At 47.6% G+C, this 288,358-nt stretch overlaps 3 protein-coding genes, 2 long non-coding RNA genes, 22 other non-coding genes and 2 pseudogenes across 28 annotated transcripts; 26 read left to right on the forward strand and 3 right to left on the reverse strand.

Annotated features, from left to right (window-relative positions):
- The first annotated feature begins 23,167 nt into the window (after positions 1 to 23,167).
- Positions 23,168 to 23,249, forward strand: TRNAL-CAA (transfer RNA leucine (anticodon CAA)). The gene has a single exon. It is a non-coding gene; the product is annotated as a tRNA-Leu (tRNA).
- A 6,406-nt stretch (positions 23,250 to 29,655) lies between these two features.
- TRNAS-CGA (transfer RNA serine (anticodon CGA)) lies at positions 29,656 to 29,737 on the forward strand. The gene has a single exon. It is a non-coding gene; the product is annotated as a tRNA-Ser (tRNA).
- Positions 29,738 to 36,071: 6,334 nt separating this feature from the next.
- On the forward strand, positions 36,072 to 36,153 carry TRNAS-CGA (transfer RNA serine (anticodon CGA)). The gene has a single exon. It is a non-coding gene; the product is annotated as a tRNA-Ser (tRNA).
- A 91-nt stretch (positions 36,154 to 36,244) lies between these two features.
- On the forward strand, positions 36,245 to 36,326 carry TRNAS-CGA (transfer RNA serine (anticodon CGA)). Its single transcript has one exon. It is a non-coding gene; the product is annotated as a tRNA-Ser (tRNA).
- An 88-nt stretch (positions 36,327 to 36,414) lies between these two features.
- On the forward strand, positions 36,415 to 36,496 carry TRNAS-CGA (transfer RNA serine (anticodon CGA)). Its single transcript has one exon. It is a non-coding gene; the product is annotated as a tRNA-Ser (tRNA).
- Positions 36,497 to 36,584: 88 nt separating this feature from the next.
- On the forward strand, positions 36,585 to 36,666 carry TRNAS-CGA (transfer RNA serine (anticodon CGA)). The gene has a single exon. It is a non-coding gene; the product is annotated as a tRNA-Ser (tRNA).
- Positions 36,667 to 38,239: 1,573 nt separating this feature from the next.
- Positions 38,240 to 38,321, forward strand: TRNAS-UGA (transfer RNA serine (anticodon UGA)). Its single transcript has one exon. It is a non-coding gene; the product is annotated as a tRNA-Ser (tRNA).
- Positions 38,322 to 48,293: 9,972 nt separating this feature from the next.
- Positions 48,294 to 48,375, forward strand: TRNAS-CGA (transfer RNA serine (anticodon CGA)). Its single transcript has one exon. It is a non-coding gene; the product is annotated as a tRNA-Ser (tRNA).
- Positions 48,376 to 56,977: 8,602 nt separating this feature from the next.
- Positions 56,978 to 58,738, reverse strand: LOC149344810 (uncharacterized). 2 transcript variants are annotated; one of them, XR_016283233.1, is made up of 3 exons: positions 58,300 to 58,738; positions 57,705 to 57,821; positions 56,978 to 57,069 (listed from the first exon to the last, which is right to left on the reverse strand). It is a non-coding gene; the product is annotated as an uncharacterized LOC149344810 (long non-coding RNA). The 2 variants fall into 2 exon arrangements; XR_016283234.1 differs by having other exon boundaries at positions 57,009 to 57,092; positions 57,456 to 57,821.
- A 2,133-nt stretch (positions 58,739 to 60,871) lies between these two features.
- On the forward strand, positions 60,872 to 60,953 carry TRNAS-CGA (transfer RNA serine (anticodon CGA)). The gene has a single exon. It is a non-coding gene; the product is annotated as a tRNA-Ser (tRNA).
- Positions 60,954 to 61,040: 87 nt separating this feature from the next.
- TRNAS-CGA (transfer RNA serine (anticodon CGA)) lies at positions 61,041 to 61,122 on the forward strand. The gene has a single exon. It is a non-coding gene; the product is annotated as a tRNA-Ser (tRNA).
- Positions 61,123 to 66,181: 5,059 nt separating this feature from the next.
- TRNAS-CGA (transfer RNA serine (anticodon CGA)) lies at positions 66,182 to 66,263 on the forward strand. Its single transcript has one exon. It is a non-coding gene; the product is annotated as a tRNA-Ser (tRNA).
- An 88-nt stretch (positions 66,264 to 66,351) lies between these two features.
- On the forward strand, positions 66,352 to 66,433 carry TRNAS-CGA (transfer RNA serine (anticodon CGA)). Its single transcript has one exon. It is a non-coding gene; the product is annotated as a tRNA-Ser (tRNA).
- Positions 66,434 to 78,033: 11,600 nt separating this feature from the next.
- On the forward strand, positions 78,034 to 78,115 carry TRNAS-CGA (transfer RNA serine (anticodon CGA)). The gene has a single exon. It is a non-coding gene; the product is annotated as a tRNA-Ser (tRNA).
- Positions 78,116 to 85,244: 7,129 nt separating this feature from the next.
- Positions 85,245 to 85,326, forward strand: TRNAS-CGA (transfer RNA serine (anticodon CGA)). Its single transcript has one exon. It is a non-coding gene; the product is annotated as a tRNA-Ser (tRNA).
- An 89-nt stretch (positions 85,327 to 85,415) lies between these two features.
- On the forward strand, positions 85,416 to 85,497 carry TRNAS-CGA (transfer RNA serine (anticodon CGA)). The gene has a single exon. It is a non-coding gene; the product is annotated as a tRNA-Ser (tRNA).
- Positions 85,498 to 85,973: 476 nt separating this feature from the next.
- Positions 85,974 to 86,993, forward strand: LOC149344818 (uncharacterized). Its single transcript, XM_089542672.1, has one exon. The coding sequence runs from the start codon at positions 85,974 to 85,976 to the stop codon at positions 86,889 to 86,891; it is 918 nt and encodes a 305-aa protein (XP_089398798.1). The 3' UTR covers positions 86,892 to 86,993.
- Positions 86,994 to 90,410: 3,417 nt separating this feature from the next.
- On the forward strand, positions 90,411 to 90,492 carry TRNAS-CGA (transfer RNA serine (anticodon CGA)). The gene has a single exon. It is a non-coding gene; the product is annotated as a tRNA-Ser (tRNA).
- A 3,664-nt stretch (positions 90,493 to 94,156) lies between these two features.
- On the forward strand, positions 94,157 to 96,117 carry LOC149344820 (uncharacterized; annotated as a pseudogene).
- Positions 96,118 to 96,203: 86 nt separating this feature from the next.
- TRNAS-CGA (transfer RNA serine (anticodon CGA)) lies at positions 96,204 to 96,285 on the forward strand. The gene has a single exon. It is a non-coding gene; the product is annotated as a tRNA-Ser (tRNA).
- Positions 96,286 to 96,413: 128 nt separating this feature from the next.
- LOC149344822 (uncharacterized) lies at positions 96,414 to 97,700 on the forward strand. Its single transcript, XM_089547310.1, has one exon. It carries the CDS (start codon positions 96,432 to 96,434, stop codon positions 97,668 to 97,670), a length of 1,239 nt encoding a protein of 412 aa, XP_089403436.1. The 5' UTR covers positions 96,414 to 96,431; the 3' UTR covers positions 97,671 to 97,700.
- Positions 97,701 to 101,470: 3,770 nt separating this feature from the next.
- On the forward strand, positions 101,471 to 101,552 carry TRNAS-CGA (transfer RNA serine (anticodon CGA)). The gene has a single exon. It is a non-coding gene; the product is annotated as a tRNA-Ser (tRNA).
- Positions 101,553 to 101,640: 88 nt separating this feature from the next.
- On the forward strand, positions 101,641 to 101,722 carry TRNAS-CGA (transfer RNA serine (anticodon CGA)). The gene has a single exon. It is a non-coding gene; the product is annotated as a tRNA-Ser (tRNA).
- An 87-nt stretch (positions 101,723 to 101,809) lies between these two features.
- Positions 101,810 to 101,891, forward strand: TRNAS-CGA (transfer RNA serine (anticodon CGA)). Its single transcript has one exon. It is a non-coding gene; the product is annotated as a tRNA-Ser (tRNA).
- A 491-nt stretch (positions 101,892 to 102,382) lies between these two features.
- On the forward strand, positions 102,383 to 103,591 carry LOC149344826 (uncharacterized). Its single transcript, XM_089547312.1, has one exon. The coding sequence runs from the start codon at positions 102,383 to 102,385 to the stop codon at positions 103,589 to 103,591; it is 1,209 nt and encodes a 402-aa protein (XP_089403438.1).
- A 10,902-nt stretch (positions 103,592 to 114,493) lies between these two features.
- Positions 114,494 to 114,575, forward strand: TRNAS-CGA (transfer RNA serine (anticodon CGA)). The gene has a single exon. It is a non-coding gene; the product is annotated as a tRNA-Ser (tRNA).
- Positions 114,576 to 120,873: 6,298 nt separating this feature from the next.
- TRNAS-CGA (transfer RNA serine (anticodon CGA)) lies at positions 120,874 to 120,955 on the forward strand. The gene has a single exon. It is a non-coding gene; the product is annotated as a tRNA-Ser (tRNA).
- A 27,620-nt stretch (positions 120,956 to 148,575) lies between these two features.
- Positions 148,576 to 156,556, reverse strand: LOC149344829 (uncharacterized; annotated as a pseudogene).
- A 22,138-nt stretch (positions 156,557 to 178,694) lies between these two features.
- LOC149344830 (uncharacterized) lies at positions 178,695 to 181,810 on the reverse strand. Its single transcript, XR_016282796.1, has 2 exons — positions 181,741 to 181,810; positions 178,695 to 178,863 (listed from the first exon to the last, which is right to left on the reverse strand). It is a non-coding gene; the product is annotated as an uncharacterized LOC149344830 (long non-coding RNA).
- Between the last annotated feature and the right edge of the window lie 106,548 nt (positions 181,811 to 288,358).

Here is a 288,358-nt window from a genome sequence, read left to right on the forward strand (position 1 = left end):
GTGTCCGCAAGTTGCGCCGTCGTACATTGGTACCCGTGCAGAGCCCGCCGGAGCTGTTTTTGCGTCTCCCTTTCGTTTGAGAAGGGGCGATGAGGCTGCATAAGAGACGCCAAATCCCCTTCGAGCTCATCTGACGCGCTGCCGAGTTGCAGCGTTCTATCCAATTGGTGTCTGTGAGCTGGCCGGCATATGCCGCAGCCTACTCCGTAAGTTGTGCAATGCGAGCTCTAAGCTTGCGATTCGTTTTGTGTTTCTTCTATCGTTTTGTTAAGCTCTGGCGCGCCTCCCACAGATGCAGGAGGTGATTGTTCACTGCGGGGATCTCGTCGGTGGTGTGAAGTGTTTGCGTGTGTTGTTTCTGTATGTTGGTGACCTGCGTTGCCCACTCCGCATAGCCGTCGAAGAATAGTACGGGAGAGATGTCCTGAGTTCAAAATTGCTGCCAATTGGTTATTTTAGCCTGTCCCCATTTTTTACTGGCTGCCTTCGCCAAAAGCGTGATGCGGAGAAAGCAGAGGTCGCTGCCCAGGATATCCCCCAGGTTCTCCCATGTGGCGTTTGTAGTGTTCCTAACCAGAAATAAGACAGGACACGTGTCACAGGTGACCGAGTTGCCCACACGTGTGGGGCAAGACGGATCCGTGAGCAACGTAAGACGAAGGGTGGAGATGAGCTCCGCCAGCTTGCGTCCCCTGGCTTTCTCGAAGTGATAGCCCCAGTGTAGACTGGGTGCGTTGAAATCCCCAATGATCACCAGGGGTTCATTGTCAGCCAGTTTGAGAGCACGATAGAAGATTTCGCTGAAAGTAACACGCGGCTTATGCGGGGGGCACCACATAAAGTACATGTATTGACGAGTCGCGGCGCCTGAGAGGCAGAACCCTCACCATTGTGTATTCCTGCTCAGTCTCCAGATCAAGATCGACCTGAATCGCGGTGTATGCTTTATGCACCAGGATGCAGGTTGAGGGGCCCCCCTGAAACGAGCTATACCCAGAGAATTTAGCATCATTGCCGGGCTCTTGCAAAGCAAGAAGCGCCGGCATGTCACCGAGGCACTGCAGGTAGACCTGGAGATGTGACCTTTTTTTGCAGGCTCTGAAACCCCTGCAGTTCCATTGAATGATTTTGAATTGGTCTAATTTTTTAGCTGTCTCAGAAGGTTTGCCAGCCATATTGATGTTTTTTATTTTACGGTGCTGGGTAGGCACTCGGTTCGGGGGCCAGCGCAGCCCCAGGTAGGGGCTGCATCAACGCCGCGGCAAGCGGGCCGGAACCGCTTTCTTCCGCTGCCTGTCGAGGAGCTATTTTACGTTTTAGGTGCGGGAAGTCGCAGGAGGGAGTATTTTTTTTATTTGGGAGCTGACCCAGGGCTGCACTGCCTTAAGGACACAGTCAGTCACCTGGGCCGCAATGTTGGGAAGCATTGCAGCAAATGCGGACCTGAACATGTCCTGAAAGGACTCGCGGACCGCAATCATAATTTGGTTCGGGAGCGCTGCCACCCGCTCCTCCAACTGCTCGGCTTTACGCTCCAGGGCCTCGAAGCGGCCAGCGTCCGCGGGGGCCGAATCGACCACCGTGTCCGCGGATTGCCGCGAGACGCTAGCTAGGCAAGATGATACTGAGGATCCGTCATCGCTATCCTCGGGCTCAGCGTTCTGCATGGGCTCGGACTGCCCGGCCTGCTTAGCTTCTAATTCTTGAATTTTACGGGCGAGAATTTGATTTTGGCGCCTGAGCTCCTCTACCTGCCGCTGTAGGGCGGATTCGGTGGGGGAGAGAGGGGGGTGGGCCCAGAGACTAACCACTCCAACTGCTTACCTGATTTTGGCGCGGTACCAGAGGCGGGAAATCCTCGGCTTTCAGGAACGGTGGCCTCGCCGGGTTCCCGGACTTCACAAAGTTTGGCGGTCCGGACTGGGCCTTCTTGGGTTCGGGCTTTGGTCCCGGAGCCTGCTTGGGTCCGGCCTTAGGCGTCTGACCCTTTTTGGGTCCCGGCGTCTGCTTCTGCTTTGGGGTGGGTGGGGGTCCCGGCTTGATGACCTTGCGGTACTTGCCCGCGCAGCCAGGCGCCCCGGTGGGATGGCTGCCACCGCAGATGAAGCAGCACGGGGGGCACTGATGTTCAGCTGGGCCACCGTCAGGAGCAGCAGCAACCTCAGCCCCGCAGCGTTCACAGCGTCCAGGCTGTGGCCGTGGGCAGGCGTCGGCCCGATGCCCCACCGTGCCACACTGAGGGCAGGCAGGGGTCGTTTTCTTATAGAAGCGGACGGGGAGACGCTCGCAACTATAAAGCACGGTCCGCGGCACCCTTGTCCTCGCAAAGGTGACCACAGCAACCTGCGATTTGCCCAGTTTGCGCACGGATACTACGTCGGGGTCCTCACTGAGTTTTTTCTTGACATTCTTAGACGTCTCGTCCGGGGAGACGGTGATGACGCCCTTGCAGAAATCGCCGGAAAGCTTAGGGTGGCCCCGGAATAGCAGCTTGCGGCCTCCGACCGGCAGCATGATGTCCCGGAGCAGCTTCTCCGCGGCTTCAACTGATTTCAGTGTGCACACGAGAACATTTTGCTCCCACACGGGCCACACTGCAAGCCCCACACTTGCGGCGTCCCCGAGAATGCTGCGAACGGCAGCGCCGGCTTGTCCAGGACCTATCGTCAATTCCTCCGTATCCGTATCGTCAATTCCGTATCTTCAATTCCTCAGTAAGGCTCTCAGCTGACCACTACATTAACTTTGCATCATTATCATCTACAAGAAGTCATCACGAGCTTAATTTGATACCGTATTTTGCGCATGCTAATTTGTTCAAATTCAGTTTTTTCCCCGTTCAATAGAAGCCGGGAATTCTCTACCTGGGTCCATTCGTTCTTGTCCATTTCAAAACTTTGTAACTGCCGTTGAAGACGCATAATAGCTGTGTATTCTTACCCTGTCGTTAACAGTTCCATTCTTGTTTGATATTTCGTTTGTGATTTTAACTTTTTGTAGTGCTCACTTTGTACATTTTGCTGCATTTTGTTACCTTGCATTTTGTGTTTTTCCCACTCCTGCCATAGCGCATATAATTGCGCTGCAGTATGTATAAATAAAATAAATAAATAAATAAATAAAGACCTAAGGTGGCCTTCAAGTCGATGGTTTCTCGTGGCTTAAGCACCACAATGATTTCATCTTTCCCGATGCGGGGCGTGTGTTGCGGCCGCCACCGGGGCTGTCTTACTTGTTTCACAGCTGCATGTTGCGCGTTCTCGCCCTGCACATGTGCAGAGCGTCCCGCCATCCGTTGCTGGCTGGCGTCTGTGTTGGCGTTCCTGGAGGCCTTAGTCTTCTAGCGTCCGCGCCATGCGCGTACCATGTCTTGGAGGTATTCCTCCTCGCTGGGAAGAGGCTCCTTATGTTGAACTGTTTCTATGTTAACGATCCCTATGAAGGTGGGGTCGTATCCGGTGACTTTGCCTTGGGCCGCCATAGCCGGGGAATCCCAGAGGAAACCCCGAACGCAGCTGGAGCAGGCCTTGCCACCGTTAGGCTTAGCGCCGCAGAGGTGGGGTGAGGTCTTCAAAGCACTGAAAATGGAACAAAATTCAGCGCACCTTGGCAAATGTAGTGTCCACGGATGCCGCTTAGGTTGCCGGAGACGATGGTGCCAAGCTTTCTTCGGGAAAGAGTTGAGGACCGCAAATAACAGTGATCATTGGCAGAGCCGAGGTGGCGTGCGACCGCTCCCGCTGCCTGCCACCGGCGTTCCTCCAGTCCCACTTGGAGCATCACTATACTACCCCTTTAATCGGTTGCATGGTTACTAGCCAAAGTACAATTGGCTCCATTTGAAATTCGCGCACTGTGACGTAACGACCATTCCGACCAATTGAAAAGCGTGACATTTCGGTCGACAACTCCTGCTTACAACGATGAGGCATTAAAGGCTTCCGCCTTAAAAAAAGGGATGACGCGAAGTAACAGTGAAGCACATCGAGGAGATCCAAAAGATAAAGTAAGGGTTTGAAGGGAGTGTGCACCCATGTGCATGTGCCTCGATCTCAAGTAAAGTTGGTTTTTGAGGAAAGTAAATAGCGCAGTATCTGTCTCACATCTCGGTGGACACCTGAATCGCGCAGTAAGGAAAGAGATGAAGCAGGACCTCGTCCTATATATTTATTTACAAATACTGCTAATACCATTTGAAACTGTGGGAGGAGAGCATTGTTAAGCAATTAAGAAAGCGGTCTAGTATTAATAAGAACAAAGAACCGGTCAATGTGTTCAGATGAAAAACAACTAATAGTAAACCTACATACAACCAAACTATCACGTAAACAATAAAATAATACATGAAATAAGGCTCTAAAGTCGGTGTTATATGCAAATAGTAAATTTCTAGGGGGAAAACAAGTGTTTGAAGCAGTCAGTATGACAATGATGCTAACTTAACGCATGTGAATGTTAATGAAGCGTTGACGTTGCTTCGGAAAGGGAAATGTATTTAGTTGTTTCCAGCTTTAAATGTCGAATAATTAGTCAATACGTTTTTAAACAGCGTAAGTTCAGCACGAGTCGGCAATGATTTGATTCCTTCTGCTCTCATTATTTCAGTACGCGCATCAGTTATTTCGTATTTGTTGAATGTGAATCTGACTGGCTTTCTCTGAGCTGCTTCAAGCTTGGTTGTATCTTGATGAGTATAAGGAAACCAAACAACGTTAGCATATTCTAGAAGATATTTAAAACATTGTGGGCGTATAGCTTAGTTTGAAAAGGGGAAAATCTGGGGCGTCTTCTAATAAAAATACGTCCTTTTAGAGCTGTTGATGTGATTTCATCCACATGAGCATTAAAACTGAGGTCATGACTTATTAGTACGCCAAGATACTTACGTTCGGTTACGGCTGCAAGTGGCGCGTCGTTTATAGTGTGCCGAAAACAGGAGTTATGCTTCTTGCTAGAAAATGTCAGAAAAGCAGGTTTAGTAGCGTTAAGTGCCATCGGCCAGCTGGTGCACCATTTAGTTGCCGTTTGAAGTTGCTTAATGGCCCTCTATTGTGTTAATGTACCCACAAATTATGCAGTCATCTGTGAAAAGTCGGGTAATAAAGTTCAGATTAGTCGCTAGATCGTTTATGAAAATTAGGAAGAGAACAGGAGCCAGGACGCAATCCTGGGGTACAGCAGACATGTCATTTACTATACGGGATGCTTGATAATTAATTTCAACAAATTGTGTCCTCTGTGATAAGTAGCGGCTAACAAAAATAACTATAGAGCCATGACCTAGTGTCTTTTCTAGTTTAATAATTAGTTTAATGTGCGTAAACCGGTCAAATGCCTTCGAAAAGTCTAGAAGTATTAGATAGCTGTTTTTATCTGTCTGTGCTGAAGGAAAGGTTGCGAAGTAGTTCTAATAACTGCGTTACAGTAGAAAGGCCCCGGCGGAAGAAATGCTGAAGTCGGAAGTATGCTTTCACTCTCAAGAAAAACTGTTATGTGTTTTTAGGATGGCGTGTTCGATTACTTTAGAGGTGGCACAGGTGATGGATATTGGTCTGGAGTTAGAAACATCCCCCTTTTTTTTCGGCCGTGTGCATTCCAATAGTCTTCATTACTTTCCATTGTTTCAGAAGGGTACAGGTTGACAGATTCCCAGAGGCCCATATGGAGATCACCCAGGAGGCGACCGCGCCAACATTTATTTGAAGGCTGCCGAAGATATGATAGCGGCAGAGCGGCGGCGACAGCGTCCCACCGCGGCCGAGCACTGGAGCGTTCTCCCTAGCGCGTGCTCACCGCTGGCCTAGCGCCGAGCCTAGCGCATCGTGCAACCGTCGTCGCCATGCTGAAGGAAAAAGGTGTTTTTGTTGCTTTCAGGAAATCAAATAGCACAGTACTGCCTTAATTTTCGTTGAACGCTTAAGCACCACCGTGAGGGAAGGAATGAAGAAGGGAGTAAGAGAAGGGAGAGAGAAAGAGGTCCTGTATTGGAGAGCTCAGGAAAATTTCGAACGTCTGGGGTCCTTTAACGTGCACTCACATCACGCAGTACACGGGCCTCTAGCATTCGCGTCTTTCGGGTAAGCAGCCGAGCACCATAACCACTGTGCCACCACGAAGGCTGTGTTCCGTGGCGTGTCTGCTCCTCTGTTGTGGAAGTCTTCTTTGTTCGATGCAAGACGATCCATTTTTGGGGTACACATGACGTTAAGGGTATGCCATCACAGCCCGGCGCAGTCATCTTATCGTTTCGGAATGATTCCACCTTTATTTCTGCCACAGTGAGGTCCACGACGGTGTTGTTTGTGGGGCCTATATGCATCCTGTGTACAGGGAATTAAGTGCCATAGGTATGTACAAGATGCCTAGCTCCTCAAAAAGTCCCTCAAATATACCTTGTGCTCTCTCGTGTTTTTCTATGGTAGGTATGATGTGTTTCCTTGTTCGGAGCAGGAGACGAGAAGGTGCCGTGTGTGTTTGTTGTAAAAGAAACTCTGGCTTGAGGTAGATAGTTCGTGCTTGAAGACGCGCTGAAAATGGGGCGACAAACGGCGACAAAAGTAGAACAGACACGACAGGACCAGCGCCACTCGGATTTGACTGTTTAGTGTACGCACGTGACGTGTCCTGGAGATGGCTCGAAAACGCTGAAGATAGACTACTTCCATGGCACAAGTTTTCTTCTCAAGCAATATGACACCACCGTTAACCGGAAGGCTTTTTTAGCGTTTTTTTGGTTCTGCCGCCAATGAGATTCCATTCTGACTGCTGTAGCGTCCGGGCATGGCTGATCGACTGCATTTTTTTATCACCTAACCTTTTGCGAAGCTTTTCATTATGCGGTTGCTTTGCTAAGGCTCTCGAGAGCTTTTGGCGTTCTTTCCAGATGTGTGAGGCGCGGGGCGTTCCTCTGTTTAATTAACGAATTTTAATTTGTATGGGACCTCTAGTCTACGTGCCTATACCGGTCCTGTTTGTATGATGTTCTGTAAATTTTCGACGTTCGTCCTAGTCTGTGAAGGTGACCGCAACTCCGCACTTTTGTAGCGTCGTGTGTATAGCTATGCCTACTATGTTGTGGTCGCTAGCTAAGGTTTCGTTGCTTTATTCCCAATTTGTATCGTATTGTCCTTTATGGGACGCGAGACCCAAGTGGTAGGAAATTGACTGTGAGTCCCTGTGAGGACTTTCACGCCCAGAGTGTTGAGGATTCTGTACTGGAATTCCCTTCCTAAATATTTTCCTAAAAATGTTCCCTTCGAAAATCCTGGTTGTCATTCTGTGCTCTCTGTATCCCCATGAGGTGCTGGGTGCAATAAATTAACCGATAATCAAAATATCATGTCTTCTCATCGTATTTTATCTCGCTCCAAGACGTGTCTAAGGTTTTGTGTGAATTTTGGTGGATTGTATACTTTGTATAGCTTGACAGGTCGTTTGGAGTCCTCAGGATATATTGCCGTTGCTAAGGCATTGTCTGCGAAAGGGTCTCGTACTTTTTCGGTGCGGTGTTCTATATTATGTTTTGCGTACTTTAGTGTTGATTGGTGCTGTTCGTTCAGCACAAAGACTGCAGCTTTGTATACCGGGATGTTCTTTTCCTTGTATGTCTCTCGGAGAAGTAGCACATGTGGGGTATTCTTCAACCTTAGGAAGTACTGAGTGATTACTATTTTGTTACTGAGACCGCGACAGTTCCACTGCCAAACAGAAAAGCTCCCGTCTCTTACTTGTGCAGCTGATTAGCTACCTTTGTGGAATTAGATTAGGCAGTGGAGTTGTCGATTTCATTATCAGGAACATTCTTCTTTTGCGACTGAGAAATATAATCTATCTTTTCGCTGCTAAAATCATAATCTGGGGCAATACGTTTAAACATACGCTCCACTCGTTGTTTTAGCAGGATCAGGCGAGTTTCGTAGGGTTCGTCGGCTGAAGCAAAATTTTCGGCAATGTCATTTATCCAGTCGAGTTTCTGTTCAGTGCTTTTGAAGCGTGTTAACAAGAAATTGTGTGTTGTTCACACGAGATTCCACCATTGATGAGGTAGTAACTGATTGGGCGTGTTGTATGTTTTACTGATATTTTGGTGCTGCGTAAATGGGAGTAGTAGTATATGCTCGTTAGCTCAGGAGATTGAAGGAGGCCAGTTGCGAAGTGGAGAGAGTAGTGCTTGGCATACTACTCTACGCGCCTTGGGTGTGTCGGTTTTACCAAACTCTTGGCTGCGGAGAGGGCTTTGCTCGAGGCCGGTCCTTATATGCAGTCAGCAGCATTTGACGATGCCGCTAGCTTTGAGAGTGGTGCGTTTTGCTGCTTGTCTTTTTGCTTCTGCCTCTCATGCTGGTGCGGCTGCGTTGGTTGCGGTGGCGGTCGGTGGGACGATAACGCGGGGTATTCGCGATGGTAATGGCGCGACGTTGCGTTTCCGGGTGCGCTGCAGTGAAGTGGAGGCTGCTGCGGAAGCCAGCAATTTCGGCGGAAACCAGTCGGTCACAGAGCGCACTTAAAGTCGTTCGATCAGGTCGTCGTCGGTCGGATCGTCAAGGCGAATCGTCGGGTAGAGTCTATTGACTCGGTCCAGTAGCGGCGGCCCTACCCTGAGGGACTCCATCTTCAGTTTTACCGATGTATAGACGCGCCTGGGAACTGGTCAGTAAACGATAGGCGGATTGGGGAAGAGAACCGGCGGGGGGATAGCTATCTAGACTGCGTTGATGTGAGGTCAATGGCTGCACGTTAGCGGTCAGGTACTGCTCGATATCCCGCTGCCGTTTGTCGTAGCGCGGTCGAGGTTCGTCCTGTGAAAATCTCCTTAAAATCATTCTGCGGTAGGTGCAGTGGTGGAGGATACGACCAGACCCCCGCGGTGGTATAAGAGCGGCCGATTATTTGGCGTACGCCACACATGCGCTTTACTCATTGCGGTCCCGGACTCCTGCGGCACAGTGGTTACAGATGTGTTTGGATATCCCAGAGTAGGCACAGGAGTGAGGAGGGAAAAAGCTGGCGTTAGCGGTCCAGGACTTCTTAGTGCATCACTGCAGGTCATGACGTAGGTCGTCGGCTGCAGAACTGGTGGTGGCTGCACTACACACCGGACTTCATCACGGATCACTTCCGTTACGGCAGCGGCAATTGCCTGCGAAACTCGAGTGGAAGTTTTTCTAGTTCTTCCCGCACGAGGCTCCTCTTACAATTTCCCGATGCTCTCGTTGGGTATTAACGTAGGCGTGAAGTGGTGCGCGGATGCTACACTAGCATGACGGCCGTTCCTGCAGAGGACGCTCCATACTCGTTGCTTCCATGGTAAAATCAGCCAAAGTTCTTGGTCGGTCAAGGGCTGGTCCGGCAAACTGCTCTCTGATGTCACTCATTAAGTGGCGTGCCTTCTTGGCCTCGGCTGTAGCAGGGTCGGCCCGATTGAAGAGTCGCCTCATGTTCTCAATGAACATCGCGACGTTCTCGTTCGATTGTTGCAACCTTTAGCGCATGGTGATTTCAGTTTTCTATTATCTCTCCCTGGCACGGGACGTCGAAAAATCTCCTAGATGGTAATGAAAGCTTCGTGGTTCTTGGCCGTGTCCTCCAGTCAGAAGTAGACGTTCCGCAATTTAAGCTCGCTTTCCCCCTCGTTTGAGCCCGCCACATGGTCAAAACTGGCAAACTAGTCTTCGACGGCCTGGAACCTGTCACCGTGGGAAGATGGCGGCAACCGATGTGCTCGCAGGACGAACGGCGAGAGACTGCCCGAACGCTTAGTTGTCTGGTTACCCGTGGTGAACGTTATGTGCCTCACTGTTGTTTTCATTTAACGTACTTCCGGTTGTAGACGTTGAAGGCGGCGGCTCACCTTGTGAAGGGGGGGGGAGGGGGTGTTGAGTACAAACGTTGATAATTATCAAAGGTATCTTCGAAGTCAGCGTAGATGCTAGATTATGCAGCACATCCACTAAATATAAGAGCGAAAACGGTTGACGTACGCAGGGAGATCTACTTAGACGTGCTTGAAGCGCCAGGCAATGGGGAGCCCGAGCAAGAAACAAGACAAAACCACTAGCACCAAGCATGGCCACAGCATTCAAGATGCCACTTGAAGGGCTTGTAGTGTGGAAATTTCGTCCTCTCACGCAGTTATGTGTGTGAAGCACTTCTCAGGAAAACCAAAAAAGGCTGTGGTGTAGCTTTCTACATATATATAGAAAACAGTACGTACGATGGAACTAAAACAACGGTTCTTTCCTTCTTGGATATCAACACCAAGGGGTGCTGAAAACAAACCTTAGTTTACAGAATCGTCGTGCAGACTAGTGTACTGCACGGGCTTGGCCGGCCCAAAAACCCGGGCCCGGCCCGGCCCGCGGGCCGGGCCATGCCGGAATATGATCTGTTTTGCAGGGCCTGGGCCGGGCCCGGGCCGGGCTCGGGCTTAAAGCGGCGGAGCCGAGTCGGGCTTGGGTCCGTACAGAAACGGCTGGCGTCCGACTATTCATTCAATATTGCACAGTGAAGTACACAACTGCGGCATTGGAGCAACGACACGGATGAGCTATGGGTTATTGTACGCACTGAGAAAAAAAAACTAAGCTTTACTACTTGACTTATTTATTTCCTTATTTCCACGGCGTGGTGGCTTAGTGGTCAAGGTGCTTGATTACTGAGCCGGGGAACCAGGGTTTGCTCCTAGCCTCAGCGGCCGCATATCTGTCTAGGTGGCCAGCATGACAGCCACGTACAGTCGAGGAGAAAAGTCTCCGGACCACGTGCTCCTCAAACAAAGCTTATAGCTCTACTATTAGACAGCGGCTGAAGACCGCACTTATGCAGATGAAAGAACAAAAATTTACCTTTTACCTCCAAAAGTGTGGTCTCCAACCGCCTACTAATAGCAGAGCTATCGGCTTCGTTAGAGGATCATATGGTCCGGAGACTTTTGTCCCTGACTGTACTTTGCAGTATCACTTTGTACTTTGGACTGTACTTTGCAGTATTCTCGTCGAAGAATCCCAAGTGGGCGAAATGATCAGGAGCCCTCTGCTTCGGTGTCTCTCATAGCCTGACTCCCCTTGGGCCCTTAAGCCCAAAAAACATAGCGTTTATGTTATAGCTATATTTTTCTCATGTAAGAAAATTAACAAAGTAAAGCGCATTTGGTTTTCATTTTGATCAGCTAACCGGAACGTATCGTAAATGAAATAGCCAGAAAAGCTCGCGAAAGTTTGTAAATCTCATCTCATAACCACATCAATCCCTCCTCGCTTCTTCAGCCTGGTTATCTTGACAAGTGTTTTGGCCTGTAAGTTATCACGTGGTTCGCGCGTTATCATCCTTCTCCACCAGTAAGAGTGGAATTCAACCGGTGTCAATTGGCCATTGATCGTTCGTCATCCCAAAACATACCTATACACTATTAGAAATGCATTCGGGAAGAACATTTTAGTTTACGACGCTTATAGTCTTCAAAACACACACCGTGAAATACTCAAGCCTTTTAGCTTTTCGTTTCTGCTGAAAGGCGACCAGTTGGGATATGAGTTCAACCTGTGAGATTTCGTTCACTAAAAAAATGTTATTCCACTGCTTGCTAGGCAGCTTTAATGTTTATACTTCCGGGAGGCAAAATATAACTGATTAAAATCATGGGGGAATGCAACGTAGTCTATTAAGCGCGTATGCAGCCCTTTTTATTTGGCTCTCGGAACTTCCTAGTTTATCTTTGCGCACCAACACGAGATCACTGTCTAAAAGATGGGCCTGGCGAGCATTACTCTTAATCACTTCCTTCTGGGTTAAAAAGAACCAACTTTCTGCAAGCCAAACTGTCGTTTCAAAATCTTTGTCAGTCAGTTTCTTATCGGTCTAGTAGCAGTCTACTCGCTCAGAGAGAGCAGTATATCTCAAGCGTTACTGTGAAACGGGCCGGGCCGGGCCCGGGCTGGGTGGGCTTCACTAGAGGATTCACTGGCCGGGCCGGGCTCGCTAGAGCAATAATTTAGCGGCCCTGGGCCGGGCCCGGGCTTGAAGCCGCGGGCCTGGGCCGGGCTCGGGCTTCAGGTCTCGGGCCCGGGCCGGGCTCGAGCCTCAGATTGAGGCCCGCGCAGTGCTCTAGTGCAGACTAACGCAGAAGAGGCAGAGATGTTATCGTATTTTACAAGCGGCACCATCAAATGAAAACAAAAAAAAAATGCAGGGCATAACATGCAAAGTAAAAGTCGCTATTCGAAATCAGAAGGATCTTGACCCTGGTTCTGCGCACTCTAGATTTAAGCGAAAATCTTAAATAATTTTGGACGCACGATAAACGAAACGCCATGCATAGGGTAGTTATTTCGTCGTTTGTAATTAATGGTGGCTTTGTACACGACGACATTCCCAAGGCCGAAATTTTTAGTCAGCATTCCAGCATTTCAGCTCAATCTTCACCACTGAGATAGGGATTGTAGGGAATAGGCTGGTCCCTAGGGGTCAAATGGATAAGATGGAAGGCGTCAGCATTTCCTTATGTAGCATGGAGTGGCTATCGTGAAGCTTAAATGTGTCAACGGCTTGTGGCCCTGACTACCTGCCAAACAGTTTTTTTAACGTTGTACTGGATCGGTCGTGCCATATTTACAGATTGCCTACGACAATTAGATGGAAACGTCACTTCTTCCGGATCAGTGGAGATTTGGGAGCGCTGTTAAAATCTAAGTCCGGCGCCCTTAGTGATGTAGAGAATTATTGACCAGTGTCTTTGACCTGTGTTGCCTGTAAATTTCAGCAGCATATCTTGTCTGCTGCTGTTGTAGCAGATATTAATGACCATTGTTTTTTTTTAATTCAACCTAACGTTGTTTTCGCAAAGGCCGTTCTAGTATTACACAACTCCGGCAATTTACACAGGACATAGCAGATACCCTAGATCATCGATTCTCTGTAGACAGTGCTTTTTTTGCATATTAAGAAAGGATTCGACACTGTACCCCATGCTTTAGTATTTGACAAACTTGCAGCCTGTAATATCCACACGCTAGTTATTTCTTGGATGGAATCGTATCTCACGTCACTAAAGCAGTTTGTCATTATTAATTAGGCCCAATCTGGAATCGCAAGTGTCCAGTCCGGTGTGCCACAAGGATCTGTATTGGATCCACTGTTATTTCAGTTATACATAGATGATATGATTGGTGACATCAAATCTCTAGTGCGTTTATTCGCAGATGATAGAGTACTATTAAACGAAATAAAAAGCGCAGATGATATGGACGCTCTTCAAGAAGACCTAAACAGAATCAGAGATTGGTGTGCAAAATGGCACATGAGTTTAAATTTAAATAAAACAGTTTTCATGACATTCAGCAAAAAGAACAGTCCACACGGAAGTAGCTATAAACTGAATAGTATATATTTAAAAGAAGTATTGAAGTACAACTTCCTAGGAGTTTATTTAACATCTGACATAAGATGGAAGAGACAGGTTGATTATGCTGCTGCGAAAGTTGCGAACGCTTTTATCTTTTTGCGTCGAAATGCGCCAACTTTTCCTCTAGCTACTAAAAGCTTATTGTATAAGACTAACGTCAGATCTTTCCTTGAATGCACCAGCACAGTTTGGGACATTACAGTGATGCGAGACAAAGAGAAATTGGAAAGGGAGCAGAATTTAGCTGCTCGATCTGTGTCAGGGCTCTGCAGCAGAGATATTAGTGGCCAGACATTTAAAGACAGGATTAGGAGCACTTGGAAAACCATCGACGTACGTTGCTACTAATGTTCCTACATTGAGTTTACCATTGCAATGCTGGTACTGTAAAGGCGAAATATGTACTTGGACCTTAATATCTCTCAGACCGCTAGGATCTGTCCAAGTATGGGAGATCACATGCGAAACTAATATATTTCGAGTCTTTTTTTCCTAGAATAATCCGCTACATGAACAAATTGTCTTCAACCACTGGTTGTATTATGTCCAAAGATTTTTTTCATTTGTTATGTTACCAAAATCAATTTCAAATTTTTCAGTGACACGTGCTTTTCTGACTGCTGTATTTGTTTTTTTTTTCAGTGGTTCTTGATTTCTTATATATATGTATTATTTATGTGGTTTACACTGTGTCATCACTTGCCTTTTAGCGCATCCCCTCTCAATGCAGTCCCTGATGGCGTTGTAGGTAAATAAATATAAATGTTCTGCATGACATACTTCCACAGAGCACAGTTGTGAGACGTCCTCTAAATCGCAGATAAAACGCATTCTTCTTTGACGTCATGTATCGGCCATTTTCTGCATAAGTTTAAGAGATTTTTAATTTCTTGACACTGTATTGGATTAGTGTTCGTTAAAAAATAGCACTGTGATAATCATGCACGATTTCAATGTTAACAAGGCATAACAGTCGCATTTTGTCAATAACTTTGTAGATATGAAACCCGCTAACCGTTTCACTAATACAATCGCAACATCTATGCAAACGATAAACAGCTAACAAACAGTTATATTCCCAATACAGCAGCAGCCGTACTCTTCCGTGACTGCAGTGATCAGCTGTCAGCCTTCAGCTTCTTTGCAAGGTAAGTAAAGGAATCATTGTTCAAAGTGATCCACCAACGAATTCCTCTATAATAAGCAAGAACAAAATCGAAAATTTTTTCAGCTCATTTCCTATCTCGACTGGAGTAAATTCCTCGAGTGGAGCAAGGAAATTTCTAATATTTTATACGACGTATTCTGGGACAAAACTATGCAGTTTTAGGAATGTGATTTACCAGTTGTGACAACAGGAAAATGCAGAACAGGAAGGAAGCTTTGAATCACACCTGATCTGCATAGGCCACGTTTGTGAAGTTGAAAGAGCTGGCAATTTTGAGAGAATATAAAAAGTTAGAAATAAATTGGCGCATATATGACTAAGTTCAGAATTCAATACTACGCTCAAAATTTGCAGATATCTGCATCAACATTTTCTACAGACTTTAGAAAAGTATTCGAAATCAAGTGGCTATTACAGGAAATTTTCTTAAGGGTAAAGAATTTGAAAGCGACTTTAGCAGATGCTTTTTAGTATCTGGAGCTTCTATTGCGAAATATTCTGTAATTTTGCAAAATATGGGAATTATAATTTGCAGCATATTTTTTCGAATATGCCGCTAATACTGCAGAGGCTATTGACCTAATATTACACCTCAAAAACAGCTCTTCGTATGGCTTTTATGGTATTAAGGCAGCACCAATGAAAGCAGTTTTTCCTCTAATAGTTTACGTACTTTTCCATATCAGAAATCTTTTCCTCGGAACAGTAAAGTTCTCCGAAAAATTGAAGACAACTAGAGATTGCTATTTCTACCGCTGCTGTCAAATATAATAGAGAAAGTAATTAATAATATTGCCACACTGCTGGCACTCTGCCGGCGCCACCTGGTGGCCGAACCTTGGCTCCCAGCGCGGGCCGCGCGTCGTCTTTGTCCTGCGTGAGCTCGGCGGTTCGGCGGGCTTCGTCCTAGGAAAGGCTGTGCTTCCCGCTTTTCTGCTGCGTTTTTCGGTGACAATATGATTAAAATTATTTAAGTCAAGACCAGCAAATTTCTCCTTAACAGTATGGCTTTCAAAAAAATAAAATAACTTCATTTTCTTCACTCGTTTAATGAAAAACTTGACATTTCCACTTCTAGATTTCAACATAGCGTTCGAGTAAATTAAACATAACGTACTTTCTAGGAAATCGCAACATTATGGAATACGAGAGGTTTCGCTTAAATTACTGCAGAACTGCCTTTCTTATCGCCCTGAGTGTCCCATGACCCATCCTACATTGAGATGAGCAAATTTTAGGCTCCTCAGAGATCAATTCTGGACCTACTAAGGTTCTCCTTTTCGTTAACGATGCCGTAACTATTCCAGGAACTCCTCTCGTTAAGATTTATATTATGGATACTAGTTTTTTTTTGCTCCACAAATTGAAGTTCCTTCATTCCGCTTGTAAATAATAATTTATCTCCATGATTCCATGGTTCTTTGCAAACTAACTCGTGGTAAATGAAGGAAGAAGAAAGTACATTATTTTACTCTTGTTAATCGGCCACCTCAGGTTAGTAATGAATTGACAACTCAGTCGCGACCACACTTGAAAACTTAAAAATTTAGACTTTCAGTTCTACAAAAAGCCTACATCGGTGTTGTAATGTTGACATTATTAAAAACAATACTGCCCAGTGCATTGAATACTTAATATATTTCGTTTACTTTTCGCAGCGTGGTTATTTACATCATTTCTATTTCAGTGGCCTTCAATAGCGGCTTCATTACTCTTATAAGTATGGGGCACCGCTAATAAGGCAAATAAGGAAAGCCTCTATTTATGGTAGAACAAAAGGCGTGCACCTCAATTAGAACTAACCAACACGTCACTCATCAATATAATTTAGGCACTATTGTATCTTTGGTATCAAGTCATTGTGCGAGGTCCGATTATCACCGAATTGCAAACAGGTTTCGAAGTCGTCCACAACAATTCATAACGAAATATACAAAACTTATGAGCAACTCGTCCTAAGAAGTACAGAAAGATAGTTTTATTGAAACTGTATTTAAAACTAAATATGCTAGGTAATATCAGTTCGGTAACAACCCCTTGAACCTTTGCCCTTATCTGATTCATAAAATGAAGAACTGTTCCTCTTTACTTCCTTTCCAAAAGGAGGCACAGATTTTCTTCTTGAATCATGCGTAAAACAGGTTGTTTGCAAGGCGTGCTGTTTGCGCATATTTAGAAATTCTGTTTAGAATATCCCCTTCGTTTAGAATGCCTTTGTGATTATTGTGATTTGTGATTATTCTCATTTTTACTAGACTGATTATTAGTAAGCGTGTACTTGCATACATACTTTCATTGCTGTATGAGAAATCTTGCAACCTTCTTTTGGTATTTTGCTGCATTGTGCTTTTCATAATCTATCTTTAATTTATTCAGGCAGTGGATGCATGAATCATGGTTTCTCTCAATTATATCGTTCATGAAGGCAATTGTATTTCTCTAAATTTCAGCAGTTACAATTCAAACTACGTAACCTGCCAACAATGATGTTTCTTGGTGGCAGAATATATTTACCCGGCACTCAGTGCCGCACAGAGTCCGGTAAAACTCTCGCGGTGGGTGTCCGGTCAGTGCTCTGTCTAGCCCTATTTTGTATTTTAAATGGCACTGCTCAGCCTGCAGGTGGCGATGGAAAGTTTTACAGTTCTCTTTTGACTCCGCACCGTTCACAGCATCACCTTAATAGGGGCACTTGCAGGAAAAGAGTAGGGGAGCTATGCTGCTCCCAGAAAGCTGCGATTTAAAATGCAATGTCCAGCCTGCGGATATGTGCAAGAGGACTACTCATACAGCCAGCGCGTAGCCGCCTGGCATAACAGGAATAAATTCGGCAGAGTGTGGTGAAACCGCATCAGTTGTCGTGACGAATAGCATTCTCACGAAGCTTTGAAACTCAGTTTATTTTTGCAGCCTCTGTGTTATCTAATTAGGTCTAAACCTTGAGGACAAAGTAAGGTGACCTACAGGAAGCATGGAAGGGAACCGACATCCTTTTTGTACCCGAGGTTAGCTGGCCATGAGGTCGGCTGTGCAAAAATGCGGTCAGGTCCTTCTTGCTCTCGCCTTGCCTGCCATCGCCGGAGTGCGTCCGGAAGCCCGATGTATGAAGGCTGATCAATCCACTGCAGCAGGAAGCCAGGCCGGTGCTTACCGAGAGTTTGAACTTTCCTCTTCTGTACCGCGTCAAAGACAATGCCACAGGAGATCTTCACCCTTTGGTGTGGCCAGGCATGCCGGGCGTTTAGGAGGCAGGCAGGCAGGCTTATATAAAGGTTCTTCTCCACTGGTTGAGTTAGCTCGCACAGCTGTCCTTAAGAACTACATTTGTCAGTGGCGAAATCGTTGTGTACGCTGAACAGCGGCGTTTCCGCTTTCTGCACTGCAGAGAGGAGGCATATGGCCTCCTCTGTTTGGCATTGCCTGTCTAAAGCTCTATTTTTACTCACATGTGCGCATTTGGAACAATAAAGAGCAAGGCTCACGCACACCCGGATTCCGTGTCAAGGGTGAAGTCTTTTAAGTCATGTGAGCGAGCAGGTAATGAAGCGCGCAGCTGCTGTTATACACCTACTTGCTGCTGTTTACATCTGCTCGAATAGAAACGGTTAGAGCATGGGCTCAGAACAATATTCACTTTCGTCGTGATCAGGCCGCCGTTCTCTGTGATGTTTTCCGGGTGTTGTCTCGTCGGAAGCGACTTCTTAATTTCGAGTGCGACGAAGTCTGTGAGGAGGCTTCCAATACACGGGGTGTTCCAGCTGAAATGAACGAAGATATTTAAAAAGACCGAAGCTTTCTTTCGAATTCAGATTAACTGAATGATTTTAGGCGCCACGCAAAGGGATGGCAATTATTTTTTACTTTCACCTATTTTATTTATTAGCTGACTTTGGTTAACTATTTTAATGACAGGAAGACAACAGGCACGAGGACAGGAAGAGGGAAGAGTGGACGAGGAATCAAACGCGGGTTAATGACATCGTAGTTCAAATCAAGCGGAAGAAATTGTCTTCGGTATGGCATGTAATGAGAAGGCAAGATAAGCGATGGTCATGGACTGGATTCCAAGACAAGTCAAGCGCAGCAGTGGTGGCAGAAAATTGCGCGGTCGGATGAGATCAAGCACAACAACGTGGCTCTTTAGGCTTGTTGGTGCGTATTCATAACGAGACTGTAGCGCAGCAGGGGACGCAAACACGCACCAACTAGCACTCGTGTTGTTCGTGTCTTCGTGTGTCCTTGTCCCTTGTTGCGCTGCAGCCTCTATACGAGATCAATTAGTTTTCGGGAACAGGGTGGCCGCAGCTGTCGCAGGATGTGGCTAATTAGATAGATAGGAGACGCCTTTGAACTGCGGTGGGCGGAGTCAGGCTGCTGTTAATTATGGTAAATATAGCTTTAAACGCTACAGGCTGAATAAGAATGTGGTCCAGCGCCGTAAAAATGGTTCGACTCGGCTGCTCCCGACGAAGAAGCCTTCACGTTGCCACTTTTTTTCGGCTACAATGAAAGCCCTCAAAGTTTACAAAATGCCGCAAGGCAGCGTGTTCCGTGGGTCCGAATGCGCCGCAATTTCGGCGTGCTCACCGGCGAGTTCCTAAAAAGCGCCGCCTGCTTCGCGCTGTCTGCGCTGCCCATTACAGGGCTCGCGCTGCGCTTGCTTCCGAGATAAGCGTCTGCGGCTGCTGACGGCAGCGGGAAGCATGCGTGACGCCCTTTCTGCGGTGATAATTTCGTACTCACGCTTGCTCACGCTAGCAAAACGCATGCGGGAGAATACTGATTATAGGCGGTGTTTGCATTGGAGAAGTGTTGACAGTGACGAGGAGCGACACATGAAAATGATGCGGCCCTTCCGTGGAATAATGACCTCCTCCACAAGCACTCTACATGAGGGATGAAAGGGGTTGAATCTGGCAGTAGCGCTCCACCGCATATAACTTCCTAGGATAGCAGTGATGCACCAAAGCGGCGCAATATACACGCTGCCACCTGGAATGCAATCAACACTGTGCTCAGAACGTGACCTTGAGTGCATTGCTAGTTTCACACATAAAAGACAAACTACTTTCAATTATTTTAAATTACAGGGCCACAACAATGAAACTGAAGTTGGGTTTTAGAGATTGCGGTGAGAGATACAAAAACAATCTTGTCTCTATTAAAATGATGGAGGAAGTAAGACGAAGACCAGTGCAAACAGCTCGACTACTACCTTACCGCACCAAATGCAAACAGTAGGCTCTTGGTGCTTGGTAGCAGATGTATCGACTGATCAATATAAATTATTACTAGATATCTATTTGTGTTGAAGTAAAGGCAAGCACTTCACGGCACCTATCACGGAAATCAAGGTCCACTTTAACTCTCTCAGAATATTTAACTGCGTCAAAACCTCAGTACACGGATGCTTTTTCATTCTGCACCTATCAAAATGCAACTGCGAAGACATTGTGTGCAATATAGAAAAAACCAGAGACATGAAGCAACCCTGCGAAGCACCCACACTGACTTATTGCAGTATTCTCATAACTCGGAATGCGTTTTGCTTTATAGCCAGAACATATTCATATGCTGCTTTTGTTTACGATAGGCTTCCTTGGTCAATAGGCTACAGAGAAGTTTTCAGATTCCTAGCTGTATGCAGTGAGCAAAAAAGGGGAGAGTCATCAGGGAGTCCTTGTGACAGGTTTGATGAAAACCGCGAGCCGTCCATATGAATTACCCTTGGTTTCGACAGCTGTTGTCTTTCTTCAGATAGCTGTATACAAAGCTATTGTATTGGTATTAAGATTTCACCCCTTCATGCATGCTCAGTATACTCAGCTCATCATTTTGAAGATTTCTATGTGAAGCAGTGGGAGAACTAAGAGCTCTTCCACGTGAAGGACTCATAGATAGATTCCGCAGAGACTCGTGTTCCGGAATGCTCACCTTATTCCTGTAAACAAATTTCACAAGAGCCACAGATTTCTGTTTTCCTCATACATTTTACAACAATGACTTTTCTTCCCGCAATCATTCCCGCGTCACTGCTGTATTTATTGATCTTGTAACGCACTAAAGAAAGTTCGGCTTCAGTATATTGTCACGTAGTGGCAATTCTCACAAATGCCTTTTTGTGATAAAGCTTGTTACAGTTAAACAAGTGACTCAATACTGCTCATGTCATTTACGCTTGCGTTCGCATTATTGAAATAAAAAACCAAGAAATCGTCGAACACACGAGAACGCTCTGCTTTTTTTCTCCATTTGGTGCCGTGTAGAGAAGCAGTACAGTAAAGCAGAGTGCGCCGTGAAGGCGTCAACAAAAAGCGATATAAAATGTCGTACACAGCTTTGGCCTTCGTCGCATGCGTCATGAAGTCCTTTTTTTTGCTTTATATTCATTTGGGTCCTGCAAGCATCGGAAGCCACACAAACTGACACCGTTACAGTTTTCGTTGCAGTTTGTTTCCCTTACCTCATCGATACTCGAGATGTTGCACCCGGCAAATGTAAGCTGCCTTGGTGACACCACTTTATGTATAAATTGCCCTTATCCACCCACAGTGATGCACATAAATGATGCACTGATGAGCACAGTCCCGTCGACAAGCACGACCCATTCTGGAAACCTGTTGCACGGATAGCAGGCAACCTTCCATGCCACCTTCTCCTCACCCATGCAGTTGACGATCTGGCCATTGACAACGTGTGTAGAGAGGCTAACTCTTAACAAACTTAACAAATGGTATCCAGACGTCCACAGCCACCGATCGCTCCTTGAAACATAAAGGACGAGAGTAACCCTTTGGTATGGATTGGTTTATGTGGTTTAACTTCCCAAAGCGACTCAGGCTATGAGAGAAACCGTAGTGAAGGGCTCCGGAAATTTACACCACCTGGGGTTCTTTAACGTGCACTCACATTGCATAGTACACGGGCCTCTATAATTTCGCGTTCATCGAAATCCTACCGCCGTGGCTGGGATCGAACCCGCGTCTTTCGGGTCACCAGCCGACTCCCATAACCACTGAGCCACCGCGGCGGCCGGATCAGAGTAACGGCCGGATCATCTACAATCCGACGTTTAAGGCAGACCTAAGTGCTCATACGCTGCCTCTCGTTGCAATGCTTCTTGTGCAGCAACCACACCATATCACTCGCCAGGCAGTGGCACTCACGATCCCCTTAGTCCTTCGAAAGCATTGCGGCGCACTCTTAATGCCTCGCCTCTCGCAGCCAGCGATAACGAACAACAGCAACGGACAGCTGACATTGTCACGTTGTAGCAACCGCGCAGAGAAGGGTTTGCAATGGAAGAGCAGGAAGAGCCCTCGCGCGGCTGTAAGTTGATGCCCTCATCATTAATGCTCTTATAGAGTGCTTATTTACGACATACCCTCATAGCGCCGTTGTAATGCCTTGTGCAATCAAAACAGATATTTTGTAACAGTTTATAACTTAAATAAGTGCCTACCAAACTACGGTGCGCTAACAGCTGCATAAATAAACATTGCATTCTCTATTGTCACATTAGCAATATTCGGACCTCTCGCGGCCCCCCCCCCCCAAGTTATGGCGGCAAAACGCGGCATTTTCAGCAAATGCGGCACTTCCTTTGTGTCACGAGGCATCATTTCGACATCACTTTATAATTCTTCCCTATCACGTAATTGACGTGAAAGTGCTCACAGCAAATCAGATTTCAAGAAAGGGTTCTCAGTAAGCAGCCAATTGTTGCAAAGTGTTCAATAGAACGGAAGTGCATTCTTCCCTGCCAGCTGTACCTTCCTTTCCCTCCACAGTCACTTACTTTTACCAGCCAGCCACCAAGAATAACTGTTCTAGAAATCTCTTTTTCAAGGTCAAGTCATTTGGGCGTCATGCAAAACCCCACTTCGAATCCTGGCGATTTCGCGCCAAAAATTCTTAACTCATGACTTGCATGTGATCACCCTCAGTGCCGATTAGAGAGGCAATATGCCGCTGAACAGCGGCATGCGTATCGAGAATTGGGCACGTGGTTAGAGGGGCTCGTTTGTTTTATTAGCATATAAGTCATTAAAAAAAATTGACGTGGGTTCGTCGCAATTGTACTGCCGTGGAAAAGGTGCTTTTCTGCAATTCTTTACAGTTTGCTTTTCGTAATTCTTTCTGCAGTTGTTTACGCATTTGTTTCTAGAATTGTTTGGAAAAAAATATTTTCGAACAAACAAAATGGCCCAGTAAATTTCTCACATTTCGGTGGACGCCCTAACCGTGCCGTAAGGTAAGGGAGGAAGCTGGAAGTGACACAAGAAACAGGTGCGGCAGTAGAGGGCTCCGTAATACCTTCTCGAGTTCTTTCTGGAATTCTTAATACATTTGTTCCCGCAGTTAATTACTTTTATTTATGGTGTTTTTGTTAGTTTTTGTTTGTTTTTGTCTTGCTTTTTAGTTTCTCATATTTTTGTTTTGCTTGTTTTATGTATTTATATTGTTTTCATTGTTATTTATGTATTTTACTTTGCGCTCAGTTGCCTCCCAAGGTCGTTCTGCACACCGATATGACCTTGAACCTGAGCAGTAAAGCTTTCACTCCAAAAGAGAATAGATGCAATTCTACGCAGACATCAGCTGTCGCGGCCCAGTGGTTAAGGCGATGGACTCAAAATCCATTGGGGTCTCCCCGCACAGATTCGAATCCTGTCGGCTGCGTGTCCTGGCTGATGAGCTGAAATTTTTATTCACATACAGGTCATACCTGCAAAAAGAAATTACAAATGGAGTGTTGCGAAGAAATCCGCAGTCGTGGCCGAGTGGTCATTCTACTTCCGGCTACCGTTCGGTGCGGACGCACAATCATGGGCTCCAACGGAGCAGCGACAGCGGCCCCCTCCGGCCGCGGTAACAGGATTGAACACGCTGAAGATGAGTATCAGATTATTTTGCCGACTTTGCCTACAGGACGTGTTGTTCTCAACACCGTTTTTTTGCACGCTGACGTGCGAATGCGACCGTACAAGGTCGAAGATTTCAGGGATGCTCTCGCCAACGTTGGCGCGCTCCGCGACGTGGTAGCGTTGGGGGCATACCATATCAACCACGTATGCGCGATGACTTTTGACTCTGCGGATGGTGCGCAGAAATTGGCTGCGCTGAAGGAGCTGAAGGTGAAAGACCACAGCTGTCTGACCATCGACCCTGAGGACCAGAAGCTCAAGTTGCGGCTCCACTGGTTGCTGCACGGCGTACCCGATGAAGATGTCCGATCGGCTTTCGCGGCGTACGGAACGGTGACGGAGGTGACGGTGGAGCGTTGGCGCGTCGAAGGCGTCAAGGAGAAGGGCTCGACAACGAGGACCATTCTTCTGAAAATGAAACCTGGTATGAAAGTGGACTTCCTGCCTCATCAGGTACGAGTCGGCGGCAAATTTACCCTCGTCGTCGCTCCTGGACGCCCAATGCAATGCCTGCGTTGTCGCGGCACAGGACACGTCCGCCGCGAGTGCAAGGTGCCCCGGTGCTCGAAATGCCGGCGGTTTGGCCACAGTGACGTCGAGTGCGTTCGCACGTACGCGACAGCTACAGGGCCTGTACTCACGGACGAGGCGGCTGATTTGACCATGGACGTCGTTCAGGCAGAGGATGCGGCGAAAGGCACTGACTCAGCCGAAAAGGGCCAGGCAGTGACGGCCTCTTCAAAACCTGGCAGAGGTGACGCCAAGGGCAACGACGCAACCAGAGAGGCGAAGGGCGCCGAGCCGTCAAGGAGCACGGATAACCAGGACAAGGGCGGCGCACACACTGCTAGCGTCACCGCAGCAGCTAAGCGTCCCCACGACCAGACTGGCGGCGATGGAGACAAGATGACAGCAACCAGTCGAGGAGCCGCCAGCGAAAACGGCCCAAGGGCGGCGGCCAAGTTTCAAGCCGCGGCCTAATGTCTCGGCGGAAAAGCGGGTCGACGACAAGGGGCCTGTGCAGCAGAGCCAGGCTCTTGCACCGGATGGTTCTGGTGGCGGCCACGGCGTCTAGCTGCGTGCTAGACGTGGGCGGTAAGCACCGATCTCTCGGTCTCTTCACTACCTATAAAAATGGCTACTTCGCTTACGCTCACGGTGGGTACGCTCAATGTGAGGGGTCTAGCCGGTAAAAAGAAGCAGAGCCAAGTTTACCGCCTCCGAACAGACCGTGGGATTGATGTTCTTGCTATCCAAGAAACAAAAGTAGAAGGGGACGAAGAGACCGGGATTTTGGTGCAGCGTTTCACGGCCAGATATTACACAGTCTTTAGCCATGCAAATGGCACATCGCCCGGATGTATTATTTTTTGTTAAAAAACTGCCGAGTCTTGAGCTGCAGGCGCATTTTTCACGCCCATCGGGTCGATGTGTAGTGGTGGACGTTCGTTTGGCGAGTGTTGAATGGCGATTCATTTGCATTTATGCGCCCAATGAGCTGGAGGATCGAGTTGTGTTGTTTGAAAGTATCCAGCAATATCTACGCACTGAAAAACAGGTAGTTCTTCTAGGTGATTTTAACTGCGTTTTGAATGCTGCTGATAAAACCAGCACACGTTCCCACCGGGATGGAAGCAACGAAGTTTTGTGCCGATTAACAGATCTTTTTGCCTTGGAGGACGTGGCTGAATGTGAGGAAGGTACGCGCAATGTTAGGTTAACGCATTTTTAACGCAGCAGTCATGGCTGTCTTGATAGAGTCTATGTATCTTTAGATCTGGTGTCAAAATGCAATAGTTATGATGTTGTTGTGCCCGTGATTTTCTCGGATCACTGCATGGTGCAGTGCAATATGCCAGGCCGTACCGTGTGGAACATTTTCGTGACGCTCTTGCGCGATTGTCACTGCTGCCGGAAGTGGTCGCCCTAGGGACGTATCGTATAAATCACCTTTGGGCGGTAACATTCAAGGATGAAGAAGGCAAGCAGAAGATACTGCAGGCCGACGCGTCCAACGTCAAGGAGCACTGTTGTGTGGTAATTGAGCCCAGCACCAGGGCGTCCGGATAAAGCTGTTTTGGCTGCTGCGCGGTGTGCACGACGATGGCTTGCGGACCGCGTTGGCGCCATTTGGAAAAGTGATTGATGTAGCCAGAGACAAGTCGAAGGTGCAAGGCTGAGTCGACAAGTCTTCCACAACGCGGACGGTCACGCTAAAACTCAAGGTGGGCGTCACTGTCGAGGATTTGCCGCATCAGCTGAGTTTCGCAGCGGACGTCGCACTCGTGCAAGTCCCTGGCAGAGCGCCTTTGTGTCTTCGGTGCCATGGAACCGGTCACATACGCCGAGAGGGCCGTGTGCCGCGTTGCGGACTGTGTCGTTGATAAACAAGATAAACAAGATTTGTTATCGCAATGAAGTAACCACTGAAAGGGCATTAGTAGAGCTTGCATTCCTGGAGTAATGCAGATCCTTGCTTAGCCAGAAATTAATGACATTGACAATTTCACAACCGACTTTCTACCAATCATGCCTGTCGTGAATGACGACGCAAAGCAGGTGCTTGAGAGACCTATAACTGTGGCAGAAATTGAAATAGCCATAGACGAATTAAGTCCCAGTAAGTCGCCTGGGCCGGATGGTCTTGGGGCCGCCATATACAAGTTCTTTAAGACCGAACTGGCTGCTTGTCTTGAGCGCGTGATAGCTGAATGCTATGAGCCCAACAGGACCCCTCCATCTTTCAGGCTGTCTCATATAATAGAGAGAGAAAGAGAGAAAGGAATTTTTAATGAGGGAAAGGTGGAGAGGTCGGCCGGTGGTAACATGGCCCTGGCCTGCTACTCCACACAGGGGAAAGGGAAGAGGAGGAAAAGGAAAGTGCGAATGAAGGCTGATGATGACATCTAATTCCAAAAGCAGAGGACCCGGTTAGGTTACTCTGCGTCGAAAACTATCGCCCTATAAGCTTAACAAATGTTGACTATAACATTTACATTAAGGTGCTAGCAAGAAGACTACAAAACTTCATTACATCATTAGTAGGTCCACACCAGACATGTGACATAAAAGGCAGGACAGTTTTTACGAATATTCACACAGCAAGGAGTGTCCTGGAATGCTGTGATGCAATGCAAGACCGTGTGGCCATGTGGCAATTAGATCTGCACAGGGCTTTCGATAGGGTTGGGCATGAAATCCTGCTTACACTTTTAGAGCACGTAAACGTCGGATCTGTCATCACTGACGGTGTGAAAATGGTTTATAGAGTGCGCTGCAAAATTGGTTATAAACAGGGGTTTGAGTGAAAGCATACCAGTGCTGTCTTCTGTCCGACAGGGCTGTCCACTCTCACCCCTCCTATTTGCACTTTATCTGGAGCCATTCTGCTTAAGGCTCCTTACGAGGCCAAATATCCGAGGTTACACCTTTTTTGATGCCGAAGTTAAGGACTTAGTCTACGCACATGACATTGCTGTGTTTTGTGCCGACCAAGACAGTGTGCGTATAGTTTCCGAAGAAGCTGCGGAGTTCTGCAGGGTAACTGGAAGCGCAATAAGTTGGTCAAAATGTTTAGGTTTATGGCATGGAGACTGGGAACACACGCCAGAACACTTCTGCAGCATGCAATAGACGAAAACCCCTGGCAAGTACTTGGGTGTGCCGCTGAATCACTACCGGAATGCCAAGGAATATTGGGACGAGGAAACACAGCGTGTCAGGTCCCAGACCAGCAAATGGAGAGGACACAATTTTGCTGTTTTTTCGCGAACCACAGTGTGTAATGTATCCCTGGTGGCTAAAATATTTTATGTTCTGCAAGTGCTGAAAATGCCAAGAGTGTCTGTGCAGAAAGTGCACAGAGTGTTTGCGACGTTCATATGGGCGTCTACATGGGAGCGTACAAGCCGCTGCAACCTGTTTCATGCCGTGAGGAAAGGGGGTCTGGGGCTATTGCATTTATTTTTGAAGAATTGTGACCAGATTTTTCGCCGTGCGCGAACAAAGGGAAATTTTTCTTAGAACTGTAATCCAAGTGCGATTCTGTCATTCGCTGCCTGAGTATATAGTGTCTACAGTTTCAAGACCAAGCGCGTTAAGCGCCTTTTTGCGTGAAGTTGTCGCGTCTTTTCGTATCTTCCAGGCGAACTTTTCGAATGAGTATTTGGCTGCAGTCACACGGAAGAAGTTGTACAAGGATCTCGTCCAAATGTCTTTGTCGGTACCTGGGTATCGTGCTGTGTATAATTTGGGGCCTGAGAGCGATGTTTTAAAAAGGGTCAAAAGAATGCCTCTCCAAGCTGCAGCAAAGACGTTTTTTTTTTCAGCTTCACACCGGCATGCTACCAGTGAAGCCATGGCTGCAACGTTATGGGCTATTTGTGGCTTGGAATGTTAACTGCCTTATCGGTAAAAAACCGGAAACCATAGAACACATATTCCTTGATTGCCATGACGCAGTGTTCTTGTGGGACATCCTTCAGCGAACTTTGAAAAAGGAACTACCGATAACACCATTCGTGATTCGCTTCCTGCCGTGCGCCGAACCTGGGAGCGTGCCTTGGGACATGCTAATGCTGATATGTATGCACAGAATTTGGAAAACACGAATGGATGTAAGACACGAACACATTAGACAGTTTTAGCTGAGCGTTTTTACGGCCAGCGGAGAGGAGCGGACGGCCGCAGAGGCCACTGCGCATGCGCATGTCGCTGGGCCGGACAGCGTTTTTACGGAGAGAAGCTTACGCCCGCTGGGAAGCCTTCTCCAGCGGAGCGGTAGGCAGCACGCGAGCGTGCGTAAGAGCGCGCGGGCGTGTATGGGTATTCAAGATGGCAGCCTCTTTTGTACATCAAAAACGCAACACTTACCCAATAAATAACTAAAAACGCAGAATCTACCTTTACCAAATAGTTTCAGCGCATTATTAGCACAATTAATTGATATTATTTTCACTCTAACTCGAATTGTGCAGCCGCAGCAGAGCAATTCGATTCTAGTCCGCTCGAGAGGACGGGCGATCCGCCCGGCTAAATCAGTTTTCTCGCGCGCGTCTCCGCTGGTATAACCGCTCGCCCGCTCGCCCGCTCCGCCCCGCTGGACGTAAGCTGTGAAGTATTTACGTGATGTCTTCCAAGCACAGAATTATCCCCCTGAATATTTGCCTGGAGCATCTGGCTTCATTGAGACTCTTTTAACCATATGCCGCCGCGGTGGCTCAGTGGTTATGGTGCCTGCCTGCTGACCCGAAAGACGCGGGTTCGGTCCCGGCCGCGGCGGCTGAATTTCTTTGGAGGAGAAATTCTAGAGGCCCGTGTACTGTGCGATGTCAGTGCACATTAAAGAACCCCAGGTGGTCGAAATTTCCGGAGCCCTCCACTACGGCGTCTCTCATAGCCTTAGTCGCTTTGGGACGTTAAACCCCATAAACCAACCAAACCATCTTTTAACCATCGTGCACTAGACAAAAGAACTAGTGCTTTTAGCAACGCGAAGTTCTTTTATTGTGTTCTGTTTGTTTTTGCCAAGCCGGTAATAAAGAAAAAAAAGTAGTCGTGGCCGTGTGGTTAAGGCGATGGACTCGAAACCCATTTAGGTCTCCTCGCACAAGTTCCAATCCTGTCGGCTGCGTGTCCTGGGTGATGAGCTGAAATTTTTTATTCACACACAGGTCATACATACAAAACGAGTTTACAAATGGAGTGTTGCGGAGGCATCCGCAGTCGTTTGTAACACGTCCCAAAAACGACTGCGGATGTCTCCGCAACACTCCATTTGTAAACTTGACGCGCACGGAATTCGCTATTTAAGCACTGATAATGAGGATGGGGCACCTTTTGATCTCATAATGCTCTTGGGCCTCCACTGCATATGGCGCTCCAGAATGGCAGGCTACCATTGTGACAAAGACGCACGACCGGCCCGAATTTATTTTCGGGAAAGCATGGACTGGTTTCTTGCAATCCAAAAAGCAGCTGCGGAGCCTCCCGAGTGGCTCTCAAGACTAGAGCCTTTGTGTATGTTGCGGGAATTTTAAGCTCACGAAACCAGTCTCGTGCTGGCTGACCACGACAGTGTCGTATGTATATTGCGTTATGTGTATTTTTGTTGTGCAATGTCGTGAGCCAAAGCCAGGCAATAAAGAAAAAAAAAGACATCCGCAGTCATGGCCGAGTGGTTGAGGCGATGGACTCGAAATCCATTGGGGTCTCCCCGCACAGCTTCGAATCCTGTCGGCTGCGTGTCCTGGCTGATGGGCTGATATTTTTTATTCACATACAGGTCATACATACAAAAAGAGTTTACAAATGGAGCGTTGCGAAGACATCCGCAGTCGTGGCCGAGTGCACAGAAGAGCTCTCTGGTGGAACTTTTGGTTACTACAAAGAGATTGTAGCAAGCTTTCGGTTTCGTTCGGCACGTTTTTCCACCGATTATTTGTGGAAAAGTAAAAAGAAAAAGTTGTACAATGATCTTTGTGATATTGTTTTCGCAGAGCCCATATAAAGGGCCTTGAACAGTGGAGGCCCGGGAGGGGATGTTTTAAAAAGGGTGAAGAAAATGCAGGTGCCACCAGGAGTAGACTTTCTTTTCTATGTTACACACCGGGACGTTACCAGTTAAAAAATTTCTAGAAGGAAAGGATTTATTTTTACTGTGGGGATCGAACTGCTTAATTTGTAAACAGCCTATTTCATCTAATCTATTTCATTCTCATTATATAAATGTTACTTATTTAAAATACCATTGTTATTACTGCTAATTGTACTTGTCTGTGATGCTGCTTGTTTTTTAATCAAGTTAGTATTAATCTACCGGGGGTCCCGTGACAGTCGCTTGACTTTGGGACCCTCGCCTGTATACCGAATTTATGTTACCGATTTGTACACAATAAATTCGTATCTTATAAAAAAAAAGCCTGAAACAATAGACCATGTTTTTTTGTATTGCTGGGAAGAGGTTTATTTTTGGGACGTGTTACAAAGGACCATAAAGAAAGAGCTACCACTTGTCGCGCACGGAAATCGCTATATAAGCACTGATAATGAGGATGGGGCAACTTTTGATCTCATAATGCTCTTGGGCCTGCACTGTATATGGCGCTCCAGAATGGAAGGCTACCATTGTGACAAAGACGCACGACCGACCCGAATTTATTTTCGGGAAAGAATGGACTGGTTTCTTGCCATCCAAAAAGCAGCTGAGGAGCCTCCCGAGTGGCTCTCAAGACTAGAGCCGTTGTGTATGTTGCGGGAATTTTAATCTGACGAAGCCAGTCTCGTGCTGGCTGACCACGACAGTGTCGTATCTATATAGCGTTATGTGTATCTTTGTTGTGCAATGTCATGAGCCAAAGCCAGGCAATAAAGAAAAAAAAGCAGTCGTGGCTGGGTGGTTAAGGCGATGGACTCGAAACCATTTAGGTCTCCCCGCACAGGTTCGAAAGGGTTGAAAATTGGGCGCGTTGGTACGAATTCATACTGGTGTGGCACCACAGGGACAGGGACAGAGACAGAGTGACAACAACACAAGTGCTCACTAACAACTGACAAAGTTTATTAAAAGCACAGGTTCGAATCCTGTCGGCTGCGTGTCCTGGCTGATGGGCTGAAATTTTGTATTCACACACAGGTCATACATACAAAAAGAGTTTACAAATGGAGTGTCGCGGAGACATCCGCAGTCGTGGCCGACATTCTGCTTCCGGCAGCCGAGCTGAACGGATCGCAGGGTCATGGGCTCCAGCGGAGCGGCGATAGCGGCCTTTGACGGCCGCGGAAACAGGATCGATGACTGCGGTGATAAGGATTACCAGATTATTTTGCCGACACTGCCAACAGGACGTGTTGTTTTCAACACCGTCTTGAATAAACAGCGCGAACGAAGACGAGCACAAAAGACAAGAAAACGGCGACGTGCAAGCGAGGCTGTTCCGGGTCGAGGACTTCCGTGACGCCCTGGCCGAGACCGGTACGCTCCCCGACGTGGTCGCGTTGGGGGCGTACCAAATCAACCACGTGTGGGCGGATACCCTGCGGAACACGGAGGCACCAAAGAAGTTGCTCGCCTTCAACGAACTGCAAGTTAAGAGACGCCGCTGCCTCATTATCGACCCGGAAGACCAGCAGGTAAAGCTGCGGCTACACTGGATGCGTCACGGTGTGGCCGACGACGACATCCGGACGCATTCGCGGCGTTTGGCAAAGTGACCGACGTTACGCGTGAGCGGTGGAGGATACAAGGCGTCAATGACAAGAGCTCAACGACAAGAACTGTCCTACTGAAGCTGAAGCCCGGCTTGAAAGTGGAAGACCTGCCACACCAGGTACGTGTTGCCGGAGAGTTGGCTCTCGTCGTGGCGCCTGGGCGTCCAATGCAGTGCTTGCGCTGCCATTTTACAGGTCATGTGCGGCGTGAATGCAAGGTTCCCCGCTGTACGAAATGCCGGCGGTACGGCCACGCGTATAACGAGTGTGTGCGCACTTACGCGGTGGCTACGGGCGGCGCGTCGAAAGACGACTCTGCGGAACTCCTGATGGATGTAGTCGATGCCGAAGAATCTGCGAAAGGCATAGAGGAACCCGAAAAGCAAGCAGGATCGACTGGCTCTTTGGGACCCTCCAGCAGCGATGCCGGACGCAAACCTGAAGGGGCAGAACCTTCTAGAAAGGAGACGGAGGCGTCGAGTGATGAAGTAAGCGTGCCAGCGCTCCAAGAAACCGAGCCAGCGACTCCGACCGAGGAGAACCTTGACCAGACCGGCGCCCGCACGACCGGCGTCCCTGCCCCAGCGAAGCGGCCACACGCCCAGACCGGAACCGAAGGAGACAAGGCGGAAGCCCCCAGCGTCGAGGAGCCGCCGGCAAAAACGACCCAAGGACGGCGGTTGTCCATCCGGCCACGACCAAATGTGTCGACGGAGAGGAGAGCCCTTGACAAGCCGCCCCCGCAGCCAGGCCTGTTACCAGCACCGGATGGTTCCGGTGTCAATGATGTCGTCTAGCCAAACGCTAGACGTGAAGGGTAAGCACCATGTTCCCGGCCTCTTTCTTCTGCATTAAAATGGCTCATGCGTTCCCCATGAAAGTCTGTACACTTAATTTCAGGGGACTGGCAAGTAAGAAGAAGCAGAGCCAGGTGTACCGCCTTTTAACTGAGCATGACATTGACGTCCTGGCAGTGCAGGAAACGAAAATTGACGGGGAAGAAGAGACCGGGAGCATGGTGCGACGTTTCACGTCTAGGTATTTTGCAGTTGTCGCCCACGCTGTAGGAACGTCTGCGGGTTGTGTCATCTTTGTAAAGGATGTACCGGGACTTGAGGTTCAGGCATATACGGCGTGTTCTTCAGGTCGATTTGTTTTGGTTGACTTCCTGTACGACAAAACATATTGGCGCATCATCTGTGTGTACGCCCCAAATGCGGTGGATGAGAGGACAGTCTTTTTTTCAAAACGTACAAAAGTACTTTAGTTGTGAGAGATCCCTGATCGTCATGGGTAACTTCAATTGCGTCCTGAGAGGCTGCGACAAAACCAGTGCAAGGGCATTTAGGGACAGAAGCACTGAAGTACTCTCAGAAATTATAGAGACGTGCAACCTCGATGATGTGGCCGAATGTTTTGAAGGCGAGCGTTGTGTGAGACTCGCACATTTTCAACGGTCAAGCCATGCACGGCTAGATCGCATTAATGTGTCACCGAACGTTATTTCAAAATGCAGTAGCTACAATGTAGTACCGGTATCTTTTTCGGATCATTGTTTAGTGCAGTGTGGGATAGGAACAAAAAAACGAGGAAATCAGTTTTCTTGGGAGATGTGGAAATTAAATAATAAGCTCATTACAGACGACATCTTTAGAAGGAAAGTAAGTGAAGAAATCAGTAAATTAAAGCCGAGCGGGGAACTGAAAGTATGGCAGCAGTGGGAACTTTGCAAACAACAAATAAAAATAGCAGCAATCGAAAGGTCAAGATGCATACGACAAGAGGAGAAGCGTGAGGAGGACAATTTAAGATCTTTACTAGCTAGACTTCTCGAAAGAGAAAGCGAAGAGCCTGGCAAATGGATGGACGACATTAGAAAAATAAAACATAAGATTGAACTCTTTGAGGAAGAACGCTATCGCGGCGCACTTCTGATGGCTAGGGCGCAAGATATAGCTTTTGGGGAGAAACCTTCAAATCGAGCGCTAGGAATGGAAAAAACGCATGCTCAACGAAACCACATTGAAAAGATTGAATGGGGCGGGGCGTTATCTGGGGACAGCGGGCATATCCGCAGGCATTTCTTGAATATTATCAGGCGCTGTTTGCAAAGCAAGAAGTGGATGTGAGCGCATTCAAGGAAAAGTTTCTTGGTGCTTTTCCGCGATTAGATGACGAACAGAAAGAAAGGCTGGAGCTGTCGAAAACTGCGTCGTGAGGTCGATCAAGCGATAGAAAATTTGAACCAGGGAAAATCTCCTGGACCTGATGGGTTAAGCGCCGCTTTTTACAAAGCATATAAACACGAAATAGTGCCAGTACTGACAGCAGTTTTCAACGAAGCCTACAAAGAAAATGAATTGCCCCCGTCTTATGGTAAATCCTATACAGTGCTAATCCCTAAATCCGATGACGCAGAAAAGTTACAACAGGTCACAGCATATCGTCCTATCGCCCTCACAAACGTAGATTATAAAGTTTTCATGAAGATTTCAGCCCGTAGACTACAGTCAGTAATTCGAGATATAGTCGGTCCCCACCAGACGTGTGGGATCAAGGGACGCTCGATTGTTTACAATATTCATAGAGCGAGGTGTGTGCTGGAATGTTGTGATAACACAAAGACCTGTGTAGCCACCCTTCAGCTAGATCTTGAGAAGGCATTTGATTGTGTTTCGCACGATATCTTGTTCTGCATACTTGACCATGTGAATCTAGGGTCCATTATTTGCGAGGGAGTGGCGTTGGCGTACCGGAGCTGCACGACCAGATTAATTGTAAATAAGAGTTTGGGGGCCCCCATTAGCCTGCAGCGTTCGGTGGGCCAGGGTTGTCCCCTCAGCCCTCTTCTATTCTGCATTTACATTGAAGCGTTGTATTTGAATATCATGGAAAGTGAAAAAATTCGTGGCTTCCAGCTACAGGCGGCAGAAGTTAAGCTGCTGGCTTATGCGGATGATGTCGCGGTGTTCACAGTGAACCGGAAAGGTGTAACCGAGGCCGTGGCATGCGTAAAAGAATTACCCAAGGTCACCGGTAGTAAAGTGAATTGGTCAAAGTCCCTGGGGCTTTGGCACGGAGAATGGCCAACGAAGCCCGGCAATTTTGCAAACGTGTCCTGGGTGACGATCCCAGTAAAGTACTTAGGCGTCCCACTGGATGGCTATCGCGATAGCGATTCGTACTGGAAAGCGCAGACGCAAGCCACGCGTGAAAAGGTGGAGAGGTGGAAAGGGCGACATCTTTCAATTTTCGAAAGGGCCACAGTGTGCAATCTGTTTTTTATGTCTAGGCTGTGGTACGTGATGCAAGTGTTGCATTGTGCAAGGATGAGCGTACAGAGACTGCACCGGATCTTTGCCGTTTTTGTGTGGGCTGCTGACTGGGAACGCTGCAGCCGGACCAATTTGTTTAGGCGGGTGAAGGACGGTGGCCTGAGTCTGGGACACTTATTTCTGCGGCAGATTGTAAGCAGATTTTGTTTTGTGCGCGATGTAAGCGATCCGTTTTTGCGTATTGTGCGCCAATTAAGGCTCGGAAATGCACTGCCGGACTTTGTTGTCTCAACCGAAAGTTTCTCGGGACGTATTTTTGGTTACTTTAGAGAGGTTGTCGCCAGTGTTTGATTCCTGTCTGTTCGATTTTCGTATAAATATTTATCTTCTGTTAGCAGGAAGATGTTGTACAAGGACTTGTGCGATCCAGTTCTTCCACAACCTAAGTACAGGGCCTTATACAATGGAGGCCTGGGACGCGACGTACTTAAGCGTGTGAAGGCGATGCAGGTTCCGCCAAGTGCAAAAAATTTTTTCTTTAAATTACATACCGGAACACTACCAGTAAAGGAATTCTTGGAAAGGAAGCATTTATTTCTACCTTGGGGATCACATTGTTTAACTTGTAAACAACCAGAAACAATAGACCATGTTTTTTTGCACAGTTGGGAGGGGGTATACTTTTGGCACATCTTAGAAAGGACTTTAAAAAAGGAATTTCCGCTCGACTCTCATGGTATTCGGTACTTGCCTCTAGAGAGTGAGTACGGGACACCATTCGACCTTATTATGCTAATGGGCCTCCATTGTATTTGCCGCTCCAGAATGGCAGGTTATCATCGCGACTCTGATGCATGGCCAGCACGGATCTATTTTCGGGAGTGCATGCATAAGTATATCGAAGTTCAGAAACTTGCTCCTGAAGCTCCCGAGTAGCTCGAAAGAGTCGAGCCTTTGGTGACGCTTAAAGAGTTTTAACGTGACGAAGCGACGCACCGCCAGGCGGATAGTCCTGTTAATTATTGCTCATTGTGCTTTGTAAGTGTATTTGTGTACTGTGGTTCTTGCCGAACTCAGGCAATAAAGAAAAAAAAGCAGTCGTGGCCGAGTGGTTAAGGCGATGGACTCGAAATCCATTGGGGTCTCCCCGCACAGGTTCGAATGCTGTCGGCTGCGTGTCCTGGCTGATGGGCTGATATTTTTATTCACATACAGGTCATACATACAAAAAAAAAGAGTTTACAAATGGAGTGTGGCGGAGACATCCGCAGTCGCGGCCGAGTGGTTAAGGCGATGGACTCGAAATCCATTGGGGTCTCCCCGCACAGGTTCGAATCCTGTCGGCTGCGTGTCCTGGATGATGGGCTGATATTTTTTATTTACATGCAGGTCATACATACAAAAAGAGTTTACAAATGGAGTGTTGCGGAGACATCCGCAGTCGTGGCCGAGTGGTTAAGGCGATGGACTCGAAATCCATTGGGGTCTCCCCGCACAGGTTCGAATCCTGTCGGCTGCGTGTCCTGGCTGATGAGCTGATATTTTTTATTCACATGCAGGTCATACACACAAAAAGAGTTTACAAATGGAGTGTTGCGGAGACATCCGCAGTCGTGGCCGAGTGGTTAAGGCGATGGACTCGAAATCCATTGGGGTCTCCCCGCACAGGTTCGAATCCTGTCGGCTGCGTGTCCTGGCTGATGAGCTGAAATTTTCTATTCACATACAGGTCATACATACAAAAAGAGTCTACAAATAGAGTGTTGCGGAGACATCCGCAGTCGTGGCCGAGTGCTTAATGCGCGCATAACAGGTTACAGACTACAGGCTGCCGAAGTCAAAATTCTGGCGTACGCGGATGACATCGCGGTGTTCTGCGCCAGCAAAAATAGGATTAGAGAGGCAACTAATGTCGTCGAAAAGTTTTGTGATGCGACTGGAGCCCAGATAAACTGGGCTCCAGTCATGGCTTCATGCCAGTCATGGCTTCTGGCATGACGATTGGGTGGACACACCAGAAGCGTTTTGTCGGCTCACCTGGTCAATGGTGCCAACGCAGTACCTTGGTGTGCCTCTCGGAAATTATCGCGACCCTGAACCGTACTGGAGGGATCAAGCCTTGATGGCTAAAGAAAAGGCGAACGGGTGGCAAGGCAAGCAACTGTCGATGTTGTCTAGAGCCACTGTCTGCAACCTTTTTTTGATATCAAAAATCTGGTACGTCGTGAATGTGTTGTGTGCGGCGAGGATGAGCATTCAAAAAATGCACCGGGTTTTTGCTATTTTTATTTGGGCCTCGACTTGGGAGCGGTCCAGTCGAACGAATTTGTTTTTGCCTGTAAAGAAAGGAGGTCTTGGCCTGGCTCACTTGTTTCTGCGACAGATTGTGGCACGCTTTGTTTTTTTACGGGATCAGAATGATATCTTCCTTCGCACAGTTATACAAGTAAGACTGTATAAACTTCTGCCTCGATTCGTAGTCTCGTCTGTTCAAAATATGTGCGGAAGGGTGACTGGGTACCTGCATGAAGTTGTTTTATCGTATAGGCTGTTGAATGTACGTTTTTCCCAGCAGTACCTGTCAACCGTTACAAGGAAAAAACTCTACAGAGACCTTGTAGATGTCATGCTCCCTGTACCTTTGTACCGTTCTCCACATCGCCGTGGCCCAGGACAGGACGTCCTAAAAAGAGTGAAGAAAATGCCTATACTACCCTCCGCCAAATCGTTCTTTTTCAAGTTACATACAAACACCCTCCCAGTTAAGACCTGGCTTCACGATAAAGGACTCTTCATTCCCTGGAACACTGACTGCTTTTTATGCACGAAACCCGAAACAATAGAACACGTATTTCTAGACTGCTGGGACCCGATCTTTCATTGGGATGTACTCCAAAGAACTTTAAAAAAACAGTTACCCCTGGATCCGTATGGCATACGTTTCTTGCCTGTGAATCCCTCAGAGGAAATACCTTATGTCCTCATTACGGTCCTGGGCCTCCACGCGGTGTGGAAAACACGAATGCAGTTTGAACACGCGGACTTGGTTGTTCGCCCGGTTCGCGAACATTTCATTGAGAGCGTTGTGCGCTTAAGTAATGTGTACAACGCACTGCCTGATCCACCACAATGGATAACTGTACTAGATGGATTAATGTCGCTCAAAAAATTTTAAATTCGTGTCGGCCGAAGTGTGGCCGCCATGTTTTATTTCTTGTAACCTCTTGATTTGTACGTCAAGATCGGCAATAAAAAAAAAGAAGCAGTCGTGGCCGAGTGGTTAAGGCGATGGACTTGAAATCCATTGGGGTCTCCCCGCACAGGTTCGAATCCTGTCGACTGCGTGTCCTGGCTAGCAAGGCTCCCTTTTTTATTCGCATACAGGTTATACGCACAAAAAGACAGAACAAATGCACTGATACGGACACATCCGCAGTCGTGGCCGAGTGGATTCTGCTTATGGCCACGCCAGTGAACGGACGCAGAATGCCGGGCTCCGCTGGAGCGTCTACAGCGGCCATGTTCGGCCGCGGAAACAAGGTTTTTGCATCTGACGAGGAATACCAAGTTATGCTTCCGAGTCTACCAACCGGGCGAGTTGTTTTGAATTCTGTCTTCTTGCACGCTGACATACAGGCCCGCCTATAAAGGGTGGAAGAGTTTCGTGACGCGTTGGCCGGTCTGTCGTTGCTCCCAGACGTGATCGCTCTGGGGGCGTATCGAATGAGCCATGTATGGGCCGTGACGTTCAAACATGCGGCTGGTGTGAAGAAGATCCTGAGTGCGGTCGAACTCAAGGTTAAAAAGCGCCGGTGCCTTGTTATCGACCCGGCCAACCAAGAAGTACAGCTGCAACGGAAAAAGAATGGCACATGTGGATCATGACCGGAGCGAAAAAAATCGCGACACGCGGCGCTATTGTTGCCGCGTACACCGATAGCGAGAGTGCCAGGATCATTCCATTTCCTAAAGCGGAGGTGGCCGGCAGAAAGCAGCCCACCTAGACATTCGCCCATCTGAAATGTAACATCTTAAACGAACGCCTGTAGATCTCTTATCAGCCAAACCATGTGCAAAGGTGGCTGAGCACATATTCTCGTTGTATTTATTTTTTTTTTGCGCTGGTGTGGCGATCATTGTATCTTTCTACCGTTTTCCTTTAAAAATGTGCTGGGGATGCACTGTAAAAAGTGGGGATGCACTGTCAAAAGTAATCTGTGGCAGTGCCTGCTTTCGGATGGGCTGCTTTCTATCGGCCACCCCTACTTTGGAAAGTGGAATGTGCCAGGCACTCTCGCTATCTGCGCGTACGGCTACAATAGCGCCGCGTCTCGCAATTTTTCCGCTCCGGCCATGAGTCACTTGCGCTAATCTTTTTCCGTTGCAGCTGTACAGGTGCAGTCAAAAGTAAATGGAAGGCGCGACAGCGTGGCAAACCATGTCGCAGCGCTTTCTAACGAAGGCTCTGGTAACTGATTAGCTCGGTCGCCAGGAAGCCGCGCGCACTATCAGCAGACCCTTGCCTCGAGCGTACGGCAATCACTTTCGGCGGCTCGAACGTATGCTTATTGCTTTTCAAATGTGACACCACGGATTTCACGGGCGCTGGCTGCGATGTGTTTGGAGAGCGATTTGCGCCGTTTGAAAATAGCAGCTGGCGCGCGCAACCTCCGGTATGCCCGGCAGCGAGCGGTGCAATAACTGTTGTTGTTGTTGCTCACCTTGTAGTAACTAATCAGTCATGATTTTGCCATCATCGGCGTGACGCGGGGCGTCTTTTATTTTTCCTTGTGCTAAGATTCACATGGTTTATTATGGCTGCTCCAGTGTCCGCTAAGGAAATAAGGATGAAGAGCCCTCGCTTCTTTTAGTGCCTTCATTTCGTTTATTGTAAGTTGCGCATATACCCTCGCGCATGTAAGAACGAATAATGCGCACATAATACTCAAAAGGACATGATGCTGGTTTAGTGCATTTGTTCTATGCAACGGATGACGAGTTAAAATACGCGAAATGCTCATGTTACAAATTGGCTAAGTAGTAATGCATGCTCAGAGCGTAAAACGTAACAATGAGATTCTTTATTTGCCTCAGTAGAAAGAATGTCGTCTAGTTGGTTTGGCAACAAAAAAAAAATGTAAGGTGCAAAAGTAAACGTGGTTCAGAAGCGCGTGAAACTGCCGTTAACACGATTGGATGCTTCCATGCGCTGGGGCAGAGAATCGTGCAGAGACTGAAGAAATTCGCGGTCTTGCTTAATGCGGTCCCATTCCCCTGCAACGGGAAGCCACAACTCTTCTTTACTTGTTGCACCCAGGTTCATGCGTGCCAAGTTAGCTTTAAGAACTCCCCATATATTTTCAATAATGTTGAAGTCCGCGCCCTTTGGCACCCATTGCAGCTATCGAACTCCTCGCTCTTCTAGGAAATCTTGGACGACTTTAGCTTTGTGGACGGGGCTGTGGGCCTGCTGGAGTCAGTAAAAGCCATCCTTAAAGGGGCCGTCCAAGGCGAAAGGGATGAGGTAGGTGTCCAGGACAGCAGCCATAATAAACCATGTGAATCTTAGCACAAGGATAAATAAAAGACGCCCCGCGTCACGCCGATGAGGGCAAAATCATGACTGATTAGTGAGCAACAACAACAACAGTTATTGCACCGCTCGCTGCCGGGCATACCGGAGGTTGCGCGCGCCAGCTGCTATTTTCAAACGGCGCAAATCGCTCTCCAAACACATCGCAGGCAGCGCCCGTGAAATCCGTGGTGCCATATTTGAAAAGCAACAAGAATCCGTTCGAGCCGCCGAAAGTGATTGCCGTACGCTCGAGACAAGGGTCTGCTGATAGCGCGCGCGGCTTCCTGGCGACCGAGCTAATCAGTTTCCAGAGCCGGCGTTAGAAAGCGCTGCGACATGGTTTGCCACGCTGTCGCGCCTTCCATTTACTTTTGACTGCACCTGTACGTATGAAAGTGCACTGGCTTCTGCATGGAGTAACAGATGAAGACGTTAGGCTTGCTTTTGCTCCGTATGGAAAAGTGACCGATGTAACGAAAGAACGGTGGCATGTTCAAGGTGTGGCCGACAAAGGCTCGACGACACGGTTGGTGTCTCTCAAGCTGACACCAGGGATGACGCTTGACGACCTTCCGCACCAAGTGTCAATCGCTGGCGAGTTAGCTCTGGTGGTTGTATCCGGGCGACCACCTCTCTGCCTCCGGTGCCATTCTACTGGCCACATCCGACGGGACTGCAAAGTACCGCGTTGCGGGGCTTGTCGTCGCTATGGGCACGAAGAAAGCGAGTGCGCGCGCACTTACGCAAGCGTCACAGGGCCCGTGAGCAAAGAGGATGCGTCCCATCTGCTGATGGACGAAGCCGAATCAGAAGAGGCTGCAAAGGAAGCCACTACTGACATGCAAAACATGTCTGTGGTGTACCCGGCCGCATCTTCCAAGCCGAAGACGACACCTGAACATGATGCTTCAGCCAAGACCCAGCAAGCAGCTACCGATGCAAATCAAGCGGGCATGACGAAAAAGGATACTGGGCCACCAGATAATAAGTCAGCACATGTGTCGCAAGAGCAACGCGACGCCATGGAAGTCAACGAAGAGGCAGTTGGTGGTCTGACAGGAAAGCGCCCGCGAGACGAAGCAAGCAATGCAACAGACACGACAGGAAACAGCGCCGACGAGGAACCACCATCAAAAGCGGCATCGACCAGACGGCCGAGTTACAAGCCGCGCCCCAACATACCGGCCGACACAAGATTGGCCGGGAAGTCGCCGCCGTAGGCACTGAAGACCTGTGGAACAAGAATGGTGAGCTTTCGAGGGGCTGAGTAGACTGTGCGGACAGAGCCGAGCTAGTTTCTTTGCTGATGTGTGTCGGTGTCGCAATGAGAGCAATCATCCAAACCAGTGAGTCCCTATTTAAGTTTTCCAGCAAGGGCGACATCATACGATTCGGTCTTTAAACTAAATCATGGATTGTAACAACAAAACAACGCTATGAATTGCCACTTTATACATAAGATGATTGGGAGCAAAAAAGAGACAATACCAGCTTAATAGGCTCCTTTTAGAAAAAGAACTAGACATAGTAGCCGTGCAAGAGACAAAAGTCGAAAGCGTGGAACACGCGGATCGTATGGTGGCTCCCTTCCTATCGCGTTACAATGTTTGTGTCAGCCATGCTGTTGGCACATCGGGAGGGTGTGTTCTTTTTATTCGAAATGATTTAGCAGTTTCCGCTGAATCTGTTGTTGCTTGTGAAAATGGCCGTTTCCTGGTTGTAGATTTTTCCTTTTTGCTGTCCAACTGGAGAGCACTGTGTGTGTATGCACCGAATGTTGAAGCTGATCGTGTAGCCTTTTTTGATAGCCTTGTGCAGTACATTTCATGTGACAAGAGTGTAATACTATTCGAAGACTTCAACTGTGTCTGTCCTACTGCTGACCGCGTTAAAAATCCGCCTATTAGGGACAAGAGTGCCTCCTTGGTCAACCAGATCGTACAAGAATGCAATTTAGAAGATGTGGGAGCAGCTCTCACAGATGGTGCGCGGCCACTGTTTGCGCATTTTCAGAATGAAAGTCATGCCAGACTTGACAGAATATATGTTTCAGTCGAGTTTTTGCCCTGTGTACGAAATATGAGGTCATACCAGTTCAATTTAGTGACCATTGCCTAGTAATTGTAATGATAGGAACGAAGCCGAAAAAACCAAGATTCAATTGGAATCTATGGAAGTTCAATGAAAAGCTTCTCGAAGATGACGAATTCATTAAATACGTTGATAGGGAAATAAAAAATGTTATTGAAGCTAATTCGGCAAATGCTGCAGCCGAGTGGGACGAATTAAAGCAACGTGTAAAGATGAAAGCAATTGAAAGAAGCTGCATGAATAGGTGTAGTCAAAACATGGAAAAAAACTTCACGAGCGACTTGAATTTCTCTCGAGTAGTGAAAGTGGTCAGCCAGGAAGACATATGAACGAAATAAGAGCTGTGAAAAACTGCGTACAACAGATCGACACAGATAAGTATAAAGCGGCAGTGATAACAGCTCGAGCTCGAAAGCTATGGGCGGGGGAAACGCCCACGAAACGCGCCCTATCTGACGAAAAAAGATATGCTTCTAAAAAAAATCAGATACGATATCAGGATGGGGTGACTACAGGCAGCAGAACCATACAGCAAGCATTTGTTGAATATTTTAGTGAGTTGTTAGGACAGGAAAGAAACGTTGAAGGAGCGTCTGAAGCTGACTTTTTACTGCTTATGCCAACGCTTGATAAGGAGACAAAAGCACGACTTGAAGAACCGATTACGGTCAGCGAGATTGAAAGCGCCATTGCAGGCTTACAGTCCGGAAAAGCACCTGGACCGGACGGGTTAACTGCAGGTTTTTACAAAGCCTTTAGAGCATCGCTGGCCCTTCTTTTACATTGTGTAATATCAGAAGCGTATGATAAGCAAAGAGTGCCGCTGTCATTTGGCACTTCGCACATTACTCTAATTCCTAAAACTGATGATCCTGAACAACGCCTGTTGGTGGGGTCCTATCGCCCAATAAGCCTCACCAACGTAGACTACAAAATATTCACCAAGGTACTAGCAAACAGACTACAGAAAGTGATTACTCTTTTGATAGGCCCGCACCAAACTTGCGGCATCAAAGGCCGCACGATAAATACTAACATTCATGTTGCCCGTAGTGTTCTGGAGTGTAGCGATGCTTTTGAAGGTCGTGTTGCTATGCTGCAACTCGATCTAGCAAAGGCTTTTGATCGAGTGTCGCACGCAGTTTTGTTTTGCGTCCTTGAGCACACCAATGTGGGCCGAGTGATACTGGATGGCGTTAAGATGTCATACGCATCTTGTACGACGCGTGTCATTGTAAATGGCAATCTTACCGAGAGCGTGAATGTGCGCTCATCGGTGAGACAAGGTTGCCCGCTATCCCCGCTGCTATTTGGGCTGTACCTTGAACCAATGCGTTTAGCTCTGCTTCAAATAGGGGTGCTGGTTTTAAGCTTCAGGACGCTCATGTTAAGGTCCTAGCTTATGCGGATGACATTGCTGTTTTCTGTTCAGATAAAGATAGTATACGTGAAGTTGTTACTATCGTAGGGAAATACTGCGAACAGACTGGGGGCCAAATTAACTGGGAAAAAACTTCAGGCTTTTGGCACGGGCACTGGGACAACAGGCCGGAATACTTCGCTCTGATGAAGTGGTCGCTATTGCCTACAAAAGTACCTCGGTGTACCCCTGTGCTGTTACCGAGACACCAGGCGGTACTGGACAGAAGAAACAAATCGAGTACGTGAAAAAGCGGAAGGATGCCAGGGCAGAGATTTATCTATGTTTTCGCGAGCTAGTCTCTGTAATGTTTTTCTAGTTTCCAAAATATGGTATATTATGAATGTTTTGTCTTTGTCACGTGTCAATATCCAGAAAGTTCATCGTGTTTTTGCTGTTTTTATTTGGACTTCACTTGGGAAAGAATGAGCCGAAAAATATGTTTCGACCTCTCAGAAGCGGAGGCTTGGGTCTCGTTCATTTGTTTCTACGCCAGATAGTATCGCGGTTTCTATGTCTTCGAGACCAGCATGACCCGTTTTTGCGAACTGTTTTGCAAGTGAGGATGCGTAAAATGTTACCTCAGTTCATTGTATTATCCTACAAAGGAGCAGGTACAGCAATCACTGGCTACCTACGCGAGGCGGTATGTGCGTTTACGATGTTGTGTCCGATTTTCGATGGAATATCTTTCTTCCGTTTCAAGACGTCAACTGTATGCAGATCTCCTTGATATCATGTTATCTCTGCCTGTGTACCGTTCTGTGTACTATGGAGGTCCTGGAAGCGACGTTTTAAAAACAGTAAGGTGGATGCCAGTTAATGCAGCGGCGAAATCCTTTTTCTTCAAATTACATACTGGGACACTTCCAGTGAAAACTTGGCTTGAGAAAAAATGAATATTTGTCCCGTGGACAACGAATTGTCTTCTGTGCAAGAAGCCAGAGACAATTGAACATGTTTTCATAGACTGTTGGGACCCAAAATTTCATTGGGATGTTCTTCACTTCAAAGAACGGAAAAAAAAGGAACTCCCAATAGATCCCTATGTCATCCGATTTCTACCAGTCGACAACAAAGAAGTACCGTATGATATGATAATGCCACTTGCCCTCCATAGTTTATGGTAGACCAGAATACAGGTACGGCACGCAGACGTCCATACACGTCCCGTCCGAGAAAACTTCATTGAGACCGTGGCGTATATCAGAGATGTATACCGAGCCCAATCTAGTCCACCGGATTGGCTGAATGTACTTGACGATTTGGTTACTATGAAACATTTTTAAACCACACGTGTGAGCCAAAAGACTGGCGGCACTTTTATCATTGTTTTCTTTATGATCTGTATTGTTGTTGTGAGCCCGGCAATAAAGAAAAAAAAAGCAGTCGTGGCCGAGTGGTTAAGACGATGCACTCGAAATCCATTGGGGTCTCCCCGCAGAGGTTCGAATCCTGTCGGCTGCGTGCCCTGGCTTATGAGCTGATATTTTTTATTTACATACAGGTCATACATACAAAAAGAGTTTACAAATGGAGTGTTGAGGAGACATCCCCAGTCGTGGCCGAGTGGTTAAGGCGTGTCCTGGCTAATGAGCTGATGTTTTTTATTCACATACAGGTCATACATACAAAAAGAGTTTACAAATGGAGTGTTGAGGAGACATGCCCAGTCGTGGCCGAGTGGTTAAGGCGTGTCCTGGCTAATGAGCTGATGTTTTTGTTCACATACAGGTTATACATACAAAAAGAGTTTACAAATGGAGTGTTGAGGAGACATCCCCAGTCGTGGCCGAGTGGTTAAGGCGTGTCCTGGCTAATGAGCTGATGTTTTTTATTTACATACAGGTCATACATACAAAAAGAGTTTACAAATGGAGTGTTGAGGAGACATCCCCAGTCGTGGCCGAGTGGTTAAGGCAAGTCCTGGCTAATGAGCTGATGTTTTTTATTCACATACAGGTCATACATACAAAAAGAGTTTACAAATGGAGTGTTGAGGAGACATCCCCAGTCGTGGCCGAGTGGTTAAGGCGTGTCCTGGCTAATGAGCTGATGTTTTTTATTCACATACAGGTCATACATACAAAAAGAGTTTACAAATGGAGTGTTGAGGAGACATCCCCAGTCGTGGCCGAGTGGTTAAGGCGTGTCCTGGCTAATGAGCTGATGTTTTTTTATTCACATACAGGTCATACATACAAAAAGAGTTTACCAATGGAGTGTTGAGGAGACATCCCCAGTCGTGGCCGAGTGGTTAAGGCGTGTCCTCGCTAATGAGCTGATGTTTTTTATTCACATACAGGTCATACATACAAAAAGAGTTTACAAATGGAGTGTTGGGGAGACATCCCCAGTCGTGGCCGAGTGGTTAAGGCGTGTCCTGGCTAATGAGCTGATGTTTTTTATTCACATACAGGTCATACATACAAAAAGAGTTTACAAATGGAGTGTTGAGGAGACATCCCCAGTCGTGGCCGATTGGTTAAGGCGTGTCCTGCCTAATGAGCTGATGTTTTTTTATTCACATACAGGTCATACATACAAAAAGAGTTTACAAATGGAGTGTTGAGGAGACATCCCCAGTCGTGGCCGAGTGGTTAAGGCGTGTCCTGGCTAATGAGCTGATGTTTTTTATTCACATACAGGTCATACATACAAAAAGAGTTTACAAATGGAGTGTTGAGGAGACATCCCCAGTCGTGGCCGAGTGGTTAAGGCGTGTCCTGGCTAATGAGCTGATGTTTTTTATTCACATACAGGTCATACATACAAAAAGAGTTTACAAATGGAGTGTTGAGGAGACATCCCCAGTCGTGGCCGAGTGGTTAAGGCGTGTCCTGGCTAATGAGCTGATGTTTTTTATTCACATACAGGTCATACATACAAAAAGAGTTTACAAATGGAGTGTAGCGAAGACATCCGCAGTCGTGGCCGAGTTTCTGGCATGGACAGTGGTCTGTGACACCGAAAAAGTTTGCTCACGTGACCTGGCACACGACCCCTGTGAAATACTTGGGTGTCCCGCTGGAAAATTACCGCGACAGCGAGCCGTATTAGATACGGCAGGTGCAAGAAACACGCGAAAAGGCAGAAAAGTGGAAAGCGTCCTATGTAGCTATATTTTCGAGAGCCACAGTGTGCAATCTGTTCTTCATCAGCAAACTGTGGTATGTGACGCAAGTGATGCATTGTTCGCGAATTAATGTACAAAAGTTACATCGCATTTTTGCTGTTTTTGTGTGGGCCTCGAAATGGGAGTGGTGTACGCGAACCAATTTATTCAGAAGAGTAAGGGATGGAGGACTCGGCCTTGGACATTTATTTGCGAAGCAATTGGTCAATAGATTCTTGTTTGTGCGCGATGTGAATGATCCTTTTCTGCGCATAGTGTGCCAAGTAAGGCTCGGTAGGGCTTTGCCAGACTTTGTGATTTCAACTGAGTGTATGACGGGTGGCATGTTCGGGTTTTTGAAGGAGATAGTTGCCAGCGTCCGATTTTTGAATGCTAGATTTTCAAAAAAAATATTTGAGTGATGTGAGCCGGAAAGATTTGTACAAGGATTTGTGTGACATCCTCTTTCCGGTGCCCGTGTACAGGGCCATGTACTGTGGAGGGCCGGGCTACAACGTATTGAAAAGGGTAAAGAAAATGACGGTACCACCGGGAGTCAAGAGTTTCTTCCTTAAATTACACTCTGGAACTTTACCTGTCAAAACTTTTCTTGAGGCAAAACAGATATTTCTTCCTTGGGGTCGCATTGTATCATATGCAAACAGCCGGAGACAATTTATCACGTCTTTTTGCGCTGTTGGGAAGGGGTCTATTTTTGGGACGTGCTGCAGAGGACATTAAAGAAACAGCTTCCAATCCACTCATACGGAATAAAGTTTTTGCCACCAAAAACGAGGATGGGGTTCCGTTAGACTTAGTCATGCTGGTGGGTCTCCGCAGTATAGGCGCGCCTGCATGGCAAGGTATCATTGTGACCTTGACGCACGGCCAGCCCGCATGTATTTTAGTGAAAGTATGCACAAGATTCTGGAAGAACGAAAGCTAATAGTGGAGGTTCCTGAGTGGTTACCAAAGCTGGAACCCCTCGTAACTTTAAGAGAATTTTAACCTAAGTCAGGCCCACTCTTTGGAATCCTGGCTAACTCTGTATACTGTATGTACATATTATTATGTTCTCTTTTCTAATGTCGAAGCCCGGCAATAAAGAAAAAAAAGCAATCGTGGCCGAGTGGTTAAGGCGATGAACTCGAAATCCATTGGGGTCTCCCTGCACAGGTTCGAATCCTGTCGGCTGCGTGTCCTGGCTGATGAGCTGATATTTTTTATTCACATACAGGTCATACATAGAAAAAGAGTTTACAAATGGAGTGTTGCGAAGACATCCGCAGTCGTGGCCTAGTGGTCATTTTACTTCCGGCTACCGTTCGGTGCGGACGCAGAATCATGGGCTCCAACGGAGCAGCGACAGCGGCCCTTGCCGGCCGCGATAACAGGATTGAACACGCTGAAGATGACTACCAGATTATTCTGCCGACTTTGCCTACAGGACGTGTTGTTCTCAACACCGTTTTTTGCACGCGGACATGCGAATGCGACCGTACAAGGTCGAAGATTTCAGGGATGCTCTCGCCAACGTTGGCGCGCTCCCCGACGTGGTAGCGTTGGGGGCGTACCATATCAACCACGTCTGGGCGGTGACGTTCGACTCTGCGGATGGTGCGAAGAAATTGGCTGCGCTGAAGGAGCTGAAGGTGAAAGAACGCCGTTGCCTGATCATCGACCCCGAGGACCAGCAGCTCAAGTTGCGGCTCCACTGGTTGCTGCACGGCGTACCCGATGAAGATGTCCGAACGGCTTTCGCGGCGTACGGAAAGGTGACGGAGGTGACGCGGGAGCGTTGGCGCGTCGAAGGCGTCAAGGAGAAGGGCTCGACAACGAGGACCATTCTTCTGAAAATGAAACCTGGCATGAAAGTGGACGACCTGCCTCACCAGGTACGAGTCGGCGGCGAATTGGCCCTCGTTGTGGCGTCTGGACGCCCAATGCAATGCTTACGTTGTCGCGGCACAGGACACGTCCGACGCGAGTGCAAGGTGCCCCGGTGCTCAAAATGCTGGCGGTTCGGCCACACTGAGGTCGAGTGCGTTCGCACGTACGCGACAGCTACAGGGCCTGTACTCACGAACGAGGCGGCTATTTGACCATGGACGCGGTTGAGGCAGAGGATGCGGCGAAAGGCACTGACTAAGCCGATGAGGGCCAGGCAGTGATGGCCTCTTCAAAACCGGGCAGCGGTGACGCCAAGGGCAACGACGCAACCAGAGAGGCGGAGGGCGCCGAACTGTCAAGGAGCGCGGATAACCCAGACAAGGGCGGCGCACACGCTGCTAGCGTCACCGCAGCAGCTAAGCGACCCCACGACCAGACCGGCGGCGATGGAGACAAAGTGACAGTAACCAACGTCGAGGAGCCGTCAGCGAAAACGGCCCAAGGGCGGCGGCCCAGTTTCAAGCCGCGGCCTAATGTCTCTTCGGAAAAGCTGGTCGACGGCAAGGGGCCTGTGCAGCAGAGCCAGGCTATTGCATCGGATGGTTCTGGTGGCGGCGACGGCGTCTAGCTGCGTGCTAGACGTGAGCGGTAAGCACCGATCTCTCGGTCTCTTCACTCTCTATCAAAATGGCTACTGCGCTTAAGCTCACTGTGGGTACGCTCAATGTGAGGGGTCTAGCGGGTAAAAAGAAGCAGAGCCAAGTTTACCGCCTTTTAACAGACCGTGGGATTGATGTTCTTGCTATCCAAGAAACGAAAGTGGAAGGGGACGAAGAGACCGGGATTTTGATGCAGCGTTTCACGGCCAGATATTACGCAGTCGTTAGGCACGCAAATGGCACATCGGCCGGATGTATTATTTTTGTTAAAAAACTGCCGAGTCTTGAGGTTCAGGCGCATTTTTCATGTCCATCGGGGCGATGTGTAGTGGTTGACCTTTGTTTTGCGAGGGTTGAATTTCGATTCATTTGCATTTATGCGCCCAATGTGCTGGAGGAGCGAGTTGTGTTTTTTGAAAGTATCCAGCAATATCTAAGCACTGAAAAACAAGTAGTTCTTCTGGGTGATTTTAACTGTGTTTTGAATGCTGCTGATAAAACCAGCACACGTTCCCACCGGGATGGAAGTACCGATGTTTTGAGCCAATTAACAGATCTTTTCGCCTTGGAGGACGTGGCTGAATGTGTGGAAAGCACGCGTAATGTTTGGTTCACGCATTTTCAACGCCGTAGTCATGCTCGTCTCGATAGAGTCTATGTATCTTTAGATCTGGTGCCAAAATGCAATAGTTATGATGTCGTGCCCGTGATTTTCTCAGATCACTGCATGGTGCAATGCAATATAGGAGTTAAAAGACGATCTAGTGTATTTCAGTGGGACTTATGGAAATTAAATAACCAGCTTTTACGGGACGAAACATTCACTGAGATGGTAAAAGTAGAAGTAAATAAAGTAACGTGCGACGGCATACACATAAGGGGGATGCAATGGGAAATTTGCAAAAAAAAATAAGATAAAAGCTATCGACAGAGCTAGCTGTATAAAATACCAAGAAAAGTTACACAAAGCACAATTAAGGTCCCTGCTTGACAAATTATTTGCTGAGGAGTGCAAATCACCGGGTATGTTCTTAGACGATATAAAAAAAATCAAGCAAAAGATAGAAGTGATTGAAGAAGACCGATATCGAGGGGCGCTTGTGCGCTCGAGAGCCGAAGAATTTGCTACTTGTGAGACGCCCCACAAAACGAGCACTGGGAATAGAAAGAGCGCGCGCACGGCGAAATCACGTAGCAGAAGTGGAGAGGGGAGGCCAAACGGTGTATGACGACGACAGTATCGCGCAAGCCTTTTTTGATCATTATCAAATGCTTTTTGCCCAGCATCGAGTAGATGTGGCACGGTTCAAAGAAGATTTTTTGGAGGCTATGCCTCGTGCAGACGATGAAGACAAACAAAAGATTGGAGCGAGCGATTAGTGAAGCCGAAGTAGAACGGGCCATAGATAAATTGAACGCGGGAAAGTCACCAGGGGCCCGATTCTCGATATTCGCCAATCCGCCATGAGCGGGGCGTACCCGTGACGTGTGAATCGGGGCGGTCCGAAAATGCGTAACAGCAGAATGTAATGACGACATTGAAGAATAAAGAAAAAAGTATGACAAAAAAATAAACGGTGTCGTCTGCTACTTGGCGCCAAGTACAAAAAACACCGCCGAGTTGCGGCGCGAAGGGGAGTTAGCAAAGTAGCGCCGTAGAGATGGACGGTGAATTGTGTTGCGGCGGTCTCGGCGTACTCGCCGCACAGTGATGGTGCTGAATGCGACGCTAAAGACCCTGTGGCCGGTCGTCACGGAAATAAGAGTTTAGCGATAATTGTGCTGCATGAAGCGAACGCTTATTGCCCGAAGCCATCGCGTAGCGTGTCGCGTCTCCGTACTTGTGAGATGCGATCAGCGTCACGGGGAGAGGAATTGGCGGAGAAACGGCTGGCTCTCGATCGTAATCTCAACGCGTCAGTGGCGTTGGAAAGCTTTACCTCACCGTGTCACTTCTTCAGGTGCATAGACCTTAACACTACCCTTGGTTACGTTTGCAAGCGGCCGCGCACGAAACGCGACTGCGAATCGCGTCGTGCAACGCTATGAGCGCGTACGTCTTATTATCAAAAGCGTCAAATGCGAAAGCAAAATAGGGAGATATTGTTTCCCGCCAGTACTTAAAGAAAAACAGACAAAGCTAAAAGTCCACTGTCAACAGAAGCATGTATTTCACAGTGTTGGCGTTTCACTTAATCTCAATAGGACATGGCACTCATCTTTTGCTTTGTGAACATTAACTAAGCCTGCCTGCAAGCAGACTTCACGGACTTTATATAAAAGCACCTCACGAATGCATGGCATAGAGTGGCAGGTGCATAATTTCATTCAAATAAAAAAAGGCTTTCAATAATGCTATTTGATTTCAATGTTTGAAAAGGCCCTCAATCTCGTTAATTCTGTCTAACAATGAGCACACAGCACTTACCAAGGGCATATAGGCAGGTACACCACTCGTGTGATGCAAGTACGCACCAAAATGTGAGAGGTGAAACAAAATTTGTCATGCCCATCCCTACAATTCCTTTGCTGTAGGACAACAGTAATGCATCCACAGCAGCACCAGGCAGCTCCTTTCAATGCAGCAAGATTCCTTGTAAGAGGGCAATGTGTGATGTCAAGAAAGGTGAAGTCGGCTGGAAAAAGATATCTTCACATATGCTACTCAACATTGGGGAACGGGACGAATATAGAGGGGGATAATGAAGGTGGAGTGTGATGCCACATCACAAACAGGTAATGCAGTGTGCAAGACACTTGCTTTATTTGCTTCATGCAAGTTATCGGTTTGGTTTATTGGGGTTTAACGTCCCAAAGCGACTCAGGCTATGAGAGATGCCGTAGTGGAGGGCTCCGGAAATTTCGACCACCTGGGGTTCTTTAACGTGCATGCAAGTTATCATCATATCATGCACATACAGGCGTATTATCTAGTGCGCATGTCATATTAAGCCTGAACATGGCTCTGGGTCAGGTCAAGGAGCTGAAGAATAATAAAAACAACGGTGAGTTAAGAAGAAAGAACAGCAACACAACAAGAAAAGCACAAGCATGCACAGCAGCAAGATAACACACAAAGGGGGCAATAAATGCAAGGCTAACATGACCCACAGTATTTGAGGGAGGCAGCATCACATACAAGCAGTGGTATTCTAGCAAAAGGTCTCTTAATGCAGCATGATAACATTGGATGATGTGGATTGGTTTTGGCAAGCCCTGTGCACGCCATGAGCAATCTACAAGAGGCCTCAGTCATGTTTCTTGCCTGATGTGCAAGTGCATGACTTTCCCTCTGTGCACACTCCTGACCACATACATATCAGGGCCATTGTTGGTTTTCTTTGAGGGGTGGATCACAATGCCGTTAGGCAACATTTACACCATACACTGATGCAATAAAGACCCTGTGATGCCACTATTGCGCACTGCAGGAGAGTAATGCTCAATGAAATGCGTTCACTCTCAAAGTACCTTCCTTTACTGTGAACTAAAATAGACAACCCTATATGTACACTCAAAATATGATATCTACAGTTCAGTGAAGGGCACCATACCAGATGTAGGTGCTGAAATGTCGGCAAATGTCTGAAAGGACACTGAGGACTAATCGAAGTTGCTCTGCAACAGTAGATTACCACATTCCAATAACAAAGGGCCTACCTGTACTGAGAACAAAGCTTGTGTACAGCTCAGAGATTATTTGTTCAAAGAAGCAGTTCAAAATTACCATGGTGAAGTGCGTTGGCAGGAAGGCTATTACAGCCCTTGGTTGGTAATAACTTTATTAGTCCCACTTCAGTGGATCAGGTGAGGGTTAGTGAAGGGGTGTTGAAGAGGTCGGCGACGGCCCTCAGGCCACTTTAGGTGACCAGGCACTGTTTGGCTGCAGCAACCTTCAAGGCCCAGGCCATGATGCAAAGCTGAAGCTCTGCCTGTGAGCTGCGCAGAGAAGCCTCCCATCGCTCCTGTGATTCCACCCCTTGGAAAGGAGGTTTCGGTTTGTTTGGGCAAGCCTGATATGAGCGTTTAAAATCCGCTCTGGTGCTCGAGCATAAGTGACAGGTTGGAGATTTCTCCCCTCTATGTATGTATTACACTCCACTGCATAAAAAAAAAACAGAACACTTAAAATGCCTAGTGGTGTGTGCACATGGAGGGTAAATTGTTTTTTTTGAGCATGATTAAGGCAGCTTAAAAATGGTAAGCAAGTCTGATTCAGAGTTTCCACGAGGAGAGTGTTAAATAAATGAACAGAAGCTATTCACCACCAATATAATGATAGAACAGGTTGCAAAATGTTGATGAAATTGGAGTCATTGCAAGTGCCTGTGCATAAAATTTAAGCTCCCTGAAAAATTACCGTCTTGTACAGCTTTGCTGGCTAATTTCTCTGAAAGTTCTAGCAGAAGTATGAAACCAAACCAAGTCAGGTGGAAACAGGCTGCTATTCTTTTTTCACACTATAAGAATAATTTTTTTTTTCCGACTACCACCAGGTAATATTATTAGTGCTGTATGGTATGTGATGGCATCGCAATTAGTGCTAAGAAGTTATTGGGTGCCAAGTGCAGCCAGAAAAGAAAGGTACGGAAAGCCTGCACACACCACTGTCAAGGAGAGAGGCTGCCATTCAGCAGAAAACCCAGTGTTATCCAGCCGGCATTGCGTCAAAAGACAAGCTTCACGCGTGGATGTCCACAGTGAAAGTCACTGAAAAGAGGATTTGTAATCTGAATTCAAACGTCAGCACACGTCTGAAACTACTTCACTTTATAAAATAATAGATTTTACGTACAGAAAATTAATAAATTTCTTTCTGCCTTGAAACCCATGACCCCTGGATCGCCAGCCAGGCACGCTACCAACTAGACCGTGTAGGCACATTGACTTTGCTGAGGTACAAAGGGGGGGGGGGGGGGGAGTGATGTGTGGGTGCTGTTGGCTTAATTTGAAGCCTAGCAATGTAATTACTGCAGTGAACTAGAGATGTGCCAATTAGTGAGAAACTAATTACAATAACATTACATAGGTGAACTGCAGTGTGGAAGAGTTCAAAGACAAGAATTGGGAACCTGTGCTGAGGCAACTCTGATAAATGTGTGAACATGAATGAAGAACAGTGACTGTGTGTGTGAAGAGAAACCGCTGCAGGGAGCCATGAACACTGTTGTGTCATACCCATGAATGCTGAGCTTAAGTGTGCCCCTACATTTTTGGGGAGCGAGACGAGTTGCATTGCCTCTTAGGTGTTGCAATTTGCTCAAAAAAAAGTGAGGTGTCTTTTACATGCAGAGTGAAAAGTTTGTGGAAGCCATTATTGGCAAAATAATTTATTTCCATCACTGAACTTCATGCATCCTAGAATTCATTATGCAGCCTAACTGCGAATCATTACCTAGTGCAACAATACACATTGACGAATATGTCTCGTCTACAAAGATAAGAATTTTTTTGGGACAGACTCATCTTTCATAACCGTTTGACAGTGGTGTACATGCACATTAGTGTTGCCTAGTTTGCAAACTTAAGTAGCCAGCTGAAGTAGCCACCTTTGCTAAACAGAAAAATGGCAGCACGGACACTGATACGGTCCAGTCACACTAAGGGTGCAGAGGGTAAACAGGTTGTCTAGGATTTGTCTTAAAATGACCAAACAACAACCCCAACTTATATGAATGAAAAGTGCAAGGGGACGAGTAAATGAAAATGGGATCTAACACAGTTTCACTGGGAGGACAGGTGGGCAGTGACCTTCCATTCAAGGCTGCATTCAAGGTTGATAGCCCGGCACAGAAAAAGATCTTGGACCTCAAATCCTGGAAAGAGAAAAAGATCCCGAACCTGGGAAGACCGGCTGTGTAACCCAGAAAATCAATAGCGTTTACTACTACTACTACTATTATGATCCATTTCCAGCTAACTCATTGAACCGAATCATGCCCTTCCAGCTACAAAATGCCATTTGGAGTTCCAGAAGAGGGCAAATATGGGCTGGTTGATACATGTTTTACGAATTGGAAAAACAGCGCAGTGAAAGACAACACAAAAGAAGGACAAAATGCCAGCGCTTAGAGCTTTATTATTGAAACACAAACTATGTCCAGCTGCATAATTTATACTTCCAGTTACCTTCAACTGAATTAATGTACAATTTGTAGGTTTTCGTCAGGGGTACAAATTTCAGCTAGAAGATGGGAATGGGTAAACGTGTCAGAACGCTGGCCAGGCCTTGCATTTTCATCTGGCAAATTGACCGTGAAACAATTACATGACTTTTCCTTCAGGAAAAATAGTTCACTGCTGTATAACTACGTGCAGCATGTGAAAGAAGCAGTCAAAAGCAAGCAGACAGAGGCAACCAAATGCCATGAGGCAAAGCATGTTGTGATCTCATCACACAAACAGTGCCACACAAGACGTATTGCACCCTGAAGAACAGATGTTGTAAATGACTAGAGACACAGCGACCATGCTGTATGTTGAGCATGTTGTGGACTGCTGGCTCTCAACAAACACCAAAGCAAACAATGCATTGGTGAAAGCATGTCCAGTCAACACCCAGGTGCTGGAAGGAAAACATTTTGGTGCTTTCCTGTCCTTCACTGAACTTAAGCACCAAATAAAATGTGCGTTGTGTACAAGCAGAACACGTAGGGAGGCACCACACGAAGGGATGGCACTTCTCCACAATCACCAAAGCATGTGTTGAAGCATGCACTCAGCAAGTTGGCAGACGGTAGGCTGAAAACACTTGGGGCACTTCCTGACTCACACAAAACTGCAGCACCAGACAAAAATGATTTCTACTGTCATGGATATCACCAATATGGTCCTATTCAAAGAACAGCACCAAAATGATGAAGACTTCATCAGCTTCCTGGCAGTATGCTATCAAACTTGAAGCAGAGCAAATGTATGCTGATTACTTGTGGCATAGCTACACATGACAATCACGGCAGTGAGTGCAATTCTCGAAAGCAGCTGCTGATCATGCACTTCCTGTCTGTCAGGTAGAATCCAAATGGTGCTGTGTCCTCCTCCCTGCTGTAGATGTTGGTGCTCCTTCTGTTATCACCACCTGCCAGTGGTGTCATGGTCCTGCAGCTGAGTGTGGATGGATATGTTGTGTTGCACAGTGCAAGCTCCGCTGACCTTTGCAGAGAACTCTTGACCATGGCGTACCATGACCATGACACCTTTGCAGACACCTCATGTAATCGTTCAGGAACCCGGTATCACCACCCAGCTTGGCAGCCAGTCCAGCCGAGGGGTGAGCGAAGATGAATCTGGCATCATGGCTCCCGAGCACACGAGACCCCACGGTGAGAGTAGTCCACCACATCTGCATAAGATGCAAACCATCACCTGCACATTAATCAACGCTGTGCACTGAAATCTTCCAACGAGCTAGACATTGCGTTTCCAAATATGAGAAATTGTTGAAGCCTCAAGTTCAACTATTGTCTAGTTTTACGCACAAATGTAAAATACGCTGACTGCAAAATCAATCATTAGTATCAAAACGAAGTGTTGCCATATAGCTAGAGGTACTTGATGACACATTTCCCAAACTGACGGATACAAATAATTAATACACACTTTTTATACTCAAGAAAACCACCATAGAATGCACTGCAAGGAAGGGCACAAGTTCAACTGTTTATGACTACCATGAGTTTTTTAGTATATGCATGCTTTTTCATTTTGCACCAATTGAAATGAGGCTACCTTGACATTGCGGTCACTAAGAGAAATCCAAAGCCAGAGAACAACACTGCGTGTCACCCACACCTATCTCCACTGTCACCTGAAAAGTACAGACATGATTAATTTACATGTGGTTCTATTTACACTGTTCTTCCTTGCTCAATAAACTATATATAAATGCAGACAGATATCATTAGCCGCATGCAATCTTACTGCAGGCAAACATGCTATCCCTTCATGCCTGCCACAACACACTAAGCACGTGCTCACCAGTTTAACGATTTCCATGCGGGCAGCACATGGAGAGAGACTGCACATAAATGGGTCATGGATGGATCCCGCACAGATTCTTGTGAGCTGGAACCTTCACCGGCAGGAACACCACACCTGTAAATAAAATGTACAAGACTCATATATATTTGTTTTCCGTGTGCCCTTAGAGAAATAATTTTTTCCACCCTCCTACGGTAATTTCCACGTGACTGCTGCGTAACTGATGATGTAACACTGTTATGAAAATTTCAGCTTGAATAGCGAAATCACTTTAGTGTGCTTCATTAATAATGCTTAAGACAGGTTATAGTATTCTTTTACAATGTCACGCATTTTTTTTTTCACATTTAAGGAAACGACGCCTTTCAGCTGATTTCACCGATGCTGCCTTTCACATTCATCAACACCAAACACAAAGAAATCGATCAACGTACTAGCATGCTAGGCTTTGTTTTCTCAACTTGGCGCTGTGTGCAAAAACTGAAACACAGTATGAAAAAAGCAACGCGAAGTGCCGAATACAAATTTCGGATTCTTGTTTTAAAGTCATCTCCAGCATGCATGCGAAAGGAATGAGAATGATGCTACACACACACGGATGTCTCGTCAAGAAGCCCGACACATTCCTGGAGTTTGTTGCTCGGCCGCGCGAACACCTCTCGTGTCATCCGCTCATCACGCGAGGCAAAGCCCATCCGTTCAGCGACGTTTCACAGCTGGCGATCGTCCCTCAGAGCTCGACAGTTCGGCACTGCTTCTCGCCGCAATGCATCCTTGCATAGCCACCACATATATGCCTCGTCAGATGATTGCACAGACGAGCTGTCTAGTCAGAGACAACTCGAAAGCATCGCGGTGACCTCGAAAGTCGCTCACCTTTCCCACTTCTAGGGTTTAACAAACGACGAATGAATGCAAGGAGCAGCAAATCGCAGCGCCGGCACCGCCATTCGAGCAATTTTCGCGCTTCACTAACCGCACGGACGGATGATTTCTCACCGCGAGCGAAGGGTTTGCAACGGGAGAGCAGTTAGCGCCCTCATGCGGCTGTACGCTTAAGCCTTCACTATTAACGCTCTCGAGGGTTGCTTATTTCAGATGAGCTCTTACAACGCGATATCATTACATTGTGCAATCAAAACAAGACTTTTGTAAGCTTAGTTTTGTCTTGAAATAAATACCCGTTAAAATGCGGCTACCTAACGCCGTATAAATCAGCATTTCACTAACTCATTTGCATGATTCGGGTACCTTTCGCCGGGCGAAATGATGGCGGCGAATTTCAGCCATTTTTTGCAATGGCGGCACAACGTAAACGTGATGAAACGTCATTCTGACATCACTCCAAAATGTGTGCCTATCACGTGATTTACGTGATATTGTTCCAACCAATCAGATTTTAGGAAGTTGCCATTTCCGGTGTGCAGCTATTTTCTCCGAATTGGCAAGTCGAGCGCAAGTGCTCTCGCACGGACCGCTTGTAGCTTCTTTTCCCTTCACAATCACATATATGTACCAGCCGGGCACCAAGAATAGCGCTACGAAAATGCATTTTCAATGCCACGTCAAATCGACGTCACCGCGAAAAGTGCTCGCGTAACCGACCCTGATTGACACGCCCATTGACGGCGATTGACACTTCTGACAGCCAATCAGAGAGGCAATATGGCGCCGACAGGCGAATGTGAATATCGAGAATAGGGCCCCTGGACCTGACGGGCTGAGCGCGGCATTTTACAAAACATTTAAGAACGATCTAGCACCAATACTAACCGCTGTGTTCAACGAAGCTTATAAATTACATTCACTTCCCGCATCGTACTCGTCATCTCACACCGTACTTATTCCGAAAACCGAGCAGATAGAAAAATTAAGACTGGTGTCCTCTTACAGGCCGATTGCTTTGACAAATGTGAATTATAAGATATACATGAAGGTTCTAGCGGCCAGGTTAAAAACCGTAATACGAGTATTAGTTGACTCACACCAAACATGCGGGATAAATGGGCGTTCCATTGTAAGTAACATCCACAAAGCAAAGTGCGTGCTCGAGTGCTGTCATACCACACAAGACCGTGTGGCAGTCCTCCAGCTCGACCTCGAGAAAGCTTTTGATTGTGTGTCTCATGAACTTTTGTTTTGTGTTCTAGACCATATTAATGTCGTGTCCGTAATTAGTGAGGGAGTTGCCATGGCGTACCGTAACTGCAGTACAAGATTAATTGTAAATGAGAAGTTGGGGGCCCCCATAAGCGTACAACGTTCGGTGCGCCCAGGCTGCCCGCTCAGCCTTCTGTTGTTTTGTATATATATTGAAGCATTGTGTCTAAGAATTATTGAAAAGGATTCAATCCATGGTTTACGAGTGCAGGCAGCGGAAGTGAAGTTGCTTGCTCTCGCCAATAAGGCTCAGAATCTTGATAAAATTCCAACGGAACGCCCAGGTACTTAACGGGTGCTGTCACCCATGAGACATTGGCGAATGTTTCTGGGGTTGATGGCCAATCACCGTGCCAGAATCCAAGACACTTCCGCCAGTTCACCAAGCTTCCGGTAACTGAACTAAAGCGCCTTGAAATGTCGACCGTATGGGGTATTTCTGGGACGTCCTGCAAATGACCTTAAAGAAAGAATTACCGCTGCACCCTCAAGGAATCAGGTTTCTGCCTACAGAGAACGAAGGTGGCGTACCAGATGATCTTATTATGCAAGTGGGCCTTCACAGTATATGGCGCTCTCGAACGGCGGGGTACCACTGTGACCCGGACGCGAGGCCGGCTCGAATGTATTTCCGGGAAAATATCCACAAGTTTTGTGAGATAGTGAAAACAAGACCATTTGTTCCTGAGTGGTTGTCACGCATCTCAGAGAATTTTAATCTGACAACGCCTAACCAAAGTGGGTTTTAGGCTACTATTGTGCTAGTTTTTGTTATTGTCTTTGGTGAATGTGCTTTGTGTGACCTCTGTCGAAGTCCGGCAATAAAGAAAAGAAAAAAAAGTCGTGGCCGAGTGGTTAAGGCGATGGACTCGAAATCCATTGGGGTCTCGCCGCACAGGTTCGAATCCTGTCGGCTGCGTGTCCTGGCTGATGAGCTGATATTTTATTCACATACAGCTCATACATAGAAAAGAGTTTACAAATGGAGTGTTGCGTAGACATCCGCAGTCGTGGCCGAGTGGTTAAGGCGATGGAATCGAAATCCATTGGGGTCTCCCCGCACAGGTTCGAATCCTGCCGGCTGCGTGTCCTGGCTGATGAGCTGATATTTTTATTCACATACAGGTCATACATAGAAAAAGAGTTCACAAATGGAGTGTTGCGAAGACATCCGCAGTCGTGGCCGAGTGGTTAAGGCGCTGGGCTCGAAATCCATTGGGGTCTCCCCGCACAGGTTCGAATCCTGTCGGCTGCGTGTCCTGGCTGATGAGGTAATATTTTTTATTCACATACAGGTCATACATAGAAAAAGAGTTTACAGATGGAGTGTTGCGAAGACATCCGCAGTCGTGGCCGAGCCATTTCCGGCCACCGAGCGTGACAGACGTGTGTGTCATAGTCTCCGTAGGAGCGGCTTCAGCGGCCCAGCAGGGCCGCGGTAACAGGAATATTGCTTCAGACAATGATTACCAAGTTGTTTTGCCTAGTTTGCCAACAGGGCGTTCTGTTTTGAACACCGTTTTTCTACACTGTGATGTTAGGGCCCCCCCCGTATCGGGCAGAAGATTTTCACGATGCGCTCGCCGAGTTATCGCTCCTGCCGGAAGTGATTGCCCTCGGAGCCTACCGCATGAGCCATGTGTGGGCGGTGACTTTCAAGGACGAAGATGCGGTGAAAAAGATTGTCGGCATGGGTGAGCTGCTGGTGAAAAAGTGCCGCTGTATCGTAATTGATCCTGCCAACCAGGACGTTCGCATGAAAGTGCATTGGTTGCTGCACAGCGTGCCCGACGACGACGTACGGTTTGCCTTCGAGCCGTACGGGAAGGTCACAGACGTCGGCCGAGAGCGGTGGCGGGTGCATGGCCTAGCAGATAAGGGCTCAACTACCAGACTGGTCACCTTAAAGTTGAAGCCGGGCGTAAAGCTGGACGACATGCCGCACCAGGTGAGCGTCGCCGGAAAGTTGGCCCTCGTGGTCGTGCCAGGCAGGGCTCCGCTCTGCCTTCGGTGCCGTGGCACGGGCCACATTCGTCGCGACTGTCGCATCCCTAAGTGCAGTGCGTGCCGACGCTTTGGTCATGAGAGCAGCCAGTGCGAGCGGACGTATGCCAGCGTAACAGGACTGACAACCACCGACGACGCCTGAAACCTGCTCATGGACGAGGCGGACATGGAGGATGCAGCATCGGTGGCAAGTGCAAGAACGGAGGTAGCCGGAAATACGGTGATTCGACTGCCGCAGCAGGAGCAACCCGGAACCGAAGCGGTTACTGCAGAGCAGCAACAACCGCCTTCGCAGGATTCTTCGACAGCTCCGAGCGCCGAGCTGAAAACCTCAGTTGATTATGAAGCGGCTCCCAGCACCTCAGCACCCGAGGTTATGGACATTCTTAGCGCTTCAGCCAGCCTGCTGGCGGGGAAACGACCACACGACAAGACCCTTAGCGTTGGGACGAAGGAGGACGGCGGGGGCGGAGACGAGCCACCCATCAAAGCCCCAGGGATGCGGAGGTCTACCTTGAAGCCGCGACCGAACATTCCGGTCGATTCGCGGCAGGCGGGTAAACCGCCCCCGTAAATTTAGTTTGTCTAGCTAAGGTGGGTTGGGAGGGGTTTCCGTAAACACCATGGCCCACATCCTGAGCGGTTCGTTTTTCGTGTTAGGGCTTGGAAAGAGGTGCCAAGTTTACTTGGACTGCCCTTTTTTGTTGGTTAGAGTTTCATTTTTTTTTCCTGGCCTTCGACGCGCTTATCGCCACAGTATCATGAGCACAGACCCTTGGGCTATTGTAATGGGCACCATTCTACCGTGTAACCATGGCGGTTAATATCGAAAGAGCGCTACGGGTAGCGACGTTAAACGTACGGGGCCTTGGAGCAAGACGACGACAATGTCAGCTTAGTCGCCTTCTCTTAGATAATGACTTACATATAGTGGGAATCCAAGAGACAAAAATTGAGAGCCAGGAGCTCACCGACCGAATGGTGTCCAATTTTCGTGCTCATTGCGATGTGTGTATTTCCCACGCGATTGGTGGATCAGGTGGTTGCGCCATATTCATACGCAACAACTTTGGAATCTGCGTGCAGTCAGTATTTTCATGTGACAGTGGACGCCTCTTAATCGCAGATATCGTCTTTGGCGAATTAGAGTGTCGCGTCATCTGTGTATACGCGCCGAATATTGACATGGAACGGCGGGCATTCTTTGAAAGCCTTGAGGCGTACCTAAATTGTCAGAAAGTGATAATACTGCTAGGTGATTTTAACTGTGTTTGCAATGTTGATGACCGCGAAAAACATTCGCGTGTTCGTGACAAGAGTGCAGAATTTCTTAATACACTTGTGCACGAATATGACCTTGAAGACATTGGTAGCGTTTTCGCCAGCGGTACTCGTCCGCAGTTTACACACTTCCAGCAAGACAGCCATGCAAGGTTAGACAGATTATATGTCTCTGCCGAATTGATACCCATGTGTAGCGAGTACGAAGTGAAACCCATCGCATACAGCGATCACTGCTTGGTAACGGCCGCCTTTGGAAAGACGCAGAGGAAACGAATCTTTAGCTGGGACTTGTGGAAAATGAATGCAAAGCTGTTGGATGACGAAGCTTTTGTCGACGCTGTAACGAAAGAACTGAAAAATTTGACTGCAAGCGTGCCAGAAAGTTACGCCATTCGTTGGGAAGATTTTAAGCAGAAAGTAAAAACAATGGCTATTGAAAGAAGTAGTGTCATTCGACGCAATCAGAAAGAAGCAGAGACAAAGCTTCGCCAGCAACTGCAGTTTTTTGTTAGTATGGAGAATGTCGAGCCTGGTCTGTGTGCTAGAGGAATAAAGGAAGTGAAAACTGAACTTGAACGGATAGATTCGGAGAAGTACAAGGCGGTAGTAGTGAGATCAAGGTCCGAGAAGCTGTGGGAGGGAGAAATGCCAACCAAGCGGGCTCTCTCTGATGAAAAAAGATACGGATGTCAAAAAGAAATCCGCCAACTAGCTATAGGTGAAAACGTCACGTCTAACAGAAATGAAATTAAGCAAGCGATTGCCGAGCACTTTAAAGAAATTCTAAGCCATCCACGGGACCTTAAAGATTGTTTCCAAAAAGAATTCCTTCCGTTGATGCCAAAGCTTGACGAAGAAGTAAGGACACAGCTAGAACAACCAATCACAGCAAGTGAGATATAATGCGCAATAAATGAGCTGGCAGTCGGGAAAGCACCTGGGACGGATGGCTTAGGGGCCATTTTCTATAAAACCTTCCGGTCTGAGGTTGCCCAAGTTCTTTATCACGTTGTTAGCGAAGCGTATGACCAGAAAAGACTACCCTTGTCCTTCACAACCTCGCATATTGTGCTAATCCCGAAGAGTGATGATGCTCAGAAACGGTTGTTGCCAGGCTCATATCGCCCAATAACTCTTGCTAAAGTCGACTATAAAATATTCACCAAAGTTCTAGCAAAGCGACTGCAAGGCGTTATTAAGAAGTTGGTTGGACCACAGCAGACTTGTGGCATTAAAGGCCGCACTATCGCGACGAATGTGCACGTGGCTCGAAGCGTGCTCGAGTGTTGCGATGCGCTGGGCGATCACGTCGCGATGATGCAGCTTGACCTGGCAAAAGCCTTCGACCGTGTCTCGCACAAGGCATTGCTCTGCATACTTGAACACACGAATGTGGGCAGTGTGATTACGGAAGGCGTCACGATGGCGTACAAAAAATGTACAACGCGTATTATTGTTAACGGTGAGCTCACTGATAGCTTGTGCGTGCTCTCGTCGGTGAGGCAGGGATGCCCCCTTTCACCACTGCTGTTTGCCGCTTATCTTGAGCCGCTCTGTCTGGCGATGGAACATAATGCGCGCACAACAGGTTACAGACTACAGGCTGCCGAAGACAAAATTCTGGCGTACGCGGATGACATCGCGGTGTTCTGCGCCAGCAAAGATAGCATTAGAGAGGCAACTAATGTCGTCGAAAAGTTTTGTGATGCGACTGGAGCCCAGATAAACTGGGATAAAAGTCATGGCTTCTGGCATGGCGATTGGGTGGACACACCAGAAGCCTTGTGTCGGCTCACCTGGTCAATGGTGCCAACGCAGTACCTTGGTGTGCCTCTCGGAAATTATCGCGACCCTGAACCGTACTGGAGGGATCAAGCCTTGATGGCTAAAGAAAAGGCGAACGGGTGGCAAGGCAAGCAACTGTCGATGTTTTCTAGAGCCACTGTCTGCAACCTTTTTTTGATATCAAAAATCTGGCACGTCATGAATGTGTTGTGTGCGGCGAGGATGAGCATTCAAAAAATGCACCGGGTTTTTGCTATTTTTATTTGGGCCTCGACTTGGGACAGGTCCAGTCGAACGAATTTGTTTTTGCCTGTAAAGAAAGGAGGTCTTGGCCTGGCTCACTTGTTTCTGCGACAAATTGTGGCACGCTTTGTTTTTTTACGGGATCAGAATAGTATCTTCCTGCGCACAGTTATACAAGTAAGACTGTATAGACTTCTGCCTGGATTCGTAGTCTCGTCTGTTCAAAATAGGTGCGGAAGGGTGACTGGATACCTGCATGAAGTTGTTTTATCGTATAGGCTGTTGAATGTACATTTTTGCCAGCAGTACCTGTCAACCGTTACAAAGAAAAAACTCTGCAGAGACCTTGTAGATGTCATGCTCCCTGTACCATTGTACCGTTCTCCACATCGCGGTGGCCCAGGACAGGACGTCCTAAAGAGAGGTAAGAAAATGCCTATACTACCCTCCGCCAAATCGTTCTTTTTCAAGTTACATACAAACACCCTCCCAGTTAAGACCTGGCTTCACGATAAAGGACTCTTCATTCCCTGGAACACTGACTGCTTTTTATGCAAGAAACCCGAACCAATAGAACACGTATTTCTAGACTGCTGGGACCCGATCTTTCATTGGTATGTACTCCAAAGAACTTTAAAAAAACAGTTACCCCTGGATCCGTATGGCATACGTTTCTTGGCTGTAAATCCCTCAGAGGAAATACCTTATGACCTCATTATGGTCCTGGGCCTCCACGCGGTGTGGAAAACACGAATGCAGTTTGAACACGCGCACTTGGTTGTTCGCCCGGTTCGCGAACATTTCATTGAGAGCGTTGTGCGCTTAAGAAATGTGTACAACGCACTGCCTGATCCACCACAATGGATAACTGTACTAGATGGATTAATGTCGCTCAAAAAATTTTAAAGTCGTGTCGGCCGAAGTGTGGCCGCCATGTTTTATTTCTTGTAACCTCTTGATTTGTACGTCAAAATCGGCAATAAAGAAAAAAAAAAGCAGTCGTGGCCGAGTGGTTAAGGCGATGGACTCGAAATCCATTGGGGTCTCCCCGCACAGGTTCGAATCCTGTCGGCTGCGTGTCCTGGCTGATGAGCTGATATTTTTTATTCACATACAGGTCATACATAGAAAAAGAGTTTACAGATGGAGTGTTGCGAAGACATCCGCAGTCGTGGCCGAGTGGTTAAGGCGATGGACTCGAAATCCATTGGGGTCTCCCCGCAGAGGTTCGAATCCTGTCGGCTGCGTGTCCTGGCTGATGAGCTGATAGTTTTTATTCACATGCAGGTCATACATAGAAAAAGAGGTTAAAAATGGAGTTTTGCGAAGACATCCGCAGTCGTGGCCGAGTGGAGGATTCCTTTTCCGGCTTTCGAGCAGGACGGTCACGGAATGTCAGGCTCCTCAGGAGCGGTTTCAGCGGCCCAGCCGGGCCGCCGTACTAGGGGTGTTGCCACCGACGACAAGGAATATCAAGTGCTTCTTCCTCAGCTACCAACAGGTCGTGTTGCTTTAAACACCATTTTTTTGCATGCATATGTGCGGTATCGACCGTATCGTGTGGAACATTTCCGAGATGCGCTGGCTGGCTTATCGCTGCTTTCCGAGGTAGTCGCCCTGGGGGCGTATCAAATGAGCCATGTGTGGGCAGTGACATTCAAAAGCGGCGACGGTGTGAAGAAGATACTCAGCGAGGGCGACATAAAAGTGAAAGAGCGGCGCTGTGTGGTCATCGACGCCACCAATCAAGACATTCACCTGAAGCTACACTGGATGCTGCATAACGTGCCAGATGAAGACATACTCCATGTATTTTCATCATATGGAAAGGTCACTGAAGTTGCAAGGGAACGGTGGCGAGTTCAAGGCTTACAGGACAAACGGTCGTCGACGCGACTGGTGACTCTTAGGCTCAAAACGGGCCTGTCGGTCGACGATTTGCCCCATCAGGTGCGCATTGGTGGGGAGCAGGGACTAGTTGTTGTCCCGGGGAGGGCTCCGCTTTGCCTTCGGTGCCGCAACACAGGCCACGTACGGCGGGAATGTCGTGTACCACGTTGTGCGCTTTGCCGGCGCTACGGGCATGACGAGTCCGAGTGTGTCAGGACGTACGCCGGTGTCACTGGACTGAGAGGGAAAGAGGATGTTTCCGAACTCCTCATGGACGAGGCTGACGCCGAAGAAGCTTCAGGTGGTAACGACAGCGTGCCGAAGGCTGCACCTGAACTGCCTCCTGAGAGCGCCAATACGGAGAAAAAGGAGGAGGATGTCGAGCGCTGCAAAGAAGGTTCCAGCAAACAAGCAGTCAAAAGCGTAGGTGAGCCGGAAGAGACACCCGAGGTTGAGGAGGGCGTGGTCGATATGGACAGCGTCGAGGCAAGCGGAGCAACTGGTAAAAGATCGAGCAAGGAAATGTTAAACGACGGCGAGCTCCCCTCTCCCAGCAACGATGAACCGCCACCTAAAACGGTGGGGGGACGCCGGGCGTCACTACGCCCGAAACCTAACATCCCGCCGGACAGAAGACCGGCGGCACAACCGCCCCCGTAGACGCCGGGACCTGTGCCTCAGGGGGCTCCTAGGAGCACAACGCCAAGCAATGGACGGTCAAGCAGCGGTGTGCTCGCGCGACGCTACCAAGGTACGAGAGAGGAGACAGTGTTGGGCATTTGTACTGTATGCTGCGCGCAAAGAGCATTTCTGGCTACTGCTACGCGTCACACGTCTGTCTCCACTGCACGATCTGTCTGTTCCTGCTCTTAAATGATAGCTAAAATGGAGAAAACACTAAGTATTGCCACCATTAATGTTCGAGGTCTTTCAGCAAGGCGGCGACAATACCAGCTCAGCCGCATCTGCCTAGACAATGAGCTTGACATTGTGGCTGTGCAAGAAACGAAAGTTGAGAGCCAGGAGCAGACAGATCGTATGCTTACAGCGTTTACAGCGCATTATAATGTTTCTATTTGCCATGCTGTAGGTACATCTGGTGGTTGTGCCGTCTTAACACGTAAATGCGCTGGCATTTTTGAGGAGTCGCTAACTGTCAGTGAAAATGGGCGTCTGATTGTTTTAAACTTTCTTTTTGCCGGTTCGCAATGGCGACTGATATGTGTGTACGCACCAAATGATATGCAAGACCGAATTATTTTTTTCGGAAACCTTGAACCCTACATCAAATGTAATAGTGCTGTTATTTTTCTGGGTGATTTCAACTGTGTCTGTTGTGTGGACGATCGTGCAAACAACCCCCACGTTAGAGACAAAAGCGCTGAACTATTGAACACGCTAATCAATGAACATAAGCTTGAAGATGTTGGCATGGTTTTTTCAAACGCGGGAAAACGACAATACACACATTTTCAGGGGAAAAGTCAAGCGAGACTAGACCGAGCGTATCTGTCACTGGATCTGATACCTCTTTGTAACTGTTATTCCGTTACACCTGTATGCTTTAGTGGCCACTGTATGGTGTCCTTTACGCTAGGGACGAAAAGAAAGCAACCAAAGTTTAATTGGCAATTGTGGAAGCTTAATGCTAAACTGCTCGAAGATGACACTTTCGTTAATAGCGTAAAAGAAAAGATTGACGATGTGTTGACAAGGGAGCCCGCGCAGTACGCGGTCGCGTGGGAGGAACTAAAAATCCAAGTAAAAATGATGGCGATTGAAAGGGGCACTATCCGACGCTACAACGAAACGTTAAATGAAAATGAGCTCAAACGGCCGCTTGAATGGCTAGTAAGGATGGAAGGAGAGGAACCCAGCGCATACACTACTGAAGTAAGCAAAGTTAAAAGCGAATTGGAAGTGCTTGATGTGGAAAAATACAAAGCAGCAGTGATTTTCGCACGCGCAGAAAGGTTATGGCTGGGGGAAAGCCCAAATAGACGGGCGCTGGGCGATGAAAAACGATTCGCTACGAAGAAGGAAATCAAACAGATATCTTATCAAAATGAAATCAGTTCTGATAGCGCGGTAATTGCAAGGGAATTCGTCGAGCACTATAGGTATCTTTTTGGCGGCGCAAAACAAGTGCAAAGTGGATTTAAAGAAGAGTTTCTTGCTGACATGCCGAAGTTAGAAGATGAAACTAAAGAGAGCCTAGAAGGTGCTATAAGCACGGACGACATTGTGACGGCGATAAAGGAATTACCTGTAGGCAAGTCACCCGGGCCCGATGGCTTAAGTGCAGCCTTTTACAAGGCTTTTACGCCCGAATATATCCGAATTCATCACTTTTATGAGTATCGCATCTTGAAGTCATTTCTCTTTTCTACAAAAGAGTTCCAATCTTTTTTTAAACGTGTATCTTCATTGACACGCCACGAACACAATGTTGCTACCCGTAACACCGATCCTTGGCTCGTTCCTCATTTTCGCACCAATTATAAATTGCAGTCCATAAAGCACAATCTACCTGTTATATTAAATCGCCATAAAGATATTGCCACGTATCATTGTATTGTTTGTTCGTTCACGCTCAAGGCTGCAGGAAAGGGCTGTTATCATTTTTGTTCGTGACGCGAGAAGCGACCGGACTTATCTCGATTGTTCACAGCCATGAACAGCTGCATCTACGTGTTTCTAGATTACTCTAGATGATCTCGACCTGTTATCTCGAAGTTTCCTTGCCGGCTTTAAATTGAACGATGCCGCGAGCAGCGGGAATTCGTAGTTCGACGACTGACGAGCACGTTTGTTGCTTACGCCGCCGCCGAGTGATTCAGTTATCTTGCGGGCGCAAGTCAGCCCAAATAAAGAGCTTCGTTTCAAATTCTTCCTGGTGTCTTCCTGACCGCTGGACTGCCGTCACTACAACGTGACATCTGGTGGAGGTGCTGGGTAGCCTTTCATGTTCCGGACACCCCCTACAAGCCGTGACGCCAGCCCTCTGAGTCATCAACCGCAGGACCTGAGTCCAGTCCACCGCGCTAGCCGACGCCTGCAAGGGGACGCACCAGAGTTCGGGAATCTGCCGGACCCTACCCGGAAGCGAAAGCCAGCAGCAACGTCCACCATGAGCTTGCCCCAGACGACGACTCCAATCATTCTGCAGCAGCCCCGGGTGCCACCAACCTTCGACGCTTCGCCTGGCGCCGACCCCGAAGAATGGCTGGAGCAGTTCGACCGAGTGGCTGTCTTTAACAACTGGGACGATGCCATGAAATTTAGGTACGTCTTCTTTGCCCTGGAGGGACCAGCAAGAGTCTGGTTTGAGAATGAGGAAGCCAGCCTCGCGAATTGGGCAACCTTCAAAGAGCAGCTTCTCAAGACTTTCACAAATGTCGTGAGAAAGGAGAGAGCCCAGCAGCTGCTAGAGTCTCGCATACAACACCCAAACGAGACCGTTGCAGTGTACACTGAGGAGATGAAGCGTCTCTTCCGGCGTGCCGACTCGAACATGAAGGAAGAAGAAAAGGTCAAGCTGCTTATGCGAGGAGTTAAAGAACAACTCTTTGCCGGCCTCGTACGGAACCCACCGAAAACCGTGGCGGAATTCATAGAAGAGGCCTCCACGATGGAAAAAACACTTGACGCCCGAGCCCGCCAATATGAGCGCCAGCAGCGCGTTTTTTCAGCAAACTGCCTGGACGCCGCTAACAACGATAACCTGCGGGAGGTTATACGCCAAGTAGTACGAGAAGAGCTCCGACGATTGCTGCCAAATGGAACGCAGCCGCAGGTTTCACCACTTACTGACGTAATCCGGGACGAAGTTCAACAGGCCTTGGGTGTGACGCCGACACCCACGCAGCCTCTGCAGCCCCCAGCCATGACTTACGCCGCAGCTGTGCGCCGTCCTGCACCTCGACGACGGGACCCAAGCCCCTATCGCCCACAGCCAGCTGCGTTGGACCGCCGCCCACTCGCCCCAACCCGCCCGTCCTACGAGCGACACGCGCAGCCGAGGAAATGCGACGAGTGGAGAACTCCCGACCAGCGCCGCCCACTATGCTTCCACTGTGGAGAAGCCGGTCACGTCCTCCGGCACTGCCCATACAGAAGACTGGGCATCCGAGGTTTCTCTTACGACGCTCCACGACCCCGACCCGGCCAGCGACCAGCCGAAATCGAGGAGTTTTTACGTCGGGAAGAATACTCATCGCCGAGCCGCCTATCACGTTCCCCGTCGCCATCGTCCCAGCGCTTTGTATCTCCTAGCCGAGGTTACGCCGTGCGTGGACGCTCCCCCAGCCCCCGAAGGTTAAACTAAATAAAGCAGCCTCTGGAGGTGAGGTTGCTTCTAAGCGCAATGACAAAGATCCTCCATCGACGAGTACTCAAGACCATGCCACGACGACGAGACCGACGACGACGACGACGACGCGGCCAGAATTGAAGCTTTTACCGCTGCCCAGTGAAGTAACGTCGCAGTACGCCCACCGCAGCCTCACTACTCGACGAAGCCGTGATCGGACACCGAAGACAACGTACAATACGAGAACGCGTACAAGTGACCTTGAAGTTACGGTCGACGGTCACGCGGTTACTGCCTTGGTGGACACGGGAGCTGACTACTCTGTCATGAGTGGCCCACTCGCTGTCCGACTCAGGAAGGTAACAACAACCTGGGATGGCCCGCTGATCCGCACCGCAGGTGGCAACCTGATTACGCCGTCAGGACGCTGCACCGCGAGAGTTACTGTAAATGGGAGAACCTATGCGACAACCTTCCTGATCCTACAGCAATGCTCGAGAGACGTGATTTTGGGAATGGACTTCCTGAACGAACATCGGGCGATCATCGACCTTCGATCTAAGTCGATCAAGCTTTCCACGGAAAAAGCCATACCTGTTGCGACGAGCGCGACTCATCACGTTGCCTTAAACGTCCTCGATGAAGCATTGAGCGTGCCACCCCGATCAAGTGTTCTCGTCGGCATAGGTACTGGAGACATCGAAAATGCCGAAGGCGTTATCGAGGGGAACACCCAGTTACTCCTGGATCGAGGATTGGGCGTCGCGAGGGGAGTCGCCGAAATCCGAAATGGCCAAGCCCAGGTGTTACTAACCAACTTCACCGAAGAATACCGGCATCTAAACAAAGGTACGACGATCGCTTTCCTCGACGAGCTGGCAGACATCAGAGACGTATTTGCCCTACCCGACCAACCCGCAGAACTATCTGACCAAGGCCATCAACCCACGTTCGACATCAACCCGGCATTACCCCGGAGCAGACAAGACCAAATACGCAGTCTTCTTCAAAGGTACACCGATTGCTTCTCATCAGCATCGAATGTGCGACGAACCCGGCTTGCCAAGCACCGCATTGTCACAGACGAACACGCGCGACCACTGCGACAGAGCCCCTACCGCGTATCGCCGCTAGAACGCCAAGCTATCCGCAAGCAAGTTGAGGAAATGCTTCGTGACGACGTCATACAGCCATCGAGGAGCCCCTGGGCAGCACCGGTCGTCCTAGTGAAAAAGAAAGACGGCACCCTTCGCTTTTGCGTCGATTACCGCCGCCTGAACAACATTACGAAGAAGGATGTCTACCCCCTCCCCCGCATCGACGATACACTGGACCGGCTGTGCAACGCTAAGTACTTCTCATCGATGGACCTGAAGAGCGGCTACTGGCAAATTGAAGTCGACGAAAGAGATCGCGAGAAGACTGCGTTCATCACGCCAGACGGACTCTTCGAGTTCAAGGTGATGCCATTCGGCCTCTGCTCTGCCCCAGCGACGTTCCAGCGAGTAATGGATACGGTGCTCGCAGGCTTGAAGTGGCAGATTTGCCTAGTCTACTTAGATGACGTTGTTGTCTTCTCCTCAAGCTTTGAAGACCACCTCAGAAGGCTTCGGATAGTGCTGGAAACGATCAAGTCTTCAGGCCTGACACTGAAACCAGAGAAGTGCCACTTCGCCTACGAGGAGCTGCTGTTCCTTGGTCACGTCGTAAGCAAGGATGGAGTTCGCCCAGACCCCCAGAAGACGGCTGCGATCGCAGAGTTTCCACAGCCTAATGACAAGAAGGCTATACGCAGATTCCTTGGATTGTGCGCTTATTACCGACGATTCGTCAAGAACTTTTCGCGCATCGCTGAACCTTTGACTCAACTTACCAAGGCTGACGTGCCTTTTAAATGGGAAAGGCCACAAGAGGAAGCTTTCAACGAGCTGAAGCGCCGCTTACAGTCCACTCCTGTGCTCGGGCACTTTGATGAAAACGCCGAAACCGAAGTTCATACCGATGCAAGCAGCGTGGGCTTAGGAGCGGTCCTCGTTCAGAAAAATGGCAGACAGGAGAAAGTTATCGCGTACGCTAGCCGTTCACTGTCGAGAGCCGAAGCCAACTATTCGACGACAGAGAAAGAATGCCTCGCCATTATTTGGGCCACGTCCAAATTTCGCCCCTACCTATACGGACGACCATTCAAGGTTGTGAGTGATCACCATGCTCTGTGCTGGCTAGCCAATTTGAAAGATCCCTCCGGCCGCCTTGCTCGTTGGAGCCTGCGTCTTCAAGAATTCGACATAACTGTAGTCTACAAATCTGGCCGCAAGCATTCCGATGCAGACTGCTTGTCACGAGCTCCTGTCGACGCAGCACCCGAAGAGGAAGACGACGACGCTTTCTTAGGACCGGTAAGCGCCAGCAGTTTCGCGCAGCAGCAGCACTCGGATCCTGATTTGCAAAGCCTAGTTGATTATCTGAAAGGCAAGACCGCATCGCCTCCCCGAGGGTTCAAGCGGCAACTGTCGTCCTTCGTCCTTCACAATAATGTCCTCCTGAAGAAGAACTTCGCGCCGAACAGGACAGTGCATCTTCTTGTCGTGCCCAAAAATCTCAGGCAAGAAATTATGCAGGCATGTCATGATGAGCCGACTGCAGGACATCTCGGGATTGCTCGCACGTTGCACCGCATCCAGGAGAAGTACTATTGGCCACGGCTAGCTACCGACGTTTCCCATTACGTGAAAACGTGCCGTGAGTGTCAGCGACGCAAAACGCCTCCGACTAGACCAGCCGGACTCCTGAATCCCATACCACCGCCAACCAAGCCCTTTCAGCAAATAGGGATGGACCTCCTCGGCCCCTTTCCGACCTCTTCATCAGGAAACAAGTGGATCATCGTGGCCACCGACTACATGACCCGCTACGCCGAAGCAAAAGCGTTGCCTAGTGGTACCGCAACAGAAGTCGCAAAATTTTTTGTCGAACAAATTCTCCTGCGACACGGCGCCCCGGAAGTGCTCATCACAGACAGAGGAACGGCGTTTACAGCGGAGCTCACGCAAGCCATTCTAAACTACAGCCAGACAAGCCATCGGAGGACCACTGCCTATCATCCACAAACCAACGGACTCACAGAGCGTCTGAACAAGACCATCGCAGACATGCTCTCCATGTACATCGACGCCGAACACAAGACGTGGGACTCCATTCTGCCCTACGTGATCTTCGCTTATAATACTGCTGTCCAGGAGACAACCAGGTTTACCCCATTCCAGCTGGTGTACGGCAGGAAGCCCACTACAACACTCGACGCAATGCTCCCGCACGTTTCCGACGAAGACAATCTCGACGTCGCCGCCTACCTTCATCGCGCCGAGGAAGCCCGAAGACTTGCGCGGCTTCGCATTCAAGACCAGCAGCACACCGACGCCCGACGCTACAATCTGCGCCGACGAGACACGCATTACAAGCCAGGTGATCGGGTTTGGATATGGACGCCAGTTCGCCGCCGTGGATTGAGCGAAAAGTTGCTGCGACGCTACTTTGGCCCGTACAAGGTTCTCCGTCGGATCGGTGACCTCGACTATGAAGTCATCCCCGACGCCACGACAGCATCTCAGCGACGCCGCCCACGCCCGGAAGTCGTACATGTCGTACGCCTGAAGCCATATTATGAACGCTAAAGCACTCGAAGTTTCATTTTCCGCGTTTATTTTCATTTTAAAGCATCGAGACGATGCTTCTTTGGAAGGGGGGTAATGCCACGTATCATTGTATTGTTTGTTCGTTCACGCTCAAGGCTGCAGGAAAGGGCTGTTATCATTTTTGTTCGTGACGCGAGAAGCGACCGGACTTATCTCGATTGTTCACAGCCATGAACAGCTGCATCTACGTGTTTCTAGATTACTCTAGATGATCTCGACCTGTTATCTCGAAGTTTCCTTGCCGGCTTTAAATTGAACGATGCCGCGAGCAGCGGGAATTCGTAGTTCGACGACTGACGAGCACGTTTGTTGCTTACGCCGCCGCCGAGTGATTCAGTTATCTTGCGGGCGCAAGTCAGCCCAAATAAAGAGCTTCGTTTCAAATTCTTCCTGGTGTCTTCCTGACCGCTGGACTGCCGTCACTACAACGTGACAATATGAATAACCTTTCGCGTAAAAAACTACACGAATACTTTAGTAAATTGTAATTGCCTTCTTCCTCGCATTTTGTAGTTATATAACTCTGTATAAGTGTCCTCTTTTGTGTGCTTTGTATATATGTATGTACTTTTTATATGTGTATACTCTGTTTAACTTTTGTATTGCATAGTATTTCTCCGTATGTACTGCCTGTCGCTGCTCTGTAAACGTCTCCGGGACTCAGTCAAGGCCCAGTCGGTCCTTTTAGCCCGGAGAACGTTCCAGTGTATAACTGGAGAATAAAATTGAATTGAAATTGAATTGAAATGAACTGTCAGTGATTTTACAGCGTGTGTACGCAGAAGCGTACGAGGAAAATAGACGGCCCCCTTCTTTTAGGACAAGTAACATGGTGCTAATACCAAAAACAGAAGACCCAGAGAAGCTGTTGTCTGTTGAGTCATACAGGCCAATTACATTAACAAACACCGATTATAAAATTTTAATGAAACTTTTGGCGAAGAGAACACCAACAGTGATTAAAAGTCTTGTGGGGCCTCACCAAACATGCGGAATCAAGGGCCGCACGATCACAACTAATACTTATATTGCGAGAAGTGTTTTAGAGTGCTGCGACGCGTTCACAGGCCGAGTTGCTATGCTGCAGCTCGACCTGGCGAAGGCTTTTGACCAGGTCTCGCATGAAATAATGTTTGAGGTACTAAAACATACCAATATCGGCAGCGTGATTATTGAAGGTGTCAGGATGGCTTACAGCGACTGTACAACGCGTATTGTCATAAACAGGACGCTCAGCGAACTTGTTCCTGTCCAATCATCAGTGAGGCAAGGCTGCCCACTCTCCCCACTGTTGTTCCCCTTGTACCTTGAACCCTTCTTTGTTGCTCTGTTGCGCCATGCAAGCATTCATGGCTTCAAACTGCAGTCATCAGAAGTTAAAGTGTTAGCTTACGCGGATGACATCGCTGTATTTTGCGAGGACAGAAGTAGTGTCCTTGAGGTGGTTCAAGTAGCCGACAAATTTTGCAAACAGACGGGCTCCCAGATTAATTGGGAAAAGAGCGTTGGCTTCTGGCACGGCAACTGGGACGTGACTCCGGGCTATTTTGCAAATATGGCTTGGACGGCGACACCAGCTAAATACCTGGGTGTCCCACTACAGTATTACAAAGAAAATAACGAATATTAGAAGGGAGAAATGGAGACTTTGAAAGAAAAGACTGCATCATGGCAAGGTCGCGGTTTCTCAATGTTTGCGCGGGCTACAGTGTGCAATGTATTTCTTGTCGCAAAGATTTGGTATGTATTACAAGTTCTCTTCATTTCACGTGCGAATGTGCAAAAAATGCACAGGGTTTTTGCGGTATTCATTCGGGGCTCGAGTTGGGAGAGGGTTAGTCGCTCTAATCTTTTTCTATCCGTTCGCAGTGGAGGACTTGGCTTATCAAACTTGTTTGTTAGACAAATTGTGTCACGTTTCTTTTTATTACGGGACCAAAGTGATGGTTTTTTGCGCACAATGTTACATGTTCGACTGGCTGGAACTTTACCTGATTTCATTGTTACCACTGGTGATGCTGTGAATCGTGGTGTAACTGGTTATCTGCACGAAATTGTTGTGTCATATCGCGTACTAACAGCTCGGTTTTCTTTGCAGTACTTGTCTTTGGTTAAAAAAAAGAAATTGTACAAATATTTAATTGACGTCATGATGCCAGTCCCACTGTACAGAACGTTGTATTGCGGAGGCCCAGGAGATGATGTTTTGTGAGGAGTGAAAAAGATGCCAATAAGAGGTTCTATTAAAACTTTCTTTTTCAAGCTGCACACTAATAATCTTCCAGTAAAGACATGGCTCGAGGACAAAGGAATTTTTGTGCCCTGGACAGTAAACTGTCGTTTGTGCAAAAAACCAGCAACCATTGAACACGTTTTCATTGAATGCTGGGACCCGATCTTTCTCTGGGACATTTTACAACCCACACTTAAAAAAGAACTACCAATTACCCCTTCAGGAATCAGGTTTTTAACTGCAGAGACAGATGATGACACACCGTATGACATGTTCATGCTCCTCGGCCTCCACAGTTTGTGGAAGACAAGGATGGCAGTTCGACATGTGGACATCGTTGTTCGTTCTGCCCGTGAAAATTTTATTGAGACTGTTACGTACGTTGCAGAGGTGTATCGCGCACTAGCGGAGCCGCTGCAATGGATGGCTGTTCTGGAGGATTTGGTGAACCTTAAAAAGTTTTAACCACGCCAGGTCTGCCTGTACTGACGTGTTTTATTCGTGTCTGTATTGTTTGAACTGTTGTCTAAGGAGGCAATAAAGAAAAAAAAAAGTCGTGGCCGACTGGTTAAGGCGATGGACTCGAAATCCATTGGGGTCTCCCCGCACAGGTTCCAATCCTGTCGGCTGCGTGTCCTGGCTGATGAGCTGATATTTTGTATTCGCATACAGGTCATACATAGAAAAAGAGTTTACAAATGGAGTGTTGCGAAGACATCCGCAGTCGTGGCCGAGTGGTTAAGGCGATTGACTCGAAATCCATTGGGGTCTCCCCGCACCGGTTCGAATCCTGTCGGCTGCGTGTCCTGGCTGATGAGCTGATATTTTTTATTCACATGCAGGTCATACATAGAAAAAGAGTTTACAAATGGAGTGTTGCGAAGACATCCGCAGCCGTGGCCGAGTGGTCATTCTACTTCCGGCCACGCCAGTGAACGGTCGCAGAATCATGAGCTCCGGTGGAGCGGAGCAGCACGGAACGTACTGCTCCAAGCGCTGACTTTCAACGTGAAGGATACGCACCTGCCTCCTGCTACTCTACTTCGCTTGAGGCCATTTGCACCTTTACTGCACAGGCAAACCTTGAAATTGCCGCTCCGTGCTTGATCGGCGCTTGCCGGCTTCGTGGCATAGTCTGAGGCCGCCTGAGCTCCCTCGCAGTCGCTTGACCCTAATTTGCCTTGTGGCAAGTCGCCACGCATCTCCTTGTCCTCGAAGGACCTGGTGGGACACACGTCCTGTGCGTTCAACAACTGCGCGGCGCTCGGTCCCGTCGGCCCATCAGGCCAACCTTCGTTCTTTGCCTCAGATGGAAGGTTCCTGGCATCAATAGCGCTACGGGACACTTTATGCCCTATGCCCGACACGGTGTGCGGTTGCGGCAACGCTAGGTTTGCTGCTGTCACTAGCTCGACGATCCGACGTCCGTCGTCGCTCGTCGTTTCACGTTGAACCAACTGCTCTTTTTCGCAGCTTGCCTGTGGCCGAGTTTTTATTCCTGAACTCGCGTCCACGTACCTGGTGTCATTTGTGGTAGAGCTAGCCTGTGCAGCTGTATCGTCGGAGTGCGCGTTCACCGCCTCGAATACCGCGACGCTGCGTTCCGTCACGATACTTTCTTCACGAGAGATTACAGTTTCGTGGACAGCTGGCTCTCTCTTTTCTTCTGCCTGGCTGTTTTCTTGACCTGTGCTTGACAGGTCTTTGCCTTCGCGTTCCAACACAGGCGGCCTCTCCACTCGGGACTCGGGCACGTTCTCCTTGGCTGATTGACTGGCTCTTCTATTCTCTTTGATCTGAGAGATCTCGAGCTCTACCTGCTGGCGTCTTACTTCTATAACCTTCAAGACATACGTAACATCCTGAGGTTCTTCCTCGTGAAGCAGCGCCTTTCCGCCATTTACTTTCGCAAGTTGAGCCTGAAGGTCCGCTAAGCGCGCCTTCGCTAATTCAACCTGGTACTTCACATCAAGTGAGGGCCGGCTTGGATAACTCTCCATACCGCCTTCCGTACCCCTCAGCTGTCCTACCGGCTCGAACACAGGGACGTGAACAATGCGACCAAGGAAACTCACGGTTTCGATGCGTCGATCCGCATTGCCAGCTCCTTGGCGTCGGTGTCCACTGCCACTTTCCCCGGACGCTGCGATGGGCTGTCGCACGCCGCTGGTCCGCCGCCGGTGACCGTCGAGTTCTCGACGGGCTGCTTTCCTTGACCGGATGCAGTCCCGCGTCGCTGGACACCTGCCGTGGTCCTTGCGTCCTTGCCGCCGTCTCTCCGCAGGTCCTTTCCCGAACGCTGCTGTTGCCTGACCGTCGCCTTTCTCCCTGCGTTCAATCTTCTTCCTGCGCCGTCTTCCGATGCCCGCAGGATCCTGTCGACTGCGCCAGTAAATTTCAGGTTCTTCTACTCTCCTTGCACCAGGGGTGCCCCGTCGGAGACGGTTGGTTCCAACTGGAAGACTGAAGCTCTTCGCACCAGAGGTGCCCCGTCAGAGACGGCCTTGTGTTCAGTTGAGACGCAGGGGTAAGGCGAACACTTCAAATTTTATGTACAGTATTTACAATAGATACAAGTTAAGGCACTAGAGACAAATTAAAACAGCAAAGGACAAACAACAAAAAGGTGGAACTGACTAATACTAGGGGAGGCCCCTACTCGGCGTGGCCGAAGATGCGTAGCATCTGACCTTAGCGCAGAACCCCGCTTCCAGCTCCGGGGCCCGGTTTTAAAGCCCTAAAGGCCCGGCCCACATTTGGTGGCTTCCAATCATGTTACAATGTTCACATGATTGGTTTATTGAGAGCCTGGCCAGCCCTCGAACTCCTGTAGGGTAAATCACCCTCTCCACCACAAAATAAAAATAAAAACAAACACAAATACACATTCGTGTCAGCACGTGCGCGAATCGGTTCCGCAGGGTGGGGGAACACCCGTACTTGCCGGCGCGTTCGCGAGCGGCCGCGTTCCAAGAAAGGAGACGCTTCGCTTTGAGCGCCCCCAGCCGCGTTCCGATGACCCCGCGTACGCTACCGATCTCTTACAACGGTGTTTTTGCACGGCGACGTGCGAGCGCGGCCTTACAAGGTCGAAGACTTTCGTGACGCCCTCGCCCAAGCGGGTGCGCTCCCCGACGTTGTGGCGTTGGGGGCGTACCAAATCAACCATGTTTGGGCGGTGACACTCAACAGCGCTGAAGCAACGAAGCGATTGGCGGCTTTCAAGGAGCTTCCAGTTAAAGGACGCCGGTGTCTTATATTCGACCCCGAGGACCATGTGCTGAAACTGCGGCTACACTGGATGCTGCACGGCGTCGCCGACGAAGATATCCGGACTGCGTTTGCGGCCTTCGGGAACGTGACGGAGGTAACCCGTGAGCGTTGGCGAGTGCAAGGAGTGAAAGAAAAGGGCTCCACCACAAGGATAGTTCTGCTCAAGCTGAAGCCTGGAATGAAGGCGGACGACCTCCCCCACCAGATAAGAGTTGCCGGCGAGCTTGCCCTTGTGGTCGTGCCTGGGCGGCCCATGCAGTGTTTGCGTTGTCAGGGAAGCGGTCATGTCCGACGTGACTGCAAGATACCTCGCTGCTCACGCTGCCGACGCTTCGGACATTCGGAAGATGGGTGTGTCCGCACATACGCTGCCGCAACGGTGCCAGCGCTTAGAGAGGAGACACCGGAAGACGTTATGGACGTCGTCGAGGCTGAGGAAGCAGCCAAGGGGACCGATGGTGTGGAAAGCTCTGCGGTGGCCCCCAGCGTGATAACTCCGACGACCACTGAAAAAGAGGCGGGCGAGGGCGTGGACAAGAAACAGGTACTGCCATCCGTTGTTTCGGAGGTGCCTGTGAGCGAGGAAGCGCCCCTTCAAGGGACAAGTGCTCCGGCGGCATCGGCGCATGAGAACACCAATGCGGAGAACGGCGGCCGGTCAACGAGCGCTGGCAGTGCGCCGAAGCGCCCGCACGCCGACGCCGGTGACGGAGCGGAAAAGCAGCTCCCTGGCAACGCCGAGGAACCACCAGCGAAAACTGTGCAGGGACGACGACCTTCCTTCAGACCGCAACCTAACGTCGCGACGGGCCGGAGGGCAGCCGAAAAGCCGCTCTCGCAGCACGTCCAGCCCGATAATTACGATGGCGGCGGGACTTCTGGAAGCGTCTAGCGCCGTGCTAGGCGCGAAAGGTAAGCACCATGCTCCCTGCGTCCTTCTAAAGTACGAAAATGGCGATGCAACAGTCACCGAGCGTAGCAACGCTTAACGTCCGTGGGTTTGCATCGAAAAGAAAGCAAAGTCAAGTATACCGTATTTTAACGGACCAGGACGTGGACGTGTTGGCGGTTCAGGAAACCAAAATAGAAGGGGAAGAGGACACGGGGAGCCTGGTGCAGCGTATTACGTCGAGGTACGATGTGGCTGTTAGTCACGCGGTTGGCACATCGGCCGGGTGCCTTCTGTTCGTTAAGAAGTTGCCAGGACTGACAGTGCAAGAAGTGATTTCATGTATGCAAGGTCGCTTTATTGTTTGTGACTTCGTTTTTCATAACAGCTAATGGCGCCTTCTTTGTGTTTATGCACCGAATGCGGCTGATGAAAGGTTAAATTTTTTCGTGAGCATTCAGCGATATCTAAATAGTGGGCGACAACTCGTCGTTATGGGCGATTTCAATTGTGTCTTAAGTGCTCGAGATAAGACAAGTAGCCGCGCCTTTAGAGACGCAAGCACGGATGTTTTGTCGCAGCTAGTTGGCGAATTTGCTCTAGATGATGTAGCGGAGTGTTTGGAGGGAGCGCGCAGCGTGAAATACACGCATTTCCAAGGTTCTAGTCATGCCCGGCTCGACCGTATTTATTTATCGTTGGATGCGATTCCGAAATGCCAAAATTATGTCGTTATGCGAGTGTCTTTTTCGGATCACTGTTTTGTGAAATGTACAATCGGCCCTAGAAACCGAAAGAAAAAATTTGTGTGGGGACGGTGGAAGCTAAACTCCAAACTCTTAGAAGATGAAGCTTTAGTTGAAATAATTGTAGGGAAGCTTAACGAGATAGAACAACGGCCTTGCACCACCATTGGAGAGCAGTGGGAATGGTGCAAACAAGAAATTAAGATGAAAGCTATAGAAAAAGGCAGTTGTATTCGACATGACGAAAAGCGAGAAGAAGCTTGTTTAAGGGCGACACTAAATCAGTTAATAGCGCACGAGTGCAAAGAGCCAGGGGTCTATAATGACGATATCAGAAAACTGAAAAAGAAAATTGAGTTACTAGATGAAGATCGATATCGAGGAGCGCTCGTTCGCGCCAGGGCCGAAAGATGCGCAGCAGGCGAGACGCCCACTAAACGGGCTCTCGGTCTCGAGAAAGCGCATGGTCGTCGAAACGACATAGAAGAGATAGAGTGGAACGGCAACCTCGTGACAGATAAAGACGGCATTGCACGTGCGTTTTACGAATACTATCAGCAACTGTTTGCATTTCGCGACATGAACATGGACAGGTATAAGCGCGTGTTTCTTTCTTCCTTGCCACGACTAGATGCTGACACAACAGAAAGGTTGGAGCGGCCGATTTCCGAACATGAAGTTGAGCGTGCCATTGATAATCTAAATCCAGGGATGTCGCCAGGGCCTGATGGCTTGAGCGCGGCTTTTTATAAAGCACTTAGAAAAGCGTTGTCCCCATTGTTAGCTGCAGTATTTAACGAAGGCTACGATCTTAACTTGTTGCCGCCTTCTTTTGCGTCGTCACATACTGTACTAATCCCTAAAACAGAACAAACTGAGAAATTGAGATTGGTGACGTCATACAGGCCAATAGCCCTAACAAATGTTGATTACAAGATACTAATGAAAGTACTAGCAGCCAGATTACAGACCGTTATTAAGGAGATTGTTGGGCCTCACCAGACTTGCGGGATCAAGGGAAGGACCATTGCTACGAACATACATAAGGCGAGATGCGTACTGGAGTGTTGTGATGCAACATGCGGTAGCGTGGCGGTTCTGCAACTCGACCTTGAAAAGGCGTTTGATTGTGTTTCACATGATGCCTTGTTTGCAGTTCTAGATTACATTAATGTGGGTTCTGTTATCAGCGAGGGCGTAGCCTTGGCGTACCGAAACTGCACTACAAGATTAATTGTCAACAAGGAACTTGGTGCACCCGTGAACGTGCGACGTTCGGTGCGTCAGGGTTGCCCCCTCAGCCCGCTTCTGTTCTGCATTTATATTGAAACTTTGTGCTTGTCAATCCTTGAGAATGAATCTGTACAGGGCTTCCAAGTCCACATGACGGAGGTCAAACTTTTGGCGTATGCTGATGACGTAGCCGTCTTCTGTACGAACAGAGAGAGCGTTAGGGTGGCAGTCGAAGCCGTGAAAGATTTCAGCACGACCACTGGAAGTCCGGTGAATTGGGGAAAGTGTCTAGGGTTTTGGCACGGAGAGTGGCCATCGACGCCTTACACGTTTGCCAACGTGACTTGGGCCACAACACCGGTTAAGTACTTGGGTGTGCTTCTAGAATGCTATGAAGACAGTGAGCCATTTTGGCGCGATCAAGCCCAAGAAATCCGTGAGAAGGCTGACAAATGGAGCGGTGTGCCGCTGGCTATCTTTGCACGCGCAACGGTGTGTAATCTGTTTTTTGTTGCCAACTTGTGGTGTGTAATGCAAACGCTTCACTGTTCCAGGTTAAACATTCAGAGGCTGCATCGGGTATTTGCCGCTTTTGTTTGGGCGTCGAATTGGGAACGGTGTAGACGGGATAACTTGTTTCGGCGTGTCAAAGACGGGGGTCTTGGGCTAGCACACTTATTCGCCCGACAGCTTGTAAACAGATTCATTTTCTTCCGCGACGTAAATGATCCATTTCTGCGCACTGTTTGCCAAGTAAGGCTCGTGCGGGCGTTGCCAAATTTTGTTGTTGCCGCAGAAAGTATGCCAGGGCGCCTTTTTGGTTTTTTAAGAGAAGTCGTAAACAGCGTCAGAATTTTGACAACTCGTTTTTCGATTCAATATTTGTGTTCAGTCAATAGGAAAAAATTGTATAAGGATGTGTGCGATGACTTTTTCTCCGTTCCTGTGTACAGAGCCTTGTACAACGGCTATCCGGGTCAAGATGTATTGAAGCGTGTCAAAAGGATGCCAGTTTCCCCAGGAGTAAAAACGTTTTTCTTTAAGCTGCATACTGGAACGTTGTCGGTAAAAACATTTCTTGAAGACAGGGGTTTTTTTCTGCCATGGGGGTCGCTTTGTTTAATATGCAAACAGCCTGAGACAATAGATCATGTTTTTCTACACTGTTGGGAGGGGGTTTATTTTTGGGACGTGCTGCAAAGAACCCTTGAAAAAGACTTACCGTTAGATACACATAGCATCAGGTTCCTATCAACAGATAACGAAGACGGCATACCTTTTGATACCGTCATGTTAATCGGTCTGCACAGCCTCTGGCGGTCCCGGATGGCTGGGTATCATTTAGACCCCGATGCTCGCCCTGCAAGGCTCTACTTTCGTGAAAGTATGCATGCCTTTGTTGAAATGCACAAATTGAAGTGTACAGTTCCAGAATGGCTGCCAAGATTAGAGCCCTTGATCCATTTGAGAGAATTTTAAAACGACAACGTCATCCCACCTAAGGATGACAGCTTCCTTATTACTATCATTTCCACGTGAACTTTTGGCTGTGAGTTCGCTTTAATTTTTCCGTGTACAATTTTGTACTGTGTAAGTATCCGGAAATAAAGAAGAAAAAAAAAAGTCGTGGCCGAGTGGTTAAGGCGCTGGACTCGAAATTCATTGGGGTCTCCCCGCACAGGTTCGAATCCTGTCGGCTGCGTGTCCTGGCTGATGAGCCGGTATTTTTTATTCACATACAGGTCATACATAGAAAAAGAGTTTACAAATGGAGTGTTGCGAAGACATCCGCAGTCGTGGCCGAGTGGTTAAGGCGCTGGACTCGAAATCCATTGGGGTCTCCCCGCACAGGTTCGAATCCTGTCGGCTGTGTGTCCTGGCTCATGAGCCGGTTTTTTTTTATTCACATACAGGTCATACATAGAAAAAGGGTTTACAAATGGAGTGTTGCGAAGACATCCGCAGTCGTGGCCGAGTGGTTAAGGCGCTGGACTCGAAATCCATTGGGGTCTCCCCGCACAGGTTCGAATCCTGTCGGCTGCGTGTCCTGGCTGATGAGCCGGTTTTTTTTTATTCACATACAGGTCATACATAGAAAAAGAGTTTACAAAAGGAGTGTTGCGAAGACATCCGCAGTCGTGGCCGAGTCATTCTACTTCCGGCCACCGAGCGCGACGGACGCTTGTAGAATGGGCTCCACTGGAGCAGCGATTGCGGCCCGTGCCGGCCGCGGAAACAGGATTGCTGAAACTGCTGATAACGAGTATCAGGTTCTTTTGCCAACTTTGCCTACCGGACAGCTGGTGTTAAACACTGTTTTTCTTCATGGCGATGTGCGACGGCGGCCTTTCAAAGTCGAAGACTTCCGTGATGCCCTGGTCAAGAACGGAACTCTCCCTGACGTGATAGCGGTGGGGGCGTACCAGGTTAACCACGTATGGGCGGTGACCCTCAGCACTCCCGAGGCAACCAAGCGGCTGCTCGCCGTGAAGGAAATGCAAGCGAAAGGGGGCCGGTGCATGATCATCGACCCTGGGGACCAGCACGTCAAACTACGGCTGCATTGGATGCTGCCCGGCGTCGATGACGAGGACATCAGAACGGCATTTGCAGCGTTCGGAAAGATCACCGCAGCGACCCGCGAAAGGTGGCGAGTTCAAGGAATGACTGAAAAGGCCTCTACTACAAGGACTGTTTTATTAAGGGTGAAGCCAGGCGTAACAGTCGAAGACATTCCTCATCAGCTGAGGGTGGCGGGAGAGCTTGCGCTTGTGGTTGTGCCTGGTAGGCCAATGCAATGTCTGCGCTGTCGCGGTACTGGACACGTACGGCGGGAATGCAAAATTCCTCGTTGCCAGAAATGTAAGCGATTCGGTCATGGTGAGGCTGATTGCATTCGCACCTACGCATCGGCCACGGGAGCTGCGTTGGAGGACGAAAAGGCGGAGCTGCAAATGGATGCCGCTGAAGCTGAGGAGGCGGCTAAGGGAGCAGGGGGAGCGGAGAAGGTAGCAGCAGCCACCGTCTCCTCACCTGCTTCCGCGGAGGACACCGAGACGCCCAGCGACCAAGAGAAGGAGCCTGAACTACCAGGCGCCGCGGCGACCGAAACGGCAGGAGACGGCGGATCTGCAGGTACTTCAAAAACTGAGGTGCCCGAACCTATGTGCAGAGACGAGGGCAGGGATGACGGCGACAGCCGCATGGCGACCGTTAGTGCTCCCGTCAAGCGCCCTCACAATCTGACTCTCAACGAAGGGAGCAACGATACTACCACCACTGCAGAGGAGCCTCCAACGAAAGCTGCGCAGGCCCGGAGGCCTGCATTCAAGCCGCGTGCCAACGTTTCATCTGAAAGACGAGTCGCCGCAAGTTCACCTTTGCGGCAAGGCCACGGCGACCGACCTGAGGACCCTGGCGTCACACAAAGCGTCTAGCGATACGCTGGACGTGAGAGGTAAGCGCCATGCTCTCGGTCTCTACACCTTTTTGTCGAAATGGCTCCGCTATGTTGTCTGAAAATAGCCACACTTAATGCAAGGGGGTTGGCGGGGAAAAGAAAACAGAGTCAAGTATATCGACTTATAACAGACTGTGACATTGACCTGTTGGCAGTACAAGAAACTAAAGTAGACGGGGAGGAAGAGACCGGGAGCATGGTGCAGCGTTTCACGTGTAGGTATTACGCAGTAGTGGCTCATGCAGTTGGAAAGTCGGCTGGGTGTGTGCTCTTCGTCAAAAAGCTGCCGGGCCTGGTTGTTCAGGCTTATGCAACATGTTCTCATGGACGATTTATTGTGCTTGATCATGCTTACATGATTGTGGAGTGGAGAATGACCTGCCTTTACGCACCTAACAAAGTTGACGAGAGGGCAGCCTTTTTTGGAAAAGTTGAGGAGTACTTCACTGTCGAAAGGCAAATGATCGTCATGGGTGATTTCAACTGTGTCTTGGCTGCGCGTGACAAAACAAGTGATAGAATATTCAGAGACATAAGTACCGAAAGACTGTCCGAGTTAGTGGAAAAATGGAATATTGAAGATGTGGCTGATTGTTTAGAGGGTGAGCGGGATGTGCAATTCACGCACTTTCAGCGGACGAGTCACGCACATCTAGACCGTATTTATATGGCGGTAGACCTGCTGCCAAAATGCAACAATTACAAAATTGAACCTGTGTCCTTCTCGGACCACTGTTTGGTACAGTGTAGGATAGGAACAACAAAACGGGACAATGCTTTTAATTGGGACTTGTGGAAATTTAGTGATAAACTGTTAAAGTGTGAACGTTTTTGTTATGGGAGCAGTGGGAACTATGTAAGCAGCAAATTAAAATATACGCAATTGAAAAGGCTAGCTGCTTGAAAAAAGAGCAAAAAATAAAGGAAAAGGATTTAAGAGAACTGCTGCGGAAACTAATTGAGCAGGAGAGTAAAGCTCCTGGTAAGTGGATTGATGACGTAAAGAAAATTAAACAAAAGCTTGAAGTTATGGAACAAGAGCGTTATCGCGGTGCGCTGGTGCGTGCGAGAGCCGAAGAGGCGGTTTTCGGTGAAACGCCAACAAAACGAGCATTGGGCATGGAAAAAGCACGGGCTGAGCGCAATAGGATTGATAAAACTGAATGGGGAGGTGTCGTAGCAGATGACGAAACGCATATAAAGCAAGCTTTTGCTGAATTCTATCAGGCGCTTTTCGCAAAACACGACGTAGACATCGACACATTCAAGGGAAGGTTTCTAGGAGTGATGCCAAGATTAGATGACGAACAGAAACAGAGATTAGAGGCACCAATTACTGAATTCGAAGTGCAAACAGCAATAGAGAATTTAAACTCGGGTAAGTCGCCTGGACCAGACGGTTTAAGTGCGGCTTTCTATAAAGCCTTTAAGCAAGACATTTCCCCTTTGTTAACGGTACTCTTTAATGACGCATATGAATTAAAAGCACTACCTCCTTCCTTTGGCGTATCTTACACTGTCCTAATTGCGAAAACGGAAGATCGTGAAAAGTTAAAGCATGTTACAGCCTACAGGCCGATTTCACTTACGAACGTGGACTACAAGATATTCATGAAGGTGCTAGCAAGGCGGTTACAAAGAGTAATGAATGTGATAGTTAGTTCTCATCAGACGTGCGGGATCAAAGGTCGTTCTATTGTGTCTAATATTCATAAAACAAGATGTGTTCTTGAGTGATGTCATATTACGAACAGTCCTGTTGCTATCCTTCAGTTAGACCTGGAAAAAGCGTTTGATTGCGTGGCACATGAACTTTTGTTTTTAATTTTGGATCACGTGAATGTCGGGTCAGTCATCAGGAAGGGAGTGGCCATGGCGTACCGAAACTGCACAACGAGACTAATAGTAAATAAGAGTTTGGGGGCCCCCATAAGCGTGAAGCGTTCGGTGCGCCAAGGCTGCCCCCTAAGCCCTCTTTTGTTTGGTGTATACATAGAATCCCTGTGTTTGAGCATAATACAGAATGACGGTATTCAAGGTTTTAAGTTACAAGCGACAGAAATTAAGTTGCTGGCTTATGCGGATGACGTAGCTGTTTTCGCTACTGATTATGAGAGCATAAGGAAGGCCATTGATTGTGTTCGGCAATTTAGTCAATCGACAGGAAGTCGAGTTAACTGGGCCAAATGTATTGGCTTCTGGCATGGTGAGTGGCCAACCACTCCTGTTAACTTTGCGAATGTGTCCTGGGTGACGACCTCAGTGAAGTATTTAGGTGTCCCACTGGAATGTTATCAAGATAGCGAACCGCATTGGAAAAGGCAGCTGGAAGACACCCGTGCAAAAACTGACAAGTGGAAAGGGGCTAGGTTATCTACATTTGCCAGAGCTAAAGTGTGCAACTTATTCTTCATCAGCAAGTTGTGGTACGTGATGCAGGTACTGCACTGTTCGCGAGTTAACGTGCAGAAACTGCACCGCATCTTTGCAGTGTTTGTCTGGGCCTCGAGCTGGGAACGATGCAGCCGGACTAATTTGTTCAGAAGTGTAAAAGACGGAGGACTAGGGCTCGGCCATCTGTTTTTGCGCCAAATCGTCAGCAGATTTTTATTCTTTCGAGACGCGAGTGACCCGTTCTTGCGCACAATCTGTCAAGTAAGGCTGGGCCATGCATTACCGGAATGGATTGTTGGAACAGATAACATTCAAGGTCGTATTTTTGGATACACCAGAGAAGTGGTTATGAGTGTTAGATTTCTAGCTGCTCGTTTTTCGCAGCAGTACCTCTCTACTGTAAAAAAGAAAACACTCTATCGGGATTTACGAGATGTTGTTCTGCCTGAACCATTGTACAGGGCCACATACCGTGGAGGCCAGGGCAGTAATGTGTTGAAGAGGGTGAAGAAAATGCAGGTACCAGCAGCAGCCCAAAGCTTCTTTTTCAGATTACACACAGAAACACTGGCCGTGAAAGCATTTATGGAGAAAAAGGGAATGTTTCTTCCTTGGGGTTCAGATTGTCTGATATGTAAGAAGCCAGAGACAATCGATCATGTATTCTTGCACTGCTGGGAAGGCGTCTACTTCTGGGACGTCTTGCAAAGAACGCTGAAGAAAGACTTGCCTCTAGACACGTATGGAATACGGTATCTCCCTCTACAGAACGAAGAGGAAGTGCCTTATGATGCAATACTGCTGCTGGGCCTCCACGCTATTTGGCGCTCACGAATGGCTGGATACCACTGTGAACCGGATGCGAGGCCTGCACGAATTTACTTCCGCGAGAGTGTGCACTGGTTTGTTGAAATACAGAAAACGGGTGCTCACGTTCCTGAGTGGCTCTCGAGGGTAGAGCCCTTGGTGTCCTTAAAGGACTTTTAGCATGACGATGCCTGCAGCAGACGGTTGAGTGTGAGTACCACCTGAAAGGGGTACAATGTAAATTTCCTTTTGTGTTTGTGTACCGTGTCGCAGCCCGACAATAAAGAAAAAAAAAGCAGTCGTGGCCGAGTGGTTAAGGCGATGGACTCGAAATCCATTGGGGTCTCCGCGCACTGGTTCGAATCCTGTCGGCTGCGTGCCCTGGCTGATGAGCTCAAATTTTTTGTTCACATACAGGTCATACATAAAAAAAGAGTTTACAAATGGAGTGTTGCGAATACATCCGCAGTCGTGGCCGGGATTTTGCTTCCGGCCACGCTCGTGAACGGACGCAGGATGCAGGGCTCAGTAGGAGCGGCTACAGCGGCCATGTCTGGCCGCGGAAACAGGTTTTCTGAATCTGAAAACGAGTACAAGGTCATCCTACCAAGTTTACCTACAGATCGTATTGTTTTTAATAGTTTTTCTTCATGCTGACATTCGTGCACGACCGTATCGCGTCGAGGATTTCCGCGATGCATTGGCTCATCTCGAGTTGCTCCCTGACGTGACTCCCTTGGGGGCGTATCGGATGAGTCACGTGTGGGCGGTGACTTTCGACAATGCTCACGCTGTCAAGAGGATGCTCGCCGCTGGGGAAATTCAGGTGAAGGAACGTCGGTGTTTGACAATTGATCCAGCAAACCAAGATGTTCGAATGAAGATTCACTGGCCGCTTCCTGGAGTGCCAGACGAAGACGTGCGAGCGGCCTTTGTGTCGTACGGAAAAGGAAGGGAGGTCAAGGCTGCGAGTTGGCGCGTACAAGGCGTCACCGGCAAAGGGTCGACAACGCGCCTGGTGTCTCTTTCCCTGAAAGCGGGAGTCAAGCTGGACGACCTGCCGCATCAGGTGAGCATCGCTGGTGAATTGGCCCTCGTTGTGGTACCGGCCAGGGCCCCCCTCTGCTTGCGCTGCCGTGGCAAGGGTCATGTTCGGCGGGAATGCAAAATTCCGCGGTGTGGTGCGTGCCGTCGTTTCGGGCATGAGGAGAGTGAGTGTGCGCGAACGTATGCCAGCGTGACCGGGCGCTCTTCTAACGAAAAAGCGTCCAAGCTGATGATGGACGAGCTTGACGCCGAAGAAGCTGCGACGGGAAAGGAAAAAAACGCTGTGGAGACATTGGTGCCCGTTTCAACCAGTGTCGAAGAGCGGAGCGGGCGGCTCAAGTCCGCATCCAGTCTGCCGCAAGACGGATTGCCTGAAGAGAAGGCTGCTGTGTTGGAAGACGCCGCGGCCCTATCTATCGAGGCTTCTGCGGACGCTGAAGGTCAGCAGGAGGAAATGGTGCTCTCTATGGCTGCAAGTAGCAGTCAGGCTGGAAAGCGACCACGAGAAAAGAATTCCGATACACCGCATGCTCCCGATGAAGGCGCTGAGGAACCACCGACGAAAGCTCCTGGAGTGAGGCGTCCGTCTTTCAAGCCGCGGCCTAAAGTTCCGCCCGACCCGCGAGAGGCGGCCAAGCCGCCTCCGTAGTTTTCGGTCGGCGGCGTGCAACTGGGAGCCCTCGCGTGCAACGGGAGCATCGACGGACAACCGGCAGCGTCGCCTTGCAAGTTGCCTAGTCAGCGCAACCATAGACTGTTGTGAGTCCAGCGACGTTTCTGTGCGTAGCCTCCTTGTTCCCAAAGTAAACAATGGGCGGTACAATTTGCTTTGAAAAGAAAATATGGAGGGGAAATAAGATGCAGCATTACGTATAGCCACGCTTAACGTGAGAGGGCTAGCCGCAAAGCGGCGTCAGTATCAACTTAACCATCTTCTTCTAGAAAATGACATCGACATTGCAGCTATACAAGAGACAAATGTAGAATCTGAAGAGCAAACTGACCGCATGTTGTTAACTTTTCGATCCAGATATGACATCTGTGTGAGCCATGCCGTTGGAACTTCTGGGGGTGTTTTGCTGTTGATGCGAAACAGCATTGGCATTGTTGTAGAGTGTGTAAAAGTAGACGCAAGTGGTCGTCTTGTAGTTTGCGATTTTTTCTTTGCTCAAATGAAATGGCGAGTAATCTGTATATATGCCCCGAACAAGCAACAAGAGCGTAGAGTGTTCTTTGAGGAACTTGTTCCCCATGTCAGTACCGATCAAAATTGTGTTTTACTTGGCGACTTTAATTGTGTTTGCATACCTGAAGATAGGGCAAGGAGACAACCTGTGGGCGACTCCAGCGGCTGACGCCCAGTGGTGCTAACAGGCACCTTTAGCAAACTGTGCACCATGCTACCGTTAGCATTACCGGAGTACCAGAAGCCCGTCCCAGCGCTTTTTACTTAAACACGCTGGTCACAGAGCAGAAGTTAGAAGATGTAGGTTTGCTGCTATCAAATTCTAGTCTGCCAAAGTACACTCATTCTCAGCGCGATTCCCATGCTAGACTTGATAGGGCTTACATATCTGTCGTCCTTGTGCCAATGTGTACCCATTACATGGTGAAACATGTATCATTCAATGACCATAGTCTGGTTATGTTTACACTAGGCACAAAACAAAGGAATTCGCGCTTTAACTGGCATTTTTGGAAGATGAATAACAAACTTCTCGAAGACGAGACCTTCGTTAGTAAGACACAAGATAGCATAAGAGAAGTACTGACAAGTGGGGCTAATAGTTTTGTTTACGCGTGGGAGTGTTTGAAAGAAAGCGTTAAGATAAGCGCAATCGAACACAGTACTGCGAAACAACACAAAATGAAACAGGCAGAGAAGCAATTACAATGCCAGCTGGATTTCTTACTCAGTCAAGAATGTGCGCAGCTGGGACTGCGCAGTAAAGAAATCAGAGAAGTTCGGAGGCAGCTGGAAGTACTAGACAATGATAAATACAAGGGAGCAGTAATACAGGCACGGGCAGAAAAGCTTTGGGGTAGTGAAATGCCAACGAAGCGGGCACTAGCGGACGAAAAGAGCTACGCAGCGAAAAATGATATCCAAGAGATAAGATTCGAAAATGCCCTCACCCGAGACAAGGAAATGATTAAAAGGGCGTTCGTTGAACACTACGGAGAATTATTTGGGTGCAGCAAAAAACTGGCAGAGGGTTTTGAAAGCTCGTTTTTGTCACTCATGCCAAAACTTGATGATGAAAGAAAATCAATTCTAGAGGTGCCAATTAGGGTCCAAGAAATTGAAAAAGCCATAGATAATCTTAGCCCGGGCAAGACGCCTGGTCCGGACGGTTTGAGTGCGGCTTTTTATAAGCGGTTCCGACAAGAAGTGGCAGAGGCGCTACACGCCGTTTTAATGGAGGCGTACGAAAAGAAGGAGCTGCCACCGTCTTTCCGACGAGCGCACATAGTCCTAATTCCAAAGAGTAATGATCGCGAGAAGCAGCAGTCGGTTTCGTCTTTCAGACCTATAACGTTAACGAATGTGGATTATAAAATCTATATGAAGGTGCTAGCCAGGAGATTGCAAACTGTCATCAAAGATATAGTGGGACCTCATCAGACTTGTGGCATCAAAGGAAGGACAATAACTACTAACATTCATATCATGAGGAGCATTTTAGAGTGTTGCGACGTTTTCTCAAGACGGGCAGCAGTGTTACAGGTTGATCTGGAAAAAGCTTTCGATCGCGTCCATCACGACACACTTTTCAGCATATTAGAATACGTAAACTTTGGCTCAGTGATTTCGGATGGTGTCAAAATGGCATATAAGGGGTGTTTCGCCAATATTGTAGTAAACAAAGAACTCACTGATTGTATCGAAATCCAGTCCTCTGTCTGCCCTTATCCCCCTTACTATTTGTCATCTATTTGGAGCCGTTTTGCTTGAAGGTGCTGTACAATAAAAGGGTTAGAGGCTTCCAGCTAATGTCAACAGAAGTGAAGGTGCTGTCATACGCTGATGATATTGCTATTATTTGCGAAGACAAAGAAAGTGTCAAGGAGGCCCTGAACGATGCCACATCATACTGCCGATGTACCGGCAGTGTTATAAACTGGAACAAATGTGTGGGTTTCTGGCAGGGGGCGTGGGAAGACACTCCATCCTTATTTGAAAAGGTTCAGTGGTCAGACGCGCCTACAAAATAACTAGGCGTTCCACTTCAGCACTACAAGGACACGACGCAGTACTGGCAAGAAGAAACCCAGCAGGTCCGTTTGAAAACAACAAAATGGGGTGGCAGGGATTTTTCCATTTTTGCTCGCGCAACAGTGTGTCACCTTTTCATTGTCGCGAAAGTATGGTACGTGCTGCAGGCGATGTTTATGACAAGAATGTGTGTTCAGAAGCTGCACAGAGTGTTAGCTGTGTTTGTGTGGGGATCAACCTGGGAGCGCACGAGCCGAACAAACTTGTTTCGCTCAGTGCAGAACGGCGGGTTGGGTCTTGTGCATTTGTTCTTAAGGCAAGTTGTCTCGAGATTCATGTTCCTGCGTGACCAAAATGATCCCTTTTTGAGGACAGTGATGCAGGTGCGGCTGCAAAACTTTTTACCCGAATTTCTGGTGTGTGCGCGCGGGTTTCATCGTGGAGGTGTGCATGGGTATCTGCGTGAAGTCAGTGGAGCTTTTCAAATTCTGAAAGCGCGTTTCTCGATGCAGTACCTTAGTGGTGTAAAACGTAGGCGGCTGTATATGGACCTCTCAGATAAGATGTTACCAGTGCCAATTTATCGCATAATGAATGGTGAAGGTCAGGGTGGGGATGTTCTTAAAAGGGTTAAGAAGATGGCCGTGCGACCATCGGTGAAAACTTTCTTTTCCACTTACATAGTGGCACACTCCCCGTGAAACCATGGTTGGAAGAGAAAGGAATATATGTCCCATGGTCCACAAACTGTATGATATGCCGCAAGCCTGAAACTGTAGACCATATGTTCTTGAACTGTTGGGATGCGGTCTTTCTGTGGGACATCTTGCAAAGGACGTTAAAGAAAGACCTTCCAGTAACGCCGTATGGCATCTGTTTTTTGCCAGTTGTCAACGAAGATGGTGTACCGTATGATCTGTTCATGCTGTTAGTACTGCATGGTGTATGGAAGACACGGATGGGTGTCCATCACGCAGATGAAAATGTGCGACCTGCTAGGGAGTATTTTGTTGAGAGTATTGCTTACCTGAGAGATGGACACCCATGGAACACTATTATGATTTCTGTTTATGCAAGGCCGTAGTGAAAGATAAGAAACAAAGTAACTTCCTCTTACAGTTAGCAAACATAGGTCACAACATTCACCCATATCACACACGGCACACAGAACTCTGGGAAGTTCCCTCATCCCGAACAAACTATGGAATGCAAATGTTGTGTAATGTAATTCCAAGACTGTTAAATAATCTTAATAAAGGCCATACAATGCATGAACATATTAGAAACCTTGACGTCTTGTACAGTTGATTTTATTTATGGTATATGAATTATGATGAATGCAGTTAATGTGTATATGTGTGTGTGAAAGTGGTGTGTATTATGTCGACATTTTTTTACACAGCAATGGAAAATTGCCACTCTCTGGTTTGTCAAATTTGCATGTTATTATAGTATTTATAGAGTTGTCATGTGTTTTGGTAATAATTGTTATCTAATTACTCTAATGGCTTTACAAAATATGTAATTCCTGATGTTTCGCGCATGTACTGCGTCTGCCCTTGTCCATATGTAATAGGGGGTGCGAGCTTGTCAAGCTGCCCGTAAGGCAGCTTTTTTCTCTCGCCCCCTCATGTCCTTTCAGTACATGAAATAAATGAAGTAAGTGTATAAGGAACATGCCAACAAACCCGAATGGTATGCTCTACTGAATGAACGTGTTGCCCTGAAATGGTTTTAACCTACGAGTGCTGTTTTTGTTCAGATAGCACCTTTTAATGTGTTGTGTTCGGTTTTCCTGTCTGGTCGGCAATAAAGAAAAAAAAAGCAGTCGTGGCCGAGTGGTTAAGGTGATGGACTCGAAATCCATTGGGGTCTCCCCGCACAGGTTCGAATCCTGTCGGCTGCGTGCCCTGGTTGATGAGCTGAAATTTTTTATTCACACACAGGTCATACCTACAAAAGGAGTTTACAAAAGGAGTGTTGCGAAGGCATCTGCAGTCGTGGCCGAGATTTTTCCACTTCCGGCCGCGATAGCGAACGGACGCGTGTGAAATGGGCTCCGTTGGAGCGGTATCAGCGGCCGTGTCCGGCCGCGGTAACAGGTTTTCTTCTGCATCGGATGATGAGTATCGTGTTGTTTTGCCTAGTCTGCCTTCAGGGCGTTTGGTTTTGAATACCGTTTTTATGCATGCGGACGTGAGAGCACGGCCCTACCGAGTAGAAGACTTCAGGGACACGCTGGTGAATTTGAATCTGCTCCCCGAGGTTACGGCCTTGGGGGCGTATCAAATGAATCACGTGTGGGCAGTTACCTTCAAGTGTGACGCAGGTGTGCAAAGACTGCTCGCCAACAACGAAGTGCAAGTGAAGAACCATCGCTGCGTTCTCATCGACCCGTCTCACCAGGACCTACGGTTGAAACTGCACTGGCTGCTGCCCACCGTCCCCGACGACGACGTGCGGGCGGCTTTGCTAGTGTACGGGAAAGCGACAGATGTGGTCAAGGAGCGTTGGAGGGTGAATGGTGTGTCTGACAAGAGCTCGACGACCCGGACAGTGACTTTGAAGCTCAAGGCCGGTGTGAAGCCGGAAGATATACCGCATCAGCTTAGGATTGCTGGTGAGCTGGCCCTTGTCGTGGTGCCGGGCAGGGCACCCCTCTGCTTGCGATGCCAGAGCACAGGCCACATAAGGCGTGACTGCAAGGTACCGCGCTGCGTGCTATGTCGTCGCTTTGGCCACGACGAGACCGAGTGCGTGCGTACCTACGCCAGCGTCGCAGGGCCCGCGAGGAGTGACGATAACTCGGAGCTCCTAATGGATGAAGCTGATGCTGAAGCAGCAGCCAAGGCGGAGTCGGAAGACAAAGCTACGGCTGGAAATGAGCCGGCTGAGCAAGCCTCGGGCGAAACAGTACGCCAAGGCACTCCGAACCTCGAAGAAAATGGCACACCTGAGAGAACAGAAGACCCATCGACAGCGAGGTTGGTTCAGGACGAGAAGATAAACGCGACCTCGATGGGAAGCGCCAGCGAGGGGGAGCAGAACATGGACACATCAAACGAGGGCACCGCCGCCGCGGCGACTAAACGCTCGCACGAAGTCGTCGAGGAAGATGACACATCTTCTGGCCCGCCCGTCAACGGAGAGCCACCGTCAAAAGCAGCTCCCGTGCGTCGGTCGACGTTGCGACCTCGGCCGAACATCCCTCCAGACCGGAGGACGACGACGAGGGCGACGACGCCGCCGCCGACGCCGCCGACGCAGCCGCCGCCGCCGGCGGCCTCGTAGTTGTAAGTTTTGGGACTGGACGAGCGCTTGTTCTGGCGCTGAGGATGCTTCTTGTCAACGGTAAGCACCATCCTCTTGGTCTCCTTCCATACTACAATGGCGCTGCCAGATAGAGCTTTGCGATTCGCCACAATCAATGTCCGAGGGCTATGTGCGAGGAGGAGGCAACGGCAGTTATATAGGTTGTCAACGGAAAAAGATTTAGATATTATTGCCGTACAAGAGACGAAAATTGAAGGAGATGTTGAGACCGAGAGTATGGTGCTGCCTTTCATGTCACATTACTACGCGTGTGTGAGCCATGCGGTTGGGAGATCCGCAGGCTGTGTTCTTTTTGTGCGCCAACATTTGGGACTTGAGGTGCAGGCCGTACGGTCGGATATTGCAGGACGTATGGTTCTTTGCGATTTTAGTTTTGGTTCAGTGCTATGGCGGGTGATATGCTTGTATGCTCCTAATGTACTCGAGGAAAGACGACAGATGTTTGAGGGACTCAAAAATTATTGCGATGTCGATCGGAAACTAGTACTGATGGGAGACTTTAATTGTGTTTTAGCGGCGCGAGATAAAGCGAACGATACACCGTACAGAGACGCCAGCACGGCAGAACTTCGAAGCTTAATCGATGAATTTGGGCTCGAAGACGTAGCGGAATGCTTGGAAGAAGACCACTGCGTTCGCTTTACGCATTTCCAAGGAGCCAGTCACGCCCGGCTTGATAGAATGTACGTTTCGGCCGAATTGACAGCGCTTTGCCGAGAGTACCATGTGCAGTCTGTGTCATTCAGCGACCACTGTCTTGTCTGGTTTGATATTAAGAACAAGAAAGAAAATAAAAATAAATTCACATGGGAGTTATGGAAGTTTAACGCGAAGATTTTAGATGACGACGTTTTCAAGGAACAAGTGTCAAGTATGCTTGAAGAAATTAAGGATGATACAGCCACAGTGGTTTGCGAACAATGGGAGACTTTCAAGCAAAAAACTAAAATGAAAGCGTTGGAACGAGCTAGCGCTATAAAGTACGAGAATGATAAGTATGAGACGAACTTACGAAAGAGCCTGCAAATGCTAATAAATCAAGAAAACTCAGCTCCAGGCACGTTCAAGGCTGACATCTGTTCGCTCAAACATAAGCTCGAACAGTTTGATATCGACCGATACCGCGGTGCGCTTGTACGAGCCAGAGCCGATAAAGAGATAACCGGTGAGGCACCAACTAAAAGAGCACTGGCAAGGGAAAGAAAATGGGCCCGCAAGAATGTGATTTCCGAAGTTGAACAAGACGGCATTATTTTGAACGAACAGAACGACATCGAAAATGCTTTCACCCTGTTTTACAAAGGTCTATTTGCGCGTAGAGTGGTAGACTTAGAAAGCTTCAGGACAGAATTCTTGGCTTTAATGCCTAGGATTAATGACAACTCAAAAGAGGTGTTAGAGCGCCCGATTACTGTCGCTGAAATAGAGTTGGCTATTGATGACTTAAAACGAGGGAAGTCACCAGGACCAGATGGATTAGGCACTGAATTCTACAAGACTTTCAAGAATGAATTAGCCCCTATAATAGCCCACCTTTTAGAAGACGCATATGAACGGAAGCGCCTACCGCCTTCTTTCCTGGCCACGCATACAGTTCTCATCCCCAAAACAGAGGATCCAATCGCTTTAAGGCAAGTAAAGTCCTATCGTCCAATCAGCTTAACGAACGTCGACTACAAGATCTATATGAAAGTACTGGCTAAAAGACTTCAAACGGTTATAAAAGAGATTGTTGGACCACACCAGACTTGCGGTATAAGGGATCGGTCAATATTCACTAACATTCACACGGCGAGATGCGTGCTGGAGTGCTGCGATGCACTAAACATGAACGTCGCAATGCTCCAGCTCGATTTGGAGAAAGCGTTCGATCGTGTACCACATGAAATCTTGTTTACACTTTTGCAACACGTCAACGTGGGAGCAGTTATCACAGAGGGTGTCGCGATGGCTTACAGGGGATGCACAACGCGCCTAGTAATCAACAAATCGGTAGGAGCACCGATCGAGGTGCAACGATCCGTGCGACAGGGTTGCCCCCTCTCACCATTACTTTTTGCCTTATATATCGAACCCTTCTGCCTTAGTATAATAGACACCAGCTACGTAAAAGGCTTTAAATTACAGCTAACCGAAGTGAAACTGTTGGCATACGCGGATGATGTGGCGGTTTTCTGCGTTGACAATGAGAGCATCTTGAAAACGGTGGAAATTGTTAAGCGTTTCTGTGATGCCAGCGGCAGCGCTGTAAACTGGGGCAAGTGCCTTGGATTTTGGCACGGTTCTTGGGCGACGAAACCAGGCACTTTCGCCAACATGCAATGGGCTGATACACCAGCGAGGTACCTAGGTGCTCCTTTAGAGTTTTACCGCGACAGTGAGCCCTACTGGCGGAGCCAAGTTGCAGAAGTGCGTGAAAGAACGGAGAAGGTTAAAGGAGGGGACTTGTCTATGTTTGCGCGCAGCACTGTGTGCAATGTGTTTTTTGTTACCAAACTGTGGTATGTGCTAAGTGTTTTGCACTGCTCACGCGCCAATGTACAAAAGTTGCACCGTGTATTGGCCATCTTTGTGTGGGGGTCGGTATGGGAGAGGACAAGCCGTACCAACCTCTTCCGGAGAGTTAGTCAAGGAGGCCTGGGCTTGTCGCATTTATTCCTGAGGCAAGTGGTCAACCGTTTTTGTTTCCTTCGAGATGTGAAGGACCCGTTTTTGCGTACTGTAGTACAGATCAGATTGAGCAGACTTTTACCGGATTTTGTGGTATCTACCGAGTGTATACCAGGAGGTGTTTTTGGATTCCTGAAGGAGGTTGCGGTTTCCTGTAACTTCCTCAGCGCACGATTTTCCTACCAATATCTTGCAAAAGTAAAACGCATACAGCTATACAAGGACCTTACAGACCTGGTTTTTCCTGTGCCACTGTATCGAACAATGTACAGCACCCATCCAGGCAGCGATGTTTTAAAGCGTGTGAAGCGAATGTATGTAGCTCCGGGAGCCAAGTCCTTTTTCTTCAGGCTGCACACCGGAACGTTGGAGGTAAAAACTTGGATGGCAGAGAAAGGATTGTATGTTCCATGGGGTGATCATTGCTTTATATGTAGAAAGCCAGAAACTATCGAGCATGTTTTTTTGGACTGCTGGGGAGGAGTGTTCTTTTGGGACATTCTTCAAAGAACATTGAAAAAAGATCTGCCCCTTGACCCCCGTGGGATTCGTTTCCTAGCAGTGGAAAATGAAGAAGGTGTACCGTTTGACGCAGTAATGCTCATGGGATTGCACTGTATTTGGAAGGCCTGCATGGCGGCCCGACATGCTGACATCGATGCAAGGCCGGCGCAGGAGTACTTTCGCGAGTCTGTAGGCAGATTCTTGGAAACCTACAAAACTTTGAAACAAGTGCCTGAATGGGTACCGAGAATTGAGCCTCTAGTCCATATAAAACGCTTTTAGCGCCCTACGTCAGCCAAGGTGTGGTTGATGGTTTCAGCCCATACCGACGCCATGTACCATTGAGTGTGTGTATACTTCTCTTGTTTTCTTGTGATGTATGTGTCTAAGCAGGCAATAAAAAAAAAAAAAAAAAAAGTCGTGGCCGAGTGGTTAAGGCGATGGACTCGAAATCCATTGGGGTCTCCCCGCACAGGTTCGAATCCTGTCGGCTGCGTGCCCTGGTTGATGAGCTGAAATTTTTTATTCACACACAGGTCATACATACAAAAGGAGTTTACAAAAGGAGTGTTGCGAAGGCATCTGCAGTCGTGGCCGAGTGGTTAAGGCGATGGACTCGAAATCCATTGGGGTCTCCCCGCACAGGTTCGAATCCTGTCGGCTGCGTGCCCTGGTTGATGAGCTGAAATTTTTTATTCACACACAGGTCATACATACAAAAGGAGTTTACAAAAGGAGTGTTGCGAAGGCATCTGCAGTCGTGGCCGAGTGGTTAAGGCGATGGACTCGAAATCCATTGGGGTCTCCCCGCACAGGTTCGAATCCTGTCGGCTGCGTGCCCTGGTTCATGGGCCGATATTTTTTATTCACAAAAGGTCATACATACAAAAGGAGTTTACAAAAAGAGTGTTGCGAAGGCATCTGCAGTCGTGGCCGAGTGGTTAAGGCTATGGACTCGAAATCCATTGCGTTCTCTCCGCACAGGTTCGAATTCTGTCGGCTGCGTGCCCTGGTTGATGAGCTGAAATTTTTTATTCACACGCAGGTCATAAATACAGAAGGAGTTTACAAAAGGAGTGTTGCGAAGGCATCTGCTATTTAAGCACTGATAATGAGGATGGGGCACCTTTTGATCTCATAATGCTCTTGGGCCTCCACTGTATATGGCGCTCCAGAATGGTAGGCTACCATTGTGACAAAGACGCACGACCGGCCCGAATTTATTTTCGGGAAAGCATGGACTGGTTTCTTGCAATCCAAAAAGCAGCTGCGGAGCCTCCCGAGTGGCTCTCAAGACTAGAGCCGTTGTGTATGTTGCGGGAATTTTAAGCTGACGAAGCCAGTCTCGTGCTGGTTGACCACGACAGTGTCGTATGTATATAGCGTTATGTGTATTTTTGTTGTGCAATGTCATGAGCCAAAGACAGGCAATAAAGAAAAAAGCAGTCGTGGCCGAGTGGATTCCACTTCCGGCTTTCGAGCGATACGGTCGCGGGATGTCTGGCTCGTCACGAGCGGTATCAGCGGCCCAGCCGGGCAGCGGGAACAGGTTTTTCGATGCCTCGGCCGACGAGTATCAGGTTATTCTACCAAGTTTGACAACCGTTCGTATCGCGCTGAATACTGTTTTCATGCATGGTGATGTGAGGGCTCGGCCTTACCGAGTCGAAGATTTCAGGGACGCTTTGGTGCTGCTTGGTGTGCTCCAAGATGTGGTTGCGCTGGGGGCGTACCAAATGAATCACGTTTGGGCGGTGACGTTGAAGGACACGGAGACGACACGTAAGCTACTGGCCTTCAACGAGGCGAAGGTAAAGGATCGCCGGTGTCTAATCGTCGACCCGAATAACCAGGCTGTCCGTTTGAAGATGCACTGGTTGCTTTATGGCATGGAAGATGAAGATATACGTGCAGCGCTGTTGCCGTTCGGGAAAGTGACGAACATCACCAGAGAAAGGTGGCGTGCACCGGGCGTAAGTGAAAAGGGCTCGACCACACGCACCGTGTCCCTGAATCTTAAGGCCGGTGTAAAGCTTGACGATATCCCTCATCAGCTAAAGGTAGCAGGTGAGCTTGCTCTTGTCGTCGTGCCTGGCAGGGCGCCGCTCTGCCTCAGCTGCAAGACCACTGGGCACATCCGTAAGGATTGCCAGGTTCCGCGTTGCGCTCTTTGCCGCAGGTACGGTCACGACGAGACGCAGTGCGTCAAGACGTACGCGAATGTAACCGGGCCTGCGACGAGTGACATTTCGGAGCTCCTCATGGATGAGGCGGATGCCGAAGAAGCAGCTGGCCAGAAAAGCGAGAAGGCTGCAGTAAAAGGGTCTCTTACGCCTCTGACCCCTTCATCTGAGACTAAAGACACCGAAGAAATTGGCAAGGAGCCACAAGTTCCTGTGGCTTGTGTGGCTACGTCAAGCGGGTCCAGAATCAGCGACGCAGCTGCAGGCGCAGGTGACACCCTCAACACGTTGGCAGCCTCTGAGGTAGCAGCCATGGAGGACGTCGAGGCAGCGAGCAGCGGTGCTGCATCAAAGCGTGCTCATGAGGACAGTGCGGACGGAACTGAGGCTCCCGAGACAGTGGCCGACGAGGAACCACCCACAAAAGCGGCTTTTCCGACGCGGCGGGCGCCCTTTCGTCCTCGGCCGAACGTGCTCTCAGAGAACCGGGTGGCGGGGGCGCCACCCCCTTCTCAGTCCTGAGGCAGCTGTGACGGCGTGGTGCCAAGCCACTGCCTCGGCTAAAGGTATGACCATGCTCCCGGGTTTTCTCCCCTAAGCGATGATACGGCTCGAAAGAGCAGTTCGATTCGCGACTATTAATGTTCGAGGGCTGGCTGCGAAAAGGAAGCAAAATCAGTTGTTTCGTTTGTTTAGCGAGCAGGAGTTAGACATAGTCGCTGTACAGGAAACAAAAGCTGATGATGAGGAGGAAGCCGGGAGAATGGTTAGTCAGTTTACAACGAGGTACAATGCTGTTGTTAGCCACGCTGTCGGAGCGTCAGCAGGATGTGTTCTCTTTGTGCGCCAGTGTCTTGATGCCGTGATTCAGTCCGTCATGACATGTGGGTCGGGTCGTCTTGTGGTTTGTGATGTATCGTTTGGATCTTGTGAATGGCGTGTAATCTGTATGTACGCGCCAAATAACATGAATGATCGACGCGAGTTTTTTGAAAGCCTTCGCCAATGTTGCAACTGCCAGAGGCTTGTTGTTATGATTGGAGATTTCAACTGTGTGCTTTCAGCGGATGGCAAAACAAGTAGCCGATCGTTCAGTGATGCTAGCACAACTGTTATTGCTGATCTGATAAATGAGTGTGGTCTGGAAGACGTGGCCGAATGCTTGGGGGCTGGACGCACTGTTCAGTTCACACATTACCAGGCATCTAGTCATGCTCGCTTAGATAGGGCATATGTATCCCTTGACCTTGTACCTTTGTGTCTGGAGTATCAGGTACGCCCAGTGTCATTTAGTGATCACTGTTTGGTCACGGTCACGATCGGTAATAAGGAAAACAAGGGAAAGAAATTCAACTGGCAAATGTGGAAACTAAACTCGAAATTATTGGAGGATGACGGCTTCATGAATGATGTAGAACGACTTGTTGCGAATATGAATCAGGAGAGGGTAACAAAACTTGCAGCGAAGTGGGAGGGTTTTAAACAAGAATTTAAACTAATGGCAATGGAACGAGGAAGCGCAGTGGCAAGAGAAAAACGAGCTGAAGAAAATGCATTGCGCGCAAACCTGCAACGCCTAATGCAAGAAGAGTGCAAGAGACCGGGTTTGTTCATCACAGATATTCGAGCGCTCAAACACAATCTTGAGATGTTAGATGCGGAGCGATATCGTGGTGCACTTGTCAGAGCGAGATCTAAACACCTGATAAGGGGAGAAGTGCCTACAAAAAGAGCGTTAAGCACAGAAAAGTGGCACGCTCGTAGAAATCACATTGCAGAAGTGGAATGGAAAGGGCGTGTCACGAGCGACTCGAAGGAAATAGAACGGGCTTTTTTTGAATATTATGCAGAGCTGTTCTCTCGAAGTGCAGTTGACGTTGAACGCTTCAAAGCAGAGTATATGCCCTTACTGCCGCGGCTCGATGAGACGACCAAAGAATTGTTGGAACAGCCTATTACGCTGCAAGAAGTGAATAGTGCAATCGAAAACCTAAATCCCGGGAAGTCGCCGGGGCCAGACGGGATTAGCGCAGCCTCTTACAAAGCGTGTAAAGGACTGCTGTCACCAGTTCTCCAAGCGGTCTTTAACGAAGCGTATGATCTGAAAACGCTGCCTCCATCCTTTGCTTCATCCCACACAGTTTTAATTCCAAAGACAGATGACATAAATAAGTTACGTAGTGTCAAATCGTACCGACCAATAAGTCTCACCAATGTTGATTATAAGATTTTGATCAAAGTACTAGCTAAAAGACTACAAACCGTGATAAAAGATACTGTGGGAGACCACCAAACATGTGGAATTAAAAGCAGATCTATTTTCACCAACATTCACGTCGCCCGTAGTATTCTAGAATGTTGCGATGCTGCAGGAGATGGAGTAGCAATGCTCCAGATTGATTTTGAGAAGGCATTCGATAAAGTGCCCCATGATGTTCTTCTCTGTCTACTGTACCATGCTAATGTCGGGAACGTTATTAAAGAGGGCGTGGCCATGGCTTACGAGGCCTGCACAACCAGGCTAATAGTAAACAAATCCGTGGGGGAGAGAATTGAAGTACAGCGCTTAGTACGCCAGGGCTGCCCCCTCTCTCCCCTCCTATTTTGTTTGTTTTTAGAATCCTTTTGTCTGAGCATCATAAATCACGAGCAAATACGAGGTTTCAAACTACAGCAAGCAGTAGTGAAAGTGCTTGCTTATGCAGATGATGTCGCGGTTTTTTGTACTGATTACAACAGCATCACACAAGTTGTAAAAACTGCAAGAGATTTTTGTGCTGCAAGCGGGAGCTCAGTTAACTGGGCAAAGTGCTTGGGTTTCTGGCATGGCGACTGGTCTGTGACCCCCGGTACTTTCGCCAGTATTAGCTTTGTGACGACCCCCGTCAGTTACCTCGGAGCTCCACTTCGATTCTACCGAGACAGTGACCCATACTGGAGAAGTTAATCGACTGAGCTTCAGGAGAAAGTGGGGAAATGGAAAGGGTGGAACTGGTCAATATTTTCTAGAGCAACTACTTGCAACTTATTTTTAATCAGCAAAATTTGGTACGTACTGCAAGTACTACACTGCTCGAGAGTCAATGCTCAGAAGTTGCACCGTGTGTTCGCTGTTTATGTGTGGGGGTCCTCTTGGGAGAGGACAAGTAGGACAAACCTTTTTCGGCAAGTCAGTTCAGGAGGCCTTGGGCTTGCTCACATTTTTCTGCGCCAAATCGTCCATCGTTTTATGTTTCTCAGAGAAACAAAGGACCCGTTTCTCCGTGTCGTCTGTCAGTTGCGCTTGGGACGAGCTCTACCGAATCTCGTTGTCTCGACTGACTACATACCAGGAGGCATTTATGGCTTCCTAAAGGAAGTTGTTCTGGCTTGCAGATTTTTGACTGTCCGTTTTTCGTTAGAATATTTGTGTGGTGTCAGTCGGAAAAAGCTGTACAAAGATTTGTGTGATGTTGTGCTTCCTGAGCCATTGTATAGGACGATGTTTTCTTTCCAAAAAGGGAAAAATGTTTTGAAAAGAGTGAAGACGATGCCGGTGCCGGCTGGGGCTAAGACGTTCTTTTTTAAGCTCCACACCAGTACGCTAACGGTCAAAAAGTGGATGGACCAGAAAGGACTTTTTGTGCCTTGGGGGGTGCACTGCATCATATGCCGAAAGGACGAAACCATCGAGCATGTGTTTCTGGAGTGCTGGGACGCCATTTTTCTTTGGGATGTTCTCCAGCGGACACTAAAAAAAAGAACTCCCCCTGAACCCACATGGCATCAGGTTCCTCCCAGTAGAGAGTGATGATGGCACACCTTTCGATCTTATCATGTTATTTGCCTTGCATAGCATATGGAAAAGCAGAATGTCTGTTGAGAATGGTGACATTGATGCTCGTTCAGCACGACAGTTCTTTAGGGAAAGTATTAGAAGCTATGTAAATGAGCAAAAAGTGCAGAAATGTGTGCCTGAATGGCTGGAACGCGTGGAAGTGCTGATAAATCTCAGAGACTTTTAATCGCATAAATTCAGCCGAAGGACGGCTGAAGAATATTATGATTGTGATATGAAAGCTTGTCCTTCCTTTCTGTGATCTTGTTTGGTGTTTGGATGAACAATTCAGGCAATAAAGAAAAAGAAAAGTCGTGGCCGAGTGGTTAAGGCGATGAACTCGAAATCCATTGGGGTCTCCCCGCACAGGTTCGAATCCTGTCGGCTGCGTGCCCTGGTCGATGAGCTGAAATTTTTTATTCACACACAGGTCATACATACAAAAGGAGTTTACAAAAGGAGTGTTGCGAAGGCATCTGCAGTCGTGGCCGAGTGGTCATTCTACTTCCGGCTACCGTTCGGTGCGGACGCACAATCATGGGCTCCAACGGAGCAGCGACAGAGGCCCTCTCCGGCCGCGGTAACAGGATTGAACACGCTGAAGATGAGTATCAGATTATTTTGCCGACTTTGCCTACAGGACGTGTTGTTCTCAACACCGTTTTTTTGCACGCTGACGTGCGAATGCGACCGTACAAGGTCGAAGATTTCAGGGATGCTCTCGCCAACGTTGGCGCGCTCCGCGACGTGGTAGCGTTGGGGGCGTACCATATCAACCACGTCTGGGCGGTGACGTTCGACTCTGCGGATGGTGCTAAGAAATTGGCTGCGCTGAAGGAGCTGAAGGTTAAAGAACGCCGTTGCCTTAACGTCGACCCCAAGGACCAGCAGCTCTAGTTGCGGCTCCACTGGTTGCTACACGGCGTACCCGATGAAGATGTCCGAACGGCTTTCGCGGCGTACGGAAAGGTGACGGAGGTGACGCGGGAGCGTTGGCGCGTCGAAGGCGTCAAGGAGAAGGGCTCGACTACGAGGACCATTCTTCTGAAAATGAAACCTGGCATGAAAGTGGACGACCTGCCTCATCAGTAGAGACCGCATTTTAGGCAAATGCCTATTTTTTTCAACGCTTCGTAGGCGCACCATTTTTACATATGAGCACGAATTAGGCGTTGACAATATGTTTAATACTGTTTTTATAGTGCCTATAAATGCCTATTTTGGGTGTCAGTGCCTATAAATGCCTATTTCCGACGTCGGTGCCTAAAAATGCCCTATTTTACAGAAAAGGGGCCTTAATACGCTGTGGTTTTGCTTTCAAATTCTGTTTGCTTTCGAATCGATTTCCGTTTTGAGTAGAACACGTCCGTGGCAACATGAGATGACCTCGTCAGTTGGCTGTGGTGAACACTGCACCTACGCCGGCTGCGTACACAATACCAACCACGTCAGCCGAAAATATCGAATCAACCTTTTTCCTATTTTCTGTCATTTTATCGTAGCGGCTTGTTGATGATTTGGCTGTTAAAGTGGTAGTTGACCAGATGGCACCACATTTCGGAAAGTATACAGATCAAGTTATAGGTTCGTCCAAATAATTCCCAGTTGTTTCCAATTGAAACCAACTGTAAAATGTTCCATAAACCTGCTGGAAACAGTTTAACTGGTTAAAATTTCCACCTGGGTAACCTGCCTTACTTTCGTTCCTTGTGCCCCAGCCGCATGCCATCTTCATCAAATGGCATTTGGCGGTAATCTTGTTGGAGCAGGCCACACTAGACAGCTGGCAGTCGTGCATGCATACGAAAACGCATTCGTGCACTCAAACCATAAAGTAAATGACTCAATGACTGCTTCCATTGCTTTAACAGTGATTTCTAGATGGATGATGTTTATTTTACCATGGATCCTCGTGGATGTACCTAGACCCGTGCAAAACTATGATTCTTTTCGACATATTCCGCATCGAGCAGCACTGTGTGTAACATTTTCTAGCATCTCGTATTCATGGTTTCCAGACACTTCTAATGGCAAGCACCATTTGATAGTCGCTTGGCTCCAGACACGTGAAGCCACAAACTATAAAACACTGTTTACACAAATGACAACATATTTATTAATGTTGAAGCATCGTGTATGACTGCAGTAAATAAGTTCAATTCCTGTGTGAGCGAAGACAGAACTCATATGTCAGATGCTTTGCACTCACAACATTCCTATCAATTCCTAAATACATGGCCTCCTGTTAAGGTGTTCATCGTTTCTACTTTTGTACACGACAAGCGAATTGTTTGTTCCGAGGTATACCAAAGTGTGTCTTATTGTGTCGTCTTTCTGTGCGCATAAAAGAAATCTGAGTATGAACCAACTAGCCCCACAACGCATATTACTGGATACCAAAGTGTTTTAAAAGAATTGGTAACCGTCCCTTTTGCTCTGCTGAAGCATGTGTATTGTACGAAAAGTTGCACGACAGCTTTAAAAAAATACGGCTTCTAATGTTCGCACCTTGCTTAAGGTCCAAAATAATTCCTGCTGTGTTTTTGTTTTATTGTACGGCAGATATTGCGCGCTGAAGTTCGGAACTGTGTGCACTTTTGATAAAGTTTATAGTGCCTATTTTTCTCCGTTAGGTGCCTAAAATGCAATTTTAGCCGCCTATTTATGGCGCCTAAAACGTGCTTTTTAGTGCCTAAAAATCCGGCCTCTACTCATCAGGTACGAGTCGGTGGCGAATTGGCCCTCGTTGTGGCGCCTGGACGCCCAATGCAATGCCTACGTTGTCGCGGCACAGGACACGTCCGACGGGAGTGCAAGGTGCCCCGGTGCTCAAAATGCCGGCGGTTCGGCCACACTGAGGTCGAGTGCGTTCGCACGTACGCGACAGCTACAGGGCCTGTACTCACGGACAAGGCGGCTGATTTGACCATGGACGTGGTTGAGGCAGAGGATGCGGCGAAAGGCACTGACTCAGCCGATAAGGGCCAGGCAGTGACGGCCTCTTCAAAACCGGGCAGCGGTGACGCCAAGGGCAACGACGCAACCAGAGAGTCCGAGGGCGCCGAACCGTCAAGGAGCGCGGATAACCCAGACAAGGGCGGCGCACACACTGCTAGCGTCACCGCAGCAGCTAAGCGACCCCACAACCAGACCGGCGGCTATAGAGACAAAGTGACAGTAACCAACGTCGAGGAGCCGCCAGCGAAAACGGCCCAAGGGCGGCGGCCCAGTTTCAAGCCGCGGCTTAATGTCTCGTCGGAAAAGCGGGTCGACGACAAGGGGCCTGTGCAGCAGAGCCAGGCTCTTGCACCGGATGGTTCTGGTGGCGGCGACGGCGTCTAGCTGCGTGCTAGACGTGAGCGGTAAGCACCGATCTCTCGGTCTCATCACTCTCTATAAAAATGGCTACTGCGCTTAAGCTCACGATGGGTACGCTCAATGTGAGGGGTCTAGCGGGTAAAAAGAAGCAGAGCCAAGTTTACCGCCTCCTAACAGACCGTGGGATTGATGTTCTTGCTATCCAAGAAACAAAAGTGGAAGGGGACAAAGCATAGAGTTTCTTACTACTACCTAGAGGGAAAGCTGGCGGCGCTGCACTTCAGCCAACATGGACGCTCAAAGCATCATGGGGCGGTGAGCTACTTGTTGCGGCACAGTCGTAGTTTTTTGGGAACACAGAGTGGCAGTACTAAGGCGTTTCATTCCGAAAACGTAGTTCGTGTGTGCGCAGACGACTTTCGCGCGAACGCAGTGTGCAAAAGCCATAGTAGTGAAGACGCGACGACACACGACGCCAATAAAAGGTTTTACTCTTCCGAAATGCCATTAAAAAACCTCTTAAAGTATCTAAACAACAAAATTTTTTTTGAAAACTTATTTACTTTTAAAAGTGCGCCTGTTAATTACGAAATATTAGTTTTTTTAGTCTTCATCACTTGGCCAATAGGAAAGCTAGTCATGTCTTATTTTAGGCAAACTTTGCACTTAAATGCTTTTCTGCTCGTTTGTTGCAATCATTAGACAAGATATTGAATGTTAGGACGTTTGTAGCTATCAAACAGCTTTATTTTTTTATTATTTTTTGGCCAAAAGTTACAGTTCCGCAACAAGTAGCTCACCGCCCCATGATGCTTTGAGCGCCCATGGTGGCTGAGGTGGTCACGTGGGGTCTCCATGCAAACTCCCATAGACGGCTTGCCAGCTTTCCCTCTAGGTAATAGTAAGAAACTCTATGGGACAAAGAGACCGGGATTTTAATGCAGCGTTTTACGGCCAGATATTACGCAGTCGTTAGCCACGCAAATGGCACATCGGCCGGATGTATTATTTTTGTTAAAAAACTGCCGAGTCTTAAGGTGCAGGCGCATTTTTCATGTCCATCGGGGCGATGTGTAGTGGTTGACTTTTGTTTTGCGAGGGTTGAATGGCGATTCATTTGCATTTATGCGCCCAACGTGCTGGAGGAGCGAGTCGTGTTTTTTTAAAGTATCTAGCAATATCTAAGCACTGAAAAACAGGTAGTTCTTCTGGGTGATTTTAACTGTGTTTTGAATGCTGCTGATAAAACCAGCACACGTTCCCACCGGGATGGAAGTACCGATGTTTTGAGCCAATTACAGATCTTTTTGCCTTGGAGGACGTGGCCGAATGTGTGGAAAGCACGCGTAATGTTTGGTTCACGCATTTTCAACGCAGTAGTCATGCTCGTCTCGATAGAGTCTATGTATCTTTAGATCTGGTGCAAAAATGCAATAGTTATGATGTCGTGCCCGTGATTTTCTCAGATCACTGCATGGTGCAACGCAATATAGGAAGTTAAAAGACGATCTAGTGTATTTCAGTGGGACTTATGGAAATTAAATAACCAGCGTTTACGGGACGAAACATTCACTGAGATGGTAAAAGTAGAAGTAAATAAAGTAACGTGCGACGGCATACACATAAGGGGGATGCAATGGGAAATTTGCAAAAAAAAATAAGATAAAAGCTATCGACAGAGCTAGCTGTATAAAATACCAAGAAAAGTTACACGAAGCACAATTAAGGTCCCTGCTTGACAAATTATTTGCTGAGGAGTGCAAATCACCGGGTATGTTCTTAGACGATATAAAAAAAATCAAGCAAAAGATAGAAGTGATTGAAGAAGACCGATATCGAGGTGCGCTTGTGCGCGCGAGAGCCGAAGAATTTGCTACTTGTGAGACGCCCACAAAGCGAGAACTGGGAATAGGAAGAGCGCGCGCACGGCGCAATCACGTAGCAGAAGTTGAGAGGGGAGGCCAAACGGTGTATGACAACGACAGTATCGCGCAAGCCTTTTTTGATCATTATCAAATGCTTTTTGCCCAGCATCGAGTAGATGTGGCACGGTTCAAAGAAGATTTTTTGGAGGCTATGCCTCGTGTAGACGATGAAGACAAAGATTGGAGCGAGCGATTAGTGAAGCCGAAGTAGAACGGGCCATAGATGAATTGAACGCGGGAAAGTCGCCTGGACCTGACGGGCTGAGCGCGGCGTTTTACAAAACATTTAAGAACGATCTAGCACCAATACTGACCGCTGCGTTCAACGAAGCTTATAAATTACATTCACTTCCCGCATCGTACGCGTCATCTCACACCGTACTTATTCCGAAAACCGAGCAGATAGAAAAATTAAGACAGGTGTCCTCTTACAGGCCGATCGCTTTGACAAACGTGGATTATAAGATATACATGAAGGTTCTAGCGGCCAGGTTACAAACCGTCATACGGGTATTAGTTGGCTCACACCAAACATGCGGGATAAAAGGGCGTTCCATTGTAAATAACATCCACAAAGCAAAGTGCGTGCTCGAGTGCTGTGATACCACGCAAGACCGTGTGGCAGTCCTCCAGCTCGACCTCGAGAAAGCTTTTGATTGTGTGTCTCATGAACTTTTGTTTTGTGTTCTAGACCATATTAATGTCGGGTCAGTAATTAGTGAGGGAGTTGCCATGGCTTACAATAACTGCAGTACAAGATTAATTGTAAATAAGAAGTTGGGGGCCCCCATAAGCGTACAACGTTCGGTGCGCCAAGGCTGCCCCCTCAGCCCTCTGTTGTTTTGTATATATATTGACGCATTGTGTCTAAGAATTATTGAAAACGATTCAATCCACGGTTTTCGAGTGCTGGCAGCGGAAGTGAAGTTGCTTGCATACGCAGACGACGTCGCTGTGTTTTGTACCGATTAGAGCAGTGTAACCCATACGGTCGACATTTCAAGGCGCTTTAGTGCAGTTACCGGAAGCTTGGTGAACTGGCGGAAGCGTCTTTGATTCTGGCACAGTGATTGGCCATCAGCCCCAGAAACTTTCGCCAATGTTTCATGGGTGACAGCACCCGTTAAGTACCTGGACGGTCCGTTGGAATTTTATCAAGATTCTGAGCCTTATTGGCGAGAGCAAGTGAAAGAAACGCGTGAGAAGGCAGCAACATGGAAAAGCGCCCATATGTCTATTTTTTCGAGAGCCACGGTTTGCAATCTTTTTCTCATAAGTAAGCTTTGGTATGTCATGCAAGTGTTGCACTGCTCTCGGTTGAATGTACAAAAGCTTCATCGTGTGTTCACAGTTTTTATTTGGGCCTCAAGTTGGGAGAGGTGTAGTCGGTCGAATCTTTTCCGGAGCGTCAAAGTAGGCGGACTTGGACTCGGGCATTTGTTTTTGCGCCAAGTTGTAAATACGTTCTTTTTTTTTACGGGATATTAAGGATCCCTTTCTTCGTACCATGTGCCAAGTAAGGCTCGGGCGTGCTTTACCGGAGTTTGTTGTCTCAACACAACAAATGACTGGACGAACTGCAGGGTTTTTTAGAGAGATTGTCCTCAGTGTTCGTTTTCTGACCGCCCGTTTTTCAATAGAATTTCTAAGCAATGTTAAGAGGAAAACGTTGTATAAGGGGCTATGTGAAACTGTTTTCGCGGAACCTATGTACAGAGCCTTATACTCTGGAGGCCCAGGAAGCGATGTCCTTAAACGAGTTAAAAATATGCAATTGCCGGCAGGGATAAAAACTTTTTTTTTTTCAAGTTGCACACAGGCACTTTGAGTGTGAAATCATTTCAACAGGCTAGGGGGCTCTTTCTTCCATGAGGATCACTTTGTCTGATATGCAAGCAACCAGAAACCGTAGATCACGTTTTTCTTCATTGTTGGGAGGGAGTTTATTTTTGGGACGTCCTGCAAAGGACCTTAAAGAAAGAATTACCGCTGCACCCTCAAGGAATCAGGTTTCTGCCTACAGAGAACGAAAGTGGCGTACCAGATGATCTTATTATGCTCGTGGGCCTTCACAGTATATGGCGCTCTCGAAGAGCGGGGTACCACTGTGACCCGGACGCGAGGCCGGCTTGAATGTATTTCCGGGAAAATATCCGCAGGTTTTGTGAGATAGTACAAACAAGTCCATGTGTTCCATAGTGGTTGTCAAAGTTAGAACCTTTGACGCATCTCAGAGAATTTTAATCTGACAACGCCTAACCAAAGTGGGTTTTAGGCTACTATTGTGCTAGTTTTTGTGATTGTCTTTGGTGAATGTGCTTTGTGTGACTTTTGTCGAAGTCCGGCAATAAAGAAAAAAAAAAAGCAGTCGTGGCCGAGTGGTTAAGGCGATGGACTCGAAATCCATTGGGGTCTCCCCGCACAGGTTCGAATCCTGTTGGCTGCGTGCCCTGGTTGATGAGCTGAAATTTTTTATTCACACACAGGTCATACATACAAAAGGAGTTTACAAAACGAGTGTTGCGAAGGCATCTGCAGTCGTGGCCGTTCATTCTGCTTCCGGCAGCCGAGCTGAACGGATCGCAGGGTCATGGGCTCCAGCGGAGCGGCGATAGCGGCCTTTGACGGCCGCGGAAACAGGACCGATGACTGCGATGATAAGGATTACCAGATTATTTTGCCGACACTGCCAACAGGACGTGTTGTTTTCCACACCGTTTTTCTTCACGGCGATGTGCGAGCGAGGCCGTTCCGAGTCGAGGACTTCGGTGACGTCCTGGCCGAGACCGGTACGCTCCCCGACGTGGTCGCGTTTGGGGCGTACCAAATCAACCATGTGTGGCCGGTTACCCTGCGGAGCACGGAGGCAGCTAGGAAGTTGATCGCCTTCAATGAACTGCAAGTCAAGAAAAGCCGTTGCCTCATCATCGACCCCGAAGACCAGCAGGTAAAGCTGCGGCTACACTGGATGCTTCACGGTGTGGCCGACGACGACATCCGGACGGCATTCTCCGGCGTTTGGCAAAGTGACCGACGTTACGCGTGAGCGGTGGCGGATACAAGGCGTCAATGAAAAGAGCTCAACGACAAGAACTGTCCTATTGAATTTGAAGCCCGGCTTGAAAGTGGAAGACCTGCCACACCAGGTACGCGTCGCCGGAGAGTTGGCTCTTGTCGTGGCGCCTGGGCGTCTAATGCAGTGCTTGCGCTGCCATGGTACGGGCCACGGGCGGCGTGAATGCAAGGTTCCCCGCTGTACGAAATGTAGGCGGTACGGCTACGCGGATAACGAGTGTGTCCGCACTTACGCGGTGGCTACGGGCGGTGCATCGAAAGACGACTCCGCGGAACTTCTCATGGATGTAGTCGAGGCCGAAGAATCTGCGAAAGGCATAGAGGAACCCGAATAGCAAGCAGGCTCGACGGGCTCTTCGGGACCCTCCGGCAGCGACGCCGGACGGAAACCTGAAGGGGCGGAACCTTCTAGAAAGGAGACGGAGGCGTCGAGTGATTAAAGGGACACTGAGGAGAAATTGAAGTTGGCTTGTATCGACAGAATACCAGCTCCTGATTACAAAAACGCCACTCATACTGACAACAAAGCTCTTGTAACGTAGAAAAGAGCAAGAACCAAAATGCAGGTATCGCCGCCACAGGCCAAACTCGCAGGTACAAGCGTGATGACGTCTTAGGACAAAGCAGTGTTGCTAGAACCAATGGTTCTAGCAACTCTAGGACCCGAGAAGCCACAAATCCCTGAGGCGCAGCCAATGCATGCGCAAATGTCCTTGACGTCGCCAGATGGGGCCACGTGCCCGGCAGCTACGCGCGCTCCTGAAGCATCGGGACAAATCAGCGCCTGTTTTCCGGCGGTAGGCGTGCTCACGGTATTCCGCTAGCGGTAACAAGGTACACGGTATGCTAAAGGTGTCTATTTGCGAGAACTTCGCTGACGACTTCGAGAACGAGATCCATCGTAACGCTGGCAAAACGCCAGTGCAAACGTGATCGAAGCGACTGTAGCGACGGCCGCAATAGCCGATAGATGCCTTCAACGTGCGGCCGCCGGTAGCTTACTTTTCGGCTGCTGCTAGGCCGCACCGCTGGCCGCCAGGAATCATGGAGTCTGCGGTACGTCATGCGCACATCATGTTTCACGTCACTTAGTCCTGTGCCGTCATAGGAGAATCCCAAGTTTGAATCAGAGCGGCGGGAAAAGCTTTTTCAACTTCGAATCCAAATTTCTTAGAAATAAATGCATCTTTCGCTGCCGGCCAAGTGGAAACAAAGCCATGACATGCCGAACTATCGGATTTTACTATAAAAAAAATATTAATAGTGCTCTCCTCAGTGTCCCTATAAGTAAGCGTGCCGGCGCTCCCAGAAACCGAGCCAGCGACTCTGACCGAGGAGAACCTTGACCAGAGCGGCGCCCGCACGACCAGCGTCCCTGCCCAAGCGAAGCGGCCACAAGCCCAGACCGGAACCGAAGGAGACAAGGCGGTAGCCCCCAGCGTCGAGGAGCCGCCGGCAAAAATGACCCAAGGACGGCGGTCGTCCATCTAGCCAGGACCAAATGTGTCGACGGAGAGAAGAGCCCTCGACAAGCCGCCCCCGCAGCCAGGCCTGGCACCAGAACCGGATGGCTCCGGTGTCAATGATGTCGTCTAGCCAAGCGCTGGACGCCAAGGGTAAGCACCATGTTCCCGGCCTCTTTCTTCTGCATGAAAATGGCTCATGCGTTCCCCATAAAAGTCGGTACACTTAATGTCAGCCGCCGCGGTGGCCCAGTGGCTATGGTGCTCGGCTGCTGGCCCAAAAGACGCGGGTTCGATCCCGGCCGCGGCGGCTAGAATTTCTTTGGAGGAGAAATTCTAGAGGCCCGTGTACTGTGCGATGTCAGTGCACGTTAAAGAACCCCAGGTGGTCGAAATTTCCGGAGCCCTCCACTACGGCGTCTCTCATAGCCTCAGTCGCTTTGGGACGTTAAACCCCACAAAACCAAAACCAAACTTAATGTCAGGGGTGCCGCCGCGGTGCCTCAGTGGCTATGGTGCTCGGCTGCTGTCCCAAAAGACGCGTGTTCGATCCCGGCCGCGGCGGCTGGAATTTCTTTGGAGGAGAAATTCTAGAGGCCCGTGTACTGTGCGATGTCAGTGCACGTTAAAGAACCCCAGGTGGTCGAAATTTCCGGAGCCCTTCACTACGGCGTCTCTCATAGCCTCAGTCGCTTTGGGACGTTAAACCCCATAAACCAAACCAAACTTAATGTCAGGGGACTCGCAAGCAAGAAGAAGCAGAGCCAGGTGTACCGCCTTTTAACTGAGCTTGACATTGACGTCCTGGCAGTGCAGGAAACGAAAATTGACGGGGAAGAAGAAACCGGGAGCATGGTGCGACGTTTCACGTCTAGGTTTTTTGCAGTAGCGGCCCACGCTGTAGGCACGTCTGCGGGTTGTCTCATTTTTGTAAAGAATGTACCGGGACTTGAGGTTCAGGCATATACGGCGTGCCCATCGGGTCGATTTGTTTTGGTTGACTTCCTGTACAACAAAACATATTGGCGCATCATTTGTGTGTACGCCCCAAATGCGGTGGATGAGAGGACAGCCTTTTTTCAAAACGTACAAAGGTACTTCAGTTGTGAGAAATCCCTGATCGCCATGGGCTACTTCAATTGCGTCCTCGGAGGCTGTGACAAAACCAGTGCACGGGCGTTTAGGGACAGAAGCACTGAGGTACTCTCAGAAATTATAGACACGTTCAACCTCGATGATGTAGCGGAATGTTTAGAAGGCAGCGTTGTGTGAGGTTCACACATTTTCAGCGGTCAAGCCATGCGCGGCTAGATCGCATTTATGTGTCGCAGGACGTTTTTACAAAATGCAGTAGCTACAGCGTAGTACGGTATCATTTTCTGATCATTGTTTAGTGTTGTGTGGGATAGGGACAAAGAAACGAGAAAATCAGTTTTCTTGGGAGATGTGGAAATTAAATAATAAGGTAATTACAGACGACATCTCTAGCAGGAAAGTAAACGAAGAAATTAGTAAATTAAAGCCGAGCGGGGAACTGAAAGTATGGCAACAGTAGGAACTGTGCAAACAACAAATAAAGATAGCAGCAATCGAAAGGTCAAGCTGTATACGACAAGAGGAGAGGCGTGAGGAGGATAATTTAAGATCCTTACTGGCTAAACTTCTCCAAAAAGAAAGCGAACAGCCAGGCAAATGGATGGACGACATTAGAAAAATAAAACACAAAATAGAACTCTTCGAGGAAGAACGCTATCGCGGTGCACTTGTGCGGGCTAGGGTGCAAGATTTAGCTGTTGGGGAGACACCTTCTAAACGAGCTCTAGGAATCGAAAAAACGCACGCTCAGCGAAACCACATTGAAAAGATTGAAAGGGGCGGGGCGTTATCTGGGGACAGCGGGCATATCAAGCAGCCATTTCTTGAATATTATCAGGGGTTGTTTGCGAAGCAAGAAGTGGATGTGTGCGCATTCAAGGAAAAGTTTCTTTGTGCTTTACCGCGATTAGATCACCAACAGAAAGAAAGGCTGCAGCTGTCGATAACTGAGTCAGAGGTCGAGCACGCGATAGAAAATTTGAACCTGGGAAGATCTCCTGGACCTGATGGGTTAATAGCGGCTTTTTACAAAGCATACAAACACGAAATAGTGCCAGTACTGACAGCAGTGTATAATGAAGCCTACAAAGTAAATGAATTGCCCCCGTCTTATGGTAAATCCCATACAGTGCTAATCCCTAAATCCGATGAAGCAGAAAAGTTAAAGCAGGTCACAGCATATCGTCCTATCGCCCTCACAAACGTAGATTATAAAGTTTTCATGAAGATTTTAGCCCGTAGACTACAGTCAGTAATTCAAGATATCGTCGGTCCCCACCAGACGTGTGGGATCAAGGGACGCTCTATTATTTCCAATATTCATAGAGCGAGGTGTGTGCTGGAATGTTGTGATAACACAAATAGCTGTGTAGCCATCCTTCAGCTAGATCTTGAGAAGGCATTTGATTGTGTTTCGCACGATATCTTGTTCTGCATACTCGACCATGTGAATGTAGGGTCCATTATTTGCGAGGGAGTCGCCTTGGCGTACCGGAGCTGCACGACAAGATTAATTGTAAATAAGAGTTTGGGGGCCCCCATTAGACTGCAGCGTTCGCTGCGCCAGGGTTGTCCCCTCAGCCCTCTTCTATTCTGCATCTACATTGTAGCGTTATGTTTGAATATCATGGAAAGTGAACAAAAATTGGAGGCTTCCAGCTACAGGCGGCAGAAGTTAAGCTGCTGGCTTATGCGGATGATGTCGCGGTGTTCACAGTGAACCGGGAAGGTGTAACCGAGCCGTGGCATGCGTAAAAGAATTCAAAAAGGTCACCGGTAGTAAAGTGAATTGGTCAAAGTCCCTGGGACTTTGGCACAGAGAATGGCCAACGAAGCCCGGACATTTTGCAAACATGTCCTGGGTGACGACCTCAGTAAAGTACTTAGGCGTCCCACTGGACGGTTATCGAGATAGCGATTCGTAGTGGAAAGCACAGACGCAAGCCACGCGTGAAAAGGTGGAGAGGTGGAAAGGGCGACATCTTTCAATTTTCGCAAGGGCCACAGTGTGTAATCTGTTTTTTATGTCTAGGCTGTGGTACGTGATGCAAGTGTTGCATTGTGCAAGGATGAACGTACAGAGACTGCACCGGATCTTTGCCGTTTTTGTGTGGGCTGCGGACTGGGAACGCTGCAGCCGGACCAATTTGTTTAGGCGGGTGAAGGACGGTGGCCTGAGTCTGGGACACTTATTTCTGCGGAAGATTGTAAGCAGATTTTGTATTGTGCGCGATGTAAGTGATCCGTTTTTGCGCACTGTGTGCCAATTAAGGCTCGGAAATGCACTGCCGGAATTTGTTGTCTCAACCGATAGTTTCTCGGGACGTATTTTTGGTTACTTTAGAGAGGTTGTCGCGAGTGTTCGATTCCTGTCTGTTCGATTTTCGTATGAATATTTATCTTCTGTTAGCAGGAAGAAGTTGTATAAAGATTTGTGCGATGTAGTTCTTCCACAACCTATGTACAGGGCCTTATACAATGGAGGCCTAGGGCGCGACGTACTTAAGCGTGTGAAGGCGATGCAGGTGCCGCCAAGTGCAAAAACTTTTTTCTTTAAATTACATACCGGAACACTACCAGTAAAGGAATTCTTGGAAAGGAAGCATTTATTTCTACCTTGGGGATCACATTGTTTAATTTGTAAACAACCAGAAACAATAGACCATGTTTTTTTGCACTGTTGGGAGGGGGTATACTTTTGGCACATCTTAGAAACGACTTTAAAAAAGGAATTTCCGCTCGACTCTCATGGTATTCGGTACTTGCCTCTAGAGAATGAGTACGGGACACCATTCGACCTTATTATGCTAATGGGCCTCCATTGTATTTGCCGCTCCAGAATGGCAGCATATCATCGCGATCCTGATGCACGGCCAGCACGGATCTATTTTCGGGAGTGCATGCATAAGTATATCGAAGTTCAGAAACTTGCTCCTGAAGCTCCCGAGTAGCTCGAAAGAGTCGAGCCTTTAGTGACGCTTAAAGAGTTTTAACGTGACGAAGCGACGCACCGCCAGGCGGATAGTGTTGTTTATTATTGCTCATTGTGCTCTGTGAGTGTATCTGTGTACTGTGGTTCTTGCCGAAGTCAGGCAATAAAGAAAAAAAAAAGCAGTCGTGGCCGACTGGTTAAGGCGATGGACTCGAAATCCATTGGGGTCTCCCCGCACAGGTTCGAATCCTGTCGGCTGCGTACCCTTTTTATTTATTTATTTATTTTACCCTCAGGGCAAAGCATTACAGAGGAGAGTGGGTAATACATAAGACTGCAAAAAATACAAACAGCAGCAGAGAACAATAAATTTTCAAAACAGAGAAGTTAGAATAAGTGATAAACACAATATATCATTCAACAGAAGCGGTAACTGCAGTCCGAAACAATACAGGGTCAGGAATTGTGGCGACTGAAGAAGGAAGGTGGTTCCAGTCATATGACGTGTGAGGAATAAAGGAATCCGAGAATGTTTTAGTTTTGCATGCAGAAATGACTACTTTATGTATGTGATCTGTGCGGCGTGAAATATATGAAGGGGGAAGAAGTAACTCGCAGCGAATGGACTCATGATGAAATATTTTGTGAAAAAGACACAAGCGTGCAATTTTGCGTCGTGATGCAAGCGAAGTTAGGCCCAATGTAGCCTTCATAGCCGTTACGCTTGACGTACGCCGGAAGTCACAGAGAATAAAGCGCGCTGATTTGTGTTGTACGATTTCCAGTTGGTCGATCAAACTCTTAACACCAGGGTCCCAGACTGATGACGCATATTCTAGTTGTGAACGTATGAGTGTGGTATAGAGTAGAAGTTTGATGTTAGTCGGCGCTGGGTGAAAATTACGTCTCAGATATCCCAGCATGCGATTAGCTTCGTTAGTGATGTGCTCAATGTGCGCATGCCAGTTAAGGTTAGACGTAATATGAATTCCGAGGTACTTATATTTTGTAACTGAATCGAGTGGCACACCATTAAGAGTATTTACGGGAAGATCGCTATTAACACGAGAAATGCGCATAAGTTTGCACTTTTCAGCATTCAAAGTCATATTCCAAGTTTTGCACCATGTTGAAATAGTGTTAAGGTCAGTTTGAATCATGTGCTTGTCGTTATCATTTGTTATTTCCCGAAAAAGGACGCAGTCATCCGCGAAAAGATGTACAGAAGAAGAAAGATTGCTGGGTAAGTCGTTGATGAATATAAGAAAAAGCAGGGGACCCAAGACGGTGCCTTGGGGAACCCCGGAAAGAACAGGGTGAACGGCGGAATTAACATTATTGACGGCAACAAACTGCTTTCGATGAGTAAGGAAAACTTCGAGCCATTTTAAAATGTTAGTGTCTAAACCTACCATGCGCAGTTTTAGTAACAAAAGATGATGGGAAACCTTATCAAATGCCTTCGCGAAATCTAGGAAGATGCAGTCGGCGATCGAGTGACGGTCTAAAATTGCGTGAAGTTTGTGTGTGAATAAGAGTAGCTGTGTTTCGCATGAATAGGACTTCCTAAAACCGTGCTGAGAAGGACGAAAAAACGAGTTTGATTCAAGGAAAGTGACAATATGTGAAAAGAGTATGTGCTCTAAGATTTTACATGGAATGCTGGTAATTGATATTGGCCGGTAGTTAAGAGGCGAGTGTTTGTTACCAGATTTATACACTGGGACCACCTTACCAATCTTCCAATCAGCGGGTAGTTCACCTTTCTCCAATGATTGCTGAAATATTTTAGTTAAGGCGAGCGATGAATACATTTTCGTACTTTTCAGGAACTTTGTAGTAATGCAATCAACACCAGCACTGGAGGATATCTTAAGGTTGTCAATTATTTTACCTATACCATCCGGATGAATTACCACAGGGTACATTGGGAGGAAGTTGTTATGATCCAGTTGGGCGAAATTCGCAGTATCACCACTTGAAAAAAAGCTCGAAAACACATCATTCAGTACATTTGCACAGTCAGTATCTGATATAGGTTCGTCACTTGAATTCGTTAGTATTATTCTAGATGTTTCAGAAGGGTTAATGACGCTCCAAAATCTTCTTGGGTTATTGAGCAACATACTCGGTAGAGTGCTACTCAAGTAATTTGCTGTAGCGTTCTTGACCGCAGAATTGTAAGTGTAAGCTGCAGAGCGATAACGGGACCGATGATGTTCAGTACGTGATTTTTTTGCTAATCGGAAAAAGCGTTTCTTACGGTTAGACAAGCGCTTAAGATGCGTGTTATACCATGGCGCATGCAGGTGATAAGATATTACGCGAGTAGGTATGAAGCGGCTGGTGAGATCTAAAACTTTGTTCTTGAATAAAAGCCAGTTTGCGTTCACTGATCGCGAGTCGAATTGGTCGAAAAAGGTGGCCAGGAAAGAACCTAGTTCATTATTAATTTCGTTGAAGTCAGCGCGGTGATACATGCGTATTATTTTAGTGTGACTCGGAGTTTTTTGTATGGGAATGTTCATAGAGAAATTGAGCAACGAATGGTCGCTTAACTGGGGCATGTAGGTTATTTCAGAACACAGTTCTGGGCATGTTGCTAGTACAAATTCTAATGTACTTGCTGTAACTTCAGTAATTCTTGTAGGCTGAGTAACAATTTGGGTAAGATTAAACAGTGAGCATAAATTAGTGAATTCCTTGCATACTGTCGAGGATGAGGATGGTTGCACCGAGGACCAGTCAATGCCCGGATAGTTAAAATCACCCAACAGAAAGATAGATGACGAAGGGTAACGCGTTACGATGACATTAATGGTATCATGAAGCTCTGCAAGAAATGTAGGAGATGCATTAGGCGGTCGATAGCATGCGCCTAAAATTATTCTGCGGTAGCCTAGTTGAAGAGATACCCATATAGTTTCGATGCTTGATGTTATGTGAAGGGAATAGGACTCTATTTTTTTACTGACTGCTATTAGTACGCCACCACCTTGCTGATCTTTCCTGTCACAACGATAGAAGTGGAATTGATTAGATGAATCGAATATCTCACAGTCACGTATGTATTCATGAAGCCAGGTTTCAGTTAGGACGACGACGTCAGCAGAACACGCACTTATGGCAGAGGAGAGTTCCGTACGTCTTTTTATGGCACTTCGGATATTAGTAAATAACACTGATGTTTGAGCTGCGTTTACACAACGGTCACTGCCCCTCGGTAACCGTTATGCAGATTTACAAGGACTAGATGCAGCGGAGAGAGACGAAGGCCTGTGCTGTGTAATCGGCTTGGTGCGTTCTGCGGTAATCTCAAATGTTTTATCGTTTACAGGGTCATACATGTAGGATCTGTTGTTCACGCCCAATTTATTGTATTTTAGCTTAAAAGGTGGAGAGCCGGGCAGTGATTTGACGAAGCCAATCAGTTTTTTGCGTGCTTGGCGTGTGGCAAACGAGTAATCTTCTGTTACTTGAATTTCGTCTTCTTTCATGTCTTTTTTGCATTTCAGAATTTTTTCTCTGGTTTTGAAGCTGTTGAACTTCACAATCCCCGGACGGCATCCAGAATCAGAATACCACCCTAAGCGATGAGCCCTATCAATATCATTTGGCGATAGTGTTGGGTCAACGTATTTTGACAAGACGTTTAGAAGTTTTTTTTCCGTTTCGTCCCATGTTTCACGGTCATTGTCATCGGCAATCCCCTGAAACACCAAATTGTTTCTACGGCTCTGGTCTTCTAGTTCATAAATTCGTGCCTGCAGCAGTTGATTTTGTTTGCGAATGTCAAGAGCAGTACATTCGAAATCCTGCTTTACTTCGTCAATTGCTTCCAGTGAGTGTTCAACTGTTGTAAGTCTAGAAGTTATATTCGCGAGGGCTGAATCAATATTCTGCTGTCCGCGCCGTAGTTCTTCCATCGTTTTCTTTATATCTTCGTTACTGGCTGAAAGCGCGACTGACCGTGTCTGCAGTTCCTTCAAGATACGAAGTATTTCCATGTTTTGTTCCGATTGTGTTAATATGACATTAGCTGTAGGATTACTCTCCTCGCTCGAGGTGTCTGTGCTCGAATCACCGGTTATTATTTTGGTACGCGTGTGAAAAGGACATGGGTTTACTTCCACATCTCCCGACAATAGCAAAAGACAGCTGTTGAAGCATTCAGTCAACACGCTCAAAAACACCCGTGGGCACGGGAGCAGCAGTAAGCATCGGTTGTCACTTTTCTTAGCATACAAAGGAATGCAGTCACGCACCTGGATGGCAAACAAAGGTGGTCTGTTAGCCATTGTGGCCGCAACGCTGCTCTCGTGCCCACTGGAGCGGTCCCACGGGCACCAGCGCCCAAATACTGGCGTTGAACTTGCTGTCGATGACGATGCCACAGCCCAGGAGTGATAAGGACTGTTCACAAATCTTGAGGGCGCCACCTGATGAACGAACATAGGCAGTTCCCAGGAAGCAAGCTGCGTCACTTGGTTCCGAGAAGCACCGTCACCGGCAGGATGGCAGATATTGTAGAAGCTGTGCGCCACAAGTGGAAGCAGCACCTGGATGGCAAACAAAGGCGGTCTGTTAGCCATTGTGGCCGCAACGCTGCTCTCGTGCCCACTGAAGCGGTCCCACGGACACCAGCGCCTAAATAGTGGAGTTGAACATGCTGTCGATGACGATGCCACAGCCTAGGAGTGATAAGGACTGTTCACAAATCTTGAGGGCGCCACCTGATGAACGAACATAGGCAGTTCCCAGGAAGCAAGCTGCGTCACTTGGTGCCGAGAAGCACCGTCACGGGCAGGATGGCAGATATTGTAGAAGCTGTGCGCCACAAGTGGAAGCAGCACCTGGATGGCAAACAAAGGCGGTCCGTTAGCCATTGTGGCCGCAACGCTGCTCTCGTGCCCACTCAACCCTTGTTGATGAGCTGAAATTTTTTATTCACACACAGGTCATACATACAAAAGGAGTTTACAAAAGGAGTGTTGCGAAGACATCTGCAGTCGTGGCCGGGATTCGGCTTCCGGCCACCGAGCGTGACGGACGTGCGATGACGGGCTCCGTTGGAGCGGCTACAGCGGCCATGTCTGGCCGCGGAAACAGGATTTTTGCCTCGGAAGATGAATATCAGGCGATTCTGCCTACCCTTCCTACAGGAAATGTTGTTTTAAACACAGTCTTTTTGCACGCTGACGTGAGGGCCCGCCCCTATCGGGTCGAAGATTTCAGGGATGCGCTCGCTCAGCTGATGCTGCTCCCCGAGGTTATCGCCTTGGGGGCGTATCGCATGAGCCATGTGTGGGCTATTACCTTCACCAGTGCTGATGCGGTGAAGAAAATTCTTGCTGCCCGGGAAGAGAAAGTGAAGGACCGCCGCTGTCTAGTCATCGACCCGGCAAACCAAGACGTCCGCGTCAAGCTACACAGGCTGCTGCACAACGTGCCGACGAAGACGTGAGGGTAGCCTACGCCCCGTAAGGCAAGGTGAGCGAAGTCACCAAGGAACTTTGGCGCGTCCAGGGTGTCGCCAGCAAGGGGTCGACGACGCGCTTGGTTTCATTGAAACTGAATCCTGGCGTGAAACTGGAAGACCTCCCTCATGAAGTCAGGGTTGGCGGTGAGCTGGCTCTCGTGGTTGTACCGGGCAGAGCTCCGCTGTGTCTGCGCTGCCACGGCACTGGGCACATTCGCCGTGAGTGCAAAGTTCCAAGGTGCGGCGCCTGTCGCCGTTACGGACACGAGGATAGCAGCTGTGTACGCACGTACGCGAGCGCTGCCGTCCCAGTCAGCAATGACGTCTGTCCGAGCTTGTCATGGACGAGGCTGACGCGGAAGACGCTGCAGCTGAGGCAGGTGACGGAGTGGAGAAGGAAAAATCCCCGGCTGTGTCGACTCCTGGAACATCCGCAACCGCGGAGAAGCTCAGCAGTAAGCTGCAGCAACAGGAAGCGCCGCCTGCAGATGTTAATACGTCAAACAGCGAAGTCCTCTCGGGGAGTGGTGCGTCACCCCCCGTCGTTCCCCAACATGCTGAAAGCATGGAAGTGACGGATGCGTCAACCAACAACCAAGGAGGAAAGCGACCGCACGAGCACAGTGCAAATGGAGAGCCTAAAGCGAGCGAGGGCGACGAGCCACCGCAGAAGACTGTTGGTGTGAGGCGAGCGACGCTGAAACCGCGGCCGAATATACCGGCCGATCAACGAGCGGCGGCTAAGCCGCCGCCTTAGTTGAGTGAGTGCGGTGTGAGTGGCTTCTGTGGACGCGAAATGGCCTTTTTAGGTGACGTACTGCATAGGCTGGATTTACAGTCAGTACGCATGAGGCAGAGGTGCAAGAGACTTTGGAATACCGGCACTGTACCCATCGAGCACCATGTACTAGGCAAGTCGCCCTCCACCGTCGCCTTGTGTCCTGAGGTACGCACCATAGGGCTCCTGTACCTAAACTAGATGGCTTCGACACCTGTTGGAGCGTTGCGCATTGCAACAATTAATGTCAGGGGACTGGCTTCGAAAAAGTGTCAGTACCAACTAAGCCGGTTTTTTCTCGATAATGACCTAGACATAATAGCCGTCCAGGAGACCAAAGTCGAAGGTCAGGAACAGACGGACCGTATGGTGCAGTCTTTTACGACACGTTACAACATTTGTGTGTGCCATTCGTTTGGCACATCGGGGGGTAGTGCTGTGTTTATTAGGAGTTCAATGGGGATTGTCGAACAAAATTTAACTGTGTGTCAAACTGGCCGTTTGCTTGTAGTTGATTTTCTTTATTGCAATTTACTATGGAGGATCATATGTGTCTATGCCCCTAACAAAGAGAGCGAGCGCGAGGAATTTTTTGAGCGTCTTGAACAATACGTATGCTCTGAGCGGTTAACTGTGCTTTTGGGTGACTTTAACTGCGTATGTAAAGCAGAGGACAGAACTACAAAAAGACTTGTCCGCGACAAAAGTGCGGAATTGTTGAATTCGCTTGTACACGAAAATCGTTTAGATGATGTTGCTGAAGTTATTTCGGTAGCATAGCATTTTACTCACTTTCAGGGTTAAAGTCACGCGAGATTGGACAGAGCGTATGTGTCCCTTGATCTTGTTCCTTTGTGCAACAGCTACGAGGTGAAAAACATGTCTTTTACCGACCACAGCTTAGTTACGTTTACCCTGAAAAAAAAGAAACGAAATCTCGTTTCTCGTGGGATCTTTGGAAGTTTAATGCACAGCTACTCGAGGATGAACATTTTGGTAGTAAAGTTAATGAATGTATTAAAGCATTGCTATCAGCAGAGCCTGAGAACTGGGTAATTAGATCTAAAGATTTCAAACAGCAAGTGAAAATGAACGCGATTGAAAGACTAAGCGTTATTTGCCATGATAAACCTGTTAAAGAAAAGGAACTACATTGCCAACTTGACTTGCTCGTAAGCCTGGAAAGTTCCCAGCCGGGAAGATATAAGAAAGAGATAAGAGAAACAAAAAGTAAACTTGAGATTATCGAAAAAAAACAAGTATGCAGCTGCCGTGATAAGGGCGCGTGCTGAACGTTTCTGGCTTGACCAAATGCGTACTAAACGCTCGCTTAGTGACGAAAAGAAGTGCGCGACTCAAAATGAAATAAAACAAATTAGGTACAGAAACGAGGTAGCGAATGATAGCAAAGTTATTCAGTTAGCTTTTGTTGAGCAGTATAGGGAATTGTTTGGGCGCCGTCAGCTTGAAGAAGAGGGCTTTACAGATACGTTCTTGTCTAGTATGCCAAAGCTTGGAGATGAAATGAAACAAGTGCTGGAGGTACCAATCAGCGTAAGCGAAGTGGGAAGAGCAATCGAAGAACTGAGTACCGGAAAATCTCCTGGTCCTGACGGCCTAGGCAGTGATTTTTATAAGAGTTTCAAAGCCGAACTCACTCATGCTCTGCGCTGCGTCTTCACCGAAATTTATGAAACAAAGAAAATGCCGCTGTCATTTAAAACAGCACACGTGGTTTTAGTGCCCAAGAGTGAAGACCAGGCTAAACTGCTGTCCGTTGGGGCTTATCGGCCGATAAGCCTTACCAACGTCGACTATAAAATGTTTATGAAGATTCTTGCCAATAGACTGCAAAAGGTTATAAAGGACCTTGTAGGGCCGCACCAAACGTGCGGTATTAAAGGTCGCACCATTGGAACGAATGTGCACATTGCTAGAACTGTTCTTGAATGTTGCGATGCGTTCGTGGGACGAGTTTCCATGATGCAGCTTGACTTGGCGAAGGCCTTCGATCGCGTGTCACACGAAATTCTTTTCGCTGTTCTAGAATATTCCAACGTCGGCTCTGTAATATTACAAGGTGTACAGATGGCGTACGAAAACTGTGTTACGCGTATTATAGTGAACAAACAGCTTACTGCACCTGTGCCTGTCTGTTCCTCGGTCAGGCAGGGCTGCCCGCTCTCGCCTCTGCTCTTTGCGATCTATCTTGAGCCTTTTCTGTTATCGCTGTTACACAATGATGGGATCTGTGGTTTCACTCTTCAGTCGGTGCAAGTAAAAGTGCTTGCTTACGCTGATGATACTGCTGTCTTTTGCGCGGACCAAGAAAGCGTTAAAGAAGTTGTCAAAGTTGCGCGGGCCTATTGCAAAAAGACCGGGTGCGAAGTTAACTGGGATAAGTGCATTGGATTTTGGCACGGCGATTGGGATAGCACACCCACAGTGTTTGCTAACATGCAATAGACGACCTCCCCTGCGAAGTATTCGGGGGTACCCTTAGATCACTATAAGAACAGTACAGAGTTGTGGGGTGAGGTAACGCAGAGTGCAAGGAAAAAAGCGGATGGATGGAAAGGACGTGACCTTTGTTTTCGGGCGTGCAAGTGTGTGCAATATATTTTATAATAGCCAGAATTTGGTATTTGTTCCAGTTCTTGCTCATCACCCGAGCAAACGTGCAGAAGCTGCATAGAGTGTTTGCTGTTTTTATTTGGAGCTCGAATTGGGAGCGAACTAGTCGAGCTAATCTGTTCCTTCCGGTCAAAAGGGGTGGCCTTGGACTTTTCAATGTGTTTCTGAAACAAGTTGTCTCAAGATTTTTGTTTCTACGTGATCAAACCGATCCTCTGTTGCGCACAATGTTGCAGGTGCGCTTAGGCAGTGTGTTACCGGAATTTGTTGTGTCCAGTTTCCCAGCCACGAATTGTGCTGTAACTCGGTTTTTACGCGAAGTTGTGGCTGCGTTTCACATTTTGAGCTCTCATTTTTCGACAGAGTATCTCACTTCTGTACCAAGGAAAAAATTGTACAAGGATTTGCTAGATATCGTTATACCTGTACCCTTATACCGATCCTTTTGCTGCGGAGGCACAGGCCAAGTTGTGCTAAATCGAGTTAAAAAGATGCCGGTAAGAACGAACGTCAAATCTTTTTTCTTCAAACTACACTCTGGTACTCTTCCGGTGAAAACATGGCTAAACGATAAAGGCATTTTCGTACCATGGAACGTCGACTGCACATTGTGCAAAAAACCCGAGACCATCGAACATGTGTTTATCGACTGCTGGGACCCGGTTTTCCACTGGGACATCTTGCAAAGAACTTTAAAAAAAGAACTACCTGTTACTCCTTGCGGCATCCGGTTTCTGCCTATAGAAAGTGACGAGGTGCCATATGACATTTTTATGCTACTGGGCCTCCACAGCATCTGGAAAACGAGGATGGCGGCTAGGCACGCAGACGCAAATGTACGGCCAGTCAGAGAAAACTTTATAGAAAGTGTAGCCTCTCTGAGAGATGTTCTCCGCAGTCAACCTCAGCCACCGGACTGGGTGGCAGTCATGGACAAATTGATCGACATGAAAATGTTTTAATGCGTCGCCTCAGCCAAAGTTTGGCTAGCGATTTTTATTCCTGTGCATGTATTTACCGGCAATAAATAAAAAAAACTGCAGTCGTGCCGAGTGGTCTCCCTCCCAAGTACTGACCGAGTGAAAAAAATGCAGGTGCCGCCAGGAACAAAAACCTTCTTTATAAGGCGCACACCGGAACCTTACCGGTTAAAAAATTTTAGAGGGAAAGGAATTCTTTTTACCCTGGGGATCTCACTGTTTGATTTGCAGGAAGCCGGAAACAATAGACCATGTTTTTTTACACTGTTGGGAAGGGGTTTATTTTTGGGATGTGTTGCAGCGAACCTTAAAGAAAGAATTTCCGCTAGACCCGAACGGCATTCGGTACTTATCTGTTGAAAATGAGGATGGGGTACCTTTCGACTTAATAATGCTGACAGGCCTCCACTGTATATGGCGCTCCAGAATGGCAGGCTACCATTGTGACCGAGACGCAAGACCTGCCAGGATTTACTTTCGAGAAAATATGGACATGTTTCTGGCCATTCAGCGGGCCGCTGCGGACCCTCCAGAGTGACTCTCAAACCTAGAGCCGCTCTGTACATTGCCTGAATTTTAATTAGACGAAGCCAGATTCATGCTGGCTGACCACGAGTCGTATGTACATAGCGTTTATTGTGTTTTGTTGTTTGTTTGTTTTGTCCAATTTTCTTTGCAAAAGCCAGGCAATAAAGAAAAAAAAAGTCGTGGCCGAGTGGTTAAGGCGATGGACTCGAAATCCATTGGGGTCTTTCCGCACAGGTTCGAATCCTGTCGGCCGCGTGCCCTGGCTGGTGACCTGAAATTTTTTATTCACATACAGGTCATACATACAAAAAGAGTTTACAAATGAAGTGTTGCGAAGACATCCCCAGTCGTCGCCGAGTGTCAGTCGGCTATTGATGGATAACGATATAAATATAATGGCTGTACAAGAAACGAAAGTGGAGAGCGATGAACAAACGAGCCGCATGGTCCAGCCTTTCTCTGCTCGCTATAATATTTGCGTGTGCCATGCAATTGGTACATCGGGTGGCTGTGCGTTGTTCTTGCGCAACTCTTTGGGCATTGTAGTAGAAGGAGTAACTGTGGGTGATAATGGCTGATTTTTGTCTGCGATTTCTCTTTGACGGATGTGCAGTGGCGTGTCATGTGTGTATATGCGCCTAATAGAGAGGATGACCGGCGTAGCTTTTTTGAGCGAATCGGCGTCTTCTTGAAATGTTCGAGGAGCGTCATTCTACTCGGCGATTTCAACGGTGTCTGCTATGCCGAGGACAGATCAGTCAAGAGGTCGGTTCGTGACAAAAGTGCGCTACTACTCAGCGCGTTAGTGCAAGAGTGTGAAATGGAAGATGTTGGTCATATTTTGACTGGCAGCTCGTCTCCGCAGCACTTTACGCACTTCCAGCGTACAAGTCACGCCAGACTGGGTCGGGCCTATGTCTCTTTGGCTTTGCAACCAAAGTGTTCGAATTACAAGGTTAAACATGTTTCTTTCACTGGCCATAGCTTAAGCTTAGTTGCTTTTACTATCGGTACAAAGCCGGAAAAATCGAACTTTTGCTGGGACCTATGGAAATTTAAAGTTAAGCTCCTTGATGATGAAGCTTTTGTCAACGAAGTTAAAACAAAAATACAGCGGTTGCTTGACAGTGAGCTTTCGGGATCTATTTTGGCGTGGGAACTTTTCAAGCAAGATTTTAAAATAAGCGCCATAGAAAGGAGCACCTTCCTGAGACAAGAAGAAAGGAAAAACGAAAAAGAGCTGCAGTGGGAGTTAAGTTTCGCCTTAAGCTTGGAAAATGTGCACCCTGGAAAGTATAGCTCACAGATTAGAGACCTGGAAGCGCAGTTAGAATGTGCAGATAAAGAAAAATACATGGGAGCAATAGTACGAGCCAGAGCGGAAAGGTTGTTGATGGGTGAAGCGCCGTCGAAACGCTCAATAAGTGATGAAAAGCGATACGCGAAGCGAAACGAAATAAGAAAGGTAAGATACAGGGAAACGGTTACGAGTGACGGTGAGGAAATAAAAATGGCTTTTTTTGAGCACTATCGCAACTTGATAGGGCGTCAACGGCCAGTGGAAGAGCGATTTCAGCTTGAATTTCTTTCATTAATCCCAGCATTGGAGTCAACTGTTGCAGCAGTACTGGAAGCGCCAATCACTGTCTATGAGCTCGAAAAAGCTATTGAGGAACTTAGCCCTGGAAAAACGCCTGGTCCAGACGGTATTGGTGCGGCATTGTATAAGATGTTTAAAAGTTAAATTGCAGTAGCTTTGCACCGTGTGATCTTGCAAGCGTATGAAGAAAACTGCACCCCTCCGTCCTTTCGTCGAACTCATGTTGTACTGGTTCCTAAAAGTGATGATCCTTTAAAACTCTTATCTGTAACCTAATATCGTCCAATTAGTCTGACTAACGTTGACTATAAAATTTTTATGAAGGTGCTAGCTAGGAGGCTGCAGAAGGTCATTAAGGAAATTGTAGGACACCATCAGACGTGTGGTATTAAAGGTCGTACAATATGTACGAACATTCATGTGACTAGAAGCATTTCGGAGTGTTGTGACGCTTGGGGCGACCACGTTGCAATGCTCCAGATAGACCTGGAGAAAGCTTTCGACCTTGTTGTTCATGACGTTCTCTTTCAAATACTACAACATGTTAAAGTTGGGTCTATTTTACTGGAGGGAATTAGAAGCTCATACAACGAATGCTATGCTAATGTTGTTGTCAACAAGCAACTAACAGAAAGTTTTCAAGTTAGATCCTCAGTTAACAAGGCTGCCCCCTATCGCACTTGTTATTTGCGATTTACCTTGAACGCTTTTGTCAGAAGGTCATCCATTGTGAATATATTCGTGCATTTAGACTAATGGCTAGTGAAGTTAAAATTTTGGCATACGCCGATGACATTGCTGTCTTTTGTCAAGACAAGGAAAGTATTAGGCAAACAGTGTGTTTGGCAAAGAAGTTATCTGGGATGGCTGGTAGCTCAATACACTGGGATAAATGTATAGGGTTTTGGCATGGCAGTTGGGATTCCGCCCCTGAATCCTTCGAAAACATAAAATTCTCGAATTTACCAGTGAAGTACCTAGGTGTCCCACTTGAATGCTACAAAGACGCAAGAGATTATTTTGTGCAAGAGACTGAACGTTCTCGTGAGAAAACTCTAGGGTGGGGCGGAAGGGAGCTCTCCATGTTCGCCCGGTCTACTGTATGTAATTTGTTCATAGTCGCTAAAGTTTGGTACGTGCATGAAGTGTTGTGCATGTCTAGACTCAATATTCAAAAGCTACATAGAGTGTTTGCTGTTTTTTTGTGGGGTTCAATGTGGGAAAGAACAAGTCGAACCAATCTTTTCCGACCGGTCAGAGAAGGGGGACTCGGTCTTGCACACTTGTTTCTGAGACAGATTGTGTCTCGTTTTATGTTTTTGCGGACGCAGGGTAATCCTTTATTGCAAACTATGATACAGGTGCGTCTGTGGCACGACTTACCAGAATTTGTTGTGTCTTCTTCTGGTTTAAGGCGAACAAGTATTTTTGGTTTTTTGCGTGAAGTAATATTGAGTTTCAGAATGTTAAATGTTATATTTTCCAAAGAGTACTTGTCTTCAATAACTAAAAAAAATTGTACAGAGATTTTCTACATGTAATGCTTCCAGTTTCAATGTATCGCTCCATATACGGTGTAGGCCCAGGAATGAATGTCTTGAAAAGGGTAAAAAAAATGCCCGTGCGGTGGTCAACTAAGACCTTTTTTTTTCAATTACATAGTGGAACGCTGCCGGTTAAACCGTGGCTGGAGGAAAAGGGAATATTTCTCCCCTGGTCAGTTAACTGCATACTCTGTCGAAAGCCTGAAACGGTAGAACACATTTTTATTGAATGTTGGGACGCGATATTCCTCTGGGATATTCTGCAGCGCACGCTCAAAAAGCAGCTGCCAATTTCACCTCGCGGCATCCGCTTCCTCCAGGTTACTGATGAAGGAGGGATACCGCTCGATATGGTCACTCTACTGGGCTTCAACAGTATATGGAAGACGCGTATGGCTGTGAGAAATGCCGATGAACATGTTCGCCCCGCGCGAGAGTACTTCATTGAAAATGCGGTTTTCATCAAGGAAGTGTTGAAAAGCCAAGGTCATCCGCCAGAATGGCTACCGGAAATGGACAATTTAGTCAGCCTGAAGCGTTTTTAAGCGACGCACCGTCCAAGAGGGCCGGGCGTCTTTTTATTATCTATTGTAATGTGGTAGTGTTGATTATCTGTATGAGTGTTCTACAGGCAATAAAGAAAAAAAAGCAGTCATGGCCGAGTGGTTAAGGCGATGGACACGAAATCCGTTGGGGTCTCTCTGCCCAGGTTCGGATCCTGTCGGCTGCGTGTCCTGGCTGTTGAGCTGAAATTTTTTATTCACACACAGGTCATACATACCAAAATAAATTACAAATGCACTGTTGCGAAGACATCTGTAGCCGTGGCCGAGTGGATTCGGCTTCCGACCACCGATCGTGACGGACGTACGATGACGGGCTCAATTGGAGTGGGTACAGCGGCCACGTCTGGCCACGGAAACAGTACTTTCGCATCGGACAGTGATTATCAGATCGTATTGCCTAATCTGCCTACAGGGCGTTTTGTCGAGAACACTGTTTTCTTGCATAGCGATATCAGGACCCGCCCATTCAGGGTCGAAGATTTCCGCGACGCGCTCGCTCCACTTTTGCTCATGCTTGAAGTTATCGCCCTGGGGGCTTACCGCATGAACCATGTGTGAGCCGTGACCTTCAAGGACGCCAACGCTGTGAAAAAAATCGTCAGTGTGGATGACCTGCAAGTGAAAAACACCCTGTGTCATCTCATTGACCCTGCCAATCGAGATGCCCGAATGAAGCTTCACTGGCTTCTTCATAGTGTACCGGACAACAATGTCCGGCTCGCCTTAGCAGCATTCGGGAAGGTGACAGAAAGTTCAAGGGAGAGGTGGCGAGCACAGAGCGTGTCCGACGAGAGCTCAACAACGAGACTCTTGACCCTCAAGTGAATGCCGGTGTCCGGCTGGATGACATTCCGCACCAGGTGAGCGTTAGCGGAGAATTAGTTCTTGTGGTTGTGCCTGGCAGGGCTACGCTTTGCCTGCGCTGCCACGGCAAATGTCATATTCGGCGTGAGTGTCCCATTCCTCGTTGCTGAACGTGCCGACGGTTCGGACACGAGGAAGGTCAGTTTCCTCGCACTTACGCCAGCGTAACCGGCCCTAGGAATGGTGAGAGGTCGTCCGAGCTATACATGGATGAAGCTGATGCAGAAGAGGCCTCGTGGACAGGAAAGCCGGCTTCGATACCCAAGAAACCCACGCCTGAGGTTCAGGTAGCGGCAAAGCCCTGCACCAGCGTCAGTGTCAGTATGCCGAAAGATGCTGGGCAAGAAGAGACTGCGGCGCTTAAAGACGTTGAGAAGGAGCTGACGAGTGACGGCTTGAACTCCGAGTCCACCGACGCCGACCCAATGGATGTTTCTCGGGGATAAGCTAGAGCTGGTGCCTGCCTTGTGGCAGGAAAGCATTCGCGCGAGCAAAAAGATGCCGAAGAAGAGCAGCCCAACGCCAGTGCCAGCGAGGAACCACCGTCGAAAAGGGCTGGTATGATTTGAAGGCCCTCCTTCAAATCACGTCCGAACGTCCCGAGTGAGCCGAGGGAGGCGGGAAAACAGCCTTCCTAGCAGTGTGGTTCCAGTGTCCGGGTTGTGCGGGGGTGGGGAGAGGGTGGGAGGGGGGCGGGCGCCTGCGAGAGGAAGGTGGCGGAGACGACAGTGTGTGCTTGTTGCCCTGATACGTGCAGAAAGCTGATTTACTTTCTTCAAATCTGCAGTGTGAGTGCAGAGGCACCTCTGGCCCCTTACAAACTTTTCTTGCGGGGCCTGCTACCGTAGAACATGGCGGTCAAGCTTGATGCAGCGTTTTGTTTAGCGTAACTAAATGTGCGTGGCTTACGACCGAGAAGGAAGCAAAGGCAGCTCTATCACCTTTTTGTTGAAAATGAGCTTGATTTAATTGTCATTCAAGAAACGAAGGTTGAGAGCGAGGAGGAAACTGACCGCATGGTGCCTTCTTTTCGTTCATTATATGACATGTGTTTGCCATTCTGTCGGCACATCGAGAGTCTGGGCTCGTTATATTCGTTACAGTTTGCGTATTAATGTTGTTTCTGTTGCAGCTTTTCAAAGTGGTCGCCTACTTGTTGTTCATTTTTCATTTTCGAATCTGGGTTGGCGTGTTGTTAGTGTTTATGCTCCGAATTCCGAGACTGAGCGCAGAACCTTTTTCGAAGGTTTTGAAACGCATCTAAATTGCGACAAGATTTTAATTGTGCTAGGTGACTTCAATTGCGTTTGTTTTGCTCAGGACAGCGCAAAATCTTCGCGTGTGAGCGATAAAAGCGCTGAGCTCCTTAATTCTTTTGTCAGCGAGTGTAACCTTGAAGACATCGGCCATTTGTACGCTTGCAATGCTTGCCTCAAATATATTCATTTTCAACGCGATAGCCACGCCAGACTGGACCGAATATACATCTCTCTTGAACTTGTTCCACTGTGCACTGGGTATGATGTTAAGCCCCTCAGTTTCAGTGACCATTGTTTAGTAATTGCAACTATCGCCATAAAAAAGAGGAGGTCGCAATTTAACTCGCATGCGTGGAAATTCAACGCGAAACTTTTAGAAACCGAAAATTTTGTAACAGACGCCACGAGAGAACTTGACAAACTACTTTCAGCGCAGCCCTCCAGTTATAGGGTTGAGTGGGAGCAGCTGAACCAGCGAGTAAAGATCACAGCGATTGATATGCTGAGATTTCGATATGCTGAGAAGCAAAAGGACAAATAAATGCACAAAGGACTTGATTTTTTGCTTAGCGTGGATAGCTTTCATCCAGAATTGTATACAATGGAAATAAAACACGTGAAAAAACAGATTGAATGCCTCGACACTGAAAGGTACAAGGCGGCACTGATTCGTACGATGTCTGAAAAACTGTGTGCTGGAGAGACGCCAACGAAACGAGCGCTGTCGGACGAGAAACGAGACGCGAATCAAAAAGAAATACGGCAAATTAATAACGGAGGCGTCGTCACTGGTGAACCCGCTGAGATGTAAAACATGATTGTAGAACATTAAAAAGAATTGCTGGGCCACAGGCGCGAAGTGAAAGACGACTTCCGTACCGGATTTTTACAACAAATGCCAAAACTCGAGGACGAAGTAAAACACGTCTCGAGCAACCCACTACTTTGGCTGAAATCGAACATGCAATAGATGAACTCCCAATAGGAAAGTCGCCAGGACGTGATCGCCTGCGCGCTGCATTCTACAAAGCATTTAAGCTCCCTGTCGCACACATTCTGCTCAAAGTGCTAGTCGAATCATATGAGCGTAAGCAAGTTCCACTGTCATTTACCACCTCGCACATTATTTTGATCCCAAAGTCGAACGATCCAGAAAAACGCTTGTTGGTGGGGTCTTATCGCCCGATAAGCCTCACCAACCTGGATTACAAGATATACATGAAAGTACTGACCAAACGACTACAAAGTGTGATAACGAATCTAGCTGGGCAACACCAGACGTGTGGCATTAAAGACCGTACCATCGCAACAAACGTACACGTTGTACGGACAGTTTTGGAATGTTGTGACGTGCTTGGTTCCCGTGTGGCAATAATGCAACTGGACCTCGCCAAAGCCTTTGACCGGGTTTCACATGATGCCCTGTTTTTGTTATTGGAACACTCAAACATTGGCCGCGTCATTTTGGAGGGTGTTCGAATGGCGCATAATGGCGTATGCGAACTGCACGAAGAGAATAATTGTTAATGGGGAGCTCACTGACCCTATTTTCGTGAGTTCCTCAGTAAGACAAGGCTGCCCTCTGTCATCCTTACTGTTTACGGCCTACCTCGAGCCTCTCTGCTTGACGATCATAAACAACGACCGTATTAGTGGTTTTAGGCTACAGTCAGCGCACTTGAAGATACTAGCATACGCAGATGACATCGCGGTGTTTTGTTCGAACACAGAAAGTGTTCAAGAGATTACTACCGTTGTAGAAAAATTCTGTCAACAGACAGGCTGCAAAGTGAACTGGGAAAAGGGCACAGGGTTTTGGCACGGCGACTGGGACGTCACACCTCAGCACTTGTCTCGTTTGTAATGGTCGAACTTGCCGACTCAGTATCTGGGCGTACCACTTGATTCATACCGTGATCCCGCCCATTACTGGGGCAGCGAAGAGGAGAGGGCGAGAGAGAAAGCAAACGCGTGGCAAGGCAAGCCACTGTCAATGTTTTATTTATTTATTTATTTAGTAAGGAACCCACAGCGCCGTGGCATTACAGTGGGGGGGGGGGGGGGGGGGGTCAATGTACAACAAAGAAGCACACATGACACCTCCGCTCGCAGGCAGAGTTACAAGCATAAAACTTTCACCATGTACATCTCACTTCAAAAGAACACATCACAATCGCATCACATCATTAAAGAACGAAAGAACGCATCATTTGATGTCACACTCACAACATCGCTCGGTAGTCTGTTCCATTCTCTAATGGTTTTCGGAAAAAAAGACATTTTAAACAATTCAGTTTTTGCCGCGAATTCGCGCACTTTAAAAACATGGTCAACACGGTTGGATCTATAAAAAGGCTCCTGCACATACCTTTCGCGTTCAACCCGAACAGTTTAATAATAAACAGCATGAAACAGCTTCAGACGCAACTTCTTTCGGCGCGTGTCAAGCAATTCCCAGTTGAGTGCATCCTTCGTACGCGATGCACTGTAACGAGCCCCGCGTGTGCCAGACACGAAACGAGAGGCAATGTTCTGTACCCTCTCCAACTTATCTTTATCTCTAGCAGTAGGCGGGTCCCAGACAGTGCACGCGTAGTCCAGAACCGAAGTGACATAAGTCTTGAATAAAATGTCACGACATGACAGTGGAAAAGTGCTTGCATTTCGGCGAAGAAATCCCAAGTTTCTGCATGCTTTAGCAGAGATATAATCGACGTGACGGCGCCAGCTCAAATCAGGAGTAAAATAAACGCCTAGATATTTAAATTCGAATACCTGTTCTAACATTGTGTTCCTAATAACATATGAATACACATCAGGGTTTTTCTTTCTAGTAAACTTCATATGGACAGTCTTGGACAAATTCAAATTCATATTCCATTTAACGCACCACTCTGAGATTCTGTTCAAATCTTCTTGGAACATTTCCGCATCTCGATCACTAGTGACAACACTATAAAGAACGCAGTCATCCGCAAATAGCCGCATTTGAGATACTATTCCGTCACCAATGTCATTCACGTAGAGCAGGGACAATAGTGGTCCTAACACGGAGCCCTGGGGAACACCAGACACAACCTGCACTCTTTGAGACTCGGCGCCATTCATAACCACAAACTGCTGCCGTAAACATAGGTAATCTTTTACCCATGATATCACTTGAGGGCTAATATTGTAAAAAGACATTTTTTGAATTAGTAAAGAATGCGTCACGGTATCAAAGGCCTTTTTAAAGTCCAAAAACACGCAGTCCACGCTAAGTCGCCTGTCCAGTGCCTCAGCCAAATCGTGCGCAAATTCAATCAGCTGCGTAGTACACGATAGGCCCCTTCGAAAACCATGCTGACGAGGATTAAACAATGAATGTGCGTCCATATGTGCTGCTATACTGGTGAACAAAATATGTTCGAGTGTCTTGCACGCAACTGAAGTTAGAGATACCGGTCTATAATTTGATACAGTGTTGCGAGGGCCAGATTTGTAGATTGGCACAACACTTGCAATTTTCCAGTCATCTGGAAGGCAGGATTCTTCAAGCGATTTTTCAAAAATTATCTTTAAGTAGGGTGCAACCGACTCAGCACACAGTTTGTAGAATTTGTTTGGCAAGTCATCAGGACAACCAGCCTTAGCAATCTTCATATTCTGCAACAGAGACTGTATACCGTTGATGCTGATCACAACATCATCCATAACACTCACCACTGGCTGGAAACTCGGGGTATTCATATCGGCATGTTCGATTTCAGAGCTGAAAACAGAGCTGAAATATTTATTAAAGAACTCAGCTTTTTGTGCATCATCATCAACAAAGGTGTCACCAGAAACAAGAGGTGGTATAGTTACAGAGTCTTTTCCATTTCTCTTTACATGTTTCCAAAATTCCTTTGGATTTTCTTTTAATTTCGTCTCCATTGAAATGCCAAACGAATTCTTTGCAGCTGCCACAGCAACTTTCATTCTTCCGGCAATTTCCTGAAGCTTGAACCAATTCTCACGCGTCGGATTTCCTTTAAATTTAACGTAAACACGTTGCCTTTTGCGCGTAATACTGCGTAGCTCCCGAGTAAACCATGGTTTGCTTTTACTCCTCCTCTTCGTTAATATCCATGCCGGAACAAAGCACTGCCTCAGTTCAAACATCTTATCCTTAAATCTAGACCATAGTTCAACCACTCCAGAGTTATCGGCATGCGTTTCAAAGATCGTTCGGTACTTATTCAACTCTTCGTTTATCTCCCTTACGTTTGCTTTTTCATAGTTATATACTCGCCTATGTGCTGTACCAGCGCTCCTTACATGTTCAACTTTCATTTCAGAAAGCACAGCACTGTGATCGCTTATTCCAGGTAGCACCTCAGTGGAATTGACGAATTCAGGTTGATTTGTGAACAACAAATCTAGGATGTGATCCCCACGTGTCGGTTCCAGAACCGTTTGACGCAATGCATAAAGTTCAACCAAGTTGATCAGTTCTTGGCAGGAGCGACTCGTAAAGGGCTGGAAGTGGGTTTGATGAGTCCAGTTAATGCTAGGCAGATTGAAATCATCTCCGATCACCATAAAATCTGTTTGATTTGCGTCAACTGTCCCCGCCAGCTGCGCAAACACATCAACGGATGAATCAGGCGGGCGGTAGAACGAACACACAGTTATAACTTTGTTGTTATTAAGCATCAGTTTACACCATACAGCTTCACATTCATCGGCAACATTTATTTGGTAAGAAGAAACTGAAGCATCCACAAGAATAAATACACCTCCTCCATGCAAGTGTCTGTCCTTTCTATAACATTTAAAACGATCTGGGAATACTTCACCATCTGCAATTTCATTTGCTAACCATGATTCAGTGCCGAGAATAACGGACGGCTTCACCATATCAATTAGAGCTGCAAATTCATCAACCTTGTTTTTAATGCTGCGGCAGTTAATTACGAGAAAGGAAATAAGCGTTGCATTACGCCGACACCGTTACTCAACCGGTCCTACCTCCTTTGTAGCACTGGCCTTATCACCTACTATCGGTACGACCTCATCTGTATTATCATCAAACAAGTACTTCTCGCCGTTTATAATAAGAGTGTCATACCTGAGGCTGATCTTGTCGGCACTTTGTTCAAGTGATTTTGCGAACTGCCATAGAAACTTTCTCTTTCTACGTACTTCCTCAGAAAAGAACTCTGAAATACTGACATCACTTCCTTTTAATTTAAAAGCCCTCTTTAAAACCTTCTGCTTGTCAGCGTATGAGGCGAAAATCGCTTTTAGAGGACGGTTGCTACCAGACTTGAATCTGCCTAACCTGTGAGCAATTTCTAGTTCTACGGATTGAACACCTAATTTCGAATTACACACGTCAATTACGCATTCTACTGAGTCCTCATTTGACTCGTTTGGTTTTGTATCCTCGACACCAAAGAAAAGCAAATTGCAACGCCTCCTCTGGTTCTCCAGATGCTCAACCTTTGCCATTACTGAACTCAACATCCGCTGCTTATGTGTGTAATGTGCTTTAGCGTGCTTATGTGTGTAATGTGTTCCTTGTTGCCAAGATATGGTATGTTATGAATGCGCTTTCTGCTGCTCTGGTTAGCATCCAGAAAATCAATCGCGTCTTTGCAGTTTTCATGTGGTCATCAAAGTGGGAAAAATGTCGCAGAACAAATTTGTTTCTTCCTGTGAGGGCTGGTGGGTTGGAGCTTGTGCATTTATTTTTGCGACAGGTTGTTTCCCGCTATTTTTTCTTCGCAACCAGGGAGACGCCTTCCTGCGGACTGTCATTCAAACACAACTGCGTAAAATGCTCCCTCAGTCAATGGTGTCCTCCAGTGAGATAATGAGTGGCGCAGTGACAGGTTACATGCACGAAGTTGTCCTGTCGTACAGAATGTTACACACGCGTTTTTCAATGGAATACTTGAGCAATGTGTGTAAAAGGAAACTCTATAAGGACCCAGTGGATGTGATCGTACCATTGCCAATGTACTGTTTGCCATACCGTGGAGGCCCCGGACAAGACGTCTTAAAACGTGTGAAAAAAATGCCAGTTATGCCTTCAGTTAAAACTTTCTTCTTCCACTTACATTCCAACACACTACCAGTTAAAACTTGGTTGCAAGCAAAAGGTATATTCGTTCCCTGGAGAACAAACTGCCTCCTTTGCAAGAAACCTAAACAATAGAGCACGTCTTTCTGGACTGCTGGGAGCCAATCTTTCATTGGGACGTCCTCCAGAGAACACTCGAAACAGAACTTCCTTTAGACCCATACGGGATACGGTTTCTAGCAGTTGAGAGTGAAGGCATTCCTTTGGATTTAATCATGATCCTGGGCCTCCACAGCCTGTGGAAAACGAGGATGCAAGTTCGACATGCCGATCCTAAAACACGTCCTGTGCGTGAAAACTTCACTAAGAGTGTGGTGCTCCTTAGGGAAGCATACAGGGCACTGCCCGATCCACCTGAGTGGGTTACCTCACTTGACGAACTTGTGTTGTTAAAGAAATTTTAAACCTGTCGCGATTGCCGATGTGTGCCCGTAGCGTTTTTAACATTTATGTGAAAATTGTTTTTGTTTCTGCGTCAAGACAGGCAATAAAGAAGAAAAGTAGCCGTGGCCGAGTGGTTAACGCGATGGACTCGAAATCCATTGGGGTCTCCCCACACGGGTTCGAACCCTGTCGACTGCATGTCATAGCTGACGGGCTCGCATATTTTTTTCACATACATGTCATACCTACAAAAAGAGATTACAAATGCACTGTTGCGAAGACATCCGCAGTCGTGGCCGAGTGGTTAAGGCGATGGACCCGAAATCTATTGGGGTCTCCCCGCACAGGACCGCTGGTGCACAGGACTGCCACGTGTCTGGTGTTTATGAGTCGTCTATAGGACTGTGACTTGCCCACATCATTTGAAGTAGTCTGGCAGTCTGGTAAGTCTTTGCAGCGTAGAGACTAAGGTCGCATATAGTTTGCTGTATAGCCACGCATTAGAGGAAGTTCCAGTCATCATTTTCAACAGAGCTGGCTCGTACAATACGCATTGGAGGACGCAGCGTCCCAAGGGATCCCTGCCGCCCTCCTCTAAAGCTGTGCAACGGACAGTCCGGTTGGTCCCCCTCTTTAATCAACATCATTCCCCACAGGTTCAAATTTTATTCACATATAGGTCATACGTACAAAATGGAGAACAAATGCACTGTTACGCAGACTTCCGCAGTCCTGGCTGAGTGGATAAGGTGATGAGCTTGAAATATATTCGGGTCTTCCCGTTCAGGTTCGTGTCGTGTCGGGTGCGTCTCCTGCACCCGACTGTACTAAATTGCAGAACGATGTGATGTATCAGACAAACGTTATGGAGACTGCTGGTGGCACGCCAACCGTTGCACCCATCGAAGCAACTACTCTCCGAGTGTCTGGTGTCATTTCTACTTGCAGCATGAGCCTAAGAAATCTCCTCGAACAGGCCAACTGTGGGCAGATGTCGACCTCCAATCCCTGGCGGAACAATCACCGGTAATGCACAGCGCGTCAATTATGGCACTCTTTGTGAGCATGTGTCACAAAATTCTGCGCATATTCGGAAAATCGGCGCCGCGCGGAAGTAATTTCGCCAGCGAGCTCTGCTGGAACAGGAAAGATACCCTAGAGAGTGCCTAACTGTGATATTTTCGAAGGTGGAAGTCAGATTCCAGCCGTCCCTACGCACACACACCCCGTTTATTATAACATACAATGATATATATAGCAAACAGAAGCGCCCCCTGGGGAATAAAGAATTGAAAATGAAACTGAGACTGAATACAACATACTCCCCCCCCCCCCTTATTTTTAGTGATTAGTTGTTATTAAGTGTTAGTAAGGAAATACCAAGGCATGCACACTGTACTATTTACACATATTGCCACCTGGTGTTCTCAGGTGGCGCTGAAGTGTCTTCGAAGACGTTGAAGTGTCTCGCGCTGGCTGGCTGGCTGCTTGCTGTATTCTGCTGGTTAGCGACCTGTCGCCCTATTTTCCGTTACATATTTTTGTGTAGGCGCTGGGTAAAGATCCCCGTATATGCCTCATTTCCGTTACAAAATCTAGAGACTATGTACATAACGTGAGACCGCCAACTAATAGGTCTGATAGTCTTGGAGCGAGGCCGGTGGCCGGCGCTCGCGGGTCGAACGTCGCACCGTCGACGATGGCGACTGGCTCGTAGACTGCTGCTGCATCTGCTGCGTCTGCTGTGTCCTGGGGGAAGGCGGCTGCAGCATGACAGGCTGCGGCACATCAGAAGACCGATGCTGCGGCGTGGCAGGCTGCGGCGCACCAGGAGACCGCAGCTGTGGCGTGACACTAAGCTGGCCTGGTTCACAGGTGCCCCTCTCTGGAACCCTGGAAAGCTTGGAGGCATTCCACGTACGGCCGTCTCCAAGTCGGAAAGAGGCTGGTCCTCTCCTCTCTATCACTTTAATTGGTGAAGAAAAGGCGCAGTCTCCGTTGAAACGGACGGACGGTTTCTTGATGCGGACAAAGTCGCCTACGGCTGTCTTCGTCTTCTTCGCAGCTCTCCTTTCGTCCGTGTAGTGCTTGCTGCTCTGCTGTTCACGCCGGACCCTTCGACTGAGTCGAGCCAACTCCTTGGCCGGGTCTTCCGCAAATGCTGATGCTGAGAAGCCTACGACATCCAGCCTGGTTAGGGGCATTCTACCATGCAGCAGAACTGTTGGGGCGACGCCTGTGGTGGTCTGCGGAGGAAATCGGTAAACGGCAAGGTATTCTGTGACTGCTTGCTGGAGTGGTCGTCTTTCGAGGAGGGCGACTTGAATGAAGTTTTTTAATGTGCGATTGAGCCGCTCTATTTGTCCTTTCGCTTGGGGATAGTATACTAAAGAATGTGAAAGACAGATGCCTCGGTTTTGCAGGAAGGGGATGAATTCACGCGAAGTGAACTGAGGTCCATTGTCAAAAACGATCGCTTCTGGATAGCCTTCACGGGTAAAAGCATTTGTTAAAAAGTCTTTCACAGTGCTCGTCGACACTTCACTGCAAAAATGTACCTCCGGCCATTTCAAATGGTAGTCAACAAGCGTTACAGCAAATCTGTTGTTGTAAGCTGCATGCGCCAAAGGACCAACAATGTCTAGGCAAAGCTTCTGCCACGGCCCCTCAGGCCATTTAACAGGTTGGAACGATGCTGGAGATGTGCTGGCTGACTTATCTGCTTCCTGGCAGATGTGGCAGTTTTTTATTTCCACTTGCTGATCCATTCGTGGCCACCAGAACCGCTCCCGCAGTCGCACCTTCGTGCGCGTTAAACACGATGTGTCTCGTGCGCGGTGCCGATGATATGAGCCGTGAGGGAGGACGGCACAACGAGGAGCTCTGCACGCAGTAGCAGGTCATCAACAACAAAGTTCTTCCCGAATAGGGTTGAATGGTTTCGCCTCTTCTGGCAGGGACTTCATTGAGGGCCGGGAACTCAGTACGAATGACTTGATCGTTTCCAGACAACCATCGTCGAGGGCGGCCTGCGTGAACTCCTCTATTGTCACGCAGGGTGGCTCAATGAACGACATATTTTCTTCCTTTTTAGCAATCTCTGCTTCCCAGGTAGGTGCTGGCAGCCGAGAAAGCGCATCTGCTACAGTGTTTTTGGACCCCTTGCGGTATTCAACAGTGAAATTGTAGCAAAGCAGTCGCGCACTCCAACCGCGATTCGGAGCTGGCGCCTTCCATGTCCTTGTGACGACAGCAAGGACACTAGTGCCTGGTGGTCTGTCCGAATTGCGAAATGGCGGCCCCAAAAGTAAGTGTGCCATCACTCACATGCCCGAACACATGCAAGTGCTTCTCGTTCACCGACTGAATATTTCCTCTCCACAGGCGACAGTGTACGAGATGCGAAAGCAACTGTGCGGAGCTCGTGGCCACTTTGTTGCTGCAGAACTGCTCTCAGTCCACAGTCGGACGCGTCGGTCAACACAATGTCTGGAAGTGAAGGATTGAACATCTGGAGGACTGTACTCGACGATAGCATTTCCTTAACCCTCCTGAAACTGTTGTCTGGTTGGGCTGACCAGATGAACGGCTCATTTTTGCTAAGCAAGATTCGTATGGCTAGATACTACTTGTGCCAAGTGTGGAAGAAACTTGGAGTAGTATTCTACGAGACCCAGGAACTAACGGAGGGCGGCAACATCAGTTGGCACTGGTGTGTGAACTATGGAATCTACTTTCTCTGCAAGTGGCGAGATATCACCTGCAGTGACATTATGCCCTAGAAGCGCAAGTTCTGGAACGTCAAAGAGGCATTTGTTGCTCAGTTTCAGACCTGCGTTCTTGATCATTTGCAGCACGGTCTTCAAGTTGGAAAGGTGTTCTTCTGTGGTCTTGCCAAAAATGATCACATTATCAACGTAGAACAACACTCCAGCGCAGTTGTCGAGGTTGTCGACATCGTCTTCTGAAATGCCGCTCGGGCATAAGCCAACCCAAAGCAAACTCTTTTGAAACGGAAAAGCCCGTCATGAGTGATGAAAGCTGTCAGATCCCTGGGGTCAGGGTTCAAGAGAACCTGATGGTAGCGGACGCCAAGTCAAGTTTTCAGAAGTGTGCAGCGCGTACCAAAGCATGAAACAACTTCTCTGTATGGGGCAATGGGAAACAGTCGGGAACAATAGCTTTGTTTGGCTCTCGAAGGTCTACACATATCCTGATGCTGTCATCTTTCCTGTCAACAACAACAATGGGGTACACCCACTCAGAAGCATCAATGCGCTCGATGACGTCAAGGCTGAGAAACCTCTGAAGCTCATTTGATATTGGTGACCGGAGAGAATATGGCAGACGGCGAAGCTGGGAAGCTACAGGCTGCACGCCTTGCCCGTCTTGATGCGATGTGTGAACCACTTGGCAAGTCCCAACTCGGGACTGAAAAGCGAACTGAACTGTTGTGCTAAGGCTGGCGGAAGAACCTTGAACGGGATAGCGGGTCTTTGACAGACGGCAGCGGAGCAACGGACTTGTGTAAGCATTTACGGGCAGAGCCCTCAATGCGAAGATTGAAGGCTTGAATGCCGTCAAGACCGATCAGACAAGTTCCTTGGTGAACAATATAAAGTCGTAGTGACGCTGTGTGGCCTTTAAACCGAACGTCTTCCTGGAAACAACCTAGCACGCAAATCGGCCGTTGAGAGTGACATGCGGAGTGACATGCGGAGCAGGCAGGAGCGGAACGCTATGAAAATACCGACTGAATTCTTGCTTCGACAGGATTGAAACAGACGACCCTGAATCGACAAGGAATGTCAAAGTGACGTTCGCGACTTGCACTTGAATATGAATTCCGTTAGGCGCGGAACGTTGCACCGTCAAAACTTGCTCAGCACTGCTAGATGACAAAGCATCTTCATGAAATTCAACTTTACGGACTCGGCCTTGCATTTCAGTTCGTTTGCGGTTGCATAATTTTTGAAAATGGCCCTTGTGACCGCAAAACGAACAGGTCTTGCCATGCCCTGGGCACTGCGGCGCTGATGCGAAGTGGTCCAGCAAGCCGCATCGGAAACAATGTGAACCGGAGCGGCTACTCCGTTCTCGGTTCCGCTCAGGGGGGCGGTTCCGCTGCCACGTACGCGAGCCGCCCGCGCTCCTCGTTAAATTCTGCTGAAAGGGGGCTGCCGGCTGTGCATTTCTTTTTTACGAAAGATGCGAGGATGGTTTACGACGCAGCCGCAAAGAAATTGCCTCGGCCGAAGCAGAAAGCTCCTTTAGCTCTCCAGCCGCCCGCTCAAAATGAAGTGCAATTCGAACTAAATCCAGGAATGACAGTGTCGAACCCTCGAGCAGTAACCGCTCACGTACGTGATTGTAAGCTATGCCGGCAACGAACTAATCCCGCAGAGCCTCATCTTGAGCAGCGAAAAAACAATGTGACGCTAGCTCCCGTAGAGCGGCAACGATGCCATGAACGGAATCGCCTGTGTTTTGTCTGCGGCGGTGAAAACGATGACGCTCGACGATAACGTTGCACGACGTCGAATACTGGCGCCGTAATGCGGCGAGTAGAGAGTGGTATTCGTCAGGAGGGGCCACGACCGACTTGTTATCGGCGAGGGCTGCGGCTGCGGGTGCTGTGGTTGTTACCGGACTTGTCGCTGCCTGTGCTGCGGCGCTGGTCTTTGCATGTAGCGTCTGATCAACATGCTTGCCCTCCGCCCCCAAACAATGCAAAATAATAGCCTTGCGTTGCTCCGGCTTGATTGTGGCGGCTCCGGATGCCAGCAGGTACACGTTAAACATCGGCTCCCTCTGCTCCCATCCCACGAAACACAAAACGTCTTACAAACGTCTCGGAACAGCTCCAAATGACTACAAACGTCTTGCGCTGCGTTCAAACGTCTCATAGATGTCGACAAGAAGTTTCCTCTGCGACGTCTCTTAAACATCTCCTGTTAGACGTTTGCTGTGAAACTTCTGTGAAACATCTGTAGTCAGATGTTTTCTAGACTTGTTTCTACCACGTGGAACTTGAGACCACTTCAAGGAGACGCGCCTAGCAATCAGCAGAGAGTTGCCGCCGTAGATTAAACATGCTGTAAATCACGGCACATAAATTAGATGGCTCTCATGCTGGACGTTTCGAAGAGCAGGCGCGGCGGTGCAAAGACCGCTCTTTGTATTCGAACACTGAAAGCTCGTTTTCTCCTACGGAGCCCGAATCACGTTCCACATCGAGCGCAGCTAACCCGTCACTCGTAAGGCTGGATTTAGGTAACATATACTGGCCCTGAAAGCCGAGGGTACTTACGCGAGTGAAAAAAATTTGCTTCATGTTGCGAACGCCTCGGTTACACCTCGGCTAGCTGGCGGCAGCACGCAGATTGACAGGCGTCGCGTACGCTGCCTTCACCACCTTCCCGCCGCCTTCGCCGAGCTCGCTCGCGCGCAGATCACCCGCGCGCTATCGTTTCGTGTCGACGGATCTTGGAGGCAACAATCTTTCTTGAGTCACGCCGCAGCTTGCTGCTTGATGTCGCTCCGCACGATGGCGATGCAGGCTAGTTTGCCAAATTGGTTTTAGCCGTTTCAAGCAGAAATAAATCTTAGTGCAAGCTGCAAGTGCTTAGTTTTACATGAAAGTATTAGATTTAATTTTTTTTTGTTCTTTGATTAATTGTTTATTTTTACGTTTAGAAATTTAGTACTTCATTTGGCCATTTCGCGTTGCAGAAGCTAGCGATAGCTACGCGCGCGAAGTGGATGCTGCGTAAGTTGCTTTCCTTCCTCCATGGTACGGTTTATGGTTTATGGGGTTTAATGTCCCAAAGTGACTAAGGCGATGAGAGACGCCGTAGTGGAGGGCTCCGGAAATTTCGACCACCTGGGGTTCTTTAACGTGCACTGACATCGCACAGTACACGGGCCTCTGGAATTTCTCCTCCAAAGAAATTCAACCGCCGCGGCCGGGATCGAACCCGCGTCTTTCGGGTCAGCAGCCGAGCACTATAACCACTGAGCCACCGCGGCGGCCCTCCATGGTACGTTGTATGTTTCGCTGCGCACTTTTTTCCGCGCTGGTTGGCACTTCACGCCGCTGCAGTTTGCAGTTTCCCCTTTTTCTGCGGTATCGATTACTACCAGTGTTGCACTGAGATGTGAGCCTCGTTTTCCGAAAAAGTAAGTAACCTTCCATTTCTGTTCTGTGGTGAAAGTGTCGGCCTTGCTTTAGCTAAGCCACTCACGCGCCTGATTGAATGGTCGGCTAGTGTGTCACTCCTTTGGTTTACAAATCACAAAACAGCATCAGCCAATGTTTTACATACCAAAGTGCAGCGTTGGATGTATTAAAACAGGGCATTTGCATATTGATACGTGGCGGCTAGAAGCAGCAATAGAAACAGCAGAGGTAATCTGCTACGCAAGGGACCGACGGCTTGGAGTAGTCTCACAGCACACAAGCTCGCACCTCAGCGTCGTCTTCTTAACAAAACCACTTCGTCGTCCTCCCAGCGTCCATAGCATGACCCCCCTCGCGGCAAAAGCACCGTCCCGGTGCGCACTACACAGGCCAGCTAGACGGCGAGTTGTAAGGTTTGAGGCTGGACACATGGACGATGTCGGTGCGGGGAGCAGCGGCCGGGGATGGCGGATGTAGCGGGGTGATCTCGTACGTCACCGCGGTTACCGGACGTACGACCCGATAAGGGCCTGTATATCGGGGAAGCAGTTTTTCACAAAGGCCCACACGGCGGGAAGGGACCCAGAGTAAAACAGGAGAGCCAGGAGAGTAGGTGACTTCACGACGGCGACAGTCATGACGTCGTTTCTGGTTGACTTGGGAGGCTGACAGCCGCTGGCGGGCGACAAGACGGGCAGCGTCGGCGCGAGCGATGGCGTCCCGAGCGTAAGGACTCGTGGAGGCGGTGGCGGGCAGCACACTGTCGAAGGGCAGCAAAGGATCGCGGCCAAAGAGAAGATAAAAAGGGGAGAAACCGGCTGTATCGTGACGCGTAGAATTGTAGGCGAATGTAACAAATGGGAGGCTAATATCCCAGTCGCGGTGATGGTCGGAGACGTACATGGAAATCATGTTGGTGAGGGTACGGTTCAGACGCTCAGTGAGCCCGTTCGTCTGCGGATGGTAGGCCGTGGCGAATTGATGACGGACGGAGCAGAAGCGGAGCAGTTCGGCGACCACTTTGGAAAGAAAGCAGCGGCCGCGATCGGTGAGCAGGTGACGGGGAGCACCGTGGTGGAGTATGACGTCGTGCAGGAGAAAGTCAGCGACATCAGTTGCGCAGCTGGTTGGGATCGCTCGCGTAATAGCATAGCGCGTGGAGTAGTCCGTCGCGACCGCGATCCATTTGTTTCCCATAGCAGACACCGGAAAAGGGCCGAGCAGGTCGAGGCCGACACGGGAAAACGGGTCTTCGGGGATGGGAATCGGCTGAAGGTGTCCGGGAGGGAGAACCGAGGGCGTCTTCCGTCGTTGGCACAGCTCGCAAGCGGCCACATAACGGCGGACAGAACGGTATAGACCGGGCCAAAAGAAGCGGCGGCGCATGCTGTCGTAGGTGCGGGAGACTCCAAGATGACCGGCCGTGGGAACGTCATGAAGCTGCTCAAGGACGCTGCGGCGCAGGTGTTGCGGGACCACGAGCAAGAGGTCAGCGCCGTCAGGCCGCATATTGCGCCGGTAGAGGACGTTCTCATGGAACACAAACGGGGCAAGACGCATCACAGCGGTTGGCAGTGAGGCGGTCGATGAGGGAACGTAGCGAAGAATCCAAGCGCTGTTCTTGCGCAATGTTGCGGAAGGCCGAGATGGATAAGACGCAGGCGTCAGCCTCGCATTCGTTGGAGGAAGGCGCATCGACAGGGTAACGGGACAAGCAATCCGCGTCCTGGTGCAAGCGGCCGGACTTGTGGACGACATAAAATGTGTACTCTTGAAGGCCAAGAGCCCAGCGCCCCAGCCGGCCTGTAGGGTCTTTGAGCGAAGAAAGCCAGCATAAGGCGTGATGATCCGTGATAACAGAGAAAGGGTGCCCAAACAAGTAAGGGCGGAAATTTGCAATAGCCCAAACCAGGGCGAGGCATTCCCGCTCGGTGATAGAATAGTTGCGCTCTGACACAGAAAGGAGACGGCTGGCGTACGCAATAACGCGAAGCTTGTTGCGTTGCCGCTGAGCAAGTAGGGCACCAATGCCATGGCCGCTCGCATCGGTCCGAAGTTCCGTAGGGGCTGAAGGATCAAAGTGAGCCAACACAGGCGGAGCAGTGAGGGCATTGATAAGGGCTCTGAAGGCGTCAGCTTGGGGGGGTCCCCAAGAGAACGGGATGTCCTTCTTGAGGAGCGTGGTAAGAGGTCGGGCTATTTCCGCAAAGTTCTGGATGAACCGGCGGAAATAGGAACATAGGCCGAGAAAGCTGCGCACATCACCGGAGGAGCGCGGAGTGGGAAATGAACGCACGGCGCGGACTTCGTCGGGGTCGGGTTGGATCCCAGCAGAATCGACCAAGCGGCCAAGGACCTTGAGCTGTCGGCGGCCGAAGCGGATCGGGACGTGGGGTGAAGCGGCGCGGGCCGTAGCCGTTGCGGCGATCGACGAAGGAGTAGGGGCGAGGTGGCGGGGACCAACGGCTGCGGCAGTGACGGGAGATGTGTCCGACGCGAGAGCAGGTAAAACAGATCGGCCTGTCATCAGAGGTACGCCATTCGGCTGGATTGCGATATCGGTACCGAGGCGAGAAGCTGCGACTGTAAGTGGCAGCTGCGATCACTGGAGGGTCCGGGCTGGCATGGGCGTTGTCCACGACGCGAGAAGGGACGGCCATGTTCGCAACCTCCTGTCGAACGACGGCTTGGATGAGGGCCAAGGTGTTGTCCGGCAGTGGCAAGGAAAAAACAGCGGGCGTCATCGCCTCCAGTTCGCGGCGCACGATACGGGTTAAGTTAGCCGGGTCGGAAGGCTGCCGCAATGTTGGCAGATCTTCACACGAGGAGCTAGCAGCAGTGTTCGGCAGCCGGTCAAAACGGTGAGAAATGCGCCGGTGTTTGACTTGCTCGAAACGCCGGCACACCTCAAGAACAGAGGCGACCGTGGAACAGTCATTGCATAGAAGCAGGTTAAAGGCATCGTCGGCAATGCCTTTCAGTATGTGGCCAACTCGATCTGCCTCGGACATGTCTTTATCCACTTTACGGCACAAGGCGAGGACGTCTTGTATGTACGCTATGTATGGCTCGGAGGAAGTTTGGGCGTGTGGCGCGAGGGCCTTCTTGGCGGCGAGTTGGCGGCCGATGGGTTTTCCGAAGAGGTCGCGGAGCTTCTGTTTACAGATGTCCCATGAGGTCAAGTCCTCTTCGTGGGTTTCGAACCACACTCTCGCGGTGCCGGTCAGATAAAATATGACATTAGCGAGCATCAGCGTTGGATCCCACCTGTTGTGCGTGCTGACGCGTTCGTAAAGGGCCAGCCAGTCGTCCACATCAACGTCGTCGGTACCGCAGAACGTGCCCGGTTAGCGGTGGTGGGCGACGACGACCGCTGGCGGTGTTGACGGAGAGGGAGATGGCTCGGACTCGTTAGACATGGTGGCGAGACGGCGGCCACGGCGGGGAGCCAGCTTGAGGTCGGGGATCGAATTTAGCAGCCTCCACCAAATGATACGTGGCGGCTAGAAGCAGCAATAGAAACAGCAGAGGTAATCTGCTACGCAAGGGACCGACGGCTTGGAGTAGTCTCACAGCACACAAGCTCGCACCTCAGCGTCGTCTTCTTAACAAAACCACTTCGTCGTCCTCCCAGCGTCCGTAGCAATATATTTGAGCTTTTGTTAAGTGGATACAGCTAAGCTGCTCTCGCATGCGAGTTGTTTTCTTTACCAAGGCCGTGACAAGGTGAACGTGACAAAGCTTCAAACCAACCAGCTTTGTTTAAGCGTACGTTGATAAGGCGCGAATTTTTTCCTATACATTGATTAAAGTCTGTGCTCTATTGCATTCTGGTAGGCTTTTATTCTTGCCAAGCACTCTCATCTGGCCACCTGTGTGCTCTAATTCTCCTTGCTGTGATTGCTGTCAATGAAACTCGCGTTAAAAAGGCTTTGGTTATCTTAATTGCGTCAAGCTTTTATTTCATTACGATTGAGAGCCCCGGCACAAAGGTAGTTTACTCAGTGGTGCTGCTCTGTATGTGTGCAGGCTGTTTGACAGTGCGGTGAAGTACTACGGCTCTTTACAGACATGGCAGCTTTTATTTTTTGGAAACCCATTGCACCGTGCACAGCTGGCGTTGTCCCTGCTTCACTGTGTACATTTCGTTTTGGGTGCAGGCTGTTCAACAGGGGTTTTCAAAGGATCTCCTTGCCTGCTCAACCTCTCAAGTTTTGGTAAGCTCGCTTTGCAGCTGACACCTTTTCTTTCACTTCATGATTTCTTGTATAGGTCTAATGTTAATGTTCATTCCCCAAGCCCCATTATTTGTTTGTTCTTTAGAACCCCAACTGTTGGCCGGAGGAGCAAGGACCTGGTCTAGTTTCACGCAAATTAATCGCAGCACCTTGTACTTGGTTGTTCAGAAGATTTGGCTTGGAGATTGTTTCAGTTCTGAGGTGGGAATCTGGACAAATGCTTCTTGTGCAGTGGTCTAAGTAATCTCTTGCCCGCTGTTTGAGCTTCATCGTACAGATTAGAAAAAGCTTGTTTGGCAATGCAGTGTTAGGAACTTTATACACACGCACTTTTATTTGTCTTATCTTTCAGATGTGCCCCTGTGTGGCTGTCAAGGTAAGGTCCAAGGTTTAATACATCTCTGGTGTATATTGAAGTGATGCAGGTATTACCAGGACAGCAGCTGTGCTATGTTTTCGTGCGACGGTGCAAGATGTCCACCATCAACCACTTTTGATTCAGCCACATCTTGGAGGTAAGAGAAAGCCTGTTTGCAAGATGCAGCTGAGGAGGTTCTGTGAGTACAGTGTGCATCACAGTAAGCCAGTGCACTTGCTATTGACTGCTTGGCTTTCAGTGTCCATGCACGCTGTTTGAATTTTGCTTCTGTTAAAGGCCTCCACTGTGATTGACTTCTTGATTTTATGGTGAGCCGTAGCACTCTGCTGAAATGCCGCTTGCAATGACATCATATGCATATATGTTTTTAGTTAGCTTATTTTATTGCCTGTGCTGTCACTCCTTGCCATTTCCTGGTCTTATTTGCTTCCGACTCCTCATTGGCCATTATACATGCACCTGACTGACTGTGCTTTTGGTTACTCTAATATTTTTCACTTCTGCAGGCTGCTGAACAGAGCTAGATTTGACTTCTCCTTGTTACCGTCTAGTTGGCATCCTCCTTGCAAGAAAAGCGATTTTTGGAACACCTAGCGACCTATTCACTGCCATCCACATCACAGCAACTTGATTCATCAACGCATCCGTTGTGAACAAGGCCTGGGGCCGAATGAATTTTTGATTTAGCAATTGGTTACTGCTCGACACTTTCCCGCCATCCAAGTGCTTACCGTTTTAATGTCAGCCCCAGTGAAGCTTCCTCGTCCGTGGCTTCTAGCATTAATTTCCTGGTCTTCTTCCTTTTTTGTGTGGGTGTATGCACTGGATTCAATAAAGAGTAACGCAGTGACTGAAAAGTGTGCTAGCACATGCATTTATGGCTCATTACTACAGCCATACATCCCTTGTAATGTGGCCTCATTGTCGGGTCATTCCACATCAGGTTTTAGTTCATTTTTCAGTGGTGTATACCAGAAAAATATATAACATTTTTAAAGCTTTAGAGGGTTTAAAGGCAGCACTAAAATCAGTCTTGAAATGCGTAAAATAATACAGGCACCCATTTCACAAAAAAAGGAACGTCTAAAAAATTCTATAAAAGCTCTACCTCAGAAGTTTTCTAGCCGTATACAAGCGTAGGGTTATCAGAGCTAATAGGGGGCTAGCAAACGTGTAAGTCTAAAAATCTAAAGATGAAACTTCTTCTAGATGTCAAGCTTTTTTTTCCGAGACTTTTTTTAGATGTCTATTAGCGCTTTTTGTGTTTCGTGGGATGGCAGTGACGGACGGCCGGCCGTCGGAATTAAAAACGGTGGCGGAGCAAGACCGTTGAAGCTCATGGTGGGAGAATCCCGATGGTGCAGCGGGGCTGGGGAGTACGTTCACAGCATCCTCGTCGCCAATGTGATTTAAACTCATAGTTTTTCAGCGCAACGGCACACGGCCTAAGAAAAGAAGCAGGAAGAGAAGAAGGACGAACGCAGCGCTGTGTTCGTCCTTCTTCTCTTCCTGCTTCTTTTCTTTCGCCATGTGCCGTTTCGCTGAAAAACTATAAGTTTAAATCAAGTATACCAACTAGCCCAAGAGCTAACTCTACTGAAGCCAATGTAATATTTTCGAAGGTCGAAGTCAGACTCCAGCCGTCCCGATGCGCACACAACCCGTTTATTCAAACATACCATGATATATATAATAAACAGAAGCGCCCACTGGGGAATAAAGAATTGAAAATGAAACCGAAACTCAATACAACACTAACCTTGTGCGTTCTGCTACCCTGTCCACTTCGCTCGCCGGCGCGGCGCCGAAGGAATGACGTCAGCGCGCGTTGGTCGATTGTTTGGGAATGTCTGACTAAATTGTACTCATAGTAGACGGAGAGTGCGTAGCTTTGAGCGCGCTAAGTGATGCCCTCTCCCCTTCATTCATTTCGCCGGCAGCGGCGCAACACAAGAAGGATCTGGAAGGTTCTCGAAGCCAGCGTCTGACACTTGTGTCTGACCAAGGGGGACGCGCGCCCAGCGCGAAAATGAGAAGGCAACTGTACAGCTGATACTGTGTGTATGCGCGCGCCTGCCTTGACGCGAAGACCGAGCAGACGCGGAACGCACCGATATACAGGGTGTTTCACCTAAGACTTTCTGCAATTTTTAAAAATAAGCTATTTGAATTAGATGCGCGCTTTTTCTGGCATAGCACTGTCAGTGGTGTAGTACATCATAATGCAGCTAAGACGTGCTAACTAGCAGGCTTGTTAACTAATATTTAATAGTTAACTTTTAAACTATTACCGTTGGGCTCCTTAATTATTGAGAGGCATGTAGCCCACCGTAACTAATGTCCATATCCGTTTTTAGAATTTCGAGAACGTGATTATCCTCGGCGCTGTGGCCCAACAAATTTCGCCTACATCGCGCCAAAATACATGCGGTTTGAGAAGGTTGCAGGCAAAGCAACCTCTCCAGTGAACCTAACTCGTCGAAATAGCCAAAATTTGTTGGGCCACAGCGCCGAGGATAATGGCGTTCTCGAAATTCTAAAAACGGATATGGACATTACTTACGGTGGGCTACATGCCTCTCAATAATTAAGGAGCCCAAGGGTAATAGTTTAAAAGTTAACTATTAAATATTGGTTAATAAGCCTGCTAGTTAGCACGTCTTAGCTGCATTATGATGTACTACACCACTGACAATGCAATGCCAGAAAAAGCGGGCATCTAATTCAAATAGCTTATTTTTAAAAATTGCAGAAAGTCTTAGGTGAAACACCCTGTATATGAAGGACGTTGATCGCTGTGTGGCAGCCCAAGCTTCCGTTCAAGGTTCACAGAAGCGCTCCCACTCGACTCCCGGGTAAACACCACTCGCCCAGCCACAGACCAGCAAGGCAGCGTGCGCCACCCTGCGGGAAGGCTCCATCGCGTACCTCTGGTCGTCGGCCTGTTGCAGTTCCCTGTGAACAAATTGTTTTGTTTGTTTGTCTCTCTCTCTCTCTTGTCTTAGGCCACTTTAGTTTCAATAATTCTTTTGTATTGTAATCTCTCCCGAGTGTCACTTGGCACGAGTTGCATTGTGGTTGCCACGTCTTGCCACGTTCACTAAACTTCCTGCCCTTTGATGCCAAGCAAGCATCCCAAAGCAGCTGTTGGTCGCCGGAAGCCGACACGCCACACATCTGATTCAGCACCTTGCGGGATTGCGGACCTATCGGCGCTCTGCACCTGCGCTGACGGTTAACCCAGCACACAGCATCATCGAAGAATAGCTGTAGCACGACCGACGGGGTTCCGTTCGGACGAAATTCGCGTCTTGCCATATTCACTAACCTTCCTGCACTTCGCAGGTGAGCAAAAACACTTCTTGACGCTCTCTCTGCGTTCGTTCATTTATTTTTGCACAGCTGCCGAATAGTTCATAGTTTATTGTTGAAGTTTTATGTGTGTGCATGCTATTTTGAAGACTGGTGTGGAATAATGATTGGTCGCAACCCACAAGGCAGTAAGGCTATAGAAGACGATGTTAAAGAAACTGGTGAGGATAGCCACTTGAAATATGTGCTTGATAACTTCCGACAAAGAGTTACATGCCAGACCCTACATGCCAGCATAATGTTTTATAGGGACTCCTGTGACGCATTAATAATGACGCATTAATACCGGCGCATTAATAATGAAACAGTGAATTTCTTTTGAGACGAACTTGCAAATGTTGACTGGAACGTTGTGCGAAACAAAAATGCTCCAGATGATGCCTACAATGCCTTCATCGCCATATTCAGGACTATATATGAGCAAAGCTTTCCTTTTGTCACTTTCAAAAGACCTCGAAAAGCCAGAAAACCATGGATAACTGCAGAATGCCTTCAAATGATAAAAAAGAAGACGCACCTTTACAACCGCTTCATTCAAACAAAGTTACCCGATGATATTGTACGATTTAAAACATATCGCAACCAAGTTACGTCTACTCTTCGTCAGGCAAAAAAACAGTACTTGGAAAAACTATTCAACCCCGACTTACTAAAAAGGAGAGATCTGGTGTGGCAAAACATTAAAAGAATTTTAAACCGAGGTTCTGCTGCCACTGATGTACTTGAACTTTTTGTTGATAATGAGCCAGTGAGTGGGAAAAAGCTAGCAGATAATTTTAATAATCATTTTGTGTCTCAAGCGGATGGGAATGACGATCTCACGGATGTGAAGTGTCTTGACGTACGGGTTGTTTCCAGTGCATTCCTATCGCCAACAGATGCTATTGAAATTAAAAATTGCCTCTTGGCTTTACGCAACAGCAAGGCACTTGACATTGATGGTTTCAGAATTTCCCCAGTAAAGTATGTAGCCGATGTAATTAGCCCAGTGTTAGAATATATGTTTAATTGTTGCATTGAAGTATTCCCCAAAAGAATGCAGATTGCCAGAGTCACGGTTATACATAAAGGCGGAGACAAAAACATTCTGTCAAATTATCGACCAATATCCATTCTTCCTGTTTTTTCAGTGTTTTGAAAAAATCCTGTTTAGACGAATATCCGGTTTCTGTGACAAACATAACATAATAACGCCCAGTCAGCATGGTTTCAGAAAACACTTCTCGACGGAAACCGCGCTTCTAACTCAGAAAGAACTAATCTTAGAGTCTTTTGAACAGAAACTTCTCACTCTTGGCATTTTCATTGATTTTTCCAAAGCATTTGACCGCATCAATCACAGAATAATGATAGCTAAGCTCGAGCACTATGGTTTTCGCGGAAAGTTTCTTCAAATAATTCAGTCTTATTTAGGTTCTCGAGTACAACAGGTAAACATACACAATGACTCCTCAGATTTTAGGCATATCACTTTAGGCGTTCCGCAAGGCAGTATCTTGGGACCACTCCTATTCCTCCTTTATGTTAATGACGTCGTCTGCATTAGTAAGCTGCCAACTTTCATTATTTACGCAGATGATACCACTTTATTTTTTAGAGCCTCATATCTACAAGATCTTCAGCAACAAGCATCACATTGTCTACACTCGCTTTTAGAATGGTCTAAATGCAGTTTGTTAAGCATTAACACCCAGAAAACAAAAGCTGTGCTCTTCAGACCTCGCAGTAAGCCTATTAACGCATCGCCACTTTCTTTAAGATTGGGCTCGTCACTCATCCAGATTGTTCCAGTCATCAAAAGTTTAGGTGTGATTTTTCATGAGAACTTATTATGGAATGATCATGTCGAAATGGTAATAAACAAACAGTCCAAGGTTGTCGGTATTTTATGTCGACTAAGGTACTTTATGCCGAAGCGTATTAAGCAAATGCTGTATAACGCACTTTTTTCTTCTGTTCTTAACTATTGCTTTTTGGTCTGGGGCACTACGTCTTTTACCAACATTAATCGTTTGCACCTTCTTCAGAGAAAAGCTGTTCGTAGCATTGTGAATGCTCGGCGACTAGAGCATAGTGGCCCTATATTTCAGGCACTCGGCATCACCCCCCTTCCCCAGTTGTATGAAACGTTGCTCTTAAGACGGTATGAAAGAAGTGTTGTTAAAAACAATTGCTTTATGTTACAGCTGTCTGGACTGAAATACAAAGAGTCTAAATACTCTACTCGAACAGTTTTGAATTGGTTTGTACCTAAGACCCGCACAAATTACGGGTATCAAATGCTGAACTTCACTCTCCCACATTTATTAAATAAGAAATCCTTATAAATGTATAGCTAAATAATGCCAACAACTGTTACATGTCTTGTGTGTTTGTACGTTTTTTTTTCTCTGAAAGTGCCCTCGTATTGTTTCTTTCGTTTGTTTTGTTAACGTGAACAAGTGTATCACTACCAAGCTTCTGTAGGGTGCGCCGGCCTCGTCAAGCCTTGCCACTGGCTTTTTGCCGGTGCACCCAACATCGCCATGATGTTCAATAAATATATTCTGATTCTGAAATTAATCAAACCAACAAAGAAATGAAAGTGCTAATGAAAGAAATCGAGACATTGAAAGAAACCAACAAAGCACTCAAAGATTAAAGCCGCAAGCTAGTTGAGCGTGTAGAGCACCTTGAGCAGTACTCCCGCTCGAACAATCTGGAGATCAAGGGTGGGCCATCTGATCTTGAACGTAGCGATGTTGTCATTACGCGGTCATAGGCGGACGGCGAACCGATATCTTCAAATGACATTGACACGTGTCACATAGTACCCAGGTACCACTCAAGTGAAACAAACGTTATTGTGCGTTTCATGCGTCGCTATAGAACAAACAGTGTACTAGCAAAGGCAAAGAAAAACCGGGTCACAACTGCAACGTTCGAATGCGAAACGCCCATTGCAGTTTTCATAAATGAGCATCTCACCCGTTGCAACAAGAAGCTACTTGGTGCTACCTTCAAAAAGAAAAAGCAAGTCGGATGGAGGTATGCATGGTGTCAATACCAACAAATTTTTGCGCGCAAGGAAGATGGTTTGCCTCTGATTCATATCGCATCCTTCAGTGACCTAGATAATATGACTAGCCATGATGGGACATCAGAGTCGCATCTATTTAATCAGTGAGTCCGGCTACGCAGAAACGGGAAATTTCATGCCAGTGAAGATTCACTGCCTTAAAAGCCATAAATCTGAAGGCGCACTGTCTTTCCCCTCAATTCCCCTTCGCTGGAAAATAAGCACGATGGCTTTACGTCTCCTCGACCTGCTGCTCACAAAAATGCATAGAAGCAACAAAGAAACAAAACAAAGCCTGATGAGTTTCCGAAGATGCTGAACGCATGAAAAGCTCATATATTTTAAAAAGGATAGCGCATCTTTCGCGATGCTAAAAAAACTTCATGGAAAACATGTATCATCGATAGATAGTTCAGGTAAATCGAAACTAATGTATTACCTAGTTCGTAAACTTAATGGCAGCTTTTCTCTGTTCGCAATTCTGGTTCTGACAGCTCCTTGTAAGAAAAGAGGTATATGAACAACCTGACACCTTAGGTGAACATTTCTCAAGCATTTCTAATTCCTCACGCTACACGGAATCAATTTTAAGGTACAAAAACACAGCGGAACGTAAACGTCTGACACTTTATTGCAGAAACGAGCCGTACAATAGTTCAGTTACAATTCAGAAATAAAGTTCTATCTGCCAGCAAAAAGACTGCACGCGACCCAGATAACATAAACTACGAAATGCTGGCGCACCTTGCGCAACCCCCAGCAGAAGCACTTTAGAAGCTTTTTAACAAAGTATTGTTGATAGAAAAGCTACCCGAAGCCTGGAAAAAAGCAGTTATTGTGCTATAGCGACCCGCGCGGCAGACGGTGATGAAATGCGGAAGACGACGAAGTGTCTCTAGCACTCGCTAGAGAACGCTGGTACCTCGACCTCGGCCGGACGCTGCCGCCACCGCTATGCTGCAATCCCTTTTACGCGGCCCTCTAATAAACGTGCCAGCGGTCGCCGCCTGAGCGCACTCTAGAGTGCCTTTCCTGAAATCTAGAAAACAGCCAACATCCCCTAGTAGTTACACGCAATAGCTCATACCAGCTGCCTTGCCAAATCTCTTGAATGTGTCCTCAATATCAGATTAACTTTTATCCTTCAGTTCTGTGAACATATTCACGTCCGTCAATGTTGTTTTAAAAGAGCCTGCACAAAAACTGATCATATAGTTCGCCTTGAGAACACTATATGTATCAGCAGCGCGAACAGAAAACGGAATAGGAAAGAGCGCTCTGTACTACCTTCTTCCCCTTCTTCCGTTTTCTGTTCACGCTGCTGATACATATGGATTATTCCTAATATATATATATATATTGCCACACTCTACCAGCGCCCCCGTGCGGTTTGTCTTCGACCTTTGTCGCGCGCCGGACTTCGTCCTCTTCTGCTCGGTGCTAGGGTCGGCCGGCTGTGCTCCGCCCAGTGTGCTCGCCAGAGACAGAACGTTCTACCGGCGCCCGTGACATTTTGGTGGAGGTGCGGGGTACGATCCATGTACGAAGAGGTCCCAGGAACCTCCAGCGCTCCGCCACACCCCCTGGACACGACACCTGTCCACAAGTCAAGCCGCCGCTTGAAAGGCTTAGCTCCCGAGTACAAACCCCTCACCGCGCCATCCCGCACGATGACCTCTACGGTGGCCAGCCAGACCTTCCAGCCATCTGTGAGTTCGCCACCGCTACTTCTTCATACGCCTCGCACGCCTGCGTCGTTTCATGGTGACAAGTTTGAGGATGTGGAGGACTGGTTGGACGGGTATGACAGGGTTGCTGAATTTAATCTGTGGGACGAAGACCGCAAGCTTCGGAACGTTTACTTTGCCCTCCAGGACGCCGCCAAGACGTGGTTCGAAAACCACGAGTCCGCCATCCACACCTGGCAAGACTTCCGGCGGCAGTTGCTGCATACCTTCAGCAGCAACGAACGGCGGGAGCGTGCTGAATTGGCCTTGCAATCGAGGGCGCAGCAGCCAAACGAGAGCGTGGCGATGTTCGTGGAGGACATGACCCGGCTCTTCAACCGCGCTGATCCTTCGATGTCTGAAGCCAAGAAGGTGCGCCATTTGATGCGGGGAGTGAAGGAGCAATTGTTCGTTGGGCTCGTGCGCGATCCTCCGGCTACAGTCGCCGATTTTGCGAAGGAAGCGGCAGGCATGGAGCGCGCCCTGCAACAGCGGTTTGCGCACTACGGCCGTCCATCAAACATAACTGCTGTGGAGTGCCACATTCCGAAGCCCGGGGATGAGAACACCTCCCTCCGAGAGCTCATCAGGAGCATCGTGCGCGAAGAGCTGCAGAAGCTTCGCTCTGTGGAGCAGCCTCCTAGTGTGACCGCCATCTCGGATGCTGTCCGTGACGAGATACGCCGCACGGTGCAGCCCATTCCGCCTCCCCAACCGCCAGCGCCCTACGTGATGACGTACAGTGAGGCATTGCGAAGTACTGCGCCACCACCGCCGGCGTTCTACTCTCCTGCCCCTACCGCGCCGTCCCGCCGATTCCCGTATACGGCAGCGCTGCCAGACGACCGCCCACCCGTCACGAAGGCAAACATGTGGCGCACGCCGAACAACAGGCCCTTGTGCTTCCACTGCGGCGAAGCAGGCCACATCCGTCGTCACTGCCCGTACCGCCGGATTGGCCTGCGCGGCTTTTCGCCAGACGCACCCCTGCCACGCTATGGTGAACGACCCCGCGAGATCGATCAGTACCTAGCGGCCAACGTCCCACCTGCACCCACTGCCCAACGTCAGTCCAGGTCACCGTCACCTCGACGGTTGTCTTCACCAGCCCGCCAGTCCTACGTCCGGCAGTCCTCCAGCCCGCGCCGGGAAAACTGAGTACGGCGACCCCCGGAGGTAGGGCCGCCGTCACTGGACATAATGACGAACATCCTCCGCTCACCGACGTTAGCATGCCACCCGACCTCCGACCTCACGCCGCTACGACCTTTCGACGCCCAGCGACGTCTCCGCTTGACGCACCAACTCGACCGCGAGAACGATCCCCAAGTCCGACCACCCCCACACAGCGTTTTTCCGAAGGTGACCAAGCTTCGGCTGAAATCCCGATCATCGTTGATGGCCGCCGCGTGCCTGCTCTCGTAGATACCGGCGCCGACGTCTCCGCCATGAGTCGTGGTCTGGCGACTGTCCTGAGGAAAGTCCTGACACCTTGGCCTGGAACGCACATCCGGACAGCCGGAGGCCATCTGGTGACACCGCTAGGTGTCTGCACCGCTAGAATGGAGATTCGCGGTGTAACCTTCATTGCCTGCTTCGCTGTGTTGGCTCATTGCTCGAAGGACCTCATCCTCGGGTTTGATTTTCTTCGAGAACACGGTGCGATAATCAACCTCCGCGAACTTGTCGTGACGTTCTCACCTCAGTGTGCCACAGCCGGCAGAAGCGAGCCCGACAGGCCTGTTTTTCGCGTGTGTGATGACAATGTCACGCTACCACCACGCTCCAGTTTGTTTATTACGGTGGAATGCTCCAACCCACGCACGCCTCACGGGATTGCGGAAGGTAACCTGTCGTTACTGTTGAGTCAACAAGTCTGCGTTGCGCGTGGTGTTGCTTCCCTCCGCGGAATGCGAACGCAGCTTTTTGTTACCAACTTTAGCGCCGAATACCGCCACTTGCCGCACCTTTCAGAAAGAAACCACCTTTCAAGCCGGCTGGCTTGCTCCAACCCATTGCTCCGCCGAGAATTCCTTTCCACCAAGTCGGCATGGACTTACTGGGCCCATTTCCCACGTCATCATTGGGTAACCGGTATATTGTGGTTGCCACCGACTACCTCACCCGGTATTGTGAGACGAAAGCCCTTCCCCGCGGTACTGCTGCTGAAATTGCTGACTTTTTCATCATCAGCATAGTCCTCCGCCATGGCGCCCCTTCTGTTGTTTTAACTGACCGAGGCACAGCGTTCACGTCCACGCTTACTCAGGAAGTTATGCGGCTCAGTGGCACAAGTCATCGTAAGACCACAGCTTACCATCCTCAAACCAACGGCCTAACCGAGCGCCTCAATAAGACTATCGCTGATATGATTTCTATGTACGTCGACGATGACCACAAGAACTGGGACGCAATACTTCCGTACGTCACGTTTGCCTACAACACTGCCCTTCAAGAGACGACGGGGTTCACGCCATTTCGTTTGGTACACGGTCGTGAAGTCGTGACTATGTTGGACACGATGTTGTTGCCCGATATTGCGCACCCATCCGTTGCCGACGCTGATGCATTCGTTCGCCATGCAGAAGCTGCCCGCCGGCTGGCTCGGCAACGAACCCGCGTGCGGCAGGAAGTCGATGCTCACCGCTATAACCTTCGTCATCGCGAAGTCATTTTCCAGCCTGGAGATCAAGTGTGGGTTTGGAGCCCCATCCGTCACCGCGGTCGCTCGGAGAAGCTTTTGCGCCGTTATTTCGGTCCCTACGAGGTACTCCGCAAACTCAGCGACGTTACGTATGAAGTGCTCCCGCAAGGGAGTGTTCGTTCTTCAAGACGCCCGCCGACATCCGAAATTGTGCACGTCGCAAGACTCAAGCCTTACCATGCCCGCTAGAACAACTCTCACCACGTTCCGCGCCCGGGACTCGGTTCACGCACACACGTGGCTCCCCCTCAATCCCAGCCATCGAGTCGATGCCTTTCCAGAGGGGAGGGGCAATGCCACACTCTACCAGCGCCCCCGTGCGGTTTGTCTTCGACCTTTGTCGCGCGCCGGACTTCGTCCTCTTCTGCTCGGTGCTAGGGTCGGCCGGCTGTGCTCCGCCCAGTGTGCTCGCCAGAGACAGAACGTTCTACCGGCGCCCGTGACAATATATATATATATATATATATATATATATATATATATATATATATATATATATATATAGCGAAGTATACGCTTCGTTAAAGGAAACATATTTATTGGAAACTCGACGTTTCGATCGGACGACCGATCTTCTTCATATATCATTATATCATGTATATATATATATATATATATATATATATATATATATATCGACGACTTACCTCGCCATGTCGCATCACAAATACGCCTCTATACGGATGACTGTGTATTATATAAAGCAATTAACACACCAGATGATCACTTGCAACTAAACGCCTCATTTACTAGTTTTTGAGCATGGTGTAACACATGGCAAATGAAAATAAATTTTACTAAAACTGTAGTGACGTCCTTCACCAACTTCACGCCCTTTTCCCTGTTTAATTATGACTTCAATAACTCTCCACTTCATAGGACTTTCGAATATAAGTATCTCGGCGTTAAACTCACCACTAACATGTCCTGGGCGAAAAATATTAATTTCATAAGTACAAAAGCACAAAAAACACTTGGGTATTTGAGGAGAAAGTTAACTAATGCATCAAAAGAAACTAAGCTATTAATGTACAAATCTTTAATTCGCCCCCTAATTGAATGCATGTCTCCCGTCTGGAATCCTCATAAATGATGTGAAATTGATCAAATCGAGAGCATCCAAAGGAAAGCCATCAGGTTCATTCATCGTCGATATGATCGCTACTTTTCACCTTCTTGTGCGTTGTCCGCTTTGAATCTAACCTTCTTGTCCGTGCGCCGTGAGGTGGATTCACTGAAGTTCTTGCACTGCATCGTCAATTCACTTTATCATGTCACACCAAATCTCTACCTTACCCCTGATATTGCCAGATCAACCAGGAACCATCACAGCCTTAATCTTAAGCCATACTTCTCCCATACTAATAATTCCAAACACAGCTTTTTTCCTCGAACTATTGAACGTTGGAACTTAATTCCTGGCAAAACACGGTCTCTTCCATTAAACTCATTTTTAACAGCTATCAGTGCCACATGATGTTTTCTTTGTGTTGTGTTCATTGTACATTGCTTCAATTTATTAGTTACTGCCTACACGTTGTTCGCGCTATGTCTTCAACCATGTTAGGTGTAATCTTTTTGTCTGTGTATTGTTGTGTTTCTACTCCCCCCCCCTACCTCTCTTTGTGTGTTCCCGTCACACCTGTATCCACATAGGCCATTCCCAGAGGCAGTGTGTGGTTCTGCGAAGGTGGTCTTTCTTGATGCACGCGTTCCCATGCAACCTCCTGACAGGTGGAACCGAACACGAGGGACGCATTCGACTCCTGGATTCAATGTACCACCACTTCTGCCTAACTCCCACGACGTGTTTTCCGGAGTTCCCCGTAAACGGCACCCAAAACAGCAGTATTGACCCTGCGACCTTGTGTGTGCATCTGCCAGGGTGAAATTTCTCAGCGCCTGCTGCCACCTGCGGAGATGAGCGTCTGCCATTCAACCGCGCCTCGCTCTTTTGTCAACCGCGGGGTGACGCCGCAGCAGGTGTTCGCCTTTGGGGCATTTCCTTGGAACAAGATATGGAATCCACCTGGCCGGAAACGACTAGCCCGACAACACGCTCTTCTGGACACTTCCGAGTATCCAAGGGCCTCAGCGGATGAAGCGAGGTGACGACGCTGCAGGTGTTCGCCTTTGGGGCGTTTCCTCGAAACAAGATGTGGAATCCACCTGGCCTGACGGGCCACTTTTCGAGTATCCAAGCGCCTCAGCCGAGGAAGACAACGAAGCGGTGAACGACCTTGGAGCACCCGGACGAAGTCCCTACGATTGGTCGGAAAAGGCGGGAAGATCTCGGGAGGGTCTATTTGAAAGCGCTCGACACGGTCATCGGGGAGCCATTCCCGGAGCGACTCCCTGAGCGATTCCCTCAACGTTTCCCTGAGACTTCTCAGTTTTTAACCTTGTTTGTCATTTTTGTAAATAATGATGTAAATATGTGAATACTGTTTTTCCTTCACTTCCCCTACTCCCTGTCTCCGGCCCACGTTCCTTCCTCCTTCGGCACAGCGGTGGTGCTTCTGGACCCGATGCCTGGTGGAACACTACTAGCCCGGCAAAACATATAACAACTGGTTGGCAGCGGCGGGATCGTCCACGCCTGGTCCTGGCTTCAGCAGGGGTGAGCGCTTGACTTTATTTAAGAATCTGCCAGGCTGATAACTCAGGAAATTTATCACTACCTGTAGATTGTTTTTCTGCAAGTGCTCGCTTAAGCATTTCACGTAGCAGCTTGTTTTGAAAGTCCTCGTTCGGAAGTTGCCATGGATTTGAGAAAACTAAAGAAGCCAGATTTGATTTTGCTGTGCGAAGAGCTGGGTATTGAGGCCAGGAAAAGTCACAGAAAGCCGCAGCTGATTGAGGCTATTAAGGAATGTGGTGCTAAGGAGGAGGGTGACAAAATTTTGGAGACCTGGGAGGTCATTCAGGAGGGAATCAGAAGGGCTAAGGAGGAGGCTCTCAGGGTTGAAAAAGAACGCAAGGAGGAGGCCGACAGGATAGAAAAAGAACGCCTTTACCGCAAGGAAGCTGCTAAGAAGGAGGCTGACAGGATAGAAAAAGAACGACTTCGTCTCAAGGAAGCCAATGAAAGGCAACTTGCTCTAAAGCGTTTGGAGTTGCAACAAATTTTAGAGGCGAAGCGCGCCGAGAAGAATTCGATATTAAATCAGGAGGTTTCGGCGCGAAAAGAAATTAAAATCGTGAATGAAAACTGCGTGTCTTTGCCCATTGCCCGCGTCGCGATCGAGAGCCCGCTCGGGGTGCTTCTGACCGAGGCAGCCGTCTCCCAAAACCTGCCTAAGCCGATTTCCTCGATTTTGTCAAATCGCTTGGATATGCTGCCCAAAGAAAAGGGCCTTAGTTTTGGAGATAACGCTGCGCAGGTCCTCAGCATTTCGAAGGCTCGGGAATTCGCAGCGCCAGCAGAGCACGTAGTTGAAGAGGGCAACCTGAACCTGTAAGCCCGAAGCCTGTAAATTCTCACGGTGATTAGCTAGAGCAGGCTTTGTTACAGACAAACGATGAGACGAACGCCGGCGACTTAAGCCGTGACGGCTCCGCGTTACCTAATGACGAGCCAGCCCAGGACTTACTCACTTGTAGCACAGGGGTAAAGAGTACCGGCAGAAGTGCAGGCTATAGTGAGTCTTCCGAAGCAGGCGCAAGTGATGAGCGGTGGCTAGGTGAGGAACTAAATACGAATCTAGTGTTGCCCCACTTAGATGGCTTTCTCGAACTCCTTCGTGTGGACAGAGAAACGTTCACCGCTCAGCAAGAGAAAGACCAATCTCTACGCAACTTGAGTCACCAAAGTGACATAGGTGTGTCACGGAAGAACATACCTTTCCAGCTCCGTTCTGGCCGGCTATACCGCCAGTATAAGGATAGGAAAGGTATCCAACACGACCCACTTATTGCCCGCGTCGCGATCGAGAGTCCGCTCAGGGTGCGTCTGACCGAGGAAGCCGTCTCCCAAAACCTACCTAAGCAGCATCCCTCGATTTTCTCAAATCGCTGGGATATGCTGCCCAAAGAAAAAGGCCTCAGTTGTGAAGATAATGCTGCGCAAGTCCTCACCATTTCGAAGGCTGGAAAATTCGCAGTGCCAGCAGAGCACGCGGGTGAAGAGGGCAAACAGGACCCGGTAAGCCTGATAAATTCTCACGGTGGTGAGCTAGAGCAGGCACTTTTACAAACTGACGACGAGGCGGACGCCAGCGACTTAACCCGTGACGGTTCCGCGAATCGTAGTGACGCGCCAGGCAAATCAACAGCGAATGTTTCCACAGAGCGGCAGCGCTCAGAGGTGGCCAAACGGGAAGTGTTAATGAAGGGGAAAGTGGAGCTCATGTTGACTGCTGCACGAAAATCCGAACAACCGGGTACCCGCCCCAATTTGGCACCTCAGCGCTCAAGAGTTCGCACGCGCCGCATGAAAGGAACACAAGCTAGGAGGACGCAACGCGCGAACCCCATCCGAGAGAGGCAGATTCACTGGCACGGCATTCGCACTCGTTCGCTCCCTTCTCGCATTCTGCTTTCTGAGCGTGAGCTAAACTTCAGAACCGCGAGACTTGGACGAAGAACAGTGCAGGGTCCCAAGCTGAAGTTCCTTGCCTTGTGTCATTTTGCACCTGCTAGAGTAGCTATCGGACCGCGGCCGCGCAGGGGGCAGCTGAAGAATAGGAATCAGTAAATTCCTTGAGTCGCAACGCTCTTGTTGGGCGGATACGAGGCATACTCTCATATTGGGTTTAATGCTTGTTTTTTCTCTTTTGTTCATTTAACTGTCCTATGCGTAATGAGAGCGAAATTTAGGAGCTTGGCGTTGCGGGAGCATTCCGTTCACATGCGTTGCCGAAAGGTGCGAGTGATGGCAACGCTGATGGCCTCAGCCGAAGCTTCCGGTGTAATGCCCTTTCCTGACTCCCCAGACGTTAATCCGCTGGCCAAATTTGTATTTTTTTTTGCTTTAGCGGGAACCATTTTTTATCTGTTTTGTTTGTGTGTTCAGCAGCTCCACCTTCCCTTTATGCTCTCACGAGAGGTGGCTTTCTGTGACATAAACCGTGCTACGGCACTCCCCCAAAATTTTAGAAAATTTTCCTCCCGTTTGGCTAAACAAGCTCTCTGTATTCTGGTTTGGTCAAACTTGGAAACTTTCGGAGGCGGACGTAAATTTCACGCGACAGCTCATTTACTCGAAGGAGGTTTTGTTGACCGCAGACAGCTTGGCAGGTCTTAAAGTTGGTTTGGCGCTTTCTGCTTGTTGGGCTTTGTACCTTGCTGGTTGAGACCGTTACAGTTGTCAATGGAGCAAGAAGAACCTTTGGGCCCAGCTGTGACCAAAAGCCGAACGGACAGAACTCCAGGTCTCTGCGCGCAGCAGCGTTGGCTGCAGCCACTGCGAGACCCCTTCGGGCGGCGGACGTGCTGTTGTGTTTCTACCCCCCCCCCCCTAACTCTCTTTGTGTGTTCCCGTCACACCTGTATCCACATAGCCATTCCCAGAGGCAGTGTGTGGTTCTGCGAAGGTGGTCTTTCTTCATGCACGCGCTCCCATGCAACCTCCTGACAGGTGGAACCGAACACGAGGGACGCATTCGACTCGTGGATTCCACGTACCACCACTTCTGCCTAACTGCCCCGACGTGTTTTCCGGAGTTCCCCTTAAACGGCACCCAAAATAGCCATATTGACCCTGCGACCTTGTGTGTGCATCTGCCAGGGTGACATTTCTGAACGCCTGCTGCCACCTGTGGAGACGAGCGTCTGCCATTCAACCGCGCCTCGCTCTTTTGTCAACCGCGGGGTGACGCCGCAGCAGGTGTTCGCGTTTGGGGCATTTCCTTGGAACAAGATATGGAATCCACCTGGCCGGAAACGACTAGCCCGACAACACGCTCTTCTGGACACTTCCGAGTATCCAAGGGCCTCAGCGGATGAAGCGAGGTGACGACGCTGCAGGTGTTTGCCCTTGGCGTTTCCTCGAAACAAGATATGGAATCCACCTGGCCTGACGGGCCACTTCCGAGTATCCAAGGGCCTCAGCCGAGGAAGACAACGAAGCGGTGAACGACCTTGGAGAACCCGGACGAAGTCCCTACGATTGGTCGGAAAAGGCGGGAAGATCTTGGGAGGGTCTATTTAAAAGCGCTCGACACGTTCATCGGGGAGCCATTCCCGGAGCGACTCCCTGAGCGATTCCCTCAACGTTTCCCTGAGACTTCTCAGTTTTTACCTTGTTTGTCATTTTTTTGTAAATAATCATATAAATATGTAAATACAGTTTTTCCTTCACTTCCCCTACTCCCGGTCTCCGGCCCACGGTCCTTCCTCCTTCGGCACTGCGGCGGTGCTCCTGGATCCGATGCCTGGTGGAACACGCTACTAGCCCGGCAAAACGTATCAGTATATGTATCATCTTGTGTGTGTGTATTTTTTTCTAAATTGTTAGCCCCACTCCTGGAATAGCCACGATAGGGGCTGCAATATGTAAAAATAAATAAATAAAATAAATATGTATCTAATCCAACTAGCCCGCCAGATGCTGTTTTGAAAACACTGTTCGAGAAAGTTTTATACACAAACGCCATTGCCTTCCTGCTCTCGGTCTGGAGAAGGCACAAGACACAACCTGGAGGTTCGGGATTCTTGGCGACCTTGCACACTTGGTTTCCGTTGGAGGATATTAGACTGCATAAATGATTTCCTGTCCAACAATTCTTTTCATGTACCCTTAGGCTCAACCCTCTCAAGGAACTTCGTTTAAGAAATGGAGTATGTCAGGGGTGTCACACCTGTACGTCTCTTGAGACAAGCTGGCTAGAGCCTAAGAGCTGGAGTTCAACAACATTCGCGGGCGTAGTGTTTTCACCGGAATCAGCTCTGTTAGCACTCAAAGAAAATTTTTTTGCGGAATATTGAAAATAATTTGTTAACTGCTGCCATTTTTGTAGATTTCAGCAAGGCATTTCATTGCTTACGTCACAAAGTGCTCCTTAGTAAGCTGCTGGTGTATGGCATTCACAGTAATTGTTTGGCCCTCCTGCCTCCTGCCTCAGCCACAGGACTCAGTGTGTATATGTAAACGGTTATAAGTCCTCCCTTCTACCAATTACTCACGGCGTTCCACAAGGTAGCATATTAGGACCGTTTTTATTCAATACTAATATATGTGATCTTATAAACATAGATGCCATGGTTCAATTTATAATATATGCTGACGACAGTACCATACTTATTCCCAAGTACAATGTGGACCGACTAATAATAAAATGCAATGAAGTCCTTCAGAAGTTATCCATATGGTCTCAACTCAACGTAATTAAAATAAATACAATGAAAACCAAAGCAATTACGTTCCGTGCCCGTAATAAGCCAGTTGAAATACAGCAGTCTATTAATTTTCAGTGCACAAAACACGGAAATTGTGGCCGTTCATAATATCCTCGGTGTACATTTTCCCAGAACTTAAGCTGGGATGCACACACTCACTATGTGAGGAAAAAACTATCCTCAGCTGCAGGCATAGTATCACGTTGTCGGAGACTGATTCCAGTAAAAGCTGAACTTCAAGTTTGTAATGCTTTATTCAATTCCTATTTAAACTACTGTTCGTTGGTATGGGCCAAAACAAGAGAGACAAACTTACACAAACTCCATTTGTTACAAAAGAAGGTTATCCGCTACATTGGAAACATTGAACCAACATCCAGTACTAAAGATGTGTTTGTTTCCTTTAACATCATAAGGTTTGATGACTTATACAAATATCGATTACTCCAAACATTCTTTTTTTCCTCTACTGAAGTCCAGAACTTTCTGTCATCTCTGGCATTTTTAACACTACGTAGCACGGATATACACACAAGAAGTAAAGATGTCTGGGAAATCCCACACTTCCGCACATATTGTAAACATCAATCATTAGCACATAACCTGCCATCAATGCTTAATATGTACCAAAACTCAACTCGCCTCAACCCTAGGAAATTGCGCACGTACTTCCTAACATTGTGAAGCACATTGGATGTTATACTTAGTTTTTTCTCCTGTGCTTCCATTGTTTACATTTTTGTACTGTTATTTATGTCAACTGGTACTATTCCTAGCTCATTTTGGCGAATATGATGCATCACATACTGTATTATGTTGCCGCAACTAGTTTTTGCGTGCGGTGTGCATTGCATAGATGCACATTATTTTTTTGCTCAACTTCAGAGTTCTGCCATGTAACGGTCTCCTGGGCCCCGTCAAGCTGCTCACCCAGCTTTTAGCCCAGGAAACCATTGCAGCTCTTTCTGGGAAAAATAAAGATTGATTGATTGGTTGATTGATTGATAGATAGATAGATAGATATATTGAATGATTGATTGATTGATTGATTGATTGATTGATTGATTGATTGATTGATTGATTGATTGATTGATTGATTGATTGATTGATTGATTGATTGATTGAAAGGGTTCAGAGAGATTTGAGAACCCTCCTCCATGCGCACACCCCTGAAGAAGCCGGGCGCTGGGCCGGAGGTGGCTTGTAACCATTTTTGCCGGTGGTGGGTGTCCGCAGGTGGGTTCCGAACCAATTCGAACCAATGCCGAACCAATCAGCGGACGCCAAGACCAATTTTAAGGAGTACCCCCTTAGTTATAAAAATAATTATATTGCCAAAATCATTCCACAGTCCATTATGTGCTCTGTCTATGTCGATGCCCTTCAAACAGCATGGCAGCTTAGCAACTTGTTAGAGAGAGATACGACTCACAATAAAAAAAATTAGTGATCTGGACTGGAGAAAACAGGTTCAAGTTCTCCCCATGAACGGTTGCTGTTCTTCTCTCACTCAAAAGAGGTCTGCGTATTGATCCCACCCTGCACCGAAATGAAACACTACTTCCAGTAAAACAAGAACACAAATTTTTAAACATAACATTTCACAAAAGAAGACTACAATTCCTGCCGCATATTCCAGTTTCCTGAATGTGCTGAAAGTGCTGCCTAGAAAACGCTGGGGACCAGATAGAACATGATTTTACAAGTTCACCGGTATGTAGTACACTGTACCTTAAACTATGGATGCGTTGTCTGTCAGTCTGCGAGCCCATCGTAGTTCAAACAATTGGATTCTGAACAAAATCTTGGTTTGAGCCTCTCAACTCGTGCACGCAGAACATCCCCATAAATAGTCATCTTGATGTGGAAACAAATGAACACTTCCCTTGAAGAAAGGAGAACCATGATTATATGCTCATATCCCACAAAAGTACGGACCGCACTGGAACACCTATGCTACCCGATCGTTACAAAGTGCTCCTCCAAAACACTTTTCAACGTTAAACCCAAATCAACCACATCACTGCTTCTTCGCTTCGAGGTCAGTTCCCAGAAGTTAAACATGCTGGATAGCCTTCCTGAAGTCGCTTCAAGCCATTTCCCTCTACAGCCATGGTGCCGCTTTCCCGGTGCATGCAACTTCACTTTGAGACGCTTCCATAAAAAAGAAACACCACATTAACACATATTATTGAAATTCGTGGGGCTGGAAAGAAAAATATTTGAACTACACAGGATTTTACACTTACCGCTGAAAAGCAGCAGATTATGTCCGAAGCGTGGTAATACAAGGAAATTGGCACAAAATAGTAAGGCTGAAAAACTGTGCATACATTTTTAGAACCGAATGTTAACAGTCCCTGTGGCTGTAGACAGCATAATAAATTACAGTGTTGAAAAACAGCATAGGCTACACAGGTTCACTTAGTGTGCTCATAGCACTACATTTCAAAAATGCAATTGAACCCTTTAGAGGAAGCGTACTACATAACATATAAAAATTGTAATACAGCGGTATGTCATAAAATGCTTCTTGGTGCTCAGCCTTGTTGGAGTAGATGGAAATGAAAGAGCTAACTTGTGTGCTGCAAAAGCTCTCAGTCGTGCAATTCAGAAAGTAACCATGATCGTACAAATTCCATGAAATTAGTACATAAAAATCTGAAAGCTAGATTGCAGACAACTTGGGATAACGAATTAAATAAGCTGCACATTATAATGCTCATCCTTGGTGAATGAAGACCTGTAGGCACCAGTAAAGTTTCATAGAAGTATTTTTGTGTCGTTTCTGCACTGGACACACACACCTTATACCCAACCTCTTGCTGCCAAAATACGGCAAACCTGTTTGTGAGAAATATAGAGGTGAATTAACAATAAACCACCTAGTATGCACGTATAAAAACTTAAACACTAAAACACTCTTTTTTTCATTTTACAATAGGCACATTTGTTTACACTAAATGTTAGCGTTGAGTGAAGATACAGTTGTTGGCTTCCCGCTTGGTTTTAAGCCTTTAAAGAGAGCAGATGTTTTCAACAAATTAGAGTTGACAAATCTCAGTCAATTTTTTTACAATAAACATTTTTTAACCACTCCTGAGCTACCTTCTCATTCTTGAGAAGGCTGAGGTTTTATTTAATTTGTTGGGAGCCTAGAGATTCTTGCCTAGCCAAGGATTGTTGGTGAGGTTATCCGACACCGTTTAAAGTTTGTGGTATTAGCCCTTTCCCTTGTAGCTTCTAAGTAGTACGATGTAATTTATTAGGCCCTCAACACTACCAATGTTTTTCCACCTTTTTGCAAAATTTAGAACATATTTCTCTATACCTTAAGGTTGTCGCATAATAGCCACACATGCTTACGCTCCACTAATCCCAACACAACACGACAGCATTTAAATCTGTTTCCCCTGTTCCCTGTCCTACTCCAAATTTTTGATACAAGTATTGGTCTTGGATTTTTGCCACATTCATCTACTATGTCATAATGCCAAAAACTGACGATAAAGAAAGACTAGGATTGTAGAAGGCTACTTATCTTTCACGCTTTTTAATGTTGATTATGAGATTTCCAGTAAACTGTGCTCAAATCGGCTACAGCTTGCGATGCCTGCTTTCATTGGACCTCACCAAACATGCGTCTCGAGGGCATGGCTAACACAGTCTAACCTACATGTAGCCCGAACGGTGTTCCTTTTGCAGCATTATAGGTATAGCAGGGTAAGGGAAGGGGTGGGGGGGGAGGAGAGAAGGGTTTTTCCTTCATGCCCAAACCATGTAGAAGGTGTCGGCCACCTCCAAACAGAATGAGCAGCGGCCGTCAAAAGAAGAAATAAAGTGCTTGAGAACCGCCGGGCACAGCAGGGTGATTGTAAAGAGTCCGAAGAGAGTTCGTTCGCCAGCTTTACTAAGTCCCTTCAGAGGAACCGGATAGCGCCGGCGTTCGGAAGGATAGTTCTCAGTAATATCTTTAAAAGAAAGAAGAGAGCTGTTATCTGTGTTAAGGTCCTCCCAAAGGACGCCTGGTTCCCGGTGAGTGAGTGCGCGGGCTGCCTCATGAGGGGTTTCGTTACCGGGCATGCCTTGGTGGCCGGGGACCCATACGATTCAGCAATGATTTGGATCACCGTCTCGAGTACTGTGGTGAAGAATTTGGTGAGCGAGTGGAGTATCCAACCGAACTCAAAGTTACGACAGGCTCCGCGAGAGTCTGTGAGGATGAATTTAGAGTCGGGATGAGAGGCTGCGAGGGCGATCGCCACCTCCTCCGCGTGCGTTGAGTTCGGCGCTCTGAACGAGCGGCGGTCCGCCTGTTTTCCCTCGTGTATGACTGCAGCCGTGTACCATTCCCCCCTGGAGTGGTAGGGGCCTGCAATGTCGACGTAGAAGAGGTGTTTCTTCGAGCCATAGCGGCGGGGCAGGGCACCCGCCGTGTTTGACGCCGGCCATTGTGGTACCTCTTGTTCATCTTCGTCGGATGGGGTGGAACGTAGAGAGCGCGTCTCCACAGTACGGCCACTCGAACTTGCTCTATCGTAAAGTGATCATGTTTGATATGTAACTGGCCTATGAGGCGGCGACCGGACACGGTCTAGGCTGGTCGAGTGTATTGGGTAACGAGATGCGCCTCGCGAAGTTCCCGATAGGTGTTTACACACCCCCAACGCGAGAAGTCGCGCGTCCCTTATAAAAATTTCTATAGACAGTCCATAGACTGTCTATAGACTTTAGTCTATGAAGTCTATAGACTGTCTATAGACAAATCCTTTAGACTGGTCTATAGACAGTCTATAGATTTATGGCTATACACTTTTAGTAGACTTTTGTCTATAGATAGTCTATAGACAAATGTCTACTGAAAGTCTATAGGTCTACAGGAAGTCTATAGACACAGGTCTATAGACAGTCTATAGACGATCTATAGACTTATGCTCATACATTTCCTATAGAGCTGTCTATAGACCGTCTATAGACACTTGTCTATAGACGGACTATAGACGACCTATAGACTTATGGCCATCGACTTCCTGTAGATTACTGTCTATAGACAGTCTACAGACAAAAGTCTACTGGTCCAGTAGACATATGTCTATAGACTGTCTATAGACATTCCATAGATGTGTGGCCTGGCAGTGCTATAGACCTTTGTCTATAGACAGTCTATAGACCTCTGTCTACTAAACTATTAGTAGACCATTATCTATAGACTGTCTATAGACTGTTCACAATCATTGAAAAAGGTCACCAGACAGAGTTCACACATGAAACAATCAATATACTTACAAATTTAGTTTATTTCCAAGCTATCCAGGCTGCGAATATGCAATACATGCACCATAAGAATGCACCACAGTAACATAAAAGTTGAAAGTAACAGTCCGGCTAGTTTCCTCAGAAGCATTCTTGTGGCCTGTTGTCTGCAGTAAATCATCCGGGCATGTTCACCTGTACAGCACGAAGGAAAAAAATAATATAAGAGGAACTGAAAAAAAAAATTCCCATTCCATCTCTACACATGTGCTTTACAACGCAAGGCATATCCTGGCTATGCCATTCTAGAAAGGCAATCTTGATCTTTTGGTGTGGTTTTATGGGGTTCAAAGACCCAAGGCGACACAGGCTACGGCACGCTAAAGTGAAAGGCTGGAGAATAATTTCGGTCACCTGTGCAGAGTACACAGGCCTTTAGCATTTTGCCTCTATTAAAATGCGACCGCCTGGGCCGGAATCGAACCTGCATCTTTCAGGTTGCCATACGAACATGATAGCCACTGAGCTATCATGCCGGCTCAATCATTTCAGTAAATACACTACAGATTATAAGTGTCGTCATAAAACATTGTAACAAAGACCCCTAATCCCTGGAGCACTCTACTCTGAATCCAGTACTAATATTGATTTCTGTATGGCAATACTGTTACAGCCAATACTGATCTCTTTATGGCAATCCTTTTACACTATTTGTAACAGAAGACTTCGAACAATTGTGCCACATATCTGCATTGACTCGCAAGGAGCTGTTAAGAATGCCACCTCCATAAAATACAGATTCAGTGCACCTTACAGAGGGATGCAAAAAGGAGAATATTGCAGCATTTATTCTTATAACCGCTATAGAAGAAGCGCTTCAGAATACCCTGCGTGAATTAAGCCTGGTACACACGGCCAAATTTTTAACTGGCTCGGGTGTTGCATCGCTAAATGCACCTTGTAAAAAAGGTGCCTTTCGGCTACACTGCTGGCATATTCATGCTGTAATTTAACGAGTGAAATGTCATTTCGTGGTTCCTTTTTGTTCATATAATGTTTGAGTGCAGTACTTGCGTATTTAGATCAACGTTATCAGAAACATTCGTCTGCCACTACGAACAGCTGAAACAAGCGGCATACGCAGCAATGGATCTTGTCCATATGGCCTCGTCCTCTGGGTAAAGTACCACTCCTTTCATGGCGGACAAGTCGTTTACCCAGATTAGTGCATATGCGCCACCATAACCATTGCTGCGTATTCCGCTTGTTTCGGCTCTTCGTAGCGGCAGACGATGAATATTTCTGATAACTTTGATCTAAACATGCAAGTACTCCACTCAAACATTATATTAACAAAAAGAAACTATGAAATGCCATCTCACGCATCAAATTACAACATGAATATGCCAGCAGTGAAGGCACCTTTCTACAGGTGCATTTAGCGATGCAACACCTAAGCCAGTTAAAGATTTGGCCGAGTGTACGTAAGCCGATACTCAAACGGGCACAAGCTATACAAAACCAGCAGGCAGAAGCAACCAGTTCACCACAGATTTGCGCCTATAACTTGAAGCACAAAGACGGAACAGCATACTCGTACATCTGCGCGCGCTCTTAGAAACAAGCGGGTTGCAGCGCTTCCATGCTGTGCTCATTATTCAGAAAACTAATACAGTACACAGAGGCTGCAGCTGCGCCGTTTCAAAAGCAGTCGCGAGGTTGAGACAGCAAATTACTGACTGTCACGATAAAATACCGCCTGAAATTCACTTAGTTTTTCCTTCAAGTGCAGCTTCAACAGCGCAGTAAAGAGGTGTGTTTCTTGCATGGAGGCAGCTAACCCAACGCTGCTACAAAAATCAGCGAAAGCATTCAACGTGCTCAAAGTAGGAAGTACTTCAATGAAACAATTAACGCCTTCAACAGGCGCAGCTATAATAACACGAGAGCTTAATTTAATTTTAGGCGCAAATAAGCGGCGAGTCACATCGGCGCTTTCGTAACGTAGCAGTCTGAAATCAGAAACACATACTTTGCCTCTCGCGCAAATGGTATTCTAGAAATCTGTGCACGCGTGAGCGGGATTCATGAACGAACCACTCGGAACGAAATGTAAGCCACCTCTTGTCGAGCCGACCTTTACCCAGCTTTCAAAATGAAGTGCCCGCAAGCCAGCGGCGGCGGCCAACAGCTCCGATGACAGACACGGACGAATCCATACGTGTGCAACGAAGGGGAGATGGTTTGGTTTATGGGGTTTAATGTCCCAAAGCGACTAAGGCTATGAGAGACGCCGTAGTGGAGGGCTCCGGAAATTTTGACCACCTGGGGTTCTTTAACGTGCACTGACATCGCACAGTACACCAAGGGGAGATGGGATGAAGCTCGTGGGTTCTTCGCGGTGTTTGAGCACGACGGCCATTCGCGCCGGCAACGAATTTTATTCACCCATCACACTATAAGCATTCCTCCAGCGCCGCTTGAATACAACTTTGACAAACGTCTCGCGCTCCAGTCTATAGCGTTACAAGACACCTTTGCTGAAACGTCGGCGTCCACGACGCGCACCGAGCGAGCGTCCATACGTAGCAAGCAATGCACACCTCAAAAAGAACAGCACTCCATGGTCCAGAGAGGCGATAACACAAAGATAAGAAAATAAATGTAATCCACCACTGAGCGAGACTGTATGTAAGTACGTTTTCGGAGGTGCAAAGTAAATTGAGCTCACACGGCGCCAACTAACACAAAGTTCCATTTCGGCCGTCATTCACAGGCTAAACGACATTTCTGGCCGCGCATCTACCTTGAAACACGAAAAATCTAGTAGACAGCTCGCGAGGAGCGGCTTATCATCAAGGGCATCGCACAGACTGCCTTTCCGCGCGTTAGTAAAGACAGCGGGACAGAGATAAGCGGCATTAGTCGAGAACCCGATGGCTTCCTCCTTAGAAACGAAGATAGGACAAGATAGGACGTTTGTAACTGCGCACATAATCTGTTCTGCACACACAGCTCTGCTTAGAGTAGTTTAGGAGACCAAATGAATAAAATATAAACGTGTAGACTTACCGTAAGCGGACGATGAAGCTGGATTTTGAAGAAAACGTAATCCGCGAAAAACACTCCAACGCCATTGATGTAGCCACGCACAGGGTTTTTTGCAGCCCGAATGATTTTCCGCCGTCTCGCGGTAAAATGGGTAAAACGTGAAACAGAAACCCATTTCACGGTCGTATCTTTATCGCTCGCACTCTTGCCGTGTGCAGCTTCATCTGATATCCAAGACCACAGAAGGCAATTGGTTTACAAGCTTAAATTCTTCGCTTACCCTCTAAAAATCTTATTGTTTTTGTGAAAACAGAACCGAAATCTAACTTCTTGTCGGTATACGCGCCGCATCTCTCACCGAATAGTATGTTGTACAATTCTCAAATAATAATTATAAGGTTGCATAGCACAACGTCTTTTTTGCGTGTGTTCGTGTTTAGAAAACTTATATGCGCCACATCAGCGTGTCATCGGCTCCGAAGCAACAGGTGCAAGGGTAGGAACGAAAAAATACTGGCTTTGTGACTGTTGCGTCGCAGCACTTATTCACGTGAATACAAACTGCAAAGGTAGAAATGGCAGATGTTAATCGCACAGAGGACCAGGCTCTTTGAGATTAATCTAAAGTGTTTCTAAGGCATGGGCGCTTCCTTGAATTCTCACACCCATATTTCCCCCTTTATCTTCAGGACGTTTTAAAGAGAAATGTAGAACCTTTGATGAAATGTTTCTGATTTCAGCGCGTTGGACAGTAACGATCGAAAGATGGAATGGAATTGTGTAGAGCGATTCCTTTAAGGGACAGCGTATTCGTTCGATGTAGTACAGTTTGCGGGCGCCCTTAGTTCAAGAACGGCTGCTTTTCCTCGGCTTACTTGTTAGCATTAATATCTAATTGTATTGACAATATACGTCAGGGTATAACGAAAAGGAGCTTGTCAATGCTCCTGAAAACAATATACAGGGGGGTGTTGTAATGGCCTTACGCAGTACTTTTTATTTTCCGTAATAGCGAAGGAGGTGGGGGACTCCCGACATAGTTGCGGTCACTAGATGCAGGTCCCCTCAACATGCAGTTCAAAAATGAATTGACATTGTTCTGCACTTAGTCGAAAGTCAGTGTATCGAACATTGTTAGATAAAATTACGATTGTTATAGAATGGTCTATAGGCAGTAGACTATCTATAGTGTGCAGTCTATAGACGAAAGGAAATTGAGGTTTTTGTAGACTGTAGTCTATAGAGAGTCTATAGACCGTCTATAGACAAAAGTAAATCGAAGCAGCTATAGACCTTGGTCTATAGAGAGTCTATAGACCGTCTATAGACGAAAGGATATTGTGGCAGCTATAGACCTTACTCTATAGACCATCTATAGACGAAAGAAAATTGAAGCAGTTATAGACTTTAGTCTATAGAGAGTCTATCGACAAAAGAAAATTGAGGCAGCTATAGACCTTAGTCTATAGACCGTCTATAGACGAAAGTAAACTGAAGCAGTTATAGACTTTAGTCTATAGACAGTCTATAGACAAAAGGAAATTGAGGCAGCTATAGACCTTAGTCTATAGCGAGTCTATAGACCGTCTATAGACGAAAGGAAATTGAAGCAATTATAGATTTTAGTCTATAGACAGTCTATAGACAAAAGGAAATTGAGGCGGCTATAGACCTTAGTCTATAGCGAGTCTATAGACCGTCTCTAGGCGAAAGGAAATTGAAGCAATTATAGACTTTAGTCTATAGACAGTCTATAGACAAAAGGAAATTGAGGCGGCTATAGACCTTAGGCTATAGCGAGTCTATAGACCGTCTATAGACGAAAGGAAATTGAGCCAGCTATAGACTTTAGTCTATAAAGTGTCTATAGACAGCCTATAGACAAAAGGAAATTTGAGCCAGCTATAGACTTTAGTCTATAAAGTGTCCATAGACAGTCTATAGACAAAAGGAAATTGAAGCAGCTATAGACCTTAGTCTATAGAGAGTCTATAGACAGTCTATAGGCGAAAGGAAAATGAGGCAGCTATAGACCTTAGTCTATAGAGGGTCTATAGACAGTCTATAGACGAAAGGAAATTGAGGCGGCTATAGACCTTTGTGTATAGAGAGTCTATAGACCGTCTATAGACAAAAGGAAATTGAAGCAGCTATAGACTTTAGTCCATAGATTTTCTATAGACTGTCTATAGACAAAAGGAAAAGTCTATAGGATGGCTATCGAGTCTATAAACAGTCTATAGCAAGTCTATAGACCATTTTTATAAGGGGTTAGAAGTGGAGATCTGGAGGTGGAGGGCTCTCTTGAAAATTTTGCGGAGTACAACTTCCAAGCAATCTCTGTCATGTTTCAGTAAACGAAGCTATACGGACTGCGTACAGTACTCGACTAGTTACGAAGGCATGCGCGAGCCGCATCGCATCCTTACTTCGCAACTCTCCTCGCTTGCTGGAAATGCGCCGAACCATTCGGCCCACCTGGTCGCCGGCTTAGCGGAGTTTGGCAAGTGTTGCGTCCGCTTTACGATGTTGAATAATGAAGAGACCAAGTATTCGAAGCTCGTTCGCTTCACGGATGAGGCCGCGGGCGAGAGAAAGCTGAACGAAAATTTTGCGTTTCGGAGAAGATCGAATAGGCACAAATTCAGACTTGGATGGGGAGCACTGGAGGCCGCAGTTCATGGCATATTGGTCAACTATGCTCGCTGCTGCTTGCAGGCATTCCTTCATCTCTCCTATGTTTCCCGTAGTGGCCCAGATGATCAAGTCGTCGGCGTACAGCGCATGCTGAACACCGCCGTAACAACCAGGTGTGCCGGAGGCTGCCGGCTCGAGACGAGGCCGGCGATTGCTCTCCGACTGCGGCGAAAAACAGGTGGATTAGCTTGGGTGGCCAATATTTGGAAGGCAGTGAGTGTGGCTGGAGCCCTGTGATAAACAAACAGTGAATAAGACTGGCTGGGAAATATTGAATAAGCGGTGAGCTCGGTCGGCTGCCTTTGATGGATAAGCCAATGAGGAATCTTGGATGACTAATATTGAATAGCCGAACAATGCCAATGAAGCCAGGGAATCAGCTTGTATTTGTTTTAAAGCATTGGGTCGATGCTTCTTTGAGAAGGGAGTAATGCTTCGATTCTTTTTAGTGCTTAATTGTTTGTTGATTCTTCCCAGCTGCCAGCACACTGCTTCATCTCTTTTTGATTCAAGAGACGACTAGATTTACCGCGACTGTTCGCATCCAGGCGGAACCGATTATACGTTGTATCAGCTTTAAAAAGAGCACGGCCGAGAGTGGCGGGAATTCTGTGCGACGACGGACGAGCACGCTTGTTGCTACGCCGCCGCCGAGTAATGCAGTCCAATGTGGGCGCAGGTCAAACCCGAAAAAAAAATTTTTAGAAGGACATTTTGCTGTCTTCTTGACTGCCTGGACTTCCGTCACCACTACGTGACAATACATTTTTTAAGGTATGCCCCACAAATCTTTTTTGTATAATAGGGACAATTATGCGGAACGCATTAACAGGATTTTCCGACGATTAACGCCTTTCAATGAGTTGTGTTTCCGGCAGCGCCTGGAGTGCATGGTCGATCCGTGGGGTGAAATAGAGCCCCACTTCAGGAGAGACTCCGGTTCTCCTCAAGCAGCCTGTACGTAGTACATGCAATCCACTGTATTGGTCGACTGTTTGAAGGCATTTAAGGATATATTGCCGCCAAGCCTCAGTCCGCGCCTTAATAGTTCTCCATGGCACCGGCAGAACCGTATGTCTTTGCTATCCATCATTTCTTTAATAATATGTCGCCAGGGTAGATGCCAGAAAAACCCTTTCCGGTTCATCAAGCCAGGGCTCTGGTTGGATTAAGGTTTAGCGTGCCAAAGCTAGGGCTTGAAGGGAGCGAAATATTGCGACTACATTATAGACTAGCCGTGTGAATAGAACCTTTGTTATTCGCAAAAATGAGGCGATAGAGGCTTGAAAGACGAAGGCGCTAACTGCTTGCATGCATTTTTTTCGGCATTCTTCATAATGTAAACTGTGGTGAAGCACTTTGTTCAAGTATATAAGTTTGTCATGAAGTACCATCTTCATATTGAAACCGAGTGTACTGTCATGAGCAATATGAGCAGGAACACGAGAGCTCGTGGCAGATAGCCGCAAACACTCCTTGTGGCGACGCATGGCGGCCGCTTTCAGCAAAACAGTCGAGAGGGTTCAGTGTTGCGCTTTCTTCCTGCCCCCCCCCCCCCCCCGCCTCACGTATTTCTCCAAAACGAGGATCATTATGCCTACGCCTGCACCTGAAAGAGGTAACTCCTAATCACTGCAGGGTATGGCAATGCGTGTCAGTGCTCATCGCGCTGCCCACTACTGTCCCCGAGCCAAAACCTCTTTGAACAGAGTGTAAGCCTTCAATTTATTTATTCAAATACCCTAAAGGCCCGAGCGGGCATTACATAGGGGGGGACAACAGTAAAACAAAGCAAGAAAAATTTCCGATGAGTACAAAATTCGTTGGCCGGGAACACATTGTTGAAAAGCATCAAACACTCAAAATATAAAGGCCCATGACAAAGAACACTCAGGTTTCCTTCAAAAGCAGTGCTTCAACAAGAATGCAAAAAATATGAAGGTTACAGCTCGAAGTGACGTTTTAGAGCGGTTACAAACGCTTCGTAATCATTGGCAGACGCAATGGTGCCAGGGAGTAGATTCCATTGACGGATGGCGATGAGGAGAGGCGAATGAAAGAAGAGATTAGTTCTAGCAAAAATGGGTTCTACTTTCAGTTGGTGATCAATGCGTGGGAATATCCGATGAGCCGGCTTGATATGGTACGAAGCAAAAGAAGAATGACTGTGATATAATTTGTAGAAAAATGACAGTATGGAAACCATTCTCCGTTTTTCGAGAAGAGGTAAATTTAGAGCTTTTTTTATTTCAGTTACACTCGCTGATCGCGAGTAGTTCTTCGATATGAACCGGGCGGCTTTATTTTGCAGGGACTCCAATTTTGTTACTAGGTATGCTTGATGGGGGTTCCAGATCAAAGAGGCGTAATCCAATTTCGAGCGAACTAATGTAGTGTATGCTAATAGCTTTGTGTCTGGATTAGCTAAACGCAGGTTACGTCTGAGGAAGCCGAGTGTTTTGGAAACTTTGTTAATAACCGTATCGATGTGCCTGTTCCATGAGAGGTCAGCTGCTAAATGCAAACCTAAATATTTTACGATGGGTGCCGATTTTACTCGCACATTGTTCAAAGTGTAACGACAAGGTTCGGCGCTAGATATTGCGGTAAATCTAACAACTTTTGTTTTTGAGGCGTTAATCTCCATTTGCCATTGTGTGCACCAGTCATTAATTTGGTTAAGGTCTGATTGTAGACGAGTAGAGTCGGAAGGATCAGTAATCTGTCTGTATATCACGCAATCACCTGCAAATAATCTGACCGTGGAATTTAGGTTATTACTTATGTCATTAATATAAACTAAGAACAAGATAGGTCCGAGTACAGACCCTTGCGGTACTCCAGATTTAACGGGGGAGAGGGACGATGAATGCCCATAACAAAGACTGTTTGATACCGACTGGCCAAAAAACTCTTGATCCAAGAAATAATTTTAGGATTTAAGTTCAGATTTCAAGTTTATTTATTAGACGTATGTGTGGGACATTATCGAATGCTTTGGCGAAATCTACGAATACGGCGTCTATTTTAGAGTGAGCATGAACAGCGTGATGAAGGTCAGTGATCAGTTCAAACAGCTGTGTTTCGCAAGATCGACCGTGTAAGAAGCCGTGCTGATTGACAAAAAAGAAGTTATGCTGTAAAAGATAACCCATGATGGCAGATGAGAGTATGTGCTCGAGTAATTTGCAGCTGATGTTAGTTAACGAAATGGGCCTGTAATTTGAAGGGTTAGAAGCATCGCCAGATTTAAAAACGGGAATGACACGCGCAATTTTCCAGTCGTTTGGAACACAACCTGTGTCAATGGATTGCTGAAAGATAGCAGCTAAGATGGGGCATATTGCAGGTTTTGCTATTTTGAGTAATTTAGGACAGATCCCATCGAGGCCGGGTGCGGAGTTAGCGGGTAGACGGTCTATGGCAGAGGATACACCCTCTGGCGTGACAGTTATGTCGGGCATAGTTGAATGCAACTTTGTAAATGTCAGGTCAGAAGGTTAAGGGCTCTCATCTATGAACACTGAGCAAAAAAATTGGTTAAATTCCTCTGCTACCTCAGGGGAGGTAAGGAGCTTGCCTTCTTTAGTTGTTGACACTTAGGAGTTGGAACTGTAATTTGGATTAACAACTCGCCACAACTTTTTAGGATTGTTCTTTAACAGATGCGAAATGTCATGGTTATAAAACTTGTCTTTCGCGTCTTCAATTTCATTTTTGCACAGTTGCGCATGTGTGCGGTATTGATTCCAATCGCGCGCAGATCCTGACACTTTATATTTCGCGTACAACCTTTTCTTTTTGTTTATACATCTTTTGACGCTCCTTGTGAACCATGTGCTTTCTGTAGATGTGGTGATGGTGACTTTGGGCACGTACTTATCTTTTAACAAAGTTAGTTTGTCGCGAATAAGAGACCAGTTCTCATTGGCATCCCGTGAACCGAAAGAATGAAAAACATCGGCCGAAAATGGTGATAGTTCATTGAGCAGCATATCAACATTTGCCCTTGCATAGTCAAATATAACTTTCTTTGCCTTTTCTGGTTTATTCCTGGCTACTGTGAAATCGCACTGCAAAATCATGTGGTCACTGACACCATCGAGCACGTTTACAGTTGTCTTGTCGGGTTCCGTTGTCAGAACAAGATCTAAAAGTGAGTCACCAGGCGTAGGTATGGAAACTAGTTGATGCAGATCAAAAAGTGAGAGCACATTTATTTATTTATTTATTCAATAAACCCCTAAAGGCCCTCAGTCGAGGATATTACATAGGGGGGAGCAATGACACACAACGCAAAATAATATTGAGCAAGCGCCAATGTGCAATACATAAGAACAGAAAGCACATGTAGAAAACAAAAGAAATAAACAAAAACCTGTAGTATACGTTGTAATTTACACGAAAAAAAGAACAGATAGTGTTTTAGAGGCATAACAACCGCAGGAACAAAACAAAATAACAGAAAAGCTGAATGCAGCATGTGGTACAATCAATTAGTGAAGCTAAACAGACATTTGGGTAAGAAGGTCCTGAAACTTATTAATATCCCGTTCAGAAGCAATGTGTGATGGAAGAATATTCCAGTCGACTATAGTACGTGGTATGAAAGAGTTAGCAAACGAAGAAGTGTGGCATGATATGCATTTAACTTTCAGCGGGTGGTCGCGACGTGGAAAAAAAGATTCAGGTGATTGAAAAAAATCGTCATGGAGCAGAACATGATGGTAAAGTTTATGGAAAAAGGTCAAGCGTGATAGTTTGCGGGGATGTGATAACGTATCAAGTTCGGCGCGAGCCTTTAGTGCGGTGACGCTAGTATGACGAGAATAATCAGAAAAGATGAATCTAACGGCACGGTTTTGCAAAGATTCCAAGTCATCAATAAGGTATGCTTGATCCGGGTCCCAGATGGCCAACGCATATTCGATTTTAGGCCGCATTAAGGTAACATATGCAAGTTTTTTCAGGTGGAAAGGCGCTTGTTTAAGGTTACGTTTTAGAAGACCCAGAGAGCGGTTAGCAGCTGCAAGAATATGGCTAAGATGGTAATTCCATGTTAAATTAGACTGAAGGTGTAGTCCCAAATACTTGTAGGAAGTAGAAAGTTCAACCGGGTTATTAAGGAGAGTGTAAGATGTTGGGATGCGACAAGACTTGCGAGTGAAAGAGACAAGTTTAGTTTTAGAGGAATTAAGGGTCATTAACCAAGACGAACACCACTTACTAATGGAATCTAAATTAGTTTGCAAAGATTGGCGGCCAGAGTCTTTAGAAATGCTACGGTATATAACACAATCATCAGCGAATAATCTGATTTTGGATGATACGCAGGCGGGTAAGTCATTTATGAAGATTAGAAAAAGTAAAGGACCCAAAACGCTACCCTGGGGAACACCGGACGAAACGGGTGAGGAGGACGAAAGATGATTATTGACAGAAATGAACTGAGATCGGCATGCAAGAAAAGCTTTAACCCAGGCAATAACATCGGAATGAATGTTCAAGTGGGTTAGTTTGAGCAAAAGTCTGTAATGGGGGACCCGGTCAAATGCTTTAGAAAAGTCAAGGAATAGCGCATCGACTTGTTTGCCTGCGTCTATTGATGAAAAGAGGTCGTAAGTGAAGCCGGAAAGTTGAGTGTCACATGAGAGACCCCTTCGAAATCGATGCTGGTATTTGAATATGATGTTGTGGTGCTCAAGATAGCTGATAATATTAGTGTAAACAACATGTTCCATTAGCTTAGATATGGAGCTAGTTAAGGATATTGGACGATAGTTCAGAGGATTAGAGTGGTCACCAGATTTGAATATGGGTATTACTTTAGCTACGCGCCAATCGCTAGGAATCGATCCAGATGATAATGACTTAGAAAAGAGTGATGACAATACTGGGTAAATGCTCTCAGAAATGTTTTTAAGAATCTTGTTGTTAAAGCCCAGAGCATCAGAGCTAGAAGTTAGTTTAACATTATTCAGGAGGGATTTAATTCCTTCGTCATTAATAACTAAATGGGGCACAGAAACCTCAAGAAATTGATCTAGGATGGGAGCTGTAGCGATGTCTTCTAAAGTAAATACGGATGAAAATGCTGAAAGAAACATCTGAGCACATTCGGATGCAGGAATTGGAGTGTTATTCGAGTCAGTAAGGATAATGTCATCAGAGCTGCGGGGATTAATAACGCGCCAGAATCTACGTGGGTTATTGGTGATGATTGTTGGCAAAACATTGCTGAAGAATTCCCTGCGGGTTTATTTTAGTAATACTTGGTATTCTTTATCGCTTTGCTTATACCTTTCAAGGGAATGAGAAGTTCGATGCGCTTTGGCTTGTCTGTACAGACGTTTTTTCTTATTATTCGCTCTACGAAGCCTGAGATCAAACCAGGGTACACTTGGGTTGCACTTTATCGATATAAGAGGAATGCAATCATTGATGAGGTTAGTAAGTGTAGTTTTGAACAACATCCAGTTTTCCTCAACAAAATGAGAGGACCAATAAGAAAGGTATTGCACTGAGAAGGTGGTTAAGTTGTGAAAGTTAGCCCTGTTGTAGCATCTTATCTTTTTTGGAACAGTTGTTCTTTCGCTGAGCAGATAGTTGATGTGCCCGGTGATAATGTCGTGATCGGAAAGGCCTTCATGATGAATGATATCTGAACAAATATTTGGGTCACTGGCTAGGAAGAGGTCCAGAATGTTTGAGGAATGCATCGATGACAGAGTAGGTTGAGAGATAATTTGAGATAACGAAAAGTCGAGACACGTCTGTATGAAGGCATGGGCTTCTTTGCCACTAGGAGGGGCAGACAACATATCCCAGTTAATGTTGGGAAAATTAAAGTCACCGAGAATGAGTAAAATAGAATTCGGGAAACGTGCACACACTTCACCTAATATGCAATGTAATTCTTCAGCAAAACCGTCACACATGTCAGGAGGACGGTAAAATACTCCAATTATAAGGTTAGCAATGCCGCATTTTAAAAAAACAAACACACATTCAATGAAAGAGGTGACTATTACAGGTATAGCTACAATTTCCTTCTTAATTGCAATGAGGACACCTCCTCCTCTCCGGATCTTCCTATCGCAACGAAAAATATTAAAGCAGGATTCACTCAGCAGAACACTACTGTCTGGAAGAGCATCGTGCAACCATGTTTCCGTTAAGGCAACAATCGTGGCGGAATTAGAGTCAATGAAGGAAGAAAGAGCAGCGGCTTTAGGAACAACGCTTCTGATGTTAGTGTAAAGAAAAGAAGCGTGAAAGAAGCGTGAATGCCAGAAAATTCTGGCATTCACGCTTTCTTATGCCGTGAAGGGGGCTGCATGTCTGCCAATCAATATGCGGATAATTGAAATCGCCTGCCAGGAATATTGGCGAGCGTGGAAATTTGTTCTGCACGTAAGTTAGAGATTCATTTAGGTTTTCAGGGAATTCCTCGTGCGAATCAGGTGGACGATAGCAGACCCCAACGGCACAAGTTACTGATGGTGATAGACGCAATGCCACCCATAAAATTTCCAGACACGATCCTCTATCAACAACATAGGCTTGCAGGTTTTTCCTTACGGCGATCAACACTCCGCCACCGCGCGAGGTGATGCGATCTTTTCTAAATAATGAAAAATGGCTGGACAAGGATAGTTCAGAATTAGCAATATCGGGAGATAACCAGGTCCCTGTGCCCAGCACAAGGTCGGCTGAGCATGCTTCAACATAAGAACACACATTATCTTGTTTTGGAAGGAGGCTGCGGAAGTTTGACACTAAAATTGACAATGCTGAATTTATGGGTTTATTTTGTAGTCAGTGTTCCTCAGTGGTTGCGTCATGTTCAGGAGTGGTCATTTCACTAGTGCCGCTTTTGGGGACAGCAGCCACTTCTTTAGAGTCGCACTTGGGTAGTGCAATCACTTCTTTAGTGGCAGAGTTAAATGAATACAGTGTATAATTGAGAAGGGGCTTATCAAATAAGAGCTTATACTTTTCCCCAGGATTTCTAGTATTTCGGGCGAAGTCTCTGAGCTGTTTCCGAATAAACTGCATCCTAGGCGAGAAATCTTCTATCCAAACGGAAGCGGAGTCGAGATCTTTTAATTTGGATGCATTTTTGAGAATGTTTGTTTTGTCTTTGAAATTTAAGAACTTCACAATTATTGGGCGGATGCTTTCCTGCCTTTGCTCTCCTATTCTGTGGGCACGTTCAATTTCGCCAACTGAAATGCCCAAGTTTTTGGTTACAAACTTAGTCACAACTTCTTCCGTATCTTTCCATGTTTCCGTTATTTCCTCTTTAATACCTTTGAAGATCAAGTTATTTCTACGCATTCTGTTATTGAGGTCGTCAACAACTATGCTAGACTGACGCGTTTGTGTTGTTTCTATGCTTTGCAGCCTGTCTTGGGATTCTTTGATCATCGAGCCCAAGTTGTTGACTTCCTTAGAGACGTCGCTAACTACATCCGAGTTTTCTTCTAGTTTAGATAGGCGCCGTTTGATCTCTGTGACGCCCAACTGCAAGTCTTTGACCTTTCCAAGAATTTCTTTTTGGAACTTTTCACTGGATAATGTCATTTCTTTGATAGCAGCGAGAATTTGATCACATTTGTCAGGGCCAGGATTTGTCTCAATGTCCCCAGCACAGATCAGCAGAAGCCAAATACAAGAAATGGCTAAGGTCAGCCGACCAAGAACACATATGTTTGCAGTAGCTGACCCCGGGCAAAACCATACTGTTGAAAATGATACTGTTTCTCTGTCAAGCGGCACAAGACAACCAATTTGAACAAAACAACCAATTCGAACACGGTATGTGCAAAGGTCGACGCCCATCACCACAGCATTGACAGCTCAGAAAAACTCAATTGGGATTTGCAGCCAAAACAAAGGTAGTAATCTACCAAGCCTATGTATTTGCGTCCCACTCACCTACAGGTGTGATGAACAGAAGTGGTTAGATGCAATAATTCGGCCGCAAATCCCACTGGGCAGCTGATCGTCTGCATTTGTATAGCAGATCCAGGAGGGGCGTTGCCGCGGGCAGTGATGGCGCTTGCGCTGTGGGCTCTTTATGATGGGTGGTGAAGCGATGATCTGGCGGTGATTCAGTGAACACGTGGTGGCAGGTAGCTGCCACGAACGGTCGGTAGTAAGCAGATCCGTGCACGTTACGCGTTCGCCGGACTCGTTTCGTCACTACAAGTGTGAAGAACAGAAGTGGTTAGATGCAATAATTCGGCCGCAAATCCCACTCGACGGCTGATCGCCTGCCGTTTTATAGCAGATCAAGGAGGTGCGCTGCCGCGGGCAGTGATGGCGCTTGCGCTGTGGGCTCTTTATGATGGGTGGTGAAGCGATGATCTGGCGGTGATTCAGTGAACACGTGGCGGCAGGTAGCTGCCACGAACGGTCGGTAGTCAGCAGATCCGGGCATGTTGCGCGTTCGCCGGACTCGTTTCGTCACTACAGGTGTGAAAAACAGAAGTGGTTAGATGCAATAATTCGGCCGCAAATTCGGCAACAATGGCATTTTTATTTTAAACCGCTAACGCTCAATTGTACTGGTAAGACTAGATACTCGCATCCTGTTTCTGCAGGAAATTCTTGCCGAAACTCCACTCTAGTATCAAGTTACTCTACTGTAGTTCTTATACACCACACTACTCCGCAGAACACGTGGAGTCGTCGTGTGTTTCATTCGATGGACTGCGCCGTTTGCACAGAGTGCTCTTATCCAAGAAACGTTAGGGATCACTGCGGCACCCGCACGGAGAAATGCGTAAGCATGGGGGGGTACCTTATCGATACCACAATTGTCTTGCTTAAGTTCTATCACTTCCCCATCTCAGTTTTCAAACTTCGCGGCATGCTTCGTTTTTAAATTTGATTCTACGCTTTGACCCCACGCACACTTCCGGTCACGTGGTGCCACATTTCCGCCGTTTTGAAATTTGGCGCCACTTTTGCTCCGGCTCCGCCCACTTTTTGGATATTTTTGGCCCTAAATGATTAACTAATTAACCCACATCAACCCCTTTACTTCCCGTACCAGATTTGTTATGCCATATCCGACGGTACCATTCTTTTTTGCATAAGCCCATTCGTTTGGGCGTAATCGTGCTGATAAGCTCCTAATGACATGAAACATACAATGCTCACGCATTAATAAATGCACCTCATAGAAATCTGTTCAGAAATGCAGGCTTTCTACAAGGGGCTCAAGGAAGGTCCAATACTATAAGGATCAGTTCAGAAGCTGCTTTTCGACGAATAAACGTTAACAAGGTATAAAAAACCGTTCTTGTATTAAAGACATTTGTGTGCTCGCCTGCCTCTGTCTCGTCCTCTTTTGCGGTTTTGTTCCGCGCGATGTCCTACCAACTGGCCTACACCCACGTCCTTCTAAATCCTGCTAGCAGGTCTGTAGAAAACACAAACTAGCAATTCCTCATCATGGCGTATATTACCAAGAGGTATGATTTCTGCTTAATCAAAATCAACCTTCAAGCGTTCACAAAACGAGCAATTTTTCACAAAAACTAACACTCCCACACCACGTTTGATTTCTCTCTATAAGTAATACGACTGATTGCCTCGTATATTACAGAGGACTCAAAATGAATGATATTGATCTGAGTAAATATTATGGCCTCCAGAAAAGCTAGATCATTCTCCAAGTACATTGCAACATCCTTTAATGTATGTGAAGGCTTTTCACATTTGCATGGATAAGATCAAACATGTAGAAGACTGAACTGATACGAATTTCCGGGGTATCTCCATTCAGTCAGAAAATTAACGTACGCACTCGGGCATCCTTTTACTGAAGAGGTCCGTTTCGTGCTCAATAAAAATAGAAAAGGCGCCTTCAAATTTCCTTCCAACTATGCCACCGCCCCAAACCAAACATATCTGTGCTGTTTTTTCAGTTGCTAGGCGCTTTGCCATCCATCGAAGATTCTTATTTGCAGGTGTTCGGTTTTCATTCCTGTAAATATTCTGATTACTCTCTGTAGATCGTTTCGCAAGCCTCTTTTCTTTTGTGTTCCTCTTGATGAAACGCACTAATACAGGAGCCTCAGCATCTCATTTCCCTTCAAACCCGTACCCTGTTTTTGACTTCTTTATTGATATCCATAATATCTATGCAAATGAATTTATGTTGATTCAAATATTCCCTCCCATTGAACCTGACACCGTGTACCTCGAAATAATTATTTCTTGGAGAGGGCTTCAATCTATTCACTTCCATTTCTAGGAGAGAAAGCGAAGTTTTCTTAGCTAGCATATTAGCCTCCATATCAGTAGATTTTTTGTTTAATTCTTTCATTTCTACCTTCTTTGATATAAGACTTAAAAGTAATTCATCATATTTAGAAGAAAGCAAATGGAGCGATTCTCTCGGGCTCTGTATTGTCGCTAGTTGCTTTCGAAGATTTCCTTGGTAGTACCATCTTTAGCGAGTTGTTGAGAAAATTCCAAACTGCGCCGAATCTCCGTCATTTTGTCTCCCTTTTCAAGCACTGTAGTATCAGCAGCATGAATGTACTTCTTGAATTCGCAGAACATGGCTCGGCTGATTGCATTAGATACAAGTGCAACACAGATCTCCAGCTTCTGACCAGCAAAGGTCTGTACGGTGAGGCTTAAGGTAGGCAATGAAGAAAAGAATTGCTAGAAATAGACGAAGGCCTTGTGTGAGTTAAAAGCTATGCTCGTTATTTTGTCGAGCATACCGGTTCGATTCTTCAGTTATCATACCAATGATTTCCTTTGTGAACAATCGAAAAAAAAGTTAATAAGGACCTTCGTCGACTAAATCCGCGTGTGTTCCTCGCCACGGTTTGCCCTGAGCACTCACGAGCTCATGTACTTCACAGTACGCTTACATTCAGGAAGTTCTCGGGTTCGCTTTGTTGCCGTTGAATGCACCACTTCTTTGTCAGCTGGTTCACCATCTTCAGTATCAGAAGTGTGCACCTATATCTCTCCTGCAGCATTATTTGAAAGAGCATTTACCTGGGCGATATCGGCGTCCCTCTCCTCTTCATCGGTAAATGCGTCATCTGCGTTGGCGGCAGCAAATATTACAGCATCAATATTTCCTGAAGCATCAACGCTGAGAACCATTTCCACAGCTTCCTCAAGTGTTAAAAACTTGTGCCGAGGCATCTGTAAGGGAAAAAACGGCCAGTGACCACATCAGTACAAGCCGGAATATCAGCTGCATTTATGTTACCGCTTTGCGACAATGTTCCCATTTAGGAACTTCGATATGAAAGCTCAAATATTTACGCCATCACATCACATAAATAAAATTTAATACGTCATCGCGGTTCCTTGCGCAATAGACCATACAGCTGCGCAAAACAATTGCTAAAAGATTTAGAGAACTTACCTCGAAATCCTTATTTTCGTGCTCTGCCGATGTGACGTTTTGGAGGGAAAATTGCAAAGATGTTGTAGCCGCATCAGTGCAGCAAAAACTAAATGCCAGTGTTTTTCTGCTTGTAAACGAACGTTTGTGCTTTGTAAAACATGATTAATCATCAATTTAGTGAATTTTAAAAAATATAAACGCTACTGTAGCGTGTTAATGTGTACTCGTTATTTGTTCTCAAATGGGGACAATGGCGCCAGATGAGATAGGAAGTTTGCAGGGATACGGTGGCCGCAGCTGGCAAAGGACACGGTTAATGGAGAGACTTGGGGCAGGCCTTCGCCTGCAGTGGGCGCAGTCAGGCTAATGATGAGGAGAATACCATTTCTCAATTGTGCAGGTGACGAGGTAACGTCCGCAAGCTGAGCCATAATCTTTTTTTCTGCTTGTATCACATCCTCAGGGAGCAGATGCTCATCAGAGCAGATTTCAAGTACCTTAAGATCTCTAGACAATTATCCATGTTGTCTTACTGGCTCCTCAACCAAATTCGCACATGCTTGCGCTTTTCTTTGATAACACCACCCATTCCGTAGGAAAGATACATCAAATCAAATCAAAGGTTTATTTTTGCACTCCATACAAAGAAATGCAGGGCACAGGGACAAAAAAAGCTTGTCAGAAGACAGCTTGACAGGGCCCCTGCGTCCTTACAAATTGCTGGTGTACATTGCAACAAAAAGCATCACTAAGGACTGAAATAACATGACAGAATTACCACAATCAAACCGAAATTAGGTACACAAAAGAACTGCTACCAAAATTTAGTTGTTTTGACCTTGAGGAGTGATCGGTTGCAGACACATTTATTAAAAATTTAACAGATACGTCTAAAGTCCGGCTGCTTTCATGCTCTTTACATTTACATCTTTTGAGATTAACTCATTTAGAAGCCTGCTGTACGATTTTCAATGCTGTTCCACCCGTGACTCGTCCTAGAAAACGGAACCAACCATGATTCCTGGTTCCGAAGAGAATATTGCACGTCAGGAGACCATTTCAGATTAAACAGTGATAGATATGCTTTATTAATGAATTTCAGGCATGTCTTATATCGCGTTATCAGTCGGTAGCTGTACACGTTAGTGAACGGTAAAACGTTGTACACTTGAGAAAGAGGCATTGTTGGTGCGGCCCAAGAAACTCCCGCAACTTGCCGGAGGGCTTTTTTCTGTAATATGTGGATTCTATTAATATTTACCCTTGATGTTGTACTCCAAACTAAAGAGCAGTAGTCTATTTGGGATAAAGAAAGGCAATTATATACCTGAAGTTTAAGCCTTGCAGGTAAGACATGACGGCAGTTACACAGTACTCCAACTACTTTCGCCAAATTAGCAAGGACGTAGTTCACATGCGAGTTCCATACCAAATGTTCATTAAATATCACACCGAGCACCTTAGTCTCTGGTACAAGTGCAATCTTGTCTGACCCGATACAGAAGTCAAATGTGCAACTTATGTGTTTTTGGGCCACAATAAAAAATATTGCCTTAGTCTTTTTAGTATTAGTGAGTTTTTAGTGAGTTTGCTTGGCTCCAATGGTGTAACGTCTCAAGGGTGGCATTGGCTGCATCATGAAGACCATCAAGGCTGTCAGACCTTATAAATACGCTCGTGTCGTCTGCATATATAATGAAGGCAGCATGGTCTGTGATGTTTACAATATCATTTATATATAAATTGAATAACAAAGGTCCTAAGACACTACCTTGTAGAACACCGGCTTTCAGGAATTCCGGAGTAGAATAGTTCTCATTTATTACGACGGATTGTTGCCTTTTTGTTAGATAAGATTTCAGGAGATTTATTGATACCCCCCGAAAACCATAACATTCTAGTTTCGCTAAAAGTGTATCGTGATTCAAAGAGTCAAAGCCTTTCGAGAAGTCTACAAAAATACCAATAATTAGCTCCTTTGCTTCTAAAGATTTCATTATGATTTCCTTTTGTGTTAATAAAGCAAGTTCGGTCGACATTCCTTTTCGAAAACCAAACAGGCATGGGGATATTAAACTGTGTTTTTCGCAAAAGGAATTCATTCTAGTGCAAATAATTTTTTCTAGTCCTTTGGAAAAGGCAGGGAGGACCGAAATTGGCCTATAATTTGAAAAGTTGTTCTTATCACCTGATTTGTATATCACTACGACCTTAGCACGCTTCATGTCTTCTGGAAATATGCCGGATGTCATGGACAGGTTAAAAATGTGGGCAAGAACCGACAAAATGTGTTCTAAAACGAATTTCACTGGTTTTATTTTGAGACCGTCAATGTCTCTAGCTTTACTGTTTTTTAATCCGAGAAACGCTGCGCAAATCTCACTATTTGTAGTTGGAGAGGAGACAGCGCTGTCTTTGTTGGAGGCGCATAAGTACGGAAGGTAGGACATATTATGTTTGCTATCTGCTAGGTTAACGAAATAGTAATTAAAGGCATCTGCTAGAGGCTTTCCTGTAAGATTATTGCCGTCACACTGTATTTCTAGAATTTGTTTGCTGGATTTGCTTCGATTGAAGAGTAGGTTTAACGTGCTCCACAATTCGTCAGCATGTTGGCATCTTCCTCCCTCAGTGCCTTTAAACATATCTTATAGGAAAATTCTTCTGTCACAAAGGTTCCTTGACTCTTACCATGAAGGACGCCTCACTGCCTTCCGGCCAGACTTGAACTGTCCGGAGCAGCATCGTTGAGGTCATTCGTGCCTTCGAGCCTTTCGGAGTTTTTCAATTTCTTTCCGTTTCATTCTCGGTTGTCGCTTCCGAACTTCCGTCTTTGCTTTCTCACTCGCGAACTTGAAGTGTTTTCTCTCGACTCTGTACTTCCAACTTCAGGAACTCTAGCAAGCTCTCTCTATTCAAATTGCACTTCCTTAATCTGGTGACGAGCACTTGTGAAACTGAGCGAAGAAAGGACCCGGTAACATTCTAAACTGCGCAGAGAACAATATGGCTTCATTACTGTTACTTTTGCACTAAAACAGTCATTATAGTGCGGCCCTATTACGCTGCACGTAATCGTAGTCTTCGTGCAGAGCTCACTTCCTTCTCATTGCGTACAGGTGGCAGGTACAGCAGCTGCGCCAGATGTTCTTGCATCAGAACACTGCTGTATTTTCTGCCATCGCCTGAGTGCCTGCCACAGCAGACCATGCCTTTCCTGTAAATGCTAATCGTAGGTGCAGAAAATTCTCGCAGTTACAGTGCGAAGCATTGGCGTGAACACCGTTCCGAAACTGCTGCCAGAACGGCTGCTATTCTTTTCTTGCACTACCATATCTTATGCAAACTAACCTAACCTATGTAACCTACCCAGCCAATTTTATCGGTTGTGCAAAATGGTCAACTAAGGTGCTTCAAAAACAGCCCCAGTGTAAGAAAAGGCACAACGACAGATTTACAGCGCCCGACAGTGACGCAGTTTACGAGCTTCCTCTGTGATGCGGAGCGCCTTATATTTGACCATCAGGTTGGTGGGAAAACATTCGTCTAATTGAACATTTCAGCAACATTGAGAAAGGATATGGCAGCAAGCTAGCGAAACACGTGGCGAACAGTCAGTGTATTTCACGCTTTCAACAAAGTGAAATACTGAGAAAATATAACCGACAGCTCATACGCGAAATATTCGAGGCATACAACACAGGTAAGAATCGTAAAACCTGCGTAAGCACACCGACACTGGCTTTAATGAAAAAGGAATAGATTACCCGGAAAAATATTCACACTCGCGACAGAAGTGAAAAATGATTTCATGGCTTTCCGTTTTTGTATTTTGGATAAAACTTCATGTATTTATTGCAAGCATAGCAATTAACTACTCCGTTGTTCGTTAGCGCTGTTTTTGTGTCTTCCTTTGTGTGTCCTGCCACCCTGCACGCTGTTATGCCAAGTATCATGCACCACCTGGAGCGGCTACTTTCCATTACCACCATCTCTTTTAAGCGCCAAATTTGGAAGTTATACATTTCCTGCAACGCTGGCCGCCTCTTCCTTTGGAAGGCATGTCGATTTCTGAGTCACCGATCTCATTACCTTAGGGTCATTTACTTCTTGATACAGCTTCGACACGAAGTCTAGGGTTCGACGGAATCCCGTTTGGCGAGGGAAATTCACACTGATTTGTCATAGAAAACATATACTCGCCAATGATGCAAAGAAAACAAAAGGAACTGGCGTTTCGGCGCCAGTACCGGTGCCTTGATCACAAAGAAGCGAAGAACGGGAAGGCGAGGTAAATATAGGCGATTTTTCGAAGGGTGCGCAGGTATATCTGGGAGATTGCCACGGGTCCGGTTAATTGTGTTTGGCGTGGATAGAATGCACAATGATTCTATGAGAAGGCGTTTTGGTAATGATTTTTTCTTTGCAATTACACGTGCTGCGTCCCAATCGATAGTATGGCCAGTTTCCTGTTGATGTTGCGCTAAAGCGTTTGAGTTAGTTTTTGCTTTGGCGACGTCATTTTGGTGCTATTTGAGCCTTGTCTTGAATTTAACAGCTTCTCCGATATAGGAAGAGTCACAATCACGACAGGTGATCTTGTACATCACACCTGGATAGATATCGAGGTCAAGAGGGTCCTTGACTCGCAAGAGTCGTTGCCGAAGTTGCACGAAGGAACATGGGCCAGTTGAACGTCATAATCTGAAAAGATGGGAGCAAGGTTCTCACTCACGCCGTGGGCATACGGAATAGGCACCCACTTCTTTGCGCATGCCACAGTTCGGATAGTTGGGGCAAAGGCGCGTCGTTCTTGTGATCGTAGTATTTGGGCTGGATAACAATTCCGTATCAGGTCTTGCCTGACCTGTTTCACTGCTGCTGCTCTGCGCTTAGCTCTTGAGCACTTGAGCGCCCCTGTGCCTCGTTGCCCTGTTGCGCCTCTGAGTGCGCCGTTTTCATACACTTTTGCGGTGGCTCACTCGTTTTTGACGCTTGTGGGCCGCGTTGTATTTCAGTTTACAATGTATTTGACGGTGAAACTGCTTGAGCAGTTCGCGAGTTTCGGCACCAAAATGACGAAACTCAGGAAGACAAAAGTGACGACATACACCAGTGTTGAAATTCAACATAAGACGTGTTTATTTTAGTGTGATTGCATCGTAACACTTTGGGATGCACATGATTACAGCAGAGAAATTCAACACCCTCGGCAGTTTGATATTCTTACTGTATCGGTAATATATAAGCAGCCAGTTACTTTCCAGAAAAATAACCTGAGCTGAATAAAAATTGAATGGGATAGAGATAAGGGCTATTCACTAAACTTGAGCGCCAGCACACTGAGCTCAACTGTGCGCTTATATGTCCGAACTGATCTGCTCCGAAATGTTTTTAACTTTTCGCTTCATTAAAACAGTTCTTTTGCGCACCACAGACCGCAATCAAAGGTTTCGCGGTCCTAACGTGTACACCTACTCTCGCACCATCGGAAAAATTTTATCATTACCGCAGGCGCATTTGACACCCGACACGCCCTATGGCATCCGAAACACTCCACTACATCCAGAGTTCAGCAATAGTGATTAGATCACACCTTGCACTTTTTATGACAAGAAAAATTTTGCCACTCACTACCTCTAACGGCTCCTTGAGACTACGAACATGGAGTCAAGGGCTCGCCTCGCTGTCGCCTAAACTGAACTGAAGATGTCACCGTATGCCACAGAGTGTGAGCCACTCTCTTCTTTTTCGTTAGGTACAGTGACCCTCACTGTAGTATATTGAGCCAATTTTGCTTTCAAACAATAGCACAGGTTTTCGAAAAATACACAGGCCACCAGTACTACTTGTGAACCAGGGGTTAGAGTTTATTTACGCCTGCAAGACGTTATACTACACCGAAGTAAAGTAGGAGTACCTTTCAGAGCCTATCACAACTTGAGAGCTTTACAACTATGGCAGGACTTGCAGTAACCGAAGCAGGGGACTCTGTATTTTACACGAATCATGTACCGCTAAATCCAGTATTTTGTCGTCATCATCACTACCGTCCTGACTACGCCTACTACTGGACAAAAGCCTCGCCCGTATCTCTCAAATTCACTATTTCCTGTGCCAGCCACAGTCACCTCATCTCGGCGAACGTTTTTATCTCATACGCCGTCCAAACCTTGTCCTGCTCCCTGCTACGCTTGACTCCTTTCGGATACAGTCCGTTACCCTTACATACAGTCGCCCAGCAATAAAATCCCAATAACTATGGTTACCATGTAGCCAGAAACGATCTCGTCAGTGTTATTCATCGCCTGTTTACAGGAGGAATTCAGACGCTTGGGTTGGGAACAGTTCCGGATAAGAGTTAATAGAGAATACCTTTGTTCTGCGATCCAGTGATGACATCCTCTTAGCAACTCACTGCGGTGATGAACTACAAAACATAAAAAATATAGGCAGGCAAAGCCAAACGGTTGGTATAAAACTAATATGCAGAAAACTAAGCTCATGTTCCGCATACATTTTCGGAATGCAATAGCGGTTGAGGATTAGTAGCGAGGGGCTGGAAGGGGTAAGGCAATATGTTTGCTTAATGCAAGTGGTGGCCGCAGGTTCTGATCGCGAAAAAGAAACAACTAGAGTAAGATTCTGCTGGAGCGCATTTGGTCAGTTCACTTAGATCATGAATCGCGATTTACTACTTTCCCTACAGAGAAAAGTACACACATAACAATTGTATCTTACTGGTGCTCGCTTATGGAGCTGAAACGGGGAGAATAACCAAAGGGGTTCAACTTAATTTAGAGTTCAACTTAATAGCAACGAGCTATGGAAATGAAAATGATGGCCGCAACGTTAAAAGATAAAAATAGGCCACAATACGTAAGTGAACGCACGCGGATCAGTGGCATCCCTGTCAAAATCAAGAGAAATAATTGGGAAAAAAAATGAGGAATCGCGAGAAATCGAATATGAACCCAAGATACCCGATGTTCATTCGGGACAACGGACTGGATACCAAGATAAGGGAAGCGTAGCAGGGAATGGCAAAAGATTCGGTGGGCGGAAGAGATAAACACCTCAGGGGGATAAGGCAGCCGCAGCTGATGCAGGAGTGGGTTCATGACGTAGTCAGGTTGTTGATGATGATGATGATCCTCAAAGAACAAACGTTATCATGCTTTCGCATTACGTGCCTTGCTTAAGCGTACCGCTTCTGATTGATTTCAGCCTGACTTGAAGAGAGGAAGGACAGAAGTAACTAGTGAGGAAGAAGCGTATCAACGTGTTAGCAGTAACAGGGAAATAATATAAATTTAAAACTTCGCTCCAGAACAGGCATTCGGTTTAAACAAGGACGACAGTCATGATATTCAAGCCCTGAACGGTAACTTCACATTTATTATTCAGGGCGGCGCAGCAGAAGTAGGCGATGGGATGTTCAGACAGAATATTGGCAAGCTATCTCAGGAGATGAAAGATTTCATTAAGAAACGCCAATCATGAAAGCATATAATGCTACAGAGAGCATAGAACTGACAGGGCTATCAAACTTAACAAACAAGAGCGAGGTATCCGACATGAGAACATTATTATGGAGAGACTCCAGCTTGCTTTAAAAACGGATGTAGGCTAAAGGCGGTGAAGAGAAAACTAGGCATCAGTAAGAGCCAGACGTATGCGTTAAGAAACAAAGAGGGCAATATCATTAGCAATATGGAGATAACTGATGTAGCTGAAGAGTTGTATACAATTCTATACAGTATCTTGTAATCAGGACGTTAATAGGAGAGGCAGCAGAGTACAGCGAATTGAACATCCCGCTTGAAACGGAGAAGAAAGTAAAGACAGCCTTTGCAGCGATGCACAAAGAAAAACCAGCTGATGAGGGCCTAGTCACAGCAGATCTTTCGAAGGACAGTGGGAGATGTCGGTAGAAAATATAGCCACCCTTTAGGAAACGCATTAATGCATAAGGTTTACTGGGATTTTGAAAGAAGGCGAACAGCATCTTAATCCATAAGAAATACATTATTAGGAACTTGAAAAAATACAGACCAGTGAACATACTGTGCGTTGCCTACAAAGTATTTACCAAGGTAAGTGGTAATAAAAGAATGGAAATCTTAAACATCAGTCAGTGAATTGAACAGGCAGGCTTTCGTAAAGGCCGCTCTAGAATAGAACATGCGCCCACTATCACTTATGTGATCAAAATGTGCGGAATGTTTCCAACGCGCGTACACCTACCAACAGCCTTTATAGATAAGGAGAAAGCATTTTACTTAGCTGAAACCTCAGCAGTCATGGAAACACTACGGAATCAGCGTGTAGATGAGCCTTATGTCAAAATACTGGAATATATGTTAAAAGGCTGCAGAGCCACACAGTCCTCCATTCTATGGTATGGGTCATTATATGATCCTTGACGCATATAGCACTCAAACTCATTCAAAATGCTAAAGCATATCACACCGTACATTCTGCCTGTGCCTGTTACAGCCGCCCTCAGGCTGTGGGCTATGACGCCGACCTGAATGCATTCGTTTTACGGAGGTCCTCGCCCACCGTTCGGAGACGCTCCTTGTGACGGCGTCCCTGTCAACACACTCGCTGCCGCACTCTATGCACCATTGGTAACAGTTTCAACAACGGTTGTGCTTGCACTTGACTCCACACTGGACTGCTGCGCCGTGGCTGTTGAGGAAGCGTCCGCCTTAGAAGTCACCTCTAGCGAGGTGGTCGTCGCACTGGTCGTGTCCGGGGCAGACATCGTTGTGTTAACTTCCGTAGCGGTGGGGGCACTTGTTTCACCATTTTTCGTTGCAGTTGTGCCTGGAGAAAAAAGTTCCAGCGTTATAGCAACAGGCTACTATACACTGGAGCAGAAATGTTTCTGTGGCGATCCTACATGTCACCCCGGTACAGGGTATTGTTTCCAAAGGGCCATCAACAACATTCCAAAGTTCCCGACGTTCACTAACGAAGAAAGAAATGAGATTGTTGCGGGGCATACCTTTTGTTGCCAATCTTCATATTGTTTTTCCGTTCACTCTTTTAAGAGGCATGCAAGTCAGTACGAGGGACAAAATGTGGTTCCAGCTAAACTATACATCTTCTGTTCGTTATCAAATTGGCCGCCACTCACGGTTTACGTTTCCAATATCACTCAACCACACCCCACCACACAATATTGTGATTTCGTTTGTGATGCGAGTAGCAACCGGACTTATCCCGATTGATCGCAGCCGCTCGCAACTGGTTCCACATGTTTCCAGGTTGTTGTAGTTGCTTCCGGCTCTTATCTGGAAGGTTCTTTGCCTAGTTTAAATTTAGCACGGCTGCGAACGGCAGGCTTTCATTTCTACGACCGCCAAGCACGCTTGATTTGACGCCGCCACAGAATCCTACAGTTCTTTTTGGGTGGAGATCTGCCACAGAAAGTTTCTTTTAGAAGTCCTTTACACTGCCTGCCTTTTTACTGCCGTCTGTACTACGCAATATCTGGTGGGGGTGCTACATCGCAGTTCTGCAGCCCCGATGAGTCCCCGATAAGATTGCGTCATCTATAATGCAATAAGTAGCCCAACCGATAACCTCACTTTGCAACAGGACCTTGACGTTATTGCATCATGGTGTGAAAAGTGGCAGATGCCTTTAAATCTTACTAAGTGCAAATCGTTGTCCTTCACTCACAAACACACCTTGACGAATCACACTCACAGCATTTCATCAGTCCCTATAAGCTTTGCAAAATCTTACAAATATCTAGGTGTACATCTCACATCAACACTTTCTTGGGTCACCCACATTAGAACCATTTGCTCCGACACTTCACGCACACTTGGCTACCTGAGAAGAAATCTGAAATCTGCATCCCCTAACATAAAACAACTCGCGTATGAAACATTTGTGCGGCCAAAATTAGAGTATGCATCATCCATCTGGCACCCATGGCAATCGTATCTCACCATCGAATTGGAATCAATCCAAAATCGTGCAGCTCGGTTCATCACTTCATGTTACTCAAGAGAAGCCAGTGTCACCGCCCTCAAGCAGTCCCTCCGTCTCTCAACACTGGAATCACGCCGCGTCGTTTCCCGCCTATGCTTACTTCATACATTTTATCATAACACAAGATCACGGCACGCTCTATTAACCGCCCCACTACGAACGTCCTCCCGGCTTAGTCACGGCAACCCGATAGCACGCATCAGTGGCCACACGTCAGTTTACAACAACTCATTTTTCCCCAACGCAATAGCACTATGGAATTCACTGCCTAACGACATCGCTGCATGCACTGATCACAAAACATTCCGCGAGAAAATAAAAATTCACCTCGCATAAATCTTGATCACTTCTGCGCTCTTTGTAGCGAGTATTGCTTGACATATCTTTATTAAATGATGTATCACCTGCTGGGAAACCCTGATATGACTGCAACCCCTTTTATGTTTGTTTGTATGTTTGTTCTTTTTATTGTTATGCATGTTCCCATCATCGCCGTTGGAAACCAATATGCCCCCCCTTATGTAATGCCTTCGGGCCTTTAAGGGATCAATAAATGAAATGAAATGAAAAGAACGATGAGTCCAAAAGTCGATGAGTCCAAAAGAAGTCCCCCAGGCGATGACCTACGCCGCCGCGCTACGCACCCAAAGGCGACCCCTTAGACCCAGCCCCGGGCCACACAAACCATCTTCACGGAAAGCAGGTTTAAATATAAAAGTTGTAGTGGTAAGCGTTCATGTCCAACTTTGCGGGATGGTTTCGCATAATCTAGGGAAATGGCGTCGGCCTATAAGTTAGAATCAAGATTAGCAAGCAGAAAGCGAAAAAAGGTGGCAACCGGCGTTTCACACAATGAACTTTTTCAGAAGCCGTGTTTTGAAGGATGAAACAATGTATAGTCGAGGAAGCTCATGGCATTTGTATAGGTGACGTATTCCTTGATTTTTCATGGCACAGAGGTAAGCGAAATATGGCATTAATTAAGTGCTGAATCTTTTTTCCTGATTTGAATACTGGAACGACGTCACCACTTTTCGAGTCGTTTGGCAGTTTACAGGATGAACATGACTCAGAAAAGCAACCACAAAAATTCGGCACAAATGTCCAGGTATGTGATCCCTGGGGCGTTACGCGCTCATAATAACCTGAGGGTGGCACTTATGCTTCCTTCTATACTGCCTAAAAGTTCAAAGCAGGTCCGCCTTTTTTCTGCCAGTCAGCGACATATCCGCCCTATAGCTGTGGGCTTTCACAGCCGTGCCAACGTGGTCGCGTCGGTTTTAGTATGACCTTCGCTCACCTTCCATAGGCGTACTCTGGCCTGCCGTGGCTGTTGTGAACGCCGTACTTAAAGCGCTCGCTGCCCCAGTGGCTGCAGTTTCCCCATTAGTTGTGCCTCCTACTGTCGTAGTAGCAGTGCTGCCCCCTCCAGTCTGAGTGGTAGAGGCTGCTTCGCTGTTCGTAACCCCGCTGGACGATTGAGTGACATCTGTATTAGCCCCAGGCGTAGACGACATCTGTGGCGAGAGGGTTGTTGCACTGCTCGTCTCCATGGCCGACACCGTCGTGCTTGCTACCGTAGTGGCAGCGGCACTCGCTTCGCCGCTTGTCACGGCAGTTGTACCTGGAGAACAAAATTTCTAGGGTTGTAACAATTGAAAGATTTCAATATTAAACACTAAAAGGTTCTTATAAACATGACATCGGCAGTAAATATTTTCGTTGATTGCGTACATGCCGAAGTCTGAACAATACAAATGCAAAATTTCCGGCTTTCAATGGAGTAGAAAGGGTGAATGAGGCTTTTATAAGGCAGGCACATCCTATTATTGCTACCAATATGGTAACTTAAAGGTTTTTTGTCCTCAATTTTTTCTTGCTCAGAGCGCACGGCAGTCGGATGTTAGTTGAACGAACCTTGTACATCAATTCGAGGTGTTTCAGGAAGGTGCCTCGAAGTCTAAGGGCACATGATTTGGGCGCAGTGGCATACTCTGAGTGAGACGACACGTGGTGACAGCAAGCGCGAACATGTCAGCCACGTAGAATGAAAAGTTGCCTTAGAAAAAGGCATGAAACGAAGGATGTCTCGCTGTAAACCCAGTGCGCCCAGGCGAGGGATGTGTGTACTGAGCATAATTTCGGGCACGTGCTAAGCTTTGCCGCATCATCATCATCAACCTGGCTACACACATTGCAAGGCAGAGGCCTCTCAAATATCTTTCCACTTAGCCCTGTCTTTTGCCAGAAGCAGACACCGTATGCCCGCTGCATATTCAGCGATTAACCTTAACTTCCGGCCTCTAGTAGCGAACAGCACGCAACTGGATGGTGATAACTTAAACTTGCAATTTTGAGAGAACTATGCAGTCCCACGATATTGAGCGCTAACATGGACGTGATCATGGCCAATTCTTCTTCGCTGCAGAATCTGACCTCTAAGATACCTCATTTCTAAGTTCGCACCAGAAAAGCAATGAAACGTGGCGAAGAGTCGAAATACCCGCGGTGATTCTGAGCGTTCTGCTCCACGAAGCCCGTGGTTCAAGCCGTGCACACTAGAAGCGTTCGAGATGGGACACGAATGAGAGGCCGAAAGGCATAGGAAAGTACTGCTGTACCATTGCGCACCATCTTTTCGGGCTTCAGCTGTAATATCGGAACACAAAGATCCAGACCGCAAAGCAAAATTCGATATCGAAAATCTAGCGTTTCTGAACCACTCATAAATCGTTCCAAAAGTAATAAATTATGCCTGAGTTATCAGCAACAAACACTAAATTAATGAAAGCGATAGAACGTTCTTTTTCTACAGAACAATCAAAATAAGGAAAGGTCGCACGGGCTCTTCAGCTACGCCGACGGAAAGGGATTGGCTATTTCCCGCTTTGGTATCGAGGGGAAATGGCTCAAATATTTTGTACCATTAGCTTGCACTGATTAGAACTAAATTCACCGGATTAGGTCTACAGCTTAGAAGAAGGAATCTTTACTTTTTCGGCAGCAATTTTTCAGTTCCTGCCATACATAATATGAGCGAGATGTTTAAGACAGTTGTGCTGCGCACAGCGTTCGAAGTTCCACTGCAGCGTGCTATGACGGACTGAAACAGGTGTAGGCGCGCGTGAGAAAGGGATGGTGCTAAGGCTTCACGCTGCTGTTTATAATGCGACCTGGCGAAGAGAAAATTATCCGACTGTTTTAAAATTTAGAATTTGACGTCTCTGAGAAATATCAATATACGTGGCGGAGCACTTCGACCCTTTTTACTCTTAAGCTTCAGATCCTTTAAAAGGGTGGACCAATAAAATTTCTTGCTGGCGCGTTTTTTTTGTTTCAAACGCTGCGTATTACCACAGTATCCGTGATACAAGCTGCTCAGTTATTTATGCCCGGTAAATAACTTATTACTGCATTACTTATATTGAGCGATATCGGTTTCGGTTCTGAGCGTCACAGTCAGGGAACCCTGGTCACGTTGACCCCAAATACTGAGCCGCCGCGGTGGCTCAGTGGTTATGGTGTTCGGCTGCTGACCCGAAAGACGCGGGTTCGATCCAGGCCGCGGCGGTTGAATTTCTTTCGAGGTGAAATTCTAGAGGCCCGTGCACTCTGCGATGTCAGTGCACGTTAAAGAATCCCAGGTGGTCGAAAATTTCGGAGCCCTCCACTACGGCGTCTCTCGTAGCCTAAGTCGCTTTGGGACGTTAAACCCCATAAACCAACCAAACCAAACCAAATGCTGTGACTTGCGGAATACTGCAACGTCTGCTCTCGTACACATGTTGTGCCATTGCATAGCAGCGCCTTTCGAAATCATGTGTCAGTAAACCTGGATATGCTGAGAAAAGCCTAGCGAGCCAGCGACGACACCGAGTCCTGAAACCAAGCTGCTCGCTTCGCCCGATCTCAGTCGGCATAGCGCGTGTGCCAACGCGGTTTCTGCTTTGTATTTCGCTTTTCCACGCCGAGGCGGATGCACGGCGGGCGTCTGTGTCGGTTGCCCGCAGGTGACAGAGCGTCAATCGGCCGATCTCCTGGTCACATTACACTGACGCGACGCATTGTTTGTACCTACACACACCCGTCACTGTCTTCACTTCGCTCCACCCGCGCAGCCGCACTGCGCGATTGCTCAGGGTGCCGTGGCTGCTGATTACGATATCTGCTGTTTGTTTCGCAAACACTCCATTTGTTCGGTAAATGAATGCTTCGAGAAAGTTGTGGCGGATTTAGTATTTACCGCACAGTATGTAACTCCCCAGGAATGCGCCCATGCATGACGACTGCATCGCGGCGCTCCTTCTGTTTACATATCTAGCTGCATCTGTACGCAGGCAGCAACTGCGGGTTAGTTCGTCATGAATTGCAAGCTGTGTTCTACTTAGGTCGAATATCCTCTTCTTTTTTGTGCTGGTTGTCCGTTTACTTGTTTACGCGGTGCTATCACTATGTAAGAACCGCCGAAGAATGCAAGCGCCAGCCAGGGGAATGCTTCATAGCCAGGTTGTTGACAACACGTATACGACTGCCGTTTCTGACTCCTTGGAACAGCTTTTTCTGATGAATCCAGTACTAGAATATAAATTGATTGAAAAAGTATTTTCATCGCCAGTTAGATAAATAAAATGGGTTAATTTGTTGTTCTCAAGCGACGCAGACGACCGATAGCTGCGCCGCGGGCGCCTGCATCATCAGTCGACAGACTGGATCACACCGCCTAGCAGCGGCGCTTCCCGCTCGATGTATTTGCGTCCTAAATGAAGGCAATCCTCGATTTAAGGCCGTTATTCTCAAAACTATGCTCTATGACCAAAACTCGTCAACTCGCTCTTCGCAATCGCCGATATTGAGCATACGTACCCGGTGGACTGGCTAGGCCTATTCGTACTGCTGGTGAGTCGAAGAGTGAAGTTATGAAATTTCGCTCGTGTCGCTTGATCGTAATGCGGGGAACCTTTACACAAGAGCGACTATAATCGTCTTTTCTTCGACGTGAAGCTTTCGCTCGGCCGCCGACGCAATAGCACAGCTGAAAAGGAGCCTTCGTGTTGACAGAGAAAAAAACTAGACAGCCCTTATTTACTTATTTCTGCTCCTGATATAATTCTGTTTTCTTCACACGACAAAAAGTTTCCGTTCTCCCAGTTTGTTATCGCTGAATAAGAGATGGCTGATTTGTGTACCAAGTTTAATCCTGGTCACTCACAGTGCTATGTCAAAGTAACTTCGGGCGAGCACGTTTGGCATTGTTAAACAATACAAAAGAAGTTAGAGAGGGTGCTAAATCAAGTAGTGGGATGCGCTACAGCGGCTTTCTTAGTGGAGCGTTGTAACGCCTGACAAACTGCTCATTTCCCCAAGTACATTGGCCTAATAAAATGCGCAACACTGCTGGCTAGCACTCTTTCAACAATAAGCAAGCACATGGCGTCATATCGACCAAAATTCGTTCCGCATATACCCGGTTTTGTGTTACCGCTTTATCTTGCCGAGGCTCCCCAGACCTTTGCCGAAATTACCAACCTCTACAGAGAGATGAGACGCCAGTTCCCGCCTCCACACCCCGACTTGAATCGAGCGCAAGCCAGCTTGCTCCGCAGGTTGCAGACGCACTCCATCCTTAGCCATTCTAGGCTTTCACTCATCACAGACGGGGAATATGACCCCGTCTAACAAAATTGTTACCAGGGAGAAATCGCCACCCAGGCACACATCCTCTGGGGTTGCGCGGGAAATCCGCCCCCTCGAACCTTACTGCCAGCTCCCTCCGAAGAAGGATGAAACCAACTCCTCAAAAGGCCAGACAAGAGCATCCAACTGGCACTCATTTCGTGGGCCCAGGAAGTCGCCCCCACCTGGGGGCCACACCAAGCCCACCTGCCCTAAATCCCTCCAATCTATGGCAATAAAGTTGTTTCTCTCTCTCTCTCTCTCTTGACTAGGCATTTGAATTCATATAAGAACCCGTAGTGATGGACCTTCATTCGATTTCTCGAAAAATGGCGGTATGTTCCAACAAGTATTTGATTGTCTCTCTGCGTCGAAAAAAAAAACATCCCTACGCTACACGACACGCCATTGAAGAAGAGCGTATTAGTTTAGGACACTCCGGGTTTTGAAACACAATCTACGGATTAAACGGCCGTGTTTGCTTTCGTCTAAGAACCATCCATCCTTTCCACCAACCGACAAACCAACCTTCCAATAAAGGCATCATTCATTTCATTCTATAACGCGGTGGCTCAGTGGTTATGGTGCTCGGCTGCAGACCCGAAAGACGTTGGTTCGATCGCGGCCGCGGCGGTCGAATTTCGATGGAGGCGAAATTTTAGAGGCCCGTGTACTGTGCGATGTCAGCGCACATGAAAGAACCCCAAGTGGTTGAAAATTCCCGAGCCCTTCACAACGGCGTCTGTCATGGCCTGAGTTGCTTTGGGACATTAAACCCTAAAAACCAAACAAACCGTTTCATTCTGTAGAAACGCAGAATCTGCGGCCGCGACTTAGAACCAGAAACTCATGCTCATTAAAAAAATAAATACGAGTGTTATGACTACAAGGATGATTTGATATTTAGATATTGCGGTTTGTACGAAATGTCCGATTAATACGAAGAAAAAGAGCAGCGCCAAAACATGCAAAGACAGACGAAGAAAGGAGGAGCTCCTTTCAAAATGCAGCAACTAACCCATGAAGTTCCATTGTCAGATTAAAAATCCAGAGGTAATAGAGTTTTTTTCTCATGTATGCAACCCTTTTTGTTTGTCCTTTGGAACTTCGGGACTATACACAGACAGCATCACTCTTCATAAAGCCGAGCGCGCGATCAGCCCTAACCTCACTTTTATTTGTTTTTATCAAAAGAGTTCAGGAACGCGTCAGGACCCGGGCCGTGCCTCACGTAGAGCTAAGTCGGCCGGCCACTGATTTATAAAGTTTGAATCGATTGGAATAATAAAGCACTTGAAGCTCGGAAAGATCTGCGTAGCGAGGTGTAACTCACAGAAGTGCTCAGAACACAATGCGTGTTAATGCGGTAATGGCTGGTCTTTCCAAGGCACTGAAAAAAGTTGCCTTCCGGTGCTAAAGAAAAATGGCACACTTCGATTCAGCGTGCATTACCGTCGCATGAACTAGTCAACTGAGAAAGATGTGTACTCCCTCCGGCACACCCACACATCTCCGAAACACTGAACCGACTCTGGAACGCCAAGTACTTCTTGTCAATAGATCTCAAGAGCAGCTACTGGTAGCTCGAGGCGGATGTAAAAGACCGAGAGAAACCCCTCTTCATCACGCCAGACTATCTCTTTCAGTTTAACGTCATGCCTTTTGCATCTTTCCCCGCGCCCACAACCTTTCAGCGGGTCATGAATACAATGTTACCCCGTATCAACTGGTAAACCTGTCTAGGTGATATACAGGACATGGTATTTTTAGGAAAAGCTTAGAAGATCTCCACAAGCGGGTATGACGAGTACTCTACAAAATATGGTCATTCATTTGCCCTGAAGCTAGAAAAGTACCGCTTCGATATACCAGGAGTGGCTACTATGCATATTATTGGCAACAACAGAGTGCATGTGGCACAGAGAAAACAGGCGCTATAGCAAACTTCCCGAGGCCTACCGACAAAAAGCCGTCCGAAGATTTTTGAAACTTCCAGCCTATTAACGCCACGAATAGCACAATATCCGTTCTCACACCGCCACATATCTAAAAATTTGATTACCATCATCGCCCTTTGTAAGCACCACCGATCTTCGCCCTCTTTGATCAGAGGCTAAATCGATATCCACACTGAAGCACGCACTTCTGGCCTCAGCGCTGTGCTCATCCAAAGGAACATCGGAACCAAGAGACTCCTTATCTAGACGAGCCGCTGTCTCGCAACAACGGATGGTGATTATTCAACAGCAGAAAAAATGCAGCACGGTCTTCTGGGCTACATAAAATTGCGCTCCTGACTGTGCGGAAAGGCATTCCGGACATCTTTTTTACCTACCTTTCCGCATCACTCTGACTTGCTAACCTCAAATACTCCTCCGACCACGCTGCTCAGTGAAGATTTCGACTCCCTGACCTTGGCGTTAGGGTGTTCACAAGCGTGGTTGCAAACACTCAGTGGCCGATATCCTATGATGACCCTTTCGACCTATCTACGAAAGACGACAATGACGACGCCATCCTTGCCGCATCTGCTCTAGTATTTTCACGATGCAGCAAAGCTCGGACCCCAAACTACAACGCCTCATCCAGCATCTGGGAGGCGAGGGTACTCCTCACCCCCCTCCACGCCCCCCCCCCCCCCCCTGCAGCTTTGAAGCGTGGGCTGTGCTTTTTCTCCCTACAAAATGGCGTTGGCGTGAATAAATTTTTACCGAAACGAAACCGTTTACGTTGTCCTTCTTAACTTTGGTTCAGAAATTCTGCAAGCTTCAACCGAGGAATCCACTGCAGGACCTTTTGGGGTTATCCACAAGCAAACCGCCTCCCTGAACCGCAATGTTACCGCCTCAGGCTATCCGCCGATATCCCACAGTACATAAGTACCTGCCGAGATTGTCAGAGACAAAGTGAATCGTTTACAAGGCTAGCTACTTCAGTACAGATTTCCTCCGCCCTTGTCCTACATCGACGTCTGGAAAATAGTCGGCAACTGCGGTAACCCGACTGCATTACCAACTAGGCTGATTCAAAAGACCTGCCGAATGCTGAAAAGCGCAGCAGTTGAAATACTATAATTGTTTCTCGAATATATCCTCCTACGATAAGAAGCTCCCAAGATGCTAACCACGGACAGGGGGACAGCGTTCAAGGCGGAGTGGACGCAATGCATCCCTTCACTACTGTCAGACAAGTCTTCGAAGGACTACTGCGTGAAACTCGCAGACAGCCAGCCCTATGGAGCTTTAGAACAAGGCCATCATGGAGATGCTTACTATGCATTTGACGCAAAACACACTTGGATGTCATCTTCCTCTAAAACATCTTAGAACGTTGCAGTGCGGAAGACGGCCTAGATACCTCTATATAGGCTTGCCCATAGCAGGTAAGCAAAGACGAAATTGACGTCACAGCCTACATCCAGAACGCGGAAAAAGCCCGACGGCTAGTCCGGCTGCGCAATGCGCAAGCATCTGCCTGCCCATGATCAGTCATAAACGCTTACAATTCGCCTACCAAATGGTTTCCACAGGACAACAGCGTCGAAGGAGCGCCACGTCCACCCATAAGTTGTACCTCTCGTGTGTGTGATAGCCCATTAGTAAAGTTAAAGGGCGCCTCATGTTTCTTTGCATTCTCATTGTTCATTTATATGCTTCCATTGCAAGCAGCGTCCGGTGCTTACTTACGAACCATAAAGGCTATGGCGCGAAGCATCCTAGCCTCTGCGTACTACATTTCTGACAGCAGCGGCGATCATATTCCGCTGGCAAAGTTCCATCCACGCTCATGAACTTCTACGGTGTTCTAAATTGTCGTAGGGTCTTTGCGCGTGTTTCAGGCTTTTCGTAACTCGAAATTGAGAGCGGCCTCGATCTCTAGTGTTTCTATTCTTCACCGGCTTCCGAGCCCATATGCGGCTATAGCCATCGACGAGTCCTTTCTGCTTGCGGGAACAATATCCCGAAAGAAACATTTTTCCAAAAGGCTTCAACTGCCTTCCTTTTGCAGGACTGCTGTAACCTTCATCAGGCAATATCCTTTAGGTGGAGCATTATTAAAACCATCCTTTAGTATACTTGAGCAAATCCCTTCCCCTCCATGCTTCGGCGTTCCTCACGCGCACGCCATGACAGAATTACCCACCGTGATTTCATCGCAAATATTTCACCTCTACAACAAACACAACAGACATCCAATACCTCTCCTGGCCATGAAAGTCACTCCACTATATCCAGAGACGGGACTTGACGTCTACAATGATCCTCAGACCACGACTCGAACTTCAGATGATTTCTGAATTTTTCCCGCTCCTGTCTGGAACGGCTCCTCGAGACCACGAATTTCCGATCACGTACGCACACAGTTCTCGCGTTTTTAACTTCAAGTTCCCTCGCTATGCTATCTAGAGCGAACATGTGTTCTTTTTATATTTTTAACATCCAATGACCCCACGGCACATACCTCAGTACACTTTGTTCTTAAAATCTATGTACAGGCTATCGAAAAATACAGGGGTCAGCAAGATTGCTTCTCGGTGAGGGGTTGGAGCTCATATCTACCTCGTAAGCGCTAAATTATTTCAGCGACTTGGAGATTTCATTGCCAACCTATCGCTGCTTAGAAGCTCCAGAAGAGCGACAGGAGCTAAAATCCGCGCTCCACCAACCAAACCGCCGGAGTGGTTGCCTCGGACGAGGGGTATACCGCGGATGTCGCCTACGGTAAAAGCATTTTATTTCATTTTTCCTTAATACCTTGAAGACCCGGGGAGTGGTATTACATAAGGGGTGCCTACAAATAGCGTGCGGAGCAAGTATTTAAAACGGCGAAAGGTGACTAGGGACATTTTCGGGAAGGTTTGTTGAGCAAGTATTTGCTGCTATTTTGTTGTGAAGGTCGTCCCAGTCTCCAGTAGCCCGGGAAAAAATGGAGCGGCAAAATTAAGAGCGCGGTACGTGGTGAGGAAATTTCAAAGGTATGACGAGTACAGCGAGATATGCGCTCTAGCGGGACAAGGGACGGCGGGCAGCTAAGTGAACTATGGAAAAATTTACGAAATAAGCAAAAGCTGGCAATGCGGCTACAAACAAAGAGTGGTATTACAGCGCATTCTCCTTTTAATGTTGCCACGTTGATATCGTAAGAATAAGAAGAATGAATGAAGCTGACCTGACTGATTTGAGCCGATTGCAGTGTTTTTACTGATTAGGTGAGCATAATGCGGGTCCAAATTAGTGATGAGTATTCTATTTTTAACCTGACAATGGATTTATACGCTAATATTCTTACATATTGTCACGTTGTAGTGACGGCAGTCCAGCGGCCACGAAGACACCAGAAATGCTTGCAAACGAAGCTCTTTATTTGGGCTGACTTGCGCCCGCAAAAGAACTGACTCACTCGGTGGCGGCGTAAGCAACAAGCGTGCTCGTCAATCGTCAAACTACGAATGTCCGCGCTCGCGGCATCGCTCAATTTAAAGCCGGCAAGGAAACTTCCAGATAACAGGTCAAGATCATCTACGGTAATCTGGAAAAACCTAGATGCAGCCTTTCATGGCTGCGAACAATCGAGATTAGTCTGGTCGCTTCTCGCGCCACGAACAAAAGTGATAACGACCCTTTCCTGCTGCCTTGAGCGTGAACGAACAAACACTGCAATGATACGTGGCATTACCCCCCTTCCAAAGAAGCATCGTCTCGATGCTTTAAAATGAAAATAAACACGGACAATGAAAACTTCCAGTCCTTTAGCGTTCATAATATTGCTACGGGTCGACTCAGAGACGATGAGGCAGACGAAGTGAGAGGGCGCTTGGCGCGTGCTCGGGCTCTGAATCCTGTGCAGTGGCCTGTGTCTTGACGTCCGGTGCGCCCTGTGCTTGTGTTCTGTTCAGTGTGAGTGCACCAGTGTTCTGCGGGCTGTGAACGCCTCCTGCCACGTAACATCTTGGTGGAGGTGAGGACTTTCCCCTTCCTCTCGTTCTGGCCTATTCCATCACGGAGCTTCGCAGCGGTCGCTACACCGGGACCGCTACAATGACGCAGCCCGGCGACTCGCCAAGTCCCACTGCCACTACATTCATGGTCATGGCTCATCCCCGTGACCCCGACATCTTCGCCGGTGCCTCAACTGAAAACGTCGACAGATGGATCTTGATGTATGAACGCGTCAGCGCCCATAACAGGTGGGACCCCACCGTCATGCTGGCCAACGTCATTTTCTATTTGTCTGGCACAGCGAGGCAATGGTACGAAACCCATGAGGACGAATTAACGAGTTGGGACACCTTTAAAGAAAAGCTTCGCGCTCTCTTCGGACCTCCAGATGCTTCGAAGCTCTCAGCCCAAAAACATCTTGACTCGCGTGCTCAGTCCACCTGTGAAAGTTACATCACGTATATTCAAGACGTCCTTGCCTTATGTCACCAGGCTGACAACTCCATGTCGGAATCGAAAAAGGTGGGCCACATCCTAAAGGGGATCGCGGACGACGCTTTTCATTTACTTCTCTGCAAAGGCAGTGATACCGTGGATGCCCTTATTAAGGAGTGCCGTCTCTTCGAGCAAGTAAAGAGCCGGCGCATATTTCCACAATTTCAAAGACTTCCCCATACGGCCGCCACATCTTCGTGTGTTTTGCAGCAGCCGCCAACTAGCCCACCTTCCACTTCGCCTCTCAACATCAACGACACAGTCACCCGGATCGTTCGCCGCGAAATGGAGGCCTGTGCACCTGCGGCCCTCCAACCTACCATCCCCAGTCACCCCTTGCCCGATGTGTCCCTTATTCAAGCCGTCGTACGAGAGGAACTCGCAAATTTGAATCTCTCACCTGCCATCTGTTCCATCGGGAACTCTAGCGTCCGGCCTCCAACCAGGAATGCTTACCGTCCCAGGGCTCCGAACTTTCGTCGCTACCGAAATCCAGCAGAGTGGCGCACGCCTGATGATCGCCCCATATGTTTCAATTGTTCCTGTGTCGGCCACATTTCCCGGCACTGCCGCAATAGATGGTTTCCGACTCCTCGCAGCGAGCTCTCCTACGACAACCGTTCAGATATTCCCCGCCGTTTTCCGCCCCGACCACCTCATGACCAATCAGATTCGGCCAACGATCTCACCAGCTCCCGACCACGTCGTTCTTCCCGCTCTCCATCTCCACGAGGCCGTCGTTTCCGATCCCCGCAGTCCCTTCGATCCTCGGCTGCAGCCTCATACGACCGCTCTGACTTGGAAAACTAGCTGATGCAGCTCCCGGAGGTGACGCTGCATCCACGACCAGGCCCACAAATCCTCTACAGACCTCCCAATTGAACCAACTAGACGTTTGTGTTGATGGTGTTTCCGTGCGTGCGCTTGTCGACACTGGAGCGCATATCTCTGTCATGAGTGCACAACTTCGTCGTCGTTTACGTAAAGTTCTCACGCCAGCTCGGTCTCGAGTGCGTGTCGCGGACGGCGGAACAGTTAGTGTTGACGGACTCTGCACTGCACGCGTTAGTGTTGCTGGCCATGACCTTCCGGTGCAGTTCAATGTTTTGACCCCTTGTGCTCATGACCTCATCCTCGGCCTCGATTTCCTATCAGAACATTCCGCCCTGATAGACTGCTCGCACGGCATCCTACACCTCGATCTCCCAGCCATCGATCCTGAACCCTTGCCTTCTCCCAGACTGTATTCGCCCGACCAAGTTTCTCTGCCCTCCCTAGCCGCCTTATTCGTTACCCTACGTCCTACCTCATCAGTCGCCGATGGTGACTACTTAGTCGCCCCTATTTCAGATGTCTTGCTGCACCGCAACGTTGCACTGCCCCATACTGTCGCTACAATCAGGGGAAACAGTGTGTCACTTCCGTTAATCAATTTCAGCTATTCAGCCCAAGTCCTTCCACCTGGCATATGCGTGGCAACGTTCGCACCTATTGGCTCCAGCCAAGTTGCCCCATTGGACACTGCCCATGCATCAGCTCCTGCAGACCCTGCTCACGATCCCACTTCGACTGACGCGATCACGGCAATGATGCCTTCCGATTTGCTCCCTGCCCAATCTTCTCAGCTGCGTGCGCTTCTCGAGTCCTATTCCGACATCTTCGACCTCCATAACAGCGCCCTCGGCCAAGCTCTTACCGTTACGCACCGCATCGACACCGGCGAAGCTCCTCCTATCCGCCGCCGACCATACCGGGTCTCCCATGCCGAACGACAGGTAATCCAGGCGGAAGTGACAAAAATGCTGGAGAAGAACATCATTGAGCCCTCTCACAGTCCTTGGGCTTCGCCCGTCGTCTTGGTCAAGAAGAAAGATGGCTCGTGGCGCTTTTGTGTGGATTACCGTCACTTGAATAAGATCACTAAAAAAGATGTCTATCCTCTTCCTCGAATCGACGATGCCTTAGACTGCCTCTACGGAGCCAAATTCTTCTCCTCCATAGACCTCCGATCTGGCTATTGGCAAATTGCTGTGGATGACCAGGACCGGGAGAAGACTGCGTTTGTTACTCCTGATGGCTTATATCAGTTTAAGGTTATGCCTTTCGGCTTATGTAACGCCCCAGCGACTTTCGAGCGCATGATGGACTCCTTGCTGCAAGGATTTAAGTGGTCCACTTGCCTGTGCTATTTAGACGATGTAATTGTGTTTTCGCCCTCGTTTTCGTCCCACATGGGCCACCTTTCACAAGTTCTTTCCCTCTTTCGCCATGCCGGGCTGCAGCTGAACTCTTCAAAATGCCGTTTCGCGCGTCGCCAGCTCAATATATTAGGCCATGTCGTCGATGCTACGGGGGTTCGTCCCGATCCAGACAAGATCCGAGCAGTAAAAGACTTCCCAGTACCCCGTTCGAGCAATGGCGTCCGAAGTTTTTTGGGCCTTTGTTCTTACTTTCGTAGATTCATTCAAGATTTTGCCGACATTGCTCAGCCGCTCACCGATCTTCTTAAAAAGGATGTTAGTTTTTCCTGGGGGTCCTCCCAAGACCAAGCATTTGCCCACCTTATAAGAAAGCTTACCACTGCACCGGTCTTGGCACATTTCGATGTGTCCGCTCCTACGGAAGTCCGTACTGATGCTAGTGGCCATGGCATCGGTGCAATCCTTTCCCAGCGTCAATGCGGCACACATCGTGTAATTGCCTATGCTAGCCGTCTCCTATCCCCTTCCGAGAAGAACTACTCCATTACCGAAAGAGAGTGCTTGGCCCTCGTCTGGGCTGTTGGTAAATTTCGTCCCTACCTATATGGCAGGCCATTCACAGTTGTGACAGATCATCACGCACTGTGCTGGCTTTCTTCTCTGAAGGATCCTATCGGTCGCCTCGGTCGTTGGGCGCTACGACTCCAAGAATATGACTACGCTGTGATCTACAAGTCTGGCCGGTTGCACAAAGATGCCGACTGTCTCTCTCGTTACCCTGTTGCCCACTCTAATACTGTGACGAGCGCAAGCACCATTGACCTGTTCTCTGTAACTCCGTTTACAACTATCGGCGAAGAACAGCGTCGGGATGCGGAGCTTCTCTCCATCATCGATCGCCTAACGTCCGCCCCAACCGACCCTTCACTGAACCGCTTTGCTCTCGTTGATGGTATTTTATACCGCCGGAATCTTCAACCAACTGGTCCTGACCTTCTCCTCGTCGTCCCGAAGCACTTACGAACAGTCGTTCTCCACGAACTTCATGACCTCCCGACTGCTGGCCATCTAGGCGTTACTCGCACGTACGACCGCATCCGCCGTCGGTTCTTCTGGCCTGGCCTCTACCGCTCAGTGCGCCGTTACGTTGGTGCTTGCGATGAGTGTCAGCGTCGCAAGCGCCCTGCGTCTGCTCCCGCTGGCTTTCTTCAGCCCATTGACATCCCTCCGGAGCCGTTCTACCGTATCGGCTTGGACCTTCTCGGCCCATTTCCTGAGTCCACTTCTGGGAACAGATGGGTTGCAGTCGCCACAGATTATGCCACCCGGTACGCGATAACGCGTGCGCTCCCCACGAGTACTGCCGCTGATGTCGCCGACTTTCTTCTTCAGGACGTCATTCTTCATCATGGAGCACCCCACCAACTGCTCACTGACCGTGGCCGCACCTTCCTTTCCGCAGTGGTAAACGACATTCTTCGCGCGTGCTCAACTAAGCACAAGTTGACGACCGCTTACCACCCCCAAACTAATGGCCTCACTGAGCGACTCAATCGGACGCTCACCGACATGCTCGCCATGTACGTCTCCTCTGATCACCGAGACTGGGACGTCGCACTCCCATACGTTACATTTGCATATAACTCCTCCCGCCACGACACTGCCGGATACTCTCCGTTTTACCTCTTGTACGGCCGTGAGCCTCAACTGCCGCTTGATACATTGTATCGAACGTCTCCTCCCGCACATTCTGAATACGCCCGTGAAGCCATTGCCCATGCTGACCATGCTCGCCAAGTCGCCCGTTCCCGCTTGCAAGCCTCCCAAGCTTCTCAGCAAGAGCACTATAACCGCCGCCACCTGGACAGTGCCTTCTTGCCTGGGTCCCTTGTATTGCTCTGGGTGCCTTCTCGCCGTGTAGGGCTCTCGGAAAAGCTTCTTTCTCGATATGTGGGCCCATATCGCGTGCTGCGCCAAGTCACAGCCGTCACATACGAGATTGAGCCTGCCTTCCCCGAGTGCAATTCCCGTACTCCACCCTCCGATATTGTGCACGTGTCGCGCCTTAAGCCCTACCACCTACCCTCTTCTGACACTCGCTGAGCCGCACCGCGACGGTGCTTTCACGCCCGGGGGTCATGCTACGGGTCGACTCAGAGACGATGAGGCAGACGAAGTGAGAGGGCGCTTGGCGCGTGCTCGGGCTCTGAATCCTGTGCAGTGGCCTGTGTCTTGACGTCCGGTGCGCCCTGTGCTTGTGTTCTGTTCAGTGTGAGTGCACCAGTGTTCTGCGGGCTGTGAACGCCTCCTGCCACGTAACAATATGGCTTCAGGCGTACGACATGTACGACTTCCGGGCGTGGGCGGCGTCGCTGAGATGCTGTCGTGCCGTCGGGGATGACTTCGTAGTCAAGGTCACCGATGCGACGGAGAACCTTGTACGGGCCAAAGTAGCGTCGCAGCAACTTTTCACTCAATCCACGGCGGCGAACTGGCGTCCATATCCAAACACGATCACCTGGCTTGTAGTGCGTGTCTCGTCGGCGCAGGTTGTAGCGTCGGGCGTCGGTGTGCTGCTGGTCTTGAATGCGAAGCCGCGCAAGTCTTCGTGCTTCCTCGGCGCGATGAAGGTAGGCGGCGACGTCGAGGTTGTCTTCGTCGGAAACGTGCGGGAGCATTGCGTCGAGTGTTGTCGTGGGCTTCCTGCCGTATACAAGCTGGAATGGGGTAAACCTGGTTGTCTCCTGGACGGCAGTGTTATAAGCGAAGATCACGTAGGGGAGAATGGAGTCCCATGTCTTGTGTTCGGCGTCGATGTACATGGAGAGCATGTCAGCGATGGTCTTGTTCAGACGCTCTGTGAGTCCGTTGGTTTCTGGATGATAGGCAGTGGTCCTCCGATGGCTTGTCTGGCTGTAGTTTAAAATGGCTTGCGTCAGCTCCGCTGTAAACGCCGTTCCTCTGTCTGTGATAAGCACTTCCGGGGCGCCGTGTCGCAGGAGAATTTGTTCGACAAAAAATTTTGCGACTTCTGTTGCGGTACCACTAGGCAACGCTTTTGCTTCTGCGTAGCGGGTCATGTAGTCGGTGGCCACGATGATCCACTTGTTTCCTGATGAAGAGGTCGGAAAGAGGCCGAGGAGGTCCATCCCTATTTGCTGAAAGGGCTTAGTTGGTGGTGGTATGGGGTTCAGGAGTCCGGCTGGTCTAGTCGGAGGCGTTTTGCGTCGCTGACACTCACGGCACGTTTTCACGTAATGGGAAACGTCGGTAGCTAGCCGTGGCCAATAGTACTTCTCCTGAATGCGGTGCAACGTGCGAGCAATCCCGAGATGTCCTGCAGTCGGCTCATCATGACATGCCTGCATAATTTCTTTCCTGAGATTTTTGGGCACGACAAGAAGATGCACTGTCCTGTTCGGCGCGAAGTTCTTCTTCAGGAGGACATTGTTGTGATGGACGAAGGACGACAGTTGCCGCTTGAACCCTCGGGGAGGCGATGCGGTCTTGCCTTTCAGATAATCAACTAGGCTTTGCAAGTCAGGATCCGAGTGCTGCTGCTGCGCGAAACTGCTGGCGCTTACCGGTCCTAAGAAAGCGTCGTCGTCTTCCTCTTCGGGCGCTGCGTCGACAGGAGCTCGTGACAAGCAGTCTGCATCGGAATGCTTGCGGCCAGATTTGTAGACTACAGTTATGTCGAATTCCTGAAGACGCAGGCTCCAACGAGCAAGGCGGCCGGAGGGATCTTTCAAATTGGCCAGCCAGCAGAGAGCATGGTGATCGCTCACAACCTTGAATGGTCGTCCGTATAGGTAGGGGCGAAATTTGGACGTGGCCCAAATAATGGCGAGACATTCTTTCTCTGTCGTCGAATAGTTGGCTTCGGCTCTCGACAGTGAACGGCTAGCGTACGCGATAACTTTCTCATGTCTGCCATTTTTCTGAACGAGGACCGCTCCTAAGCCCACCCCGCTTGCATCTGTATGAACTTCGGTTTCGGCGTTTTCATCAAAGTGCCCGAGCACAGGAGGGGACTGTAAGCGGCGCTTCAGCTCGTTGAAAGCTTCCTCTTGTGGCCTTTCCCATTTAAAAGGCACGTCAGCCTTGGTAAGTTGAGTCAAAGGTTCAGCGATGCGCGAAAAGTTCTTGACGAATCGTCGGTAATAAGCGCACAATCCAAGGAATCTGCGTATAGCCTTCTTGTCATTAGGCTGTGGGAACTCTGCGATCGCAGCCGTCTTCTGGGGGTCTGGGCGAACTCCATCCTTGCTTACGACGTGACCAAGGAACAGCAGCTCCTCGTAGGCGAAGTGGCACTTCTCTGGTTTCAGTATCAGGCCTGAAGACTTGATCGTTTCCAGCACTATCCGAAGCCTTCTGAGGTGGTCTTCAAAGCTTGAGGAGAAGACAACAACGTCATCTAAGTAGACTAGGCAAATCTGCCACTTCAAGCCTGCGAGCACCGTATCCATTACTCGCTGGAACGTCGCTGGGGCAGAGCAGAGGCCGAATGGCATCACCTTGAACTCGAAGAGTCCGTCTGGTGTGATGAACGCAGTCTTCTCGCGATCTCTTTCGTCGACTTCAATTTGCCAGTAGCCGCTCTTCAGGTTCATCGATGAGAAGTACTTAGCGTTGCACAGCCGGTCCAGTGTATCGTCGATGCGGGGGAGGGGGTAGACATCCTTCTTCGTAATGTTGTTCAGGCGGCGGTAATCGACGCAAAAGCGAAGGGTGCCGTCTTTCTTTTTCACTAGAACGACCGGTGCTGCCCAGGGGCTCCTCGATGGCTGTATGACGTCGTCACGAAGCATTTCCTCAACTTGCTTGCGGATAGCTTGGCGTTCTAGCGGCGATACGCGGTAGGGGCTCTGTCGCAGTGGTCGTGTGTGTTCGTCTGTGACAATGCGGTGCTTGGCAAGCCGGGTTCGTCGCACATTCGATGCTGATGAGAAGCAATCGGTGTACCTTTGAAGAAGACTGCGTATTTGGTCTTGTCTGCTTCGGGGTAATGCCGGGTTGATGTCGAACGTGGGTTGATGGCCTTGGTCAGATGGTTCTGCGGGTTGGTCGGGTAGGGCAAATACGCCTCTGATGTCTGCCAGCTCGTCGAGGAAAGCGATCGTCGTACCTTTGTTTAGATGCCGGTATTTTTCCGTGAAGTTGGTTAGCAACACCTGGGTTTGGCCATTTCGGATTTCGGCAACTCCCCTCGCGACGCCCAATCCTCGATCCAGGAGTAACTGGGTGTTCCCCTCGATAACGCCTTCGGGATTTTCGATGTCTCCAGTACCTATGCCGACGAGAACACTTGATCGGGGCGGCACGCTCAATGCTTCATCGAGGACGTTTAAGGCAACGTGATGAGTCGCGCCCGTCGCAACAGGTATGGCTTTTTCCGTGGAAAGCTTGATCGACTTAGAACGAAGGTCGATGATCGCCCGATGTTCGTTCAGGAAGTCCATTCCCAAAATCACGTCTCTTGAGCATTGCTGTAGGATCAGGAAGGTTGTCGCATAGGTTCTCCCATTTACAGTAACTCTCGCGGTGCAGCGTCCTGACGGCGTAATCAGGTTGCCACCTGCGGTGCGGATCAGCGGGCCATCCCAGGTTGTTGTTACCTTCCTGAGTCGGACAGCGAGTGGGCCACTCATGACAGAGTAGTCAGCTCCCGTGTCCACCAAGGCAGTAACCGCGTGACCGTCGACCGTAACTTCAAGGTCACTTGTTCGCGTTCTCGTATTGTACGTTGTCTTCGGTGTCCGATCTCGGCTTCGTCGAGTGAGGCTGCGGTGAACGTACTGCGACGTTACTTCACTGGGCAGCGGTAAAAGCTTCAAGTCTGGCCGCGTCGTCGTCGTCGGTGTCGTCGTCGTCGGTGTCGTCGTCGTAGTTGAGGTATGGTCTTGAGTACTCGTCGATGGAGGATCTTTGTCATTGCGCTTAGAAGCAACCTCACCTCCAGAGGCTGCTTTATTTAGTTTAACCTTCGGGGGATTGGGGAGCGTCCACGCACGGCGTAGCCTCGGCTAGGAGATACAAAGCGCGGGGACGATGGCGACGGGGAACGTGATAGGCGGCTCGGCGATGAGTATTCTTCCCGACGCAAAAACTCCTCGATTTCGGCTGGTCGCTGGCCGGGTCGGGGTCGTGGAGCGTCGTAAGAGAACCCTCGGATGCCCAGTCTCCTGTATGGGCAGTGCCGGAGGACGTGACCGGCTTCGCCACAGTGGAAGCATAGTGGGCGGCGCTGGTCGGGAGTTCTCCACTCGTCGCATTTCCTCGGCTGCGCGCGTCGCTCGTAGGACGGGCGGGTTGGGGCGAGTGGGCGGCGGTCCAACGCAGCTGGCTGAGGGCGATAGGGGCTTGGGTCCCGTCGTCGAGGTGCAGGACGGCTCACAGCTGCGGCGTAAGTCATGGCTGGGGGCTGCAGAGGCTGCGTGGGTGTCGGCGTCACACCCAAGGCCTGTTGAACCTCGTCCCGGATGACGTCAGTGAGCGAGGAAAGTTGCGGCTGCGTTCCCGTTGGCAGCAATCGTCGGAGCTCCTCTCGCACAACTTCACGTATAACCTCCCGCAGGTTATCGTTGTTAGCGGTATCCATGCAGCTTGCTGACAGAAAGCGCTGCTGGCGGTCATACTGGCGGGCTCGGGCGTCAAGAGTTTTCTCCATTGTGGATGCCTCTTCTACGAATTCCGCGACGGTTTTCGGTGGGTTGCGAACGAGGCCGGCAAATAGTTGCTCTTTAACTCCTCGCATAAGCAACTTCACCTTCTCTTCTTCCTTCATGCTCGCGTCGGCACGCCGGAAGAGGCGCTTCATTTCCTCAGTGTACACAGTAACGGTCTCGTTTGGGTGTTGTATGCGAGACTGTAGCAGCTGCTGGGCTCTCTCCTTTCGCACGACGTTCGTGAAGGTCTTTAGAAGCTGCTCCTTGAAGGTTTCCCAGTTCGTGAGGTTAGCTTCCTCATTCTCAAACCAGACTTTTGCTGGTCCCTCCAAGGCGAAGAAGACGTACCGAAGTTTCGTGGCATCGTCCCAGTTGTTGAAGATAGCCACACGGTCGAACTGCTCCAGCCATTCTTCGGGGTCGGCGCCAGGCGAAGCGTCGAAGGTTGGTGGCACCCGGGGCTGGTGAAGAATGATTGGAGCCGTCGTCTGGGGCAAGCTCATAGTAGACGTTGCGGCTGGCTTCCGCTTCCGGGTAGGGTCCGGCAGATTCCCGAACTCTGGTGCGTCCCCTTGCAGGCGTCGGCTAGCGCGCTGGACTGGACTCAGGTCCTGCGGTTGATGACTCAGAGGGCTGGCGTCACGGCTTGTAGGGGGTGTCCGGAACATGGGAGGCTACCCAGCACCTCCACCAGATGTCACGTTGTAGTGACGGCAGTCCAGCGGTCACGAAGACACCAGAAATGCTTGCAAACGAAGCTCTTTATTTGGGCTGACTTGCGCCCGCAAAAGAACTGACTCACTCGGTGGCGGCGTAAGCAACAAGCGTGCTCGTCAATCGTGAAACTACGAATGTCCGCCGCTCGCGGCATCGCTCAATTCAAAAGCCGGCAAGGAAACTTCCAGATAACAGGTCAAGATCATCTACGGTAATCTGGAAAAACCTAGATGCAGCCTTTCATGGCTGCGAACAATCGAGATTAGTCTGGTCGCTTCTCGCGCCACGAACAAAAGTGATAACGACCCTTTCCTGCTGCCTTGAGCGTGAACGAACAAACACTGCAATGATACGTGGCAATATTGAGGTGCGTGACGGAGTTGACATCTCAGAAATCCAAGCGTTTACGTACAAAGCCAAAATCTTGTTATTTACGTGGTTACTCCAGCACAAGGTGTTACATAAGGTGACGCCTACATATTTATATGCTGGAACACACTTCAAAAGAACGTAATCGGTTACGGAGGGGAAATCAAGTGGGTTACGCCGGTGATAGAAAGAGATGCGCTTGCATTTATGAGGGTTGAGCTCCATCAGTCAGTCGGCACATCATTTCTGAATGCGTTTAAAGCCATCTTGAAGATGTGTTTGGTCGATACGTTAGGAACTGAGCGACAAACAACGAAGTCATCGGCGAACATTCGAATATTACAACATGTAATTGTTGTTAAGTCATTAGTATACACTATGAACTGAAACCGACCGAGTACATACCCTTGAAAGACGTCTGATGTCACTGGAGTAGAATTGGAATTGTGGTTCTTAACTGTGACAAACTGCGAGCTATCAGTCAAGAACTCTTCCGTCCATTTAAGAGGTTGGAGCACAGGTTTAAATACGAAAGAATTAGCAGTAAGCGTTTATATTGCAGCTTATCGGATGCTCTCGCGTTATACGAGGTCTGTTAGAAAAGTATCCGACTTTATTTTTTTTGTGAACACCTGATGGATACGAAACAAGCGCGCTTACAGCAACTGACCTAGAACCCTAGTGCGCATGCACGAATTTTTTCCCGCCTGCCGATAGTGTCAGTGGCTGGGAAACAGCGTTTAAGTGAGGCAGTGCGCAGTGCTCTCGTCGGTTTTTTATTGCAAGGAAACTGGTAGAGCGAGAGGCGCAGCGCTACTACCTCAAATTTTGCCAGAAACTTGGCGAAAGCCAAGCGGAAACCATTCGAAATGTTCAGACGGCTTTCAGTGATGATGCTATGAGCAGCACACAGAATAAGCAGTGGTGCAACTGGTTTAAAGACGGCCGCACATCTGTGGAGAGAGAGACACGCCTCCGGTCGGCCATCAACATGCCGAAATGACCACGTAATTGCCGAAGTGAACGCTGTGGTGATGCGGGACTCTTGTGTGACTATCCGAGAAATTGACGAAGAGGTGGACATCAGCAATTTTTCTGCACATTTCATTATCACCGAAGATTTCACCATGGAGAGTGTTGCGGCGAAATTCGTGCCGAAGCTGCTGACGGTGGAGAAAAAGCAGCCTCGTGTTGAAGTCTCACAGGAGATGCTGGATTCCACAAGCAGTTACCCTGACTTCATCGACGCCGTAATCACTATTGACGAGTCTTGGGTGTACGGGTACGACCCGGAAACCAAATCCCAGTCGTCACAGAGGACGCACTCCACGTCACCAAGACCAAAGAAGGCCCGCCAAGTGCGCAGTAATTTCAATGTGACGCTGACTGCTTTTTTGACTCCCTCTGTGTGGCACACCACGAGTACGCACCCCACAGGATCAAAGAATGACTAAAGAGTACTACAGGGATGTCCTCCATCGCCTACGTGGTGCTCTGCGGGGCAAGAGACCGGAATTGAGGTCAGAAAGAGATTGGCGCATCCCTCGCGGCATTGCTCCTGCACATTACTGGCATTTGATTCAGACTTTTCTGGAGAAAAACCAGACTCCTGTAGTTCAACAGGCTCCTTACTCTCCTGATATGTCCCCCTACGACTTCTGGCTGTTTCCCAAAATCAAGAGGCCATTGAAAGGAGCGCGATTTCAGAAAAGAAAGGGCTTTATGGCTGCTACGACAGCAGAGCTAAATTCCATTCCGAAAAGGGCCTTTTCGGAATACTTCCAACAATGGCAGCACCGCTGGGAGATGTATATGGAGCCCCAAGGTGACTACTTTGAAGGTTATTAGGTTTCTAACGCTCCAGTTATGCCAGTTTTTTTTCTTTGGCCAAAGGTCGGATACTTTTCTAACAGACCTCGTATAGAGAAATGGCGAAAGTCTGTAGGTTAGAATCAAGATTAACACGCTTATAGTCAATAAAGATGGCACGCTGCTTTTCACACGAGGCACTTTTTCAAAATCCGTGTTGAGAACGATGAAAAAAGATTTCAGACTCGAGGAAGCTCATAACAATTGTACAGGTTACCTGTTCCGTAATTTTTCAGGCCACATTAGTAGGGGAAATGCGGCGGCAAATTAGTGCTGAATCTTTTTTACCCGATTAGAATACTGGAATGACCTTACCGATTTTCGAGTCGTTTGGCAGTTCACCTCATCAAAAGGACGCAAAAAAGCCAGCACAAATATACCGCAAATATACCCCAGGTACTTGATCCCTGAGACGTAGAACGCTCTAAAGAGCCTGAGAGTGACACTTATGCTTCCTTCTATACTGCCTAAAAGTTCAAAGCCGTCCCGCCTTTTTTCTGCCAGTCAGCGACATATCCGCCCTATAGCTGTGGGCTTTCACAGCCGTGCCAACCTGGTCGCGTCGGTTTTAGTATGACGTTCGCTCACCTTCGATAGGCGTACTCTGGCCTGCCGTGGCTGTTGTGAACGCCGTACTTAACCCTTTGAAGGTTTTTGCCGTATATGTACGGCGGCGGTTTTCTGTCCCGCAAGGCCTTTGCCGTACGGGTACGGTTTCGATCTTCCGTTTGAAATTTTGCGCCAAAAGAACAATGCGTGCTCACTGGGGGGTGCTGCCAGCTCTTAGGGCTTACAAGAAGTGTTTGAATTTTGTGCTGCCTTCTTACGGAGATGAGCAGAACTTATGTCTAGCTTTAGCGCGGCGGCACAGACTGCGGCAACACCCCTTTTGTAGTTTTGGTTTCGCCGCGTGATCGCAACGGAGTCGCGCGAAATTTGAGTTTTCTTTTTGTCAGCATGCACTATCTTGCAGGGGCTGCCGAAGTTGACTTCTATCTTTATTGGCGCTGCTCTTAGCTTGCTTATCACCGTTGCTCGCGAGGTATTCTCGCCCTCTGTGGCAACGCGCCTACGCGGTTTCGATTCCGCGGCGGGATCACAACGGAGTCTCGCGAAACGTGTTTTCTCTTTGTGGGCACTGTTTTGCAGAGGCGGCGAAAGTTGATTTCTATCTTTATTGGTGCTGCTCTTAGCTGGCTTACCACCGTTGCTATTCTATTCTATTGAACATTTTCCAGTTGTGAGTGATGCTGTCACAGAAGTACTGTTCCTAACTTTTTTTTACTATTTATTCTCGATTATATACATTTTGTAGATTCAAGATCCGCAATAAAGTAATTTGACCACCTGGGAAAGTTTTCTTCAAAATAATTCGACCCTCAAAGGGTTAAAGCGCTCGCTGCCCCAGTGGCTGCAGTTTCCCCATTAGTTGTGCCTCCTACTGTCGTAGCAGCAGTGCTGCCTCCTCCAGTCTGAGTGGTAGAGGCTGCTTCGCTGTTCGTAACCCCGCTGGACGCTTGAGTGACATCTGTATTAGCCCCAGGCGTAGACGACATCTGTGGCGAGAGGGTTGTTGCACTGCTCGTCTCCATGGCCGACACCGTCGTGCTCGCTACCGTAGTGGTAGCGGCACTCGCTTCACCGCTTGTCACGGCCTTTGTACCTGGGAACAAAATTTCTAGGGTTATAAGAATTGAAATATTTGAATATTAAACACTAAGAGGTTCTTAAAAACACGAAATTGGCAGTAAATACTTTCGTGGCGTGCGTATATGCCGATGTCCGAACAATAAAAATCTCTGCCTCTCCCGTAAACGAGAGTAGAGTAAGCATGAAATGTTTACGCGCCTAATGTCATCTCGGTGGACACCCGAACCGCACCGTACCGGAAGGGAGGAACGCAACCACCCGTTCAGCGCGATGCCTTGCCATTTGAACGCAAGGTTTTTTGAGGAAAGGAAATGGCGCAGTAATTCTCTGCCATCTCGGTGGACACCCGAACCGCACCGTAAAGGAAGGGAGAAACGCCACCACCCGTTCGGCGCGATGCCTTGCCCTCTGAACGCAGCGCTTCTCCCCCGGGCACCTGTGCGCCTGCGCGGCTTTGCTTCGATGCGCGAAGCCCCTAAGAGATCACATATGACAACGAAGTGTAACGTGGTATTTATGTGCTTTTTGCACGCGTTATTAGAAATCGGAAATTATAATTCCGTGCATTATCAAACCCACAGCTCCACTGATATCTTGATAAACATTGAGAAGGCACTGGCAGCAGTTATTTTTTGTCTCGTTTGGAGACCAACCGGCGCTTGCATGCCGGTCGCGTAGGAGGGCTTAGAGAGTCTCATTAAATCTCGTTAAATCTCGTTAAGTCTCGTACGGTGCCCGCATGTTCTCGTTTCAGAGCCCGGATGACTGGAATTCAGTGCCCGGATGAGTGGATTGCAGTGCCCGGATGACTGGAATTCAGTGCCCGGATGAGTGGATTTCAGTGCCCGGATGATGGCTCTCGGTCTCGGCGTGACGTCACCACACTGCCGACAACGGGAGCTAAAAGCATTTCATGCTTAAAAATGCATTCTGCCGTTCAATGGAGGAGAAAGAAGGAATGCAGCCACATCATATCAATGGTACCACTCTCGTAACTGAAAGGTTTCCTCTTCTACATTTTGTTTTGCTCAGAGCGCAGGGCGTATGAATGTTAGTTCAACGAACCTCCCAAAACAATTCGAGGTGCTCCAGGAAGGTGCCTCGGAGGCTAAGGGCACGTGATTTGTGCGCGGTGGCATACTCTGCTCATCAACCCACTGCTGGATGACGCCATTTTAAATATTCCCCCTTGTGTTTTCCCTGTTATAATACGGTGCAGAGAATCTGCTCCCCTCTCATAAAACGTCAGGGGTGCCAAATGCATGGAAGTTGGTCATTTTTTAGTCGCCCGCAGGCTGCTAGAAAGAAGGCTTTGAATCTTCAAGTACAATTTCATCAGGACATTGAACTGCAATTCAAATGGTTCCCCTGGTGGCTTTCCTCTGTCGAAAAGTTTAACCTTGTATTATTTGATTTTATCAATACAGTTGAGTAATTCTCTGCACATTTAACGCAAGCAGAGTCCCACTTGCAGTCTAAAAGATTCTCAACTGTCAGTGCGTCGATCGAAAAAATTGAACGCCTGTTTCGACGCGCCAACTCCTACAAATATTAGATCCGCAGAGTAAATGAACACCTCTTCACGGGTCTCGTGCCTAATCCAGTGAACGGTCTCTGAGTTCACCATAAAGACCTTCAGCATCAAGAGAGCTCTGGAACCCCGACCTCACCGGTATGACCGGCACCTGCAAACCTGAACAGGACGCGTGCAAGCAGCGACAACTTGCGTGGTATGCGCCAGGCATCTAGGAAAGGAGCCATCGAAGACGACACCCTTCGCTTTCGACACGGTTAATCTATGGTTCAGGTGGCGAACCTGAGTGAATCTCGACACCTTAGCAAAGGACTACCACCAATTTCTTGGATGATACTTTCGTGTTGTGATATAGCTTTGCTTTCGCGACCCCCGCAGCCCAAGCACCGGACGGTGCCTACAGGCAAAAGCGAGCGCTGTCAAGGCACAGAAAAATGAAGCAGAAGCATCTCTTGCAGCGCAAGACAGACGGCATTCGTTCGTCGTCAAAGCTCCGGGAGACCCCAGTCACCCAATAGGGCATCATAACCGATGAATCAGCGCGACTTGCTCGCCACAGTTCATACCGAGTAAACGCAAGAGAACGCAAAGCCATCTGGATTCACTACGAAAAAAATGCAGCGGTAATACGCTATCCAGTCGTCAAATAGAACGTGGGCGTCGCCCGAAGAAAAATCTCAGGAAGCGTTGATATTCGGCGCAATATTGGACACGTTTTGACAGAAGCCCGTTATACAAAGAACCAGTGTGGAACCATCCATTTGTAGTATTGGGCCGATTACCTGTGCTGCTTGGGATGGCACGCTTCGATTCAGCGCAGATTACCGTTGCTTGCTAAAGTAAACTGAGAAAGATTCCTGCTCCCCCCGAGCCTCCCACACATCGCCGATACACTCTACCGACTCTGCAACGCCAAATACTTCTTTTCAGTCGATCTAAAGAGCAGCTACTGGTACATCGAGGCGGATGAAAAAGATCGAGAGTAACCCCTCTTCTGCACGCCAGACCACATTTTTCAGTTTAACGCCGTGCCTTTTGGATATTTCCCGCGCCCCAAACTTTTCAGCAGGTCATGAACGCAATGTAACCCCGCATCACCTAGAAATCCTCTCTAGGTGACTTATACGACGTGGTAGCTTTCAGGAAAAGCTTAGAAGACCACCATAAGCGGGTAGGACGAGTGTTCTACAGAAGCTAGAAAAACGCCGCTTTGATATACGAGGAATTGTTACTACACATATTGTTGGCAAGAACAGAGTGCATGTGGACAGAGAAAAACAAGCGCTCTCGCAAACTTCCCGTCCCCTACCGGTAAGAAAGCCGTCCGAAGATTTTTGATAGTACGCGCCAATACCGCATCGAAAAGCACACGCTCCGCCGTGGCACTGCCACCAATCAAAACCTTTGATTAAGATTATTGGCTTTGTAAGCACCACCGGTGTTCGCCCTCTTCGACCAAAGAGGCTAAAGTCACATCCACACTGAAGCAAGCACTTCTGGCCTCGGCGGTGTGCTCACCCAAAGGGACATCGGAACGAGAGACTCCTTATCTAGACGAGCCGCTCTCTCTCAACAACGGAGGGTGATTATCCAACGGCAGAAAAAATGCTACACGATCTTCTGGGCCATTTAGAACTGTGGTCCTAACTGAGCCGAAAGCCATTCCGGACATTTTTTTAGCGACCATTCCGCGTCGCTCTGACCTGCTAGCCTTAAATACTCCTCGGACCACGTTGCTCAGTGAAGATTTCGACTCCTTGACCTGGCGTTATGGTATTTGAAAGCGTGGTTGCAAACACTCGATCGTCGGTATCCTATGATGACCCCTTCGGGTCATCTCCGAAAGACGATGATGGCGACGACATCCTTGCCGCATCAACACCGGTATTTTCACGCAGCAGCAACACTCGGACCCCAAACTACAACGCCTCAACCAGCATCTTTAAAGCAAGGGTACTTCTCCGCCCCCCCCCCCCCCCCCACTGCGCCGTTCAAGCGTGAACTCTGCTTTTCTACATTACAAAATGGCGTTGGCGTGAACAAACTTCTACCCAAACGAAACCGTTTAGGTTGTCCTTCGTAGTTTTTTATAAGAAATTCTGCAAGCTTCAAACGAGGAACACACTGTATTTCCTTTAGAGTTATCCACAAGCTATGCCGCCGCACTGGACCGTAATTTTACCACCTCAAACTATCTGCCATTATCGCACAGTATATGAAACCTGCCGACATTGTAAGAAACAAACCGAATCACTTACGAAGCTAGCTGCTTCAGTATAGATTTCCTCCGCCCCTGTGCTACGTCGACGACTGGAAACTAGTGGATAACTGCGGTTACCCGACTGTGTGACCGTGTAGGCTTATGCAAAAGCCCTGCCGAACGGCGCAGTAGTCGAAATAGTGAAATTGTTTCTCGAATATATCCTCCTACGATATGAAGCTCCCAACATGCAAACAACAAACAAGGGGATAGTGTTCAACGCGAAGCGGACGTAATCCATCCCTAGATTATACAAAGCGCAAAAGGGACAGGGCGAATGAAGAAACAACACGGCTAAGGCACTTCGCTCGTCCTGTTCCTTTTGCGCTTTGTATCATCTAGTCATGTATCAACTCGCCCACCAATCGATTCTTCTGTAATCCATCCCTTCACTACTGTCAGACAACCCTTCGTAGGACTACAGCGTGAAACTCGCAGACAACCAGCCTTACGGAGCTCTTGAACAAGGCCATCTTCGATATGCTTGCTATATATTCGACCCTGCACAAAAACATTTGGATGTTCATCTTGCAACATTGCAGTGGGGGAGACGGTCTAGATACCTCCATTTAGGCTTTCCTATAGCAGGAACGCAAAGACGAAATTGACGTCGCAGCCTACATCCAGCACGTGGAAGAAGCCCGACGGTTAGTCCGGCTGCGCAATGCACAAGCATCTGCCTGCACATGATCAGTCATAAACATTGAGAATTCGCCTACCAAATAAGTTAATAAATAAGCTCAAGGTAGCCGACATTAGGAAGTTTAGCATGAAGACAATCGAGCATGCTCTAAAGTGCGGAGGTAGCCTAAAAGCAGTGAAGAGAAAACAAGGCATAGGTAAAAACCATATGCATGCGATAAGAGACAAAGAAGGCAATGTCATTAGCAATAGATAAGAAGTTAAAGTAGCCGAAGAGTTTTACACAAATGCATACAGTAGCGATTGAAATCAGAATGTTACTGAGAGAGGCAGTAGAGCACAGCAATGGAACATCCAGCCAGTAACGAAGGAGGAAGTAAAGAAAGCCTTAGAAGCAATGCAGAAGGGGAAAGCAGCTGGTGAAGATCAGATAGCAGCAGATTTATTGAAGGATGGATGAGAGATTGTGCTCGAAAAACTAGCCACCCTGTATACGCAATGCCTTGTGACCTCGAGAGTACCTAGACCTTAAAAAAACGCTAACATTATCTTAATTCAAAAGAGAAGAGACGTCAAGGACTTGAATATTTACAGACCAATCAGCTTATTGTCTCAGTCATTGTGGCGGGAACACTCCTTCTGTTGTTGTCTGTTGCCTACAAGATTTTTACTAAGGTAATCGCTAGTACGGTCAGGACAACCTAAGACATCAATCAACCAAATGACCAGGCAGGCTTTCGTAACGGATACTCGACAATAGACCATATTCACGCAATCAATCAGGTGGTTGACAAATGTGCAGAATATAACCAGCCCCTATATATAGCGTTCATTGATTACAAGAAAGCATTCGACTCAGTAGCAACCTCAGAAGTCATGCAGGCGTTGTGGAATCAGGGTGTAGAAGAGTGTTATGTGAAAATATTGGAAGATATTTATAACGATTGCGCAGCTACCATAGTTCTCCATAAAGTCAGCAATAAAATTCCAATAAGGGAAGGTGTCAGGCAGGGAGACACAATTTCACCTATGCTATTCACTGCCTGTTTGTAGGAGGTATTCCGGGTCCTGAAATGGGAACAGTTGAGGATAAGAGTTAATAGAGAATCCTTAAGTAATTTGCGATTCGCTGATCACACTGCCTTGCTAAGTTACTCATGACATGAAATGCAATGCATGATCAATCAATTAGACAGGCAGAGCAGAACGGTGGGGCTAAAAATTAACATGCAGGGAACCAAAGTAATGTTCAACAGTCTAAGAAGGAAACAGCAGTTCGCAAATGATGGTCAGGTGCTGGAAGTAGTAAGAGAATATGTCAATTTAGGACAGGTAGTGACAGCTGGTCCGGATCATGAGATGGAAATAACTAGAAGAATAAGAACGGGGTGGAGCGCATATAGACGGTTATCTCAGATCATGAATGGCAGTTTACCAATATCCCTAAAGAGAAAAGTATACAGCAGCTATATCTTACCGGTACTCACCTATGGGGCAGAAACGTGGAGGCTAACAGAGAGGGTTCAGCTTAAGTTAAGGACAACGCAGCGAGCTATAGAAAGAAAAATGATCAGTGTAAAGTTAAGAGGTCGGAAGAGGGCGGAGTGGGTGAGGGAACAAACGCGCGTTAATGATATCCTAGTTGAAATCAACAGGTAGAAGTGGGCTTGGGCAGGGCATGTGACGCGAAGGCAAGATACCCGCTGGTCCTTAAGGGTAACGGAGTGGATTCCAAGAGAAAGCAAACGTAGCAGGGGACGGCAGAAAGTTAGGTGGGCGGATGAGATTCAGAAGTTCGCGGTGATACAGTGGCCGCAACTGGCAAAAGAAAGGGTTAATTGGGGAGACATGGGAGAGGCCTTTGCCCTGCAGAGGGTGTAGTCAGGCTGATGATGATGATGAATGGTTTCTACAGGGCAACACCGTCGCAGCAGCGCCGCGCCCACCCACACATTGTTCCTGTGGTGCTCCTTATAATCCATTAGGAAAGCTAAAGGGCGCTTTATTTTTTCATTCTCAGTGTTCATTTATATCTTTCCATTGCGAGCAGCTTGCTTCCAATGCTCACTTAAGACACCTAAAGCCTGTGCCGCGAAGCGTCGTAGTCTTTGCTGAGGCTCTAAGCCGCCGCCATGCGGCCTTACTGGTGCCTGGTTGCAGCGGCAATCAGATTCCGTTGGCAAGGTTGCATCCATGCTCAAGAAATTCTACGGTGTTCGAAATTGTCCTAGGGTATATATACGTGTTTCAGGATTTTCGTAGCACTAAATTGAAAGTGGCCGGGAGCTCTAGAGATTGTGCTCTTCGTCGATGGCGCGCCCATATGCGGCTATCGCCATCCGAGAGTCTTCTGCTTGCGGGAACAATTTCTCAAAAGCAACAGTTTCCTTTAAAAGGCATAAACTGTCTTCCTTCTGCAGGAGTGCCGCCACCACAATGGGGTAACATCCTATAGTCGGAGTTTTATTGAAACCGTCATTTAGCATACTAGAAGCAAATACCTTCACCCTCCATGCTTTGGCGTTCCTCACGCGCACGCCACGACAAAGATGCCCACCATGATTCCATCGCAAGTTTATCATACAAAACAGACGCAGCAGACATTGAACACCTTCCCTAGCCATGAAAGTCACTCCACTATATCCATAGACGGGTCATAACATCTATATTGATCTTTAGACCGCGACTCGAACTCAGCTGAGTTCTGAGTTTTTGCCGCTTACTGTCTCTAACGGCTCCTCGTGACCACTAATTTCCGATAAGGTTCGCGCACAGCTCTCGCGTTTTTAAATTCAAGTTGCGTTCCTATCCTATCTACAGCGAACATGTGCTCTTTTATTATTTTTAAGATCCAATGACCCTCACGGCCCTTACCTCAGTTCAGTTTGTTCTTAAAATTATGTACAGACTATCGAAAAATAAAGAGGTCAGCAAGAGTGCTCCTGAGTGAGGGGTTGGAGCTCATAACTACCTCGTAAGCGCTAAATTATTTCAGCGACTTGGAGATTTCATTGCCAACCTATCGCTGCTTAGAAGCGCCAGAAGAGCGACAGGAGATACAATCCGTGCTCCACCAACCAAACCGCCGGAATGGTTGCTTCGGACGAGAAGAGTAACGCGGACGTCGTTCTACGGTAAAGGCATCTAATTTCATTTTTTGTTAATAACTTAAAGACCCGGGGAGCGGTATTACATAAGCGGTGGCTACAAATAGCGTGCGGAGCAAGTATTTAACACGGTGAAAGGTGACTAGTGACATTTTTCGCGATGTTTGTTACGCATATAATTGATGCGATGTTCTTGGCAAGGTCGTCCCAGTCTCCAGCTGCCCGGGAAAAAATGCAGCGGCAAAATTAAGATCGCGGGCAGGTCGTCAGGAAATTTGAAATGTATGACGAGTACAGCGAGATATGCGCTTTGGCGGAACAAGGTACGGCGGGCAGCTAAGTGAACTATGAAAAAATGTACGAAATAAGCAAAAGGTGTCAATGCGGCCACAAACAAAGAGTGGTATTAAGGCGTGTTCTGCTTTCAATGTTGTCATGTTGATATCGTAAGAGTAAGACGAATGGATGAAACTGACCGCTCTGTTTTGAGCCAATTAAAGTGTTGTAAAAGACTATTGATAAAGTAAGTATGATGCGGGATCAAAATGAGTGATGCGTATTCAATTTTTCACCTGACAATGGATTTATACGCTAATAATCTTACATGTTGAAGGGCGTGACGGAGCTGGCATCATAAATATCCAAGCACTTAATTCCGAGCCGAAATGATGTTACTTACGTGTGTAATCCAGGCAAAGTGTTTACTTAAGGTGAAGCTCAGTATTTATATGCTGGAACAGACATCACAGGACCGTTATCGATTACATAAGGGAAATCAAGTGGCTTACGCTGGCGATGGAAAGGCACGCGCTGACATTTATGAGTGTGGAGCTCCATTAGTTAGACGGGACACCAGTTGTGAATGGGGTGAAGATCGCCTTGAAAAAATGTTTGCTCGGAGACGTTGGTAACTCAGCGATAAACAACGATGTCGTCGGCGAACATTCGAATATTCCAACATGTATTGGTTGGTAAGTCATTAATACATATTATGAAGAGAGGCGGACCGAGTACAGACCCTCGAGATACGCCTAATGTTACAGCAATAGAATTGAAATTGTGGTTGTTAACAGTGGCAAACTGTGAGCTATCAGTCAAGACGTCTTCTGTCCATTTAGGATGTTGGAGCGCAGGTTTAAATACGAAAATATTAGCAGTAAGCGTTTATGTTCACCTTATCGGATGCTTTCGCGTAGTATCGGGAAATGGCGTAAATTTGTAGGTTAGAATCAAGATTAACACGCTGATAGCCAATAAGTATGGCACGCTGCTTTTCGCACGAGGCACCTTTTTAAAACACGTGTTGTGAACGATGAAAAAAAACTTCAGAGTCGAGGAAGCTAATAACAATTGTACAGGATACCTGTGGCGTAATTTTTCATGCAACATTACTGAGGGAAATGCGGCGGTAATTTAGTGCTGAGTCTTTTTTACCCGATTTGAATACTAGAACGACCTTACCGCTTTTCGAGTCGTTCGGCAGTTAACCTTAAGAAAATTACTGAGAAAGCAAGCACAAATATTCCTCAAAAATACTCCAGGCGTGCGATCCCTGTGACATACAGCGCTCACAAGAGTCTTAGAGTAGCACTTAAGCTTCCATCTATACCGCCTAAAAGTTCAAAATCATAGCTCCCACTTTCTGCCAGTCACTGAAATACCCGCCCTATAGCTGTGGGCTTTGACAGCCCTGCCAATGTGGCCGCGTCCCTTTCAGTAAGACCTTTCCTCACCTTCAATAGGCGTACTCTGGCCTCCCGTGGTTGTTGTGAACGCCGCAGTTAAAGCGCTGGATCCCCCAGTGGCTGCAGTTTCCCCATTAGTTGGGCCTCCTACTGTCGTAGAAGCAGTGCTGCCCACTCCAGTCTGAGTGGTAGAGGCTGCTTCGGTGTTTGTAACTCCGCTGGACGCTTGAGTCACCTGTGTATCAGCCTCAGCTGTAGACGACATCTGTGGCGAGAGGGTTGTCGCACTGCTCGTCTCCACGGCAGACACCGTCGTGCTCGCTACCGTAGTGGTAGCGGCACTCGTTTCACCGCTTGTCACGACAGTTGTACCTGGGAACAAAATTTATAGCGTTATTCGAACTGACAGATTTGAATAATAAACACCAAGAGGTTCTTATAAACACGAAATTGGCAGTAAATACTTTCGTGGCGTGCGTACATGCCGGAGTCCGAACAATACAAACGCCTTCTGGCGTTCAATGCAGTTGGAAGAAGGAATGCAGCCACATCCTATCAATGCTACCACTCTCGCAACTGAAAGGTTTTCTGTCCTACTTTTTGTCTTGCTCACAGCGCAGCGCAGATGGATGTTAGTTGAGCGAACCTCCCACGACAATTCGAGGTGCTATAGGAAGGTGCCTCGAAGGCTAACAGCATGTGATTTGTACGCGGTGGCATACTCTGCTCATTAGCCCAGTGCTGGTTGATGCCATTTAAAATATTCCCTCATGTTTTTTCCCTGTCATAACCCGGCGCAGAGGATCCTGCTCGCCTCTCTTAAAAGGTCAGGGGTGCCACGCAGATATATACTGGACATTTTAGAGCCGCCCGAAGGCTGGTAGAAACAAGGCTTGGAACCTTCACGTACAATTTCTTCAGGATATTGAACTGCACTTCAAATGGTTGCAGTGGTCGCTTTCCTATGTCTGAAAGTTTCACCTTTTATTTTATTTTATGGATACGGTTGCGTAATTTCCTGCACATTTACCGAAAGCAGAGTCCCACCTGCTGTCTAAAAGATCCTCAACTCTCAGTGCGTCGATCGGGGAAACTGAACGCCTGTTTCCACGTGCCAACTCCTACAAATATTAGATCTGCGGAGTAAATGAACACCTGTTTGCGGGTATCATGCCTAATCCAGTGAACGGTCTCTGAGCTCACCATAATGGCCTTCAGCATCAAGAGAGCTCTGGAACCCAGACCTCACCGGTACGACCGGCGCCTGCAAACCTGAACAGGACGCGTGCAAGCAGCGAGAACTTGCGTGGTACGAGGGGCGTTCATTAAAGATTTCCCCTGACCCCTTTCTTGTGGACGGAGAGCAATAAAACTTTGCAGATTTATTAGTCCTTCTCTACATAGGTGCCACCCAGGGACACACACTTCTCCCATCTTTTTATGCAACTGCAAAAACCTCGCACGTAGAAGTCGACTGGTTGCTCCAAAGGTACATGTTGTGACTTCAGAAATCAGAGCCTCCTCATCTGGAAAATGCTTGTCCTTCGAATATTATTTCATTGTTGGAAAGGGCTGGAAGTTCGATGGTGCGAGGTCGGGTGAATAAGGGGGATGCGTTAGAATTTCAAACCCGCTGCAGCATGCTTCCATCTGGGCAGCATGTGAGTTGTGAACAGGGGCATTGTCGTGCAGAAGGCGGACACCTTTGGTGAGCATGCCACGTCCCTTGCTTTTGATGGCCTTCCGCAATTTCTGCAGCAGTGAAGCATACTATGCCCCAGTAATCGTGGCACCCTTTTCTAGGAAGTCCATCAAGACTACCCCGTGCTGGTCTCAAAAGACTTTGAGCATGACCTTGCCCGCCGTGGGCTGTTCGCGTGCCTTTTTTGGAGGCGGCGAGTCCAAGTGCTTCCATTGCATCGACTGGACTTTAGTCTTCAGATCAGAGTAATGGACCCAGCTTTAATGCTGTGTAATCAGTCTGTTGAAAAAGTCTTCCTGGCTTCCACGGCACGTGGTCAAAAGAGCCTGAGAGCATTCGACTCGTTCCTGCTTTTGGAAAGGTGTGAGCAGCCGGGGAACCCAGTGAGCGGATACCTTACGCATATGACGATAGTCCTGAATGATTTTTTCCACGAGCCCCACACTAATCTTGACATTTTGGACTAGGTCTCGAACGATTACGCGGCGGTTTTCCAAAATTGCGGCTTCCACTTGCTGGATGCTGTGTTCATCGATAGCGGAGTGGGGTCGCCGTGCAATCGGAGCCGTTTCCACCGAAGTCCAACCACATTTGAATTGACGATACCAGTTCTTCACTACACCAAATGAAGTAGAATCCTCCCCATAAACCTTTTTTATCTCATTGAACGTATCCCTTGGAATGCGACCTTTCAAGTACAGGAATTTGATGACTGTTCTGTATTCCAATGCATCCGTTATCACTCCTCACACCACTTCAGCACCTCTAAAAGAAAGGCTGTTATTAGTTCAGAGTTGTACATTGGCACCTGACCTATAGTGACTTAAGTAATTACACATGCGCAGTTTCAGCGTCCTGCAATAAATGGAAGTGAGTCAGGGGAAATCTTCATTGAACGCCCCTCGTATGCTCCAGGCATCTAGGGAAGGAGCCATTGAAAGAGACACCCTTCGCTTTCGGAACGGTTAATCTATGGTTCAGGTGGCGAACCTGAGTGAATCTCGACACCTTAGCAAAGGACTACCACCAATTTCTTGGATGATACTTTCGTGTTGCGATATAGCTTCGCTTTCGCGACCCCCGCAGCCCAAGCACCGGACGGTGCCTACAGGCAAAAGCGAGCGCTGTCAAGGCACAGAAAAATGAAGCACAAGCATCTCTTGAGGTTCAAGACCGACGGCATTCGTTCGTCGTCAAAGCTCCGGCAGACCCCAGTCACCCAACAGCGCATCGTAACCGATTAATCCGCGCGACCTGCCCTCCACAGTCCGTACCGAGTATACGCAAGAGAACGCAAAGCCATCTGGATTCACTACGAAAAAAATGCAGCGGGACAACGCTATCCAGTCGTCCAATAGCACATGGGCGTCGCCCGTTGTACTGGTGCTGAAGAAAAATCCCAGGCAGCGCACATAATCGGGCCAGTATTGGACACGTTTTGACGAAAGCCTGTTATACAAAGGACCAGTGTAGAACCTTCCATTTACAATATTGGTGCGATGACCTGTGCTGCTTGGGATGGAACCATCGCTTGCACAAGTAAACTAAGAAATATTTGTACTCCCTCCGAGCCTCCCACACATCGCCGAAACACTGAACCGACTCTGGAGCACCAAGTACTTTTTGTCAATCGATCTCAAGAGCAGCTCAGAGCAGCTTGGAAGGGCATCGAGGCGGATGAAAAGGATCGAGAGAAACCCCTCTTCATCACGCCAGACGACCTCTTTCAGTTTAACGTCGTGCCTTCTAGGTCTTTCCCCGCGCCCGCAACTCTTCAGCGGGTCAAGAACGCAATGTTACCCCTTATTAACTGGAAAACCAGTCCACGTTACTTTTACGACGTGGTAGTTTTCAGGAAAAACTTAGATCATCACAAGCAGGTACGACGAGTGCTCTACAAAAGCTGGTCATTCCATTTATTTATTTTATTTATTTATTGTGAACATGGTGCAGGCTCAGCGCCCAAGCAGGAGTGGTATGTATATTTACATAAAATTCAAAAAAGCATGACAGCACGTTACAAAACACGTCAACACATTGCGTAGACCAGTTGAAACGGTTATTACTGCACATAAAATATAAGCACAAAAAAACTGACACAATCAAAACCGACACCAAAGAATAAACTGACAGGAGGCAAGATTTCATACTCATTACATACTTAATTCCAGCATATCTAAAGATTGGAGAGAAGAAGCAGGCAAACTATTCCAATCTGCAATTGTATTTGGGAAAAAGGAGAATTTGTATAAGTCAGTCCTTGCAAAGTGAGGCGTTAAAGAGAGGGCATGAGAGTGGCGTGTCTGCCTAGTGGTAAGGGGGCAAACGTAAGGGCTAGGATCAAGTGCGAGTTTGTGATTAAGTAAAAGAAATAAAAATTTAAGACGGAGGAATTTTCTTCTTACTTGGCGAGTGACAATACCATTTTCTGCCATTAATTCAGATACCGAATCGGTGCGACCGTATTTGGAATAAATAAAACGAACTGCCCGTCTCTGAATTTTTTCAAGAGCATTAATATTGCACATCGTATGGGGGTCCCACACTGTGCAAGCATATTCAAGCCTAGGCCTTATAAGAGTTTTGTATGCGAAAAGTTTAACATGAGAGGGAGCATCCTTAAGCTTGTGTCTAAGCAGGCATAGTTTGCGAAAGGCTGAAGAGGAGACGTTAAGAATATGTGTGTTCCAGCTGAGGCGGTTATTTAGTGTAACGCCGATATATTTATATTTCTTCACTTCGGTAAAACTGCTGTCCCGGACAGAGTAAGTGTGCTGAAGCGGGTGTTTTTTCCTGGTTATGCGAAGCAAGACAGGTTTTTCTGAGTTTAGGAGCATGCCCCACTCCTGGCTCCATTCTAGAATGTTAATTAGTTCAACATTAAGTGCGTGCTGGTCTTCGGGTACCAGAATTTCATTAAAGATAACACAGTCGTCGGCGAAGAGACTAATTTTCACGGGATCGTGCATCACATTAGATTTATCATTGCAAAATATCAGGAAGAGGAGTGGCCCGAAAACACTACCTTGCGGAACACCAGAAGAGACTGGAAGACAGCCACAGTCTGAAACATTTATGTGTACGTACTGAGAACGGTTGGTTAAGTAGACGGAGGTCCAGGCAATTAAGAAACTGGGAAGTTCAAGTTCCTTTGATTTGAAAATAAGTTTGTCATGCGGAATACGATCAAAAGCTTTGCTGAAGTCCAAAAATATAGTATCTATTTGTCCACCTCTGTCGAGAACAGAAGCGAAAAAATGAACAACTGTTGTTAACTGTGCTGTGGTTGAATACCCCTTTCTGAAGCCATGCTGGAATGGAGATAGAATATTGTGGTTATTTAGGAAGTCAGAGATCTGAGTACTCACTATGTGTTCAAGCATTTTACAGGACCATGATATCAAGGAAATAGGGAAATAGGGCTGAAGCTAGAGGAATTGTTACAACACGTATTGTTGGCAAGAGCAGAGTGCATGTGGACAGAGAGAAACCAGGCGCTCTCGCAAATTTCCCGAGAAACCGTCCGAAGATTTTTGAAACTTCGCGCCTATTACCACCACGAAAACCAGACGTTCCGTAGTTCCGTTCTGGCACCGCCACAAATCTAAACTTTTCGTTAAGGTTATTACCCTTTGTAAGCACCACCCATCTTCGCCCTCTTTGATCAAAGAGGCTAAGTCGATATCCACACTGAAGCAAGCACTTCTGGCCTCGGCGCTGTGCTCACCCAAAGGAACATCGGAACAGAGAGACTCCTTATCTAGACGAGCCGCTCTCTTTCAACAACGTAGGGTGATTATTCAACGGCAGAAAAAATGCTGCACGATCTTCTGGGCCATATAAAAGAGCGCTCCTAACTGAGCGGAAAGCCATTCAAAACTTTTTTTAGCGACAATTCCTCGTCACTCTCACTTGCTGACCTGAAATACTCCTCGCACCACGTTGCTCAGTGACGATATCGACTCCGTGACTTTGGCGTTGGGGTGTTTAAAAGCGTCGTTGCAAGCACTCAATCGCCGATATCCTATGATGACCCTTTCGATCCGTCTCCGAAAGACTATGATGGCGACGCCTTCCTAGCCGCATCAGCACCGGTATTATCACGATGCAGCAACGCTCGGACCCCAAACTACAACGCCTCATCCAGCATCTGGAAGGCAAGGGTACTCCTCCCATCCCCCTGCACCGTTCAAGCGTGTGCTGTGCTTTTGAAGCGAAAAGCTTGACTAGGCTCGTCAACCGCGCGCTTCGCGTGAGCCAGAGGACAAAGTTGCTACTTCTGCGCATGCGCGAAACAGAGTGATGTCACGCACGCCGCAGGTGGCCGCTGTCGCAACCGCCGCCGCTGACACAAACAAAAATAAAGAAGACATCACGGAATTAAAATATCACACATAAAAAAATAAATGGAATACAAACAGTGCGCCAGGAAGCTCTTATATCTTGGTGGACACACGAACCGCGCCGTAGGGGAAGAAAAATGAAAAGAAAATTGGTTTTAAGGAAAGGCAGCGAAGCCTCTCTCTCTCATATCTCGGTGGATGCCCGAACCGCGCCGTAAGGGCCTTAAGAAAAATTAAATGAGAATTTCTTTTAAGGAATGCAAATGCATCTTTCTCTCATAGTATCTTGGTGTACACCCGAAAGGAATGCACGGCACAGTACATGTCTCTAAAGCATACTTATAACACAGCACCGTCTTCACTACACGCGCGTCTCCTCCTCCGCCTCCGTACAAACATTGTATAGCTAAGACAATACGTTTCGAAAAAGCCAGAAAGGTATACCCTAAGTGTAACCGTAAGTATAACCTTATACTAAACCACGAGCTTTGCCCCAGCTTTTCGCTTTGAGATATCCAGGCTGAACCTTAGGTAAGCCACAGACAATTTTTTACCTTGCAAAATGGCTTTGGCTTGAACAAACCTTTACCAAAACGAAACCGTTTAGGTTGTGCTTCTTAGCTTTTGATAAGAACCTCATCAAACTTCAACCGAGGAACCCACTGCAGGGCCCTTTAGGGTTGTGCACAAGCTAATCCGCCGCACAGAACCGTAATTTTTCCGCCTCAGACTGTCTGACGATATCGCACAGTATATGAAAACCTGCTGGGATTGTCAGAGACAAAGCGAATCACTTACGAAGCTAGCTGCTTCAGTACATAATTCTACCGCACCTGTCCTACGCCTTCGTCTGGAAACTAGTGGATAACTGCGGTAACACGGCTCTACGACAGTTTAGGCTGATGCAAAAGAGCTGCCGAACGGCGCAGTAGTTGAAATACTATAATTGTTTCTCGAATATATCCTCCTACGCTATGAAGCTCCCAAGATGCTAACCACGGACAGCGGGACAGCGTTCAAGGCGGAGCTGACGCAATGCATCTCTTCACTACTGTGAGACAAGTCTTCGAAGGACTACAGCGTAAAAGTCGCATACAACCAGCCTTCCGCAGCTCTTGAACAAGGCCATCTTGGATATGCTTGCTATGTATTCGACACAGAACACAAACACTTGGATGTCATCTTCCTTTAAATCATATTGCAACATTGCAGTGCGGGAGACGGGTCTCGGCATCTACATTGATCCTTAGACCACGACTCGAACTTCTCGCTGAGTTCTGACTTTTTGCCGCTCACTCTCTCTAACGGCTCCTCGAGACCACGAATTTCCGATAAGGTCCGCGCACTGTTCTCACGTTTTAAAAATTCAAGTTGCCTTCCTACCCTATCTAAAGCGAACATGTGTTCTTTTAATATTTTCAACATCCAATGACCCTCACAGCACTTACCTGAGTTCAGTTTGTTCCTAAAATCTATGCACAGACTATCGAAAAATACAGAGGTCGGCAAGATTCCTTCTGGGTGAGGGGTTCGAGCTCATATCTATATCGTAAGTACTAAATTCTTTCAGCGACGGGGATATTTCATCGGCAACCTATCGCTGCTTAGACGTGCCAGAAGAGCGACAGGAGCTACAATGCGTGCTCTACCAACCAAACGGCCGGAGTGGTTGCTTCGGACGAGGGGTGTGCCGCGGATGTCGCTCTACGGTAAAAGCATTTCATTTTTGTCTTAATGCGTTAATAACGCGGGGAGCGGTATTACATAAGCGGTGGCTACAAATAGCATGCGCAGCAAGTATTCAACACAGCGAAAGGTGACTAGTGACATTTCCGGCATTGTTTGTTGAGCACGTGATGGCTGCGATGTTGCTGGGTAGGTCGTCCCAGTCTAAAGCAGGCAGCGAAAAACTGAAGCGGCAAAATTAAGAGCTCGGGCACGTGGTCTGGAAATTTGAAGCGGATGACGATGCGGTGAGATATGCGCGCATGCGGGACCCGGTACGGCGGGCAGCGAAGTGAACTATGGAAAAAATTACGAAATAAGCAAAGCCTAGCAATGCGGCCACAAATTAAGAGTGGTATTAAGGCTGATTCTTCTCTCAATGTTGTCACGTTGATATCGTAAGAGTAAGACGAAAGAATGAGACTGACCTCTCTGTTTTGAAGCGATTAAAGTGTTGCACAACAGTATCGATAAGGTAAGTATTATGAGGGTTCAAAGTAAGTGATGCGTATTGAATTTTTCGTCTTACAATCGATTTATACGTTAATAAGTTTACATGATGAGGGGCGTGACAAGCGTTTAATTAGGAGCCAAAATTATGCTACTTAAGTGTGCGATCCGGGCCAAGTATTTATTTAGGGTGAAGCCTAAGTATTTATATGCCGTAACAGACATCATAGGAAAGTAATCGATTAAGTACGGGGAATCAGGTGCGTTACGCTGCCGATGGAAAGACACTCGCTGACATTTACGAGGCTTGAGCTTCATTAGTTAGTCGGCACACCATTTCTGAATGCGATCAAGCTCTTCTCCAAGAGGTTATTGCTCGGAGACGTTGGTAACTCAGCGATAAACAACGAAGTTGTCGGCGAACATTCGAATATTCCAACATGTATTGGTTGTTAAGCCATTAATACACATCAGGAAAAGAGGCGGACCCAGTACAGACCCTTGAGAGACGCTTGATGTTACTGCAATAGAATAGGTATTGTGGTTGCTAACAGTGGCAAACTGTGAGCTATTAGTCGAGAACTCTTCAGTCGATTTTAAGATGTCCGAGCTCAGGTTTAAATACGAAAGTTTTAGTAGTAAGCGTTTATGTGGCACCTTGTCGCATGCTTTCGCGTAATCTTGGGAAATAACGTTGGTCTGTAGGTTAGAATCAAGATTAACGCGCAGATAGTGAACAAAGATGGCACGCTGTTTCTTTCACGAGACACCTTTCCAAAACCCGTGTTGTGAACGATGAAAAAACATTCCACAGTCGAGGAAGCTCATGACAATTGTGTAGGTGACCTCTTCCGTGATTTCTCTGGGCACGTTAGTAAGAGAAATGCGGCGGTAATTAAGTGCTGAATCTTTTGCCCGATTTGATTACTGGAACGACCTTACCGCTTCTCGAGTCGTTTGCCAGTTCACCTGATGAAAATGACTCAGAAAAGCAAGCACAAATATTCCGCACAAATATCCCAAGAATGCGATCCTGAGACTCAAAGCGCTCATAATAGCCTAAGAGTGCCACTTATGCTTCCTTCTATACTGCCGAAAAGTTCAAGGACATCCCGACCACTTTCTGCCAGTGAGTAACATACCCGGCCTATAGACCTGATCCTTTTACCCTCGCACGCAGGCTGCGTGCGCGCTCCTAATCTCGATACCATTCGCCATCTGTCGGCGCGCGCGGCCCGAGGGACTGTGGGTCGCGCCGGCGCCGCGCGTAGAACGCATGTTTACGTATCCGCTTCTGCCGTTGTTGTGCTCCATCAGCTAACTTACGAGGGTGTGTGCTGTGCCTCACTATGCACATTTTCCCTCTTCCAGAGAGTACTGCGGTTATCATGCGCGCAGTTACTCGTTAGCGTGACATCCGAGGGTAGTCGACCAGGTAGGGCAAGGACTGGAAACCGGTACTTCTAAGCAGATTTCTGCGCTGGCGCGTCGTTTGTTGTCGCCTTTTACGTGCGCTAACATCTGTGATAATTTTCTGCATCAAAATGTAGATCTATTTATTTGACTCAGTGCAGTAGTAACTGGATAGGCGAGCTGCAGACTGAAGGTTACGACGAAGCGCGTGTTTTCAATCACCAGCAGGTGTTCGGCATTCTTGTGCTGAGCTTGCTCTTGTTTCCATTAATCACATTTCATGCACAGGATTGTAAGCACGACCGCTACCAATTTCAGTCGCTCTTTCCGCACGCATGTCAGAGGGATCGGGGGGGGGGCGTAAAGGATTTACCGTAGTATCTTTCTGCTGTTAGTATCAACCTTAATCATAGGAAAATATGCGCGATTTCATTACATTGTTTCACACTTAGCCAAACGGCTACACAACGCTCTCACACGCGGCGAGAGCTCCCGAATAAAATAAATGTGACTTCGGACGTTAGAATTCGTGACAGCTGGCTTCTCCGCTAATATCTATTCAAGCTTTGATAATTAAGATAAAGTATCTTTTTATGCACCAGGTTGCCTAAACCATGACAAAAATTTTATTCTCTTGGCGCTGCGACTCAGTTGAGCTCAAAGCGGTAATTTGTTGATAAACTGGCGCACCACGCATGCGACAAGAAACCTTTGTTTGTCAGGGGTGGTTTATGGCCGGCAGGAAGGATTAAGAGTGCTTGGGATCTGGAACTGCATGCTAGCCGCACACCTAATGCTTGGTATGGAACAAAAAGTTTCTTTGCGGTGGAGCACCAAGACAGTAACGATATAAGCTCGAGCGCGGTCTAAGCGCCGGCACAATTAACGTGAATGTCAAACTAAATGCCATTATAACGCATCAATGTTATCTTTTTGATAACGTGAATACTTCCTGCAACACAGCCACGCAGCGGAAGTATGCTCGGCAATGTTTTTTTTAGCGCCCGAAGCGCGGCTGTATGCAGGCGCGGCCGCGGAGCTGCCGCAGCCCCGCAGTCCCCAACGAAACGCCCGCACCGCGGCGCGCCAGTCGGCGGAAAATGGCCGCGCCGCGGAGCGGCTCTGGATTCTGGTCTATACCTGTGGGTTTTGACAGCCTTGCCAATGTGGCCGCGTCCGTTTTGGTAAGACCTTTACTCACCTTCCATAGGCGTACTCTGCTCTTGCGTTGCTGTTGTCAACAACGTAGTAAAAGCGCTCGGTGCCCCAGTGGCTGCAGTTTCCCCATTAGTTGTGCCTACTATTGTCGTAGCAGCAGGGCTGGCCCCTCCAGTCTGAGTGGAAGAGGCTGCTGCGCTGGTCGTAACCCCGCTGGACGCTTGAGTGACCTCTGCGTTAGCCCCAGCTGTAGACGTAATCTGTGCCGAGAGGGTTGTTGCACTGCTCGTCTCTATGGCTGACACCGTCGTGCTGGCTACTATTGTGGTAGGGGCACCCGTTTCACCGCTTGTCACGGTAGTGGTACCTGGGAAGAAAATTTCTTGGGTTATGAGAATTGAAACATTCCAATACTAATCACAAAGAGGTTCTTATAAACACGACATCGGCAGCAAATACTTTCGTGGAGTACGTACATGCCGAAGTCTCAACAATACAAATGCAAAATTTTTGGCGTTCAATGGAGTAGAAAGAAGGAATGAGGTTTTTATATGGTTTGCACATCCTAGTGACGCTACCACTCAGGTAACTGGAAGGTTTTCTGTCCTCCTGCTTGCTCAGAGCGCAGGGCGGACGGATGTTAGCAGAACGAACCTCCCAAGTCAATTAGAGGTGCTCCAGGAAAGTGCCTCGAAGGCTAAGGGCATGTGATTTGGACGCGGTAGCATACTGTGAGTGAGAAGACACGTTGACAACGAGCGCAAACCCGTCTGTCACGTGCAATGAAAGGTTGCATTAAAACGACCGATGAGACGAAGGGTGCTCGACTGCAAACCCAGTTGCCGAGGCGATGGTTGTGCGTACTGAGAATATTTTCGGGCACATGCTAAGCTTTGCATCATCACCATCAGACTGACTACGCACACTGCAAGGCAGAGGTCTCTCCCATATCTTTCCAATTAATCCTGTCTTTTGCCAAAAGCGGATACCGTATCCCCGCTGCATATTCAGCGACTAACCTTAACTGGTGGCCTCTAGTAACGAACAGCACGTAGCTGGGTGGTCATATTTTAAACTTGTAATTTTGAGAGAACTATGCAGTCCCACGATATTAAGCGTGAACATGGAGATTATCATGGCCGATTCTCCTTCGCTCCAAAATCTGACCCATGAAATACTTAACTCCTAAGGTCGCACCAGAAAAGCAATGAAACGTAGCGAAGAGTCGAAATACCCGTGGTGATTCTGAGCGTTCAGCACCATGTAGAGCGTGTGTCAAGCCGCGCGAACTAGAAGGGTTTGTCGAGATTTCCCCTACTTGAATGGGGATAAGCGATATGTGAAACGAACAAGAGGCTGAAAGGGATCGGCAGGTAGTGCTGTACCATGGCGCCCGATATTTTTATGCGTAAGCTATAATATCAGAACATAAAGATTCAGACAGCAAAGAAAAATTCTATAGGAAAAAGTCTACCGCTTCTGAATAACTCATAAATCATTCCAAGGGCAATAAATCATGCCTCAGTTATCATCAACAACCAATAAATTAATGTAACGAATAAAATGTTCCCCTTGTACAGAACACTCGCAACCACAAAGTGTCGCATGGGCTCATTGGCGAGGCCGACAGACAGGGGTTGGCTCTTTCGCGCTTTAGGTGCCGAGGGGAAATGGCTCAAACATTTCGTACCATTAGTTTGCGATGATTAGAGTTAAGTTCACCGGATTAGGTCTACAACTTAGAAGAAATAAGGAGTACTTTATCGACAGCATTTCTTCAGTTGCCGTGGTACAGAATATGAGCCACACGTTTAAGAGAGGAGTTGTACTTTGCACAGCGTTCAAAGTTACACTACACGCCGTGCGCTGACGGGCCGAAACACTTGTAGCCCATGCGAGAAAAGGAATATGCTAAGGCTTCAAGTTGCTGTTTATAATGCGACCTGCAAGGGAAAAATTATCCGGCTGCTTTGAACCTTATAATATGGCGTCTGTGAGAAATACAGGTGTACGTGGCGGAGCACTACAACCCTTTCTGCGCTCTAAAAAAAAGGTAGTTGAGGTTACAACATTTTGGGGTACCAACAACGGTCACATATATGACTACCTAGGTAGTGGCTGTATGTAGTAACTGCAAGGTAGTAGCATTTACTACCTCTTGTTTAGTTGAAAATGTCTAGTCTTTCTTTCCCTTTGAGCCCCTGGAATAAATAGTAATTTTGTTTGCATGTTCCATCTTACTAACATTTATTTATTTTATTTAGGCAAACTGATCTAGCCTGTTGAGAAGCTGTGGTAAGGGCTGGAACACGGCACATATGTCGCTGACAATGACCGCTCTCTTTACTCATTAAAGAAAAATTAGATCGTATGTCCGAAAAAACACCCCAAAAGAGAAAACATTGAACAAGGAAGAATCTTGCAGTAAAACCAGAAGAAAAAATGAGCGCAAGTAAGGCTTGGGGTGAGTCAGTAGCTTGGGGTTGGTGAAAAAGTGAAATTAAGAAATCAAACTAAAGAATGGAATACATAGGTGCTGCGTATACACTGTATTGAAAACAAGAAACTACACTGGCATTTTTATTACATTTGTTGTCATTTGAGGGAACCCTTTTCATGTTATAAAAACATGTGGCATTGAGTAGCAATGTCACCAGAAATGTTAGTATACATATATGTGCATATTTCGATCATCGATTTCCAAATCAAGGTAGTAATCGATACTACAAGGGTTATAATGAGGTAGTACAAGAGTAGTAACTGCCAAAAACGTAGTAACAGCAGAAGTCACTACCTTGTTACTACTTAATTTTCTTTCGAGGTAGTAACAAGGTCGTAGGAACATAGTAGATAGGTAGTAAGGGTTAAAAAAAGGTTTTAACAGTAGCCGTTACTACGTTTTCCCTACCTTTGTAGAGTGTACTCCTCAGCTTCAGCTCCTTTAAAGGGTGGACCAATCAAATTTTTCGTTGGCGCGTTCTATATTTCAAACGTTGCGTATTTTCCCAGTACGCATGATACACGCTGCTCAAATCATTTATACGCGGTAAATAATTTGGTATAGCATTATTTGTATTAAGTGATATCGGTTCCGGTTTCTGAGCGTGACTATCAGGGAACTCAGGTCACATGGACCCCAAAAGCTGTGACGCACGGATTACTGCGTCGTCTGCTCTCGCACACATCCTGTGCCATTGCATAGCAACGCTTTTCGGAATCTTATGCCGGCAAACTAGGTTATGCTGAGAAATGCCAAGCGAGCGAGCGACAAAAACGAGTCCTGAAACCAAGCGGCTCGCTTCGTCTGATCTCAATCGGCATACCGCGTATGCCAAAGCGGTTTCTGCGCTGTATTTTGCTTTGACACGCTTGGGCGGATGCTCGGCGGGCATCTGTGTCGTTGCCCGCCGCGGACAGCGCGTCAATCGGCCGCTCCTCAGGCCACATTACAGTGACACGATGCACTGTTCGTGCCGACCAATACCCGTCACTGTACTCAATTCTAATTCCGCTCGAGCAACCAGGCTTAGAGACTGATCTGGGTTCCATGGCTGCTGAATACGATATCTGCTGCTTGTTTTCCAACCATTCCATTTATTCGCTAAATGAATGATTCTAGAGAGTTGCACACGATTCAGTATATACCACACGAGTATGCAACTCCCCTAGAAATGCGAGCGTGACGACGACTGCATCTGACTCCTTGTAACTGCTTTTTCCGATGTATTCAGTAGATGAATTAAATTGGTTTATCTAGAAGTATTTTCAACGCCCACGGCCTTAATTTGTTGCCCACAAGCGACGCTGATGACGGATAGCTGCCGCCGCGGGCGCATGCGTAGTGGCTTTGCGCGAGTTTCAAGATTTTCGTGACTTTAAACTGTGGGGACGCTCTCGTCCCCTGCGTTCGCTTTGGTTAGCTCCTCCGCAAAGCACTCCTCTCGGTTCGGTGACTTTCCACTAACAGGGGAGGGCGCTCGCGTCGCAGCGACACCAGCGCCACGGATGGCGTTTTGCTGCGCGCTCGCGGGGAGCTACGGGGTCTCTTCTCCCTCGGCAACGGGAAGCGAACGGACGTTTCGCTCGCAGCTTCGCTCTTCGCCGCGGGCGTCTTGTGGTTGGAACTTGCTCCCGCCATCCCGTCCCGTCGGGCCTCGGATCTTCCCTTTGCCCTACCGTGGGCGAACGTTCGCTCGTAGCCGTGCTGGTGAGTCGGACATCCTAGATTCCTCAGTGTATTTTGTTGCTAGCTGGCGTTATTGTTGTTATAGCAATAAATGCCTTGTTTGTGTCAGCCAGTGTGTCGTTCCTTTGTTCCCGCAGAGCAAGGCCCGCCGTGGTCGGCGTGCGCTCAGTAGCGTACGCGACCACGGGGTGGGGTCCGCGCGGTTTTGAACTGTGTCAGCCGCGCTTAAGCGGGGAGAACGTATATATCTCCCCCCCATTTAAACCCCATATCTGGCAGCCCAACGTGGGGCCTGCTCTTGGAACATTGGACGACAGTCTGTTCGGTTCGAGGAACGCTCTTCGTCCGGACTTGACAAGTGCTAGGCCTAGAGTGAATTTTGATCGCTAGGACCTGCGGCATGCTTTCTTGAGTGCGAGGTGTATTGCGCTGCAGCATGTTTGAACATTTCGACATGCTCAGCATGTGTTTTTGCAAGTTTCCTGGAGTTTCTTCGCAAGAACCACTTGGTCCGCATCGAGGGAGCGCGAGGCCTAGCGCCCGCGGAGTTGCCGAGCCCGAAGCGAGTGAGTACGGAAGCCGCGTGGGTGGTCCGAGTTTTCTGTATATATTTTCTCGCTGTCTCTTTTTCGACTCTGGGAGTCGCGGCTCTGGGAGCCGGGTGGCCTGGGGCCACGGGTGCCGTAACGAGCTCGCTGGTATTGCAGCTCGGCACCGGGCGTTCCGACACCGTCCGATACGGTGGGCGCCGATCACTCAGCAGCTGCTTCGTGCAGTGAGCGGGGAGGACCACCCCACAACGCTGATGTCTCCTCGCGGCTGCGCGCACGAAACCCGTTTCGGGTCTTTCTTTTGTTGGGGGTCGTCGACCTTCACTGTGGCAGTGAGGCCTAAGGCTATGAATAGCTGCCTGCACCTTGTCAAAAGTGACACGACCACCGGACCGTGGTGTTGAGAGGGGGCGCACTTTGCTGGCCCACCCGTTTTTTTCAACCTCGCATGAACCGAGCATTCTCGTTCAACTCAAGAAAGGGCTTTGTTCACTCGAACTTTGCGTTGCACAGCCGCCCGACACATTTTGCTAGCGAGTTGAGCATTGAGCCACCAGGCCCTTGTGTACACCGTTTCCCCTCCCGTGACCTACGTTAAAGGCATGCGGAGTGTGTTTCGTAAATTTTACAGATCTGGAGCCACTGCGGCTTGCTGTCCTGTGCACATCGTCTCGCTGCCGCCTGCTGCGACGGAGCGGCCTGTATCCTGTTCGCCGCATCCATCCGGGGCAGCCGTGGCGAGACCAGACAGCAGCCACGTCTGGCTGCTGTTGCCCTGGCGACTACTGCGGAATCTTGGCCTGCAGTGGTCAACCGGCCCTCCTCTTCGCGGGCCTGCGGGCACTTAGCCCGCGGGCCATGCGAGTCGTCCCAGCGGAGACCTTCACGCCGCCTTCGGAATACCGCGGAAGACTGCGTGCACCCTGTCGGCGTGACCTCCGCTGCATGCACCTGCCTCACCTGCCTGCATGCACCTGCCTGACCTCCGCTGGTCTTCATGCACCTGCCTCAAGTGCATGAAGACCAGGAGACTCCTCCGTAGCATGTAACTTGCAGGCGCGTGGGTCTATTTAAGGTTGGGGGGATGTGGGGACGCTCTCGTCCCCTGCGTTCGCTTTCCCTCAACGCGCTAGTTCCCTGTGGTTAGCTCCTCCGCAAAGCACTCCTCTCGGTTCGGTGACTTTCCACTAACAGGGGAGGGCGCTCGCGTCGCAGCGACACCAGCGCCACGGATGGCGTTTTGCTGCGCGCTCGCGGGGAGCTACGGGGTCTCTTCTCCCTCGGCAACGGGAAGCGAACGGACGTTTCGCTCGCAGCTTCGCTCTTCGCCGCGGGCGTCTTGTGGTTGGAACTTGCTCCCGCCACCCCGTCCCGTCGGGCCTCGGATCTTCCCTTTGCCCTACCGTGGGCGAACGTTCGCTCGTAGCCGTGCTGGTGAGTCGCACATCCTAGATTCCTCAGTGTATTTTGTTGCTAGCTGGCGTTATTGTTGTTATAGCAATAAATGCCTTGTTTGTGTCAGCCAGTGTGTCGTTCCTTTGTTCCCGCAGAGCAAGGCCCGCCGTGGTCGGCGTGCGCTCAGTAGCGTACGCGACCACGGGGTGGGGTCCGCGCGGTTTTGAACTGTGTCAGCCGCGCTTAAGCGGGGATAACGTATATATCTCCCCCCATTTAAACCCCATAAAACAGAGAGTGGCTTGGAGCTCTAGAGATTTTACTCGTCGTCGATTGCCGCGCCCATATGCGGGTATCACCATCCACGAGTCTTCTGCTTGCGGAAACAAGTTCTCAAAAGAAAGTTTCCTTTAAAAGGCTTCAACTGTCTTCCTTCTGCAGGACCATTAGCACAGTATGAGCAAATCCCTTCCCTCTCCATGCTTTGGCGTTCCTCACGCGCACACCATGACAACTATGCCCACCATGATGCCATCGCAAGTTTATCATATACAACAGACGCAGCAGGCATTGAACACCATCCCTGGGCACAAAGTCACTCCACTATATTCAGAGACGGGTCTTGACGTCTATATACATTGATCTTTAGACCACGACTCGAACTTCAGTTCAGTTCTGAGTTTTTGCCGCTCACTGGCTCTGACGGCTCCTCGAGACCACGAATTTCCAATCAGGTCCGCGCACTGTTCTCGCGTTTTTAAATTCAAGTTGCCTTCCTATGCTGTCTAGAGCGAACATGTGTTCTTTTAGTATTTTTAACATCCAATGACCCTCACGGCACTTACCTCAGTTCAGTTTGTTCTTAAAATCTATGCACAGACTATCGAAAAATACAGAGGTCGGCAAGATTCCTTCTGGGTGAGGGGTTCGAGCTCATATCTATATCGTAAGTACTAAATTCTTTCAGCGACGGGGATATTTCATCGGCAACCTATAGCTGCTTAGAAGCGCCAGAAGAGCGACAGGAGATACAATTCGTGCTTCGCCAACCAAACCGCCGGAGTGGTTGCTTAGGACGAGGGGTGTACCGCGGTAATCATTCTAAGGTAAAACCATTTAGTTTGCTTTTTCCTTAATACCTTAATGACCCAGGGAGCGGTACCACATACTGGGATGGATACAAATAGCATGCGCAGCAAGTATTTAACACAGCGAAAGGTGACTAGTGGCATTTTCGGCGATGTTTGTTGAGCACGTGATGGCAGCGATGTTGTTGGGTAGGTCGTCCCAGTCTCAAGCAGTCAGGGAAAAAATGAAGCGGCAAAATTAAGACCACGGGCACGTGGTCTTGAAATTTGAAACGGATGACGAGTGCGGTGAGATATGCGCGCTTGCGAGACCAGATGCGGCGGGCAGCTAAGTGAACTATAGAAAAATTTACGAAATAAGCAAAGCTTTGCAATATGGCCACAAACTAAGAGTGCTTTTAAGGCGGATTCTTCTCTCAATGTTGTCACGTTGATATCGTAAGAGTAAGACGATTGGATGAAACTGACCGCTCTGTTTTCAACTGATTCAATTGTTGTACAAAAGTACTGATAAGGTATGTATGATGCGGATTCAAAATGAGTGATGCGTATTCAATTTTTCATGTGACTATGAATTTTTACGCTAATAATTTTATTTTACATGTTAAGGGGAGTCGGGCAGCAGACATCTAAAAAATCCAAGCGTTTAAATAGAGGCCGAAATGATGTTACGTGCGTGCTCCAGGCCAAGTGTCTACATAGGTTGAAACGCTGGAACAGACATCTCAGGAATTTAATCAATTGCGTAAGGGAAATCAAGTGGATTAGCTGGCGATGGAAAGACACGCGCTGAAATTTATGAGCGTTGGGCTCGATTTGTTTGTCGGCATATCATTTCTGAACGCGATCAAGGTCGTCTTGAAGGCATGTTTGCATGGAGACGTTGGTAACTCAGCGATAAACAACGAAGTCGTCGGCGAACATTCGAATATTCCAACATGTATTGGTTGTTAAGTCCTTAATATACATTAGGAAGAGAGGCGAACCGAGTACTGACCCTTAAGAGACGAATGATGCAATCGAATTGGAGTTATGGTTGTTAACAGTGGCAAACTTTGAGCTGTTAGTCAAGAACTCTTCTGTCCTTTTTGAGATGTCGGAGCGAAGGTAAATACGAAAGTTTTAGTAGTAACCGTTTATGTGACAGCTTGTGGGATGCTTTCGCGTAATTTAGGAAAATTGCTTCGGTCTGCTGGTTCGAATCAAGATTAACGCTTAGATAGTGAACAAAGATGGAACGCTGTTTTTCGCACGATACACCTTTTCAAAACGCGTGTTGTGAACGATGAAAAAACTTTTCTGAGTCGAGGAAGCTCATGACAATTGTATAGGTGACTTTTTCCGTGATTTTTCAGGGCACGTTAGTAAGGGAAATGCGGCGGTAATTAAGTGCTGAATCTTTTTTGCCGATTCGAATACTGGAACGACCTTATCGCTTTTTGAGTCGTTTTCCAGTTCACCTTATGAAAATGCCTCAAAAAAGCAAGCACAAATATGCTGCACAAATATCCCAGGAAGGCGACCGCTGAGACGTAAAGCGCTCATAATAGCCCGAGAGTAGCACTTATGCACGGTGGAGCAATTGACGGCAGAAAAAGCAAGGCTAATTCCACCTGCAGCATAAAACAACTCACCTCATCTCAACTCAACTCAACTAACACTTATGCTTCCTTCTATACTATCTAAAAGTTCAAATGCGTCCCGCCGACTTTCTGCCAGTCAGTAACATACCCGGCATATGCCTCTGGGTTTTGACAGCCCTGCCAATGTGGCCGCGTCTGTTTTAGTAAGACCTTCGCTCACCTTCAATAGGCGTACTCTGGCCTGATGTTGCTGTTGTCAACACCGTAGAGAAAGCGCTCGGTGGCCCAGTGGCTGCAGTTTCCCCATTAGTTGTGCCTCCTATTGTCGTAGCAGCAGTGCTGCCCCCTCCAGTCTGAGTGGTAGAGGCTGCTTCGCTGTTCGTAACCCCGCTGGACGCTTGAGTGACCTCTGTATTAGCCCCAGCCGTAGACGACATCTGTGGCGACAGGGTTGTTGCACTGGTCGTCCCCATGGCTGACACCGTCGTGCTCGCTACCGTAGTGGTAGCGGCACTCGCTTCGCCGCTTGTAACGGCAGTTGTACCTGGGAAAGAAAATTTCTTCGGTTAGGCGAATTTAAACATTGCAGTATTAAACACTAAGAGGTTCTTATAAACACGACATCGGCAGTAAATATTTTCGTAGCGTGCGTACATGCAGAAGTCAGAACAATACAAATGCAAAATTTCTGGCGTTCAGTGGAGTGGAAAGAAGGAATTGGGTTTTTATAAGGTAGGCACATCCTAGTAATGCTTTTACTCAGGTAACTGGAAGGCTTTCTGTCCTCCTGCTTGCTCAGAGCGCCGGGCGGACGGATGTTAGTTGAACGAACCTCCCACGACAATTCGAGGTGCTCTAGGAAAGTGGCTCGAAGGCTAAGGGCATGTGATTCGTACGCGGTCCCATACTGTGAGTGAGAATACACGTGGTGACAGCAAGCGCAAACACGTCAGCCACATTGAAAGTTGAAAGTTTAAAGGTTATTTCAGCCAGACGAGATATAGATGTACAGGTCTGTCTTAGAGGCTGACAAAAAGGCGCGGATGCCTGACGAGTGTCAGCCTCTCAATACACACAACACGTCAACATACGGCGAAGAAAAAAAAAGGAAAGTGTGGACATGATAACAGTTGCAGGCACTGAAGGATAGGTAAAAAAACGAAAAACAGGCAGCGATACAAAACGTTATGCAAAGGTGAGAAACTGACACTCAAAAAGCACGAAATGTACCAAGCCAAGTCCTTTCTACTATAGCATTAAGTGGGCATTGAACTTCTTTTTGAAAACCCCTATGGACGATGATTGATTTGCAATTGTCATGGTGGCTGGGTGACAATGAAACAAATGTGGTATAACAAAAGATTGCTTTTCTATGCCATAATTTGTGCGTATTTTACATATGTTGTAAGCTGTGTACCTTGTGTTGTAGTTGTGTTCCTTCAGCAGATATTTTCGAAATAATTCAGTTTCATTAAGCTTGACTGCGCGGAATATGGCAATTGCAGTTTTTTTGTTTACCAGGTTTTCGATTGTTAGCACATTGTTCTTTTTGAAAAGCGGGCAGAATGAGTCCTGTAAGGTGCATTCTCTATAATGCGTACTATTCGTTTCTGTAATGTATATAACCTATATGAGTTGGCTTTTGTTGTAGTTCCCCAAATGGATAAACAGTATTGAAGGTCTGAATACACTAGACTATATTACAGCTGACTTTTCACTTGTTGCGCTAGCAGGTTTCTTAACTTATTAATAATACCGATATATCTCAAAATACTGGTTTTTATGCTGTCAATATGATTTGACCTGTTCAAGTTTTCTTCAAACAAAACTCCCAGAAATTTATCAGAAATGGAGCCCTGAATGGTCTCACCGTTATATTTTAGCGCTATGTTTTCATCAATATGCCTACCACGAGGGCGAAAAACAATGTACTTTGTTTTTTTAATGTTAAGTTCTAATTTGTCTATTCTTAGCCATTCACAAAGGTTCTTTAGCCGAATATTAGCTTCGCGCTGAACATTAGATAAGTTTGCACCCGAAAAAAAATACGTTAGTGTCATCAGCATATAGTATGATGTCTGCTGTTAGAGGCATGTTAATAATGTCATTTATGTACAAAAGAAAAAGGAGCGGACCGAGAATAGACCCTTCTGGGACAGGCTGCGCTTTTATACCGTCGATACCACAAGCTGCCGAGTTCTTTAACTTGAGAAGAAGATCGCATATATTTGTCTAATTTGTAGATGTGAAAAAAAAAAAACTTTCTTATACTGGTGGAGATGTACGATCTATACGTAGGGTTGCAAGTGTCCGATGTGCTTGAGGATCCACTTTTCAAGATATGTTGATTAAACTTATTTGCGAGTGAAACTCCGGTGTATACAGTTCCGCCATTGCTTATCTCAGAAACAGGGCTTTCTTTTTTATGAGGAAGTAGTTCATCTAGAGTTTTCCAGACCTTTTGGGAGTCATTAAGAATAGTACTGAATTTGTTCTCACAATAACTTTCGCGTGCTAATATTATAACCCCGGTCAGTCTGTTACTTACCTTTTTAAATTTTATTAAGTACTCCGGATTCCTTGTCCTTATAAAAGCAGCAAAAAAGTCGTTCTCGCTCTTTCATTCCTTTTAACAGCTTGTTGTCAATCCATGGTTTTCGGCATTTCTAATTGCATTTAGTCTCTCTTAAGGGAAATGCCTCCTCATAAAGCTGTTTGAATACTGGAGCAAAACGGCAGAACGCCTCTACAGGATCTGTCATGTTGTAAATGCAAGACCAGTCTAGTTCGCTGATTTGTCTTTCAAAAATAGCCATCGTGCTCTCGTTTATTGCTTTGTGTGGTGGTCGCGCGTCATGTTCACGTTATCGGTTAATTTTTGTTTCTGGCTTAAAAAATACAAATATCGGCATGTGATCACTTACTTCTAATATTAGGACACCCGGCTCTAGAGCATTTGTTTGCGTCGTGAAGCGCAAGTCAAGTAGGGTTTCAGATTCATTCGTCACCCTAGTAGGAACAGTGATAATATTTCCGTAGTCAAAAGAAAAGAACACATCCAAAAATGCCTCTGCGAGATGCTCCAAATAAAGTAGATTAATATTAAAATCTCCAGTGACAACGACACGTTTGCCAAGATGTGAACAGTAATCAAACTTGTGGTCAATGAAATCTAGCAGCTTAGATATAACTCCAGTGGGTGGCCTGTAAACAACGACAAATGTAGCGCTAGCACATTCAATAATCAGTGATTCGTAGTCATCAAGCGTAACCGTGAACTCACGAATGACATCAAAGGAATTGTTTCATTTGACATAAAGAGCTACGCCTCCCCCTTTTTTATTTTTCCTGGGAAGTGAAACACATCTATATCCTGGGAAGTGCACCGCATCAGACTCATCATGAAACCATGTCTCAAAAAAAGCCATAATATCAAATTCGTGGTTTAATCAATCTAGGAGCAAGCAAACAGATTCATGCTTTGTTTTTAAGCTTTGTGCGTTCAAGTGAAAAATAGAAAGCCGGTTGTCGCGACGAAATGATCTGCTTTCTTTAAAGGATTGCGTGTCATAGTACTTGCATTCGCGAAAAGCGATTGTCATTTTGAGCACAAATACCCCACGAAACTGGCACAAATCAATGCCTCTACCTTATTTTATCCAGGTCTTCCATCGTGACAATTCTGATAACCCGAGAGCGGGCGGCACGGCGTACGAACAGTCTTCCATTCTTGTGCACCCAAATTCATAATCTTTTTCATCTGCACGTGCAACGAAAGGTTGCATTAAAACGACCGGCGAGACGAAGGATGCTCCACTGCAAACCCAGTGTGCCGAGGCGGTGGTTGTGCGTAATGAGGATATTTTCGGGCACATGCTAAGCTGTGCATCATCATCATCCTCAGCCTGACTGCGCACACTGTAAGGCTGGGGCCTCTCCCATATCTCTCCAATTAGCCCTGTCTTTTGCCACAAGCGGACACCGTATCCCCGCAGCATAATCAGCGACTAACCTTAACTGGTGGCCACTAGCAGCGAATAGCAGGTAGCTGGATGGTGATATTTTAAGCTTGTAATTTTGAGAAAACTGGGCAGTCCCACGAAATTCAGCTTTAACATGGAGATTATCATGGCCGATTTTTCATCGCTCCACTATCTGATCCAAAAAATACTTAATTCGTAAGGTCGCAAAAGAAAAGCAATGAAACGTAACAGAGATTCGAAGTCCCTGCGGTGATTCTGAGCGTTCAGCGGCATGAAGTGCGTGGGTCAAACCGTGCAAAATAGAAGCGTTTCTCGAGATTTCGTGCACATGTATGGGAATAATCGAGATGTGAGACGAACAAGAGGCCGAAAGTCGTCGCCAGGTAAATGCTGTACCATGCCGCCCGATATTTAAATGCGTAAGCTATAATATCAGAATAGAAAGATCCAGACAGCAAAGAAAAGTTTTATATAAAAAATTTAGCGTTTTTGGATAACTCATAAATCATTCCAAGGGTAATAAATCGTGCATCAGTTATCATAAACAACCAGTAAATTAATGTAATGAATATAATGTTCCCCTTGTACAGAACATTCACAACAAGAAAATGTGGCATGGGCTCTTCGGCGAAGCCGACAGACAGGGGTTGGGTCTTTCGCGCTTTGGTATCGAGTGGACATGGCTCAAAGATTTTGTACCATTAGTTTGCGGTTATTGGAGTTAAATTCACCAGATTTGGTCTACAACATAAAAGAAATAAGGAGTACTTTTTCGGCAGCATTTCGTCAGTTCCTGTCGTACAGAATATTAGCAAGATATTTAAGAGATGAGTTGTGCTGTGCACAGCGTTCAAAGGTGCACTACGCCGCGCTCTGACCGGCCGAAACACTTGTAGGCCCATACGAGAAAGGGATGGTGGTAACGCTTCATGGCTGTTTATAATGCGACCTGGCAAAGAAAAATATATCCGACTACTCTGAACATTACACTATGACGTCTGTGAGAAATACAGATATACGCGGCGGAGCACTTCAACCCTTCTACTCCTGAGCTTCAGCTCCATTAAAGGCGTTGACCAATCAAATTTTTCGTTGACGCGTTCTGTCTTTCAAACGTTGCGTATTAATCCAGTACGCGTGATAGACGTTGCTCAATTCATTTATGCGAGGTAAATAATTTATTATAGCATTATTTATATTAACCGATTTCAGTTCCGGTTTCTGTGTGTGACTTTCAGGGAACTCTGTCAGGGAGCTCTGGTATCATGTATAAATTAAAGGACCTTTTGCCTCTGTGGCTAAACAAACAACTATACTACACACTGGTACATTTGCGTTTCCACTATTGTCTTCTTGTTTGGGGCACAGCACCTAAAACAAGCATAGAAAACATGCATAGAAAACAGAAATTTCTGCGACTAATGGTTAATGCACCATACCTTAGCCACACTGCCCCATTGTTTAGAAAACACCAATTGCTTACACTGTGGAATGTTATAAACAAAAGGATTGAGTTAGCCACTTACCTACAAATTCATTCTGATCCTACCGCCTTTTCTTATAAGTATCTTACGTAGGCACACAGCTACAACACACGGCACATAAGTAATAATAAGGAAGAAATACGTACGAACTACCGCGCCGAGAAACTTAGCTACAGATTTTCCAGTTTTTTAAACGATCCCCATCCTGCTGTAAACATTATTCAAGAAAGCAAGTCATCGAAAGCTTGCAAAGATTGCATCACCATGTATCTATTGTCACTCCAGACATAACCACTCTTTTCGTTCTTTTCTTTTTCTCGTTTTTATTCTGTTCTTTCTCATAATATTTCTCCAACTGTACACAAATGTTCAAGCTGAAATTACTGCAGTTCGCTGTTAACCAATCCTTTCTATATTTCCATTTCGTTTTGTGTTTATTTTATGCGCTGAATGTCTTGTGCTCTCGAATGGGAGCAAGAAGAGCGCGGACTCTTTGTCAGGAATTCTTTTGCCTTTTAGTCTACGCCCTAGGCAACTGTACCAATGAGTTGTCTAAATAAACACTTTGACTTTGACATGGACCCCTAAAGCTGTGATGCGCGGATAACTGCGTCATCTGCTCTCGTACACATGCTGTGCCATTGCATAGCAGCGCCTTTCGGAATCTTCCGGAATCAGCGCCTTTCGGAATATGCCGAGAAAAGCCATGCGAGCGAGCGACGACACCGAGTCGTGAAACCAAGCGGCTCGCTTCGTCCGATCTCAATCGGCATACGGCGTATGCTAACGCGGTTTCGGCGTTTTAGTTTGCTTTGCCACGCCGGGGCGAACGCTCTGCAGGCATGTGTGTCGTAGGCCCACCACTGACAGCACGTCCATCGGCCGATCCTCTGATCACATTACAGCGACACGACAGACTGTTCGTACCGACCAATACCCGTCACTGATTTCACTTCGCTCTGCCCGAGCAGCCGCGCTGAGAGACTGCTCTGGGTTCCGTCGCTGCTGGTTACGATATCCGCTGCTTGTTTTTCCAAACCGTCCATTTATTCGCTAAATGAATGTTTCCAGGGAGTTGCGCAGGATTCAGTGTTTACCGCACGAATATGTAACTCCCCTAGGAATGCGCCCGTGACGACGACTGCATCTGACTCCTTGTAACTGCTTTTTTCCGATGTATCCAGCAGTTGAATTAAATTGGTTTGTCTAGAAGTATGTTCAGCGCCCATTTGCGATAAATAAAGTGGCTTAATTTGTTGCCCTCAGGCGACGCTGATGACGGGTAGCTGCCGCCGCGGGCGCCTGCCTAGGGGCTTTGCGCGTGTTTCAGGATATTCATAACTCTAAATTGAGAGTGGCCTGGGGCTCTAGAGATTTTACTCTTCGTCGACTGCCGCACCCATATGCTGCTATTGCCATCCACTAGTCTTCTGCTTCCGGGAACAATTTCTCAGAAGAAACAGTTTCCTTTAAACGGCTTCAAGTGTCTTCCTTCTGCAGGACTGCCGTCACCACCGTGGGGTAATATCCTATAGTTAGCTTTACTGAAACCGTCCTTTAGCATACTATGAGCAAATCCCTTCCCTCCCCATACTTTGGCGTTCTTCACGTGCACGCTATCAGAAAGATGCCCACCATTTTTCCATCGCTAGTTTATCATATACAACAGACGCAGCTGACATTGAACACCTTCCCCGGCATAAAGCCACTCCACTATATCCAGAGGCGGGTCTTGACATCCACATTAATCTTTATACCAGGACTCGAACTTCAGTCGAGCTCTGATTTTTTGCCGTTTAATGTCTATAACGGCTCCTGGAGACCACGAATTTCCGATGAGGTCCGCGCACTATTCTTGTGTTTTAAATTCAAGTTGCCTTCCTATGCTATCTAGAGCGAACATGTGTTCTTTCAATATTTTTAACCCCCAATGACCCTCACAGCATTACCTCAGCTCAGTTTGTTCTTAAAATCTATGTACAGTCTATCGAAAAATACACATGTCAGCGAGATTGCTTCTGGGTGAGGGGTTAGAGCTCATATCTACCTCGTAAGCGCTAAATTATTTCAGCGACTGGAAGATTTCATTGCCACCTATCGCTGCTTAGACGCGCCAGGAGAGCAACAGGAGATAGAATCCGTGCTTCACCAACCAAACCGCCGGAGTGGTTACTTCGGACGAGGGGTGTATCGCGGATGTCGTTCTACGGTAAAAGCATTTCATTTCATTTTTTGAATTCCTTAATGACCCGGGGAACGGTATTACATAACGGGTGGCTACCAATAGCAAGCAAATATTTAACACAGCGAAAGGTGACTAGTGACATTTTCGGTGAAGTTTGTTGAGCACGTGATGGCTGCGATGTTGCTGGGCAAGTCGCCCAGTCTCCAGCAGCCACGGAAAAAAATAAAGCGGCAAAATTAAGAGCACGGACACGTTATCTGGAAATTTGAAACGAATGACGAGTGTGTTGAGGTATGCGCGCTTCCGGGACCATATGCGGCAGGCAGATAAGTAAACTATGAAAAAATTTACGAAGTAAGCAAAGGTTGCCAATGAGGCCATAAACTAAGAGTGGCATTAAGGCGCATTCTGCTTCAATGTTGTCACGTTGATATTGTCAAAACAAGAACAATGCAGGAAAATGTCCGGTTCGATTTGAATGGATTCCCGTGTTTTACAGCTGTATTGATAAGCTAAGTATGATGAGAGTTCAAAATAAGTGATGCGTATTTTATTTTCAACCTGACAATGGATTTATACTCTAATATTTTTACATGTTAAGGGGCGTGACGGACCTGACATCTTAAAAATTCAAGCGTTTAATTAGGAGCCGAAATCATGTTACTTACGTGTGTATTCCTGGCCAAGTGTTTGGTTAGGGTGAAGACTAAATATTTATATGCTGGAACAGACATCACAGGAACGTAACGGATTACGTAAGGGAAATCAGGTACGTTAGGCTGGCGATGGAAAGACACTAGCAGACGTTTGTGAGGGTTGGGCTCCATTAGTTAGTCGGCACACCATTTCTGAATGCGATCAAGGTCGTCCTGAAGGAATGTTTGCTCGGAGGCGTTGGTAACTTAGCGATAAACAACGATGTCGCCGGCGAACATTCGAATATTTCAACATATATTGGTTGTTAAGTCAGTAATACACATTAGGAAAAGAGGCGGACTGAGTACAGACCTTGGAGAAACACCTGATGTTACTGCGATAGAATTGCAATTGTGGTTTGTAACAGTGCCAAACTAGGAGCTATTACTCAAGAACTTTTCTCTCCATTTTAAAGATACCGGAGCGCAGGTTTCGATACGAGAGTTTTAGTAGTAAGCGTTTACGTGGCACCATGTCGGATCCTTTCGCGAATGTAAGGAAAATGGCGCCGGTCTGTAAGTTAGAATCAAGATTAAAGCGCAGAGAGTGAACAAAGATGGCAGGCGGTTTTTCGCACGAGACGCCTTTTAAAAACCCGCGTTGTGAACGACGAAAAAATTTCAGAGTCGAGAAAGCTCATAACAATTGTATAGATGACCTGTTCCGTGATCTTTCACAGCACGTTAGTAAGGGAAATGCGGGGGTAATTAAGTGCTGAATGTTTTTTACCCGATTTGGTTACTGGAACGACCTTACCGTTTTTGAGTCGTTTGCCAGTTCACCATATCAAAATTACTCAGAAAAGCCACCACAAATACTGCGCACAAATATCACAGAAATGCGATCCTTGAGACATAAAGCGCTCATAATAGCCTTAAAGTGGCAGTTATGCTTCCTTCTATACTACCTAAAAGTTCAAATGCGTCCCGCCGACTTTCTGCCAGTTAGTAACATACCCGGCATATGCCTCTGGGTTTTGACAGCCCTGCCAATGTGGCCGCGTCTGTTTTAGTAAGACCTTCGCTCACCTTCAATAGGCGTACTCTGGCCTGATGTTGCTGTTGTCAACACCGTAGAGAAAGCGCTCGGTGGCCCAGTGGCTGCAGTTTCCCCATTAGTTGTGCCTCCTATTGTCGTAGCAGCAGTGCTGCCCCCTCCAGTCTGAGTGGTAGAGGCTGCTTCGCTGTTCGTAACCCCGCTGGACGCTTGAGTGACCTCTGTATTAGCCCCAGCCGTAGACGACATCTGTGGCGACAGGGTTGTTGCACTGGTCGTCGCCATGGCTGACACCGTCGTGCTCGCTACCGTAGTGGTAGCGGAACTCGCTTCGCCGCTTGTAACGGCAGTTGTACCTGGGAAAGAAAATTTCTTCGGTTAGGCGAATTTAAACATTGCAGTATTAAACACTAAGAGGTTCTTATAAACACGACATCGGCAGTAAATATTTTCGTAGCGTGCGTACATGCAGAAGTCAGAACAATACAAATGCAAAATTTCTGGCGTTCAGTGGAGTGGAAAGAAGGAATTGGGTTTTTATAAGGTAGGCACATCCTAGTAATGCTTTTACTCAGGCAACTGGAAGGTTTTCTGTCCTCCTGCTTCCTCAGAGCGCCGGGCGGACGGATGTTAGTTGAACGAACCTCCCACGACAATTTGAGGTTCTCCAGAAAGGTTCCTCGAAGGCTAAGGGTATGGTATTTTGACGCGGTGGCATACTATGAGTGAGAAGACACGTGGTGACCGCAACGCAAACACGTCAGCCACGTAAAATCTAAGGTTGCATTAAAACGACCCTATAGACGAACGATGCTCCACTGCAAATCCAGTGTGCCGAGGCGATGGTTGTGCGTACTGAGGATATTTTCGGGCACATTCTAAGCTTTCCATCATCACCATCAGCCTGACTACGCAGACTGCAAGGCAGAGCCCGATCCCCTATCTTTCCAATTATCCGTCTTTTGCCACAAGCGCACACCGTATCCCCGCAGCATATTCAGCGACCAACCTTCACTGGTGACCTCTAGTAGCGAACCGCACGTAGCCGGACGGTGATATTTTAAACTTGTAATTTTGATAGAACAAAGCAGCCGCACGATATTTAGCGTGCACACGGAGATTATTATGGCCGATTGTTCTTCGCTGCACAATCTCACCAATAAAATACTTAATTCCTTACAGCGCACCAGAAAAGCAATGAAACGTAATGGAGATTCGAAGTCCCTGCGATGATTCTGAGAGTTCAGATACATGAAATGCGTCGGTCAAGCCGTGCAAACCTGAAGCTTTTGTCGAGATTTCGTGGACTTGTATGGGAATAATCGATATGTGAGACGAACAAGAGGCCGAAAGACATCGGTAGGTAGTGCTGTACCATGGCGCCCGATATTTATATGCGCAAGCTATAATATCAGAATATAAAGATCCAGACAGCAAAGAAAAATTTTATATGAAAAATCTTGCATTTCTGAATAACTCATAAATCATTCCAAGGGTAATAAATCATGCATCAGTTATCGTCAACAACCAACATATTGTTACGAAACTTATGCCGGGTTGCTACGCAACTTACGCCGGGCCGCGCTGCGCAGCAAGTGAAGAAGACGAAGGGCGCAGCGGAAGAGAAGAGGACGACGAAGGGGCGCGTACTCGAGACTGGGACTGGCTCGACGTGGGTATGTGCCATGCCACCAAGGCAACAACAACAACAAATACGACTGGCTCGACGTTGGCCGTTCACCGTTTCACTGTTTGCTCCCATATCCCCGTTCATCCTGTAAATAAACCCATTCCCTTCGTCACAACTTGGTGGAGGGGCCTGGTAAGTCGTTCTGGACCCTGCAGAACCTCGACGGAGCAAACGCTTGGCTGGGCTACCCCCTGACCAACCCGACATGGCGAGCCAAGACGGAAGCGGTCCTTCTTCGGGTACGGCTGGTATTGTTTCGAACGCAGGCCGTGAACACCAAGCATCGACCAATTCCTGGCCTCCTCAGCGTGAGCCTAGAACGTTTTCCGGCGGCGTGGACGAGGACGTTGAAGATTGGCTCAAACACTACCAACGGGTCAGCAAATACAACCGCTGGGACCCAAGCATGCAGCTCGTCAACGTGATTTTTATGCGAAGCATATTCCAATAGGTAACCCAAGCCCTTCGTGAAGGTTACACGCCGTGCACACCACGTGACACAATGACGTCACCACAGATGAGAGACGGGGCTCCAACTCGTGCCGTCGCTGCGGTTGCACGCCGTGCAGACCACGTGGTATGGTGACGTCACACCACGTGACACAATGACGTCACGACAGATGAGAGACGGGGCTCCAACTTGTGCCGTCGCTGCGGTTGCACGCCGTGTGAATCACGTGGTATGGTGACGTCACACTCCCGCGCATTTCGAACGCGCGTTCACACTTGGTGTAGGTGAAACGCTCACTCCACCGGGCAGGCGGACGCTGATGCTTCCGTGGCAATCCAGGCGCTCACCCAACGCGCGTCTCGGGGTTAGTCGGCGTTCCGCTGTAGCCATGCCGTTGTCTTCCCCCACGACGAAGGCTTCTAGTGGTTGTATTAAAATGACGAAGTATTCAACCAAGGAAAGCCATGTATTACCAAGCCTAGCCATCAATATGCTTCGCATCTGACTAGGCTTAACCTTAGCTAAGCCTCAGCCATTTTTTTTTATCTCACCGGTACCCCACTACTGTGGTTTGAGAACCACGAAGAATCCTTCTCCACCTGGGCTACGTTTGTGGAGGAGATCGCAAAGTGCTTCGGCGACTCCCTTGCAAAGAAACGCAAGGCAGAGAACACCCTATCTCAACGAGCACAGTTGCCTGGAGAAACCAGTACGACATACATCGAGGAAGTCTTGCGGCTCTGCCGATTTGTGAACAGATGCATGACCGAGGAGGACAAGGTTGGCCACATTTTGAAAAGAATTGCTGAAGACGTGTATAATTTTCTGGTCACCAAGGACACCCTCACCAGCACGTCTGACGTTATTCAGCATTGCCGCACGTTCGAGGCGTTAAAACTTCGGCGAATTGCAGCAAAGTTTGGGCGCCTTGCTAATATTACCACTGTTGCTAGCGTCGACTATTATACCCATTACGATCTTGCCACGCTCGTCCGCAGGGTTGTCGCCGACGAGTTGAGCAAGCCGTTGCAAGGCGGCGGCGTGCCACCACCGCCTGTCTATCACGAATGCGCAGTCCAACCACCGTCTTCCGATCCCCAAGCCTCGTGGACCTGGCCTCCTGACCACCAGCGGTACTCCCACAGTTACGATTGTGTCTCCGAGCCCCCGTACACCCGGGGTACCCGTACCCCGTACACCCAACGTGCGTCCCGCAGCTGCCTCCGACTCCCGAGCACCGCCCGCTCCCGTCGATACCTACGGTTTTCGTGAGTCGCCGACTTGCTATCATTGCGGCCGCCGCGGACACACCGCGAGGTTTTGCCAACGCCGGCGACCACAGCCTTCACGCTCCTGGACCCGATCTTCGACCAGTTTCCGGGACAGCACTGCGTGGAATCAACCAGCCAGTTTCTGGGAGAACACTGTGTGGAATCAGTCGGCCGGTGTCCGGGGAAATGCTGCATGGGTTCACTCTTCTCCCCCGCCACTTCGCTCTGGCGCCTTCCGGAGTGACTCTCCCGCTTCTCACCGTAGCTTCACTCCACCACCGCAGCGACGGGGCCGGTCTCCCTCTCCACGCCAGCGCTCTTCTTCGCCCCCGCCGGGAAACTAGAGGGAGCGGCCGATGGGGGTGAGGTCGCAGAACGTTCAGCTTCGCCAATTCCTCCGCCTGCTGTGATGTTGAAAAACAAAGTGCCAGTTAGTGTAAATGGTGTAAATACTCTCGCTTTGGTGGGCACCGGTGCCGCAGTGTCTGTAATGAGTTTGTGTTTTACAAATCGGTTGGGGCCAACGGTTATGTTTGCTTCGGAGCGCAGCGCCAGTTTTCGCGGAGTTGGGGGTGAACATTTGCGACCTGTGGGACTCTGCTGTGTGCCGGTCGAGATCGTTGGGGAAACGTTTAGAGTCGAGTTCACGGTTTTGGAAGGAGCCACGCATGACGTTATTCCCGGTATTGACTTTCTGCGTGAGTGTGGAGCGACGCTCGACTATGCCGCTTGCGAAATTATCCTTCGGCGGAATATTCTGTCTGCTTTAGTTGAAGATTCAGCCGCCACTGTTAACGGCGTATTATGTGTCGCCAAAGATGTACTGTTACCAGCTCATACGGCAATGTTTGTGCCTGTGCGCTGCTCCGCCGACCGATCAGGCATCCGTCGTTTGCTCGTTGAACCCAACCATAACAACGCCGTCAAGAAACATCTCCTTGTGCCCCATCCGATTGTTGAGGCCGTCGATTGTTGCGCCCACGTGTGGACGTTGAATATTTCGTCGGAGCCCGTTTGTATACCTTCCGGCCTCAAGTTGGCGACGTTTGGCGACTATGAAACCCTGGATATTCGGTCCGTGTCTCCTATCCCGCACCAGAGGGCAGAACAACCCGACTATCACGCCGATATTACCCGCATGATCATCAAATCTCTCTCTACGTCCGACCAGCGTGCCTGACATGAAGTCCTTACTCATTACGCATCCGTGTTCGATTTCGCTCACAAAGCTGATTTGCCTGCTCCGCCGGCATCACGTATGCACCATCAGATAAACACCGGTGACGCAGCCCCTATCAGGCAGAAGCCATATCGTGTGTCCGCAGCGGAGCGGCGGGTAATCAACGATCAAGTCCGAGATATGCTGGAGAAAGGTGGTATCCAAGAGTCAGCAAGCCCTTGGGCTGCCCCTGTCATCTTGGTGCGGAAAAAAGACAACTCATGGAGGTTTTGTGTTGATTATCGGCGTCTAAATGCCATTACAAAGAAGGACGTCTACCCTGTGCCGCGCATCGATGACGCCGTGGACGGCCTACAATCCGCGTCCTATTTCTCGTCGGTGGATTTGCGATCTGGCTATTGGCAGATACCGATGCATCCGTCGGACCGGGAAAAGACAGCATTTGTGACTCCTGACGGACTCTACGAATTCAATGTGATGCCCTTTGGATTGTGCAATGCCCCAGCGACATTCGAAAGTTTTATGGACACAATCTTGCGTGGCCTAAAGTGGGAGGTATGCATGTGTTACCTGGACGACGTCATCATTTATGGGACGACATTTCGTGAGCATAACGAACGTCTTGGACTCGTGCTAGACTGCATTCAACAAGCTAGACTAATTTTAAATTCTAAAAAGTGTCACTTCGGCGACCGACAAACCCTGGTGCTGGGATTCCTCGTCGACCAGAACGGGATTCGGCCGGACCCGCAAAAGATTGCTGCTGTGCGTGACTTTCCGGAACCTCAAAATGTAAAGCATTTGAGGAGCTTTTTGGGCCTGTGCTCGTATTTTCGTCGATTTGTCCAAGGAATTGCCCAAATTACCCATGCGTTGACTTGCCTCCTGCACAAAGACGCTCAGTTTGTGTGGTCCCCAGAATGTGCGTCATCATTCCAACAACTGAAGTTCGTGCTAACTTCTGGACCTGTTTTGCGTCATTTCGATCCCGCGCCTCCTACGGAAGTCCACACCGACGCTAGCGGCGTGGGCGTCAGCGCGGTACTCGTCCAGCTTCAGAATGACGTCCAACACGTTGTTGCCTATGCCAGCCGCACTTTAACGAAAGCCGAATGCAATTATACCGTCACAGAAATGGAATGTCTCGCCGTCGTTTTCGCTGTCGCCAAGTTTCGACCCTACCTCTACGGACGCCACTTCAACGTGATCACCGACCATCACTTCCTATGTTGGCTCGTTGGCCTACGCGACCCTCCAGGTCGGTTAGCTCGCTGGGCCTTACGTCTTCAAGAATATGACTTTTCGGTGTCCTATAAGAGCGGCCGTCGCCACGCTGACGCTGACTGTTTATCGCGTTTCCCTCTTCCTTCAACGGCAGTCGGTGAGGACGACCTGGATGACTGCCTAGCCTCTTTGACCGAGACATTTCCGGATCATGTCACGTTCCAACAAGAACAACGCCAAGATCCAGCTTTGAGTGCGCTCTTTGCCAAGGCTCATATGGCTGTAACTGCTACACCCTTCGTTGTCCGGGACGGCCTACTTTATAAAAAAAACTACTCAGCTGACGGCGCCCGTCTGCTGCTTGTTGTCCCGGCTACTCTTCGTGGTGCCGTCTTACATGCAATGCATGATGACATCACCTCCGATCACCTGGGGTTTGCTCGCACCCTTGCTCGAACCCGACAATGTTTTTAGTGGCCAAGAATGCACACAACGACACAGCACTACGTAGCAAGCTGTACTCCCTGCCAACGCCTGAAGCGGTGCAACACACCACCGGCCGGTCTTCTGCAACCGGTAAGGCCACCGAGCTTACCTTTTGAGAAAATCGGAATTGACCTGGTCGGCCCGTTTTCGAAGTCGTCTGCAGGCCACCGCTGGATTATAGTATCTTTGGACTACTTGACCCGCTATGTGAAAACTGCTGCACTTGTTTCCGTCAAAGCAGCAGACGTGTCAGAATATTTGCTTTCCCACGTCGTTCTTCGCCACGGCGCGCCTCGTGTAGTCATCAGTGACCGCGGCCGGCAGTTCACTGCCGACGTTGTAGAAGCACTACTCCGGCTGTGCGGCTCCGAATACCGCCATTATACGCCCTACCATCCCCAGACGAATGGGTTGACAGAGCGCGTCAACCGGACTCTGATCAACATGATGTCCATGTACGTAGCATCAGACCACAAGAATTGGGACGCCGTGCTGCGATTTGTTACGTACGCCTAGGTCACGGGATTCTCCCCTTTCTTCCTGCTCTACGCACGCCTCCCGCGGACCTTCTTGGACACTATTCTGCCATTCTCCGAACATGAGGACATCACCCTCTCGCAACACCTCTGCCGCGCTGAGGAAGCCCGTCGACTTGCTCGTCTGCGAACCATCACAGCTCAAGGCCGTGCCAAGGTTCGGTATGACGATGCGCATATGACAGTGACCTACGCACCCGGAGATCTAGTTTGGCTTTGGACACCATTACGTCGTCGAGGCCTGTACCAGAAATTCCTTTGGAAGTACGCCGGGCCCTTTGTCGTTATCAGCCGGCTGAGTGAAGTCACCTATGTTATCGCGAAAGTCACCTCGGCGAATCGAAGCTCACGAAAGACAGAGGTCGCTCACGTGGCTCGACTGAAGCGCTGCCATCCTAGGTCTTAACTCGCTAGGGGCCGCGCTTCGTCTGCCCGGGGAGAAGTGTTACGGAACTTATGCCGGGTTGCTACGCAGCTTACGCCGGGCTGCGCTGCGGAGCAAGTGAAGAAGACGAAAGGCGCAGCGGAAGAGAAGAGGACAACGAAGGGTCGCGTACTCGAGACTGGGACTGGCTCGGCGCTGGCCGTTTACCGTTTCACTGTTTGCCCCCATATCCCCGTTCATCCTGTAAATAAACCCATTCCCTTCGTCACAATATTAATGTAAGGATAAAATGTTCCCCTTCTACAGAACACTCACAACCACAAAGTGTCGCATGGGCTCTTCGGCGAGGCCGACCGACAGGGGTTGGCTCTTTCGCCCTTTGGTGTCGAGGGGACATAGCTCAAAGATTTTGTACCATTAGTTTGCGGTGATTAGAGTTAAATTCACCGGATTTGGTCTACAACCTAAAAGAAATAAGGAGTACTTTTTCGGCAGCATTTCTTCAGTTCCTGCCGTACAGAATATTCGCAAGATATTTAAGAGAGGAGTTGTGCTGTGCACAGCGTTCAAAGGTGCAATACGCCGAGCTCTGACCGGCCGAAACACTTGTAGGCCCATGCGAGAAAGGGATGGTCCAAAGTCTTCATGGCCGTTTATATTGCGGCCTGGCCAAGAAAAAATTGTCCGACTGCTCTAAACTTTATAATATGACGCCTGTGAAAAATACAGATGTACGTGGCGGAGCACATCGACCCTTTTCACTCCTGAGCTTCAGTTCCTTTAAAGGGATGGACCAATCAAATTTTTCGTTGGAATGTTCTCTCTTTCAAACGTTGCGTATTATCCCAGTATGAGTGATACACTCTGCTCAATTCATTTATGCGCGGTAAATAATTTGTTATAGCATTATTTAAATTAAGCGATATCGGTTCCGGTTTCGGAGCGTGACTCTCAGGGAACTCAGGTCACATGGACCCCTAAAGTTGTGACGCTCGGATTACTGCGTCATCTGCTCCCGTACACATCTTGTACCATTGCATAGCAGCGCTTTTCGGAATTATATGACGGAAAACTTGGATATGCTGAGAAAAGCCAAGCGAGCGAGCGACGACACTGAGTCGTGAAACCAAGCGGCTCGCTTCGGCCGATCTCAATCCGCGTACCGCGTATACCAACGCGGTTTCTGCGTTGTATTACGCTCTGCCACGCCGGGGCAGATGCTCGGCGGGCATCTGGGTCGTTGGTCCACAGATGGCCGCGCGTCAATCGGCCGATCCTCTGGTCACATTACAGCGACACGATAAACTGTTTTACCGACCAATACCCGTCACTGTCTTCATTTCGCTCCACCCTTGCAGCCGCACTGCGAGACTGCTCTGGGTCCCATGGCTGCTGCTTACGATATCCGCTGCTTGTTTTGCAAACAGTCCATTTATTCGCTAATTGAATGCTTCCAGAGAATTGTGCAAGTTTCAGTATTTACTGCATGAGTGTGCAACTCCCCTACACTGTAAGAAATGTGTGTGAAATGACAAGTATCTTTACGGAAATTTTCTGTTGTCATACAGAGAATATCTGTTTTGCGCCCTTAACAGAAACACGTTCATGGAAAAGAAAGTAATTTTCGGTTTTTGGAGCCGCAACACCCCCATTTCACCGAAAGTTGGTGACGTGGCACCGCCGGTACACAAAAACAGTGATCCGAAAAACCTTTGCCACCTTTCATCAATCATGTTAGATATTTTAAGCTTCAAAAAGTTTCTACGCGCAATATTAGCGCGCAGAATGAGAAGCAGTTCTATTTGCTGCGGTCCTACATTCATCGACGGCATGGACGTGATGTGCGGTGAGCTACCGGCGTGCTGTGTCCGTGATTTTCACCGATCAGAGCGATCGCACTCAAGGTAAGTGGTGCACGTTTTTATCGGCGTGAACGATGCGCTTTTTGTCGTCTTTTGGGAGTATTGTTGCGGGCTTGTACTGCTGTTGAAACGGGCAGTGAAGATAAATCGCCGGGGGACCTTGAGCGTGCCCACCACAGCCGCTTTACCGCCGATGCGTCACTGCTGCTTTACTGTGTCTACTGTAAGGTGCACAGCGCGCGGAAGAGAGAGGAGCACTAGCGAGAAACACGGAGGAATGCTATAGTTTGCGGGAAAATGCACAAATTTTGCTTTGTCTGCAGATGGGCACACGTAAAAGAACCGAGTGAGTGAGCGCGGGAAATTTTAGGCCAGGGAAGTACGCGATTGGTTACCGGAGAGTACGTCAAAGAGAGCGGGATTTTCAAATTCGTTTCTCGTCTAAGAAAGGATCATATGTGTACGTTGTATCTTTTTATTTTTATTTTCGTTTACTGATACAGGTGCAAGTAATGCAGTAATTGTGTTTATTTTGTAAGATTTAACACTGATTTTATTTTTGTGCCGAAATAGTGTTGCACGGGTCAGCGCAGTCGGTAAAGTTTCTACACGGGCGTTTCAAATGCTGAACTTGCGCTGCCACAGGGAAGTTTTTCAACGGCACTGATGTCATTCGAGTCGACATTCGAAATTTCTGAGCGCCTTCGACACGCAAGCTCAGTCTGGATCCTCCAATGGCAATCGCCATCGCTTCGGCCAGCCCGTGGAAGAGGTCAAGAGAGGAGTAACTTTATGAAAAATGGTCAGATTACACAGATTAAAATACAAATTAAAAAGGGGGGGGGTGGAATCCTAGGCTAGGAGGCGCAAGCCACCGCCCGATACGAAGGGTTAAGCCACTACCATCCATCCATCCGCCCACCCACAACCGTGCCGCGCGCGTCTGCTTGGACTCTGTGGCTGTTGAATACGATATCTGCTGCTTGCGTTTTTCTGGTGCTTCGTTAGCAAATAGTTCGTGTACTCGCTAAATGGGCGCCTCGAGATAACAGTACACTATTCAGCATTCACTACACGAGCTCGAACTTTCCGCAGCACTGCGCTGATCACGACGCCTGCGCACCTTAGTACCTCGTACTATGCTACTGAAAACATAGCCATTTACAAACAGTTTGCTCGCTTGCTTGAGATAAAACGCATGCTGCGCTCTACTTATGTGAAATAATCCCCTGTGACCTAGTAGTGTGACATTTGAGGAGGCTGGCAGGTGCAAGGTTATTCACTACCGGTCAGCCGGATTAACTGCAGTGCTAGGACAGTGTCTCGACACCACTCTATGGAGGGCCTCTTCTGCACTTGAGAGGCATTTACACTTTGTTCTGAAGCTGTATTTGACTAAAATGATGCAATGTTTATGTATTGTAGACAATCCAGCATGTGTAAATGCCTCTGCTGATTTTTAGGGCCTTTATATGTGGTTGACACTTATTTGTATACAATCCAAAGCATTTCACCACGCATTGTTGGGAAAAATAACAGTCTGAGCAAGCGCAGAAATGACTTATTTATGCTTATGCTCTGCTGCATGGTTATTTGTAACTGGTTTAAAGTTGCAGCTTTCACATGGTGCTACTTTAGTAGACGACTCTTATACGCATTTAACTACCTCTTATGCCAGGGATCTGCCAGTGATGACGACATCGGGGACATGCCATGTTCACCTTTCATCATTGCAAAAGGTATAATTCCCTGTGGTACCACACTCGGGCGAGCATTCCTGATTTAAAACTTTTTTTTTTGTGCAGGAGGCAGTTTCCTTACTGCAAAGAGCTTCACCATATGCATTGACACCCTGCAAGTGATGCACGCAGCCAACCCATGCGAGGCTTCAATCTCATGTTTTTGGTGCACTTTGCTTTCAATGCTGTGTACCCCAAGGAAACAAGCCTCTGCTTGGAGATCACACAGCGGTAAGTACTGATCTCACTTGTTAACTGAGTTGTGACAACCTTTCTTGTTTTGGTTTTGGCACTTCTTATATATGCAGTGATGATCAAAGTTATAGGTATATACCGCTTTATCATAAGACCTTTTTATGAAAATGCTAACAAATTGCAAAAGCAATTTTTATAAAAAGTAAGAAAATGTTTGCTGAACCCAGGCAACTAATCAGCTATGGAATGAAATTTTGCTGCTGTTGCTGCTTGGTTAATGCAGCTGGTAAAGTAGTGCTCTGAAAAAATCTGTAGAAAGGAAAGACAGATAAAATTGTTTTTTGTGGAGTTGATCTTCAACCACTTCTTCACAGATTAGGACTGTACTACCTGCATTGCATGGTGCCCAGTCACTAATATGAAAGGGTTGGAAAGGGTACATCGTACTATATTGCTTCTGAGATTATGTAGCAGTGTATGGCTATTTTGGTGGAAGTCATACACCTTTCTTGCTCATAGGGGTCATAGATATTTTCCCAGAGGAGCACAGCACCTGGGGGAGGGGGTTTACTGAAGAGTGCATATGTGCATGCAATGCCAGTAACCCTTTTGCGGCCATGTAACCTTCCATTGTTTATGGATAGATTTGAACGTGTCGCCATGCAGATTTGATGGATTTGACGTCGTAGATGGTACTTCGCAGAAATTGTCAGCATTCTTTCGCTATTAGTAAGTATGAGGACCTGTGTTCATGTAACTGTGCGATGAACTTTGTGATGGTTTGATCGTATTTACACTACGGCTGCTGGAGCTTCTTTGATCTTGAGCTCTGGCAGCTGATGTTTTCTGGCGTTATTTGGAGGGTATGCTATATTTTGTATTTTGTTTTTTTTTTTGTATTTTGTGGTGCTTAATCGGTGTTCGGATAGGATAAATGATGAGGATTTAAATATTTGTCCAATGTCTGGTTCTTTTCATTGCTGTATTATGTGGAAACGCATTTGTCTTGTAATTTAAGCCAGTTTTTAATACTCTGCGCTTTAAAATAAAAATTTTAAATATGAACACACTTAGTGGAGACAACGTATGCTCAGAAGAATAAAGGCTATGTAAACCACCTGTGTTAGAGAAATGTAACAGAAAAAGCAAAGATAGCTTCATAAGTCGCATTGAAGCTGGACTTTCTTCAAGAAGAAAACAGCTGCCTCAAATAAGAGTAAATCTATTTTGATTGCAGCGTTTGAAGTTTCAGTATATAGTTTTTTGCTGTGAATAGGTCATGTATACTGTCCATTAGCATTGGCCGCTGTGTTTTCCCGCCTCTTCAGTGGTCAGAGGATTTTAACTTAAATAGACGGGGAAACCATGGAAAAGTCAGGGAACTGGAAGAAAGTAGCTTGCTTGACACCCTGGTTTAGTGGCGGGTCATGCATGGTGTTTGTTCTTATCGGGTCAGTCAACATGACTGGAATCATGGTGTAAGTGTACAAGCCTTTGTAACCACAGTGCTTCATTTCTGCAGCCAAAGTTTTGAGCACACTAAGTCAATGAGGCTTCCTTGTTCACGTTAGCAGTCATTTTGTGAGTTCTGTCAAAAAATAATCTTCTTTAGCTGCAACATTTTTTGAATTGCATTCATCTGCTAAGTCTTCTGTCTATATAACTCACAATGGGGTTATTAAATAGAGCAGTGAATTTTTGTATGGTTTGCTCTCACTACTGACTGCGAGAGAATGCTGTGGCTAAAGGTATGCCGGATGGACCCGGTGCATTTCCTCCCCTTAGTACGTTGGATAGACCCGGAGCGTTTTTTTTTTTCAAATACATCGGACAAATCTGGCAGGGTTTTTTTGCCCGGCAGTCTGCTCGATTTACTCTCATAGTGCTCCTTTGAATTCTATCAGAATTAGTCATACCTTGGGCTCAAGAATGTTTACTCACTATCCCCAATGGGCCAATTGGTGTTTGGCGCACATACTCTGAGAGCTCCATGCAATGAACTGCTTGATCGCATGACAAACATCATGTTCTCCGGTTGCACCGTTCGCCACATGTCGTTTGGTTAGGGTGTGTGAACTGCAAAATTATTCCTGGCTATTTCCATGCAGCATGGTGCACATGTGTGCTTTTCTGTCGTGCGCCGAAGTCCGCTTTGTGAACTTGAAGGTTTGTTTACTTGCGACGATCCGCTGTCCCTCAGTCGAAGCTAAGTGCGCGTGCGGGATCGGTACTCCAAATACACGTGTGGTGTGTGGCATTGGCTGAGAAGGGCCCATTGGCTCACGCTAAGCTCAAACCACTCAATATGTGCAAATTTCCGCCTGAAAGACCAAGCAGCGAGCTAGGCACTTTCCTTGTATTCCCCTCAGAAATGTCAATGTTGCCGCGGAAGTGGTCTGTACATGCTTCCTGCTTTGTGGTTGCTCCTCCACAATATTCTTTTGTATTGTGGTGGAGTACCTCTTTGAGTCACCTAGGTCAACTCTGTAAATAAATTCCCCATACTATTGCTTTTTCGTGACTGTGAGGAATAATATAAATATTTTAAAGATGAATATAATGTCTGGTGATAAAATAGCTAGCATTATGTTTCTTATGTAATACGGATAGGTGTATCTAGGGATATGCGTGCTGTGCAGAGCATAGGCGCGCGATCTAGCAAGCATTCTGCTGCGCTCCAGTGCTGGTGATAACTTGCTTAAATTATGAGCAGAGGTTACAGATTACAAGACCAGTGCGAAAGCACCAAGCTGCTGGTGCACGCCACGTAGCCTGCTGCTTACATATGTGAACTGGTGCGAGCGATGGTAGTGCTATGTGCACGTGCAACCGGGTGTGAAGACATATATCTGAGATTTTTTGGGAGAGCTGGGCTTGTTTTACTTCATCTGAATGACAGCCGGCGATATAAGAATGGGAAAACTTCCCTTTGAAGCTCCTCGAAAGTCATAGTATGTGGCATGCAACTTGCAAATACTTCGCAGAGAAGAGTGTTGCACGCAGCAGTAGTGCACTGGCTGGCAGCATCCACTATCATGTTGGACGATATTTAGCCATGGGCCGGCAGCTACATCCGCTGTACGCTCAGTGAGAATGAAGAGTCTGTCAGGTGTATCTTTAGACACTTCAGCGAAAGAAAAGCGGAAATTAGAAAAGCGGAGAGTTTAGCTAGGCTTGTGTTGGATACATTGTGCTGTGGGAAGGACGAAAGAAGAAAAAGATGGAAAAAATTCTTTTTACACTATATGATATATGCAGATGCCTCCAGAGATGTATAAAAGAGGGAAGTGTGCTAGGTATCCGTCCAATGCCTCATAAACAATGGCCGAGGGCAGATCTCTGAATGACATGCAACTTTTCATTTCCAGCAGTTTGTAGCTTTCATGCCAGTGTCCTTGCATGGAGTGAAGGACCCCATATTTAACTAAGTAATCAGTGATGACAGTTACGAAACAGCGCTTTGCCAGTAGCTTCCCTGTCTGTGTGCACAGGCATATACGGTACCAGAACAGTCCCTCAAAATACACAGTGATTCACCAGTACCACCTCAAGATGTGTCCCAGCCTGCGTACTTTCTTAATTTTCTCCTTTCAGTAAGTGTAACCCCTGCAACATTGCAACATTGCCAGGTAATTTTGGCAGTATCACGTTGCCGCAGGCACGACCTTACCACACCTTGTGTGAGCCCTTGCTGAGGCCCATACTTGCAAAGCCTCTGATTATTTCCTTTTGTTTATATTACTTTTTTTTAAATTGCAATTTTTTATCGGTATTTTTCAGAGGGAAGCCCAATTGTCAAACAAAATTGTGCTTTACAGTACATTACCGCTAGCTGTGCCCTTAGATGGCTGTAGCCTGAAGGGATACTGCAAACCAATAGCGGCAACCGGAAGTCGCCACCACAATGCCACCGAAGGTCACGGACCACCAACTTTTCAAGCAGATAGTACGGTTTAAAATATAGAAAAGCAAAGAAGCTTGCCACTGAAAGATGAGTTTAGTTACATGAACTGAAAATGCTGACACCTTCAGCTCCTCTTCTAAAAGTGCATGCATAAGCAAAGCATAGATATTATATGCTGATTAAAGTTTCTTTAATAAATCAACCAGTCCAAGGGACATGAATAGAATGGGCATCAATGTGACAAGTAGTATAGTTATTCAAAGAGAAGTGGCAGCAACAAGATCCCAGTAATGAAGAGACCGATAAAGTGCTTATTTGGTAAGAAACAGTCGCATAGAGTGAGCTCCCGACTTATCCAAGAGAGTCGGTTGTTGCTGTTGCAGTGCCCCAGAAGCACTTGCACTTGCGTTACGGGGAAAAAAAATAAACAATACTTATTAGATGGCGCAGCATGATGCACTTTCACCAAGGTATCTTTGCCACCATAGTACACATTCCTTTTCCAGTACTCATGAAATTGCTAGCCAGAAGGGAGGCATCAGAGGCAAAAAAGCACTCACTTCAGTCATTTCATTTTCTGTGAAATGCTTGATCACATTCTTCACCATCACGTGAAATATTTTATGCTAATTTGTTTTGCTGCAGTAGTGATCTGCCAGATCTGGCACACACCTAAATGCTCTTTCATGACTTTGTCGTATTAACCAAGAAGCTCAGGTAATCGCAGAAAGTTTTCATTGTTTACAGTGAAAAGCTAGAGCAACACTTTCTGTTGGGCAAAGAGCTGCAGAGAAGGTGGCAACATGGATGCTGAACTGCCAGCTTTTATATCAGAAGAAACGGGGACAGCTGTTTGTACACCTTCCTAGCTGTCGGATACACGACGAAAAAATCTAGGCAAGGTCCATTTCATATGAAAGCTTGTATCACGGAACACCAAAATAAGACAAAAACATACGACAAGCAGATTTTTTTTTAGGCGAAAAAGACAGGGAATGGGCCAGCAAGAATTTGCGCAGCTTTATCTATGAAGCAGCAAAAAACCAAAGGTTGTGAAGAATGGCCAACAAGAAACATGCCAAAAACCACGATGAAAACAAGTGAAAAAATAAGACATGCTTTTGAAGGTTACAAGTGATAGAAGAGATAAAGAGCTCAGAGGGCAGCAAGTAACAGGCCAAAAAGCTAAAAAGTTAGAAGTGATAAAAGTTGACAATGATGAAAAAGACGAAGTTTAAAACCAGGAGCAAGTGGTGAAGGGAAAAAAAAGTACTGCTGAAGGCCCAGGATAAACGTGATGAGACAAGTGTTGTGTAGCTAAAACCAGGCATTGCATGGCAGGTAGGCTATTTCTTTTTCTGATAATGAGTAATGCTGCCATCTTTGCATTCACTGTCGGAACTGTAAAATTTTTCAAACAGGACGTTTATCCGAATTTCAAAGAATGGAAGTAATAGCGAAGAACAAAAACTCACTGGCTTGTGAAATCATCAAAGCAGGCAAGATACTGGCAATGAAGGACCAGTGCATAAGGAAACCTTCAGTTTCATTATTTGAAAAAGTACCAGCCTATTTGCCATGCAATACCAGATTTTAGATATGCGACACTTGTCTCACCATGTGCGCCCTCAGCCTTCAGTCGTATTTTTTATTTTTTGCCTTCACCACTTGCTTCTGGTTTTACATTTGGTCTTTGACCTCATTGTCACTTTTGCGACTTTAATCTTTTTAGCCTTTTGCCCTGTTATTCATTGGCCTGTGACTTTTTCATCTCTTTTATTGGTTTTAGCTTTCAAGACCATGTCTTGTACACTTGTTTCCACACTGGTTTCTTCCCTGTTCCTTGTTGGCCATTCTTCACTAACTTTGCTTTTCTGCTGTGTCCTAGAATCAGCTGTGCAGATCCTTACTGGCTTATTCCCTCTGTTTTTTTCAGACTTAAAAAAAAGCACTTGTCACATGGTTTCGGGGTATCTCCTGATATGGTTTCATCTTTAATTGCCATGTGTGCTGACTGGAAACTGTACAAAAGTTGATCATTCAGTGCTTCAGTCCATGTGGTCCTCTTTCTGTGTAGTTTGTTGTCGTTTTTTTTTTCCCTGGTTCCTCAGAGATTGCAAAAAGCCAGTCTGAACAGCCATGAAATACCATATATACTTTTTATCTTGATCAGGTGCTCTAAGACATTCTTGAAGAGTTTCTTCGCTTGTGCCATGATGAGTTCATGCTCCTTGTCAATGCATTTGCTATGCTTCATTCTGAGACTTGCCTCTGTGCAAGCTTGATATGGTGCGAAGTGATTTGTCAAATATTCGAGGCTTCTAAGAATCTGTGCCATGTGCCTCCAGTCATTTTATCCAGTTGCCGCTGGTGATTATATGGGATCCCTGTCAAAAAGCTTGCAGCAGAAACAGAATACTCTGTCTTAATATGTTAAATATCCAGCGTCCACTGAAGACTTGTTTTTGAGTTGTATTTGAGAAACCTTGTTTAGTATATATGGTAATGCTTACCTAGGAGAAATTAGGGGAAATTGATTAAAAGGAAAGGATTCCCGCTGGAAGATATTAAATAACAGCCATGTTAAACCTCATTTCTTAGATGAAAAATGTCCAAGGAATACATGGTTCTAATATACCCCCCCTCCTTCAAATCCCCCCGCCCCTTCCAGTTGCACCTATGAATCTGCCCCTGTAATAATATCATTAAATGTCTTGAATGGTTGTAATATTGGGTCACAGACGGGACCGGCCGGATTTACTTTGGTGTTATCGTAGTGTTCGTGGTCACAGTCAACATGTGTTACATTGGTGTACATATCCATGAAGCAGCAGAGAAGTGGTATGCAGATTTTTGAGTTGTGCGTT

This window comes from Amblyomma mixtum, chromosome 5 (genome assembly GCF_055824585.1).
Source record: "Amblyomma mixtum isolate Tamu chromosome 5, ASM5582458v1, whole genome shotgun sequence".
Classification (NCBI taxonomy): domain Eukaryota; kingdom Metazoa; phylum Arthropoda; class Arachnida; order Ixodida; family Ixodidae; genus Amblyomma; species Amblyomma mixtum.

Bases quoted from the DNA above. Each gene is read 5' to 3' on its own strand.
- LOC149344818 (XM_089542672.1), top strand. From the start codon at position 85,974: ATGATCATCGACCCTGGGGACCAGCACGTCAAACTACGGCTGCATTGG.
- LOC149344822 (XM_089547310.1), top strand. From the start codon at position 96,432: ATGGGCTCCGTTGGAGCGGTATCAGCGGCCGTGTCCGGCCGCGGTAAC.
- LOC149344826 (XM_089547312.1), top strand. From the start codon at position 102,383: ATGTCTGGCTCGTCACGAGCGGTATCAGCGGCCCAGCCGGGCAGCGGG.